Source organism: Ahaetulla prasina, chromosome 7 (genome assembly GCF_028640845.1).
Source record: "Ahaetulla prasina isolate Xishuangbanna chromosome 7, ASM2864084v1, whole genome shotgun sequence".
Taxonomy (NCBI): domain Eukaryota; kingdom Metazoa; phylum Chordata; class Lepidosauria; order Squamata; family Colubridae; genus Ahaetulla; species Ahaetulla prasina.
Window position 1 is genome coordinate 62,235,423 of NC_080545.1, and position 288,358 is coordinate 62,523,780.

Genomic DNA, 288,358 nt, shown 5'->3' on the forward strand with positions numbered 1-288,358 from the left:
GGTTCCAGGTATTATTGTGATATTATTATCATTCCCACTTCCAGGATTTATACTATCAGCTGCTAGTGATCTGAGCAAGCCAATTTGATCAGCTTTTAATTTTCTGTCCCATCCTTCCAGTGATATAATCTGTACTCCATAGATCAATGGTTCCTAATGTTTCATAGGTTCCCAAAATCAAAACCTCTTGGTCAAGGCATGTTTAACCTTTTTTTTAGATGTTCAATGTAAGGTATTTTGTGTTCCAAGTAACTGGCTTTATTAATTTTGTACTTGAAGAAGAACCTGAATTCAGTATAAAAGGAAATATATTATATTCCATCTTCATTTTTCCATGGATGTCAATATTCAAATACATAGCTGAAATCTGAAGATTGTCTAAAGTTATCTGAAGTTTGAATCATTGCAACTGGCTCATCAAACTCAGGGATTACCTCTCCAAAGTGCGTTGAAAAATTTCTTTACCTTTCCTTGGGGAAAGAAACTCCTGAGTTTGGTGTAACAGGAGTTAGTACGTTCCAACAACTCACTGCCCAACTACCTTGCTCTGACTGAGGAAACTGCCTGGATGGGCAGTGAAATGTCTCTTAAACTAACAACAAAAAATTAGTCCAGTTGCAATGATTCAACCTTCAGACAACTTTAGACAACCTTCAGACAACTCTACCTGGATGATTGAGAATCTTCATCGACACAGCTGAAATCTTTTCATTTCATTAAAGCAAATTGCTTTTTGATTTTGAAAAGACAGACTAGCTAAAATAGTGATAGTACCAAGGAAAGTTAAAACCATTAAAGTTTATTTAAATTAATGTGCAATATAAGTCACTTTTATATAAATACATATTCTAATTAATTTATAAGTTTTACATAGTAAAAATTATTACACCACCTAACATGTTGATTTTGGAATATATATTTGCTATACTATTATCTGAATACTTAGAGATTAGAAATGTTTTTTTTAAAATACATATACATATTTAGAAATATAAATTTGTAAAGTTTGTGCTATAATTTGTTTTGAAATGCCAAAGGAGAGAACATATAATTGTTTAATTTAACAAAACTTTTGTGTAAGTTTAATTAAAAATGCCTATAGTAAATAAACTATTTTTCTAACTGTATTAATGATCACTTTTCTATAATAGCAAGTTACACAAAGTTTATAAAAATATATTTCTTCAATCTTTCAACATGTGAACAAAAAGATTTGAACAGCTATCATTCTACTGTTATATTCAAGCAAATCATATGCAAATAATAATTGCGTAAAAATAGATGAGTTACTATGAAATGAAGAATCTCAATATAAAAATTGTAGATGTGTACATACAAACACAAATGCTACAAATAAATTCAAAATTTATTTAAATTGGTCACATTATATTACACTTTTTACTTAGGTTATATATATATTGTATTAAAGTTACTCTATAACATGCTACATGTATGCTAAGAAAAATTCTGCTATTGCCACTCTGAAAAATTGCACAGCTAACTAAACCACTGCTGCTTATAATTAAAAATGAAACAATTAAAAACCATTTTAAACATTGTATAGAGACAGGTTGAAAAAATGCAAAGAATCCTTGAAAACTAAATGCTCTTTTTACCTATTAATGAAACAATTTTCATTATTTCAAAATATTTTTATTTGTTGTGAGGATGCACCTGAAATATTAGTTAAAACTTTAGGTTAATATATGATGTTAGTGTAAGTCTAATTTTTTTTAAAAAGTGTGCTGAAATCTTTTAGCTAGTCTATGAAAAATGATTTACCAACAGTATATTTAACATTATATTATTAATGTGTGATATTAGCATAACTCTGCATAATTCACAAAGTGTTTCTGAATTAAAAGTTTGTTGCCTCCTTCTAAAAAATGCTAATTAATCCAGTTCTGCATAGCTCTAGAAACCTTGATCACCTGCTGCACACAATGTACACCATTTTTTAGAGACAGCCTCTCAGTTGGGAGTTCAAATGTTTTCACAATATGCCATATCATATGCCTGATTTATTCTGGAAATGCCATCCGCATAGAATTTGCTACAGGTATGAATCTACATATCAGGCCTGCAAAAATCTGGATGACCTCTAGATGGCAGAAAGGGGATACAGAAAACCTTTATGTCTTTTCTGATATCTAGAAGTCAACCAGAGTTTTGCAGCCCAGATCTGGCAATCCTACATGAATAGGGTGATTAATTTTTAGGAGGGGAGGAGGGATGATCATTAAAAAAATGAAAGGAATAATACCAATGTGTACATCAGAGTGCCCAATACATGCCAAAGTTCTGTACCAGTGAAAGAAACCCATCAAATCAAATACTTTCTGACGCATTGGCAGAAAGAAACCCAAAGACTCTTGCCTTAATGTCATCGTAGGTAATGACACAAACCTCTTTCCACACCTGAACATGCTCAGAAGACAGACAGGGGTTTTTTGGTTACTATGAATAAAAAAGAGACCAGAATGAAGAGGAAGGTGATGAAGATGATGGTGACAATGAGGTTACTATCCCAGTCCTGGTGGGAAAGGTATCCCTACCTCAGCAAGTTGGATAAAGGAATAGGTCCAGATCCACTGCCCAGGAGCCCTCCTTTTCTGCCAGCCAAGAGTTTCTCCACCAAAGCCACATTCCCAGTGCGAGCCGCTTCCAGCAGTTCCTGGTCCTTGCCCATGGTCGGGAATCATCAGCGAATCTTATTGCCCACCCCGCAACCCTTCCAGAAATGCTGCGCGGGTTATCCCCGTCTCCCCATTCAGCGACCCTCGCCAGAAAAACAATCTTCCCCGCTCTCCATTCAAGCGAACTGAGCAATGAGGGTATTTCCCACAGTCTTCACCGACTAGCGGAAAGCGGAGGGAGGGGAAAGAAAGGAAAGGTGGGGGGGGGAGAGAGAGAGAAGCACTCCTCGCTAGACAATTTCTGGGTGGAGCGTGGAAGAAGGAAAAAGAAGCTACGGGAGCCTTCCGCCGATACGTTAGCTCAGCGAAGCGGAATGGAGAGCTCAGCTCCTCCGCCAGGCTGAAGCAGGTTAAGAATGAAGAAGGTATGGAAGACCAGCAGGGCGTAATGTGGGAGGCGCAGCCTTGGCTATCTAGGCCGGTTGCTGAGGAGACAAGAGTTCTCCGCTTCTGAATGGCTGGGCGGCCTACTGCGCCCCCTCCTCTATTTCCCTCCCATTGGCGTGCCCTTGCCCTCGATCCTGACGCAATGGGGATTCTGCTGCCCTGCCTGAGGTAGCCAGCCCTCCCAAAGAGCGGCGGTGGCAGCGACGAGCGGCTCGCCTCGCGCTCTACTGCGGTGTCGCGCGCGCGCGCGCGCTCTTCTACGGGCCTTGCGGCGCGCGCTGAGGGAGAACAGCTGCCGAGTGGCGAGCTGCGCGCGCTCCCCTCTCCCTCCCCGCAAGACTTCACCTTAGGAAGCGGGGTGATGGAGAGGAAGGGAGAAGGCTGGAAGGAAGTGGCGCCGGCAGAGTCTCTTATGGGAGTCGGTAGCGTTTCTCTGACGGGACTCGGGAGGATTACTCCGGAAAGTAAACAAAAATGATTCAACGAAGAATCGATGTGCTATTGCGAAGACTTAACGTTGTGACGGGAGTGGGGAGGAAGGGCAGCATTGGCTGCGGTTCGAAAAAGGAAGTGAGGACCACTCCGATTTTTCAGAGTTATTATAAAATTAGTTGGGATTTTAAGGCACGTCTATACATTTGAACGAAGGTCCTTTGGCTGCAACCCTGCTTATTTTTTTTCTTTTAAAGAATTACATCTTAGAAACTATCTCAGTCTTCCAGATTTTTTCCCTCCTCTCCCCACCACCCGTCCACCCCCCCTTTTTTTTTTTGTAATTGGCCACCTCGAAGATGAGCCTTCTGAACCGTTTTAGGGGACAATTGTTTCTAAAAAGATTGTATTTGGGATGAAGAAGGCAAAGATTAGAGGGGGAAATTGGCCAGTTAAACACCATGGCATATAATATCCGTTCTATAAATATGAAAGCACATTGCAGGATTGTGTATTTTTCTTGGGTGAAGGGCCCAAATTGTCATATGGATGGTATTTTAGAGAGTGCACTCCAGAAAATAAGGCCAATCTAAAGAATTGAATGAGGCTGCTCTGAAAACTTATATTTCATTTAAATCAAATAAACCAGTTAATATAATTAATACACAAGAAGTATAGTAATCATAACCTACTCCTAGCAAATTAAAACTTAAAATTCATAAGTAGTTCTTGAAGGAGGGCTGTGCTCTAATCTAAATACATGTACTTTTGCAACCTTCCTGTTTATCATTAAAACCAGATTGCTTCCAATTATTTCTCCAAATTGCTTGTAATGCATGACATTTCAGAATTGCTTTATTGCTTAAAATATGCTAAGAATGGCTAAGAACATAAGACATTTGAGGAAAGAAAAATCATGATCCAATATATTTACCTTCAATTGTGATGTTATTTGTATACATTATTACAGAGGCAGGATTTAATACAGTAACACAAAGCACATTTAACAGAACAGGGGAACAGCCATAATTATCCCTAACTAGAAGAAGATAGTGAAAGATCATCCAGCCATTTGGTGCCCAGTGAGCATCTTTACCCTAATGAGTAAGATCTATGCCATCTTTATGAGAAACACTTGAGACTGACTAGAAGAGAACCGCCTAGCAGAATTACAGGTAAGGTTTCAGAGAGACTGCTTGGTGGTGGCTCAAGACTAGATATGCTCAAGAAAAATATACTCAACCACCTAAATCAGCTCTTTCCTCCTTGTATGTACATCTAAAGCACACCTTGGATTCCATCTCTAGAAACACTCAAAGCATTTACAATTGATAAACAGTTGCTTACCCTATTAAACGAACCTCATAAGAATACAAGCTTGAATGTAACATAAACCCTGTAGCTGAACTCCTCTAAAATTCAGTGCCAACTAGTAAAGAGGTTAAAATGAGTACATTGGTAGATGCCTTAAGTAAGGCATTCCCTAAACCAGGCTAAACAGAATTATGCCACTTTACGAAGACAATACTGTTGTACTATTGCAAACACTGGTAGGACTTAGAAGAGCCATGGGAGCAGTAGTCCATTTCTCTAAAAATACTCAGATTATGAGAAAACAAATACTATGCATTTTGTACAATTCTGATGGAATGTCAAAGATTATATTCAGTGGTGCGATCCTCCCTGTTTAACAACCGGTTCGGTGATCGTGCGATTTGCTGCACGTATGTGCACAGTTTGAAGAAATATTCACTTCCTGGTTTCTTCAGAGGAGTAACACAGCTGATACATGTGGCAATCTGCTCTACCTGTGAATCAGCTGAGAAGATAAAGGTCGGAAAATAGCACAGGCAGGCAAGTAGGGACACTGAACATTCGGACAAACCGGTTCGCTTCCAACTGATTCTCAGAGCTACCGGTTTTCCCAAACCAGTCCAAACTGGTAGAATCCCACCCCTGATTATATTATTGAACAAATCCTTCATTTAAAATACTTGGGTTTGTACTGCATTCCTCAGGGAAGCAACACACTCCTATTAACCAGATAGCTCTGAACACTCAAAGGAGTTTCCTAGCAATCCTCTCTTTTTCCCTAGAAAAGCCCAATATGTACTAGCTGCTGGGAAGCTTTTACATTGGCATAGGTTTTCTATGGAGTACAATTAAATCCAGGTGTCAACTATAAGAAATTGGAGACAGCTCAAATTAGTTTCCTAAGAATTTCAGATAGCAAAATATGTGCTTAACTCTGCTGTATGTTTGGAGGTAAGGTTTATAACAAATCAAAAGAAGGGCATGGTTCTATGTATTCAGATATTGCCTAAAAGTTATTTTTCATCCCAAAGTCTGTTATATCTCATTTTATCAGATAAATATTATTTCTCCTGGACATTCCAAATAAATGATAAATTACATAAATTGAGGTTCTTAAGATGCTGATAAAATTGGGCCAGGATCAGGCAATTGTACTTCTTAAACAAAACCCTTGGTATAAAATTAGACAAAAAATATATCAAAATGTCACTTGGAGGTCAAGTGAGGGACAGAAAATTTTGGTTTAAAACAGCATTATATCTGATTCAGCTTTCTGTTGTGGGAAAAATGTCCATTTTAAATCAGGAACCAAAGCATTTTGAGATAGATGCAACAAAGTATCCTTTATTGGCAGGCACAATTAAATAAATAGAATAATAAATAAAAATAATAAATTAGATATCCCTGGGCTTCAGGCCAAAAGAATGCCAAACAGCCCTGAACTACGCAAGGTTATGGATTATATACCCCAGAAATGTTACATAGGAGTGATAAATAAAGCAATATAAATCATAATATGACCTTTACAGCCACACTGTAAGGTCTGACCTTACTATGATTAGACCAGTGCATCTAAATTCCACACCCTTACAAAGGCTCAAAGCCCACCTCTTTTTACTGATAGTAGCACTCTGTAACATAAACAATGTGATCAGTGCATGACTAAAACTCATGGCCTTCAAGTTTCTATCCCACTGCCTTTAGTTACTGCATCAAATTTGCTCATATTATACCCATATGATATTTTCACACCAAGAAAAAAGTGACAATCTGGTTTCCACCCTCCACCCCCCCCCCAGTCATTTGGCAGAGTCATCTGCTATATCTAATGTACACTCCAAAACCATAAGGAAAAGGGACTATTTGCCCCCACATTACAATGTTAGAGTGTCTTTACATTGTTATGCCTTAATATTTTATCAACAGTGATGTTGGTACATAATTATACCAGGCTATGGAGTCTGGTATAACTAGTTTAAAAATAGATATTTACAATTACATACTTGACTGATATAGATAGATAGATAGATAGATAGATAGATAGATAGATAGATAGATAGATAGATAGATAGATAGATCTCAGATATATATATCTATAGTTTATTTTCTGGTAGAAAAATGATAAAAATATTTTATTCATATAATTCAGTTAATAAATCTCTCAATTTAAAAATTGGAAATTGTATCACAAGTAACCCTTCTACTAACTGAGAAGCTGGCTAAATTCAAGGATTCACATTCAGTTGAACACAACTATATTGTGTTCAGTTAAATTTCAGATAAATCATTCTTTCAACAGCAAAATGTCAGATTGACCACATACAAGATGCTAATTTTATACTTCTTAGGAGTTGTTAGGGTACTAACAAATAGAACTAGTCAGCTTCTCATTTTCTTCAATAGACCTCCATCATTTCTGAATTATTCTTCATACTTTGAACTTTACACAATAATCAACCACAATAACGTTATTTCAAAAATGTTCATTAAATTGTCTTTATGTTAAACACCAGGTTTCATCAAGATGTCTCTTTTTAATACATTAAAGAACTATTGCTTTGAGATGGGCTGCTTACTAGTCCTTAATGACATGTCCTCCAGCTGGACCCTCCATATCAAGGCCAGGCTGCCACTGAGGCAGGCTGAAGCCAAACCAAAGAGATGAAATAAGAAATTAATATTTTTCAGTAGAAAATGGATTAAGTCCTCCTCTATATAAATGGTCTTTGTTGAGGAAGAAAAACCTTTTTTTTATTGAAAAAGTTTTTACAAAATTTTTTACCCCCCCTTTTTTTCCCCCTCCCTCACCACTCCACCCCTCCCCCTCCCTCCAAAACCACCCTCCTCCCCCCCACCCGACTTCCCAGAACAAACACAAGGTATAGTTCAAAAAACAATCATTCACTAAATTTTCCCTTTCCCAAAACACCCATAAGGTATAGTTCAAAAACAAACATAAGCTAAATTATTCCAAAACAATTATACAAATTTTTCCTCTCTGGCTCTGACTTCCCCCTTACATAACCAAAATCCTTCAAGAAATTAACATTGATAAAATATATTCAATACAGCAGATTAATCCTAAAGTATTTAAAACCAGATAATGCTTAAAAATCCAATCCAATTCAGAGAATATCTCCCTTGTAACTTCTATAAACCATATAATCAACCCATTTTTCCCCCAAATCTTTCTTACATAAAGTCTTTCGAAAATATTCTATTTACAATTCAATAAAACACATTACATAATTTCGGTACAGCAAATTACAATCTCTATTCAACTTTAGTCCTTCCTCCTTTGACCATCGCGATTTTTCTTAGTACTCAAGCTTAAGAGAAAAAAAAAATCCAATATAATTCCAAATATCTAGTCTTTTGTGATATATATCAAACATATAATCAACCCATTTCTTCCAGATCTTTCTTGCATATAGTCTTTCAGGAACACTAATATTTTTATCTGTTAGTATTTCAAAAAAAACTTCTTTCAAGAATAGTACTTTTGTCTCTTGCCGGTTTTTTTGATGCATTTGTCTGTCCTTCATTACTCCTTTTAAAAAGTCAATCACAATATCTCCTAATGGTTCCTTTTCTCCAGCAATCCACAAATAACTACCATATATTCCATCAATCCGGAAGAAAAACTCTTGTAAAGCATTAACCCTGTGTATTTTGTCGGTTCGGGAAACAACCTCTTGTAACGCAAATTCAGGTGTTTCATCCAAATCTTTTAAAGAAAGCCTCTTTACATCATCTTGTTTATTCACGATCATATCTTCATTTTTATCCACTTTTGCTTGTATCTCCTTCACTCCATTTTCCAAGTACTGATTGGACTGATTAGTTTCCTCCAAACTCTCATCCAAAACATCCCAATTTTTTATCAATTAATATTTTTTGATAATTACATACATTTTCTCTCTATATTCCTGTATAAAGTCACGAATCCATTCTTCTGAAAGAACCTTCATGGCCAAATTCTTACTGAGAGTCCCCTTCTCAAATACCTAAGCAAACTGAAGTAATCCAGCAGTCCGCTTAAATCCAGATAAAAAAAGAAGAAATTAAAAATAAGCAAAAATCCAGTCTGCTCTGCTTACAATCCAGCACAATACGATAGGGTCTCCATTCACTTTCACTTTCTCAGCAACTAACAAGCGCCATTTTATTTCATTATGTTGATTGTAAGCGGAAAAAAGTTTAAAAAAAAATAGAAGTCAGATTTAATGCTTGCAGTTTAAATTACTGATCTCTTGTGTTTGTTCTGTCTGCCTATTAAAATCCATAGCAATCATTTGAAGCAGAGATGGTCACTTTCTTCTCTTTCTGCCGATGCAGAGACACGCTGGGTCTGGAGCTGCTGCAGTGGGATTTCCAGGGAACTTTCACCTTCGAGTTCCCTGCTTTCAAATCGAGAAAGCGGGGCCTCTAGGGAGTTCTTCCTATCCCTCCTCTGCTCTTTCCTTTCCCCTTTACCCGGGGAAAATACTTTCAGCCAGTGAACAGCTGATATTCGCTGTTTTCGCCGGCTTTTTACAGAATCCCAGTGCGGGCGCTTTTCAGGCATTGTTGTGTCTTGCCCGCCCTCAGAGCAGCCAGGGCCTTCTTACCTGCTCCCGCACACTGAGGAATGTATGCCTCCCGGTCCCAGTCCTGGCTCCATGCCCACACAAACTGCAGAAGGAGAATCTCCCTGCCCCAGCCCTGACTCCATGCCCAGGCAAACGGAGCAGCTAGACCCCTCCCCCTCCTCCACAGCAGGTGAGCCTGAGGAGGGTTTATTACCAACAGCTGATTGGTGTGACCCTCGCATCAGAAGATTGGAGAGGCGGAGGCTACAGAGGGAAGGGAGGGGCAGGCCTTAATGAGTGCTGAGTCATGGAGCCACACCCCATGGCCTATATAAAGGATCTACTTTCTGGCAGTCTCTGAGTCAGGCAAAAGTCAAACTTATCTTGCTGAAGTCACTTACTGGTCTCCTGCCTGCTCTGAGGACTTTGCTAGGACTTTGGGCAGAGCTGCAGAGGCACGCCTGATTCGGATTTCCCGGACCCAGCCGTCAGCGGAGGAGTGGGACACGACAGGCATCCGTCGAAGAGAGCGGAGCCATTGGAAGTCGAGGAAGAAAAACCTTAAGGAGGTCAGTCACCTGCAGGGTTCCAATTGACTCGCCGCAGGATCACCCTCTCTCTTTCAGCTGTGGGGCTTTTTGCCATTGTAGCCATTTTAGGATTTGATTACCAGAGTGAAAGCAGCCAATGCCTTTGCCTCCCTCCACACTTCCTGGAAAGCCCTGCTGCCACCATCATCACTAGGGTCACCATTACCAGCAGCACTCTGCGGCAAGCACAGAGATAAATAGCTTCTCATGATGAGATAGCAAAGGATCTGAGCCACAGGAGAAGGCAAGCAGATAGCAGGGAAGGGGAAGCTTCTGTCATCCTTCTTCCCTTGATATCAGGAGCAGAATCCCTGGGTGGAGAGAACAGAAGGACTACCATGTTTCTAAAGGATAGGAGCAAAGAATACCAATGAATGTGTTGGGAAGAGCCCTAAGTTTGTCATATTTATTTTTCCCCACACTGGATTTTATTGCACTGCAGAGCTTATAATTTGAATATTTTCTTTTAAAGCACACGATTCTGAGTCATTTTATGATTTTGTTTTTAAGACACATTATTTAAGACACATTAAGACACATATTCCAATATATCACACTCTTAGGAAAAAATATCCCTGATCCCATTTCATCCATTGATTATGGTCACTAGGCTGATGAGAAGTGGAATTCATTATCAAATAACTCTTAGTGTCCTGATTTTACTTTTCTGTAATACGGAAGAAAGGAAACTGATGGCATTAATTTTGGTGTAAAACTACCTCTATCAGGTTCCTCCAAGATCAAATTTTGAGTAAACAGACAGTGAAGCAAACAAATCTGGTAACAGAAGAGAGAATGACTAGAGAAACTGGATGTACCGAAGGACTGTGTGTTCAGCTATATGAATGAAAAGGTTATCCTTCTATAGCTGTGCATTACAAGCATCAAGCTCCTTAAAAGAAAAGCACAATCAAAGAAACAAGATTCACATGGATTTCCTTTAATGAGTTGTAATACCCAGAATTAGGAGTTAAGATGTACAAAAACTCGAGAACAGAGATAGGGACCCTACAGCCTCCTTTATTAGTGAGTTCATTAATCCTGGGTTTATTTGAAGCTTTTGATTTTTTTTTCTTTCAGTCTTTTTGCATGATGGGCTAAGAATCGGTTTCTTTATAAGTCTAAAATTACCTCTCCAATCTGTTGAATATCTGTATCTAGAGAGTCAAAAGAATGAAGATATATCAGATTAAACAAAGTATGCACTAAAGCAGAGCCTGTCAAAGGAATCAACTGTCCAGAGGTAAGACAAGGAGAGAAATAAACTCAGTTTTTAGAGTACCAGCTGGAAATAGGAGACATAAAATCTCTTCTGCACTCTTGAAATTAAGAAATTCCAGTCTTCATAAAAGAAACAGATTGTGAGTCAAGAAAGAAAAATAGATGATAGTAAAATAGTGAATGCAGAGCGGATACATCTCCAACCTACAGAAAACAAAGAGAAGGCTCATAATGGTTTGTAATTTGCTATTATAAGAAACTACAGTAAAAGATATGTGTGATTATTAGAACCAGTGCATTGTAAAGTATACTATGAGGAGCATGTATCAAATTTTGTAACAGAGTTGTTAAGGCTTGGAACACACTACCTGACTCTGTGGTCTCTTCTCAAAGTCCCCAAAGCTTCAATGAAAAACTGTCTACTATTGATCTCACCCCTTTCCTAAGAGGTCTATAAGGGGCGTGCATAAGAGCACAAACGTGCCTACCGTTCCTGTCCTACTGTTGCTTCATGCTTATACTTATGTATGGTGTTATGACAAATAAATAAATAAAATAAATAAATAAATAAATCCACTAGCAGTTCCTCATTCCAACTACTCAATAGATGGACAAATCTGATCTTGCAAGGAAAAGCTACAACTTATCAATACAGACTTTAAAAATCTAGGAAAGAAGCTCAGATAATGGGGATCTCAAGTAATCTTTACAGGTATCCATCTAACCCAAAGAGTTCAAAGAAAATAATATTAGAAATAAATGCCTGGCTGCATAAATAGATTCAAAGGGAGAAATTTGGTTTATGAGATCATAATTAGAGATAACTAAATGTGGACTGCTGGCACAAAATGGTTTGCTTTTCAGGAACAGGTAAAAATGTGTGGAATGTATAAGCACAATGATAGAAGAGAATATTTGTAGCTCAGAGTTGAACTGTGGAGTCCCTGATATTCTCTGAGTTTGGTGCTTTTCATGCATATATTTCCTTACCAGACTAGGTAACATCACCAGTGCTAGTAGGGAGCGGGGTCTGCTTTCATTTTATATACTATAGACTTGCCCTGTCAGTATGGTGGGATGGTTTTTGGTGGTTCCTTGATTGGGCTGTTGTTTAGTGTTAGCTTAGCTGGACCCATCTTGTGTCTTCACAAGTTTTCAGTTGAACTGAACCTAAGTCTAGTAAAACTGTATAGTGTTTGGGAATTACCACTAAATTCTTTTTTGTGAGCTTGACACCAATTTCACTAGAAACAATTTGATGGTCATTTCTGATGATAATTTTTATTTATTTTTTATTTATTTATTTATTTTTCGTATTTTTATACCGCCCTATCTCCCTAGGGACTCAGGGCGGTTAACAACCAGATAAAAATATACATATAAATACAAATAAAAACATCCATTAAAAAACTTATTATAATTGGCCGAATAATTAAAATGATGATAATAAAAATAATAAAATCCCCATTAAAACCAATTCGAATTTAAAATCTAGTCCAGTCCTAGATGTGTCTTAAGCTCGCGGCGAAAGGTTCGGAGGTCAGGAAGTTGGCGAAGTCCTGGGGGAAGCTCGTTCCAGAGGGTGGGAGCCCCCACAGAGAAGGCCCTTCCCCTGGGTGTCGCCAGCCGGCACTGTTTGGCCGACGGCACCCTGAGGAGTCCCTCTCTGTGAGAGCGCACGGGTCGGTGAGAGGTATCCGGTAGCAGCAGGCGGTCCCGTAAATATCCCGGCCCTATGCCATGGAGCGCTTTGAAGATAGTCACCAAAACCTTGAAGCGCACCCGGAAGACCACAGGTAGCCAGTGCAGTCTGCGCAGGAGAGGTGTCACATGGGAGCCACGAGGGGCTCCCTCTATCACCCGCGCAGCCGCATTCTGAACTAACTGGAGCCTCCGGGTGCTCCTCAAGGGGAGCCCCATGTAGAGAGCATTGCAGTAGTCCAGACGAGACGTCACGAGAGCGTGAGTGACTGTGCATAGGGCATCCCGGTCTAGAAAGGGGCGCAACTGGCGAACCAGGCGAACCTGGTAAAAAGCCCTCCTGGAGACGGCCGCCAAATGATCTTCCAAGGACAGCTGTTCATCCAGGAGGACGCCCAAGTTGCGCACCCTCTCCATCGGGGCCAATGACTTGCCCCCAACAGTCAGCCGCGGCTGCAGCTGACTGTACCGGGATGCCGGCATCCACAGCCACTCTGTCTTGGAGGGATTGAGCTTGAGCCTGTTTCTCCCCATCCAGACCCGTACGGCCTCCAGACACCGGGACAACACTTCGATAGCTTCGTTGGGGTAGTCTGGTGTAGAAAAGTACAGCTGGGTGTCATCAGCGTACAGCTGGTACCTCACACCGAAATCACTGATGATCTCACCCAGCGGCTTCATATAGATGTTGAACAGAAGGGGTGAGAGAATCGACCCCTGCGGCACCTCACAAGTGAGGCGCCTCGGGGTCGACCTCTGCCCCCCTGTCAACACCGTCTGCGACTGATCGGAGAGATAGGAGGAGAACCACCGAAAAACGGTGCCTCCCACCCCCAATTCCTCCAACCGGTGCAGCAGGATACCATGGTCGATGGTATCAAAAGCCGCTGAGAGGTCTAATAGGACCAAGGCAGAGGAATAACCCCTATCCCTGGCCCTCCAGAGATCATCCACCAACGCGACCAAAGCCGTCTCAGTGCTGTATCCGGGCCGGAAGCCGGACTGGAACGGGTCTAGATAGACAGTTTCATCCAGGTACTGGGGTAATTGACATGCCACCACACTCTCTACAACCTTCGCCGCGAAACGAAGGTTGGAGACTGGACGATAATTACCTAAAACAGCTGGGTCCAGGGAAGGCTTCTTGAGGAGGGGCCTCACCACCGCCTCTTTCAAGGCGGCCGGAAAGACTCCCTCCACCAAAGAAGCATTCGTAATCTCCTGGAGCCAGCCTCGTGTCACCTCCTGAGTGGCCAGTACCAACCAGGAGGGGCACGGGTCCAGTAAACACGTGGTGGCGTTCAACCTACCCAGCAACCTGTCCATGTCCTCAGGAGCCACAGGGTCAAACTCATCCCAAACAATCTCACCAAGACCGCTCTCCGACGTCTCACCTGAATCTACCCAATTTTGGTCCAGACCGTCCCGAAGCTGAACGATTTTATCGTATAGATAACCACTAAACTCCTCAGCTCGTCCCTGCAACGGGTCATCCCGCTCCCCCTGTTGAAGGAGGGAACGAGTCACCCGAAACAGGGCGGCCGGGCGGTTATCTGCCGACGCAATGAGGGAGGAGACGTAGCAATGTCTCGCTTCCCTCAGTGCCACTAGGTAGGTCCTACTATAGGACCTAACTAGTGTCCGATCAGCCTCCGAACGACTGGACCTCCAAGAACTCTCTAGGCGTCTTCTCCGGCGTTTCATCCCCCTCAGCTCCTCGGAAAACCAAGGAGCCGGTTGGGACCTGCGCCGGGTCAGAGGCCGCAAAGGCACGACACGGTCTAAAGCCCCCGCCGCGGCCCGTTCCCAGGCCGCGACTAGTTCCTCAGCCGTGCCGTGAGCCAGACCCTCAGGAAACGGCCCAAGCTCCGTCCGGAACCTCTCCGGGTCCATCAGGCGCCTGGGACGGAACCAACGTATTGGCTCCATCTCCCTGTGGTGTTGAGTGGCGGTCAGAAAGTCCAGGCGAAGGAGAGAGTGATCTGACCATGACAAAGGTTCAGTGACTATTTCCTTCAAGTCCAGATCCTTCAACCACTGACCAGAGATAAAAATCAAGTCCAGTGTGCCACCCCCAATGTGAGTAGGGCCATCCACTACTTGAGTCAGGTCCAAGGCCGTCATGGAAGCTGTGAACTCCCGAGCTGCTGTCGATGACATGCCGGATGATGGCAAGTTGAAATCCCCCATGACTATAAGTCTGGGGGTCTCCACCACCACTCCAGCAAGCACCTCCAGGAGCTCGGGCAGGGCAGCTGTCACGTAGCAAGGAGCCAGGTACGCGACAAACAAGCCCATCTGACACCTATGACCCCACCTCACAAAGAGGGATTCACACCCGGCAATCTGAGGTACAGTGGTCTCCCTCGGCTCTAGACCTTCTCTAATAACAACCGCCACCCCCCCACCCCTACCCTGAGCCCTCGGCTGATGAAATGCACGGAAACCCGGTGGGCACATTTCAACAAGGGGCACGCCCCCTTCAGTGCCCAACCAGGTTTCCGTAACGCCTACAAGATCCGCGGCGCCCCCCTGAATAAGATCGTGTATTAGGGGGGCCTTATTGACCATGGACCGTGTGTTGCATAGCATAAGCCGAAGGCCCAGGCTCTGAGGGTCTTGACCATCCGGGGAACGGGACAAGTCAGAGGGATCGGGGTGCGCAATTGCCTGTAAACATCGAGCGCGCGCCCCCACAAAATGATATGATCCCCCACTTCCGCCATATCTGCCCCTCCCACTTACCGTACAAATAGGACCACCCTCACTAGAAGGAACACACTCCCCCCCCATAACCTCCGAACCTATTAAATAACCGCCGCGAGCACACACAGTTTTAATATGGTAACAGCAACTGGCAGTACCTGATCAACTTTCTCTGAGCTCACACGCTAAGCAACATCAAGCCAGGATGCATACAGAATTCCAGGTCTGTAAACTTGTTAAAAAAACACCCTGGAAGAAGAGAATGACAAATTATTTCCTGTACTGGAGTCAAGAAACCATATGGTTGTATTCATCTAAATCTGAAGGAGATACAAAGCATGTTCCCAATTGTTTACAATTAAGTAAATCAATATACTATATGACTCATATGGAGTCATAATGTAGAATGCTGTATTTGCTTTGAAGAATTTTTATTTCTGCTGCTGGCTTCAACAAATACTACTTTTCTTTTAGTAATGGAAATGATGAAATGTGGAGAAAAACATTTTTAAAAAGGTAATGTGAGATACAAATATGTAATAATTGTATGTAACAGTGTGTGGCTTGACTCACTTGGTATGTGGCTTGAATCACTAAACTGGCTTTTGATAAACCTAAACCATTAATTATATAAGATGGACTGCGGGATCTTATTTTATGATATATAATTGAATTAATTTATTAAATCCACTGCCGTATTATCTTAACAGTTGATGATTAAATGAAATAAATGGCTTCAAACTTTGTAACTAAAATATAGCTTATCACTGAATATGCTACCCTCACATGTTTACTAGCATAGGAATGTATGCAGCAGCATGTCATTGGATTCAAAATCATACAATTGAAACTGGCCCACCTCCATTTTTATGTGCATGCAACATGTGTGATACATATTAAAAAGGACAAAGTTCCAGTGGCTTGTCTCAGAAACCCACTGTTATGTATTCTTGTATGTACCTTTAAATATTTGGGCGGGAAATCAGCACGTTGCTGATTGGACGAAGCCGCCAGTAGAACTGTATAAAAGGAGAGGTTTTTCCCCCAGCCTGTTGCTGGGTTCACCCTATATTAAAGAGCTGTTGTCACTACCCTGGTCTCCAGCCTCGTTACTTCCAGAACTTAACACTGGCGACGAGGGTGGGATCTCGAGGCTAAGGAGAACCAGAACCGAGCTGAAGCACGATAGACCCGAACCCAGCAAACACAGGGCAGAAAAGCGGAGATGGCCAGTTACACTCCGCCCGCACCGTTTGACCCGGCTAAAGAGAAATGGGGAACGTATATGACCCGTTTCGAAAGCTTTCTAGAAGCCAACGAACTGCAAGGAGTTCCAGATAACCGCAAAAGGGCTTATTTCTTAAGCCACTGTGGTCCGGAGGTCATTGATATCGCGGAAGCCCTGGCAGAGCCAACGCCGTTACAATCGGTGTCGTGGCCAACTCTACAGACTTTACTAAAAAACCATTTCGCACCAACGCCGTCCAAATACGTGCGGCGGTTTGAATTCGGAGAGCGAAGGCAGATGGAGGGCGAATCCATCGGTGACTACATGGCCGCCCTAAGGAAAGCGTCCAAGGACTGCGGATACCGCGACCTAGACGAGGTGCTCCTCGAGCAACTCATCCGAGGGGTCAGAGACATCCGTTTGCGGCGGCGGCTGCTAGCAAAGAGCAACCTATCGCTGGCCAACGCTCTGGACGAAGCCAGAGCACATGAAATGTCCACCCAAGCGGCGGAGACACTGCAAAAGCCTGTCCCACCAAAGGCGAGCGCGAAGCCAACCCCAGTGCACCAGGAGGAGGTTCAGACCGAATCCGACGGTGAAGATGAGGAAGGGGTCTGCCGAACCGAGAAACGCGACAAAGGGGACCGAGATGAATGCGGAAGCTGCGGTGGTCAACACCAGCGCCAACGCTGCAAGTTTAAGGACGCGACATGTCGGCGGTGCGGGAAGAAAGGGCACCTAGCTCAAGTTTGTCGAGCGGCCCAACCTTCCCGCCGAAAATTCAAATCGGCCAATCAGAGCGCGGAATCGGCAAGGCGACCCGCGATTGGCTCAAACAAAAAAGGTGCGGATTCAAACCAAACGACTGTGGTCATAGGCCGCGCCTCGACCCGAGTGGAGAAGAAGATCTTCACCAAACCAAAAATAGAGGGAGTACGGTGCCGGCTCGAAGTAGACACGGATCAGCGATCACCATCATGTCCTGGGACACTTTGGCGAAGTCACTGCCGTCAGTCGCGAAGCGCCACCTGCAAGCACAACGGCTACGAGTCCACGACTACCAAGGGAATCGCATCCCTGTTCGAGGGACCACCTCCGTCCGAGTCGAGTACGGACCACACAAGAAGACCCTGCCCATCACGATCGTCGAAGGGACCCTGCCCAGTCTGTTGGGACTAGACTGGTTTCGTGCCCTGGGCATGGGAGTGACTGGCATCTACAGAAGTGACTGTAACCTGAAAGACATTCTCTTTAACGAGTTCGAAGATGTCTTCAAGGACTGCCTGGGCAAGTACAAGGGGACCCCTATTTCCTTCAACTTAGACCCCCAGGTAGCTCCCATTAGGCTTAAGGCGAGGAGAGTCCCTTTTGCCCTAAAACCAAAAATTGATAAGGAGCTTGATAAGCTCATAAATCAGGGGATTTTGGTGCCAGTCGATCACGCAAGGTGGGAGACGCCAATCGTCACCCCAATAAAACCAGACGGGTCAATTAGAATTTGCGCTGACTACAAGGCGACGCTTAACAAAGCCTTACAGAAAAGCGCTTACCCGGTTCCCGTGGTGCAACACTTGCTGCACTCTTTGGGGCAAGGGCAAGTCTTTGCAAAGTTAGACTTGGCCCAAGCCTACCAACAACTGCCCGTAGACGCCCGCACAGCCGAAGCCCAAACGATTGTAACGCACAGGGGGGCCTTCAAGTGCACCCGATTGCAATTTGGGGTGAGTGTGGCACCAGGGCTGTTCCAAAACCTAATGGAACGACTTCTGCAAGGGCTCCCAGGGGTAGTTCCCTACTTCGATGATGTCCTGATTTCAGGGGAAAACATAGAGGAATTGGGGGAGCGTTTGAGAAAGGTTCTGGGCATTTTCCGGACAGCCGGATTAAAAGTCAAGGTAAACAAATGCCAGATAGGGGTCGAATCAGTTGAATTCTTGGGCTACCGGATAGACAAGAAAGGAATTCACCCCACTGAGAGCAAGGTCAAGGCAATTAGAAAGGCTCCAGCGCCCAAAAACAAAGCAGAGCTACAGGCATTCCTGGGGCTAGTGAATTTTTACGCGGTCTTTTTAAAAAACAAAGCGACCGTTGCTGAACCGCTGCATAGGCTCTTAGGAAAAAATACTGTTTGGTCTTGGGGAAAGTCGGAAAATAGGGCTTTCGAAGCAGTAAAAAACCTGCTCTCAAGTGACAGCCTGCTCATACAATATCATAACTCATTGCCCCTAGTGCTGGTTTGCGATGCCTCCCCTTATGGGGTGGGGGCTGTACTCAGCCATAGACTTCCAAACGGCACAGAAGCCCCTATAGCTTTTTACTCTAGAACGATGTCCTCCCCAGAGAGGAACTACAGCCAATTAGATAAAGAAGCACTAGCCATTGTGTCAGGGGTGAAAAAATTCCACGAGTATGTTTTTGGGCGGGATTTTGAAATCGTGACTGACCACAGACCGCTACTAGGGATACTGGCTGGCGATCACCAACGCCTGTGGCACTTTCGCCACGCTTGACCCGATGGACTATTTTCTTAGCCGCTTATTCGTACAAGCTGCAGCATCGACCAGGAAAAGAAGTGGGCATGCAGACGCGTTAAGCAGATGCCCACTACCAGGGGCCATCAAGACCCCACCCGGGACGCCCATCCTGCTTATTGACTCTTTGGACTCTGGCCCAGTCACATCTAAGGAAGTGGCTCGGCATCATACCGGACATTATGTTAAGGACTGTACTCGGTTGGGTACAAGAGGGTGGCCGCTGCGCCGGGCGAACGCTTTAAGGAATTTGTTAAAAACGGGGTGAGCTCTCGGCTCAAGGGGGGTGCCTGTTATGGGGTGATCGTGTGGTAATCCCCGATAAATTAAGGGGAAAGGTACTGGACCTCCTCCACGAGGGCCACCCAGGGATTGTCCGAATGAAGGGGCTAGCAAGAAGCTATGTGTGGTGGCCACTCATGGACTCAGAGATTGCTGAGAGGGTGGGAAATGCCAGGCTTGCCAAGAGTCCAGACCCCTACCCCAACAGCCCCAGTCAGGAATGGGAAAACCCCAAGGGCCCTGGTCAAGAATCCACATTGATTTTGCTGGCCCTTTCCATGGCCAAACTTTCTTAGTGGTTGTCGAGGCATTCTCTAAATGGTTGGAGATCATACTCATGAAATCCACTACGGCCGAGGCAGTAATTGCAGCCCTACGCCACTTATTCGCAACCCACGGGTTGCCTGACACTCTGGTGTCCGACAACGGGCCGCAATTCACGGCAGCCCAGTTCGAAGAATACTTGGCAGAGGAGGGCATCCGACATGCCCTCTCTGCGCCTTTCCACCCTGCGTCGAATGGCCTTGCAGAGCGTTCCGTCCGGAGCGCTAAGGAGGCATTGTCCAGGCTCAAGCCAGGTGACTGGCAAACAAAGATAGACTTTTTTCTGGCCGTTCAGCACAGAACCCCAAGCACTGCTACAGGCAGAAGCCCAGCCGAATTATTGATGGGACGGAAACTCCGGTGCCCACTTGACCGTTTGAGTCCCCATTACACACCAGAGGGTTACAAGGGGGAAATAGACAAAACAAGGGAATTGGGCATAGGCGACCGAGTGTGGGCCCGCAACTACGGGGACGGCCCGAGTTGGCTCGCAGGGCAAATAATAAAAGCAACCGGCCCAAAGTCATACTTGGTCGAATTACAAGACAACCGAGTATGGAGGCGCCACATAGATCAGATAAGGAGACGAATAACTGAACAAACTAAGCCACAGGAAACAATTTATGACCCCTCCTTATTTGAACCCACAGCTGACCATGACCCGGGGGAAGCGCAAGACTTAGCTGAGGTCCCGGAGGTCCAGCGACGCCATCAGGTTCCCGAGGGAAACGACAGGGAAAATTACAAAAGTAATCCAGGGCCGGATGGCCAAGAAAAAGAATCTGCCAATAATCCAGGGCCCGATGGCCTAGAGAAAGAGCTGGGAGGAGAAAACAGACCCTCCGAACAGCTCAAAACACCACCCAGGACTGAACCGCGCAGGTCTGAAAGAACTAGGAGACGCCCAGGTTATTTGCGTGACTACGTCGAAAAATAACATGTAAATAAAATGCAAATAGAGGCAAAGTGTTTTCTGGGAGGGGAGGAGTGTTATGTATTCTTGTATGTACCTTTAAATATTTGGGCGCGAAATCAGCACGTTGCTGATTGGACGAAGCCGCCAGTAGAACTGTATAAAAGGAGAGGTTTTTCCCCCAGCCTGTTGCTGGGTTCACCCTATATTAAAGAGCTGTTGTCACTACCCTGGTCTCCAGCCTCATTACTTCCAGAACTTAACACCCACCTTTTGCTTTTAGAGGAAAGTAGGATATAAATAACCAAATCCCAGGACCAATTTCACAGATTCCTCATTATAGGAGTAAACACCTCCTTCAATTGGCTATAACTGAAGTAAGAGTAAATAGTACCAATTCTAAAGGAGCTATTGGATATATTACCCTAACTGAAATATATTCAAATAATTCTGGAATAAACCATTTCAAATTTAGGAAACAATTGAATCAGCAGTTCTACTGTTTTTTATTTATTTATTTTGTTGCTCAGTGATGTATACTGATGATGTAGAGCTAACAAGTTATTTAACTATGGTAATGGAGAATATTTGAAATAATATGATCAAGTGAATTATGTCATAGGCTGAAGTTAGGATTAGCATTAATATATAATTGGGATTTTTGACATTTAAACATTAGAATGAAACTTTCTAATACTTGACTGATCTATTGGAAATGACCTGAAAAAGAGAGCTGAGGTTTATTTATTTTTACATTTATATATAGAGATGAAAGTGTGAAGCTGTGCATAGAATAAATGCAGTTCTAAAGTACATTAGATACGACATTTCTATAAGTAAAACCATGATCAATACTGGAAAGTTTATTTAAATAGCTTGTGCAAAACTTCATTACCAAAAATGGTCTTAGGAAAGAAGACTTGAGAGAAGGACCATTTTTTAAAAAATCCAGCATTAAGAATAATGAAGTCTTACAGTTTTCTACTTTCATTATTGTTGTTATATTCAGAGCAAACAAAGATACTATTATATGCTCTTTAGCTTGGGTGCCAGCCAGTGGATTAACACTATTATATTAAATATAGATAAGAAAAATATTCTTTGATTGATGAATTATTCTCAATAAACTTTAACAATGTCCACAAAGATGTTCTCAAAAACTCCAAATGTCCTCACCTGCTCCCCAAAGTTTGTTGATCTATTTGCTATGGTATCTTTTTTATTATAAAAGTATATAGAATATTTTGATGCAGAAACTGATTTACTTATATTACTGAAACAACTTTGGCACTTAAGAAGCAAAGACACTATTGTATAATTATTGTGGATCATCTAATCCTGTTTTAGGTGTGAAATCCAGCTGATGACCTTGGCAAGTCACTCTTAGCCCAACCTACCTCACAAGGTTATTGTTGTGGGGGAAAATAGAAGGAGGAAAGAATATGATATAGTTCGCCACCTTGAATTATTTATAAAAGTAATAATGTGGGGATAAATATAAATATATTTTAGAAATATTTTACAGGTACCAAGAAAGAAAACATTTAATGACCTTAAAATAATGTGATAGAAACATTCTAACTCAGGAGTGTCAAACTCACATTGTCATGGCGGCGACATGTGACATATCAGGACTTTCCCCCCCTTTACTAAACTGGCAGGGGCGAGGCCAGCATGTGACGCATCCGGCCCACGGGCAGCAAGTTTGATACCCCTGTTTTAACTAGTTATGTAGTAGGGTCTGCAAAATATTTGAAAAGGCTTCTTCACAAATTGAGTTCTGTAAGTGAAGCACTCTTTCTTGAAGCATTTAAACAGTCATATTCTTTAAAAGATATTTTCTAGGTGTTTTCACATGTGCAAGCATACAGACAGTATGTCCCATGAAATTACTAATGAAATAGCTACAAATATCCTTGAAGTGAGTAAGAAAATACTTTAAAGCATTAGAGCATTCTGAAAGATACACAGCTTTAAACTTTTCAATTACACAAAACAGCCCTTTTCAAATACTTTGCATAGCTATGTGTTGTGTGATAAATAGCCGTAGCTTTTCATTAATCCCTAAGGAAGTTAAAATTTCTGCGTCTCTGATACTTTGCAGTGAAACTACTTTTTATCATTGCTTTACAGATCACAGATTATCACAATAGAATGAACTGTAGAAATTGAGATATTGTTCCCTCATTTTTGGATACTGATAGTTCTGATGTCAAATATACTGTAAGTCCGTTGTATTACATAGAGATTAGAGCAGTATCTCTCTACTGCTGTGGGGAATTGCTAATAAAAGTGACATATTTTATAGGGAGGATAAGCAAGTATTCTGCAGGATGCAAGGTCCTATACTAATTTTTAAAGTGCAAATATGGACTTGATCAAGGTCAAAGTCAAGATCAGTTTCTCTAGAATAAGAGCGGAATGCAAATAAACAAACAAACAAATCTATTCATAATTTCAAGTTTTCATTTTAAATAAGCCATTTATCAAAGTTGAGATACAAAATAAAATCTGTGATCACTATTTTTTTAAAAGGAAAAGTCTGTTCCTCCTTTTCAGTGTTTTTAACTAATGAATCCACATTATTGGCCCTAATTGACATATATACAGAAATAGGATCACCCCAATGCGGAGAAAAATCTCATCATCTTAAGACTCGCAATGGCAGAGAGAAAATGTTAATCATTTCCCAAATAATGTAAGCACAATGTTGCAATTACAGTAGGTAATTTTAATCTTGACTTTATTACTTGAAATTGAAGCATGAATAATTGCCCAATACATGTTAAAAGATTGCTGTGGCATTTTTCTCACATGTAATATGGCTCTATGTATACAAGAAAACTTATGCAGATTACTGCAAACATAGCCTCCATTGTAATTTGGGCACTGAAGAACAATTAGCGCAGAACTGGCATCTTGATCCATTCAATCCATTGTGATCTGATGTGCTGCTGTTCCTGCTGCTTAACAGATGATTTAACTTGAATGACTATAAGCAACTGTACTTGACCACTAAACGATACCAACTTATAGATCATCATGCAAGTAAAGGCCTATGAAAGAAAATACTCTCCAGAATTGGCTTTTAATAAGTGGTATTCTATTTTATTATATTGTAAATTTGATGTGCTATAGAAGGCCTGTTGATCTATTTATTGGAAAATTTCCACAGATATTTGATACATGCTTGAGTTATATATCCGAAAGGTCTGAAAAGATGAACATTATTACTTGGATATAAATAATGAATTTCTGATGTATTCTGAATAGGAGCAGAAAAAAATGTGTGTGTATGTGTGTGTATGGTTTTGCTTAATGTGAAATAAGAATATCTACAATTCAAAATAATTTATGGAATGTGCTTCAGACCACTGGGCAATTTATTAAAACACACCTTTCTCTTTTTTAGGTTTTCACACAAGTTGAAAAAAGATGCAGCCACATTAAGAATCTCATTAAATACATACTGCTTTAATTATGTGATTCATTTCAGCAGCAACATTTCTTTTTCAGGCATGTACTAAAACCTGAAAAAAATGCATGTTGCAATAAATAACAAAAAGATGATATGATCATGCAAAGTCCAACTTCTTCCACACCAATTGGGAAGCATGAAGTAAGAGGCCTTAATTCATTCATAAGAATCTGTTAATACAATTTTTAATTTTAGTATTTGAAGGATTATTTTTCACAGCACCAATAATTGATTTTTTTAAAAAACTGAAATCAGAAAATGAAAATATTCTTTGCTTTAAAATGACAATTCTATGCTTTAAAAATTGTTAACTCAAAAATCTTTTTTTATAAAGAACAGCAAAGTGTATAAAACAGTAGCTTCTAATGTTCTGTGAAAAAGATCTCGGGAGACTGGGTGAAGAGATGCTGCCTAGGGAACTATTAGATAAGAGACAATATAGCCCACAGCTGCAAAGTGGGTGGAGCAAGAAGCTCAAAAGGGAATCTAAGTTCTTGGGCTATAAAGGTGACAGTGGGAGAATTGTACTTTCAGATTTACAAGTTTCTTTTCATGTAGCTTTACAGTAAAGTAGAATTAGTTGATCTGGTTGTATTTCCTGTCTGGTCTATTTAGGCCAGACTTACAGCACTGGATTTGTTCAGTGAATTCAAACAAGAGCAAAACCGCATTCTATTATTTTTTGACAAACTGTTGCTATGATATCATAGTATGACAAGCATGAAATAAGAGAACAACAGTATGAATTTCAAGCAATTTCCACCTTACAGTGCTTACACATCTTACAATGGTGCTGAACAAATGGTACTTACAACCAGTCCTCAAAGTTCCAGCCTCTGCAGTGTCCCCACAGTCGTGCCATTTGGTTGCTCAGCTTCTTTGCTGGCTTCTTACAAGCACAGTGAATGGGAAAGCCATCAAGTCACAAATAACAACTATATGGCATTGTGGAATTTGCTTAACATTGGGAACTAGAAGTACCAGAACTGCTATTTCTAAGTGGTACGGTCACAACATGCTTTATGACTGCATTGGTTAGCCTTAGAAATTCTAGTTCCAATTGTTATCATTGACCAAAGACTACCTGTATATAATTATTTTGTAATATAATTTTACATATGCCTACTTAGAAATAAAACTGCAGGAAGCTAAATGAATCTTAATACTAAGTTAAATGGTGGTTAGTTATGTGTAGTCTTTTAAAATGGACTATACATAAATAACCTGTACAAAAATAATCTTGAAAATAATTTACCATTTAAATCAGTTGGATTTAACAAGCATGTATTTAGTCAAGTATTTTGGAGATACATAACTTTTGTTTCTGATAAACTAATTAAAGTGGCAGAAGAAAGCATGGAGAACTAGTGAGATAATATTTAGGAAGAACTAAAGATAAATGATAATTTCAACTGAAAGGAATAGGAGATGAAAAATATGCTGATCTTCATAAAATTAAGACTATTATTTTTTAAAATAAAGGCATATATAATTGTTTTACATAACTTGGACATCTTGATTTGTTGTCTTTTTGCAAAAAAATTCAATTATTTTAATCCAATAAATATGAGTTACATCAGATAAACTTTGATTAAAATAATTTCAGTTCAAATTATTATTTTTTATTTCCAATTTGGTAATTCAGTCACCAGATTTTAATCGTTTGGTCTCTTATTTTTATTTTAAAAAAGAAATCAATCATTCCCTGAATTATTTTACAGTTCAAGTATAGCAAATACATACCCCTCATAATGTCTTGAAGTAATGATCGAGAAAGATCATTGAATAGCCTATATACTGTTATCATCCTGATATGTGTTAATGGGATTTAGTTGTTATTTTAAAAATTTAAGAATCTTTTGCACAGGTTGGTGTATTTTACTTATTTACAGCAATTTTTAAACTGAAAATTTAAACTTTAATTTTTACACATAATCTGTGATATAAAATGCAACTTTACATTTTGTTAAAGTGTTACAAATTCAAATAATTATATAACTGTTTTCAAGCATATTAATATACAGCGATGTTAATTTACAAAAGAACATTCAATTGTTAAAAATGTAAAAGTTTAAGAATGGCTGAGATTCATTTTCAAAGCAAAAAAATGACTAATGATCCTCAAAAAGAGCTCAGATCTAACAACCCTATTATTTTGTGAGCTAGTAAGAAATTGTTGTCCAACTGCTTGTGCAATTTCCAATTTTTCCCAACATACATCACCATATTATCCTTTCCCATGCTCTAGCTATACATTTTGACATTTGAAGGTGCCAATTTTTAAGCACATCCTGTTGGCGCCTGAACTATTTCTGCATGACTATTACAAATTTTCATAATGGATCATTTTATGTGTAGTGCAAATTTAATATCTCTTGAACAGTCCTTTTGTTGTAACAAAGATTTTTTATCTTCACAAATGAAGATGAAGTTATCCTATCAGTGACAAAGGAATATTTTATTCATTTACCAGTTATTTCACAAGTTAATGATGTATAATAGCAATTGTTCTTCTTCACATCACTGCAACTTAAAAGAATTTAAAAAGAAAAAAAAAATTCTTATCCCTTTTTACAAGTGCATTTTCTGCAGAAATGTTGCTCTGAGTTCAATTCCATAAACAAAAAATAATATAAAATGTGTCCTTTCCTCTTTCACATTGATGTATAGGGTCTGCTAACATTTTTCATTATTCATTTTTTTAATATGGTGAAGCAAGGTATCTTTTTCCAAATGAGCTTCAGCAAGGGCCATCTTGGCTTTGGCTAATTCCTGTTTTAGACATTCATTTTCTTCTATAAGCTGTAATAAATAAGTAAATAAATAATTTTAATCTTAAAATGCCAAATTAAGTTTGATAAGATTTTATAAACAGCTTTATAAACAAAGTATACTTTAAAAGAAAGAACTCTTTGCTTTTCATTTGTTGTTTTCTTTTTCAGTGCTTTGCAATACACTTACAGCATTTTTTAATGTCAATTTTTTTTAAAACCTCATTCTCTAGACAGATAAAATGAAGATTTATATGATAAGTTCAAGTTCAACAGCACTACAAATTCAAAATTACTACTCTGTAATACAATTGTGGCCTTTAGCATTACTTATAGCTGGATGTAAACTACTCATCTATCCTCACTAATTTAACAACAGAAGACTCCAAATTAACACACATTAAAAAACCATTTGTTAAGACATGTAAAAAAATCACATCAGCTTGGGTAGAATAAATTTGCCAGAAACCATTTAAGGTCCTGCTGCCTATTATGATTAAGCTTCAGCTCAACACTCCTTTTTACAGAATAGGTATACTGCATATGCATAAACCTGTTCAGCAGGAACTGTCAGCTGACCACTGTTTATGTTATGACTTTAGTTAACACAAAAACATATTGAACTAAGCTTAGTATTGGGGGGGGAAAGTATTCTACTGCAAGGCTTTAAAAATACCATGGCTGAGTTTATATATATCTATCGTTCTCTATGCTGGGGAAAATGGCCGTCAGAAGTGGGTTATCTCCTCGCTGCTGATTGGACGAGTCTGCTAAATCTCTTGTTTGTAGTCCCCGCCTTCCCTTGGCTCTCCAGCTTTTCAACTCAGTCCTGCTAGGGACCGGACGTGTCGTTCTGCAGTGGAGATTTTTTTCCTGCTTGTGGAGTTTAGCAAACTAATTTCCAGCATGAAGGGACTTGATCCTGAGCCCGCTGAAGGCAATTATTGGGCATAATCTGCCGGCTGGCAGACATCCCTGCGAGCGATCACGGGCTTGTCCCCGACGCACTCCCAGGCAGCCACTAAATTGACAGTTGGAGTGTGGTGTGAGGCGTTTCCTGGAATTTAAAATCGCCTCAGAGGGATTGCAAGGTTTTCTGCCAATCGCGCTTGGAGCCGTTCAGGCGAGCGATAGCTGAGCTCCCCGCCTGCCCTTTTCTGCATCAGAGGCTCAGCACAAAGCTTGGGAGCTGATTTAATGATCGCGTTTGAAGCCAGATAGGCTAGTGATCTAAGGGCTTGCCGCCATCTCCCGCTGAGCGCTCCAGGGCAGTTATCTGAATTGTTCGCGCTTGCAGCTGGTCGGAAGACCACTCCTTTGATCTTGCCGCGTTAGGATCTCACAGCGGCTGGAGGGGCGCGGCTGGCTATTCCGCCAGGCTATCCCAAGAGAATTCCTTTGTTTTGGGGATTGGTGGCAGAGACTTCAGCGGTTTTTTCCCTCAGAGACTATGAGTAAAATCAGCCCCTAAATTAAACAGGCCACAGGCAGCTTGAAATTGGCGGGAAGCCTCTAAGATGGCCAATAGCCCTGACGCAGCCGTTGTTGGAACGGTTATTCACAACCCTGCTGCAAGCCATGAGGCCGACCCTGGGGAGAGTCCCTCGATTCCACAGGCACCTTGTAAGGTGCGGGGCAGATCATCCACCCGCTCCAAGCCCAAGAAGGGCTCCCGAGCTGAGGAGCAACAACATAAGGCTTTGGAGAGGGTATTTCTCAAAGCATCAGAGAGGGACGATGAATCAGCCTCCCCAGTCAGACACGGCTCTAATCCAGCGAGCCTTCACAATAGGGCTGTGAGTCCTACCCGCGAACCGTGGAGGATACCGGACGAGCGAATAGCTCTTTGCCAGGGGCCTGTGAGGCATCCAAACCCACAATGGTTGAAGTTGACCGTGTGGAGACTGAGCGGCGCATCTTAGCAGCGGCCAGGATGCCTGACCAAGTCATCTCTACAATGTTGGCAGCTCACTGAGACTCTACCAAAAGAATCTATAACGCCACTTGGCAGTCCTTTGTGTCCTGGTGTTCTTTTATAGGTGTGGCAGCCACATCGGCAGATGTATTGGACGTATTGTCATTTCTGCAACAAGGGCTTGATTCGGGCCTAGCCTCTAATACATTAAGGAGACAGGTGGCAGCTCTCTCCTCAGTCATCAGGTGTGGATTGTCACTCTCCCTGGCCAGGGAATATGCTGTCCTTTACAATATAAAATCTTTAACTGCCATTATAAAACCAATTTGGAAGGAAGGAAGGAAGGAAGGAAGGAAGGAAGGAAGGAAGGAAGGAAGGAAGGAAGGAACAAAGAAAGAAAGGAAGGAACGAAGGAAGGAAGGAAAAAAATATAGATTTTTCATTACCTGTTCTTTGATTACTATGGGTAAAGTCATAAATTCTTGGGGAGTGTTAATTTCTGGAGATGTTTGTGTGGATCGGGACTGAAATTTTTTTTTCTTGTGCGTACCAGCTTCAGCATCCTGATTGCCTATTCTGCTTTGTGTCTTTGGTGAATCACTACTAACTGTTTGGTGATCTTTAAGACAAATCAGAGAATTAAGAGGATTATACAAAGATACTGATATCAATAACTCAATAAAATGCATCATATCAATATGACCTATATCAAGCAGAAATTGATAAAGATATGGCACAAATACTTTCAATGCTCTCTTACCAATATTGTTGTTAAATGCATATAACATTAACATAGTATCAATCCAAGTAGTAAGAGCAGGGATCAAACTTATTTTTCAAAACATATTATTCAAAGTATTTTAAAAGGAAAGAAATGTTCCACCAAAAATCTACACCTTTTTAAAATGTATTCTAACCCTCAATGCTTTTCTTAACAATATAGGTAATCTAAATGGACTTGTTACTTCTCATAGATTTAAACAGATGAATCACCTAGATATATTTACATTGAAATGATTTTAAATTTCTGAATGTTACTCGCAGTGCATTTTATTTGAATATATTTTCAAAAAAATACAAATGTGTATTAATGATGTACATTCATTTGACAAATTGATCAATTTGTCTGTTTCACCTGGATTTATTGGGTTTTCGGTTACGGGACCGTCTACTGCTACCGAATACCTCTCACCGGCCCGTGCGCTCTCACAGAGAGGGACTCCTCAGGGTGCCGTCAGCTAGGCAGTGTCGTCTGGCGACGCCCAGGGGAAGGGCCTTCTCTGTGGGGGCTCCCACCCTCTGGAACGAACTCCCCCCAGGACTCCGTCAACTTCCGGACCTCCGAACCTTCCGTCGCGAGCTTAAAACACACTTATTCATCTGCGCAGGACTGGACTAGTTTTTAAATTTATAGGGGTTTTAATTGGTTTTAATATTTATACTATTTTTAATAATTTGGCTTTTAGAATAAGTTTTTTAATGGTTTTCTTAATTTGTACATATATGTTTTTACTTGCCTGTGAACCGCCCTGAGTCCTTCGGGAGATAGGGCGGTATACAAATACCATCAAAAACATCTAAACTACAGCAAAGCTGGCTGAGGGACTCTGGGAGTTGAAGTCCACAATTCTTAAAGGGACCAAGTTTGGACACCCCTGTTCTAAACTCTTGAATCAGGCTCTGAATCTGATCTTGTGTACATCTAAAACTTTAACAGATTCAGTATATGCTCATAATAGAAGTTTAACCAAAGTTAAGCAAGAATGGTTCCAAAAGATACAATATATCAAACTGCTTGTAAAATATCATTGATTTCAATTTGGCTTCTAAAAGGGCTTAAAATAATACATTTGTTAAAATAGCAGGTATACAAAATAGGGGAAATTAGAAACACAACAGTTCTTTTTTTAAATGACTTATTTGCATTTTTCTTGTTAAATTGGTTTTTGCTTGTACTTTTTTCTTTTTATTAACATGATGTGTGTGTCTGTGTCCGCGTGCACGTTTGAATGAAACAATTTTACAATGGAGGTTTCCATACTAATTAGCAAACTCAAGATCAAAATCTTTATTACACAACGAATAATTTGATGTAATCCGCAGCCATTTTTTCTTGACATATTTAAATTTGTCTGAAAGTCAAAAAATTTATGTTTGCAAGACTAATATTCTAAATTGTAATTAATACGGACAGAATATTAGAAAGTAAATATAAAAAATATTCTAAGTTATCTAAATAATAAAATGTCAATTTTAATTAATACTGTACAAGTATTATGCCAAACAATATAATAATATACTAACATTTACAGTAATATAATAAAAACAGGAAAAAAACAGATTCAGTAATGCTGTTTGCCAAATGATGTTGACAAAAACATGGTAACTGGAACTGCATTTTTAAAAAATTATTGGTTAATGTAATGTAATCTTAATTTGATTTCTTAAAGTAAGTCCAGCTATGCAATGGGAATTATATCAAGGAAATGCATAACCATGAAACTTTAACATAGGTAGAAAATTATTTTGGACAAATAATCAGTAGCAACTACACTTATTTCTGCAACTAGCAGTTATTCATTAACTGTTATTGTTAATACATTTAACATGACAAATTTTATTATTAAATAGAGATAACTTAAAAAGTTCAGAAAAAACATGAAATATTTAGTAATGAGATTTTGTCCCACAAAACAACACAAAGTGTTGTTAGGAGAAAGTACAATAACAATGCTTTACCTCAGGAATGTGATTTGCCTTATTTCTAACCAGATTGAGATTCAAATTAACAAACAGTAAATAATGATTTTTAGCTATTTTGATTTGGGGTAAATCCTTTGGTGTTTACTTATTAATTTGTTCTTTATATTCATTATGACTCTCTGTACTTTTAGTCAATCTCCAATTCAATTGAATATCCTATTTGAAACCCAGTATGGATAAAACGAAAGCTAAGATTTATCAGTAATTCTTTTTCTTGACAACATTTACAGGTAATCCTTGCTTAACAACTACTTGTTTAGTGACCATTCAAAGTGCATGAATGGTAATTACTGATAGTTCCCAAAATTACAGCAGTTGCAGGGAATCGAAATTTGGCTGTTTGGCAACCGACCTACATTTATGACTGCAGCATGTACTGTACTTCTTCCCCATCAATCTCTTCCCCACTCTGCCCTTTGCGCTTCCCTGCACTCTGCCACAAGCTACTTGTGCCGCCCCTCATCTCCAGATGATCTCTGCTGTTTTCTTCCTCCCACTGTGGCCATAATCCAGGCACTGGATGAGGGCACAGTTCCAGGACATGCTCACCAAGTGCAGAAGGACAATGGAGCTTTGTCTGCCAAAGGGAGCTTGCCAGGTCTGACTGGGGAAGAGGCAGTGGGACAGAGCTGGCTGTTCATACTGGACTCAGGACTGGAGAAACGTGAAGTGCTCACCTAATGACTGCAACTGGACTACTGGAACTGCAGCATACCTGATACTTTGCCTAATAACTGCTTCACTTAGCAATGGAAATTCTGTTTCCAATTATGTAGATTTAAGTGAGTAGTATCTCTACAGATAGGGATGCTTAGCAACTGGTTCATGTTTATGACAGTTGCACTAACCTGGGTTCATGTGATTACCTTTTGCAATCTTCTGACAACCAAAGTTGAGCAGGGGGTTGAACTAGAAGACCCCCAAGGTCCCTTCCAGTTCTATTCTGATTGATTGATTAAAGTCAATGAAGAAGCCAGATTTACTTAACAATCATGTTACTAACTTAACAACTGTGGCAAGTAAGGTCATAAAAGGGGGCCAAACTGATTTTGCTGTCTCAGAAATTAGCAACAGAAATTTTGGGCTTGTGTTCATAAGTCGAGGACTTCCTGTATATTTTAATACTTTAAAATATTTAATGATTGACTCTCATTATACATCTTTAAAAAAATAATAGCCAAAAATATAAAATGAATCACAAATGCACAGAACTTATAGAACTTGGTTTGAAACTTTAAAAATGGCTCTGTTTGCTTCCCTCACCCCTTGCTATCTATTATTACTATAAAAATGTTAAGATTTTAGAAAAACCTTGCAGATTTTAATCAATTTTTCAGAACATTTACATTGAATGTTGCCATGCATTAAATATGGAGAAGGGAAGAAAAGTTCTACCTGTAATGTAAAATGAGCCATCATCTTTCCTCTCTATCATAAGCAGATCAATATACACAGTTACTGGGACTGATTCAGGAGCAGACAAACTATCACGAGGACTATCATCCTAGAAAATACAAAAGATATAAAAACTGTTAACGTGCTAAGGCTAAATTCTGCATGCAGAAGTATTTTCTGGCAATAAAGTAAATTTCAGGTAACAAGGTAAGTAAGAACTTGTAATCATGTAGGAACGTTAAAAGTGTGATTAGACATACAAGGAATTTGGTACAGAAGCACTCTGTACATGCAAAGCAGCAGAATAATAATTTTACCAAAAAAAGGAAGAGTAAAGAAGGTAAGAAAGATAAATAATACTAATACTACAGCCTATATCCGTGATGGCAAACCTATGACATGAGTGCCAGAGGTGGCACGCACCGCCCTCTGTGGGCACATGAGCCATCACCACAGCTTGGCTCAGCCACACGTGTGCACGCCTCCTGCCGGCCAGCTGGTCTTTGGGTCTCTGCAGCGCATGTGGGGGGGGCACATGTGGGGGGCCACGGGGATTGCATTTTGGGGGTTCAGGCATACTTTGGGCACTTAGTCCGGAAAATGTTAGCCATCACTGGCCTATACAGTAGATATATCTACTATAGATACATCTACATGTATCTGTCTAGCTAGCTACAGTAGCTATTATCTAGAACTAGAAAATGGACCTGTTTTTGGCCTGCTGTGGGAATTCACGCGCCGTTTTTCACCTCTCCCGCCTCCAGAACATCTCTGCAGGCCACAAACAGGCAAAAATGGGTGAAAACAGTCCGTTTTTTTGCTTTCTGGGGCATCTGTGCACCCCATTTTTCAGCGCTCCTGCCTCCAGAAGCATTCTGCAGGCCAAGAACAGGTGAAATTGGCCCATTTTTTGGCCAAAAATGGGCTGGTTTTATCCATTTTTTTGGCTTCTGGGGCATCTGTACGCCCTGTTTTTCACCTTCCCATCTCCAGAATGTCTTTGCAGGCCAAAATTGTTGGCCTTACCTTTCAGATCCAGCCTGCAGGGCTCGTGAAGGTAAATTCTGTACTTGGTTGAAGGGTGGGCGGGGTGATGTGGGCAGGGCAGCCTAGTGGTCCTGCATGGGCCAGATTAATGGCATTGGCAGGCCGCATGAGGCCCACGGGCCATAGTTTAAGGACCCTTGATCTAGCTATTGAGAGTGACTACAGAATTAGGTTAAATGGCTAAATTTAAAGAGTGATAAACCAGTCTAAATTAAATACATCAGAGATATGGATCACAATTAAACCACTGCTGTTTAATATTTTAAACATGGGATAAATTGTGATCCAATTTTGATTTATTGGATAATCTATTTATTGGTTTTCTTCATTGTCCATTCACATCTATAGAGAGCCACAAGGAATACAATTGTTTGCACATTCTGATCTTTCTAGGAATATAGGAATAGCCACTGTATATCATCTGTATATCTTTTTCAAGGCTTTCTTGGATGTTCTGCTCAAGTGTTACAGTATTCTATCACAAATTTCTTGACTTCTTGTTCCTTTACTGGTAATAGTTGATCCCTAAAGGAAGAAGCTGTCTATCACTTCAAAATCTTCACTATCATTTCTAATGCTGGTTGTTGTATCTTTTGTCATTAGTTTGGTCTTTATATTTTAGTTCCATTTTTTTCACTACGATCCTTTCTATTTCTACTATTAGAGCAGTGTCATCAGCATAGTGCTGGTTACCAGACTATGCTTTTACTAAAGCTATCTTGAGCAGCTAACATCTCTTTTTGTAATCTGCATTGGATTATAAATGGGTTTTAGTTTTAAATTTTCAAACACTGCTTGTAAGTTAAAAGCATCCTTTTTCAAAGGCGTCTAAAATACCTTAACATTAGCTTGATCTGGCATATGCCTTTCTTTTGTATCTCTTTTATAGGCATTGTAGAAAATGTATAATGTTCAAAATCCTTAATATAAGAGTCCAATGTAAATGTGGATCAAATTAGATCACTTTCATTACCAAGAAAAAGTCTTTGTGCCATTGACTTCCATGGAGAAAAAGTAAAAGTGTTTTGCAACTCAGAAATAAACAATAATAAATAAATAAATAAATAAATAAATAAATGCTATGCATTGTTTTGCTAGAATTCTGAGGATTATTAACAGGATAGTCAGATTACAGGATAACAGAAAACATTAAGGACATTGTATGATAGTTCACTCTCTCTATTAAGTCACGTTTGGAGTACTGGAATGTAGATTGATCTCTTACAATCTGTTGGCCACTGTGCAATTCTCCAGATTTGTTAACATCGCTTGGGTAAGATCTTTTCTGATTCTTCTGCTGCTGCTTGTCATATTTTTGTGGTATTCCATCAATTCCTATATCCTTTCTGGTAATGACCAGAGTGTTGATCTAACTTCTTCTATATCTAGAGGTTCTTGTAAGTAAAAAATGTCTTCTAAGGTATCTTGGATGTTTATTGTAAAGTATTTTAGTATACTCTTTCCATCTTCCTTTGATCTCCTTTGAATTGTTTACTTTCTGTCCAATGATGTCTTTAACATAATAATTCAAAATTGGCACTTCCTTCTGAGTTCAAAGATCTTTATTTCATCAAATTTTATTCTATTCAGAAGTTAAAATACAAACTAAAAACAAAAACTAAACTAAACAAAACAAAACAAACAAAAGAAATGTACAATAAGAAAGAAAAACACATATATTGCCTACCCTAGTTGAATACTGTTACTGATTCTGTTACCTGGATATCCTCCTTAGGTTGATTTATCTGTTATTACTTCATTGGATTTTTCATTTAAATTTTCAAACACTGCTTGTAAGTTAAAAAGCATCCTTTTTTCAAAGGCGTCTAAAAATACCTTAACATTAGCTTGATCTGGCATATGCCTTTCTTTTGTATCTCTTTTTATAGGCATTGTAGAAAAATGTATAATGTTCAAAATCCTTAATTTCTTATTGCTTTCATTTTTAACATATTGCAAACTTAACTGTAGCTGGACTTTCACAACAAAAACAGGTAAAAGAGAAATTGAGATAATTTTTCCCATCATAGAAAACCAAGAGAAAAGACAAGAGAAAAAATTCCAGTCTTTTTAAGAGGAGAAAAGACCAAGGATACAAGCAAAGGTTAAAAAAACCCAGCACAGTTCTTTTCAAAACTCTTAAAATTATCAAAATCCTTAATATAAGAGTCCAATGTAAATGTGGATCAAATTAGATCACTTTCATTACCAAGAAAAAAGTCTTTGTGCCATTGACTTCCATGGAGAAAAAGTAAAAGTGTTTTGCAACTCCAGAAATAAACAATAATAAATAATTATAATACAGTAAGGGAATTTAGGATAGTTCAGCATTCAAGGAGATAATTAACAATTGCAATGTAAATTTAAAAATAATTCAAAAAGTGATTTTAAAACGAAGGTACACTTTAAAAAATGAAAGTTGAGAAGAGAAGATAGACACCTGACTTTCTACCATTCTTACTGTGAATTGCAACCATCAGTATTCTTCTTCACAGGTAAGTATATAGTTGTCTGAGAGTCATCTTGGGTTATTCTTCATAGCTCCCGTTCGAATCAGGAGAGTTTGCCACCAGCTGGGTTTGGCAGTAAAACAGATGTTTGTTGGCAGACAAAAAAATTCCCTACCATTTTTCAGAGGACTCCTTGGTTCAGAGATCTTTTGAAATACTTTTTTTAAATTTTCCATCTATATTTTCAGTTTCAGTTTCTTTACAGATCTTGTAATACTCCTTCATGTCTCTTCTAACAGCTCTGCGAAACTGTTAAGTTCCTTCCTGAGATTTTCATCTTTCTTTGCTTTGGCTTCTCTTTTCTTTTCAACTATTTCCATGATTTGTTCTACAATCCAGTTTATTTTATATGTATGCTGTACATTTCTCGGTATACTTTATATCTCTCAATATTACCTTTGCTGCCCTTTAGAGTTTAAAAACAGAACAGGTGTACAAGAAAAATTCCATCTAAAAGAATTTTTTTTATTCATTTGTTCATCTAATCAGTCTTCAGCTAATACCCTGCTTTCTAATCTAATGAGTACTTAACTTTTTGAAAAACTAAACAATAAAAAATGTTAACAAAAATCATATTAAAATGAATAATCAGATTAATAAACAGTTGAAAGCATGGCAAGACAGATGTGTAATTACAGATTTTCTAAACTTAGAATGGGAGTAAACCTAACTATTAATGAAATGTCTTCCATAACCTTGGAGTAGTACAGGAGAAAGGACCTTTCCTACTTGCCAAAAAGATAGATCAAGATGGGTCATTTATAACGGATGCCTCTTCAACAAAGCTTCTCCTGCAGATATTAACAGCTGGATAGATTCATAATGGGGCAGACAATCCTTTACATTATTTTAATAAGTACTATGTAAACTCTTAAGCTACTTGCAGTTTTAAATACTGATATACCTTAAAATACACTTGGATAGCAACTAGTAACTGTGCAGATCTTTTAGTATGCACATATATCAGTCCTGACCTTGGATCATTTAATTGCCTACCTGTTTCATTTTACACAATTTCAAATATTCTACACTTTTCAAGACTATCCCTATATAGAGTGTGTTGGAGTTGTAAGCAGGATCTGGAAACTACTATATATGCTGACAACCTTTCAGTTTCAAGAACTAAGATTATTACCTCATGAACAACTGATTATTTCCTTTGGGTCTTTTTTTTAAAGTCCTTATAAATAAGTTCAAAATCAACAAATTTCAAGTTCTGATATTGTTCATTATTTGAAATATTCACTCAGATGAAAAACGCTCTTTATAACTGAATCAGTTACTTGTACTATATATCCGGAGAAGTGTACTCCATATACAATACAAATTCGAGAAAGCCTTATACAAAGCCCTATACAAAAGCCAGTTTATATCCAATAGCACTTTTAAAAAATATACACATATTGGCTTCAATTATGGGAACTATTAAGTAATTTTTTAAAGAAATAGTTTCTATAAAAGTTAGCCTATTCATATAGTGAATACAAACTCTGAACAAATACAGTATCAGGCTCACTAAAAATGACTTACTTTTATGTTGATTTTTGTATTAGAAATTTTTACATTCATAGGCATCACTTCTGCAAGCATTTCGTCTTCCAAGAAACGCTGAATGTTCATAAGTGAAGAAGTTAAGAAGTCAGCAGTAAAATCTTCTACATGACATTGTAGAAACCCAGTTTTTTCAGATTGCAATGAATGTATTAAAGCATTGGGTCCACTTTCCCATCTTAGTCTTACTTCAGGAGTTGGTTTAATTGGCCCAGGTGCACATTTAGGATCTGAACCTGTTACAAAATTAAATATGGAATTAGGTTATAGGTTGTTAAATGAATCTCTATAGAGCCTATTTTTAATATGATATAAAAGCAATCCAAATAAAGGGATCTATATTTTGATAAATGGTTGCCTCCATAATTTTACATTATTAGTAGAAATAGTTAACCCCTATAGAAATTCAAAAGATCAGTAAGGTACAGCATGTTCTTCCTCTCACACTTTCATGCATTCTTATTTGTCTAAAGTCATTTCTCCCAATGCTGATATTACAAACTCCACAGAATCTCTTCATGTTAAAATGTATTGAATAGTATTGACAATAGTACTGTCAAGCTTCCCTCTTTGCAATTTAGATTAAAGCAGTAAATCCCAACAAGAAGTTTAAGATTATAATACAAGAATTCCAGCAAGTACTGTATTTTCAAATGGTGGTGTGTATGTAAAGAAAGAGGGAGGGAGGGAAAGGTGGGGCAATCAATGCCTGCAAAAGTACTATTAATTTCCTTGCATTTTTTTCAGCATAGAGGAAACATTGTCTCTTTTGGGAAAGCAGGACATTCTGTATCTGTAACTGTTTTGGAATCTTCTCTTCCTTTTTCTAAGGCAGGGGTGTCAAACAGGCGGCCCGCAGCTGGATGCGTCATGCACAGGCCATGCCCACACCAGCTCTGCAAAAAAAGTCATATGACGGCAATGTGACACCACGTGTTTTGACACCCATGTTCTATGATGACAAATAACTTGCATTTTACAATATCAACTATATATAGCTGATGCAAGTGCTCAACAAGATAAATGGTAGTTTCAATTTCTGAAGTTTAAAAAAAAGCATTAGTCAGTTTTCAGATTTTTTTTAAAAAGTACATATACATATTTATAGACCTCTAAACTATATGTGTGCAACATGATAATGTATTTTTCATAATCCATTAACAAAAAGACCAGTTGTTCCAGATACTGTTATTAAAATGAAAATATTGTTAGTGCCCTTTTCTGTTATTTCTTACCTGCTGTTCGGTTGCAAAGATAATGTCGAGCACTGATATTGCCCAGCTGATTTGGTAAAACATGATTTATCTGAAGGCATACTTCTGTGTCTTCGCCTCTGATGTCGATTTCACCATTAATACCAAATATTTTAAAAACTACCACTGACATCTGTCAACAAAACAAAAAGTAGGTAATCTCTTAAAATCCAGACAGGTTTTCTTTTCTTTTCAAATACTTTGCATAATTTTGTAGTTTTAGGAAGTTTTGCTGCTCACTCTGTGAATCAGGGATGTACAAAAGTTTTACATTCAAAATGTTTCTAACTTGAAATACTTCATTTTGAGTTAAAAACAATTGTTTCAAGTTTAATGTGTTGTTCCCACCATTCCATAAATGTTTCAAGTTTGAAACAAAACACTTTACAGGATGGATGAAATAGCTTGAGACAATTTTTTGGGTTTTTAGGCAAAACGTTTTGATCTCAAAATGTTCTGTATATTCTAAATAAAGTTGTTTATATCTGAACTAAGTTAGAAGTATTATAGATGTTAACAGCAAATACTATAGTCTGTATTTCACATTTGTTTGGATTTTTAATATTTCTAGTTACAAGATACTGAAAACATGCTTTGCTAAATAAAAGCATTTGATTTAATATTTCTAGTTACAGATACTGAAAACATGCTTTGCTAAATCAAATATGCTAATTCTATATTCATCAAATTACAAATATGTATCTATGTATAGATGTCTAATGATCTCCTATATTGTCTTTGTTACAGGCAATATAATTCCTCAAACAGAATCAATGCAACTGGAAGTTTTCAGATGCAAAAAAAAAGGCTTACAGAGGCTAGGCAAGGCAACCATTTAGTATAGGTAGTCCTTGACTTACAACCTTTCGTTTTGTGACCATTCAAGTTACAACAGCGCTGAAAAAAGTGACTTAGGGCCATTTTTCTCACAACCGTTGCAGCAACACCATGGTCATATCAAATTCAGACCCTTGGTAACTGGCTCATATTTATGACAGTGACAGTGCCCTGGGTCATGTGATCACCTTTTGCAATCTGAAGTCAATGGGAAAGCCAGATTCACTTTACCACTGCAATACTAACTTAACAACTGCAGTCATTCACCTAACAACTGTGGCAAGAGAGATCATAAAATGGGGCAAAACCTGCTTAAAAACTGCCTTGCTTAGCAACAGAAATTTTGGATTCAATTGTGGTCATAAACCAATGATTATCTGTAATAGAAATCCAGAATTTAAATATGGCTCCTAGAAAGTTCTGCTGACTATCTTACAATAACCCAAAATATACAAATCTTACCACCAAAGATTATCGGTAGTTAAAATAGAAAAAAGTTAATGTTTTGAAACGATCAAGTCAGAGCCCTGACTGAATTTAATCCTATAGAAATGTTATTATGGAAGGACCTGAAGTAGGTAATCCACAAGAGGAAGCCCACCAACCTCCTTAAACTGAAGCTGTTCTATACATAGGAATCAACTAAAATTCCTCCAAGCCTATATGTAGTACTGATCAAAAGTTTAATTGCAATTATTGTTGCTCAAGCAGGGCACATCAGTTATTAAAAGCAAAGCCTTACATACTTGTGCCACACACAAATATGTAGCTTTGGATAATTTTGCTCAATAAGTAAATGAATAAATGTAATGTTTTTTATTCCTTTGTTTTAATTGGATTCTCTTTATCTAATTTTAGAACATGTGTAGACAACAGGTGATATTTTAGGCATATTTATGCAGGAACACTGAAAATCAAAAGACTTCACAAACTTTAAAGCACCAGTGTAACTCTTGAAGAATAGGACTGCCCTATATAAGCCAATTTTTCCAAATTGCCCTTATACCAATCAAAGATATCCATCTTGTCTGGAGAAAAGACGGGGGACTGTTTGTGAACTAATTAAATCTGCTATCCCCTACACCTCCTCTTCTCTAGGGATTTAGAGTTTCAGGTGAGATATCCTGAAAATTATAGCTGAATAAGGCAATGTTTTATTCTATTTTTTGTTACTGAAGCATTTTGAAACTCTAAGCATCTAATAGAGTCTGAGGTACAAATTAGAAGTTTATTTAACTTTTATGACAATAGTAAAGTAGCAAATTGTGTTGTATTTTTGTTTGGCAAGCACCATTTTTTTTACAAGGCTATGCATTAAATTCCCCCCCCACTTCTACAATTAAAAAAAATATTTTAGTTTTCCAAAGTGTTGTTTAGATATATAAAAGTGTTCTTTATTTTTGGAGCATTACCATTTCTTCACTAGCATCCTGAGTACACTCTGAATTGGCACTGAGGACATCTGGAGATGATTCACCATAATTCTCATTCTCTGTGCCTTCATCAGGCATATTTTCCACTGGTTTATTGGATAAGATAGCTAGCATATTCACATTATGAAAAAAGAGATGTTTTGTGAATAAAGATTGAATATTCACATGCAAACATTCAAGGTAGCTTAATCTAGTTGCACATCAAACTATATAAAATAAACTGATTTTAAATAATTGAATTTGATTAAATTTTGCCGTTTAAGATGGGATGGAGAGCTAAAAAGGATATCACATTCTCATCTAGTTAGTTGATAGGTAGAGAAACTGCAACTAGACAGGAAGATTCAGCACAATGTTTAACCAAAATAGGATGTAGATTCCTGCTATAAAGCTACAAAGAAACCTGATTGTTTGAATTCTTTCTTGCATTTTATCTAAAACGTCTCTAAAGTTTTTAAGTTTTGAAAATGTAATAGTAAATAAACAAGTACCCATAACTTTGCAAATTATAGGCTTGCAATATTGACAGTTATCTGAAGCTCAGACTCTCTGGTGATATATAAAACCAATCAAACAAATGAAAGAGCCATCAATATATCATATTATCATATATCTAATTATGGTAATTTGTTTATTGTACTGCAGGCCAAAACAATACATCTGAAATCTATAAAATATTTTTTAAAACATGAACTAAAGTTAGTTCTTGTACTTATGAAGAAAAGAGATAATATTGTTTATATTGAAAAGTGTCTCAGAAAGTTTGAACACCTTTTTCCAAAAAGCTTTGGCTGTCACTTCCATCGCTTTCCAAGTAGTGCTCCTCAAAGAAGGTACTGTCAGTAGAAATGGTATCCAAAGACGCTTGTGATGGACTTTTCTTCATGTTCTTATAAGAAACAGAGAATGCAGGGAGATTGGACTGGCACGATTCCTTAGGCTTTCCACTTTTTGATATAAAGATATTAGAAAATCATTACTTAAGATAGAAAAAATTACAAAATAAAATAAAATCCTTTAAAATATGTAATTAAAAGAAATGTTGATGAAAATATATTAATTATTAATAAGTAGTAATTATACCTAGTAATATGTTCACACTGGCATTCACTAATTATATTACAATCCTATAACTAGCTAGCACCAACAGCCTATGTACATATTAAGGGATGATAGATTTGTGATTTTGTTTTAAGCTGACAAGTGATCTCGGATAAAGAGAAAATCCTTTATCCAGCAGGCAACTGCATTTTTTATAAATTTCCTAAAGTAAATATTGTAGGAAATCCATCTAATATTCACAACCACCACCATTTTATAAATGAATTTGTAACATAAGAATATAATAGGTAGGAGTATGAAAAAATAATGATGCCTTCTGATTCATTTCAACCAAAAGGCACTTTTCTCCAGCTCCAACTGTATATTGACTATTATTCCAATATATTGTATTCAGAACTGCATAGAGCATTCCTATAGATATGCTAGCTGCTGCCAAAAGAAATGTATGGAAAACAGGATTTAAATGATTAATCTGGTAAATTATGACTACAGTACAGAACAGATGCAATGAAATATACTAAAAAAAAACATTTTTTGACAGCCAATTTCCAGCTTCGTAGTATCAACAAATAATCTAAAGACTCAGAACAGCTTTAATCCCTCTAATTTTACTCTATTGACCTTAAATCATGTTAATTTGTAGAATGTTTTCTGTACCTTAATGAAGACTGAAATGCAAGCATTTTTGCTGTGTCCAATTTTTCTTTGCCATTTTCAAACTTCTCAGACTGTCCCACAGAATCAGTTTCAGTTTCTATGACTCTAACAGTTGAGCATTCTGCTTTACTTTTGTTATTTGAGAAACCACTTTTCTCTTCTTCCTTGCCCATCAGAATTTTGATAGGATCTTCTCTGCAATTTGACGTATCAGCCAATTCTCTAGGAAAGGAATTGTCACTTAGTGACTCACAAATTTCTTCTGAATCACTACGACTGAAAAGCCCACTATTACTTTCATTCATTTTCCTCCAATGTTTTTCTGCTGCATCATTCAAAAATGAAGTTTCGCTTGGCAAATCCATGTCACTATTTGATTTTAAAACTGGATCTATCGGAAGATTAAGATTAGTATTCAGAGACTCACAATTGGTTACAACATTAATATCTATATTGTTTATCTGTGTAGTAGAAGTAGAAACTAGCTTGCTTTCTGATTCATAAGATTCTCTGTTTTCCATGGGTAAGGGATCTGATGTCACTGGACCTCCTTGTTCTAAAATAGGAGGGTTGCACATGCTTCCTTGCACTAGTGGATGAAGCAACAAAGCTATGTCAGCACTTTTCAATAAGATCCCAATACAGACATTTGCCTCTTTTGCTGGATTCCCTGTCACAGTCTCTACATCCTTCCTCAAGTTGTCCAGTAGTAACGCAAGGGATTCTTGTAGGTAAAGTAAGAAAAGATATTGATAATGATTTATCTGCATGCTTACGTGTTTTTGAATATGAAGTAAAACATGAATGTCTGCAACATATGTGGACTGAGATCCCGAAGTACTTTTAGTAGAGCACAAATTATCAGTACCACTGGGGAAGGCTTCCATCTCAGTACTATAATACTCTTTCAGACGTTTTTTATGCTGCAGGCGATTAGCAAGGTCACAAGACTCACTTCTCAGAATGTTGAGAGAGTCCTGACTGCAAAAAGGCTCTTTGTGTGACTGTTCACATCTCATAGGTTGACAAATCCAAAGTGTAAGTGGGAATGAATCCACAAAGCTTATTGGCCGTCCTTTCCCACTCTTCATTCCTTCATAGTCCATCCAAAATTGAGAAAAATGCACTGCCCAAACATCTGACGCAGCTGAAGTTTTAAGTGCACATTTATTCAGTTGAGGAGTAATAATGCCTTTATAGATATCATGCAGTTTTGTATCTTGTTCATGGGCATGTCTTTGAAAAATGGGATGCAAAAGATTAAAACAATCAGAAGATTTGGGAAACTCTGTGAAAGTTCTACTGAAGAATGTAGAGTCTTTGAAGTTTTGGAATGCTGCTTCCAAATCAGAGTGTCTACAGTTTGCTGAATGTCTAGCATTTGTAGCAATCATTTCAGAACTTTGAATGGAAACTGCATATGGATCATCTTTATGTTTTTGCTTCCTTTCAGAAGGAATGATGAGCTACAATGATAAAAAAGTAAACTTAGTTAGAAAACTGTATATGAGGATCAAACAAAATTCATTGAATAAATATTCTTCAAATGTTAGGAACAAAAAAAAAAAGTAAAACTGTCCAATGAGTATCTAATCAAAAATACACATAAAAGTATATATGTAGCTCCCCAAAAATGGCTGAACAAGAGAATGAGGAAAATAGCAGTCTGCAATGGCTGGTACTGAATTTAGTCTTAAGTCTAAAGTATAAGATAACTGAGTATCAAGTTGATGACACAAAGGAAAAGATGAATCTGCTAATTGAGTATTGTTGCACAACATTAAAGAATAATTTCCTGAGGAAGAATTAGGATATATGGCTAATAAAGGCAGAAATGCCTTGTGACTTAATAAAATAGGCAACCTAATTTATTATTTTTTTTAATTTATTCATTGAATTTCTATAGCTGCTTATGTCAATCAATGACTCTTTGAAGCTTGAAGTTCAAACATGTATTAAAATACTAAAAACATTTTAAAGCAATAAAACCAGTAGAAACATCCAAATTAAATAAACATAGCAGCTAAGATACTTGGCCACTTAAGAAGACCACCAGGAAATGGGGCCTTAACACATTCAGCATCCTAGGCACTGGAACACAGCCAGGTTTTTAGGTCCTAACAGGCCCAGCGCCATTCTAATCTGCAAAGGGAGAATGTTCCATAGAGCAGGGGCCACAGTGAGAAAAGCTTGCTATGGTAGTTTATACTCTAATAACTTTCTGACCAGATTAGTTTTAACAAGCAGTATAATAAAAAAGTCTTAATGATAATGTGTGAGTTACAGCTAGTTTAGACTAAAACAGCTAGTACTGTGAATAATGTAGTCAAATGGAATAACATATCCATTCTGAAGGAACTGTATTGGAAGGAACTCATTTCCTTTAGGAGCAATTCTACCTAGAAATCTATACTGCTTGTCTCCCATCTGTTCCTGAAAATAGGATTTAAAAATTCCAGTCTAAAGAGGAGAGGTATGGTGCTACCAAGTATCTGATTGATCATTCCACTATCCTGCTCTTTCCATCCAAGAAGGGAAAGCAATCCTTGTTGCTTGGCTATAAATAGGGAATGCAACCCTTACTACCTGGGTCCTGTATTGGTGGTGTTACAAGTTCCTGCCTTCTCCTTTTAAATATTGCCACTTTCTTACTAGTTCCCATTCATTTGTTTCTCAAATGTTACATACATGAATGGCTTCACACATTTTTCCCATGTTTCTCCTTTGAAGCTACTGTACCATAGCTTCAATTGTTAAAACAGAGGGAACAAATTGTTCTTTTGTTCCACTTTGGTGGGTAGAAATTTTGTGTCAATAAAGAACTGATAGCTGAAATGCAAGGAAGCAAGGAAGTACCATTCATTGATACTTTGTAACATTGTTCGAAAATTAAGGGAGGGTGGGAGGATCATTGCAGAACAGTGGGCACAATGTAAGAAAGAAAGAAGAGGATGGCTAGGAAATATAAGGTTGCCCACAGAATGGAATGGAATGAATATATTAAACTCCATGATGTTTATGAGCCATTGGATCAATTGGAAGGGGAAAAAAAGGGAAGCTGACTAGCTTAAGACCACAGCAACTCATTGTAAAAAAGTCATCAGCCACCAGAGAATATGGGCAAGTCAAGCACTACAGGCAATTGGAGTTGCAGATGTCAACTAAACAGGAATAAAGCACAGTTGATTAAATATTCAAAATGGCTTAACATGGCTTCAAATGTAAAAGAAATACTTCCGAAGTACTTTTCAAAAGGTAAGTTGGGAGTGTATTTGCAGTAGGCTTGGACTAGGTGGAGGATTGTTCTTGCACTCAGGATAAGATGAATGACAAACTGATTATGGGGCAAACAGAAACTGTGGTTCTGGCCTAAGTCTAAAGAAGTTGGATCTGCCTATCTTTAAAACCCCTAGCAGTCTCAAATAGTTGAAGGATCATCTCTGGCTATAATATCCAGTCCATGTTTAATATGGTCAGAAAGTATTTTTTTTAAAATAGCTTGGATACATTGCATAGCAGCGAGTCCTCTCTCTTGTAGTCTCCCATTATGGAACTTCTCATGTAAACATGAATGCTACTATCACTGCATTTTTTTAGTACTAGTTAAATACTTTTTGTTTGCACAAATATTTTGATTTATTTAAATGTTTTTTCTTTTTCACCTTACTGTTTTTATTATATTTTGACTACTAACCAGCCCTGTTTTATCATTTTTGGTCAAGTTTTAAATCAAAGCAATAATAAATCTCAGCTTGCTGTAATTCTGCAGAGGAATGTATTCCTTTTAAAGTTTTCTATGCCCAAGGAATCCATATGCCCTTAACTATCAAACAACTACTATCCCCAATATGCTATTTACATATAAATTGATCGTCACAGCTACAGGTACATCATTGAATCAGAATTTTTTTTCTGATGTGCCTTTTATACTGTCATTCCTTTTAGTTTCAAACAGTCCAGCTATTTGATTTGTTTGCCCCAGGCATTTATATTGTTGCTTTAAGACTTAGAAGCTGCCCGTTGTTGTGTATGAGTGAGGGAAGTTTAAAACTTCCAACCCTATAGCGTGGAGACTAATTTATAAATTACCATTAATTTATGAACATAGAATACATTTATTTAAATGTTGCGTATTCTCCCACAACTCTTAGAACCTTTTATAAAAAGCTAATAGTCAATGTTATTTATAATATTATAATCACAGGCACTGGAAATATGATATGGTATCAGTGTTATATTGAAAAATATATTCAAAAACATGCAGGTTCTTTCAGCTATGTTAGAAATTTGAAAATTTAAAAACATGGAAGGTCCAAATGTTCAATAAAAGTTAGAAACCAAGGCAATCACTGGCACATTGTCCATGATCTGTTATTTAAAAATGACTCCAGTTTCAAAGAGTTTCAAAACAAGGACTGTTGTCATGCTTCATTCTATATAGGAAAGAAACACTTAGCAATGTTGTGTTATGCTTTTGCAAACTGTACCTTTATCATTAATCCGTCAACTCGAACATCAACATGTTCTTCTGATTTTGAATTGTCATTTAACTTGTACATGGCCATAAACTGACTGAGACTCTGTTTCATATCCAATACAAATTGATTTAGCCAAAGAATACTTCTCTCATCCAAAGTGAACTGTAGTGCATTTAGTTGAATATACAAGTTTGCATTTGGAACTAAAGGAAATGAAAACAAAATTATTGTATTAAAATGTTTTAAAAGTAGAGTTACTATGACTATAATAAGCTAGGTGCTTGAAGAATATAGGAAAACAGTGCTGTTATTAGTTTGGCAGTGGTTTCCTTAGTGTGGCACTAGATCTTACCCTCCAATAATATTTTGATAACTGTCATAGTAGAAATGAGATTTGGAAAAAAAAAATCAAACATCAGTGAAATTTAGAACAAAAAATTTCAATACATAGCTTTTTATATAGCTATTATTCCTTTTAGGATATTCCATTCCAATTCTAGTTTCAAATCCTTTGTAATTATTCTACCATCCACTTTAACGACGTTAAAAATCTTGTGATGTTGAGTACATTCTAACTTTATTATATTCAGGAAGACAGTTCTTAAACCTTTTTTCTGCAAAGCTTGAGGCTCTCCTGAGCAGTCTAATCTTCCTTTACAACAATGAACTATCACCTAAATACTTACTGTTCTTTATAGTATGAATAATAAGCAAACACTAAGGCAGCAACCATGAAGGGGAAAAGTCTAGTAATTATCTAACCACCACCTAGATAATTTCTTCTGCTTTAAATGCCAGTTACTATGAGAGATCATTTATACAGATGTCCACTTGATAAGCATCTGTATATATATTCAAGATATGCAATCTGATATAATATTCTATAAAGGAGTTCCAAGAAAAAAATTCAACTTGTCATGACTATTACATAGTTACTACATAGTTACTTGCTATAATGTACCGAGAACATGGCAAAAGCAATAGTGTGGTCCATTAACAGCTGGACAGAGCATCTGCAACTATCTGAAAAATCAATGTAAATGTGCAATAGAAAAAATCAAGACTAAGCAGTTCAGTTTTCTGTGTCAGCATTTAAGTATTTGATTAGTGTGGTAAAGAGGGCTACATCTTTGGACAAATAATATTATAAAGGTAGGGTTATTTTCCCTTCACAATCTCATAACGATTTCTCTACAGTGAAAGCATCCTTCATATTACCATACATGGATAACTTTTCATTGGGCAATAATATAACAGTTTTAAAGAAGTGCCCTGACAATATTAAAGTGAGAAAATTAAGCATCATTTTTAGACTGAATTTTTAACTATATATCAAATATTTTAAACCAGTGGTCCCCAATCTTTCTGGCTCCGAGGACTCGCAGCAGTAGCAGCCAGCTACGATGGCAGAGGGGGATGATAACAAACACACAACCCAATCCCCCACATGCGCAAATGGAGCTTTGTGTGCTCACGCATGGCTTATGCAGCCCGGTTCCCAACATGCTGCAGAATGCTACCAACCCACGGACTGGGGGTTGGAGAATCTTGTTTTAAACAAGATAAATGTGTTATATGTGGGCTAAGTAAATAGTCTTAAGCTTTGCTTCTGAAATGTTTGCCAAACCTGCCCTATGATATAATCCTCCAACTTCTCTTCCCTTCTTAGGTTGCAATGGATAGAACATGTCTATTATAATTTCATTGAAAAAAATATTGGTACATTCCATATAAGTAGGAATTCTAATTCTGAAATGTTGGGATTAGGTATAGCAAAGCAGTAGAAAGTCAGTTTATCTAACACTAGATATTTTAATGGTTTTTTTATGTTTTGCAAAGCTAGAAAAAAACTACATCTGATTTATCAATATCTACCTAACCCTATTTTTTTTCTCAGATGTATCTGCCCTGAATATAGGAGAAGCTTCATTTTAATGGCTTGAGTGGAAGGTGGGAGTATCCATTATTCTCAAATGTCTGTTAATTTGAAAGTAATTAACAAATACATTTCAGTAATAACTGAATCTTTTATATACCAATTATATAATTTATATATAATTATTTAAAAAAACATAATCTGTGTTGTGTTATATTGCTTATTATCTTATTCAGACTACTGTGGATTCAAAGGGATTGCCATTATTTGAAGATTTCCAAATAAGAATATGGTTCACTGTATCTTCAAACTGCTAAATATGAATCCATTAAGGATCTACTCTACTTTCAAAACAGCTACAATATTTTAACAAAGGAGAAAAGATAAGAAAACATTTTACTAGGAAAGTCTTTGCCATCTGGATAGTAGTATTCAGTGAATTCAATATGAATGGCTGGCATTTCTTGTGGGAGATACAGAGATTTTTTATTGCAAGAAATAAGAGTTTTAGGAGAACGGCGACACTGGTCTGCTGTAGAGACCTGAAAATAAGAAATTCAGCATTTAGGTTTTGTGAGGTACAAGTATGAACAACTCCTCACCTATCACTTTTCACAGTTATTAGGAAAAATATTTCATTTTAATAACCCCCCCCAAAAAATACATCATTTTTGTGGCCATTTATGACACTTGATGCATGGAACTGGATATGTAGACAGCATACCAGGAAATGTCATTCTTAATATGCTGTAACATTTCAATAATTATTTCTTAATTTTAAACAGTTGTATAACTAAGCCCTTTGCCTAGTTTGGTTCCAATGATGTTAAAATCAGAGTTTAAAAAATTGTTATTATGATACAAAATATAATACCTTAAAATTAATGTTAATAATTTGTGTACATACCATATATACTATAAGTTAACATGTCTTTAGGCTTACTGTTTTGTCATACATTTTATATATTTAATCAAATAAAATAAGAAAAATAAATTAAATTCCCTGAAATAGATACAAAGGTTCTAGAAACCATTTTAAAGCATTAGCTAGAAAGATAGAAAATATTTATATTAACATCCAAATTTGTAATATTATAATTTGCAAACATTATATAATCATTGAGTCAGCTTAAGAAGAATTGACTAAGTGAAGTCCTGTTTATCCAGGACAACAATGTTTTTAAGATTCTTCTTACCTCTGAGATCAGACACAGAAATTTCATCTCAGAAAGTTAAATCCTATAGCAGATATATCCTCTGGAAGCAAGTAATTATATCCCAAGATGGGTGTTTTAATAAGCTTTATACAGAAAAATTAACCTGTTATCTCTTCAAACAATATAATCCAAAATATACTTCTTTTGTGCATAAATTGTGATAGTTTTCATCATACAAAAAAAAAACCTATGGTAAAGAACTGCTTGCTTATTATAATCAGATATGGAGTGGTATATACTATTCATAAAAGTTCTACAGATGGCTTAGAATATAAATAATTGTAACTTAAGCTCAAGAGGCAGTCAATCGTAGTAATATTTTTTTAAAAAAACCTCTCTTGACCTCAGAAATCTTCAAAGGGGCATGCTGAGCATTGTATGACGCCTAGAGCAGACTTCTGCTACGCTGCACATCAGGGAATAGATGCATCTGTCATTTGGAGATGGTTGCCTAGCTGTTGCATTTCCACTTAAACCCTCTATTTTGTTATTTGAGTGTGCCTTGCTTTCTGCCTGCCTCCCAACAGGATGTTGGATCAGCCAATCAGGATGCAGACATGCATCTCCATACAATATAAAGTTAAGATTTGGATGGTGTGTACATAGGTCTATCTGCAACCATCTGCAAACTATACTTATCCATCAACCCTCTCCAAGCATAGGTATGCATCAATGCAACCAGTGGGCAAGTCTAAATCAAACTTAAGAAATGAGCCAACTCTCCAATTAAATTGCAATGGGGAAAAAAACTAAAAAAAATTAATCAATAAAGTTCATGATTTTCATTCTGATAGATTATAAACTGGAAATGCAAAAGTGATGGCAGATGACAGAATGTCCACTTAATCTGATCAAATATTTTTCCTGCCAATTATAAGACAAAAAACTTACAGAAATAGTTTCACATAAGAAAATATCCATTTATGCCAACCATTAGTTTGGCAAAATTTGTGACACTTTGATTGAAAGTCAACACTTATATTAATAACCTCATAAAAGAAGATATTAATTTGTTGTAGCAGTCATTATTTAAATGTACCTGATAAAAATTGACATCAGCAAGTCTAACTACTACTGGGCTAGACATCAATTTCTCCTTTGGCTGCTGTGATGACACAAAAGTCTTAGAAATTCCTTTTGACATTTGATCCTTACCTACAAGAAACAAAAAGCATGAAAACACATACTGTGTAGGCTATCTTATAAAATCCCCTCTATTCATGTTGCCGGGTAATGTAAAAATAATTAAAATAAACTAAAATTTCAATAAGAAAAGGAAATGAAAGGAAAGGAAACAGTATAAAGTGACTCATTAATTGCACAATTCATGTAGGATTGGAAACCTAATACATTATTTATCTTCACTAATAAATATTATTTATATTAAAAGCATCAATCTCCCAAATTAATTTTATACTTACATGGGAGACTACAATACAGTATGAATAAAAATTACCAAAATATAAGGAAAGATAGCCAAATTTATTCAAAGCAAATGTACTGGTGTTTCTAATCAAATCAAATCAAATTAATAGGACCTGTGTCCACAAACAGACTGTAAAAGTAAATGAAAAATCCTAAATACCTATCTGTATATGCTGTGGAGACTCCTGGAATGGGGATTTAACTGGAGAATCTAATTTGTGATCCTTCACAGCCTGCTTAAGCAATTCAACATTTCCTTTGAACTCTTGCAGCAGTTCTTCTGCCCATTCACTTCTGGTTTTTGTAGCATCACTGTAATGCATCCAATGGCTGCAGCTCTCATCTACAATTGCATATATTTAATAAAAATGAAAAGGAATTTATAATATTTTAATATTTTATTCATAATTATTTGATGTATTTTAAAATATTTGAAGCTATTTAAATTATTTGTTTAGATTCCAGTTTGTAATTGCCTAACATCAGTATTACTGCTGTAAAGATATAATAAATTTAAGAAAAGCCTTACTGAATCATTTCAAAGATCCATCTAATCCAGCATTTGTCACCATTTCTCACTTACTACCACTACTTGGGAATGCTGGGATTGAGGCCGTTGAGTGAAGCAGTCATGTGACATCTCACTTAATGATTGCTTTGCTCAACGGCGACAAAGATTCTGGTCCCAGCAGTAGTCATAAGTCAAGTATTACCTGTGCATGTTGTTTAAAGAAATACTTTTTTAAATGACTCTCTTGCTGGATAACTTTATCCCTATCCTTATATTCCTAGTGGATAACTTCAAACTCTAGTATTTAGAGAGGAAAAATCCTCTATAGAATTTTCTCTGTTCTATATATAATTTTATACACCACTGTAATGACCACAATTACCACTACTCCATCATAATTACCCTTGTTTAACAAGAAAGGCCCAAACATCAAAGCCTTTCTTCATAGGAATTATTTTCAAACCTACTGATTTTTATTATTATTCTTAAATCCCCTCCAGCTTGGAGTTCCTGCTGGAGATGATGAGTGTATTGACTGAAGACATCTAGATGCCAACAGATTGGGAAAGACTATTAAGAGATGCTAAGAATAACTGAAATTCTCAGAACACTATAAATAACTATTTCCAAACATTTAAGTATCTTTTTGAATTGGGATAACATACAATATAACCTATTGTGCAAAGTTTCATATCTGCAGCATCCTCAATTCACTTTGGTCAATAACATATTATATGTAAGATTTACTGTGGAAAAATTAAATGCTGATCAAGCAGTTTTGCAACCAGAAAGCAGAGTTCAACTTTTACCTGCTTTGTGAAATGGATAGTAGTCTATAGTTAACTGACTAAAGGACAGCTGCATAGCACCTCCTGAAACACGCCTGTTTGCATCTGTAAAATAATACAATGCATAATATTACATGTCATCGTTCGTATTTATTTCATTTGGAAGGAAAGTATTATGGCTCATTTGAAGCAACATGCTTCTCTTCTTGGTGGCTCTCAAATCTGCTGCACTGTAATTTTGTTTAGGAAAACAATAGCAACTAAAGATTATGTAAATTTCTTTCGTGGCCTTTTCTTTTGTTTTCTTTTTCAGAATTGTGAAAATTCCTTACATTTAAAAACATTTGAGTACCACCACTCTCAGAGCAAATCTGAACCTGTGATACAAGGTATAACACATAGTCCATTAAGAACAGCCTGAGTATCACTAACAGGGAGATACCCAATTTCTACCGTACTAGCCTCGTTAGCTTATATCCCCAGATGAGCATTGTGGAGAAAAATGTATTCTTGTTGAAGTTGTCCTATTTTCTAAGAACTGTAATTCTTAGAACTATAATTATTAATTTATGAAAAATAGAAAAAACAGCATTTTCAGAATTGCCAGCCACAGGATCAATGGTTCCTCTTGAATATACATCTCTTCCTTTCAATTTTTGTAATAGTAAACTATTTAGGTAGAATTATTAACTGACACAACCTACTAAATCTGCATCTTTTCTTTTTCATCAATTTAAATTGAAACCTGCAGTTATTTGTACTATATAATGCTCTAAAAGTAAACTAGCTACAAATATAAATTTAGATATATATATGGTATATAAACATGTAATAGAAATAATGGCACATTATTTATCACTTTAGGCCCAGTACTCTTCAACATCTTCATCAATGACTTGGACGAGGGGTTAGATGCAGAACTCATCAAATTTGCAGATGACACCAAGCTGGCAGGAATAGCCAGCACTCCAGAAGATAGGCTCAAGATGCAGAAAGATCTTGACAGACTTGAACACTGGGCACTATCTAACAAAATGAAATTCAACAATGAAAAAAGTAAGGTTCTACATTTAGGCCAAAAAAACAAAATGCACAGGTACCGGATATGTGGTACCTTGCTCAATAGTAGTAACTGTGAGAGGGATCTTGGAGTCCTAGTGGACAACCATTTAGATATGAGCCAGCAGTGTGCAGCAGCTGCCAAAAAAGCCAACACAGTTCTGGGCTGCATAAACAGAGCGATAGAATCAAGGTCACGTGAAGTGTTAATACCACTTTATAATGCCTTGGTAAGGCCACACTTGGAATATTGCATTCAGTTTTGGTCGCCATGATGTAAAAAAGATGTTGAGACTCTAGAAAGAGTGCAGAGAAGAACAACGAAGATGATTAGGGGACTGGAGGCTAAAATATATGAAGAAAGGTTGCAGGAACTCGGTATGCCTAGTTTAATGAAAAGAAGGACTAGGGGAGACATGATAGCAGTGTTCCAATATCTCAGGGGTTGCCACAAAGAAGAGGGAGTCAAACTATTCTCCAAAGCACCTGAGGGTAGAACAAGACGCAATGGGTGGAAACTAAAGGAGAAGCAACTTGGAATTAAGGAGAAATTTCCTGACATTTAGAACAATTAATCAGTGGAACAACTTGCCTGCAGAAGTTGTAAATGCTCCAACACTGGAAATTTTAAGAAAATTTTGGATAACCATCTGACTGAGATGGTGTAGAGTTTCCTGCCTGGGCAGGGGGTTGGACTAGAAGACCTCCAAGGTCCCTTCCAACTCTGTTATTATTACTTAATTAGGCTAATGGTTTAAACTCCATAACTTGTTAACATTTTCAATCCTTTTTATATCTTATTACATACATTATTATAGAAAAAGAGCAGAGTAATTAGGTAAAGAGTATCCAGAAGTTTCAGCTGATAGAAAATGCAGCGATGCAAACAATTATGTGTGCTCCTAGAACAGTACGTTACGATTTCTATGGTGCGACCTGCACTGGTTGCCAGTTTGCTTCTGAGTCCAATTCCAGGTGCTGGTTTTGACTTTAAAGTTCTTTATGGCATGGGGTGGACTATCTGAGGAAATGCCTCTCACCAGTTACATCAGCCAACCCCATTAGATCTGCTACAAAAGATATGATGCAGGTATCAGACAGGAACCTACAAGCAATGAGCACAAGCACCCCTCAGGGCTGTGTGCTCTCTCCATTGCTCTTTTCCCTCTATACCAATGACTGAACCTCAAGAGAATCCTCTGTTAAAGTTCTGAAAGTTTGCAGATGATACAACGGTCATTGGTCTCATTTGAGATGGTGATGAAGCTGCATATAGATGGGAGGTTGAACAACTGGCCCTGTGATCCAGATGAATACGCTTATTCATCTGGAGCTTAATACACTTAAAACTGTAGAGATGAGAGTCAATTTTATGCTTTTCTTTTACCACCTCTTACCATATTTGATAACACATTATCAGCAGTAGAGTCCTTCAAATTTTGGGGTTCTATAATCTCCCAGAATTTGAACTATCATTAAAAACTTTTGAACTATCATTAAAAAGGCACAACAAAGAATGTTCTTCCTGCATCAACACAGGTAGTTCAGATTACCCCAGGAGCTGTTTTAGAGAGGAATTATTGAGTTTGTCATATGTACTATGTACAGGAACCAAACAGGACAGGTACAGACTCCAGTGGATAGCTAAGACTGCAGAAAGAATAATTGCAACCAGCCAGCCTTCCATAGAAGACTTGTACATTGTGCAGGTCAGAAGGATGGCTGAGGAGATATCTGCAGACTCCTCACATTTTGGACATAATGTTTCAATTCCTCTCTTCAGGACAGAGATACAGAGGACTGCAGGCCAAACAACTAGACACAAAGACAATTTTCCCCTTGGACATTACTCTGCTGATCAACTAATTCTCACAGTGATGTGTAATGTCTATGTATATTTACCCATGTAGTATGGTTGTAGTATTATTATCCTTCTTATCTTTACTATGGCCACTTGCTGGTGTTATAATTGTTGTTGTTTGTCACACAATCAATCAGATGTTCATACTGGATTTGGCGTTTTTGTCTATCTATTGAGTCCTTTTCAAGAATCTGAGATAGGCAGATGTGTATGTTTGATGGTGTTACAAATATAGTTGCAGGATCTAAGCTGTTCCAAATAAAGCTGCCTTTTGTGTGTGTAATCACACTTGGCCAAATAAAGTGTTTTGTTTGCCCTGCCCTGCCCTGCCCTACCCTATCCTATTCTATTCGTCCCAAGAGGCATGCCTTCTTAGCTACGCAACCCACCATATGAGATATTCTCTTATCCCCCCCCCCCGTTAGATTAGCATTCAATCCTTTTGATATACCAAAAGACCATCAGGATCTGGTTATATTATCAGGCCTGGGACTCTCAGGGAACAAAGACATGTTTAAATAGCTCCATGACTATTTTCATCTTCTCTTTGCCTAAGCTTGATTCTTTGTTTTTATAATATTTACTTTTAAAGTGATTTTTATATTTGTAGTTTCATATGTGGTTTCATCCATTGTTGTGGTCTGTTCAGGGTTGTCTTCAGGGAGATGGCAGAAATCTAAGTTGGATTAATAAATAAGATACCGCTATGCACCAATTGATATTTAAGAACTAGTAAATAGACCTAAAAATGTACAAGCAAAATAAACTGGATTTTTTTAATCCAGTAATTTAACATAGAGACATACAATTTTGGTCAATCATAAAAATAATAAATAAAACTCTTGCCCTTTTCCTTGGTGTAAATATCATCACAGATATGCAGATCCAAATGAGAAATTGCTAGATGATAAGATGTTTCCTTAACATCAAAATCATTGAATAGTCTTACAATTGCATCATTTTGATCAGAAGCTGCTGAAGACTGTTGAGTTTTCATCTCCTGAGAATTGTATGCTGACATGGAACTCTGAAACAATTTAAGCACAACATAAACTTCACTGAAACACCATAACATAAAAACATGCTTTTATATTAAATAATACATTCAAATGTAATATACATTATACTTTAATCTTCAAAGTTATTTGGCACAGTTATTGCTTCTAAATTGAATAACAACAAGAGTGACACTGCTGAAATACAGCAGTTTAAATTAAAAATCTTGTGAAACAGATTTTTTTTTCAAAGTAGTATTCAAAATGTTTCTAGAATTTATTTTATTTTATTTCATTAAATTTATTCAATTTGGGCAGCTGACTCCAGTCAACACTAGACAGCTCAAAATACAACTACAATAAAATATAATATGAATAATGAATACTAAATAAATTAAGAACAAGAAAATTAAGAATAACAACAAGATGGCAGTCTGGCCAGTAAGTCTTTGCCACCTAGTGCAATTAAGTTATGAAGATTCAAAGCAGAAAATAATACTAAAATATGCAAAACTAATTTAATTCTAACTTTGTCTACTATGATATACTAGTTATTACACTGTCTATTCTAATAATAAACATTCATAACAATTGGTTCTTCGGTCTTAGAGAAATAATATTACCCAGCAAACTTAAAAAAATATTTTAACCCTTGTTATGTTATTTCTTAAATAATTCAAATTGATGCTACCAATTTTGGGAAAAAAAACCTAATGTTTGAAATCCCATAGAAGCACATACTGTAGAGTTTTCTAAACAAATTTGTATCAATAATATTAAGGCATAAAGTACCTGATTGGCTTACCTGCATAGGTTCAGAAGCAAGGCTTTTTCTCTGTTCAGCTGATTTCTCTATTGCTTCACTAAGAGATTTAGCATATTGTACCATAGCTTTCAATTGGGAATCAGTCAAAACCCACAGCAAATCATCCAGTATTAAAATTAGTTTGGATGCCACTACATTGCAATCTTTTAACTGTCAAAGGAAAAAAGGTCAATTTTAAATATTGTTTTTAATATATTTTATTAAAAGTTTTCTTTCTTAATATAAACTACAAATGAAAACACATATTGTCCCCCCAGCTAATACTGATAAATATATTATATAGTTTTTCCCTGTTACAAAGCAGGCCCACAATTTATAAAATTCTGCAAATCTATTTGCTACCAATTGACCTGTTAGCTAGCTACTATAAAAAGGTGGTTAACAGCAAAGTTTGAAATGTGAATTTACAGGTGGCTGTTACATATAAGTTGGATTGACAAAATCAGAAATGAGGAGATGATTGGCAACCTGGGATAGCCAAGAGAAATCATCAAAACCATAAAAAAGCAAAAATTAGACTATTTTGGACATGTGACACCCAGAAAAATACAGCATACTTCACTTAATCCTCCAAGGAAAGATTGAAGGCAAATGAAGTCCAGGCAGAAGAACATCATGGATTCAAAATCTAAGGGACTGGTTTGGTCAAAACTCAACAGCACTTTTTCGTGTGGCTGCTGATAAAAATAAGATCGCCAACATGAGCGCCACCATCCGATGACGGATATGGCACAAGAAGAACAGCAAAGTTAAACTTCAAATCCCTCTATAAGCAAACTATTATTGTATTTAGAAAGTCTACAACATGTCACATGTCCACAGCATTTGATAAAAAGTACCCTCCTTACAGTTGCATTTCCAACAAATATTTGAAACATCCTTATACATCGTTGATAGTTTATCTGGCGTCAAATATAACCAGCACATCACTTTATAGAAGCTTTTGTTAAGATTATAATTCAAGGTAAATATCAGCCTCTTAGTCTACGTATTTTCCCACTGTGCTAACATTACAACCAAAATTTATTGCCCACTGAATCACACAGTGTTAAAATACTCAATTTATAGGTTTAATTATAACTGGATTTTATAAACCTTAGCTATGATACTTTGAATCTATGATGAACATTACAAATTCATTTTAGCAGCTTCAAAACCACATTTTTCTTTTAATTGCAAATAGTTAAAGCAATGACATGTACAATCTTCTAGCTCAAAGTCTTCTTTTGATATGCAAGAGGATTCACCTTGAATGAATTTTCATTATTTCACTCTAAATCCACCAATTAGAGCTCACTGTCATCTTCTTCCTTTAAATAAGGCTTCTTGGGGTTACAGCCAAAGACGTATTTTAAAGAAAAACTCTTTTTTTGCATTTATTCCTTACTCTATAAATGGCACATTTCACAAAGTGATTCTTAAAATCTGCATTCATTTTAAGTTTATTATACCATAGAGAGGCATGCCATCCAAACTTTAGTTTATTATCTTCCAAGTTCAATAATCCTTTATTTTTTAGATCACTCATTCCTTCATCCAGACCAAACATGCCTCAAAATACAATTTTAAATCTGAAAGACCCAGACCTCTTTCTTTGGCAACCCACAAGAATAAATATTCAATTCTTGTTTTTTTCTTTGCCAGTGAATTTTAAATACTATTAACCATATCAGTTCGGAAGTTATATTTTATATAAGGTAATGGGAGAAATTTTAAGCAAAGTGAAAAGACTTTAGTTTACAAACTAGAATTTTTGTCTATACTTCCATGTCCTACATGAAAAGTCCTTTAATAAACAGTGAATAAAAACCATAGGCACCCATTAATTTTAATTTTAATTAAATTTAATTTTAAGCTTTATTATTATTATTGATGGTGGTCATAGTCAGCTGATGTTTAGGGTAGATTTTGAATTTTTATTCATCTATAGCAGGGGTGTCAAACTCAAGGCCCACGGCCCGCATCCAGTGCACAATGTGGTCGGATCCGGCCCACAGGGCCATCCCGGTCTACCCAGTGTGAAGAGGAAAGATCAGGCCAGTGTAGTTTTGGCCCGGTCTACCTAGTGCGAATAGGAAAGAGCAGGCCAGCGTAGCTTCAGCCCAGTCTATCCAGTGTGAAGAGGAAAGATCAGGTCAGCGTAGCTTCGGCCCGGTCTACCCAATGTGAAAAGGAAACATGCCAGCAGTTTGGGGAGTGGCGTCAAGCTGGCATGCCCACCCACGCCCGGCCAACTCCCCGAGATCAACCACAAACCTGATGCGGCCCTCAATGAAATTGAGTTTGACACCCCTGATCTGTAGAGTCTTTCCCAAGGGACTTCGATAGGCAGATATTATTTGATGTGTTAAAGGCAGGGGTGAAATGCTCCCGGTTCGGACCGGATCACGCAATCCGGTAGCGATGGGGGTGGGTAGTTCGGAGAACCGGTAGCAAAATCCCTGCCCCCCCACCACCACCACCCACGCCTCGCTGTTCCTCTTCTCTGTCCCTGAAGCTCTCGGTGGTGATATAGCTGCAAACGGCCTTAAATGACTGTAGTGTGATGCTTCAAAGGACCGCACTACAGCTGATCAGCACTGTAGGCGGCTAATAGACCGGTGCCTCTATTTTTAGAGAAGGTAGACCGGTGTCTCCCAAAAAATGGCAATTGGTAGACCTGTGCCTCTATTTTTAAAGAAGGTAGACTGGTGCACTCCCAAGTTTTGTATACTTTATTATTTTTATTATTTATTATTATTGGCCATGCCCATTCAGTCACCTGACCACCAAGCCACGCCCACCAATTAAGCCATGCCCATAAAACCGGTAGGGAAAATTTTTAGATTTCACCCCGGTTAAAGGTATCATAGCAGGATGTAAGTTGTTCCAAGTAAAGCTGCTTTTGCAATTGACTGATGGTGATTTTGTCAATGTCGATGGTGTTTAAGTGTCTAAATTATTCTGGATTGCACCCAAGATACCTATTGTTATTGCACTATCTTTGCTTTCTTTTACCACAGTTGTTTCACTTCTATTTACAGGACTTGTATTTTTTTATCTTCTCCAGTTCTCTCGCTTCTGTTCTGCTGTCTCCAAGTGCTGCCACATCTACTATCCAGATTTGTTTTTATTATCAACAATTGTTAAATCTGTGGTGTTATGTGGCAGGTGCCTGTTTATTTGAATGCTAAAATCCCAAAGCAGTTTAGCGTCTTCATTTTCTATGACCTTCTTTATTTTATGGTCCTGCCAGTTCTTGCTTGCAGGCAAATTATATTTGCAGATCTTCCAATGCAGCATTGTTACTACTTTGTCATGCCATTGTAGTCAGTCTGTGTGATCTTCTTGCAATAGCTAACTAGGTAATCCACTGTTTCTTCAGTTTATTTGCAGAGGTGACATTTGGTATCTGCTGATGTCTTCTCAATTCTGGCATTTGCATGTATTTGTTCTTAAGGCTTGGTCTTGTACAGCCAGAATTAGTCTTCTCTCTCTTTCTTCAACTTTCCTGCTCTTAGCCATTGCCAGGTTATTATCTGCTTCCCATTATATTTTTAAAGTACTGGCAATGTAATGCTTTGTCTTCCCATACCTCCACTCTGTTCTTATTTATTTTATTTTATTTTTATTTTTTGTCACAACAGTATACACAAACAAATGTCATAGATAAAACAGCATATCTTGAAGAAAAAATATATATATATATAATTAAAATTATGCATCAACTATATTAATTGGATATAATGAAGGGAACAATAGGACAGGAACGGTAGGCACATTTGTGCTCTTATGCACGCCCCTTATAGTCCTCTCAGGAATGGGGTGAGGTCAATAGTAGACAGCTTTTGGTTGAAGATTTTGGGATTTTGAGTAGAGACTATGGAGTCAGGTAATGAGTTCCAAGCATTAACAACTCTGTTACAGAAGTCATATTTTCTGCAATCAAGTTTGAAGCGGTTGACATTTAGCTTGAATCTATTTTTTGCTCTTGTAATATTGCGATTGAAGCTGAAGTAGTCTTTTATAGGAAGGATATTGCAATAGATGATTTTGTGTGTTAAACACAGGTCATGTAGAAGTCGATGGAGTTGTAAGTTTTCTAATCCCAGGATCTCAAGTCTGTCGGTATAAAGTATTTTGTTGTTTTCGGAGGAGTGAAGAACTCTTCTAGTAAAATATTTCTGGACTCATTCTACTGTGTTTATGTCAGAGATGTGGTATGGGTTCCAGACGGATGAGCTGTATTCAAGAATAGGTTTGGCAAATGTTTTGTATGCTCTAGTTAGTAGTGTAGAATTTTTTGAAAAGAAGCTGCGTAAAATTAGGTTTATAACTCTTAGGGCCTTTTTTGCTATGTAGTTGCAGTGGGTTTTGGCATTAAGGTCATTTGATATGAGCATTCCAAGATCTTTGACAGGGTGAGGGTCGTCAGTAAGGTAATGACCATCAAGTTTGTACTTGTTGATAGGATTCTTTTTTCCAATATGTAAGACTGAGCATTTGCTGGTAGAGATTCGGAGTTGCCAAGTTTTAGACCAATCAGAAATTAAGTCGAGGTCTTCTTGAAGGGTAGAAGTATTATTAGTGGTATTAAATAGTTTGACATCGTCAGCAAAGAGAACACAATAATTTGAGATTAAGTCACAGAGATCATTTATGAATAGTATGAAGAGTGTTGGTCCAAGAACACTACCTTGGGGAACGCCACTTTTGACGGGAACAGGATTTGATATAGCGTTGCCAATTTTGACCACTTGTTGTCTGTTTGACAGAAAGGCATTTATCCAATTGTGAAAAAGTCCCGAAATGCCGTAGGATTTTAGTTTAAGGAGTAGCTTATCATGTACTACTGAATCAAAAGCTTTGCAGAAGTCTATGTAGATTGCATCTATTGCTTTTCCTTGATCAAGGTTGGTAGTCCATATATTTTTGCAGTGAAGTAGTTGTAGGTTACAAGACAATTTTTTCCTGAAACCAAATTGTTTATTAGATAGAAGGTTGTTTGTTTCAAGATGGAGTGTAATGGATTGGTTAATGATGGATTCCATTACTTTGCATGAGACACAACATAGAGAGATAGGTCTGTAATTTTCAACAAGGCTTGGATCTCTTTTTTTGAAGATGACTGTGGCTAGAGACCAGAGTTTTGGAAGGGAACAAGTTTTGAAGGCTTTATTAAAAATTATGCTTAAGGGGTTCAGCTATATTAATTGAAAATTTTTTTAAAAAGTATGCACATAGTCCATCTGGTCCGGTAGATAATGATGGTTTTAGGTTGCGAAGGGCTTTTTCAACATTATCTTCTGTGAAGTCTATATGTGTTAGGTCGTTTTTATCTTCTGTGGAATCTATATGTGTTAAGTTGTTGTTAACATTTTTGGTACGATTAAGGAATGTTGGATATGAGCCATCACTCTTTACAAAGACTGAGCCGAAGAATGTGTTCTTCTTCAACCATCTTATTTATTTTAATATTCCACACTCACCCATTTTCCTTGGTAAGTAGAGTCTTTCAACATCAATGCGTGGATGAAGGGCATGATTCATTGACACTATTTTTCTAGTTTTCCTATCCCGAGCCTTTAGGTCTGCTTCATTCCGCTCCACTATTTCAGGTGTGTACCTAATGACTGGAATTGCCCAGGTGTTGATTGCCTTGATGGTATTTCCTCTACTGAGTTTGGAGTATCATCTTCACTCTCTTGATGTACTCATTTCTAACCCTTCTAACCTTCTGATCTTCATCTGGTCTTTCTTGTAGGCTAATTTGGTCTCTCCAGTAATCAGTTAGCTTATTATTATTAATAGTGGTGGTGGTCACACAGTCAGCCAGATGTTCAGACTCGGTTTGGCATATTTATCCGCCTACTGAATCTTTCCCAAGGACCTGGGATAGGCAGATGTGGATGTCTGATGGTGTTAGAGGTATCATCGCAGGATGTAAACTGTTCTGAGTAAAGCTGCCTTCTGCTTTACTGATGGTAAATTTGACAAAGCTGATGGTGTTCAAGTGGTGCTCCAGTTGCCTGGGAATTGCACCCAAGACATGTATGATTATTGGTACTGCCTTTGCTTTTTTGCCACAGTTGTTTTATATCTATCTGCAGGTCTTTGTATTTTCTTGTCCATTTCTTACTCTTCTATCTGTATGCCAGGTACTGCCACATTCACAATCCAGACTTTTTTTTGCCTTTCTTTTGATAGTTGTTAAGTCTGGGATGTTATGTGGAAGATACCTGTTTGAAGTCTAAATTATTATTTATTCTATCCCAACAACTGGGAGATTCACAGGTATATTCTTTAAGAATTAGTTTGTCCATTTTGGTTAGAGTTTTTACAAAAAAAAATTCATTCAGAAATAAAATAGTATTCCTTACTTATCTCTCCTTTATAATCAATTAACAAAATGAAACATGCATACAGGAACGTACTGACAAAATACAAAATAGGTAAAATATAAAATTAAGGCTATGCCATAATCTGCTTTAAATGATATTAATAGCCTTGCCTAACCGATGTCAAATGGTCAAAGCAGGGATGATGATTGGTAAACTGGGTTTATCCCCAATTTTTTTATAGAAGGAACTAGCTTCTTGTACTGAAGACATTTTTAAAAAAAATAAGGCCAGCTTTTGAACAAGTCAATTGAGCAAGTTTCTTCCATTTTATCAAAAGGAAAAGTAAGGCAGCACCTGCTTTATGGGACTGCATCCCCTGAAGTCCGACTATATTCATTTTTTGTAAGGTTTTTTGTAAGGCTCTGAAGACATGGCTATTTCCCAAGGTGTTCAGGTCAGGTTCTGTCACTGTTATAACAGGATTTTAGAATCGGAACATATCATTTACCTTTTGGATCATGCCATTCTATGAGATGGGTGTCCATATAAATTAGCTAAGTAAATAAATATCAACGCTCAGACTTACATATTGGAAAAAAGAACCTAAACACTAAGTGCAAGCTTGATGGACATTACCTTACTGATGACCCTCACCCTGTTAAAGATCTTGGAATTTTCATATCAAATGATCTAAGTGCCAAAGCCCACTGTAACTACATTGCAAAAAAGGCCTTAAAAGTTGTAAACCTAACCTTGCGTAGCTTCTTCTCCAAAAACACTACACTACTAACCAGAGCATATAAAACATTTGCTAGACCAATTCTTGAATACAGCTCGATTGTTTGGAACTCATACCACATTTCTGACATCAATACAATTGAACGTGTCCAGAAATATTTTACAAGAAGAGTACTCCACTCCTCCGAATACAACAAAATATCTTATGCCACCAGACTTAAAATCCTAGGTTTAGAAAATTTAGAACTACACCGCCTTAGACATGACCTGAGTTTAACTCATAGAATCATCTATTACAATGTCCTTCCTGTCAAAGACTACTTCAGCTTCAATTGCAACAATACACGAGCACACAATAGATTTAAGCTTAATGTTAACCACTCCAATCTTGATTGCAGAAAACATGACTTCAGTAACAGAGTTGTTAATGCTTGGAATACACTACCTGACTCTGTGGTCTCTTCCCAAAATCTCAAAAGCTTCAACCAAAAACTATCTATCACTGACCTCACCCCATTCCTAAGAGGTCTGTAAGGTGCGTGCATAAGAGCACAAACGTGCCTACCGTTCCTGTCCTATTGTTTTCCTTTGTTATATCCAATTAATATAATTATTACAACTCATACTCATATATATGCTTATATATTGTATAATTATTTCATACTTATGCTTATATATACTGTGTGACAAAAATAAATAAAATAAAATAAATAAATAAATAAAGAGACTTGATTGAGAGCGGATCAGAGATCCAACATAGTATCTGAATAGAGGGATGGGGACTACCAAACAGAATCTTGGAAATGAAAAAAGAAGAAAGATTCTCACTGCTTTCTCCCCAATATTCATTATGAGAAAAGGAGATTTTTCAATCTACTTCTAGACTAAAATGAAAGTTAAAAATGTCCTTTACAGCAACAAGCAAAGGGTTTCACCAAGTTTTTTAAAATATTCTTGTGAACAAGGTACATAAATGTGGAGAAGAGGATCCAGATAATTTGCAGCTTTTTATATAACATATTTGAAAAGGGTCAAAGGGAATCACCAGTTAAGTCTGAGGAAGCAGTACAGTTAAGTAGTTATAAAGGCCAATATAACTGTGTGCCATATAAACAGAAGAATAGCATACAAATCCAGGAAGAAACATTTGCACTGTACTCTGGACTAGGCTGACTGTCATGGGAGTACTTTATTCAGTTTTATATATGTACCTTAAAAGAGAAAAACTGGTAAAGTTTTCAGAGAAGAGTTACTATAATAATATGAAACTGAAAATCTGCCACAGAATGTTCAGTGGATTTCTACATTGACCAGAAATATAACTTGTTAAGTCCCTTCTAACTAATATATTACTACATAACATTTTATCCACTGCTATTAAAATGCTCATAAATCAAGTTAACATTATTTATGTTAATTATTAACATTATTTTTATCTGAATAAAATAATCAAACTGACTTCAACTCAGTTTGAAAATTACCCTTCTTTTAAGTATGATTCTAATTTTGGACTGGTTGGTAATCAGACGAACTGGAGCACTCATGATTTCATGCTGAGAGCTTTGGATTGCATCTGCTTCTATTCTGATCATCTGCCAGTTGATTTCTTTAAATGTCAATACCTATAATAAAACATACATAAATTAATTAAACATTAAGTAGAGTCTAAGTGTATGTGTGTATATATATTTGTGTATGTATAAAGCAGGCATAGCTGCTTCTCTTTTTGATTCCAAAAGACTGGCAACTCAAATTCAGTTTAAATTTGTTAATTTTCATTCATTAAGATTAAAAACTCAAATTTGTTATTTATAATTAAAAAGAAAAAAAATCACGTCCTAAATCAAGTCAACAAAAAGCAAATTTAAGAATGTAATGTGTAGGTTTGTGTATTTTGACTTTTGGATTTATTTTGTAATAGTTTCATGGTTATTAATTTATTTATTTATGTTGTGGGTTGCCAAGAGTCTATGCATGATTGTGGCAGGGTACAATACACACATACTACAATAATTTATTTTTATTTGAAGCTGTGTGTGATAGATCTTTGAACATCAATTAATCATTCACATATACATATGAGAAAGCAAGAGAAAGTAATAATCTACACCATTTTTTTCTATTTAGATCACATCTAAGTGAACTATGTTTGTAATCTTTGAAATCAGTGAGCATGAGTGTTACTCTCTTATAATATTCTTGTAACTGGAAGCATTCTACCACTCAGCATCAAATTTTGTTCAACAAGGAGAAACTTGTCCAACCAGTTTTTAAAACCATCTTAACTATTATCACAAATTGTGGTAATGAATTTCACAGGTTAATTATATACCAAGTGAAGAAATATTTTCTTTAATCTTTATAAATCCCAAACAACTTCATTAACTAATCTTGATCTGTTGTGTAAAACTGTGCCTATTGGCAGTTTTACTTTCAGTCTTTTTCACAAAATTCCTATTACCTCTTTTGACTTTTTCATAGTTGCCAAGTCACCATTTTGTCTAAATTATCCATTATTCTTGGTTAATTTCAGACAATTCTGATCCCATCAATCTATATGTGAAATTTGCACCAAAATGTATTATTTTGTGCTTACTAAAGTTTAAAGAAATTGTTCCAAAGCTCTTCATAATCACTTTTAATTTCATTAAGATGAATAATATAATCTGCAAACATGCAAACTCACTGTTTATCCATATGTCAAAATACAGTAAATGACAACTTAACTAACTTAAAGGAATTCAGGTCTACTGTGTGAGGTAGATTACACTGTGTGGTGCTGAAGGGACTAGCTGACAGCCCTTCAAATAAATAAGATCATGAAACAATCACACCAGGAACAATCTTAGTATAGAATAATAAAATCGTTAAAGCCATTCACATTTGTCACTTCGCCATCTTTGCCAAATAAAATAAAAACAATTCCCATGAGTCACTGGTTGAGTTGGGTGAGCTATAGAAATTGGATGGATGGATAAATAAATTTTCAGTTTCTTTCTCAGCTTTCCTCTTTTTCTGGATTGTGTAATTTTTTTTGAAAGTCATCCCCCCCTTCCCCAACAGCTGGCTCATTTCTTCTCTATCCTCAAGGTCAGCTCTATATTCCTCCACACTAGCAGAAGATATCATAGAACTACTCTCATTAATCTTTGAAAATTCCTGTAGAACTGAAGGAAAAGGATGTAGGACATTTCTCAGTTTGATATCTATAGTAGGAGCCATCCTTGAATAACTTGTTGATCAGACTATTTGTAGGCAGGTAAGCGGCATTTAGGAGGAACCAGCATCTGTTTGCCACAAACAAATCATGCCAGATTAACCATATCTCCTTTGACAGAATTATTAGCTTAGTAGATCACAGAAATAACAGAGATTTAATATACCCAGACCTTAGCAAAGCCTTAAATGTAATCCTTCAACACTTTCTCCTTAATAAATTATAAAATATGGGCTAAAAGGTACCACTGATGCATGAACTCAGCATCAGCTGAAAAACTGCACCCAAAGAGTGTTCATTATTGGCTTCATTTGAGCTTGAAAGGATGCAAAACTATGCAAAACAAGAGTCTAGGTCATGGGAGAGCTCAGAGAACACCAATAACTCCACAGATCATGGGAAGTAATAATCCATTCTATTCTGTTCTAGTCAAAGGTTATTGGGAATACTGTGTCCAGTTCTGGGCACCAGAATTCAAAAAGTACAGTGCCATACTCAAGCACAGTCAGAAGAGGGATAGGAAGATGATAACCGAGCCCTGTGAGACTGATCTGGGTCTATTTAACCTGTAGAAAATAATTGAGGGAGATATAGTAGAACTGTACTCTGGAAGGTTGTTACAAAAAACAGGGAGCAGGCTTATTTGCTATTGCCCCAGAAAGCAGGACCAGAATCAGTTTGTAAATACTGCAAGAAAATAAGTTCAGACTAGACATTACCAATTTTTTTAAATCTATGATTATAACAGCATATATCTGAAAAATGCAATTCCAGATGCTTAAGCCTAATTTTTTTCAATAAAATAATTTATGTGAGGATTTAAATGTATAGTATGTTCCCACAGTGGCACCAAAAGTAATAATGTGCTGCTGACATAGCCTTTGGCCCCCTGACAAGAAAATTGGCCCATCCTTTTTAACATTGTTTTATCAAAAGCAGAAATCAAAGTTTCAAAGCAATCCAGTAATCTCCAGCATAACCTGGATTTCCAGCAATGCCTCTGGAACCCACATATATCCCAGAAAATCTTAGAAAATAAAATGGTGAATTCTGATAAATCATGATAACCAATGTTTGATGGTATAGGAGCTGCAACTCAGCGTCCTCACCTTCTGAAAACCTAGAATTTGTATGTTTATTTAACTGTCTTTGTAACTCATCCTAATCAAAAGACTGGGCATGCACCTGAACAAAAATGGCAACACAAAACTTTACACACCCAAATGGACACTACACATAATCAGAGCTGAAATGGCACGGCAATGTCCCTGGAAATGGAATGGCTCAATTATTTTCATCCCATTTTTTTAATGGAAATGTTAAGGATGAGGATAGGAAATAGATTTTGAAATGTTCCAGGAATAGGTTGTTCCCATTTTCTCCTTTAAAACTATTTAGAACTTGAATTTAGTTGTTTGTTTGTTTGTTTTTGGCATTTTGGCCTTGTGATCAAAGTTTCTTGTGGAGGACTGCATTTAGTTTCTTTGATGAATGGTTTTACCATCACAATGACCTTCTAGGAGTATCCTTAATCTGCTCCAAATCTAAATGAGCCCACTGACTCCAAAAATTGGGCTCCTGGATTTGCTGCAAAAGATTCATTCTTCATGTTTACTATTTTCTCCAGAATATCAACAAATTTCCCTAAATGTCACCCATGGAGGATATTATATGTAGACATTTAGATGCTCTATAGTCCTGATTTCTATGACACTGAGATTCCTGTTACAACTTATTTTGTTTCCTACATACTTGTTGACGCCCATTAAAGGCTTTCACAAGCAAAGTATTTCTTAAACCAAGAAATGATAGTCCTCTCTTGAATCAGGAATTTGAACAGCTTAATTATGTTGTAACCACATGAGAAGTTTTTTCACAAATTGCAAATGGCGTGAGATAATTGAATTAGTAGCAAGTGTATGATTCAAAGCTATGCTCATATATAAATGGAAGCAAGTGACTTAAAATGGTTAGCCACTACAAAATAATTTCAATATCAAAATAACCATATAAAATGCTGATCAATCTTGGTTAGGCTCACAAGCTAAGAAGGGCTGAAAGGGAGGTCACCAGGAATACCAGGGTTATAGGCTAACTGGCAAATCCTAAACAATCCCAGAAGTCAATTACGATAACGTACAGCTGCTAAACAAAACTAAAAAGACATTATTTAAATGCTAGTATTTATATAATACTAAATAAAGAAATTGGATTCTGCTACAATTATTTTTCTATGTGTGAAATAGATAGGTGAAAAATAAAGTCTTATTGTACATGAGGGGAAAGAAGAAAAATAAGATTTACCTCTCCACGCTGTGATTCTTGTAATCGAGTAAATCTTAGATCATCATGTTCCCACTTTGCATTTACACTATATATTCTCAACTGAGAAAGTTCAAATGAAGCATTAAAAGCTTTTGCTCCAATTCTGATTATAATGGAGTTTACAGAAACAGATATGCCTTCTACAACTTTCTCAGCAAAACCATATTCACTGCCAAAATAAAATGCAGGGATTTAAATTAGACTTTAGTGTATATGAATGAAACATTTAGCAATTGGTCAAAATGAAGACAATATATGTACTGATGTAGATAAGAGTTCAGATCCTCACAAAATTCAGCACAGATTCAAGATTGCTAAAAAAAAATCCAATTCAAAGGAGTCCAATAACTAAAACAGTGAATTGCATTTTCTTGTGTTTCATGGAAATATTATGCTAGAACAGTACAAGGATTTTTCATTGCCTGCTGTATAAAGGCAGTTTATATTTTTGATTTCCTGGATCAATAAGATTATATACTTTAGAGCAACGTAAGAAGTTCAAATAACAGAAGACATAACCACTGCCACAGTTGGTGACAGACATTTTATATTGATCAAAGTAATCAAGGATATAGAGAAGCCATGTATAAATTGGAAAGAACCTTAAAGGTTATCCAGTTTAACTCCTTGTTCAGTTTAGCAGTCCTACAGAACAGTGTTTCCCAATCTTCCCAAACTTTAGATGTGTGGGTTTCAAATACAGATAGTCCTCGACTTACCACCACATTGAGCCCAACATTTCTGTTGCTAAGTGAAACATTTGTGTAGTGAATTTTGCCCAATTTTATGATTTTTCTTGCCACAGCTGTTAAGTGAATCAATGCAGTTGCTAAGTTGGTAACACAGTTGTTAAGTGAATGTGGCTTCCCCATTGGCTTTGCTTGTCAGAAGGCCGCAAAAGATGATCACATGACCCCAGGAACTGCAACTGTTATAAATATAAGTCAGTTGCAAATTGTTAGAATTTTGATCATGTGACCATGGGGATGCTGCAATGGTTGTGTCACTTTCTTCAATGCTGTTGTAACTTTGAACAGTCACTAAATGAACTGTTGTAAATTGAATTACCTGTACCAGAATTTTAAATAAACTACAGCCATTGCTTAGAATGATCTAAATTATCTCTGATACGCTGCCATCAAGTTCCCATTTGAAAACTGCAACAATAAGACATATACTAAGATCAGGCTTCCATTTAGGTTAAAAAACAAAAGGATGCTTGGGAATTTATAGGCCTATTTACATACCATCTGTCTACCATCCTTAAAGCAACAGTGTTTTTTCCCCAATTACACATGGCTATATTTAATAGCTGCTGAGTGAACTAAGGACAATATATGCTTGGATCAAGGAATGCAGACAGGTGCTACATGCATACTGTTAAACTCTCTACAGCACTTTTCCCCCTTAGATCTGCAGAACACTACTACTCTACTTCTGCTTTGAGAAGATTATTCCACCCGTTAAGATCTTACTGTAAGGAAATTCCTCATAATATTCAGCCTGAATCTTTCAATTCCAGTCTTAGTTTGGTTTTATCCCTCTCTACAGTGGTACCTCAGTACTCATCATTAATTGGTTTCAGGAGGTGTGATAAGTACTAAAAACTATAAGTACCAAACAAACCACGAGTTAACATGCAACCCTTTTTTTCATCTGGAAAGAGTAGCAAGTAACAAGGCAGCAACAGCAACAAGTTCTAGCTTATGCATCAAGTACCAAATGAACGATAAGTACTGGGACAAAATATTTGCATCAAAATGAGTTGACTACCAAATTCTACGAGTTTTAAAATAGTCAAGTACCAAGGTATGACTCTATTTCAGAGAATAAATCTGTCTTCTCTTGCTATCATATCCCCCAGTCTTCTCTTTCACAAGCTAACCATACCCAGTCCTTTCAGTCATTCTATACAAATTGGTTTTCAAATACCTTATGGTTCTGATACCTAGTAAAAATATTTACTATTCTCAGAGGACAACAATATCTTCACCCTGGAGATTTCTTCATGTGTAAAAATCACATCAAGAACACTTACAATTGCATGTGTATCTGGCTTTTGATCTTTTCTTAGTTAATTTTGATGCAGCCTTTAATTTACCTTTGTCCTGATGCAGTTGCTATAGGTGATGGTCCATTAGGGGCACGGGGTTCGTCACATGTACTCATTTCCATTATTACTTTATCCAATGACTGAGAAATACAGGAAAAAAATAACAATTGAATTGTTTTGATTTTTTAATCAATTTACCTAATCTATTTATGTATAATGGCTGGGTAAATTTTATATCATAAAACTCTCTAAATAATGCAGGTTGTCAAGAAAAATGTAATACTGTACCTAATAGATTTTTAAGAAAGAAACCTAATTACAGCAATTGTTCAACTTGGTTATCATGAACATGCAATTTTTATACAATATTATGCCCATCTATAATAGTAATTTGCTAGGTTTTTAATAATTGTATGCAAACTAACCAGTTAAATTAAATTTGTTAAAGAAATGCTCAATAGCCACAGTTGAAATATGTTTCAAACTGCATTCCATGCATGTCATCTATGCAGCCAACGCCATACAGAATGGAAACACTAAAACACACAATGGTAATAATTTATTTCTGATAGTAATACCAGGTACAAAGTTGGGCTTCTAAAAATTCATAAAATGGTAATATCCATGAACAAAATAGTGTTATATTGTTCGTCTTAAATAAAGCCTAATTCAGCATATAGCCACTGAGAGTCTGTCATAACATACACTTTAAGTCTACTAAGTACAGTCAACCTCTTCATCAATCTGGCAGCTATACTGTGGTAAGACTACATTAAGCTAATTTTTAAGAAAGAATATTGCAATAGGCAATACCTAGCCATTTATCAGACTATAGTTTAAAAAGAAACCCTCCCCAAACACTTAGGCTCTCTTAAAATTGAAGAACTCAAATATTATCAAATACCACAGGTGAATGAGAAGCAAGCTAAAAGGAGAAATTTGCAAATGCAAAGATATACTTTTATAATTTCTGAGCAAATGATGGTTATAACCAGTCCTGGGAATTACAGCCATTCTAGTACCCCCATGATGATCTTGATAATTTATATATGTGTGTGTGTGTGTGTGTGTGTGTGTGTGTGCGCACACACACACATATATATAAACACTCTAACAATTTATAAGTTAACATGTAACATATATCAAACCAAAAGTAGTATTTAAAACAACCATTTATTAATGCCTTCAACCAATTATGTTTTACTTTCATCTCAGCAACAGAAAAATTAGTTACTGCATGCATTAATAAGTGATTTTAAATCCTAAAGGAGAAGCTTCATGTAAAATTTATCTGGCCTCCCACATGCAAAGTCAGTGGGAAAACCAGCAGGGAAGGTTACAAATTGCTGTGTAAGTCTCCTCAGCCTGCACACCCTCTCCAGACCTCTCTGCACTCATGCCAAACTAGGCACTCGCATATTCTTTATGCACTCTCCATTACCCTCCCTCACACCATCACACACACCTTTATATCCCTATGCGCCTTTCCTGAACTTTGCTGTGCCAGTCTTACACCCTCATGCAACCTGTTGCACTTTTCCCCACTCAGCAGCAGCCACTTAGCTGCTTGTCAGGCTGCTTGTAAAACACCTGGGATTTGCAATTTCTTGCCAGCTTCCCCACTGAATTGGTTGTGGAATTCCAGAAGGAAGTTGCTCCATCTAATACTGTGGGATTTAATTAATGGTGGCAACTGCAATTGCATTACCATCACTAAGCAATGTAGTTGCATTTTACAATCATATCCCTTCATGACAGAAATTCCAGTCCCAATCGTGGTTGTATGATAAAGACTATCTGTATTGCGATTATTCAGCTGTTTTGACCACAATTCCCTTCTTAGTGTAATTATATAGGCAGTCCTCAATTTACAACAATAATTGAGTAACTGTCCCTTGCTACAGGGACAATGTAACAAGGCTTGTGGTGGGTGTGCAAAAGTGTGAGGGAGATGAGGAAAGGCTTACGGAGGGTGCACAGGAATGTGCAAGCGTGCAAAGGATGTGAGGGAGATGCAAGGAGGGCTGGGGAGAGTGCATTCGGGTGCATGATGGTGAGTGAAGTTGCAAGAGAAGCAGGGTGAAGTTCCTTGTGTGTGTGTGTGTGTGTGTGTATGCAAGCAAGGTATAGCAAGGTCTGAGGAGATGCACATGGGTATGAAGGGGTGGAAAGGTACATAACTGTGCGCAAGTGGCCAGTGTAGCATGAAAGGAGAGACTGGATGAGGGTGCATGGGTGGGGGACACTAAGCTCATCGACTTACAACCTTCCCTATTGGCTTCCTCATTACCTTTCTGGGGAGGCTGGTCAGGAAGATCACAAATGGTGGGGGTGCTGAGACAGTCAGATTTGTGAGGACCAGTCATAACCACCATTTATTCAGCACCACTGTTAACTTTGAACAGTTGCTGAATGAATGGTCATGAATGCTATTGTAACACGAATTTTCTTTCAATTATTTTTGTGACTTCTAGAAAATGATAAGATATATATATATTACTTTAAAAATCACAAGGAAGTAGCTGTATTCAAAACTCACCAAACAGATTGGATGTGTTTTCAATTTTGTCCATGGTATCTGTAATGGAAAACAAATACAAGAGAAAGTATTTTAAGCAGTAATGAACTTTCCCTCCAGAAAAGAAAGAAAATGAGATAAAAGGAATATATAATTTTGTCTGCATCAATAAAAACAAAATCAAATTATCTCTATCATTTTTCAGGATAAAATCCAAAGGGAGGGAGGGAGGGAGGAAGGAATCTGATCTCTGGGAACAACATATTCTATACAGACAAAATAGGGAAAACTCCTCTTTAGCTAATTTCTGGGGTTTCATACCTGCTGATATTCATATTATTCATGGATCTGTGAGGGGAAATGGATTCAAAAATCTATCAGGAGAGATAGCTCTTTCTTCAAATAAACTGTAACACCAGTTCTGAATGGGCTGTGGTCCAGCAGTGGGCCGCAACCGGGAGGTTGGGGAACCCTGTACTAGACCAAAATGGATTTCATTTTATTCTATGCAATAGTATCTCTATTATTACATAGTTCATTTTCCAGTCCCTAAATGCCCTCCTTCTATAAATGTTTGGTGTCTATGGTGGATCTATTGAGTGACAGAGAAAGGAAATGGCAGATAAAAAGCTACCAGAGAAAGAAAGAAGAAGAAAAATGTAATAAAAGTAGAAAGAATGTAGTTTGATTCTTTTGAAAGAATCCTGGACTTTACCTCAAAATTGAAAGCTTCAAAAATAGTTTCATTTATTTATTTTAAGCTACTGAGCTTAAAATAGATTTAAAATCATTTCAAATACAGGATTCAAAGTATTTTAAGAGCAACATGAATAAAAATTGTCCAAATTCCTTAACTGGAACAGTAATTTACTCACCCTAATAGAAGCTTTATTACAAAATACTTTGTTGATGGCAAGCCAAGTGGGAAGGTCTAGCATATTCTGAAGTACTTCTTCATCAAGCTCTATATTGGTTACCTGACCTTCACCTTTCAATGTGCTCAAGTTGATTTTATCAGGTGATAGATTTTTGGTGAATCTAAAAATAGACATAGACACCAAATTTACTTCCCTAAATAATTTACAGAACTGAAAATTCATGTAAACAAACAAACAAGCAAATACTATAAATAAGTGTTCTGAAAAAGTATTGAAAATATGATTATTAAACATTTACTTTAGCATTTTAAATAGATATACATTTCAAAACCCATTTCAATTAATTCATTATTTTTTGTTGCACATGAAAAATCCTTTAATTATTTTATTACAAACAATGAATGAATATCAAATAATAAAACAAATATCTGAAAAAGAATAGACAGAAATCTGAAGTCAGAGATAGCAATAGCAATAGCACTTAAACTTATATACCACTTCACAGTGCTTTACAACCCTCTTTAAGCAGTTTACTGAGCCATGGTGGTGCAGAGGTTAGAATGCAGTACTGCAAGCTACTTCTGCTGACTTCCAGTTTCCAGCAGTTTGGCAGTTTAAGTCTCACTGGCTCAAGGTTGACTCAGCCTTCCATCCTTCTGAGGTCAGTAAAATGAGGACTCAGATTGTTGGGGGCAATATGCTGACTCTGTAAAACCGCTTAGAGAGGGCTGTAAAGCATTGTGAAACGGTATATAAAACTAAGTGCTAACTGCTATTGGTACAGAGTCAGTATATTGCCCCCAACAATCTGGGTCCTGATTTTACCGACCTTGAAAGTATGGAAGGCTGAGTCAACCTTAAGCCAGTGAGAAATGAACTGCCGAACTGCTGGAAGACATCAGTCAGCAGCATTAGCCTGCAATATTGAATTCTAACCATTGTGCCACCATGGCTCATGTTTGAATGGAACTGATGTGATTTTTTCGATGAGCAAATTAAGAAGTTTAATGAACGAAAAAAATGCATGAATGAGTGAAGGAATGGTGAAAACTAGTGTTGCAAGGATAGAAAGTATTAACAGATATGGTGAACAGTGTTGCATGAAACTATATTGAGTTAAATTTCCTTTTCTTTTAATTCCCATCTTTAATTTCTTCTGCTCACTACTTATCACTCATTGTCTACATTTTGCATAATGCTGCTTACTCAGAAATAGCATGTGGTTGTATGCTATATTGGCCAAAAGAAAATAAACTACAGTAATTCAAGTGGGCTATTTGAACAAAAAGCACTTTCTGAATTAAACGTTATCAGATCTTCTGTCAACATCTAAATAGATAAAAATAATAAAAATTCTTAATCACTGAATGACAAATGCTTCCAAAGTGTTAAAACATTCATTTTACATTATCAAACATAAACATCTTCCATAGATCTTTATATAGATAAACATCTTTCCATAGATCTTCATTTTTCTGTTTTGAACAGTTGCAGAACAGTAATTTGGGAAATTCAATAATAGTTTAGTTATATTCAGTCACTTAAGAGCATGCTTGTCTTTTCTTTTAACTGGGGCCATCACTGCAAATCTTCATGTCAAATGTGATTCTAAATAGATGACAATGGATTAAAATAATTTACCATAGAATGTCTTTGTTATAGTTGAGCAGATAAGTATTTGTAATGTTATACTTTTAAGTAGAGCATGTTGATGGAAAAGATTAAAATAATTCCATTTTAAAATTAAATGCCACATAAACTACAGAATTCTGCACAAGAGAATCAGTGTGAAAATGGGAGAAATAAGGCGTGCTTGAGAATTTAACTCAAAAAATGCCAAGTTAGATATCATTCTTGAATATTAAGAGATTTTGAAGCTGGGAATAGTTAGGCTAACTCTAAGTGAAAGAGTACTGAGTGTGTTGTGTGGGGAGCTGACATTTTGACCTTATTATGAGTCAAGTAAATTTATGACAATTCCCATAACTGCCTTGAAACCTAAAAGTCAGTAGTCATGCCATTTTTGGGACTGCCTGATTTCACTATGGAAATCATGACGTAAGAGTATCTGCATAACCCTTAGCATAAGAACAGAGATTACTTTTTATTAAGAGTCATCATTTAACCTGCATGCCAGTAAAGCAACATAAAACATTACAATAGTGTACACTTTATTATTTAAATAATTGTTCATAGGAAAAAAAACAGAATGAACAAAAATAATCACATCCAGTTCCTTGGATCATGCAGAATTCTCCACTAAATTCATATGATCTAGTCTAAGATAGTCAGAATGACAAAGACAATGAAGTATACGACATAAAGAAATATTTGAAACAAACACAGAAGCCAAATATTTTAAACAGTTTTGTCTTAAACACAGTAAAAAAAATAGCTTCTTCATAATTATATATAATTATTTCAAATTTTCAGTGTTTTCTTTTTATTAAAAATGCTTCTTAAAATACTGTTGTTTTGGATTAGTTTTAAAAGAACTTCATTTTAAAATTAAATGCCACATAAACTACAGAATTCTGCACAAGAGAATCAGTGTGAAAATGGGAGAAATAAGGCGTGCTTGAGAATTTAACTCAAAAAATGCCAAGTTAGATATCATTCTTGAATATTAAGAGATTTTGAAGCTGGGAATAGTTAGGCTAACTCTAAGTGAAAGAGTACTGAGTGTGTTGTGTGGGGAGCTGACATTTTGACCTTATTATGAGTCAAGTAAATTTATGACAATTCCCATAACTGCCTTGAAACCTAAAAGTCAGTAGTCATGCCATTTTTGGGACTGCCTGATTTCACTATGGAAATCATGACGTAAGAGTATCTGCATAACCCTTAGCATAAGAACAGAGATTACTTTTTATTAAGAGTCATCATTTAACCTGCATGCCAGTAAAGCAACATAAAACATTACAATAGTGTACACTTTATTATTTAAATAATTGTTCATAGGAAAAAAAACAGAATGAACAAAAATAATCACATCCAGTTCCTTGGATCATGCAGAATTCTCCACTAAATTCATATGATCTAGTCTAAGATAGTCAGAATGACAAAGACAATGAAGTATACGACATAAAGAAATATTTGAAACAAACACAGAAGCCAAATATTTTAAACAGTTTTGTCTTAAACACAGTAAAAAAAATAGCTTCTTCATAATTATATATAATTATTTCAAATTTTCAGTGTTTTCTTTTTATTAAAAATGCTTCTTAAAATACTGTTGTTTTGGATTAGTTTTAAAAGAACTTCATTTTAAAAGGAAATGGCAGATAAAAAGCTACCAGAGAAAGACAGAAGAAGAAAAATGTAATAAAAGTAGAAAGAATGTAGTTTGATTCTTTTGAAAGAATCCTGGACTTTACCTCAAAATTGAAAGCTTCAAAAATAGTTTCATTTATTACAGCCTACTGAGCTTAAAATAGATTTAAAATCATTTCAAATACAGGATTCAAAGTATTTTAAGAGCAACATGAATAAAAATTGTCCAAATTCCTTAACTGGAACAATAATTTACTCACCCTAATAGAAGCTTTATTACAAAATACTTTGTTGATGGCAAGCCAAGTGGGAAGGTCTAGCATATTCTGAAGTACTTCTTCATCAAGCTCTATATTGGTTACCTGACCTTCACCTTTCAATGTGCTCAAGTTGATTTTATCAGGTGATAGATTTTTGGTGAATCTAAAAATAAACATAGACACCAAATTTACTTCCCTAAATAATTTACAGAACTGAAAATTCATGTAAACAAACAAACAAGCAAATACTATAAATAAGTGTTCTGAAAAAGTATTGAAAATATGATTATTAAACATTTACTTTAGCATTTTAAATAGATATACATTTCAAAACCCATTTCAACTAATTCATTATTTTTTGTTGCACATGAAAAATCCTTTAATTATTTTATTACAAACAATGAATGAATATCAAATAATAAAACAAATATCTGAAAAAGAATAGACAGAAATCTGAAGTCAGAGATAGCAATAGCAATAGCACTTAAACTTATATACCACTTCACAGTGCTTTACAACCCTCTTTAAGCAGTTTACTGAGCCATGGTGGTGCAGAGGTTAGAATGCAGTACTGCAAGCTACTTCTGATGACTTCCAGTTTCCAGCAGTTTAAGTCTCACTGGCTCAAGGTTGACTCAGCCTTCCATCCTTCTGAGGTCAGTAAAATGAGGACTCAGATTGTTGGGGGCAATATGCTGACTCTGTAAAACCGCTTAGAGAGGGCTGTAAAGCATTGTGAAACAGTATATAAAACTAAGTGCTAACTGCTATTGGTACAGAGTCAGTATATTGCCCCCAACAATCTGGGTCCTGATTTTACCGACCTTGAAAGTATGGAAGGCTGAGTCAACCTTAAGCCAGTGAGAAATGAACTGCCGAACTGCTGGAAGACATCAGTCAGCAGCATTAGCCTGCAATATTGAATTCTAACCATTGTGCCACCATGGCTCATGTTTGAATGGAACTGATGTGATTTTTTCGATGAGCAAATTAAGAAGTTTAATGAACGAAAAAATTGCATGAATGAGTGAAGGAATGGTGAAAACTAGTGTTGCAAGGATAGAAAGTATTAACAGATATGGTGAACAGTGTTGCATGAAACTATATTGAGTTAAATTTCCTTTTCTTTTAATTCCCATCTTTAATTTCTTCTGCTCACTACTTATCACTCATTGTCTACATTTTGCATAATGCTGCTTACTCAGAAATAGCATGTGGTTGTATGCTATATTGGTCAAAATAAAATAAGCTACAGTAATTCAAGTGGGCTATTTGAACAAAAAGCACTTTCTGAATTAAACGTTATCAGATCTTCTGTCAACATCTAAGTAGATAAAAATAATAAAAATTCTTAATCACGGAATAACAAATGCTTCCAAAGTGTTAAAACATTCATTTTACATTATCAAACATAAACATCTTCCATAGATCTTTATATGAGTCCTCTCAGTTCTTCATTTTTCTGTTTTGAACAGTTGCAGAACAGTAATTTGGGAAATTCAATAATAGTTTAATTATATTCAGTCACTTAAGAGCATGCTTGTCTTTTCTTTTAACTGGGGCCATCACTGCAAATCTTCATGTCAAATGTGATTCTAAGTAGATGACAATGGATTAAAATAATTTACCATAGAATGTCTTTGTTATAGTTGAGCAGATAAGTATTTGTACTGTTACACTTTTAAGTAGAGCATGTTGATGGAAAAGATTAAAATAATTCCATTTTAAAATTAAATGCCACATAAACTACAGAATTCTGCACAAGAGAATCAGTGTGAAAATGGGAGAAATAAGGCGTGCTTGAGAATTTAACTCAAAAAATGCCAAGTTAGATATCATTCTTGAATATTAAGAGATTTTGAAGCTGGGAATAGTTAGGCTAACTCTAAGTGAAAGAGTACTGAGTGTGTTGTGTGGGGAGCTGACATTTTGACCTTATTATGAGTCAAGTAAATTTATGACAATTCCCATAACTGCCTTGAAACCTAAAAGTCAGTAGTCATGCCATTTTTGGGACTGCCTGATTTCACTATGGAAATCATGACGTAAGAGTATCTGCATAACCCTTAGCATAAGAACAGAGATTACTTTTTATTAAGAGTCATCATTTAACCTGCATGCCAGTAAAGCAACATAAAACATTACAATAGTGTACACTTTATTATTTAAATAATTGTTCATAGGAAAAAAAACAGAATGAACAAAAATAATCACATCCAGTTCCTTGGATCATGCAGAATTCTCCACTAAATTCATATGATCTAGTCTAAGATAGTCAGAATGACAAAGACAATGAAGTATACGACATAAAGAAATATTTGAAACAAACACAGAAGCCAAATATTTTAAACAGTTTTGTCTTAAACACAGTAAAAAAAATAGCTTCTTCATAATTATATATAATTATTTCAAATTTTCAGTATTTTCTTTTTATTAAAAATGCTTCTTAAAATACTGTTGTTTTGGATTAGTTTTAAAAGAACTTCATTTTAAAAGTTTAAGTTGAAAATAATTTAATAGGGACAATGCATTTATTTTTTCTACGTGTCTTTGGGTGTACAATACACCAAGAGAAAACCCATAATTCATAATCATCTTGGAATTGCTTCAGTCTAACAAAGGCATGTATGCTTAGGAAATAATCATGACTATTATTGTTTATATAATTTTTATTGATATTTCACTTTGCTTTATCAAAAAGCTGATGCATTCAGGAAAAACTGTCAATCAAATAACTACTTATTTTCTTGGGATGTTCAGTTTATATGAACCAATTAAAATATTGACTGGCTATCAATATATAATTTCACTATTGTCAGTAAAATAGACTATTGTTCCCGTGTTATGCCACACACTCATTCCTCAGTTTTCTCTAATTTTACCAGCTATTCTTTCTATTAATGAAGAGTCCCCCTGAATTCCATGAGGTTTATTTTTAAGCAGATATACAGGATTCTATTCTAAACCAACAGCATATTCCAAACTTGTACCTTTAGTTTTTAAGTCACGAAATTGTTGTAAAAACCAAACCAAGACACGAGTACAAACCACTTGACCAAATGTAAAAATACTTAGTTCTTATTAATAAATTTATTTAGTTTGGCAGAAATAGATATATAATTGTACATCCCTCTCCCACTATTCCTAGCATTTCGAAAAGCACCATCAAATTACCTCACTCACTATCATGCCCACCTCTGTACCGCGTTATACTACCGTAAAGAAGCATTGTTCAGTTAACCGCTACACTGAGATGGACGGCACATAAATCTAATAAACAAACATCACTGCTTCAAACGCCTAGCCAGCTTTAAAGATTTATAAAAACTGCTCAGCAATTCTCCTCCTTTCAGCTACAACTAAGGGAGCAGGGAGGGAGCGCAGTGCTGAATCACAACCCTTAGCAGGCAACGCGTTTTCCAGCAGGGTAGCTAGCGGTCATCTCAACATAATCTGGCATTAAAAGACAATATTCACGGTGACATCAGCTAAGCCGCCGCTCGCTCCTCCTACGGACAACGTGTCAAGTATAATTAACGATCCACCCACTCTCCCCCGTGCACTTTCCTGGATCCACACTGTTCTAGGGACAAGCTGTTCAACTGCGGCGCCCCGTCGCACTGGCAGGTTACGGAGACATAACTCGGGCAACCAAGCTTTACCTCGACCTCCTCTCTGCACCGGCAAAACGAGCCTCGAAGGCCTTCTAGAGTGCGGCAAGAAAAGCCCCGGGTGGGTACTTTTATGGAAAGGCATGTTCCCCGCCCCCAGGATTACTCCCCTCAGCTGTCTGGTACCTAGCGCCATTGCTCTCGCCCCCGCGAATTCAAAACCAGCGTTGTATTTTCTAGCACTCCCAAAGCCACCAAGAAAAGAGCGAAGAACGACCCCACCCCCCGCAGGGCCCCTTCAGACGTTTCCCAGGACTTTGAACCTCGCGACTGAAGAAAATGGATGCTCCCCTTCCGCTTCTTCCGTTGCCGAGTCGTCCTGCCAAGCACTGGGGAAGAACACCGAAAACCGTCCCTTCTGAGGAAAAGCGCCCACGGTACAGACCTGGAAAGGTGCTTGAGGATCTGTTTTTTGATAATGCCCGCCATGGTTCTCGGCTTGTCGCCCGGTTCTTCAGGGAAGGCAAAGAGAGGTGATTGCTTGGCCCATCCCCGCGCGGGACTCCTCCATCCCCGAGAGAAGCAGCGCAGCCGCTTTCGCTCACGCTCTTCCCGGCCCCGCCGCCACCTTGGTTGCAGTAGAGCCAGCTGACAGGCTGAGCTTAATGGGGCGGGGACAAGGGAGACGCGAGACTGTGGGTGCGCCGCCCATTTCTCGGCTGCCGCTGCTGGCTTCTAACAAGGGCGCGAGGAGTTGTGTCTCGCGCGCCTTTCTTGCAACACCTTGAATGAATTCACAAGCGTTGCGGCGCGAACAATGCAATCCCGATTCACCCTGTTGACAATTGCATACGCATAGGCACCGCTAAGTTAAAACCGGAGTTGCTTTTCTACACGAGCACTCTTATTGTTAGTTGCGAAGTCGTGTACGACCCATCACAACCCTATGGACAACGTTCCTCCAGACCTTCCTATCCTCTACCTTCCTATCCTATACCATCCTCTGGAGTCTATTTAAGCTCACGCCTACTGCTTCAGTGACTGCATCCAGCGACTTCATTCTCTGTCGTCGTCTTTTGCCCTCAATCTTTCCCAGCATGAGTACTCTGTCAGCAAAAGTACTGAAAATATCCGAAAGGATTCTTAGACAATGTACAGCTATCATCACTATGTGAATCGTTCAATACAGATAGTTTTCGACTTAGAACACTTTGTGTAGTGACCGTTCAAAGAACGATGGCACTGAAAAATGTGAAATGACCAGTTTTCACAGTTACAAGCTTTGTAGCATTCCCCGTGATCAGGTGTTCAAAATTCAGATACTTGGCAACTGGTTCATACTTATGACCATTGCTATGTCCCAAGGTCATGTGATTACCTTTTGCACCCTTTTGGCATGCAAAGTCAATCGGCAACCAGATTCACTTAACAACCGAGTTACTAACTTATCAAGTGCTGTGATTCACTTTACAATTGTGGCAAGAAGTTGTAAAATGGGGCAAAAGTCACTTAACAGAAATTTTGGCCTCAATTGCCGTAAGTCAAGGACTATATAAATTTTATAGTTAAACTTAGCTACCTTTTCAACAATGGTCAAAAATACAAAGATGTTCTTTATGGCATCCTAAGCCTGGAAGATATTTTTTTTTTAAACTAATCTTATTTCAAACACAGAACACTTCTATTACAGAAATACAAATAATTTGCATTCTAATAAGAGATTTAAAGGGAGATTTGGCAAATATATTTCTGATGCCTTCATTGACCTTTAAGAACATATTCAGTTTATGAAATGATTACTGATTCTGCCATGAAGCTGAAATTGATAAATAAAATTTGTACTGAAAATATTCAAACTGGAATTTAAATCCATATTTAACGAATTCAGGACTATACTATATATAAAATAAACACAAATTAGTAGAATTGAATGAAGTTAGCCCTGTTAAACTAAAAAGTACATACACTTGTTACAAAGGTGTTGCTATAATTTCAGGAAAGAGTTTTTATTTATTTTTTATTTTTTATTTTACAAATACAAGTTTATAAGATAGTAGAGTATAGTTAGGAAGGGTGGAAAGGATAAGCAATAGTATATTGTGAGCCATCCAGAGTCACTTACAAAAGTAACATCTTGCCCAAAGTCATCTAGCTAGTTACCTAAGATGGAACTAGAATACATGGTGTCCTAGTTTCATCAAAATGACTCTCTTATCATCCACTTAAGGTAATATAAGACATTTCATACCCAATGTTTGGCTCAGAGATATTTCATTTGAACTGTAAAAATATCTGCTTAACAAAACTGAAATTAGTAAGAGGGGGAAAAAGTTGTATATTGTATACAGTATATTAAAAAGATACCGTAAATAATGTGTAGGATGTATATCTCATTGAAATTTAAAACTCTAGACTCCAAATTCAGAATGTAGCACAATTTCATTCTACATAAGATTTAAAGATATGAAGCCATTTTAGTTTGAAGCATATTCCTACAGTTTAACCATTTTTCTTTAGAGGGGATTAGAAATTTTTTTCAATAAAAGTATATCAAATCCTTGCACCTATAATATTAAATGCCAATTCAATGTACTTTAAGTAAAGTTTTGTCTTAGTGAAGAAAAAATCTCAGGTTAAAATGGAATTGCAACAAATTTCAAAATTTGTTCCATTTTACAAATGAAAAATGATGAATTAATTTCCAGTTGAATTCTGCAACATTGCTGTCACATACAAAAGAAAATCAATCATTTTACCAATCTTAATCAGAGTACTGTACTAGCTATAAAACATACCACTTCACTCTAACTATAAGATTCAAAGTGATCTTAATGTTTGTTTTCCGTTGAAAATCAGAAAGAAGATGCATACAATTGCACTCAACTCTTATGCTTGAACATTAGACTTCCTACCTTCCATTTTAATAAATGTTTAATTCTATTCTAAGGCACAGTACTTAACAGTTACAATTAAAATAGATTAGAGACAAAAATAGAAATATAAATCTCACTTTTAAACAAATGTAGGATAGATAATTGTTACCTTTTTAATAAAATGTAATATCATTTAAATTGGAACTCTTAAGCTGCAGTTCTCAAATCACAAATTCCATTGTTTAGGCATTATAGAATCCTCTTTTATAACTATGATGCCTAAACACTCTGGAAAGAATTTGTGATTTGAGAACTGCAGCTTAAGATTTCCAATTTAAGTGATATTAAGTTTTTATTCTATTCAGATATTCTATGACCAACCATTTGTGAACATAGCCATAAACATGTAAGAGATTAAAAAAACACAATATGCTTCACTTTTCTTAAACAAATACTATTACTCCTTAATTTTATTATATTACTATTGTATTTATTGCAGAACTATTATTCTGTTTGTTTTCTGATTGCTTATTTGTAGCCTATGACTATAATTAAGTGTTGTACCTTATGATTCTTGATGAACGTATCTTTTCTTTTATGTACGCTGAGAGCATATGCACCAAGACAAATTCCTTGTGTGTCCAATCACACTTGGTCAATAAAAAATTCTATTCTATTCTATTATTGCTCTTTGTCTCAAAACCAGAAAGGAAATAAGAAACATGGTGTTCTACTCCTTTTAAATAGTTTATTATTAATTATTAATTATTAAATAGAAATCGCCAGATCTCATTTTTGCCTTCTCATATAGCAATCAAAACTGAGCATTTCAACGGAGGTTAAAACTTACTTTTATGAATTGAGAGGTGACTTTATATCGATTCAGATATAATGATAATGATTTTTATTGATTTTGTAGAAAGTCAGCACCCACCCTCCTAGAAGAATGAAATATTTTGGGAAAATTAAAAAGGCAGAATATTATATTTCCCTAAAGGAGAAATGGAGAAATATGCTCTTGAAGACAGAAAGCAGTCATCCCCAGCAGATATTTTGTGCCCATCAAGAAAGACTGGGCCAGCCTATTCGGAAACCAGTCCCAGTTTCCCTGCCCCAAGCAGAAACTGAGGCTAGCTTTTAGAAATGCAGATTTGGTAATCTGTTCAGAAAGACTAGGTCTTTCTCACTCAGATAAGCAGCAAACAAACGGTTGACAAAATTAGCTCAAACACCTAGGATTTGCATTTTTTCTTTTGCCTATAGAGCCAGCTATGACCCCTCCATAACCCCTATATGACCCCATATGAATCTGACAACAGCCAATAGAATATTCTTACACAGGAACAGGAAGCTCAAGTGCAAAGCCCAAAGAAGGTATAACCCTTCCTCAACCTCAACTCCATTTTGTCAGCTGCCCAGAACCATAAACCTATGTGGTTCTGCTTCATCAATAAACCATTTCTCCAATCAGCCTCCATGTTTCCAGTGTCGTTCTCCCAAACTGGAACTGAACCAGATGGATATTTCTTCCCACAATTTTAATGTTTTAAATGTGTTCAGTGTTTTGTAAGCTGCTGAGACTGAGAACTGAACAATTTGCTTTGTTCATTATAGTGTTTTTTCTGGAAGAGAACTTTAGGAGTTATAGCAGAATACAAAAGACAGTTTGTATATTTCTTTGCTGCCCTCTAGTTGTCATTCAGGTTTTTAAAAAGCCTATTCATAGCTTCTTCCTTCTGTTCTTTTCAGAATTTTCCTACCCATTTTGAATAAAAGACTAACCCTTTTTTTCTTTGGTGAGGAGGAACTGGGTCAAATCTGCATATGACAAGGATTGCATCGCTCCCATGTAAAGATGCTGCATCTGACAAGGGAGTTGTAAAATCCTAGTCCTGCAAGTAGGCTTCCATTCTTGGAACAGTCTGCCAAATAGTTATTCTTGTGAATGCATGCTATCATTCCCAGGAAAGATGGATAATGGAGAAAAAGCAATAATATTTAACAAATAGGTTTTCCTTTGCTTTATTGATTCAATAAATTAGTTCGACTTGAAGTAGCAATGAACCAAATTTTATTCAGGCCCTACTCATCTCACAATTAGACTTCTTGTAATGCGCTCTACCGTTGAAGAGCATTCAGAAGCTGAGGCAGAGTGCAGCAGCGTGGACAGTTCTTGAGGCCCAAATAATGGCCCATGTAACACCACTGCTCTATGAGCTGCGTTGGCTGCCAATTCGCTTCTGGATGCATTTCTAGGTGTTGGTAACGACCTTTAAAGCCCTTCATGGCACTGGTCCTGGCCACTTGAAGGACTGTCTTATCCTGCTGGGATTGACCAGCCTCACCTGTGCTGGCAGGGAAGGCATGTTACCAAATATTCTGGCTAGTGGAGCTCAGGAAGAAAGGCCTTCTGTCACTGCACCTGCCCTCTGGGACATCTTGCCACCACAGAGTAAGGGCTTTAATGGGGGAGCATAAACAACAGATCCCACCCACCCCCATCCTGCTCCTGCCTTCCCCATCTTTAATTGGGCTGCAGTGTTTGCTTTTGTATTATTTATGTTTTAGTTTATGCAATTTTTATCTTTTATAATTTCAAGTCACCCAGAGTTACCTTGAGGTAAGATAGATGGCCAATAAATTTTATAAAGGAAGGAAGGAAGGAAGGAAGGAAGGAAGGAAGGAAGGAAGGAAGGAAGGAAAGAAAGAATAAAAAATGAATCAATAAAATAATCAAATATTTTTAAGAAGTTTGGAATGTTTTGTTTCTCTCAGATGAAACTTCCTTTAGTCTAGAAAACACCATTCTGAGGGATGATTCAGGATATAGCAATAAATATTCTTCAAACCAAAAACGTCTTGAGATATGGACAAAAAAGACTTAGGTTTTTTGAGGCCAGATCAATTCTAGCAATTCACTAGAACTGCTTCTAGTTCTGTAATGTTTTGGGAGACTTGAAAATATCTAGGAGTTTCTTAAAATTGCTGAATGAAATGAATGTTTAAAATATACTTTCCACAATAAATTAGCATTAAAAAGAGAATAACATTCCCCTAAAAGATGCAATAAGTCTATAATTCTGTAGACAGTTACTGTTTTGCATGTTATTCTCGTTTGTTTATAATTCATTCTACCTTTCCCTAGAATCAGTTTTATTTTCCAAGTTATAATCAACCTCTGCTGCATCTACCTCTACTGTATTCCTGTTTTTATAGTTTGATCTTCATTATAGAGATTTATAAGTAGAGTCACCTTCTGAAATTCAGCCAGTTTAGTCAATAATATTCTTTTACATGTTGTTAGCTTACAAACATGAAGCTACAGAACATTAGTCTCCCTGTATTGAAGATAATCAAGGAAAGGGATTGTTGTTTATTACAAGGCTCTAAGAAAAATCCAGTGGGACTTTCCATTAAACTATTTAAAATTATAAATGTATTTTTAAAATCTGCAAACGTGCATTACATGGTGATTCACAGGTGTGATCCAGTTGAATAGCTTAATCTCATTGCAGCTAGTTCTTCTTACCTGAGAAGAAATACTTCTTACAGAAATATAAGATATAGTGAAACACTTCATTGTATAGGTTATTTGTAGCTCTTTATAAATACAAACATCCGGTGGCAAACTGAGTTACTTATACTAAGAGTAATGGAGAAATATATTTTAACTATTAGGAAAAACAAACCTGCCAAAATCGGGCCCCAAGTAATTGACTACTCCAGCCTTCCTGTGTAATAAAATATATATTTACTCGGAATTGGGGAGCTGGGGGGAAAAATCAAACTCCGCCGATCTACAAAGCATTGATGTTACTGTAAAGATAGGATTGATTCCGGTTTAAACTTGGTTAGAAATCGCTCGCAGAAATCCCTTTTATATTCTCCCGTTCTCATGCCAGGGTAATGGCAATGACCTGGAGTTTTTGAATGTGCGAACGTTTTTTAAAAAGAAAATCATCACTCCTAGAAAGTCAGACATTATAAAGAATGAAGAACCGCTTTATATATTACCGCGTCTTGTTTAAATTGACTAGTTTCACCTCCACCCCGGAACTAAAACAACGAACCGGAAGAGCTATAAATTAGAATAATAATTTTTATATGCATGTATCTCCGCTGTTTGGCGATTTTCGTATCTGTATGGGTCTTTTCCCATTCGTGGGAACATTGCAATAGTAGCCTACAACCAGGGAAATTTCCTCGCCTGATGCGGAGGTTTTAGGTGTTTTTTTTTCCTAGGCAATGGGGCGGAGTCGAGGGACCTAGACATGAAAGAAAAATGGCGACGCTCGTGTTGGATAACGGCGCTTATAATGCCAAGATCGGGTACAGTCATGCTCATGTCAGGTGAGCTTGGTTTTGGAAACAGTTATGGACAAGATGGAACCCTGTGTTCAGAAACATCGTTTTAGGACAATTTACGATTAATATATGGAGTTTCTTACATATTTCATATAGGGATGCATCAGGATGTATTGTTACCGTGAATGGAGAGAAACATTCCCAAACTGTACGTTCCTTAACAAACGCCCAGATTTTTTTAAATATGAAAACGTCGTTTATTGAACTGTGTTGTTCATTATAAAATGTTTTCCACCAAGGGGAATTTGGAAGAATCTCTTTTCTATTTACAGATGGATCAACGATTTTCGCAAATACACCTCATAGCAAACTTAGTTTATTTGGAGCCTTCTGATGCACAGGAACTAATCCTCCAACTAGATTCTGGATAATTGTCTATGTGTGGTGCTCAAAATAAGAGTTAATAATATTTTAAATCCTGAGTCTCCTTTAAGTTTCATTTGTGTTTTTAAGGCTTTTCTGCGAGTAAAATCATGAGGCTTTTTGCAGAAAATATGCATAAATGATTTGAGAAATATTGAACTGAGAATTCAATTTAACTATATGAAACTTTATTTTAGAGTTTTAGGCCCCTTGGCATTGGTTTGCTGCTTCCAACTCTAATAAAATATATAACTTAATAGAGCTTTTCCTTTGAAAAACGTTTTGATATTGACAGTATTTTATTTGCTTTGTTCACTTACAGATGATAGCTTGTTTAAATACGTATTTAGGAATCCATTGATTTTTTTTCTCCTTTCCACAGTGTCATTCCCAATTGTCAGTTCAGATCAAAGACTGCTCGTTTGAAAACATTTACAGCTAATCAATTGGATGAAATTAAAGATCCATCTGGACTTTTTTATATTCTCCCTTTTCAGAAGGTAACTAGAAATATGTCTCAATATACATAATTTTTCCACACTTAATTTTTTAAATAATTATAACTTCATCCTACATGGATGTTCATTCAGCTGAACAGAGGAAAAGCAGTTACATTTTCATCAAAATTTAATGAATTTTCATTTTGATTTCTTTTAGCAATACAGTATTTCCAACAAATATTAGTTGAAAAATTGGAATTATGCAAGTGTCATATTTGTTTCTTTTTTAAAAATAGGGATACTTGGTTAATTGGGATGTTCAGAGGCAAGTATGGGATTACCTTTTTGGAAAAGAAATGTATCAGGTAACTTGCATTTTTCTTTACCTTGAATATAGAAGTAAGACAGCTGTAAAAGGCATTTAATCATGGTATTTAAAACAGTTGCTACAATAATGATTGAAAATAAGTTTTGCTTTGGATTATCTGCGGATACCATTCAGTTTTAAATGTGCTGTGTCCAAACATGCAACTGATCATTGTGGGTATTCTTGAACATTGAAAATGGACTGCCAGTTGATATATTAATTTATTGTGGAAAATATATTTAAAATGGGTTGTTCATTCATTTTATCCAGCAATTTTGTAAGAATCCTAGATACAATCTGAAACTTGCTCAGAACAGTAACTTAGTGGGACTGTGTGGGTCAATTTAATAATAAAATATAGCTTTAATATGGATTTTGAATTAACATTGGAAAGTTGTTATGTCTGAAGTTTTATTTTAAAACTACTTCGAGTTCTGGAAATGTTTTCCTTTACAGGTAGATTTTGTTGATACTAACATAATCATCACAGAACCTTATTTCAACTTTAGCTCAATTCAAGAGTCTATGAATGAAATATTATTTGAAGAATACCAATTCCAAGCAGTTCTCAGAGTAAATGGTGAGTGATATTGTCCACTGTCCAGATAAGGTGCTCTTCATCCTGACATTGATTCAACACATTTAAAAATTATTATGTCAGTCTGCTAATAAAAATAGCTATAATATGACATATTGTGTTTTAGCTGGAGCTCTTAGTGCCCATAGATACTTCCGAGATAACCCATCAGAATTGTGTTGTATTATTGTGGACAGTGGATATTCTTTTACACACATCGTGCCTTACTGTAGAAGTAAAAAGAAGAAAGAAGCAATAATAAGGTAAAATATTTAATTATTCATAAAAAAATTTTTTTGCTTTAAAACTATATGAAAATTTCAAGCTTTGTTTTTAATTTCCAGAATTAATGTTGGAGGAAAACTCTTAACCAATCATTTAAAAGAAATAATCTCTTACAGGTAAAGCATTTATTTTGATTGTACAAAAGTACCTTATTGAACCCCATCATCAAACAAATCATGCTAGATTAAGTTTATCATCTTTGGGAGAATTGCTACTTAAATTAACCAGAGGGATACAGTAGTCATACTGTATGTATCTGGACCTCAACAAAACTGTCAAAATGTTTCAAGATATTCTCTTTAATGAAATGGTAAAATATAGGCTAGGTGATTCTGGTGTTAGATGGATAATTGACTGAATGACAATATCCAAAGATCTAGAAAATCTTGAGAAGTGGACTAAAATTAATAAGATTGATATTAACAGGGAGAAGTATAAAGTTCTGCATCTTGGTAGGAAAAAATGTATAGAACAAATATAGGTTGGAGGAGACTTGTCTTTGTCATAATACATGTGACAAAGATTGTCTTCTGTTGTTATTAACTACTAGTTCAACATAAACCAGGAATGCAGTGCAGTTATTAAAAAGCCAAATGCTATCTTATAGATAGTCCTCATTTAGTAACTGCCTCATGTAACAACCATTCTGGTTACAAGGGTGATAAAAAATAACTTTATGACCAATCTCACACTATGACCTTCACAGGTCTATAAAGCTAAGGAAAGCTGAAGTAAGATCATTAGCGCAGTAATGGTTTCACTTAGTGATCACTTAACAACCAAGTTGCCAGTCTCAATTGTGTTTGCTAACACGGATGGCATGTACATTAAACGGGAGAAAAGTCCAGATCATGGGAGTAATTGTTCTATTCTGCACAAATCAAGTCCCATTTACAAAACTCTATTCAAATGTTGTCACTACAGATAAAAAATGGACAGTGGCAAAGTAAATCCAGGGGGAAGTATGCAAAGGAAGCCTGAGGAGTTAAATTATCTGGTTAGGGTTAGTCCTCCAAAAAGATAGCAGTCTTCAAATATATGAAGATCTTACATAGAAGCAGTGGTGGGATTCAGCCAGTTCGCACCACTTCGGGAGAACCGGTTGTTAACTTTCTGAGCAGTTTGGTGAACTGGTTGTTGGAAGAAATCATTAAGGCAGAGAACCGGTTGTTAAATTATTTGAATTCCACCACTGCATAGAAGGAAATGTGGGACTTATTTTCTCTTGTTCTTAAGAGCAAAACCAAAACCAACAGTTAAAATTATAAGAAAGGAGATACAGCGCTGAGCAGGAAATTGGAATAGATGACGTCTAAAACTGTTTCAAGCTCTCTGATTATCTACCTATGAATTCATTGGAGCAATCTTGGAAAGGAAATGCCATATCCTTCAGATTCAAGGATCTATGAAGTTTAGCAGTGTTTCCCAACAAATTCTTAACTAGAACTTACTGATATGATTCTGATTTTAATTCCTCAATTTACCATTAAAGTTAGTAGCATACCTAAATCTGTAGAACATTAAATGTTCTACAGATTTAATAATCTTGCAGTGGACTACAAAATACAAAGTTAAGTAAATTTCCTTCAACACTTATAATAAACTGGCAAAGCAAACAGAATAACTTTTTAAAAATTTATTGTAATTTTTCTAGGCAGCTCCATGTTATGGATGAAACTCATGTGATTAATCAAGTGAAAGAAGATGTATGTTATGTTTCACAAGACTTTTTCAAGGATATGGAGATTGCCAAGTATGGTCTTTTAAAATATATTGGTTAAGTGTTGCTTATTTTATTAAAGTTTAGAAATTTATAGGGCTTGATCCTAAAAAAGCATGCCACCGAGTTAGGCTAACATTTTTGTAATTAAGATATTCTTTTGAGCATGTATGAAATGTTTTATCTTCTGGGCCCCATCATACAAATCTGGAAGGAGAGACAAAGATCTTTGAGAAGACCTTTGATTAGGATTTCAGTTTGTGATCTGATCCACGGAAGAAGTAGTGTGTCATTTTCTAGTCCACTTTAAATAGACATTTTTGCCCATAAAGGTGACCTAAAATATTTTAAATAGAAGAAATAATGATATTCAAGATCAAGGATGTGACACATTTTTTCTACCTCCAGCATTTATCTAATAATCATTTTAAAAGCCCATTTCATTCTTCAAGAGTATTCAAGTTACTATACATTATATTAAAATATAAAAATTGCTGTGGAATAAATTGTTTTGAGAAACTTTAAGAAATTACTTAATACATTCTCAATGAATTCTGTTCCAGGTTGAAAGAAGAAAATACAGTGATGTTGGATTATGTTTTACCAGACTTCAGCACAATAAAAAAAGGATTTTGTAAGGTAATAAAATCACTGTAACAGTGTTTAAAGTTTTCAATGTGTGTAAGTAAATGACAAACATTTGTCAATTTGTTGTATGTTGTGTTTGCATATTAAATATAGTCGTTGACTAACACTTAATGAAAAATATAGACTTTACCACTATGTGTTTTATAATTGTTTGATGTAGCCAAGAGAAGAAATGGTGTTAAGTGGAAAGTACAAAACTGGTGAACAAATACTTCGTCTTACAAATGAGCGATTTGCAGTTCCAGAAATACTCTTCCATCCTTCGGATATTGGCATTCAAGAAATGGGAATTCCTGAAGCCATTGTTTATTCAATTCAGAATTTGCCAGAAGGTACATTTATTAAAATGGTGTCGCACAGATGCAAGGATCCATCTGTGAAGTATATTGCAAAACAAAACATTTTATTTTGCTCAAGTAGCTTACAGTTTTAAAGGCAATGGCTTAATTGTCTACAACTATTTTAATATTGATATTTGCAATAACTACATGTAGTTCTCAATCAATTATCACTCATTCAGTGATCATTTGAAGTTACAATGGCACCAAAAAGTAATACTTTGAACTGGTCCTCAAGATTCTTACTGTCCCAGGAACCCTATGATCATGCAATCAGGAACTGGATGCTTGGTAACCAGCTCACACTTCAACAGTTGCAGCATCCTACAACATGTGATTGCCATTTGTGACCTTCCCTATCGGGTTCCCACACACAAATCAATGGGGAAGCTTGCAGGGAAAATCGCAAGACATTCACATTCCAGTGGCTTTTTTTTCGTAGGAGCCTTACTGTGGTACCTAAACACACTCCTCCCAACCACCACCAACACACCCTCATACACACTTTCCCACCTGCAGCACCACACTCAAAAATGGTTGCCGATTCATCCAACAGCAGCCAACCATGGCCTTGCCATATTTGTGCTAAGCCTTGACAGTCACGCATCCTCACACACTTGGCCACAGCCACACCCATCCCCCACTATATTCATGCCATCTTCAACAGCCATTTGTGCACATTCTTCCACTAGGCAGCAGCCATCCCTCAGACTGCATGACAGCCACCCATTTATTTTTCCTGAATCCCGCTGTAACCACTGTCAGCCTACTTGTGATCCACCTGGGACTTGCAACTTTCTGCTAACTTCCCTATTGACTTTGCTTATTGGAAACTGGCAGGAAGTTGCAAGGAGGCTCTCACTTAATGATCTGCAGTCCTCACTTAACAACGTCAATGGTCTAAGCTATGTGGTTATGTGACATCACACTTTTCAACTGCATCGCTTAGTGACAGAAATTCCAGTCACAATTGTCATGGTAACCCTAAGACTACTTGCATTTATATTAAGGATGCTACATCTATAAAATTTGCAATAGATAAATTTAGAATCCAATATATTTTATTCTGTAAACATAGCTTCTGGTGTACAAGAATTCCTGTTCTGATTTCTCTGGTATCAAATTCAATAAAAACATTAAAAATGATTAAATATCTAGTTAAAATATAATGACACATTACATAGGAAACCAATGTTAGTATTGTGCTATTGTAAAACTGCTGTAATTATCTTTGCACTATCAAGAACGCTGAACAAAACTAAATTAAATATAACAAGTATTGTGAAATATAAGCTGTAATTTAGCTGTAATACATAAATATTAAGATGATGGTAGGAGTGCCTTCATGTGTTTATTCCAGGTTAACAACACAGTCTTAAGCCTATCAGGTGGCTGCAATTAAGGGAATGACAGGGGTATGCATTAGTTATGCTCAGGTGAAGACCTTTTAGCAGGAAGACCATATTTGTTCCTGTTACACTTACAGAACTCCATAATATCAGCAATAATTCCAGTTATTACTATTTTTTAATTCTCAGGCAAATGTAAACTGGCAATTGCTTTTTCTTTTACCATAAACCAAACAAATTAATTCAGAATATTAAATTATCTTAATCTGATTTGTCCACAGAAATGCAGCCTCATTTCTTCAAGAATATTGTTTTAACAGGTGGGAATTCACTGTTCCCTGGCTTTAGAGATCGTGTTTATTCTGAGGTTCGATGCCTTACTCCAACAGATTATGAAGTTTCAGTTGTTCTACCAGAGAAGTAAGTAGTCTTCAATTTACAAATAGGGTTTCTTAATTTTAAAATGTAATTTTTCAATTTTTATATTAAATTTTCTAATATTAATTTAGGAATGAATGTATTCTGGTTCTTTCTGGCATTGTTGGCTATACACACACACACACACACACACATATACACACACATATATATATACACACATATATACATATATATATAAATATATAAATGTAGGTCTTTGGTTATATATATATATAAATGTAGGTCTTTGGTTGTGGTGCAGCATCCCAGGCTGTAATGCAGCATCCTTCTCTGATGCAGAGCCAGGCCAGGGCCCGGGATTCTGTACCACAGCCATCTGCTCAAGACATCACATCACAGAACTCCAGAGGCCACAACACCAGAGCTCAGGAACAAAGGACTAGGACCACACCCACACAGGATGCTGCGAGGCAGCCGACCAATCTGCAAACACCCACTCCATCTACCAATCAAGATGCAACCACACAGCCAACCAACCCACTCACAGCAACATTCCCCACCTCCCCACAGTATTTATAGAGAGACAGCAGCTCCGACCACGCTTTGCCCACAGAAGCTCGAAGCCGAAAGCACCAGCCTGAAGATGATGAGTGAGACCTCATCAAAATGTCGCCAAGATACTCTCAACCTTACACGGGAAAAGACCTGAATATACCAAGACCTACATATCTATACCTGTGAAAACCTATGAATATATATATATATATATATATGTATGTATGTATGTATGTATGTATGTATGTATGTATGTATGTATGTATGTATATGTATATATATATATATATATGTATGTATGTATGTATGTATGTATGTATGTACTCACCATATTATTCCTTTAGGTGTAAGCGGTGTTATGCTACCTATAAACAAGAAGTAGAAGTAGTGGACAAAATATTAAAGTAGAATATAATAGAAAGAAAGACTAAAATTATTCCTTACATTTCTATATGCCTTCCTGTCCTTACAAATCTTTCTTGCTTCCACAATATTCATATAGTATTTTATATATTGCCTTTTCTTCCTAAAATTTCTCACCTCTTTTTTCGGCTTTCATCTGTTTTGTCTATGCATGGTTTTCCCAGTTTTTTCCTTTTGCTCTACCTATCTATCTATCTTATCTATCTATCAATCAATCAATCAATCAAATTTATTTGCCCTCTATCTCACAGTTAAAGGCAACTCTGAGAGTTGACAACATAAAACACATAAATATCTGAGAATTATAAATAAAAGAATAACATTACAAAAACTAAAACAAGCTAAAAAAACCGAAGGCTTTGGAGGGAAGAGGTGGAGGTAATTCTCTATTAATGCACCAACCACCTCCACCAACAGCTTCTCCTTCAGGACGCCATGTCAGCTGGCATGGCCAGGTTTTAAGGCTTTTACTGAAAACTAAGAGAAAGTGGTTCTTACATCCTGTGGCAAGAGGTTCCTATTTTTGTATTGTGAGTACGCCTTCATTGATGTTGCATATATAAACCAACCTACTTCTTTCATATTGATGACTCACTTTGTATTTGTAGTCAAGATGTACTTGACACTTTGTCTTTGAAGGCAAAGGTATTAAACTGTAGTGTCAAACATTTTAATACAGAAATAGTCCAAGAATCAAAATTGGAAGAGACCATTCAAGTTAATGAGTTTAGACCATACTTAATGTAGCAATCCGGTTTCAGCCTGTCTAGCCTTCATGTTAACAAAAGGTAAAGTTTGGATAGCCATTTGTCCAAGATGATAAAAGGATTTGTGTCTTTGGCAAAGGTTAAATTAGAAAATATCTGAGGTGTCTCTCACCTTTCCAATGAAGAGAAGCCGACAAATACTTTTAAAATAAACCACTCCCACGCCAGTGAAAATTTATGATTTTCCTGGTATACCCAGCTCTCACTTCTATAGATATAGGAAGTTGGAAAAAGCACACATACATCCATTTTTGTTTCTTCCAACAAAGATTCATCCCTTACTACAAACCTTGTCTTGTTCATGAGATTTCTAAGCAAATACATAAGTTAAAACTTCTCCATCCATTTAATAAATATTCCATCAAGGTACACCATTTCATATGCTTGCTCTGATTTTCTGGTTTTATCTGCTCACATGGGGCAGGCATAACTTGTAATCATTCCGTTCATTTCCCCTATAGAAATGAATCATAACCGACTTTGTCTTCAGTACAGTCATTGTACATGCATAATACAAGAAATGTTTCTTAGTATGGTTAATGTAAACTAATATTAATTCATAATTTTATATATCTTGCTTTTTAAAAGGGTGTATTATTTATTTTCAGTTCTATTACTTATTCCTGGGAAGGTGGAAAGTTGATTTCTGAAAATGATGATTTTGAAGATATGGTAGTAACAAGAGAAGACTATGAAGAAAACGGGCATAGCATATGTGAAGAAAAATTTGATATTTAAATAGATTACTTCCATGACTGTTGGATAGTTTGTCCATTGTAGTGGCAATATGTTGTAAACTGGTGCTGTGTCCTAGAATAACCAATATTGATGAACTGATTATATATATATGTGTGTGTGTACTTATTTGTGTGCATTAGTATATAAATGTATATGTGTATATATTGTTATTACTCATCACTGAATTCATGGTAAATATATGAATTCTAATGAAAATAACTAGAAATAACTCCTTAAAGGAAGTGTTAATATATCAGAATATTTTGTGGCAGACAAATTTTTAAATGTACAGTACATGTGAAACTTTAATGTATATATGAAACCTTAATTTTGAATTCTAGAAAGATAATGATGAATAATCAAATGTAAGAAAGTTAGTTCATTTTTTAAAAAATATTTAATCTTGATCAATTTATTAAATGGGTAATTTTATCCAGAAGTCCTTTTTATTAGATCTGGTGGAAGAAAAGGGCAGCAACTACTAAACTGAAGACAAAGGAAACAAACTGCAGTGTCAAATCTCTTAATAGAGAAATATTCCAAGGAATTAAAATTGGAAGGGGCCATTCTAGTTACTGAGTTTAGACCCACACTTAATGTAGGGATTAATTCAATTGAAACTTAATTCAGTTTCAATTCTCTCAGACTGTCTAGCCTTCATGTTAACAAAAAACAAAGATTGGACAGGTTGGGTAAGGTTGGATTAGAAAACATCCCAGGGTAACTCAACATTCCAGCCCCCACCATGATTTTACTTGTGAGGAAGGTTTTCCTAACATTCAATTGAAATATGTCTTTTTGTAACTTAAATTCATATCGTCTTCTATGGAGTTTAATAGAAAAGTGCTATAACATACAGTAGTGCTTCAGCTTTCTCGAGGTTATAAGTATCTAGCTCCATTAATATCTCTTCATAGAATTTAATTTGTACTCTTCATTATAGTTCTAACCCTCATTGCTGTTCTATAAATTTGTGGTAATTTCTCCAAATCCTTTGCAAAGTTAGTTTAAATCTGAATACAGAAAAGTAGTGATGGGGATTAACAAAATTTTCAATGCCTAATGTTGGGACATTTGTTCCAACAATATTCTATGATATACTCTACCAAGTATTCTGTCTTTCACACATAAGTTTTACTTATAATAGGAATAAATATGTATAACCTGGCTCCTTGGGGAGGTTGTGGATGCATGTAGCTGGGAGTCAGGAGATAATTTTTTCTCTTAGGGAGGGTGAAATGCCAACCTCGAAAGAAATGGTAATGTGCTGTCTTTTGAAGAGGCTGTTTCTATCCAGCTGTATTTGATGACTTCTTGTCTTCCAAGTTATCTTTTGGAGCAAGATTCTACAGATCAGCGGTTACCAACCAGTGGTCCAAGGACCACTGGTGGTCTGCGAGAAAATTTTGGTGGTCTGTGGAGAAATCTTCATATTTTTGCCGGTGTACTCTGGTGGAGGAGCTGCTCCGGGATGACCAATGGGCCAGTCCTGTGAGTGTAATTACTACAGCTCTGGAATATGGGACCGGCCATGGCAGGGCTGGAAATCTCTGCCCTGGGGTGGCACGCAAAAAGGAGCACAACCCTCTCCCATCAGGAATGAAATAATGGTGCTGTTGCTGCGGGGGAGGGGCGGCACAAGCAGGCCAAAGCAGCGATTGCGATGGCTGGAAGCTGTGGGAGCAAAGCACTACATGCACGTGTGCAGCGTCAGCATTCCACCTCAGTATATTTGTGCCAGCCGGTGCCACAAAGCAGCCCTCGTCTCCTGCCATTTGGGACTCGAAGTGGTAAACGGCGACTAGTCCGGGGAGCAACTAGATTTTCTCCATTGTGGATGCCAGATTGGCCCCCTGCAAGCTCTCATCTCTCGAGGAGAGAAACTTCGGCCAAGCTCCTTGAGAGATGAGAGCTTGCAGGGGCCGATCTGGCATCCACAATGGAGAGCAAAATCTGGCTGCTTCCTGGACCTGACACCTTTTACTGCTCCGAGTCCCAGGAGTCCGAGCAGGAGACGAGGGCTGCTTTGTGCCACCGGCTGGGCAAATATACCGAGGCAGAATGCTGATGCCGCACAAAATAAAATAGAGAAAAGAGACAAAATGAAAGAGAATGAGGGGAGAAAAGAGAGACAGAGTGGGGAGAGAGAGAGAAAAGAGATGAGAGAGTGAGTGGGAGAGACAGAATGAGAAAGAGTGGGAGAGGGAGGAGAGAGAGATGAGAGAGCAAATGAGGGGGAGAGGGGGAGAGAAAGAATGAGAAAGAGGAAAAGGGGGGAGAGAGAGAAGGAGATGAGAGAGAATGAGTGGGAGAAAGATGAGAGAGAAAGAAAGGAGTGGGAGAGGGAGAATGCCTGAAGAACTCCATCCAGTCACTGGGAGTCCAGGTGCTTCAGCAAGCGGCGCTCTGGATTCATATTAGTGGTCTGCTGGATTTAAAATTATGAACTTGGTGGTCCCTGAAGTCCAAAAGGTTGGGGACCCTTGCTACAGACGATAGGGAATTAATTAGATCTAAAATGAAATGGATCATGTGATCCCTTCCAGGATTCACGCATGTACATGAGAAACAGGAATAATTTACCTGGAGCATTACTTTCTTCAGAACTTGCTTGCAGATTAGAGCACTTGACAGCATTCAGTAATTCAGCTACGGTTGAAACAGCATCTTTGAGTCTATGGTATCCTTGTTTGTTGTCAATGTTACCACTAGGATGAAGCAGAATACATGCTGAAATAAGCAGTCTCCTCAGAAATACTAAGACAAAAGATTATATTAAGAAGCAACCATCAAGTCTTTTAAATGCCAGGATGCCAAGATGTTTATGCATCTTATACATCCATGATCCACAAAACCTGAATCTTCTCATAACTCTATTATAGTACCTCAGTTCTTATGCTGATGTTCAAAATCTGATAATATATAAATCAGTTTTGTATCAGCAATTTCTACAAGTGGCAGCGGCCGATACAAGTAATGATAACTGTATAAAGTATGCATTTATGTAACTTCATCATGATGGTGTTTATGTAATTTCATCATGGTGTATACCAGGGGTAGTCAACCTTTTTATACCTACTGCCCACTTTTGCATCTCTGTTAGTAGTAAAATTTTCTAACTGCCCACCGGTTCCACAGTAATGCGCCATGTATTGTCATCTGCACATGCCTCTCGCACGCGCGATGGATTGGGTTTGGGGTGGGGGGGGCACCGGCTATCAGCTCTGCTTGTCTGTTACAGCTGGGTGGTGTGGGGAGAGATGCGCAAGCTATTCTGGGATGAGGCTCTTTTGTTTGCGGTTGCACCAGGGGTGAAATGCTCCCGGTTCGGACCGGATCGTGCAATCTGGTAGCAATGGGAGCAGGTAGTTCAGAGAACCGGTAGCAAAAAACTCTGCCCCCCCACTGCCCACGCCTCGCTGTTCCTCTTCTCTGTCCCTGAAGTGCTTGGTGGTGATATATCTGCAAACGGCTGTGGCACTTCAAAGGGCCGCACTACAGCTGATCAGCGCTGTAGGCAGCTAGTAGACCAGTGCCTCTATTTTTAAAGAAGGCAGACTGGTGCCTGCCAAAAAAAGGCACTTGGTAGACTGATGCCTCTCTGTAAAACACAATTGGTAGACCGGGGCCTCTATTTTTAAAGAAGATAGACCGGGGCCTCTCAGTAAAACGCAATTGGTAGACCAGAGCCTCTATTTTTAAAGAAGGTAGACCGGTGCCTCCCACGTTTTGTATACTTTATTATTTTTATTATTTATTATTATTGACCATGCCCATTCAGTCACTTGACCACACCCACCAATTAAGCCACAGAACCGATAGGGAAAATTTTTAGATTTCACCCCTAGGTCGCACTATAGCGCCATTTAGTTTCACTTACATAACTTGAACTAAACTTATGCGCGGGTGATACAAATAGTATATTTTCAGAAATTTAAATTGTCACAGGGCCTTTTATGAAAACTTAATGAAAATAGTTAAGTGAATCACTGCAGTTGTTAAGTTAGTAATCTGGTTGTTAAATGAATCTGGTTTCCCCATTGCTTGTCACAAGGTTGCAAAAGGTGATCACATAACTCCCGGGACACTGCAAGGGTCATAAATAAATAAATAAAGTCTACTGTGGAACTTTCATGTTTCTTAAAAGGTTCCTAAGGGGGCGTGCATAAGCGCACCAGCATGCCTACCATCCCTGTCCTACTGTCCCCAATTATATGTAATCATTCTATGTGTTTATGGCTATGTTTTGCCTATTTATATCCCTTTTTTTTGTGCCAATTTTTTCATGTGTCCATGTCTATGTCTATATTGTTACTTGTTTCCTTGTACTTGTTGACAAATATGAACCAGTAGCCAAGCGGCTGAATTCTGATTACATGACCATGAGGATGCTGCAGTAGTCATAAGTGTGAAAATGATCATAACTCACTTTTTTGTAACTTTTTGAGCGGTCACAAAACGAACTGTTCTAAATCGAGGATTACTTGTACCACCGGCAGAGCTCATGCAATATACTAAGCAACCACCCAGTAAGCTAAAACTATGCCCTATCGTTGCAACGGGTGAAGTCAGCCTTCGCGATGAGAGGAGAGGAGAGGCGAAAACCGAAAGGGAAGTTGCAGCGTCTTCGGTCTGAAAGCTTCAGCTGAAGCACTCCTGAGGAACGCTCGCCTGGGGGAATGGAACGCGTCCATAACAGCCGCTAGCAGCTCCCCGACCCCCTCACTCCACAGCCGACCACTGGAACAGACAATCAGCTCCCTTGACACCGAAACTACCGTTGGCGGCTCAAGCGGTGGGCGGAGCTTCCTCCGGCACAACTTCCGGCCCTGAGCCCATCTCCTGTTTCTCTCGCAGTGACAACAAGAGGGGCAGGCGGCGGAAGCTGAGGGGAAGGAGTAGCCGGGTCAGGTTTGGGCGGCTGAGGTGGTCGCCATGGCGTAGCCGAGCCTGGTCTGCACTTGGTCAACCACGCCCCACAGTGGGGCTGGATCGTTTCTTCAAGGAGAGGTGAGCCGGATTGAGGGCGGCGAGTGGCCTTAAAATCTTGGAGCGGGGAAGGGCCCCGTTTTTCTCCCTCCGAATCGCAAGGAGGGCCTGAATGGTGTAATCTGGGCAGGCAGGGACAGGGAGAGTTGGGTGACGTTATTCCTCGCCACCGTGTTTTCTGCTAAGGTGTTTTTCTCGATCTGTCCGGAGCGACGTGGCGGAAAAAAAAGCGTAACAAAAGCAAGCTAACAGGCTCTTCCGGTTAAGAGGAAGGGCTGCTTCAACCTTCCGCTTACACGGTGAAAATCTCGTATGTGTTTTAGGCGTTTACTTACCCGAAAGAATTGGGCTGCTATTCCTCCTACATCTAGTCTGACATCTCAAAAAATGCTGCGTTTTAAAAAAAAAGAATAAATGCTCTTAAGTGATTCCTTCGTTAATTACTCTGTTTTTAAACTGGACAATGTAAATGATATTACAGCATATTTTAAAAGTCTGTATGTATATTGAAATACCAAACGGAGCATATAAGTAATATGGGCTGAATATATTTCATGTTTTAATCTGAGAAAACTTGCTTGGGAAGTCTAAGCCAAAACACTTAATGGGCTTGCCCTGTTTTGAAGAGTACTGCTTCACAGAAAATTAAATTCTTTACTTTTTTATGTGTTGGGTCTTATGAACCTTTTTCTGACAACTCACTAAAAATAATTTCTTGTGAGATGTGGAAACAGTTAAATCAAAACTACTGCCTTTAACACATATCTGAAATGCTACTGATGTTACAGTCAAACTATATTTAGTTAACTTCACATTGAAAATAATGGAGTTGAAATACTTATTTCCAGGCTTAAAAAGAGCAGTTATTCCCAAATTTGCTTTTGTTGTTATGATGAGCTGAAGTCATATGCATTTATGTGTGATTAAGGATAATTAAACACCTTACTACATATTTATATTTGGTTTGTTCTATTCTCAGTTAAAAAGGCCCTACAAAAATAAACTCTTTTTCACTCTTTCCTAAGTGTCAAGAGGGGAAAGTGGAATTCTGATCTCAAGGGGCAGATTACTGTATTCTAGAATGAGGATAGTGCTACTGGGAAAGCCATTTTATGGGCACCTGTCCCCTTAATCTCTCAGGAGAGGGATACTCATAGTGCCCCACCCATTGAGTAGGCATATTTCACCCAAACACATCATTTACAAGAGATTAAATCATATAGCATTTCATAGTTAATAGATTTTGAATCCAAAGCCTGCTAGTAATCAGCACTTCCAGGATGAGCCCCCCCCATTAAATCAGTAAATGCTGTTTAATAGGGAAGCAGCTGCATTTTGTATCAGCTGCAGATTATAGATCACTTTCAAAAGTAGTTTCACGTAGACCAAATTACCATTGTCTAGCTTTGGGACAACAAGAGCTAAAATCATTAACCTCACTGTCTTTTCATCTGGAAAAGTCGCAGCTGGTAAGTCCATCCAGAACTGTCCAAAGGCTCTAGAAAAAAAAAGCACACATAGATAGTAAAATAACAAAAAGATACAGCACAAACATTAAAAAAGCAAAGATGGGGGAAAGAGTGGTTATGCTGTAAAGAAGGAAAATCTTTAAAAGGGACAAAACATAGGTAATAATGCAAAATTAATTTTGTCAAACTAATAATTAACCTAGACCACATAGAAATATATTGTTTCATCTTCTCATTTTTAGAACATAGGCTTTTCAAAATAGATAACAGTCTTGTAGATGTATTCCTTAAAATCCTTATTTACAGTTTCTTTTCGATGTCCCATGTTCAATATAGCCACAGTTCTGTCTAAAATGACAAAATCCATGTTTTAGAAATACAGTTCCATTTCTCATTAAGATTCTTAATGTTTCTTCCCAAAAATTTTGCTGTCATATGTTGAAATCAATAAAACTGCAATTTTCTCCATTTTGAACATTCTTCTAAAGGGCCTAGTTATTTCATCTAATGAAATAATTTCATTTTAAATCATATTTTTTTTGTTTCTTAACAACTGGAATCATTGATTCTCTAGAAGTGGATATAGTATTCCAGTTTTTCATTCCACAGTTCAAATATACATCTAACTAACTTTAATTCAACATTTTATGACTTATTTTAAAAACTATATAAATTCAAGTGTTTGATAGTATCTGCACAAATTGTAAACCCAAGTCTATAAATATATCTTGGAAGCAGCAAATTAGGCTTGTTCAGCATAAACTGTATTGCCATGTGATTTGAATAAACTTTAATAATCTTAAAGATGCTGAGGTTGGGAAATACATATAATTTGATAGGTTAAGAGACAAATCAATTCAAAATAACTAACTGCTTGATGAAGATATAAAATTGTAAGATAGTGAAAAAATATGGTGGAAACCCATAACCTTTTAGGCCATTCTTCATAAAAGTAATATGAAAAATACCAAAGATTTTTTCAAAACTAATATAGCTGATTCCAATTTCTGTTATATCAAAATATCAATCATCAGGTGAACATTGTCAGATAATCAGGCTTTCTGACCAGAGCCTCCACCTGCTCTTCTGTCAGGAATCATATGTCAAGGGGAACCCCCAGATTGCATGTCTGCTCTTTAGCAGCACTACCGTATCTTTGAGAGCAGTAAATGGAACAATCATGAATATAGAAAATATGGTAGGAAAATATTGTTTCTTGAAAGCAAATTTCACAATTGATATAATGTATATATTTTTATTCTGGAATTAAAATAGCTGAGATTTGATGATGAAATTACAGTAAAAGCTTGTTTACATTGAAGGAAATAGATTATACAGAACATAGAATAATAGTCCAACCACCTGCTCAAGCAGGAGACCCCGTACCATTTCAGACAAATGGTTGTCCAGTTTTAAAAGCCTCCAGTGATGAAGCACCCACAACATTTGAAGGGAAGCCATTCCACTAGTTAATTGTTCTTAGTTTTAGGTTACTTCTCTCCTTGATTAGTTTCCATCCATTGTTTCTTGTCTTGCCTTCTGATGGTTTCGGAAATAGATTTGACACCCCTCTTCTTTGTGGCAGCCCCTCAAATATCGGAACACTCCTATTATGTCATCCATAGTCTATTATCAAATATATAAATACAATCTCAACCATCCAAAATATGATGCTCTATAAATAATCTAATCCATATCTGTTTATAATTAAACTGTCTGTTCAAATGTTGCTGGATTGCCAGAAGCATAATTTCTTGCACTGATGTAAGGAGAATATTATAGTTAAAATTAAGTAATTTATAATCTCAGAATCATTGACTAATTTCTGAGTATTCCTAAAGTGCACTGATAACAGAAGACTAGAGAAAGGCTATTATTCCATATTTTTAAAAAAGGAAAATAGAAATGACAGATCTGCTGGCTTAGCATCAATCTTACTTTTTTTTTTTTTTACAAAGTGATTAGTATACCAAGGGAATGCTGCAGATTACTGTACCTAAACTTAGTAAGATACTTGATACAGTTGACTGTAGCCTCTTTCTTGATGCAATGAAATGTTGTAAGATGGATTGTCCCTCTACCAAATGGATTTGTAGTTGGTGGAACAATTGTACCCAATATGTAGACTTCTGGCTGTACTTCCGGTGGCGTCAGAGGCAAGAACCGCGAGCTCTGTGGCCCCGCTCCATGCTCTCCCTGTTGGAGGGCTCCGAATGGAGTCATAGCCACCCTATAGGGTTGGTGAAGTAAAAGAAGCTTTGCAGGTTGAGGAGAGCAGCATCTCTCCTCCCTGACTTGATAAATCCCCCTCATCAGAAGATGAGGAGCAGCGGCAGTCAACATGCCTACCATGAAGCTGGGGACAGCCAGAACATCTAAGAAAGTGCAGGAGCGAAGAGAACAGTGAACAGAGATTGTTTCTGGGTGAGATGATTTTTGTTTGTTTAAAAATTACCCCAAGGAAAACAAAAAAAAAATCCTAGAGAAGAGGTTCTAAAAATATAACTGTTTAAGCAGCAAAAGAAAAGAGATTTGATAAAGATATGTATGCTGAAAAGTTAGCTGAGAGTGCCATCTACTGACAAGGGAAAAGCAACTCCTAGACTTCTGGAAATTTACAGAGGAGGGAAGGAATATTTGATATTTGGTGGCTGTGACTTTTAACTGTTTATTGCCTTATGCGTACCAGAGATGGAAATAAGAAAGACATTTTATAAAAAAGACTCTGGGAAGCTAGAATAAAAGACTAAAACCACAGAGCAGACTTAAAGAACTTGAAAAATACCTTGGACTATCAGAATATTGAGTAAATGCTGGAACTCGCTCATTTAAATAATTGACTTTGTTTTGAAAGAAATGAATTTTGAGTGAAATAAATACCTGCTGGAAAAAGGCAGCATGGGAATTTGAGAGGAGAGCCCCATTTACTATTGATTGGAAATTTGGACTCTTTCTGAACTAGATTGTGACATTATTGTTTATTTCACTTTTATTGCTGTTATGACTGGAGTTGACACTGTGGAAATGAGAGGACTTTTTAATGAGATTACTTCATTGCTCCAAAATATTATGGATTCAATTGATGGTATAGATGGGAAAATGGAAAACATTTTGCAAAGAACAATGAACAAAAATCAAACTGCCCATGAACTAGTGGAAGCAACAAAAAGTCTAGATCAGGGGTGTCCAAACTACGGCCCGCGGGCAATGTTCCCTCTAATTTTTCACGAGTCTGAGCAAGCACACTAACTCCCTGAGCGGTCCCTTGGACCACTGTGAGCAACATCAGACGTGCGGGTCATGCCAGCATCGCATCCATTCAAGTCACATGATTTATTAAATCCATTCATTTATTTTATTTATTTATTATTATTATTATTATTATTTTATTTTATTTATTAATTATTATTATTATTATTTATTATTATTCATTTATTAAATCCATCCATTCAAGTCACATGATTTATTAAAAGAATCAAACAGATTCGGCTAGCTAAAAGTTTTAGCTAGCCGAATCTGTGCTGGGCAGCTAATCAACGCCTGTCAAATTACGTTGATTAGCTGCCCAGACAGATTCGCCAGCTAAAAGTTTTAGCTAGCCGATTCTAGCTAAAACTTTTAGTTAGTCGAATCTGTGCTGGGCAGCTAATCAACGTAATTTGACAGGCGTTGATTAGCTGTGCAGCACAGATTCGGCTAGCTAAAACTTTTAGCTAGAATTGGCTAGCTAAAAGTTTTGACAGGCGTTGATTAGCTGCGCAGCACAGATTTTCTGTGCGCGGAGACCGTGTCAGCAGTGCGCATTTGCGCACGCGCGCAGCTTAGAGGGAAAAGTGCTGTAGTTGTTAAGTGAAGCACATGTTTGCCAAGCAAATCCAGCCTTTCCCATTGACTGTGCCTGTCAGAAGCTGGCTGGAAAGATTGCAAAATGTGATCACATGATCTCAAGATGCAACAACTGTTATGAATACATGCTGCCTTCCAAGCACCCAAATTTTGATCAGGTGATCGTGGGGAATGCTGAAACGGTTGTAATGTGAGGACCAGTCATATAAGTCAGGGCTCTCCAACCTTGACAACCAATGTTCCCTCTAATTTTTCACGAGTCTGAGCAAGCACACTAACTCCCTGAGCGGTCCCTTGGACCACTGTGAGCAACATCAGACGTGCGGGTCATGCCAGCATCGCATCCATTCAAGTCACATGATTTATTAAATCCATTCATTTATTTTATTTATTTATTATTATTATTATTATTATTATTTTATTTTATTTATTAATTATTATTATTATTATTTATTATTATTCATTTATTAAATCCATCCATTCAAGTCACATGATTTATTAAAAGACTCAAACAGATTCGGCTAGCTAAAACTTTTAGCTAGCCGAATCTGTGCTGCGCAGCTAATCAACGTAATTTGACAGGCGTTGATTAGCTGCGCAGCACAGATTCGGCTAGCTAAAAGTTTTAGCTAGCCGAAGCTGTGCTGCGCAGCTAATCAACGTAATTTGACAGGCATTGATTAGCTGCGCAGCACAGATTTTCTGTGCACGGAGACCGTGTCAGCAGTGCGCATTTGCGCACGCGCGCAGCTTAGAGGGAACAGTGCCCGCGGGCCAACTGCGGCCCGCGGGTCAGTTTTTATTGGCCCGCAGCAAATTCTAAAAGTATAATGAATATGGCCCTTTTCGGCCACCTCCCGGTGCTTGCCCGGTGGTTCGCTGCGAGGGTCGCGGCTCCTCCCCATGGGCGGGGAATAATAAAGGGAGGGGGCGGAGGAGGCGGCGAGCGGGAAAGAGGCTGCTGGCCGTGCCCGACCCCAGGAGTTGTACCCTCGCCTTCCCCGGGCCACCTGGTGAGGCTCCTCGTGCCTCCACCCCTTGGGCAGGGAATAACGAAGGGAGGGGGCGGAGGAGGCGGCGGCAAGCAGGAAAGAGGCTGCTGGCCGTGCCCGACCCCAGGAGTTGTACCCTCGCCTTCCCCGGGCCGCCTGGTGAGGCTCCTTGCGCCTCCACCCCTTGGGCAGGGAATAACGAAGGGAGGGGCGGAGGAGGAGGCGGCAGCGGGAAAGAGGCTGCTGGCCGTGCCCGACCCCAGGAGTTGTACCTCGCCTTCCTGGGCCGCCTGGTGAGGCTCCTCGCGCCTCCACCCCTTGGGCAGGGAATAATGAAGGAGGGCGGAGGAGGCGGCGGCAAGCGGAAAGTGGCTGCTGGCCGTGCCCGACCCCAGCAGTTCTAGCCTCGCCTTCCTCGGGCCGCCTGGTGAGGCTCCTCGCCTCCACCCCTTGGGCAGGAATAACGAAGGAGGGGCGGAGGCAGCGGCAAGCGGGAAAGTGGCTGCTGGCCGTGCCCGACCCCAGCAGTTCTAGCCTCGCCTTCCTCGGGCCGCCTGGTGAGGCTCCTCGCGCCTCCACCCCTTGGGCAGGGAATAACAAAGGGAGTTTCAAGTTCATACCAAATACAAAACAAAGTTAAGATTGGTGTCCAAACTTGGTCTCTTTAAGACTTGTGGATTTCAATTCCCAGAGTTCCTCAGCCAGCTTTGCTGGCTGAGGGACTCTGGGAGTTGAAGTCCACAAGTCTTAAGGGACCAAGTTTGACACCCTGGCCAAGATGAATGAATATGAAACATTTTCCCCCCTTAAATGAAGATGATATCCACATATTGTTGCTTTTTAGTAGACTGACTGTATCCATCTGTATTGTAATGTCCCAGGTTTTCAGGCCTCTGATATAGTCCTAAATATTTACCACGAGTCACCAGAAATGGCAGCAATCAAGAAACGCAAGATAGCAAGTGAGTGTAGAAGATTTCAAACACGGTGGGAAAATGAATATTTCTTTAAAGAAATCAACGGAAAGTGTGTCTGTTTGATTTGCAATGAAGATGTTGCCGTGATGAAAGAGTATAATGTCCGTCGGCACTATGAGACCAAGCATCAGAGCTACGCATCGTACACAGGTGCCAAACGAGCACAGAAATTCAAGCAAATGGCAGCTAGCCTGCAAGCTCAACAACAGTTTTTATTTCGTGCTAACAAAATACAGGAAAACGCCACAGCAGCAAGCTATGAAGTCGCAAAACTTATTGCCCAGCATGGCAAACCGTTCTCAGACGGTGATTTCATAAAGCAGCGCCTCATCAAAGTCACAGAAGTAATGTGCCCGGAAAAAGTGCAGGATTTCAACAACGTGACCTTATCCAGAAATACAGTGGTGCGGAGAATCGAGGACTTGTCAGCTAACCTGAAACTTCAGCTGAGAGAGAAAGCTTGTGCTTTTGATTTTTACTCGATAGCATGCGATGAGAGCACAGACGCCACAGACACCGCACAGCTTTTAATTTTTATGGGAGTCGATGATAATTTTGCTGTAATGGAGGAGCTGCTTGATATGATGAGCCTAAAAGGCACAACGATGGGTGGAAATATTTTTGACGCTGTGTCAGAGGCAGTTGAAAAGATGGGGCTTAAATGGGACAAGCTCTGTGGAGTAACAACGGATGGAGCTCCGCCATGACGGGTGAGCAAAGGAATGGCATCCATGGTGTGCGTCAAGGTAAAAGAGAGCGGAGGTGAGGCTGTTAGGATGCACTGTATAATCCACCAAGAAGCACTGTGTGCCAAGACTGTGCAGCTGGGCGATGTGATGAACACTGTTGTAAAAACTGTCAACATAATTCGAGCTAGAGGACTGTACCACAGGGAATTTCAAGCTTTCTTATCTGACGTGGATGCTGAATACGGGGATGTACTCTACCACTCTGATGTGCGCTGGCTCAGCCGCGGCTCTGTGCTGCAGCGGTTTTATTCGCTGAGATCAGAAATCGACAATTTTTTGAAAGAGAAGGACCGACCTCTTCATGAACTGAGTGACCCTCTGTGGCTGGCAGACCTGGCATTTTAGTTGATCTTACTCATCATCTGAATACACTGAACAAGAACCTACAAGGCAAAGAACAGCTGGTGTCACACCTGTATGCGCACATGAAAGCCTTCTGTGTAAAGCTCCGCCTGTTTGAGACACAACTACGAAGCTTTAATGCTGCACACTTCCCGCGCTGTCTGAAATCAAGTCTGCTTTTCCAAAGGCAGACCTTTCTGCTAAAAAGGAGAAATATGTTTCTGTAATTACATCTCTCGTGACAGAATTCAACCAGCGTTTTCAAGATTTTTCTGTCATTGAAAAACAAATCAAGCTGTTCTCGACCCCCTTCCTGGTGGATGCAGAAGAAGTGGAGGAGAGTCTGCAGTTAGAACTGATTGAAATGCAATGTGATGATTCTCTGAAGAGTCAACATCAGCTTCTCTCCTCCTGACTTCTATCAGAGTTTGGATCATGCCAAGTTTCCTCTGATGAGACGCCACGCAAAGAATGATGAGCCTGTTCGGCCCAACATACATATGTGAACAAACATTTTCTCTGTTAAATCAGAACAAAAGCAGACTGAGATCCAGAATGACTGATAGCCATCTCTGTGAAGTCCTTCGTGTCTCAACCACCAAACTTTCTCCTGACATCCCAGCCATCCTTCAATCCAAAGGACAGCATCACTGCTCCCACTGAGAGCAATGTTCTTCACATTATAGGCGAGTTAGGAATACACACAGTAGTCATGTGTCAATATGTCACCTCTTGTGTGGCCCGGCCACACATGAATTTACTAGGCTTATATACTGTTTGTTGTCCAGCCGCATGCCTTTCTGAATAATTATATTTAAAAATATTACATTAAAAATCAACATAACACAAACACACACGTACACAAACATAGAGATACACATGCACATATATATAACTCACACACATATAGTATACTTAAGCCTAAACTGCCCAGATGGCTGAAAAAAGTGATTTCTGACAGGTTCTCACACTTTTGACTGGTCCTCACACCTACAACTATCTTTACATTTTGCACCCTATCTTGTAACCGTGGTGAAGAGAAGCAGTTGTGAAATGAGTGATGTGGTTGTTAAAAATGCTGCAATGGGCATAAATGTGAGGATGGTCATAAGTGTGAGGACTGGTCAAAAATTACTTTTTTTAGCCCTCTGAGTAGTTTCTATGCCCATAGCCACATCCACTCAGTCACATGAGCAGTTAGCCACGCCCACCAGTCACATGACCACCAAGCCACACCCCAAAATAAGCCACGCCCAAAGAACTGGTACAAAAAAATTTCAGCCCCCCCCCCCCTTTGCTTATTTTTCTGTATTTGGCCCTCACTCAAAAAACTTTGGACACCCCTGGTCTAGATGAAATGGATTATTCAAGCCAGCAAATTGAATATGAACAGGGGAAAAATATGGATCAGAAAAACCAGCAAAAGAAGCAACAGTTCGACGAAAAGGAAGACCAGCAGAAGGAGCGGAGAGAACAGATTGGCCGCATCAACATGTAAGTCAAGGACTGGAGCAAAAAATAGGACTGACAAACAGCTGATAAAGGGAGAAAGACCGAAGAAAATAAAACAGACAAATCTACAACTGGAGAGACAGGAAGATACCTTTGATAAGGAGATTGGGATGTGGGCAGACATCTGGGAGAAGCAGCAATATAAGATTGTTCTGGGAGAAAGGTTTAGATTGAACAAGGAAGATAGAGATAAAGATAAGGAGTTAGGCATTTTTTGTTTATGTATGTTTAAACAATATAATGAGGATTACTTCAATTTGATAAATGTGATAGAGATTATTAATATTGTTACTGTGAATTGGATTAATATGAATGATACCCAAAACCAACTCTACACACAATATGGATGTATATTTAATAATAATAATAATAATAATAATAATAATAATAATAATAATAATAATAATAATAATAATAGTATCAAGTTGCTAAATTAGTCCACTGTTCATTATGTAAAAAATACAACATACCTGTATCTGAAAAATCATGGGAGCACAAAGTGGAAAAAATTATCGAAAATGAGACAATGAAGATCTTGTGGGACTTTCGAATGCAGATGGATTGTCATTTGGAACATAACACACCAGATATTATGATATTTGTCTAGGGCCGAAGCCAGTGGTAAAATATAAATTTCTACATGAAGAGTAGTATGCAATGAGACATCTCAGAATTCTATTCTAGACCCAGTGCTCTTCAATATTTTTAAATGTTTTTTTAGACAACTGGTATTTTAGCAAATTTGAAGTCAATATATCAACACTACAAGGTAGAATGGGGAGTACTTCTTCAGTGTGAGACAGTTGTGAAAAGATCCAATGTGATGGTTGGCTGCATCACAGGGATATTATGTTGAGATTACAGGAAGTGATCATTCTCTTCTATGCTGCACTGGTCAGACTACATCTAGAATACTGTGTCCAGTTTTGGTTATTACAATACAAGAAGGATGCTGAGAAATTGGAAAATGTGTAGAGAAGAGCAACAAAGATGATGAAGAGATTGAAGGTTAAATCCTATGAATAATGGTAAAAAGAACTATATGTGTTTACCCGAACAAGAGAAGTCTAAGATTAGACGTGATAGTAATCTATATATATAAAAGCAAAAACCCACTCATGCGGTAATCATGAAATCGCCAGAACTGTAAAGCCTTCAAACTTGAAATTTGCCACATATGTTCCTCTTGGTTTCTAGGTGCTCACTAAGAAAGGATTTTTCGAAATGACCATCTGAGCATTAGTATTTCCTATGTTATTATTAACACGCTCTGATGCTAAGGAGTTCTACTCCCCCTCCCCACCTGAAAAGAAATTTGTTCCAAATGCAAAACACAAGCAGAGGAGAGGAGTTCCACTTTCAGTTTTACTTTCATAGCAGCAACCAGGGGATAGGATAGAGGAGGCTTCTTTGCGGCAAGCCTGAGGGAGAGAAGGATAGGGGAGACTTCTGTGGGGCAAGCCTGAGGGAGAGAAGGGGAGAGGAGAGGCCGATCATCACTACTCATTAATTGTCAAGCTGTAAGTGTTGATTTATCAAGCCACATCACATAGTTTCGTAGCGAAGCACGGGTATCCAGCTAGTATTTCAATGTTTGAAGAATTGTGACAGAGAGAATATAAATTCATTCCCTACAGTGCCAAGAAAACAATGGCTCAAAGCTTTCCAAAGAGAGATCCAACTTGACATATCCAATTGACTATGAGAGTTAGGGAAACAGTCTGCCTTCTGGAATCATGAGTCATCAATGGAAGTTTTCAAACAAATATTGGACATTTTTAACATTTTAAATGGTATTAACTATTAGAATAAAAAAGTCATTGTTCAAATTCAAAAAGGGATACAAAAATGTTAAAATTCTTTATTATTGTGGCATCAAGCTTTCATTTAAATAATGAAAGTGAGTAACATATTTAGTGAGTATTGTATATTTTGTATATTTTACTATTTGTATTAATGTATATTTTACTATTTGTATTAATAAAATTTCCAAAACATTCATTTATAGGTAAACGTACTGCAGAATTGCCATAACAATGGAGTTGATGCTAAATAAATTGAAGAATACTGTTACAAAAGTGACTGCAGATGTCACAAGTGCAGTCATGGGAAATCCTGTAACCAGGGAATTTGATGTTGGTCGGCACATTGCCAGTGGTGGCAACAAACTTGCTTGGAAAATTTTTAATGGCTTTAAAAAATCAACAAAACAGGTAAGCTTTTTGAGAAATAAATCTATATAATCACAGTGGTATTTCAAAAGAGAGTATGTAGTTTTCAGTGGCAGAATAAAAGTTGTTGACTGTGCTCAACATTATAATATTGGTGGAAAGGACGTTCATATATGTTCCTGTTAGGTTTCTAAAATGTCTCAATATTTAAAAGTTACGACAAACTAAAGAGAATACTATACTATAACTTCTTAGATTTCAATCTAAGGAGGCTGTCTATCTTCAAGTAGATATATGAAATCTATCCTAACCTATCTTAGATGTGCGTGCTTACATTGCTATCAAGTATTCAGATGTCACTAAGACAAACGGAATATATCTTTAGTGTGGTGGGATTATTGCATTAATCCTGCGATAATGCAGTTGTTGCAGTACATTAGGTGATCATTTTGATCACATTATCAAAATGATCACCTAATGACTGCTACGCTTGGTGATAGAAATTCCAGTCCAAATTAGGGTTGTTGTCATAAATACTGGTAAATTATAGTGATTATGTATAAGTTTGATAGATTTATAAATAAGATACTTGATGTCATATGTAATTTTTAGTAATTATTTTGTTGTTCTAGCTCTACCCTTTTAAAAAAAATATTCACAGCCATGTCTCCTTTTTCTTTGAGAGTAAGGTTTCTTAAATACCAAATCATCTGTTCTTTAGATCAATATTTTTAAAATGTGCAGGATAGAGCAAAACTATTACCAAGAGTAAAAATTATATCCTAAAAATATTTAGCAGCATCTTCTGGATACACATTTTTATTATTTATTTTCTTATTTGCTGACTTTTAAAAGTGAAAAAATTGTTAATTCTTAAGCATGCTAATCTTTGGGACAATTTTTTACACTATTCATGTTATCCCATATTTTCTAATCTATCTCCCACTTATTTCTTATGAATGGAATTAGAGCCATTCCTAAATTCCTGCTTGTTCAACAGAGGGTTTTTAGTTATATTTATGTAGTTGATATGTGTTGCCCCATTGAAGTACTATTTGTTATTGCTACTGGAAGACAGGAATTAGGTTGGATATATTGGTTGGAATTTCAGACATTGTTTGGGAGAAATGGCATTCAGTAACTATGACAAAGAACCAGCAATATGTAATTCCACAGCCAAGCTAAAAATTCACTAATTCATATTTTGGCTCTGACGTGATTAAGAGTTTTTATAGAAACTACTGTGATTTTATTGTGTATCTCATGACCTAATGAGCGTTAGGTATTTATCCAAAGAGATCTAAAGTGAAGAATCTAGACTCAGTAAATATTTCTGGGATAAAAGTATATTAAATATTACCAGGAAAAGTATATCCCTTTTTATGTGTATTTATTTATGTACTGAACTCTTTTGTTTATTGAAAAGCTATTGTACGTACTTTCTGTCCCCCTCCCTCCTATCCACTGTCTGTTAATACTGGACCACCTCCATGAAATTCCTGAGCATTGTATTTGATGTGCTAAGTAGAGTATTGTTTTGTTGTGGCCATTGATATTGATGCCATTGTTTGCTTCTGTGGCCAAATGATTTTGTGATGCAAGAGTGGAAGAAGTTTATCTCTTGGCCTTTGTATATTATGCATCAAAATATTGGTTGCTGTCAGGTATTTCAAAACATGAGTTTTGCTTTATTCAAATGCCATTTCTTTCTCTCCTTGATTGTCAGACTGTATTTCTCCACTTTGGTTTTGCTGCAAGTAGTCCTCAAGTTACAATAGTTTGTTTAACAACAGTTCACATGATTGAATTGCAATCGGACACATGACAGTTCACATGATTGCAATTCAGGCACTTGACAACTAAATATTTAATATTGGTTGCACATCTTGCAATCATGTGATCATGGTTTTAACAGGTTTTTTGCTAATTTCCAGCAAAAAATGGCCATGAGGATGTTGGATTCGGTTAACAATTGTGAGATTCCCTAAACTGTAGTGATTAGCTTAATGACCAAATAGTCATAAAATCATAAAAGTTTTATCCAACTCAACTTACAACTTACAATAGGAATTGTGGTCATAAGTAAAGGACTACCTCCTCAGTGAACTATAGCAGTACTTGCTCCTTGTTAATATCAAAATATACTTTTATCTAGGATATAATGTAATTGCAGAGTTGTGGAATTACAGGTAGTTCTCAATTTCAACCACAATTGAGCCCAAAATTTCCATTGCTAAACAATATAGTTGTTAAGTTTTAAATTTTACAACCTTTCTGGCCATTTCTGTTAAATGAATCAGCTTCCTCATAGACTTTCCTTGATAGAAGGTTGCAAAAAGTGACCCCATGACCCTGGGACACTGCAACCATCATAAATACATGCCAGTTGCCAAACGCCCAAATTCTGATCACATGACCACACGGATGCTGCAATGGTTGTGTGAAAAACAGTCATAAGCCACTTTTTTTCAGTATCATTGTAACTTTGAATGGTTACTGAACAAATGGTTGTAAGTCATGGCTATCTGTATAAACTGCCCTTATTATTAAAGTACACAATCTTACATAAATGTTACAGGGCACCAGTTCTAATGTAGTCTATTCTATATAATCTGCTTTGAGGAGCTTTCTGAACTTTCAAAAGCCTCATGCTGTTTATTTACAAAATACAAATGGCACCTTTTTTGCCAAAAAAAGTCATATGCTAGCAATTATAAAAATTAAAGTTGCATGCTTTCTTTTAACTGAGATAGAAGGAACTTAAATTGGGGTCTTCTATTTGCAAAGCATATAGTATATCACTGAACAATTGTATTTACTTTACTTTTCTCTACATCTTACTCTCTCTCCCACAGACAACTAGTTGTATGGTTTGCAGCCTTCTCTTATATATATAGCTGTACACCTCATGACTGATTATCTGAAGAAGTTTTAATATTCTTGAACTGTTTTCGTTGAGTATATAGGATTGATGTGTTTATATTAGTGCAGACTAAAACATTATTTAGCCATGCTTTAGTGTTCTCTGTGTGGGACTGCTGTTGAAGAATGGGAAAAAGACTTAATTTAATTTAACAGGGACAGTTTTGGGCCAACTGTTTTAAGAATGGATTATTAAGTATAAATTGCAATGTGACTTTTATATCTAAAGAGCATCTCTTGCATAAATCTGTCCATCAGTTGTTGTTCTTATTAGGTTTCTTGTACATTGTATTACCAAAAAAAGATGAACTATAATTATATAATACAATCTTCCACCAGTTGCTCTGTTACTGCTGAGATATAATGAAGGCCTTTTTCATTTAATTTATCAAGCTTTTGGTAAATTTAATTGTGTTAATTTTGATTAATGTCTTTTAAATAGTTGTGACTATGGTTTCTTTTTCACCTCAATTATTTTTAAACCATATAATATGATCTGCCTATGGATGCCTGAGAAACAAATATAAAATGTTATATTGATTTTATTATTTCTGCAATTTGTTACTTGGATTATACTTACATTGGCTCTGGTGTAGTTGCTACCACAGGTTGCCCAAAGGTGCTTTTCAAAAGGCAGCTGGACTTGTGTTTTTTTTCCCCTTGAAAACATTTAGCTTCTCATCTAAGAAGCTTCTTCAGATCATAGTTTGGTCATCCAGACTTGGACGATAGAAAATCTCCATAGACATGCTAGCACAGATTCCTTGATTTATGACCACCACAATTGGGACAGGAATTTCCAGCACTAAGCAATATGGTTGTAAAGCGAGACATCATGTGACCACATTACTTAGCAAAGGCAATCCTGACAATCCCAGTTGCCCTCATTAAGCAAATTCTACCAGTCATCAGCCAAAGACCTACCCCAATTCCAGCCATTCCAGGCTAGGTCCTTCCCAGCCCTGAGTCTCAGTTAGGTAAGGGACTGCCTCCAACTCCCCGCACCCATCAATCTCCCCCCCACCCACCTCTGCCCTTTTTGGCTGTTACACTCTTGTGTATAGCAAGTAGTAGCAGAATAGCATGGCTCTGGGGCTACTTGCCATGCCCAGGAAGTCACAGCCACTACATTACCCAACCCTACAGAGCCAGTAGCATGGCACAAGGCAGTTTCACACTGTGACTCTGGGCTGTAAAAAGCAGCCTTTGAGCTACAGCACAAAGCCTAGTTGCAGCACAAAGCCACAGTGCACTCCAGCCACAGTTGCTCTCACCACCATGCTCTCCATCTCCAGTGATGTAGCACCACAATTTCTGAAGGTAAGCCATTCCACTGATTAATTTTCACTGTCAGGAAATTTTTCCTTAGTTCTAGGTTGGATCTCTTTCTGTTACTTCTTGTCCTGCCTTCAGGTACTTTGGACAATAGGTTGACTGTCTTTTCTTTGTAACAGTCAATAGGTGTTTTTTTTTTATTATTTGCATTTATATCCCGCCCTTCTCCAAAGACTCAGGGCGGCTTACACTATGTTAAGCAATAGTCTTCATCCATTTGTATATTATATACAAAGTCAACTTAGGTCTTCTTTATAATATTGGACAACTGATATTGTTATCACTACTCCTTCTTTCATTCTCTCTCTAGATAATCTCTCTAGGTATTCTGAGCCTTACTAAAGCTTTGAAAATGCTTTTATCTATCAATCATTCATACATGTGTATTTTCTGATTTTTTTCCTCACATTTTAGTGCTGTGTAATTGGATCAGAAGAAAAGGTGTTTCAAAGCATGTATAAGTACACATGTCAATAGTCAGTGACACTTTAAAATAAATGTGCCTTTTCCAAGATGTATAATGAGTGTGATCCCAGGAACAGACTCAAATACTTCAAGGACTTTTAAGAAGAGATTGGATAGCCATTTGTCTGAAATGGTATAGGGTCTTCTGCTTGAGCAGGGGGTTGAATCAGACAACCTCCAAGGACCTAACTATTATTTTGATATTTTGCTAGATTTGGCTGAATGCCACTTATCAGGAAAATTGTTCTGTATTGTACTTGCTGTGTTAATATTCCAGTGAATTTTTCAGCACCATTATGTAATAGAGTTAAAAAACTGTACTTTTAATGGAATCTTTCTGTCCATATAAACAGAATATGACAGCATCAGGTGCCTGAACATAAAGCTTATTTTTTTTCTTAAGACATAGCTTGAAAATTCTTAATAGATATAGTAGTTTAAGTATGGTTTGTATATAGGCTGTCCTCAACTTAGAGCCATTCATTTAATGACCATTCAAAGTTACAACGGTGCTGAAAAGGGTGACTTCTGACTGGTCCTTGTACTTATGACTGTCACAAAATTCCTATGGTCACATAATCAGAATTTGGGCAGTTGACTATCAACATGTGTTTACTGGTTGCAGCATCCTAGGATCACATCATTACCATTTATGACCTTCCTAATCAACTTCTAGCAAGCAAAGTCAATGGCAAATGCTTAACAACTATGTGATTCACCTAACAACTGCATGATTCACTTAAAAACCTGCATTGTTTTGTTTAACTGTGGCAAAAGAAATTATAAAATTGAGCACGACTCATAATAACTGTCTTGCTTAGCAACAGATGTTCCAGTCCCAATTGTTGTAAGTCGAAGACCTCCTGTACAAGATGGCAATTCTCTTACAGTGGTGAAATGACTTGTTTTCAATTAAAAGGCATCAAGAAGAATTATTTTAAAGTAAAATATTAAATGTAGTTTTCTTTAATAAGATACACATAAAATATAAATGGTTCATTAATTACATTTGTATACCTTATGTTTAGGAAGTGGCAGTCTTTGTATTTGATAAAAAACTTATGGATAAATATCAGAAATTTGAGAAAGATCAAATTATTGATTGCTTAAAACGCGGAGTTCAGCAACTGACAAGACTTCGACATCCTCGGCTGCTAACTGTGCAGCATCCACTAGAAGAATCCCGGTAAAAATTTCTAATGCTAAAGTAATAATAGATTCAAAGTCAAAACAGTCTAATAATTGGATTCTGATGAATTTTTAAAATTGACGACCAAAGAGCAGCATAGCATACAGAATTTTTAAAAACTGAATTCTTTTTCAAATACTTACATAGATTTCTAAATAAAGCAAGGGTTTACAACTTAAACCCATATTTTAAATACTTTTCAAATATTTTATACTCTGGGTATAATGGGTGATGAAATACATGCATTTAATTCAAGTTGCATTCTATGAATGCAAGAGAGTCTTATAAGGAAAAATCAAAGGGATCTATTTAAAATATTCATAAATTTCATTTTCTTCTTTTTCCAGTAATTCTGAAAAGCTTTAAATGATTTTAACTGGTGTTGATTCTTGCAAAATAATGTTGATTTATGTAGTTGGGATTTTGGTAATTGCTGTTAAGATTAGAAATTGAAATATATTCACTTATCATAATGGCCTGTGAATTTTCCAGATGCCAGTGTGCTATACAACCTATAAACTACCTGCATTAGTATACCTATCTCTTTTTTTAAATTGAACGTTTGAAGTGTTTAGTAAAACTATCCTTGTTTTCTTTTAGAGATTGTCTAGCATTTTGTACAGAACCAGTTAGTGCAAGTTTGGCTAATATACTGGGTAACTGGGAGAATCTTCCTTCACCCTTACCATCTGACATCAAAGAATATAACTTGTATGATGTGGAAACAAAATATGGCTTACTTCAGGTATACATTGACTTATAACTTACATCAATTATGATGCATCATAATTGTAATCCATTCAAAATTGTTTGTGTGTGTCTGTAAATGAGTACATGTATTCTAATTTTACCAGAGTAGGAGGACCATTACATGACTAAAGATATGAAAATAAACATATTTGAAGAAGTGGATCTTGCAACATTTTGCATGCTATGCTCTATTTTTGAACACCTTAATGTATTCCACATATAGTAGAGACACTTAGTCCACAATAAAAATTATAATAAATTTGTACATCAATTCCTTGCATGTTGTAAAATAATCTGCAAGTGAATTCACACATTTTAGGTAATTAAAACTTCAGTCCTCAGCTGCTTTCAGTTTTTAAAAGACTTTTGGGAACGCCTCAAGAGATTATCTTATTCAGATATCTTGGTCGTTTGCATGCTAGTCTCTGTGTTCTAGAATAGTTGTTCTTGTGTAAATTGTGCAAAAATTTCTCACGAACAGGAATAAAGACCTAATTACAATTGATTGGAGCAGCAAGTATGTCTTGGTTACATTGTGTGGAGTATTGAGATAATGGTTGCAAGCAAAAATATAATCCATCATAATAAGTAAGTTTCAGAAAATTGGGGAAAAAACATTATCACAAGAAAATAACTTGTCCTTCCCAACAGGTTTCAGAAGGCTTGTCATTTCTACACAGCAGCGTGAAAATGGTCCATGGCAACCTTACTCCTGAAAACATAATTTTGAATAAAAGTGGTGCATGGAAAATTATGGGATTTGACTTCTGCATTCAATCAATAAATCCATCTGAACAAGAGGTAATAAATTGTTTAATGTTATTTTTCTTAAATGAAGCCAGCTGAAAAAAACTAAGAGTCTAATACTTAGCTGATTTTAAAGTTTTAAAAGTTTACAATGAGTTAATACATGATAATTCCTTTATTTTACCAGATAGACAAACACATGATATTATCATAGATGACAATTTTGTATAAGATTTGTGGTTTGTATTTTTTAGTACAAATTAAGATTTTATGGATTTTTGAGGAGGCTATGGAGGACAGGCTAGTGAATTATTTATTTATTTATTTTATATTATTTATATAGTCACCAACTCACAAAAATAATTTTGATAGTTTATAAAATGAAAAACACAAAATCCTACTACACGCAATTGCCTAGTGCCCAAGGATAAACAATAGCCTCAGTCACAATCAGTAGTAACAACTCATCCCCCCCAAAATGCCTGGGGAAACAGCCAGGTTTTCATTGGTTGGTGAAAGGCTAAGGGGGTTGGGATCCAACAAGATCACAGATATTCACCAGTATTGCAAGATGGCATTGTTTGATAGGACATGGAACATCTCTGCCTATCTGTCTACTAGATCTGGTGAGTCGTCCCCCCACCCAAAAAATAGAAGACAGTCCTACAGATTGCCTGTCATGTGTCATGGAGGTTTTATAGATAATGGCAGTCTTTTGCCAGGGCAGCTCATAGAACACTGGTATTATAGTCATAACAGGAAATACCAAACACTACCCGCACCACGACATCCTGGACTAGTTGCAGCTTCTATGTATTTTTCAACGGTATATAGAATACATTCAATAATCCAGTTGGGAAGTGAGTAAGGCATGAGTCATTATAAGCAGGGTCTTCCAATCCAGAAATGGCGACAATTGATGTACAAGGCAAACCTGTGTAAAAGCCCCACTGGCCATGGCTGCACTTGTTCTTCAAGCAGGATCTGAGAGCCCAAGAGGATTCCCAAATACACCCCCATACAGAGTTAAGGATGGAAAATCCCCAGAGTAAGGGGGCCTTAAAATCCCCAGCAACTTGATTTTGCCATGGTTGAAGCTTATTCTTCCTCATCCATTAAGTATCTAGCAACCCTAAAATTAAATAGAATGGCATATTTATTATATATATTATATGTTCTTATAGACAAGGTTTGCTTTTTTCACATAATATTAAAAATGTGTGTCAAAAAATTAAATGAACTTCAATTAAAATCGGAATATATCTATTGAAAATATAGATAAGTAGTTAAAGTAATACTTGTGAATATTAATATTACTTGGCTCGAGTAAATTTGATTTAAATTTGATTTTTTCAAAATATATGACTTTATTTACACTTCTTATTGCAGCCCAAATTCTCTTCTAAAGAATGGGATCCAAATTTACCATCTTTGTGTCTTCCAAATCCTCAGTATTTGGCACCAGAATACATCCTTTCAGTAAACTGTGAAACAGCTAGTGACATGTATTCTCTAGGGGCAATTATATATGCTATATTTAATAATGGGAAGCCAATTTTTGAGGTCAACAAACAAGATATATATAAAAGCTTCAGCAGACAGCTGGATCAGGTACATTTAAATCTATTAATATGTATTTTCAAATACAGGTAGTCCTCAACTTATGACTGGTTGCTTAGAAACCTTTTGAAGTTACAACAGACTCCCCAAAAGTTACTTACAACCTGATTTCAAAGTTACGATGGCTGCAGCACCCTTGCAGTCATTTGCCCTTATGGCTGAATGCAGGGATGGTGCAGCATTCATCCACCCTATTGGATCCCTGCAGCCACTCATTCACCCAAGGGAAATCAGGCTGGCTGTAAGTGGATGCAAGTCATTTGGAGCTTGCAAGCTATCACTAGCAGTTTTCTCACTCTGCAAGAAAAGAGGAGATCTGCTGTCTGGTGCTTGATAGCTTCCTTCCCAGTCAAGAACTTTCAGGACTCAGGCTTCACAGCCCAGCAATACTCACCTTTCTGTTTTTTGCAGCTTCTGAGACAGGCACCCAGGCCAATATAGGATCAGCTTTCTTACAGACTTAGCCTCTTGGCAAAGCAAGTGTTATTCTTGCAAATCTGTAGGGAATTTCCTTTTTAAGGAGACTCCATAAATTCCACAAACAAATGGAGCCTCCTTAAAAAGTGGGAGCCTCCTTAAAACAAAACTCTACAGTATTGTGAGAATAGAACTTGTTGCAAAATAGCAGGAATTTGCCACAAGTCTGGGGTTGTAAGAAACTGATGCTATATTGGGCCAGGTGTCTTTTATGAAGATGCAAAAAACAAAAAGGTAAGTTGGGCACTTCTGAGCAAGCAAGAGTCCTGCACATCCTTGGGTGGGATCTCCCATTGTTCAATTGAGGTTTGCAAGCTCTGGATGGATTGATCTCCCCTTGCATATTGGAGATTGCAAACCCTGTTCAGCCTGATCTCCACGTCTTTGCTGGGTGGGAAGGCCGCTGGAGGCTTGCAAGTTCCAGCTAGCTTGATTTCCCTTGCTTGCTTTGTGGGAAGAACGCTGAAGGACTGTGGGAACCCCATGGGATGAGAAACCGAACATGGATTGCTTCAGGGGGTTTGGGTAGCCATGGGAGGTATGGAGCAGATGATCCTGGGCCTGCATCGTCCTCTCAGAACCTCCTCCACCAGAGGCACCATGTGCTCCATTTAACAACCGTCAGCTTTGTTTAATAGCTGCATCACGGAGACGAGGGAGTGGGATGGTTAAGTGAGGCTATTTCGCTTAAAGGTCACTGACATGCAACCGTAATGGGCAGGCTCCATTATGGTTGTATCTCAACGACTACCTTTATTGATTTATAATGGCTGGTTTCAGATATTATGTGATTTATGACCATGAAAATGTATATTGTATATGGTGAAATTCTAAACCGAAAGATTTTTATATAATACACATATTACAGGCAGGAATTTTTTGTTGTTAATAATGGATGGCATGTGTTCTGTACAGCTTAGTCGGTTGAATTCCAGTAATCTTCAAAACATCCCAGACGATGTCCGTGAACATGTAAAACTGTTGTTAAATGTCACTCCTGCAGTCAGACCAGATGCAGACCAAATGACTAAAGTGAGTAAATAGAAATAACTGCAGAACATAAGTCTTCAATTGTCATTACAAACAATAAATATAAAGTTTTAAAATGTTTTCTTAAAATACCCTGGTTTATGGGAGATTGGAATATAAGTGATTACATTTCTCTTATTAGCAGAGCCAGTGCTCAGTAATTCCCTGGAATTTTTTTTTGGCAATATCTTTTTAGAGACTGTCTGTAGTTGTTAGAAATAAGTGATACTTACGAAATACATCAAGAAAAATGTCTATTTGATGTTAGATTTTTATCTTTATTTTTAATTTTTTTTAATTTCATTTATTTATTAAATTGTATATTGTCTTACTCCCAGACACTCAAGTCTATTCATAAAATAACCTGTTATTCTTAATTAAAATGAAATGCTATTAATATATAAGCTATTTATCATCTAAATAATCTTTTCTTATCTTTTTAGATACCATTCTTCGATGATGTTGGGGCCATGACATTACAGTACTTTGATTCTTTATTCCAAAGGGATAATCTTCAAAAATCACAGTTTTTCAAAGGGCTGCCAAAAGTTTTACCAAAACTACCTAAGGTTAGCATATTCCAAATTATATTAATAAATGCCTACACAATGCTGTATATTGTAAATGAAATATGCATTCTAATGACTTCCTTTTGAGATTGATAAATGTTGCTGATTTCACATGTTTTAAAAAAGAGAGTTATAGGATGCACCAGTTATAAAATTATTTTTGAAAATGCTGCATTTTTATTTGTAATATTTAAGGTTAATTATAAAAATCTTCTTATATCTTTGAAAAGTAAGGTATCTATTTTCTTTCAGCGTGTTATAGTGCAAAGAATTTTGCCTTGCTTAACATCTGAATTTGTAAATCCAGACATGGTACCTTTTGTTCTGCCTAATGTTCTGCTCATTGCGGAGGAATGTACCAAAGAAGAATACATTAAACTAATTCTACCTGACCTCAGCCCTGTCTTTAGACAACAGGAACCAATCCAGGTACATTTGAATCTTAAACATTAGTCTTGTTTCCTATTATTGAACATTTTGTATTTCCCATTAAATATTGACAAAAAATGTGTGCCTTAAAGTCAGATTACACTGACATGCTGAAAAGAAAAGATAGAACTGTTGTATCTTTATAAAATATATTCAGTCTGTAAAGTTCCAGCCATAGTTTATTTCAGAATCCTAGATGGAATTCCCTGGAATAGATTTCTGCCAGGTGAGCAGATTTAGTTTCTAAGTCTAGTATATTGCATTTTGTGGATTTACTCCATTCTGCTACACATTCCAATAAGTACATACTGGTAATTTCTATTTTAAAATTGGTGTTCTTGTTTTCCATGCTTCCAGGCTAGCAACATGGTAAGTGAATATATTTGCTATATATACTGACATTTGAATACAGATTGGTACCAAATGTTACACTGAAAGTTATTCTGAAATATTAGTCTGATTAACAAAATAAGCAAAAGTAATTTTTTAAAATTTACATTTCATAAACAGATTCTCTTGATATTTCTTCAAAAAATGGATCTATTGCTAACCAAAACACCTCCAGATGAAATAAAGAACAGTGTTCTGCCAATGGTTTATAGAGCCTTAGAAGCACCGTCAATTCAAATACAGGTCTGGCGACTATATTTTTTTTTCAACTTTTGTTATAATTGAAATGTATTTGGGATCTTTGAAAGATGCTGTTATCCTATCTTTATTTCTTGTATTTGTTTCTATCAGTCTTTAGAACAAAGTCTTACAAAGCAGTAAAAATATTTAAAAAGCAGTATGTTAAATTTTTAATCTTTGCATTTCTTTAATTTTGGAATATCACTTTTTCTTACAACATTGACTCTATGAACTGATTGTTTTTCGGTTCAAAAGGAAGGATGAACAAATAAATATTATTTTCTTTAGAAGTGTGTAAAGCGTTTCAAGGTTAAAAAGTTCTGATCCTAAATGTATCTTCTGACTTTCAAATACTCTCTGTTCTAGTTTCGCAAAAGCATTCCAAAGTCAGGGCATACCATTACAACTTTACTGGAAGTGTTTGGCTTAAAAGCAGGTCATTCTGAACATTCACAATTGGAATGGTCCATTTCAGAATCAGCTTATTTTGTGAATGAATAGAACTTCTTGTTCTAAACTAAGTTTGTGATTCGGGTAAGGTGAGAGGGATCCAACCTCAAAATGTTTTACACACCTGTGCTTCCCACACTTCATCCTTCATCCTACCTTTGACCTGGGTATAAATTTTGTCTTAAAATATTTATCAGTTAGTGTGAACAGAAATTAAAAACAATGGCTTGAAAATTACTTTTTAAAAAAGTTAAAACCTTATTCAATTTTTATATGACAATTTTGTTCTTTTTATTTGCAGGAACTCTGTTTAAATATAATTCCCACATTTGCCAACCTTATAGACTATCCATCAATGAAAAATTCATTGATACCAAGAATTAAAAATGCATGTTTACAAACTTCATCTCTTGCTGTAAGTTTTAATAGACTTCTTTATAATTGTTTGTATTTTGCTTTTTTTTAGTTTGAACAATACTACTTGATTTCTAGTGGGGTTTTTTTTAGTTTTAGCAAAAATTATTTTGATTTTATATAGCTAATATTTGAAGAGGGAAATGGGAGCTTACTACTTCATTATGCCCCCATTTCCAAAATCTGTGCTCCTAAAAAAGAGCTACATGTTTTAGATTCTCCATACAAAACAGTCTCAATTGTATAGAATTTCTAATAGCATATGGACCCTTCACATAACCATATTATTGTATTCCTGAACTTTTCAATTTCCACTGAATGTTCACATATTGGAATTGGTTCAAACTATATACACAGATATGTATTAAACAAACATGTTGAGATTTTCTCAAATTGCATTAGATATCTATATATGAGGAAATTCTATGTAAAATGTTTAGAAGAATTTAGCAATTTAAGGATTGCTGGAATTATCAATGTAACAATTTCAGTGACTAAATTAAAATTTCTTTTTGACACAAACATTGATAAATTGATATCAGAACATGGTTACTTCCTACAAAATTTGAACCGTAGAGTCCTATCCTTTCTAAGAAAAGATTAAGGTTTGATCATAAATTAAATTTTCCCATTTATCTTTAATCTTATCCTTTACTTGATTATTATATTATTAAATTTACATCAGTTTCTCTCATTTTTTCATTTCATTCATCAGCTGCTCTACTGATTTAAAATACTTACAATTAAAAGCTTTAAGTAGCTGATACCTAGATTGTATTTTACTTCCTGATTATTAGTAATTCTAATTCAGTGGATAGGTAAGATATATTAATGGACTACGACAACACATTTCTTCCTCTTGGTGTTGGAATCAAATTAGATTAATCCATCCCAGAGGTTGATGGATATCATTGTACTAGTTGGACATATTTTAGTGGACTGATTGAAAGTTGAACATTTCCCAAGTGCTTAGTGCACTGGCTTTTTAGTATCTGCTACCTCATTTATATACTAATAACAAAATATACAAGTGATGAAATAACAAGAGCAGACCTCTAGGACACTGGCCTCCAACTTCCATGGAGAGAGATATTTGGCGGACCAGAGGGAGTCTGGTTTCATGTGCTGCCTGCATCCCGTGGATGGGGCGTAGTTTCTGGCATGCCACAGCCCAGTGCCAGTCCATGGACTGGAAGTTGGGGACCCCTGCTCTAAGATGATTGTAGTTATAGTAGGGTGACAGTTCCATCACTGGAGGTTTTTAAGAAGAGATTGGACAACCATTTGTCTAAAATGATATAGGTCTCCTGCTTGAGCAGGGAGTTGGACTAGAAGATTTCCCAGATCCCTTCCAACTCTGTTATTCTGAAGACAATGTAGCATCCATATAAGCTTTATTTTGTAGCACTGAGGGAGCAGAGGCATTGGTCTTATCTCAAACTGAATCTGCAGGAAATCATCCAAGGGAATTATTTAAAATAAGTGACTTGATCTTTAGTGCTTTTGGCTGCATGAGGATTTGTCTAAGCTTTATTATGATAGTTCTTAAAGAACAAAATTACTTAAATTCATGTTTCTTCAGATGTCACTTGAAGCTGTACCTTAATGTGTCTGCTGTACCATTTAATAAGTTAGTTTCATAATTAGTTTCTTTAGGAAAGTGGTTATTGTTTTTATATTTGTTCACACCATTACCTGCATATTGAATCTCTTCCTGACTTGGCTTCTAAAAATTTCCAAAGATCTATCCTATCAATGATCATCCAAACTATTAATATTTTGCCCATTAGGCAGAATTTCCAAAACTTTAAAAAAGGCAAAGATGATCCCTGCTTAATAAACTATATTTGGACTAATTTTAACAACTATCAGCTGATATCAAATAGTATATTTAGGCAAGCTGATTAACAAAACAGCAGCTTTACAGCTACGACAGTTGTTAAATGAAATTGATTGTTATGATCCATTTCACTTTCGATTTAAATCTAATTTAGCGCAGATTTGTATTTTTGTAAGTCATCTTGAACCATTAAAGGTCTGTATAGTATATGAATTTTATAAATAAGCATTATTATTGTTGTTGTTGAAATGGTTGCTGGTTTGATGGCAGACTCTACTTCTCTCCCTTGCTCTCTGCTCTCCACCCATCCATTTTTTTTGTTACATTGATATATTCTTATTTTTTCATTATTTATTTATTATGTTATTTTACTTCTGGTTTGTTTACAGTCTTTTCATTTCTTCCTTTTTATTTTTGTAACCTCCTAGAATAGCCCCACAATAAGATAATTTAATTAACAAATGAATGTACCTACTTCATATTAGGTAATAGGTAGACTGTCTGATTTTTTAAAAAACTGCAGAATTTTAACTATTTTTTGCATGCAATAAATTGTTAAAATTATATTGCTTTTGAAGCTTCCCATGTAAGAATAAGTTTTCTCTGCTTCTCTGTACATAAACCCACACCGTTTAAATCTGGAAAGGAAATATAGGAATTGCATTTCATGTACACACAGGTTTTAAGTGATTAAATAGCTTGTTTATGAAATTCCATTCTAAATCACCTTTATTCATAAAAGTTCAGAGGATTTGTTTATATTTTCATTAGGTACGTGTAAATTCCTTAGTCTGCTTGGGAAAAATTTTGGAATACTTGGATAAGTGGTTTGTTCTTGATGATATTCTGCCTTTTTTGCAACAAATTCCTTCCAAAGAACCTGCAGTCCTTATGGGAATCTTAGGTAATACATTTTTTATTTTTTGTGTTGTCTACCATAATTCCTCTACAGTACTTTTGGTGTACTGATTCAAAAACAATATGTTTATAGTATGGCTCAGAGGTGTATAACTTGTTTAGTTTTCCAATATTTTCTTTTAAGTTCAAACTCTGTATCAACATATATTAACTACCCAGGAACATATTATTATATCTAGTTGAAAAAATAATTAACTTCAATATCTTGTTTTCCTATCCCCTCAAATTAAAATAAATATAAAACATGTTTATACATTTATAATTGCATGCAACAATTATGCAACAGTTTTGACAGCCCTGCTCAAATTTAAGTTTCAATAAACCCCTAAATGAACAGAAGCTAACACCAATCTCTGTGTTATACAAAGTTAAGCATGAAATGTTGCTGCAAATGTGAGCGCAATTATATTTATATGCAGTTGTTTACAGATTCAAAATTATCTGGGTATCTATCTCACTTTTAACCTGCATAAGCATAACCAGTTTATCCCCCCCCCCCCAACTTTCTGTTTCACCACAATTTAAATCCTACATCAATCAGTGCACAAAATCATTTGATGTCTTTTAATAAAAAAGATCCTTCTGTTTTTTACCACCATTTTTTGCTCTTTCAGTCAGTATTTTGTAATATCTCATTTGGCAGGCAGAAAAACTTTCAAAATTCCCTGTAGCCAACTTTCTATTTCTTCTTTTTGGAAGATTTTCTACTCTTTCTTGAAGACGTCTACTGGTTCAGGAAGGTCTTGTTATATACAATGGATTATTTCCTTACACATTTTCAGTAACATTCCCATCTGGGAACTGCAAAGTACATGTCAAAGTCTTTGTCTTACTTTTCTGTAAGTTCTTTATGATTGATTGTTACCAGTTTCGTTTTCTTCACTGATTATAAAACCCCATAGGATTCTAGTACTTTGTAGTCTTCGCTATTCCAAAGGACACTTCTCTATATTCAGACTCAGAGATATGGCCAAATACTTCGGAATTCAGTTTAGTGATAGTTTAAGAGACCAGTCTCTGGCCCAGAAGAATTAGCAAACTGGGCTTCAGTGTCATTTCTGACATTGGCAATTTTACAATGCACTGAAACAATTCAAAGCCCCTGGAATAATCTAAATCTACTAAATTACTCAATGCCAAGCACTAAATAGGAAGTCCCAATTTTAGCAAATCTGTTTGAACACATAGATCTTTGTTATGTAAGCAAAAGCTCTGGTCAGCTACTCTAGAATTAGCCAAACTTTTCAGTTGTTTCTTTATAGTGATCTGTGAGTTCCATTTTTCTAGATCTTACCAGCTTGAGAACAGCTCAAGCAGAGATTTTTCTTGGTCTTCCTTGCCTTGCTTTCAATAACTGCATGTAGCTTCTGTTTCTTAATAACACTTCTTGCAACTGAATGGCTAGCAGAAAGTGTTTAGAGATTTCTTTTTTAATAGATTTCCCCTGCTTCATAAACATAAATTATCTTCATTCTCAAATAGGCAGACAGATGTCTAGAGGAGATCATGGTGGCTGAAAGTAAATAGGACACCCACAACTTGAGAAGTTATAAGTGTCAGAGTTTTCATCTTTATCTAGGTAATTGTAGCAAGTGAGTCACCATCTTTTGGGGCCTTATTAACAACTTAAAAATAATGTGATTAATTTGGAAGTGTGCCAAATTTCTGTTCTTGTCATATACACTACAGTATTATTTGATTTTGTAAGCAACTGCAGATAAATAATAGGAATTCAATCATTCTTTACTATTTTAAATAGTTCTTTATGTTATGTATCAGTTTCTATTCTTTTATATCATGTAGACTGACTGGGGTTTATCAGTATGTTTGTATGCAACTATATATAGAGAGTGCAATGAAAGTTTGTTATTTACTGTAATTGAAACTAGTCTTGTGCTAGGAATAAAATATAATGATTGTGATTCATTAAAACAAGATAAATAGCTAAACCATTAATCTTTCATAACAGGTATTTACAAATGTACATTTAGTCACAAAAAGCTGGGAATTACAAAAGAACAACTTGCAGGAAAGGTGCTCCCACATCTGATTCCTCTTAGCATTGAGAACAATCTTAATCTAAATCAGGTAAGATGATTAATTATATATTTTCAATATAAAAATGTAATATTGGAGTTATTCATAAAGAATCCAAACTTGGGTCACAGATGAGATGCTCATTTTATATTTCACTATGTTGCATTAAAGCTATTTTGAATGCAGTTCTGCAAAAGTAAGGGGACTGAATTGCTTTTGATTTCATTCCATGATTTCTTTTGGTGAAGGAGCAAACTTTCCAATTTGGAGCCTTAGCTTGCACTGGTTGAGTTGTTTTGGTTTTTTGAGATGGTGGTGATGATGGTTATAAAAATAACTTTCAGCATAGGTAATATGTATAGTCTCTACAATGAAGTACAATTATGCCAAAGAGACAATATACAGTGACATCAGTGTTACCCTTATATACTTGCAAGCTGATGTCTGATCCAAGTCTTAAGTCAGGGCTGTCAAACTCACGGCTGTGGGCCGGATGCGTCACACGCTGGCCACACCTGGTTTAGCAGAGTGGGGGGAGTCCCAATACGTCACATAATACCGCTGTGATGATGCGGGTTTGACACCCGTATCTTAAGCTATAGTGGCTCCAGCATGGGATGGCATTCATTTGTTCCCTCCCCTGCAAAAGCCCATGGATATATTTTGACCTCACTAAGGAAATATAAATACAATGGTGTTTATAGAAAAGAAGCTGCAAACTGAAAGGGGATTGGTGATTTGAATGAAAAGTATATTGCTAGCAAATAAAACTGGACAACTTCAGAAATACAATGTGAGGATTCAGGCATTTTAATTAATAAAACATTCATTTATTTTATTTCTTTATTTCGCTTTTGCTCAGTTGGCAACAATATTGCAGAAATTACATTGACCTGATTAGATTTCCAACATTTTCCAAACATGTGAAAGAAAGCTTATAAAAAGCACTAAGCATAGGAATAAGGCTGTGAAATATTGCTTTTTATCCTCCAAAGTTGTGATCACTGACAAAAATCCTCTCTTGTAATCAAGAGACTAGAACTGTTAATCACAAAACAACAAACCCTTGCCTCCATTCCTGTCCTTACGTAAATCCTCTTTTTATGGAAAACTTGAAGACAAATATATCAGTTTCTGCAAACTTCATTTCCATCTCCTAATATTTAAATCAATAAGTTTCAGGGTCCAAGTCTACTGAACAGTTTTTATTCCATTATTGAGTAATAGCGTTAACTTTATTTGACTGAAGACTTTTGGAAGGGGTCACTGTCTAGGCAAATATTAAAAGAGCTGCTTGAGACCCACGCATACACATAGATTGAGAGAAAAAAACATTGGGTACAAATGTGTTTAAATTATTTGGGAAACAAATGTAAAACATTTACATGCATATATCATGTAAAGTACAGAAAATAATTTAAGTGTACTTTGGGGACAGTTTCACAAGGCAGTTTGTTAATTTGTATTATTTCAAGATGGTTCTATTTTAGACCTTAATACTGCAGTGTTGTGTACATCACCCTATTCCCTTTCAGGATAAGCAGTGTTTTGCAAAGTGCAGGGGGAAAAAGAAATAGTAAAAAAAAAAAGAAATTGGAGGGAGATGATAGCAGAAAAAAAGAAGGAAGTCGAACAGTAGTTTGTACCAACATTTGTAATGACTCTATACAGTTCTGTCCTTGCAAACCGTTCTTGTTTTTATGACATCCATACCTCAATTAGTATGTTACATTTTTCTTGAATTTTTTCAGTTCTTTTTGAGATTCTTATCAATTCCATCCAACCATTACTTTCTTGTTTCCTTCCTCTTTTGTTTTGCAATTTGATCCTCATTCTTTCTTCCAGCTTCAGTTCCATATAACAAAGTGGACAGAAGTACAGGCTTATATGCAGAAATGGTAACTTCTTTTATAAACATTCATTCCTTGCAGTTTTTTTTCTACCAGCATTTGCATATCCTAATTTTCCTCTTTTATCCATTTCCCCATCTTTAAGAAGCATTCTGTGGTACATTAATTTTCATTCCCATACTTCTTTTTTCACCATATTCAGGTTCTCAACCAACAACATAGCAGCATCTATCTATAAAAATACAGATTCATTTATTTCACTAGTCAACACACCTTTAACATCACTACAATTCCTTATAAATTTAATGAAAAATATAAAAAAGGCCACAAGGCATATGTTCTTATATTACATATACTTTGCAGTAAGTATATAAATAAAGTCATTGAATTCAGCATGGCATTTAATTAAGTGTGCATAGGATTGCTGAATGTCACACTGTGCTCCTCACATAATGGTTTTGTGGTGCCCATTTTAATTTGTTAGATTTCTCTTGGTGCATATTCTATATTAGAAGACTGGTGTTTTTCATATTTCTTCATGTTAAATATATTTCTCTTCTAGTTTAATTCCTTTATTTCAGTCATAAAAGAGATGTTAAATAAATTGGAAGCTGAACACAAGACCAAACTTGAACAAATCCATGTTATGCAGGAACAACAAAAGTAAGTATGTGAAACATCATGCTGTCATAATGAATTCATATTATCTCTTTGCTTTGTTAGATAATTTTCTGGTTCTCTTGAGTTTTTCTATTAAAAAACTAGATAAACTTCATGAATAGTATATACTAATAGGTTAGCTGGCTATTAATATTCTACTGCAAGGAATTTTATGATACTTTTCTTAACTCCTTCACAGTCTGATAGAGCTAGCTAACTGCCATTCATCTTCACAGTTGAACAGTTTGGAATAAATATAAGCAGACTATGAATTTTATCTTCAATCATCTTGGATAGGATTTTAGTATTCTACATGAAACCACACTCAATAATGGCTGGACTAGTACATGTTAAACCACAATATTCATTTGATTTGAGTTCATGAGCTGGTGTGTGAACCTAGCCACACAAATATATGGATTTGTATTACCGTGTTTCCCCGAAAATAAGACGCTGTCTTATATTTTTTTGAACCCTGAAATAAGCGCTTGGCCTTATTGCCATGCGCTCAGAAGCCCAACTGGGCTTATTATCAGGGGATGTCTTATTTTGGGGGAAACAGGGTATGTATGAGTTATGATTTCAGCATTGCTAAACCATGGGTTAGTATAATATGTGAATTGAACCAATGATGTGTTTACATTAAAACTGAGATACCTTGGGCATGATGTCTGTCATAGAATTTGAATACACTATAGGTATGTGTTTTCAATTTATATTCAATACTGTTATATAGTTTAATGAGATAAACAGGAGAAATTGGAAGAATCTATGCTCTGTTATATGCATTTCATATAATTTAAATGGGCTAACATTTTATAGTTTATTAATGCAAGTAACTTAATAACAATAGTGAAAATATTATTTTTATTATCTGTAAGAGATTGTTTTGAGGATAGACATGTGGTATTGGGAGCAAAGGAGGCATTCCGGAGTGCCCCCAAAATTATTCTGCATGCAGAAGAAAGATAAAAATAATACACATGCATAATTATCTTACTGATGGTAGTGAGAGATGGAGGAGAAATTTTAATTGGTTCAGCATGCATGCAAAATAGAAAAGAAAAACTATATCAACTTTGATGAATTTTTAAATTGCTGTGGCAGACAAGAACTGAGGAGGGTTGAATATTGATTTTTTTTCCAGCCATCATCTGTGTGTGGTCTATTGTACAGTAACCCTGTGTTGTCTGTATGTTAATTGTATTTTATTATTTTGATTTAACCTGTGAATTTATGCTGCTTTGATTTAACCTGTGAACCTGTGATGTAGAGTCTGATGTGACCTATATATAATAATATAATTACTAATGTTGTTATGTTGAAAAAGAAACTCAAAGCAAATTATTTTTAATTTGTAATTATAACATTTGGAATGTATTTCTGTTGCATTCTATTGGAATGTATTTCTGGGTTGTTTTTGAGATTGAATCTATAAGTTATAATTACCTTTTTACAGATCTTTGGATATAACTAATCAAATGAAACCGCTTGAAGAATCAAAAGTCAGCAGTACAGGCAATCAAGTAAGGTGTATGTATGTGTGTGTGTGTGTGTGTGTGTGTGTGTGTGTGTGTGTGTGTAAAGGTGGGAAACATACATATTATTCCTTCTTCCTCCTGTTTTCACTACAATAACAACCCTGTGAGATCACTTGGGCTGAGTTAGTGATTGAAACATAGGCATACTAGTTTCAAGTAACTTTTTTAAAAAAATCTTGTTTTAATTCAAACAGGTGGACAAAACGTTTAGCAATCTAGGAATGTTAACTAGTGGACCTGATTGCAAAGAGAATGGATTGATGACAAATCAAAGAAAGGTAAGCTTTAATAATGAGGTGTGTGCGTGCGTGCATATTGAGTCTGTAATCCATGGTAGATTCCAATTTGATGGATTGGTCAGATAGAGTTCTTCATTTTTGGTGGTATCTTCATAGTTTTAATGCAAACTAAGGAGATATAAGATATAATGAGATAAATTATATATATTTAATGAGATACAAGATAAGGCCCGGAAGATCAAGCAGTCCAATGTTGTAAAGAATATGCATAGAAGAGATATATACGATGCTCATTTTTTAAAATTTACTGAAAACAATTGCAATGAAACCTTCACTTAATGTGCCTCCATTTAAATGATTTCAGATATAACTGACAAAACTGTCTGGTGATTTCCCTAAAATTATAGACAAATCCATTGCATCTGAAGCAATATGGACAGGGCAGTTAAATTTATTCTAATATTTAAACAAGTGTATGAATCATTACACAAATGACATAGATTACTGTGAATAATATAATTTTCAATTTAACACATATTTGGAAGCAATGGACTTGCCTTATCCCCGCCTCCCCTTTTTTAAGCATGGTAACTAAATGGCAGGCTCTTGGTTTTTAAAAAAGATCTGTCATCAACCATGAATGATCACTTCATAGGAAACAGCAATTGTCAACCTATCTGAATTATGAAACTCTGGCAACAGAAAATAAAGTCTTTATTAATCTGCTGTTAGGCTACTGAAAAATGTCCTACATGGGTCCTCCTTTGAAAACAACCTGGAAACTGGTACAGGTTAAAAACTGCAACTATGTCAGTTAGGATATTAGCAAATGAGAATGCTATTGTAATAGACTACCAGTTCCCCAATTATTGCAGTTACCAGTAGGTTTTCAAATATGGTTCACAGTGCTGGTTTTTATCTGTAACGCAATAGGAATAACACTTAGAGTTATATACCTCTCTATAGTGCTTTACAGCACTCTATGAGCAGTTTACAATGTCAGTATATTACCCCCACTCATCTGGATCCTTATTTTAACAACCTCAGACTGATGGAAGGCTGAGTCAGCCTTGACCCATCAGGATCGAATTCCAGATTGTGAGCAAAGTTAGTCTGCAATACTGCATTCTAACTACTGAGCCACCAGGACTCTGTACTTGTCTTAGCTCCAGGGTACTTTAGGAAGGACCAATCTGTGTGCAGCCAGGGAGAGAAAACTTAGGGGTTGGTGTATAAGGGGATTCCAGAGGATCTGGTCCTGCACACACTTCTTCCCTGTTGTGGCTCCCATTTTTTTGGAATACCTTGTCTTGTGAGGTGTGGTTGCCACTTTGTTTTTAGAATTATGCAAAGCTTTTAGGACAGTGCTGTTTTATTAAATGTTTGGAGTTTTAATTTAAATTATGTGGCCTGCTTTATTTATTTATTTTTTATTTGATTGGTGTTTTAACTTAATGCAAAACAACCTTGAGTTTTTAGAAAGACAGGAATAATAATAATAATAATAATAATAATAATAATAATAATAATAATAATAATAATAATAATAATAATAATAATAATAATAATAATAATAATAATAATAATTTAATTTGTATACTGCCCTTCTCCCGAAGGACTCAGGGCGGTGAACAGGCAAATAAAATAATACAATATATTACAATAAAACACATTTTAAAAAACTTATTCAAAATAGCCTAAATTTAAAATACCATACAAAATATAAAAAATAAACCCCAATAAAATCCATATTTAAAAACCCTATTTAAGCCAGTCCTGCTCGAAAGAATAGATATGTCTTCAGCTCGCGGCGAAAGGTCCAGAGGTCAGGAAGTTGTCGAAGTCCTGGGGGAAGCTCGTTCCAGAGGGTAGGTGCGCCCACAGAGAAGGCTCTCCCCCTGAGGGTCGCCAGCCTACACTGTTTGGCTGACGGCACCCTGAGAAGACCCTCTCTATGGGAGCGTACCAGCCGGTGGGAGGCATGTGGTAACAGAAGGCGGTCCCGAAGATATCCCGGTCCTATGCCATGGAGCGCTTTAAAGGTGGTAACCAACACCTTGAAGTGCACTCAGAAAACCACAGGTAGCCAGTGCAGCCTGCGCAGGATCGGTGTTATATGGGAGCCACGAGTGGCTCCCTCTATCACCCGCGCAGCCGCATTCTGAACCAACTGTAGTCTCCGGGTGCACCTCAAGGGGAGCCCCATGTAGAGAGCATTGCAGTAGTCCAGGCGCGAAGTGACGAGGGCGTGAGTGACCGTGCATAAGGCATCCCGGTCTAGAAAGGGGCGCAACTGGCGGACCAGGCGAACCTGTAAAAAGCTACAGAATTGATCTGTCAAATAAAGATTTTGTTGTATATGGCAACTGTAGTCTATTGAGTATAAATCAATTTAAAAAACAAAATGGTTTCTGGTTATTGGGTCAATGTAATGGACAGAGCAGTAGGACTACCAAGACAAATCAGATAAAAGCAATTTGGTTTGGGGCAGGATTTGATCCAAGCAAGTGTCTTAGACAAGGCTCTCCCTAGTTCTAGCAAAGATAAAGGGAAGAGGGAAGGGGGTAAATTCAGATTTCCAAGATTTTGTTACTGTAACCTTCTAATAAAAGTATTAGTATACATGACTTTGGTTTCCAGCCTGATCTAGGGCTGATAGTTAAAGTAGTAAAAGACATGACCGAAAACAAAGAGAGGGGAAAGAATCCATATTTTATGAATTCTAGTCTTTGCAAGTTAGGAAGAATAATCTTGTGTCATGTCATCAATTAACTATTTATTACACATTTTTGGTGCTCTACAATGTGTCACTTATCTTAAGGCAAATAGTATGATAGATATGTAGGCTGGCGTCCAGATGGGAGGTTATTATTCAAGACAGTCAGAATCTTTTTATATTACAAGGTATTGTTCACAATTCTGATAAATTACAATGATATCTGTTGGCCAGATCCGTAACCAGGGATTGTAATATTTATCATGTTCACTTGTATCCATATTTTCATAGACTTTTATATAAAATGGAAATTACTCCCAATAATCTCTTATAATAATTCAGGCAACAAAAGAAAACTTTGCTATTTTGTTTTTAAAAAAGACAGACGAGGAAAAAAGGCTGAGTATATTTTCTGTATATAGAAAAATTGAGGTTTGGCCAAGATGCAGACATCAAGTAGATCAGATGGGTGTCTGAAAATGAGCAGGTATTTGCATTTGGACAAACGTTTCTAAGTCTGCTTTGCTAGTCTTGCTGATTTTGTAAAACTAGATAGCTGCAGTTGGTTCAGGCTATCCATTAACAAATGTGTTCTTTTGAAGGGATCACTTACACTTGAAGAAAAGCAGAAGTTAGCAAAGGAACAGGAGCAAGCACAAAAACTGAAAAATCAACAGCCACTTAAACCCCAGCCTCATGCAATTATTGCACCAGTGAAACAGGTATGGGTGCATTAATATGATTGATTTCATAAATATATTGGACTGCAAATAAGTGAAAATGAAGAAGTAAAGCCTTAGTAGCAATTTAAAAAAGCCAATTCAGCAGCATCTCAGAAAGTGATTTTACCTGATACTGAGATACCAGCAAACTCCCCTAAAAGTAAAGATAGATTGTAAAGTCTTTCTTGGTTGTCCGCCTAATCTTAATGTAAACATTTGGTAAAGTGATCCTTTCTCAACAGAAGTAATAAATACTAGCCTTCTTTACAGACAGTGGATGAGGAGCCCATAGTTTCCCAACAATAATTCATGAGTTCTAGCTACCAATAGCAGCCACATTACAACATACAAAGTTATTTAGACTGTGTTCAAGAGGCACATAGTAAAAGCAAAATATTGTGTAAGTATAGCACATTTAAAACATTAGACCAAGAAATATGCTACAGCAGAGGAGGGGGTGTTTGATTCAGTTGGAACATCTACTTAAACAATTATACATGCTAATGTTGTAAATCTGCCTTTGTGTTACACAATATAATATGCAGGTAGAACTACCACAAACCCTGAAAAAGCTACCTATAACTGGGTTCATAGTTCTGATGATCGCCCCTTTCCCCATGATCACGTGACCACATTTTGGATGCTTGGTAACCAGCCAGCATTTACCTTCATTTGCCGCTTCCAAGAATTATTTGACTGCAATGTTTTTGACAGAAACCAGTCTTAACTTCCTGGTTTTAGCACAAAATGCTCCATAACAAATATTATGTTTGCTTTGTTACCGCCATATTCTCCTAAACACAACTGCAATTGTAAAGTTGGGTGAGGATATGCAATGACCTGCTTTATGACCATCACAACTTGCCATGGAAATTGCAGGCTCAATCATAGTCATAAGTCAAGAACTATGTCTATAATTTTTAAAATAAAATCATTTCACTGATGTTTATTATTTAACTGATAACAATTGATGCTGCTGTAAAATAATTTTGTCTTGTGTTTATTTTTAGACAAAGGACTTGACTGATACTCTGAGAGATAACATAGCTTCATTGACCAGTCAACCCATCAGCAAACCTAAAGTTCCTTCTTCAAGTAGCTTTTCTTCAGTGGGTATTGGAATGGGATTTTCATCATCGGTGGAAAACACTAAGAGAAATGGACTAAATGCTAATATGGGGTTTCAGCCCTCTGGATTCGGCATGGGGATTGGTACCACAAGCCAGAATTTCTTTGGCAATACTGGTGTCACTGGAGTGGCTAACATGAATATGTTGCCAACAGCAAACATGCCATCTTATAACCCTTTGAACACTACATCGCCAGCTGTGCAGCAAAGCAGGCCACCTGATATGTCTGCTTTAGATAGCTTATTTGGGCCTCAAAAACCCAAAGTTAGTATGAATCAGTTGTCACAACAGAAAACAAACCAATGGCTTAATCAATTTGCACCTCCTCAGGGTACCAACAGTTGTCCTTTGGGAACACAGATGAATGTAATGGGACAAACTGGCTTTGGCTTACAGGGAAATCCTTTCTTTAATCCTCAGAACTTTACACAACCAACGAACAGCATAGTAAACAGCAGCTCAGCTAGCAAGGACTTAAATGACCTCTTTGGATAATAGTTGTAATTGTGAGCAAGATGATTAACATTGTTTTATGCCTGTTAAAAAGCTAATTTGAGTAAATTTGATATAATGAAATGAACATGAGAAAAATATTTCCACAGTGACTAATATATTTCATTTGTCTATCTGTTTTACTTTTCTTAAGTATTTACAAGCCTCTGCCCCTAATTTCATTGTTTTTAAATCAGGTTGTATCAATCTGAGCACCCAGAGTTATGATTAATAAATAAAGACTGCATATCTACCAATTTTAGGCATTTATGTGCTGGTTGTTCTTACTATCTTCTACTGATAAATATGGTCAAATAATTTACTCCCAGTTGCAAACTGGGTTGTTCCAAATGCACAAAACCTGAAAATGGATGCTCTAAGTGAGATAGACTAGGTAATAATGCAGGATTTCAGCTTTCTGGAGTTGACATAGAAATTGTTACATAAGCCAGAATTTCTTCAATACTGCTAGTTTCACTGGAATTGCCAACACGTGTAGCCAACAACGAATATGTCATCCAATAACCCTATAAATACTACATCACCTGTTGTACAGCAGAGCAGGCCAATTGTTACATTTCTTTTGATATTCTAATTACTGTATATTTGTACAAATAAAAGCAAATGATTTATCAGCAATCCAGGGTCTAGCATATGCATCTGAAGTATGTGCTACAACTTGGCTTTTGAATTTTGCTCTCTCTGAATTTGATATGATATCTAATTAGAAATAAAGATGACTTGTGGTTGAATGTATTAATATGGCATTTCTGGGGAAATATGAGAGCCAAGATTGGTGTATAAAACCACAGTTATTTATCCTACAGCATTCTTCCCCAATAGAGACCATTTTGAAAATATTTGTAGAATAGCGGTCTTTTACATTGAAAAATACTGCAAACTATGAATGTTCTGATTTACCTTTTAATACCTAATGTCTGCCCAACCAGAACACTTATATTTTTGGCATAAATTTAAAAATGTTATCTAAAAACCTTAGTTAATTTTATCATGCTCATTATACTTAACCATTAAAATAATAAGTTGCATATTGATGAATAAGTCAATTGAGCAGGAAAGCTGGTAATTTTTCTTGACTTAAAATGCAAGCAGTAAATCTTCAGATAAATATTTGTTATGAAATCAGATTTGATTGCCATTGGCAGAAGCCTTTATGTTTCTTCAGATTTAAGTAGATGAGCTTAAAATAAGACAATGTTATTTACTGAAATGTGTTTTTTTCTCATTGAGGCCCTGTCTTAATATTTAGAAGAATAAACTTAACATCAACTTGGAGAAAACAATCAACTTTCATCTGAATATAGTGTAAAAGCTTTCTTTCAGTAAAAACCAATAGTAAATTCTGCTTTAGAGGGAGAAGGGAAGTCCCCCCCCCCATTATTTCTTTCCCAGAACATTGGTGAACTATCATACACAATTCTTTGGAATGTAGCAAATTATATTGAGAAGATGTGTAATCTTTTTGTTAGAAAGAAAGCTAATACTTTATTTTCAGCATCTTTCATTGATTAAACTGTTTCCATTTGCTGCTTAAGAAACCAAAGGTGCTTATGCTGTGAATGTGAATTGTATTTTCTTAAATTATATTTTCAATTATAAACAGTAATGGTGTTAAATATATCTTGAGGACTGGCTTTATTTTTCTGTCTTAGTACTTTTATTTTGTATCTTTGGACCAGTGATAATATTATTTATCACAAAAAATCACTTGTGCTATTTATGTACAGTCAATATTTTGTTGAAGTATGTTTAATTAGTCACATGTGTAAAAATTATGAATGCTGTATATGCAGTTCTTTGTATAGTTCCAGGTTTCTTTAAATTTCTTATTTATGGCCTAGAAGGATTTCCCAAATATTAAAACAATTTTTTAAAAAGATAAAGTAAATATATTGAAGATACAAGTTTCCTATAATATATGAAAAACAAAGTTTTACAAAAAATGTAAAATACCAGTATATCTTTACAATGCTGTTGTTTGTTAAAAAATTTAGCTTTTATAATGTAATCTGAATTTCTTAAGATAGCTATAGAAAAGGTGAAATTTGCTTTAACTTCACCTCACTAATAAAAACTTGCATTCCAATGTTATATCACTGGAACTTGCAAAGCTTTGATAGTAACTAATGATACAAGTGTTTTACTGTTCTTTTGTACAGTGGAAATTTCATTTGATGTAAGACTGTACATGGAAGATAACCTATAATGGGGAGGGAGCCTCCATGCCTCAATTGTATAAAAATTCTTGAAACATTTTTATACATGGCCAATATCATAGTAACTGTGTAACCAAATACTATATCTAATTTTCATAAGACAAAAAAAGAAATATGGCATATGAATAGTTCGCTAACTACTATAACTCTTTCATAAAGTTTACTTGTTTCCCAAATAGTAAACAACCTTAGTTTCAAAGAGAACACTTCACTGATTTGTTGAAAAAATATTTATTCAGTCTCTTCTATGAGTGTACATCTAAAATTAATTTAGATACAATGACCCTTGATTTATTATGGGGCTTTTTAAAAGATATTTTGGCCTGTGAATAGATGCAGCTGCCTTTATAGCAGATTACTTCTTTTTTTTTACAGTGAGTCAAACAAATGAACTTCTACCATCTTAAGAGGATGCTTGGATTGTATCAGTGATATTATGTTGTCAACCTTTAATGAATATTAACACAAGCATGGAATTTAAAAAGCCATTTAAAGTCAAGAAACATTTTTCTTCAGTAAATACTTCATGAATTCTCCTTTTAATTAATGATTTCATTAATCAGAGTAAAATAAAGTGTTTCATTTCATCTCAATTTTTTTAGAATGCAAAAAACGTGTTTTTAAAAATGGTTCCAAAAGTTTGGAAGTAAAACATCTTTAGATAAGACCAACTTTAACTCTGCTCTCATTAAGTAGAATCAAGTTCTATCTATGAATAAAATAGGCCACTGAACCACAGCGATAAGAAAAAGCTTGAGGACAAAGGTCTGCCTAGTTAATAATCCAGGTGAAATGTGTATGAAAGGAAAGAAATTATCTTTTCTCTGCAAAAAAAGAGGACCAGTCTAGTGGATGCCGACCTTGCTCAGAAAAGTTAAGAGAGTAACAAAATTCAAGAAAGTAACAGATAAAATATTTAAGTAAACATTTCCATTCTCACGTTTTTCTGAACTTAAAATTATAAAATTCAATTTTTTCTTCCTTCTGTAGCAATTCTGTGTTTAAAATAAAACACAGAAGGTTTATCTGGATTTGAGTCTGATAAACAAGCTTCTTTTAAAGTACATCCAATATTTTGAAATAAATATAGTGAAATAAATCTACTAAATAACATATATACTTTAACGAAGGCTTCTGATATTTGATTTCTGTACAGTGATGTGTGACAACAGGCTTATAGTTATCCATAGGGATGATCCATATAAAAAATTATTGCTTGTACCTGTTCATGTTATAGCTACATCAGTCTAATGTAACCAACAAAAGGCAGATACAATATTTAAAATAAAATAATACTCCAATGGCATATTTCCAATTTGACTTTGTGGATATTTTCTAAATATTGATGAGCTTGTGCAGCACAAGATTTTAAAAAATAATTTTCAAAACACATTTAGCAATCCTAAAAAGATTAAGCTTTTTTTTGTGTAATATATAAGGATTCTTTCATTGTGTGATTCATTATCCTGAACTCAAAACCATTGTATATAATAGATAGGAATTATTAGTCTAGGATTACTCCTAAACTTTCTTGGATTTCAATCAATTTCTTTAAAATATACAAGTTCCTTATATGTGTTTTATAGAGAGAGAGAAAGAGACTCAGGCCTGATTGAAATTATTTGATGGTTAATTGTTCAGTCTATTTAAACATTCATTTCTATGTTTTAAATTATACAGCACTCAAATTCTTATGTGTAAAGTGATATTACTCTAGTGTCATTGTGGTTTGTATGAGATAAATATTTGGAACATGAAATTCTATTTTGATTTATTGAACCTTTGCTGTTCTTTGAAACAAATATATTGATATCAAATTTTAAAACTGTTAACACTTAAAATATGTAAAATGTACAGTGATGGTTATAAGAAATTCCTACCATTTTGTACTGTGAATGAATAACTGTAGTTTTCGAATAGTCAATGATACTGCTTTATTGGAATAAAGGTTTTGTGTTTTTTCCATATATTCGGTTTTTCAAATGAGAATGGATTGTGTTTAGATGGAAAATAAAGGTTTTACACAATTGGCTATGAAGAAGTTCTAATTGAAAAGAACATTTGAACTTTATTAGTAAATTAAATTAGTAAATAGAAAATAAATCTTATTTAGTAGCCAGCTGTTTGTGATGCCAGTTAATTTTAAAACCATGCCTCCATAAAGCAAAGAAAATAAAAAATTATCAGAATGAGTACGTTACAATGTTTCTCAGCCTTAGCAATTTGAAGATGAAGATGATATGACTTCATATATTTTCAAGCTACCAAGGTTGAGAAATACTGATCTAAAAAAATATTTTTTAAAAATAATGAATGTATTGGAAAATGAACTTTTGCCCAACTCCACTTACAGGAATGTTGGAGAAAAACAGGAAAAGGAAGCATTAGTATGCCACCTTGAATTATGCAAAATAAGGGCAGGATATACCTTATAAATCAAATAACTAATTCCCAAGGATTTCATTGTATCAGGCCAGTGATCCTTTCATGATTTCTACAGTTTACGGTAACTCTTGTGGGGAAATAGGAGGAAGGCAGTGGTGGGATTCAGCCAGTTCGCACCACTTCGGGAGAACCGGTTGTTAACTTTCTGAGCAGTTTGGTAAACTGGTTGTTGGAAGAAATCATTAGGGCAGAGAACCGGTTGTTAAATTACTTGAATCCCACCACTGGAGGAAGGATATATGTTTGCTGCATTGGGTTACTTATAAAGTAATAAAGTTGGGATAAAATGTAATAAATTATAGCAATTTGGCTAAATGTATTGGTATCCCTCTTTCCCCTACGGAATCCCAATTTGCCAAGAAATAAATATAAACTGACATATTCTTTATTCCATATTTCATACAGCAAATGCTTCCCATTTTCATTTTATTGATACATGACTCCAAGTCATACATCAAAAGTAAAGTGCCTGCTGTATGGTCTATGGATCAAAGAATGGTGGGTGCCATTTACTTGTGTTAGTTTCAGCTTATTTCATGGTAAACTGGAATTCTTAGGGAGGAAAAATTAAGAGGTATCAATACAGGTAGTCCTTGACATATCACCAGAATTGAGCCCAAAATTCCTGTTGCTAAGCAAAACAGCTGTTAAGTGAGTTTCACCCCATTTTATAGCTACAGTTATTAAGTGACTGCACAATTGCACTTATTAAGTGTAAACACAATTGTTAAGTGACTGGCTTCCCCATTGACTTTACTTGTCAGAAGTCGCAAAAGGTGATCACATGATCCCAGGACACTGCAATTGTCATAAATAAGAGTCAGTTGCCAACTGTCCAAATTTTGATCATGTGGCCATAGGGATGCTGCAACAGTCGTAAGCCTGAAAAAATGGTCATAAGTCACTTCTTTAAGTACCATTATAACTTTAAATAATCATTAAACCAAGAGTTGTAAATCGAGGACTACCTGTAATTTTGGTTGCATCTGTATATAACTAATAATATTCAATGATCTTCACTGTATATAACTAATGAGATTTACTGTACTTTTTTCAGGATCATCCAAGATTCATTCTTCATGCAGAGTTTTATGATTGTTACCCCACTTTTAAAAATCTGGCAGAAAACTAATTCTATTATGTTGTCAGTGTCAGTTTATAGAAAAACTTAATTCAATATTCTAAATTGAGAATAAGTGTTCATTTTAAATTAACTTTCAAACTACCTAAATATATGCCTAATCAAGTTATTTAAACATTACAAAAAGATGATGCCACAGCTAAATAACAATTGCACATTTAAAGCAGATGTGAACAATATCAGCCCAACCAGTTGGATTTATCAGAGTGAAACTGCTGCAAATCCTGCCCTTGGGCGAACTGAAAGTCTGAGGCAAGATGCAATCATCCTGTTTTTCTGTAGCAAGGCCAACACTATGGCAGGAATCTCCAACCTTGGCAACTTTATGACTTGTGGACTTCATAATGGCTGAGGTATTCTGGGAGCTGAAATCCACAAGTCATAAAGTTGCCAAGGTTGAAGACCCCTGCTCTACGGAACAGACTCCACATGTAGATCAGATTGGTTCCCTCCTTGTTGCTCTTTGGAAGCTCTTGATGACTTTGTGAATGTTGCCACCTCTACTTTTATTTCTTCCTTGTATGCTTTTTATTTTTCTACTCTTTTTATAGTTGCTTTATTCTTACCTTGGGTATTTTAACGTGTATTTGTATGTGTAAACCGCCTGCAATCTCTTTTATTGTCGTGGCATATTCTTAATAATGAATTTTGCCCTTCCTACCCCCATTTATTACAAACTGGGCAGTTAAGATAAAAATAGAAACACAACCAATGTGTGGCCTAGACTGGCATACATTATGCCTCTGCTCTGCAAGCTGCATTGGCTGCCAATTGCTTTCAGATCCGATTCACAATGCTGGTTTTGAACTTTAAAGTGCTTTATGACATGGGGCTAACTTTGATAATTGCCTCTTCCTGATTATTTCCACCCATCTCAAAAGAGGCATACTCTGGGTCCCATCTGCTAAGGAACTATGCTTGGCAGGAGACAGGCATTTTCTGCTAGGGCCCTCCCCCGTGGAGCATCATTTGCCCCCAAGACAGTTCCCCTTCCTTGATGTCCTTCTAGAAGTCCCTTAAAACTTGGTTATATCACCAAGCTTAAGACGTTCGACAGAAAAGGGAATTTAATGAGCTGGCTACATTGTGTGTAATATCTATGCCCTCCCTATCTTTTGTTTGTATTTTAATAATTAAAATAGTATTTATGTTTTCATTTTACAGTATTTTTTGTAATTATTGTTCATATGATTTGATTGTATACTGCTCAGAGTCACCTTTTTATGTGTTGGATGGTGCATAAATATGATAAATAAATCAATTCAACTCAACTCAACTAAATTCTGCATAACCCATCTCAGCAACTAGTGAAATTCACTTAGTAAACAGTAACCTGCTAAAAATGTATTTATTCTTCTGCCAGCAAGCAAAAGAGGAGTAATTACCCCGATCTATGTTTTCTCTATAGAGAATATATTCATATATAACCTATATATTAATATGTATAATAATGTATAATATAATATTATAACATATATGCAACATAATAATGTAATATACTCAGACAGGCACAGAATCAGTGGTGCAGTTAAATTAATGGACTAGGAGTAGTGAGATACATATTCTACTTCACCCTCTGCCAGAGAAGACTACTGCATGATTTTGAAATAGAGATAGAGATAGATCAGAGTGCAAGCGAGAGGGAAAGGGGGAGAGAAATGGATGGATAGATGGATGGACAGGTGGATCCCTTTAAGCTTCTGTATATAAAATAGAATAGAATAGAATAGAATTTTTATTGGCCAAGTGTGATTGGACACACAAGGAATTTGTCTTGATGCATATGCTCTCAGTGTACATAAAAGAAAAGATACCTTCATCAAGGTACAACATTTACAACACAAATGATGGTCATAGGGTACAATTTAACACTTAATGATACAACACTTAATGATAAGCATAGGGTACAAATAAGCAATCAGGAACAATCAATAGCAATATAAATCATAAGGATTACCAGCAACAAAGTTACAGTCAGACAGTCATAAGTGGAAAGAGATTGGTGATGGGAACGATGAGAAGATTAATAGTAGTGCAGATTTAGTAAATAGTTTGACAGTGTAGAGGGAATTATTTGTTTAGCAAAGTGATGGCCTTCAGGAAAAAAACTGTTCTTATGTCTAGTTGTTCTGGTGTGCAGTGCTCTATAGCATCGTTTTGAGGGTAGGAGTTGAAACCGTTTATGTCCAGGATGTGAGGGATCTGTAAATATTTTCACGGCCCTCTTCTTGATTCGTGCAGGTCCTCAATGGAAGGCAGGTTTGTAGCATTGAATAAACATATGCTGTATATATTCCACAAATTGTATTACAGGTCTACATTTGTTAAATATATACTGCAGCCCATCTCACTACTGTAATTTTAGGTGACATATAAAATTAAAAACCAAGACAACCACACACACACAAACCAACACATAAAAAGCTTTTACCCATAAACCCACCTTCAAAGAGAATTTTTTTAACTATTAAACCATTAAAAATTATAACCTATATATTTTTCTTGACAGATGCAATGAACTAATTATCTTTATTATGGAATAATAATTGCTTATGCAAGGCAAACAAATATCAGAATATACCTTGCATTTGGGTAGCCAGAGTGTAGCAGCCTCCAGAGACTGCAAATTTTAAAAAATCCAGAAGGTGGTATTATTGATCCAAGGGCTGAGTGACACTAATGCAAAATGATGCAGGTTTTAGAAACTATTGGAATAATTGTCTACGACACCACTGATGCTGCATAGGTTCTCTCTGAAATCTGCAGTGTCAAAAAAAGTTAGTAAATTTAGCAGCAGTATTTATATTGAGGACAATGGTTGAAATTTGAAAATGTTTTTTGTTGTCATGTGATGCATCAAACTTCTACCACAAGAAAGCAGACCTTACTAGGTTAATATTGCTTTTTTCCAAAATATAAAATAACATTAGCTGAGTTTTGGCTTTTTAAAGATTCTAAATTCATTTCAAAATATGTTGGTAGTTTCCTAAATAACTTTTAATTAAGACTTAAGCTTAAGACTTTCTTGTTCCATCGTGCAGGGTTGGCCTAATCGCAATTTTAACCTGGGTGGTTTTATTAGAGTTTATTTTATATTTTATTAGTTTTTAAAATTATTGGGCCAATTTTGAATTAGATTTTTAATAGTATTCTTAACGTTTGTTTCTGTGCGATTTTATCTTGGCTGTAAACCGCCCTGAGTCTTCGGAGAAGGGCAGTATAGAAATGTGATAAATAAATAAATAAATAAATAAATAAATAAAATAAAATAAAATAAAATAAAATAAAATAAAATAAAATAAAATAAAATAAAATAAAATAAAATAAAATAAAATAATAAAATAAAATAAAATAAAATAAAATAATAAAATAAAATAAAATAAAATAAAATAAAATAAAATAATAAAATAAAATAATAAAATAAAATAAAATAAAATAAAATAATAAAATAAAATAAAATAAAATAAAATAATAAAATAAAATAAAATAAAATAAAATAAAATAAAATAATAAAATAAAATAAAATAAAATAAAATAAAATAAAATAAGGAATGTAACAGAATCCACAGAAACACTGCTTTTAAAAGGAGAATTTACTTATGGCGTTTGAATTTGTGTTGAAGAACTAAAATAAGAGCTGTATACGTATATAGAAAGAAACTGATAGAACTGATAAGAAATTAGCCATCCTCAAAACAAAAATTTTCATTATTTTTATTATGGTTGATCACACAACTGGTCAGATGTTTAGACTGAATCTGGCACTTTTATCCACCTATTGAGTCCTTCCCATGGAACTATGATAGGCCAATGTTGTTTAACAGTATTGTGGCATATGTAAGCAATTCCAAGAAGTGGTGGGTTTCAAAAACTTTTACTACTGGTTCTGTGGGCGTAACTTGCTTGGTGGGTGTGGCTTGGTGGTCATGTGACTGAGTGGGCATGACCAACTTGACATCACTCACAGCCACGGCCACTCAGTCACATGACCACCCCACCTAGCCACACCCACAGAAAAAGGTAGGAAAATGTTTTGCATTTCTACCTATCTACTTATTTTCTGCCCAAGCCTGGCCTAATCTACCAAAGGCTGCCTTCTGCATGCTGCCCTGCCCTCCCATCACCATTGCACACATCACCCAGTTTTTTCCTCCTTTAGTGGCCCTGGTCCTAGCCCCATTTCCTCCCCCACCACTGCCTCTTTCTTTGGGCTGCTTACCTTCCTCTTGCGGTGGCTGGTCCGGAGGCCAGAAGGCAAGCTGACCTCCGGTAGTTTTTTGTGGCCTCCAGCCAGCTGTCACTGCCAGGAAGCGGCTGGCAAAGAGGTGGTGTTGTGCCTTGCCCGCCCTCCTCTTCTCAGCTGGGCCCCTCCCATCTCCTGCTATCTGAGCCAGAGACTGATAGTGAAGAAGAATGGCCTGGCATGCCTCCAGCCCCCAGCCCTGGCACCATGCCCGGACAGACTGAGCAAACAAACCTCCCTACAGCGTGTGAGCACGAAGCCAGCCATGAGCTAGAATTGCCGGCAGCTGAGCAGGAGGACGAAAAGACACAGTGGACAGATCCCCGTTTCCGGAGAATGGAGAGGCGACATCAGCAAAAGGAAGGGAGGGGCAGGCCTGGATAAGTGCTCAGTCATGGAGCCACACCCCATGGCCTATATAAAGGATCTGCTTTTTGGCATTCCTTGAGTCAGGCAAAGTCTCATCTGGTTGCTGAAGTCACACCTTGGATTCCTGTCTGCCCTGAGAACTCTGACAGGAATTTGGCAAAACTGCAGAGGCTTCGTGGCCACACTTGATACAGACTTCCCAGACCTGGCCATCAGAAGAGGAGTGGGACATGACAGGTGGCTGGAAGGCTTCTCGCAGTCGCATTGAAAAAGAAAAGGCCTCCCAGCCGCAGGCCACTGAAAACTACCAAAGATTGGGGGGAAAGCTGCTGCCGTCACTGCCCTGTTCTTCGCGCTGGCTGCGCACGTCCACACCATTGCCTGCAGTGTTGTGCTTGGATTGACGCAACAGCCAATGGAATGTGTCAGTCCGAGCATGATGCAGCAGGCAATGGGATGTGATGGCAGTGGCTTTTTTAGCGATCTCCAGTAGTTTTTGGCAGCCTATGGCTGAGAGGCTTTTTCTTTTTCAATGCTACTGTGAGAAGCCTCCCAGCCACCGCCTCTTTACCAGCCGCTTCCCCGCAGTCGTGCAGGTGGGGTAAGCAAGTGGTGACTGGACTACCAGTTTGGGGGTATGGCCAGCCAGCGGTCACTACTGGTTTGGCGATCCAGGCCAAATTACCGCTACTGGTTCGCCCGAACCAGTACAAACTGGTAGAAACCCACCACTGATTCCAAGTAAAGCTACCTTTTGCAATTGACTGATGGTGATTTTCTCAATGCCAATAGCGTTCACATGTTTTGGAATTGCAACCAAGGCAACTATTAGCATTGGTACTATCTTTTTTAATGCCTTAGTCGTTCTACTTCTTTTTGCAGGTCTTCATGTTTTGTGATTTTCTCCAGTTCTTTCTCTTCTGCATTTCTATCACCAGGTACTGCAATGCCCACTATCCACAATTTTTGTCTTTCTTAATGACAATTGTTAAGTCTGGGGTGTTATGTCACAGGTACTTGTTTGTTTAAATATTGTTCTTATTCTCATAGTTTTATCCAGTTAGAGGGTGGGGGGAATATATTGGTCAGCTCAAGGCAGCAAATATACCTAATATTCCTGCCTCCTATTTTCCCCATACTGATAACTCCATAACACCCATAAAATGGTCCAGACTGTGAAAAGGTACTCCTCACTTAGCAATTCAACTGGGACAGATGACTAGATCATTAAGTGAGTAGTGAACTAAGTGAAAAATCACAATTACAATTTTATGCAGGACAATGCATGCTGTAATGACAAACATATAACTGAGAGAAAGAGAGAAGCTGCCAAAGATGTTGGTCACAAAGTTACCTTTTCATCATTGTCGAAATTGCAAACAGTCGCTGTCCAAGGCAGTAGCTAATTGAGGGCTACCTCTATAAGTGCCAAATATTCCTTTTTCAGATGCTGAATTAATTTTAATTTTTCTCCTCTGCGTACATTTTGGAGAAAGTTCTAGTGTGCATTTTAGTAAAAGTCTGATCTAGTACATAAACCATTTTTAATGGATAGGGTTAGGTAAGGATATGGTAATGGTAAGGATAAATACTACTGGCATTTTGGAAATCACTCAAAACATGGTTTTTCACACAGGTTTGGGGATCTCAAGAAAATAGGAGCCTATGAGATGGTTACACTGTCTGTAAGATACTAATTCATTCTCCTATAGTTTTATTTTTATATTTGTATACTGATTATATATATATATATATATATATATATATATATATATATATATATATATATATATATATATATATATATATATATATATATATATATATATATATATATATATATATATATATATATATATATATATACCCCATCCAATCCGGTAGCGACGGGTGGTTCAGAGAAGCAAAAATCCCTGGGAGCCCCCCACCCATGCCCAGCTGAGCCACGTGATCGTCAGAACCTTTTTTTTTTTTTACTTTTAAAAGAATTTTTTACAACCTATTCAGCTGAAAAGTTCGAATCCGAGTAAGGGTATGGCTAGCTGATGAGAGCTAAAAGGCTTGAAATAGATCTATACTAGTCTCCCTTTATTTCTTTATCAGCAAACACAAATTTGGTACAATCAATATATGTATTGTATGTGTGTGTGTGTGTGTGTGTGTGTGTGTGCGCGCGCGCGCGCACGCGTGCATATTAGTGATATCAATGTCAACATTTATATAACTGCAGAACAATAGGACAAAAGGCAACTAATAATATAAATTTAATATAAATTGTCTATACTATCCAAATGTTTAAGTAGTTCACCAAATAGTTTCCTCTTGATTTTTAGAGATTGGACATTTCAATTCCTTATTCCATACTTCTTGTACTCTTGAGTAGCTAATCTAGTATATTCCAGCAATAGTTTTATAATTGGCTCTTATAATTTGTTATATTTGTTAAATCCTTCAGTGTGGAACAACAAAATATGTGCCATGATGTCACAATATAAAACTGCATGTTAATTGCATCAGATATCAGGACAAAACTACATAGTGGTAGATTAAATAATTGTTTACTGCATTTGTGTTCTTTTGGTGCAATGTTGCGTTGACCCAGATGGATGGATGGACGGACGGATGGATGGACAGATTGATTTGTGTGAGGGCTTCTTCTTTGCTTAGATTTGCAGCCTGGACTTCTATGGTGATCTCCCATTCAAATACTAACCAGGTCCACTATAGAGGTTACCTAACTGTTCAGAAGCTTCTAATGTAGTTTGGGAGAAGAAAACAAGAGATTGCAATGGTGTTACTGGATTATACTCTTTCTTTAAAGTTTCTAATTATCTATTAAATGGCGTCCTAGGTTTCAGTTTATTAACCATGTTAGTGCTTATCCTGACATATCTTCATTTTCTGCTTTCAGTTTCTCCATGTGTAATACATTTCAAATTGCTGCATTCACAATAGTAATAAATATAAATTCTAACTATAGGCTATAATTACTCCTGCAGAGAGAACACTTGGCCTCTGGTACAATATTACTGTAATATCTGAATCACTGTATTTTCTACGCATTTACAAAAGTCACATTTCATTAAGATTACGTTAACTGGTATAATTGGATCCCCACACTTATTTAAACAAAATGAGAAGGTCTGACATCAGTGTGTGTGTGTGTGTTGTTTTACAAAGACAACAGAATTGAGCAGTCTGTTTATGCCAACTTTTTTGGAAGCACTTACATTTCGATGTAACTCAATATCAGCTTCTTCCTTTCTTCTCCACTAACTTTCAGTGTGACCTAATTTGTATCCAATACAATTTGTAGAGTATATAGTGATTCTGTGTTAGAGAGATATTAATGAGATCAGTCACAAGTGGAATATCATGTGTGTGTGTATGTGTGTGTATGTGTGTATCCATCTCTCTGTCTCTCTGTGAGTCAGGCAATATTGTTATTTGGGGTTCAGCAGGAAAATGGAGAGCAAAATAGGAGCAAAAGCCATGGTTTGAAATTGGGAGAGAGAATGCATAAATGTTTAATAAAGTTTGCTAGGGAGAAGCTCAAATGGCCAGAGAGACAGTATTGTGCTCGTTACTATAGCATCACTGAGCACATGTGTGAAGAAAGCCTAGAAAGAGGATGAGCAGCATGTTATAATGTGCTTTAGTCAGATGCATAAGCTTAACATCAGGTCCAGTATTACTTTCAGGTCTATTCCTTTGTATGTAAAGCAGATAAAAAGCTTGTAATTGTTTCCGATGACATTTATTATTTTAAGAATTACTGCTGGGGATGATATTGTATTTTATTTTACTTTAAACTTAAGTAACATGAGTAAAAAAAGATATAATGATTAATATATTTTACTCTCCTGGAATAAATAGAAAACAGCATACAAATACACATGTTATGAGAGGTTTTTGTCCATTAGTAATAAAAAACTTTAAAGGAATACACTCTTCCTTTCCCTAAAATGGAATATCTCTGTATGAAACATGCACCACAATCTGTTCTTGAAAATCTACACAAGTTTCTGGAACAAACTGAAATGATGAAAAAAACTAACAAACGTGCATTGCGATATCACAGTGCAAACACCAGTTGTACTTGTGTCCTTACTTGTGTCCTTACTTGTGTCCTTAGTCATGGGCTTTGCATAATGATAACACAACTCACATTTCATTATTTGCCCTTCTTACTCTCCCCTGGCTTTGGCTCTGAAACTTCTTATGGCTTTCCATTCCTTATTTATTTATTTAGAAAATTTATTTGGCCACCCATATTAAATACATAACTCTAAGCACCTAGGAAACCAGCTCACAAGAAAAACAATATGAGAACTTTTATAAACAGAGCAGAAAATATAGTTAAACATAATCCAATACAAAAACCAAGATACCGCATAAGATGCTCAGAATACAAATACACGTTTATAGTATTATTTTACTGAAGCATATCTTCTAATTTGAGCTATTGTTACTAGTGTAATTCTTAATGGTGTGTAGGAAATACAGTTCTTTCTACCAATTTCGTTGTATACATGATGTACAATGACAATAAAGACTATTATTATTATCATCATCATCATCATCATCTTTTAATTGTTTAAGAACTGTCAGGTTTTCTGACAATATAGCATATTTTCAGGTAAAAAAAAATAGCCAAATCTGACTAGCTTAATGAGAGTTACAGAAAATACAAACCTTATCAAAGTTATATGTGAGTTCCTAAAACAGCTGAAGATCAAACATACTTCTGAATAACAGACTTGCTAAAGAGATCTATATTGCTTTTTATTCTACAAGTTCCTCAAGGCAGCTCTACATAAAGTTCTGCAAAGGTATGGCAAGCAATGGATTCTGTTCTGGAATCTTATTCTCCATGCTCTGTTATACAAGCCTTCGATTTAAAACGGAGGTGGAAAGCTTCAAGCTATTAATGAACAACAAAGCTTAGAAGAGTATGATTTTTGTAGTTCAGCAACAGTTGGGGGGGAGACAACAGATTCCCAATCCATGTTTTCAGTAATATCACATTAAAACACCTTTTTAAATAAAATAAATGGTACTCTTAGGACTCACTTGCTAACACTGCAGGTTTTATTCTGTGACTGTCTGCCTGACGGTTTGATAAACTAGATTTGCGGTTGTGTCATCAGAAATGCTACTGTCACTATATTAGCTTTCCAGAATATTCTATGGGCCATCCAGAGATAATGACTTACAGTTTCGGTAATTTTGGGCATCAGATTGCAATGAGTACTCTATAAACCCCCTGGGTCCTTCTTTTTTCCATGCTATTTAAATAGAATAGAATAGAATAGAATAGAATAGAATAGAATAGAATAGAATAGAATTTATTGGCCAAGTGTGATTGGACACACAAAGAATTTGTTTTGGTGCATATGCTCTCAGTGTACATAAAAGAAAAAGAAAAAAATACCTTCATCAAAAGTACAACATTTACAACACAAATGATGGTCATAGATTGCAATTTAACCCTTAATGATAGCAACAAAACATTACAGTCATACAGTCATAAGTGGAAAGAGATTGGTGATGAAAACGTTGAGAAGATTAATAGTAGTGTAGATTTAGTAAATAGTTTGACAGTGTTGAGGGAATTATTCGTTTAGCAGAGTGATGGCCTTCGGGAAAAAACTGTTCTTGTGTCTAGTTGTTCTGGTGTGCAATGCTCTATAGTATCGTTTTGAGGGTAGGAGTTGAAACCATTTATGTCCAGGATGTGAGGGATCTGTAAATATGTAAAAATGTAATTTATTAGGAACAGTTAATATGGGAATGTAACAAAAGCACTTTAGTGTTTAGTTATTTTAAATCTGTATCAGTAACTTCTCAGACTATATTTTTGTCTGAACACACCTTGCCTCTATTTTACATGGCTTTAGAAAAATTGATGGAACCAACTGTGAAAGAGATGCCATTGAGCTGAATGAAGAAGGAAGACCTGTGCAAGCAACAACCAAACCGCCTTTATTTGATTGCTATTGCTGTGGATTACCTAAACGCTATATTATTGCTATGATGAGTGGTCTGGGATTTTGCATTTCTTTTGGAATTAGATGCAATCTTGGTGTTGCTATTGTGGAAATGGTTAATAACAACACAGTCTACATCAATGGAAAACCAGAGACTGAGGTAGGTAGAATGATATATTATTTTAACACAGAAAATTATATCATAATACTCTAGAAGAGATCAGATTAAACAGTTTAATTTCTTCATTTTCTTTTCTAATGCCAATATACACTGGCATTAGCAGCTGTTCAGATAGTATAAGCTTATTAGGGTTTTTGTAATTGATATAGAACATAATGTTCTACTCAGATAGATCAATTCTCCAAAGTCTCAGACAGAAATTTTGCCTCACGAGATATTGTACTAAGTTTATTTCTCTTACTAGAAAGTGTGCTATAGAGAGATGCAGTGATACTAAAGCTTGTCTGTGTGGATCTGTGTGAGCATGTGAGCCTCCTAGTCAGTATTGACTCCTGACAACTGCCTGGAAAATCCCTGAAGTGTTTTTTTGGCAAAGTTTTTCAGAAGTGGCTTGCTATTGCCTTCTTCCTAGGGCTGAAAGAGGGTGTGGCTGCCCCAATAGGTATTGTACCTAAAATGGGACTAGATGGGATTAGTTTCTAACCTAATTCTTTCACCACTATACCAAACTGGCTTTCTATTAAAAGTTTAGTTGCATTTATGAAATATTACGATTTAACTCCCATAGTGATTCTTCATTAGATGTACAGCCTGTTTTTCCTCCAAGGAACTCAAGGTGGCATATGCATTTCTCCTCAATTGCCAATACTCAGGTTTTATAATAACCCTGTGAAGTAGATCAGGCGGACAGATAGTAAATAGTCCTAGATGGGATAAAAAGCATCGTAAAGCACTTACTGCACTGTAAAATTGGAAATTTAAGCAATCAAAAGCAATATCATTGAATTGAAGAATTCTTGGAGCCAAATTAAAAGCTCCTAATCCTATTATGTCTTCTCTGGAAACTAAAACTGTTAGTTCAGCCACAAAACATTTAGAAGGCCAAGAGGTCTTGATTCTCTGGGAAAAGATACTGGGAGACAAGGAGAATGAAAGAAAGTCACACCCTGGAAAGAAATTATATTCATGGAATAACAGCGTTCTTGTTCTTTCAAAGCCCCATTGTATTGACATATCACCTTACAGGTTTCACTGTCTTCACTAGGTGCATGACGTGTTATATCCAGTAAAATACCTGGATATATTCCAATGTACATAAATCTATAAAGAGGGACTGTAACCCCACCTTCTTTTTAGGCTTGTTTTGCCAAAGCAAGTTCTGTCAATAAACCAATATGTGCTTCATTGTAACATGTCCTGGTCTCCAGTTGAAAGGTGCCCTTAAAATATTCTAGAGATTACAATCTGAATGAAAATACATTAACAAAAAATGCACTAAATCAAGGACAACTGCAGCATAACTGGGGAAGATACCTGTATTTAGAGCAAAGGCATTATTCAGCTAGGTAAATAGCTGCAATAACAGTGCCTCAGATATTTTTCTTTCTTGTTTTTGAAATATGATTGTGGACAGTAAATATATCAGCAAAGGCTTTCAAACACTCAGATGTAAAATAACATTTGTGTAGTCCGTCAATTTTGGGAACATACTAGATGATTAATTAACTGATTAATTAAACAAATTTATTTAGTACTTTAAACATATTATGCATAATTTAAGTACAGTTTAATTAATAAAAAAGAACGGACAAAATTTTCCCCTTCCATCAAATAAGTTTGTTTTTACAGCTCTTAGAGGATTAAAAACATGAATATTGATTAATGATAACTGCAACATCTGGATTTTGCAGTAAAACATATTTTACAAACATCAAGATGCTAGCTATGTGTTACTATTTAATATTGTTTTATCTGTAGAAAGCGCAATTCAGCTGGGATCCAGAAATAGTAGGACTCATTCATGGGTCGTTTTTTTGGGGCTATATTGTTACACAAATTCCAGGAGGCTTCATTGCAAATAAACTAGCAGCTAACAGGTAATATATTCACATAATAAAATGCAATACAGAATTTAGAAAAAGACATGATGTAATAAATATGTATAAAAATAGTGTTACTTTTCTAGAATGCAACATTTTTAACTATTTATAATCATTTCAGAGGTGGGTTTCAGCAGGTTCTGACCAATTCTGGAGAACCGGTAGCGGAAATTTTGAGTAGTTTAGAGAACCAGTAATAAAAATTCTGACTCCCCCCCCCCGCCATCTATTCTCTGCCTCCCAATTCCCAGCTGATTGGGAGGAAATGGGTATTTTTGCAGTAATCTTCTCCTGAATGGGGTGGGAATGGAAATTTTACAGTATCCTTCCCCTGCCACGCCCACCAAGCCATGCCACACCTACCAAGCCAGACCCAAAGAACCAGTAGTAAAAAATTTTGAAACCCATCACTGAATCGTTTGTGTATTTAAATGATATGTGTATTTAAATGACATGTAGTATTATACATGTAATATGGCTGTATTACTATTATCATTCTCATCTTTTCTACTACCTTCTATCAATGGTATCTTATGATTATATTACTTTGTTGTCTGCATCAGAGGCAAATTCCTTGTGTGTCCAATCACACTTGGCCAATAAAAAATATTCTATTCTATTCTATTCTATTCTATTGTTAATATTAATCTTTATTTAATATAAGGAGGCACAAAAATAGTTCATTATGTGAAACTACAACTACTAGTAGTTTTTCTGATAGCTAATGTTAATTAAAACTTGTCAAATTATCTTGGTGTTCTTAAATAAAAATAATGATGCTAATTTTAGAAGAACTTAGTAAAGAAAGGTATGAACTAAAAGTTTTTAATATTGGACATTTTGAGAGTAACATTTATAAAAATGTTCACAATACAAAGAACTATAAATATTATGTATTTTAGTCTGTGTTCAACTAAATCGCTCAGCTGATATCAGCTGGCTATGTGCAATTCTAGAATATAAAGTCTTCAATGAAAGTTTAGTTTGTCCTTTTTAATAAAATTGATCTCTGGATAATTTTGAACTTTTATTTAGAGCAGCTTTTCTCAGTTCAATATATAGTATCATGGAATTATGGCAATATGAAATTATAGGGGGAAATTATATTTCTCCTTTTTTTAGGGTATTTGGAGCAGCAATTTTCCTAACTTCAACTCTAAACATGTTCATTCCTGCAGCTGCCAGAGTACATTATGGGTGTGTTATGTTTGTAAGAATTTTGCAAGGCCTTGTGGAGGTAAGTACCAATGTGGATGTTTATTTGCACCAGTTATTAAGTTTTCATTACTGCATGTAAGCAATACAAAAATTAAAATAATGTTTGCATCATTCCAGGGCAAGTATTTTTTTGGAACTGTGTTAAAATTGAATCTCTTGTTTACCTCAAATTTGAAACTGTCTACTGTTAATGAAGTCAATTGGGGTAAGAGGGGGAGATGTTAGTTAATTTACATTGGTCAGCTTGATGGTCCTTGAAATAGAATTATTCCCATATTGCTAACTTTTAAAGTAAATACCACTAATCTTACTAAATATATACTTAGTTTTGTAAGAGTATTAAGGGTTGGATTCTGTTTTCCTTCCACCAAAAGGCTATCTGGTGCAATGATTAAAGTATTAGACTAAGACTAGGAAGACTCAAATTCAAGCTTATTGTCAGTTATGGAAACTTCTTGGGTGATTTTGAACCAATAAATTTCTCTCAGTCCAAACAGGGGAAAGGGTTAGAAAGGGAAGAAAAATAGCTATGTACTCCACATGACTTCATGTGAGAAAAGAAAGATATATACCCAACAAATAAGTATTAAAAGAATATCACTTCAAGCTATAAAAAAACCTTGAAGTGATATCCTTTTAATAACTTATTTGTTGATATTTGAAATCTTAGTGACAAAGAACAGGAGGGGAACTTGCAGATCCATCTATGGTGGGTATCAAGATGGGAGAGAAACAAGTGATGAAAGCAGCCTCATACCATAGCATTAGCAGTGCCATCTCCTGAACGCAACCTTGTAGGGGAAGCTCATTCACAACAATACAATAATGGTTTCATCATTTTGACTAAAGCTTCTGAGCTGGCAGAAGCCTCTGGAAATATTTTATTATTATAAAATTGCAAAAAACAAATTGAACTGAAGTTTAATTTTCAGCCATGTGAATGCCAAAAGGTGAGAAGTGCAATTTCAATTAATAGTTTCAGCTTCAACTAATAACAAGTAGGTTCCCATTAAAGAAAATCAGTATTTGAGGAAACTGGATCCTTCAAATCCTTTCCATTCTTAAATCTATTAAAACTATTTAAATCTATTAAAACAAAGCTTCACGCCTAGGGTAGGATCTATTTGGTCTATTTAGGACTTTAATAAAATATCTTGACAGATATTGGTCTGTGATGTTAACGTCTCCGGAAATACAGATAGAAAAGCTTGTGCAAAGAAAGGAATCAAAATTCAAACAGAATTCTACCCTGAGAATCATGATTTCCTTTCTGTACTGTATTATATACATATTATAATACGTGTATGTACAAACGCACATATATACACAAACTCACATTTGAAGTCAATCCCTTAGTGTTAAGTGAGATGACTTCCTTTTGCAGATGATTCCTGTCTAAAACAATAAGACCAATTACTTGCATGTAATAAAAATGTGAGCACAAATGAAATTTTAAATGCAAAAATTTAATGCTGTGCAAAATTTGCTAGGGGGTGACTTATCCAGCATGCCATGGGATGTGGAGTAAATGGGCTCCTCCAATGGAAAGAAGCAGGCTGGCAACTATTTCATTCTGTGGTATGTTGATTTTTCTTCTTTTGTTTTAAGAAAGTGCCTGCCCGATGGGTTTAATGAAAAATACTATACTGATTATAAAACAATAGCTATTCACTTATTTTTCTTTTTTTTAATTTTTTTATTAATATAGATAAAAAGGGCTAATTTTTCAAAATCCATATAAACAGTGTGTTGTCTGGTTACAATTCTTTTGAGTAACATTCATCATAGTAACAATAATAGCATTGTCCAATAGTAATCTCATAATAACAGTGCTTTTCCCTCACAATATTAATACCTATTAATTATTAATACTAATCAAAATTAATAAGTTACAGTAACATAATAAAATGAATCTTTCTCTTGTAGTTTTTGAAGTTCTAACTCCTCTTTCTCTCATCCAACCGTCGATAGAACAGATGCCATACCTCAAAATATTCAGTGTCTTCTTTTTCTTTAATTTCAAATGTTAGTTTATTCATTTCTGCACATTCTAAAATTTTTGTTATTATCTTTTCTTCTGTGGGGATCTCCTCACCCTTCCAATGTTGTGCGAACATGATTCTGACTGCTGCTAACACATGTATTATTAAGTATACATTTCTTTTATTGTATTTATCTTGCATGCTGCCCAACAGAAATGTTTCCTGTTTTAGATCTTTATCTTCGTTTATCATCTTTTCTAGTCAGGTCTGTATTCTAATCCAATATGTTTTTTGCTTTCGGACATATCCACCACATGTGATAATACGAGCCCCGGATTTGGTTGCCTTTCTAACATTTGGCAGACATATTCTTAAACATTCTAGCTAATCTTGCTGAAGGGAAGTGCCATCTATAAAACATTTTGCAATAAGTTTTCTTTATATGCAGTGGACGTTGTCAAATTATAGTTTCTGTCCCACAACTTTTGTCATTTGTCCAATTCTATGGAATATCCAAAATTTTTAGCCCATGCTATAATAGTTTCTTTTACTTGCTCCTCTTCCATTCTAATAGTCAATAAATAATTATATAATTTTTTAATCAGTTTCTCCTCTGGTCCTTTTAAAATTTGATCCAATTCTGTTGGTTCTTCATAAAAACCATATGTTTTAACATCTTTATAGTATTTAGTTTGCATCTGTATATATGGCCACCATGCTAAATTTATCCCTTGGCTATTCAATTCCTGTTTGTTTTTCAATTCCCCCTTCTCATTTAAAATATCTTTGTATCTTACAATTTTTCCCATATCCATTACATTTGGTTATGTTAGTGCCTCCATTGTGGAGAGCCAAAGTGGTATTTTCAAATAGTGTTTTTCCTTGATTTTTACCCATATTGAGGTATTCACTTATTTTTCATTTGAGGATTTAATTGCCCAAAAAAATTTCTTAATATGTGAAGGACAAATATTTTGCTATTTGTGTCTGGTGTAAAATTGTTTTTTATCTTATGATACATTTCTGCACATATGGATGGTTTCTACTTTCTCTATGGCAATTTCAATTAGAATTTTTTTTTCTTTTAATGCTTAGATTTTTGTTTCTTTAACATAAATCCAATTACTCATATCAACCAGATAGTGACTTTGCTGATACCATTTATTTACTTGTTGTACTGCATATTCAATTAAATTTTTGAGGTTTAGAAACATGAATAGAATAGAATAGAATAGAATAGAATAGAATAGAATAGAATAGAATAGAATAGAATAGAATAGAATAGAATAGAATAGAACACTTTATTTGGATTAGATTTACAAGGAATTTGTCTTCTGTGCAGAAGCTCTTAGTGTAGATTCAAAGCAACAGAGTAATAATAATCATAATCATAATACAAATAAGAGTGGGTAGTAAAGAAAATAAGAAGAATATTTATAATTCCAGAGCCATACAACAACAGAGCCATACAACAACAACTATCTATTAGATATAGATAGATAGATGATAGATAGATAGATAGATGATAGATAGATAGATAGATAGATAGATAGATAGATAGATAGATAGATAGATAGATAATTAGGCACTACTGTGAGACGTAGGTGTTCAGTAGAGTGATGGCACAAGGGAAAAAACTCTCCCTGTGTCTAGTTGTTTTAGCATGCAATGCCCTATAGTGGCATCTTAAGGAGATGAGTTGAAACAGTTTATGTCCAGAATGTGAGGGGTCTGTAGATATTTTCTCAGCCCTTCTTCTGTCCCGCATAATATACATATTTTCTATGGAAGGCAATCTAATTGCAAGTGTTTTTTCTGCAGTCCTAACTATCTGTTGGAGTCTGTAATGTCACCTGTTTAGTTGGTGTACCAGATCAGAGAGTTAAAGAAGTACAAATGACAGACTCAATAATTCCTCTGTAAAATTGAATCAACAGCCCCTGGGCAGTCTGAACTTCCTGAGTTGATGCAGGAAGAATATTCTTTGTTGTGCTTTTTTAATGATGGTTCTAGTGTTGGATATCCATTTCAAATCCTGGGAGATTATGGAACCCAAAGCTTGAAGACTCTATTGTTGATACTATAGTAAGAGGTAATAGAAAAGGAAGGCTCCTCCTAAAATCCACTCTCACCTCACTCTCACCTCTATAGTTTAAAGCAGGGGTGTCCAAACTTGGTCCCTTTAAGACTTGTGGACTTCAACTCCCAGAGTTCCTCAGCCAGCTTTGCTGGCTGAGAGACTCTGGGAGTTGAAGTCCACAAGTCTTAAAGGGACCAAGTTTGGACACCCCTGGTTTAAAGCATGTTCAGCTCCAAGTTGTTACGGTTGCATCACAGGGCCAGTTATAACTGCAAGGCTCAATTCACACTGCCAAATGCTAAGCTAATGTAGCTGGCTAGTTCATGTTCCATGTGTTGTGAGAATATACTAATCAATAATCAAACTTAATTCTGACTTCTATAGCCATCCTATAACTTATTGATATCATTAATTCATTCCTCTTCTGAGTTTAAACTGCCTTTCCTAAACAAATACCATATTTTTTGGAGTATAAAATGCACCAGAGTATAAGACACCTTAGTTTTTGGGGAAGAAAATAAGAAAAAAGCTAATTGGCAGGTGGATTGGCCTTCCAGAATACTCCCAATCAGCTGTTCCGAGAGGTGAATTTTAGCAACAGGTTCCTTGATTGTGAGCTGTGTGCCTTGCTTTTTTTGGCTTTTTTTCCCTGCCTCTGAAACTCCATTTCAGAAAAAACTTCTTTCTGCCTCTAAAAGCCTCCAAAACAGAACTTCAGAAAAAAAGCCTCTGAAGCTCCATTTGGGGCTTTTTTTCTGAAGCTCCATTTCTGATGCTTTTTTCGGCCTCTGAAACCTACGTTTGAGAAGCTGGGCAGGGCTAAATTCGGAGTATAAGACGCACCCAGATTTTCACCCTCTTTTTTTTGGGAAAAAGATATACTCTGAAAGGTATACTCTGAAAAATACGGCATGTATTATTCTTTAAAAGTTTTGATTTATTTCCAGACAAACTGAATGTTGATCAAAGTCAGCACAATTACCTAAAAACCATTAAGCAATTTATTATATTTGATTCAAATAGTGTTTTAAAAGAATTTTTGGAAAATTTCTTTTAAGGTACAATTTGGATAAACATTTTGAACTAGTTTGCTAATGAATTATTCCAAGAAGAGTTCCAGTGTTCTCAAGATGCCCAATAGTCCATACATAAGTTAACCATCTATTAAATAATATAAACTAATTTCAAATGAGGAAAAAAGAACACCTGAGTCTAACATCTTCCAGAATAATTAATTAGCAACACTGGTAAATGCCAAAATAGAATTTCATGGCTTGTCTTTATGAGCTCTCAATAGGATCCAAATGGCTTTTTTTTTTAACCATTAACTAGTAGCATATTTTCCTATAAATCATCACATCATACTATTTACAGCAGTAATGTCCTGAATTTTTTCATGTTATAATATTGTAGAAAAGGCATTCTCAGTTTTCAGGACCAAAAGGCACAGTGAAAATTTTGGGAGTAATATATAAACACTTCTCATAGCGGAAAACATAATGGGCATAGTCATTATGTATTTTTGTATGTATGTGTGTCTATGTGCATATATGAGTACACATACAAATTTACCAGAAAACAAACTATTGAGATCCCTCCACTGAACCCCTTCTAGCATTTCAGGATGGGTTTTACCACATCCACACCATTTTGTCCTTTTTCTGGGCAGATGTGTATATTTCCAAATAAAGCATTCACCCAATAAAGTCTTCTTTGAGCAATGATGACTAGGAACATGACTATGAAGTTTTGTTTTATTAATAAGACTTATAAATGATCTCACTCCAGAGGCTCTACGCATGTACAGTATCAAAGCACATAATAGGATGGAAACCAATAAAACCAGAATGAGAAACAATATTGGCACAGATCTTCCTCTGACTGCTTAATCACCAAAGAGCTCTTGGAAAAGCCAAGTCTTAATTATTCTCTGGCACAGGGGTCTCCAACCTTGGTCCCTTTAAGACTTGTGGATTTCAGCTCCCAGAGTCCCTCAGCCAGCAAAGCTGGCTGAAGGACTCTGGGAGTTGAAATCCACAAGTCTTAAAGGGACCAAGGTTGGAGACCCCTGCTCTAAGATTCCCTGGTCCTATACTGTGCACAACAATATGGAATTAGGTTCCTGTGGCTTTCTTCTCAGGCTTTTATTATTATTATTAATATTAATAATAATAATAATATTACTTCCCAGACTAACAACAATCCTGAGAATTTTAGGGCTGGTCAATGCAAATTGTATGTGTTTTTTGTATACGGACAGATTCCATTTGTCTATTTTGTATTGTGTGTTTTTATCTTGTTTTGCTATACCGTGAGTTGCCCAAGGCTGGTTCAGTACCTAAATTGAATGAAGTCAAGAAACAAACAATGAGGATAGATTTTCTAAAAATCTGAGGTCATTTTAGATTAATGTTGGGAGACGAGGGTTGTAGTATTTCAAAGTGCATTCTCAGTTATCTATATTTCAGCAACACTAATAACTGGTGTCTTGTCTAACAGGAACAAGTTCTGTTCCATAATATAAGAATCCATGAATCCATGAATCCAACAGTTTTGTACAAATTTTTCAACTCTCTTACTGCAAAATGGGGTGTATTCATTTATTTATTAAATTTATGAGCAGCCCATCTCACTATTGAAGCAACTCTGGGCTTATAAAACTTTAGTTAGCAATGTAGTGTTCTTCCAAACAGAACATTTATTTTTAGTGATATAATCGGTTAGGTATATTGGAATACAACTGTTGACCCATGCATATGTGATTTTTGTTGCAGGTTCTTATGCTGGGGCAGTAGTTGCCATGCCACTTGCAGGTGTATTGGTACAATATATAGGATGGTCATCTGTCTTCTATACTTATGGTAAGTTGCCCAGTGAAAACAAAATATCCTAGATAAAGTAATATATGTTGAAATAATGCTGACAAATATTTTTTTCAATATTTTAACTATTTGTCAAAATCCTGTTTCATTCTACATTTGAAGGAATGTTTGGGATAACCTGGTATATGTTCTGGCTGCTGCAAGCATATGAGAGCCCAGCTGTTCATCCAACAATAAGCACTGAGGAAAGAATTTACATAGAAACTAGTATAGGCGGAGCCAACTTAATCAATACCAGTGTAAGTTACTTGTAGCTTCACTTCATAGTTTTTCCCTTTCTTGGAAATGATTTATTGTCCAAAATTACTGTAGAAACCATCAATTAACAAATGTCTATGGAAATTCTCAGTCATCCAGGTCATGGTTGTCCCTTTTTTCAAGAGGCAAATGGACTTTCTTGTTATTCTTTGAAGATGTTTCACTCTGAAGTGAAGAAGTTTCTTGGATAAGAAGTGAAACATCTTCAAAGAATAACAAGAAAGTCCAGTTGCCTCTTGTTCTGTGCTTGTTGATTTAATACCATATTTTATGCTTTGACCCTGAAGCCTTTGACCCTGAAGTTAGACATTTCAGAATTTGCATGATGTGATTTATATCTCATCTCAGGCTTTTGAAATCATAATATGGTATAAATCAGGGGTGTTTTGGCTGCCAGAGTCCAGCAGGAGACCGTACAGGCAGAAAATGGGTTGCAGGGAGGGGGCGTATGCAGCCTCCCCACCATGCCCTGTTTTGGCTGCCAGAGGCACCACGGGCCAGTCCTTTGCTATTTCCGGGCTGGCCCCACGGGCCAGATTTAAGCACCCCATGGGGCAGATTCAGCCCACAGGCCTTGAGTTTGACACCCTTGGTATAAATCAAACAGGTTGGGAAATAACGCTTCTTTTCTTGTTTCTAATCTTGTAATATTAAGACTTTTTAAATTTTTCTCTGGTTCCTTGTATAAAAAGATAGTTTGGATCAGGTTTGCATTTTAGCGTTAAATTCAGATTATTTTTAAGAAGGATTAAATCTGAATTCTGAAATCTGAAATATGCATAGGGCTGTACTATAAAGCAGGCCTTAAAGGGGATACTTCTATCAGAATGCCTTTTCTTCTCCACCAGTTGTGATTTCAGGGACTATTGATGTTTCAGGTGCCCTTCAGCTAGTAGTGAAATTAGAGTTGCATCTGTGAGCCAAAATCTAAGGCCATCCAGCCTGCCGGTTTCAAATGTCTGCTTGAGGGTAACAACAAAGGGGGCGAGCATGGATTCCCAGGCTGGTAATAACATTCTGAACACAGTGGGGTTGATGCTGCTTGCTGCAGAATCTTGTCCTTTTCATTATGTAGATAACAAAAGGAGAGCTGGCTTATTCATGTTTGTTTTTCAAATATCGTTTTCGACAATGAAAATGCTTTCACCCAATACGTATTAATGACAAATTGATGCCTAATATTATCAAGGTGAACCACAGCCTCCCATCATTCTAAAGCTTTGGCATTCTCTCTTCTAGAGGTTTAGCACCCCTTGGAAGCAGTTTTTCACTTCGATGCCGGTTTATGCAATTGTTGTGGCAAACTTTTGCAGAAGCTGGACTTTCTACTTGCTGCTCATAAGTCAGCCTGCTTATTTTGAAGAAGTCTTTGGATTTGCAATAAGTAAGGTAAAAATATAAACCCAAGGAATTTCTCTAATGGCCTGATGGTAAATTGCTGATTGTTCTCAATGATTTTCATTTGATTATACCTAATAAATTGGCATGTTTGAATCTTCTCTTAATATAGCTCACTGTTAGTCAGTGCCAGCTGCTTAACATACAAATGACATAATAAAAATCAAGGACTGTTTGACGGGAGAGAAAAGAGCTAACCTGTATATCAATAGCGCTATAATACAAATCAGGGGCTGGCTTCAAAACCCGTTGCTACAGGTTCGCTTGTGGGCACGTGATGCTTCTGCACATGCGCAGAAGCGTCTGGGCGGGTGAGTGGGAGGAGTCTCCCCACCACCACCACTACCAGTTCACCTGATCCGGGGCAAACTGGTAGTAACTTGCCACTGATACAAATGATGTTTTGTTATACAATGACTTGTACAATCCATAACAGTATTATAAGCCGTCTTTGGAGGCAGTCTTTAAATTCTTTGGATGTTTGTTACCAACATATTGTATATGTATACAAACATTGTGTATTTTTAATTGAACTGTTGGTGTTTGAGTACTGAGGCTTAAACTGGAGGCCTGTACAATATTTGACATTAATTATTATCTATAGCAAATATTCAGATAAACCTGTTAATTGTGTTGGAAAATTAAGATGTACTTTGTTGGTGAAAAACCATATCTGAGACATAGGAGGGCATGGTAGCTAGTTAGGATTTCTTAGCTACACCGCTTTGTCTGCTGTTTCCAATGAGTAACCTTTATTTTTTAAACAATCACTTTGACAATTCCTTTTATGGTAGATATCACCATAACTTGTAGTGGCTGATGACAAATGGAAATTTATCAGCTCAATTCTCTAGTGCAAAATATACTAAATTCACCTAGGCTAAGGAATGATGTGCTCCTCAAATATTCATTTAATTAACTTCATACATTGAGAGAAAAAACATTTCTTTTGGTCTCATGATTTCCATTGTATGTATTTACTTCCAGGTTGGCCTTTTGTCTGCAGTTCCGCACATGGTAATGACTGTTATTGTACCCATTGGAGGCCAACTAGCTGACTTCTTGCGCAGCAGCAGAATTTTAACAACTACTGCTGTCAGAAAAATCATGAATTGTGGAGGTTTGCAGAGATCTTATATGTGATTTATATATTGCTACCTAATTATCAGACTGATTTGCTGATTTTAAAAATCAATGCAAAATCTCAAGCATTTTGTATGTTATACATTGAAAGGGAAGATTGAATTATCAAAATATATGAGGACAGGGGGACAGGGTTTTTTTGCTAAAAGTTTCATTTCTTCTGAGATAATCTGTTGGGGTTGCAGGAAGGGAGGGAGGGAGGGAGGGAGGAAGGTATTGTGACTTTTATGTCAGTTTCATCTTACAAAATCTAAGCAGTTTATAAATACCAAACAATGTGTGCAAGAATGACAATGCCCATGAACACCTACATGTGCACACATGGGGGGGGGGGGAGAGAGAGAGAGACAGACAGACAGACAGAGGGACTGAGAGGCATGATGTTTTTATAAAAAGCAGAGAAAACTAGAAACCAATCTGTATGTGGTTAGGGTCTGGAACTAATTTTTAAAAAAGCATCTAAAATAAATAAATTGTTTTAATACTCCTTGAAGCGGTGTATTTTGAAGAATTAATAACCTTCTCCATACATTTCCTTTGCAGGTTTTGGGATGGAAGCTACTTTACTTTTGGTGGTTGGATATTCTCACACGAGAGGTGTGGCTATTTCATTCTTGGTTTTAGCAGTAGGCTTTAGTGGATTTGCTATTTCAGGTAAAACATAAACTCTTAAACACATTGTAGAAGTATTTTAGTATCAGCAGGATTATTATTACAATTTGTTGTTTCTATATTCTCATCCCTAGGCTGCCCATCATCTTGGCTCTTGAATTTTAATTTTAAAGGCTATTCTGACATTCTTAAATGGCTTTTTAAACTGATTATAGTATTTTGCAGACTATAAATTGTACTGGAATATAAGATGCACCTTAGTTTTGGGGGAGGAAAATAAGAAAAAAGCTGATTGGCGGGTGGATGGCCTCCCAGAATACCCCCAATCAGCTGTTCTCAGAGGTGAACTTTAGCAACAGGTTTGTTGGTTGTGAGCTCTGCGCCTTGCTTTTTTCCCAGCCTCTAAAACCTCCCTTTAAGACAGGGGTCACCAAACTTTCAGACCTCAGGGACCACTAAATTCATAACTTTAAATCCCGCAGACCACTAGTATGAATTAGTGATGGGATGGGGTCTTTCAGGCACTTAGCGTGGCTGCCTGTTAGCAAAGAGAAGCGCCTGGGGTCAACCCTAGCTTTGCTGTCCGTTGCAGCTAGAAATCTAACGCGACCAAGAATGAATGTTTTTCTTGTAGCCAGTCCAGGCGCTAGATCGCCCCCCCCACTGCAAACTCTGTCTCTCGAGGAGCCCAGCTGAAGTTTCGTCCGCTGACTGAATCACCTGGACTCCCAAGGAGGGAGGGAGAAGCTGGAGCTACTAAACAGGCAGCCAAGCTAAATGCCTGAAGGACCCCATCCCATCAGCGAGTGGGATTAATTGCTTTGGCAAGCCGTATCTGGCCCAGAGGCCATAGTTTGAGGATCCCTGACTTAGTGCAATATAAAAAATGAAAAAATGCAAAGCTTTTTCTGCGGACCACCAAAATTTTCTCATGGACCACCAGTGGTCCACGGACCACCAGTTGATGACTGCTGCTTTAAGAGGCTTTTTTCAGCTTCTGAAACCTCCGTTTCAGAGGCTGGGCGGGGCTACATTTGGTGTATAAGACGCACCCAAATTTTCACTGTCTTTTTTTGGGGGGGAAGGTGCATCTTATACTCTGAAAAATATGGTAATTTGTAATGAAACTTACTTCATAAAAATTAAAGAGAAGCCCAGTTATGCTGTAATAAGTGATTCACTACTTAAATATGTTTGTTTTATTATTTGTGTATTTAAAATATTCAAAATCAGTAATATAATTTCATCTTAGCAGTTAAAACCTTTGAATTGTCTATGAAATATGAGAGGTTATGATATTTTCAGTGGCTTATTTTCAAAACAATGTTTTTTTTTCCTATGCTTTATTTATTATTTTCCTTCTTTGAGAAACCAGAGCTATGCACAGAGTCCACACTTTAAAAAATAAGCTGAGGCTTGGACCCAAACTAAAATATCTTTAATTAATTTTACATTGATATTAAATTAAATCTAACTAACACAATTAGCCGTAATGTATTTAATCCCTTTTTTCTAATGCCTTATTTGGTAACCATGTTTGAAATTCTCAGGGACTAAATCAAATTCCAGAGGAAAGTGAAGTCTTGAAGACTTAGTTTGTACATTCATGATCAAGAATGATCAGCCTAAAAGAAGCAGTTGCGTTTTCAGCTGCTTGAATCATTCTCATGCTGACAGAATACTTCCTGGTGATGTAATATTTTGTGTTACAGGATTTAACGTCAACCATTTGGATATTGCACCTCGGTATGCCAGCATTCTTATGGGCATCTCTAACGGAGTTGGGACATTGTCAGGAATGGTCTGCCCTCTCATTGTTGGTGCAATGACAAAACATAAGGTAATGATGTTCAGATGTGGTTTTTCCCTAAATGACTTCCAGATGCATGGCAGTTATTGTTTTTAAACCATCATTAGCAGTTATTGTTTTTAAACCATCATTAGTTTCGCCAATTTCAATTCCTGGTCATTTTGAAAAACATGGTGGGGATATAAAATTTTATTTCAGCAAGTAGAATTTTTACACTTGGCTCTCTTTGAAAAGTTTTCAGAATTTCCAGATGATTCAAAATGTGGCTACATTATTAACTAGCCACAGAAAGTGACTCTTATGTTACAATAGCTTCACTAGTTACTTGTTTGTCTCCAGTATAGTGATAGCAATAGCACTTAGATTTATATACCTCCTTCATAGTGCTTTACAGCCCTCTCTAAGTGGTTTACAGAGTTAGCATATTGCTCCAACAATCTGGCTCCACATTTTACCAACCTCGAAAGGATGGAAGGATCAGTCAACTTTGAGCCATTCAGAATTGAATTTCTGGAGTGAGCAATGAGTTAGCCTGTAGTACTGCATTCTAATCACTGCACCACCACAGGTCTCTCTCGAATTCAGAGTGCTGGTTATTAGTCCAAGATTTCTGTGGTTTGAAATATAACATTTTCCTGCCATCAAGACTGTTGGCTCCTCCACTATCACAGCCATAGATGAAAAGGGCCTTTTACGCAGATGCTCCTAGTTTCTGTCTGCTAAAGTAGCCCAGGCTGTCTTTTGGCATAAAAATAGTTTTATTTGGCTCCAAAGAGATCTTGCTAATAAAATCAATTTATTTTAAGGTGATGTTATTTATTATATTATTTGATAGGTTTTTAGTTCCTGAGTTTTAATATTTTAACTACAGCTTTGTTGTTTTCTTTATATATTTTAAATTTTTAAATGTTATTTTTGGTGGGAAAATGGAATATAATTTTAATCTACATGAAATATGTCCCATATCATTTCTTTAGACTCGTGAAGAATGGCAAAATGTCTTTCTAATAGCTGCGTTAGTCCACTACAGTGGAGTGGTATTTTATGCGATCTTTGCTTCTGGTGAGAAGCAGGAATGGGCTGACCCAGAAAGTCTGAATGAAGAGGAATGTGGAATACTTGAACACGATGAACTGGCTGAAGAGACTGAACTGAACAATGATACTTTTGTTAACACAAAGAAAACATATGGCGCTACTGTTCAGCATGATGCAGCACCAAGGAAAGAATTGCAGAAGGAAAAGGGAGTGAGGCACAATGTCGAAGAACAGACTGTTTATCAGTATGAAAATGGAAACTTTCAAGATTCATTGTAAATGTGTTCATGGTTTGTGTGACCATTACCATCAGTGTATAAAAGCAAGCTCTAACTGAATTTATTATATTATTGTGGCTAATCCTGCCAAATGATTGGTTGTAAGACATAATCATTTTCAGCTTGTGTTACAGGAAATGAATTAATAAAAATACATCTGGTGTGTATAGTGTCTGTGATCAGCCCTTGGGTTGGCAAAGCCACAGTCCTTTAACACGGCGAGCTTCGCTACTAATGACATTTTTAATACACCACTCTTCAGCAATGCAATCATAGTCACGACTCAAACATTATGACCATGTAAAAATCCCATAAGCAGAATTTTCTACTCAGTTCATTTCCATAGTAATATACAATGGAGGATGCACTGTGTTTAAGTTGAAATTATACATTATATACTGTACAGATAGTGATCCTCCTTTAACAATGCAGTGTTAATGGGACTGGAAACTGTTGTTAGGTGACATATAATTAAAAAATCATGTGACCACACTGCTGCTGCAATTCCAGCAGTCCCAGTTGCTGTTGTTAAATGAAGACCACGCGGGTCATTAAGTGAGAACCTCACCTGATTACCACTTTCCAAGTTCCTGCCAGCTTCCCATTGACTTTGCTCGTGTGATGCCAGCAGGGAAGGTTGAAAATTGCAATTAAGTGACCATAGAGATGCAGTGACCATAGGGATATAAGCACAAGATCCAGTCATAACAATAACTCTTTCAGTGCTGTCATACACTTGCTGAACGAGTAGTCATTAAATGAGGAATACCTGCAGTGGTTGTTTAGATGCAGCTTTTAAAAACCTGCTGTATGGGTTTTTTGCCATTTAGTAACTCTTGATGTTATCAGTTCCAATGAGATACATATTTTTAGACCATCTCCAAAAATATATGCCTGTTATACTATAAATATATATTTGCCATTGGTCCACAATTTTAGATCTATAAGTTTATTATTAAAACATTTATCCATTATCCTACCTGACCATCACATTACAACCTCAAACTCAAATTATACACAAAAATAAATGAGGCACAACTATAAATGAAGACCAACTCTTTAGCATAATTAATAATTCAATTATATTGAAGTCATTGAGGCAAACCTAAAACCATGGGCTTATTCAAGATCTTGAATGCAGCCCATTGAGCTACCCAAAAATTGTCACTAAATTATAATAGAAGGAGATCATGATTAAAACATATTAAATTAATTTAAGATAAATTAAATCATTTACTTTTTGCCCTGATTACATCCATGGTTTGCATGTATCCTCCAGATCTCCTTTCAAAGGTCAAATGGGCCAAAGTTTCATACTCTCCACCCAAATAAAATTGTGTTCCTGCACTATTCCATATCTTTACCATACCAAATCCACCTGAAATATATCAGTTATTTGCCAGGCATTGAAAATAGGAGCAACTGAGTCCATTCTTCCAAGAACAGTCCTTACATGCCCTGATTGGAAAGACTTTTGTCAAATGAGGTTTAAAGTATGCTATTTTATGCTGTACTTCATGAACTGGGAAGCCAAAATGAACAAAAATAACCGCTTAGATAAATGATATTTAAATAGATACCAAATCAGGACAGATACAGAGAGGTTGCAATTTCTGCAAGTTTGAATAATGCAATATTCAATTTAGCATATACTGTAAATTGATACCAGGCTGTATTTAATGCAACCCAAAATTCAATTAATGTGAGTCTAATGCATGTGCAATTGAAGCAAGTGCATCCACAGGTGGTTCAAATTTTAGATGTTGCTAATCTTTGTGAATGGAAAATGGAGAAAAGGAAGAGCCCATCAGAGGAAAAAAAACACAAGTTTAAGAAAGAAGAGACTTGCATTGGAACAAAAAAATGCTTCTCTTGTCATGTTGCCTTCCCAGTTTAAATAACATGAGGGTAGTAAAATAGGAAAAGATGTTGGAATACTTTGAATTTGCATTAGAATTTGTTTTTGTTTTGCTTTTGATAACCACCCTGTGACTTTTGTTAACCCTAAATTTAAATTATAAGTATATTCTTTTTATCCATTACTATACTGTTTTAGCAACATACATATGAAACATTATGTTAAACATTTTTCATTGCCTATTTCCATTGAGCTGGAACCAGTTATTATATTTTCCATAAAATTATTACTTTATTATTATTATATTATCAAATAATACAGTATTATTTGAATTCAAATAATGCAATCATTTAACAGCACTAATCAAGAACTACCTGTAATAACTGACAATTCAGTCATGGAAGAGAAACAAGCAGTCTGGGAATTTATAGTGTTCTTTGTTTCTGAATTACATTTTTATACATTTCTTATATGCTTTCTTGCAAACTAAAGACCTGAATATCAGGGACCCCAAGGAACAGTTGCTTTAAATTATCCCTTCATACAGTATAAACAACAAATGTGTTCTTGTGCCCTTTGCTTTTCTCTCAAAGGATATATACATATTATTTTCTCAATCACTTGACATTATGTAAGCAGTCAATGTATTTGCAGGAGTTTATTGTTTAAAAAATAATGTGCTGATTGTTATAGTTCATATAACGGATTTACATGCAATACACCCAAAACACTTGGTATTTTAGAATTTTCCTCATAATCTGTGAGAGATATTCAGGAAGCATGTTGCATGACTTCTAACCTGATTATTTTGTTTTCCTGCTATCACTATCAGTAAAATTGCAAGTGAAGATATTCTGCTACATTGTGTATTTTATTGAGAGCCCTGTTGTTTAATTGTTCTGTTTTAACAATATTTAAGGTATAGGAAAACATGACAACAGAGATATAACATCCTAATTATATGTTCTTCCATACTTTGGGGATACCACTAATTTTTGGAGGGGTCTTTGATACTGAAGGCATTAGAGTTCACTTTCCTCAGAAAGGAATTAAATGCCCTTCAGATGATAACGAACCTTGTCTGGAACTACTTTTATTATATTAAAAGTGTTTTTACTGAGAGATATTTTCCACCGAATACTTAAATTAAATATATCAGATAGTGGATTCTGAGGTTAATGTTTGAAAATAAATGGTAACTAAGTGCATTCTCTTAAAAAAAAATCCTGGATAGGTAGTGAAAAAGTAGAGTTATATGTTTTCAATCATAATTAGAAAATAAAAGTGTTAAATACCATGTACTGAGTCATTTAAACCCTCAAAAATGTTCTAATAAAAACTAGAGCATATTTCCTTATAATAAGTAAGCCTTATTATCAGGTGCAGCAGGAAAAAACATAATTAGCTTTGTGATATTATTTTAAACTTTTTGAGAACTTATTAAAGTAGCATTGCATCAGTATGTAATATAATAGTGAGTACTACTGTGTGAAGAAGTCATTTTATTTATCTGAAATCTTCCATCTTTCAGTTTCATAGAAAAATCACAGGTTCTAGTATTTTCAGTGAGGGAGAAAACTTTCCTTTATTCTCTTTCCTACATAAGTTTATAAATTTATAAATTGTATAATAAGTTTATAAATTGTCTGTACTTTTCATCTGTTACCTTTTTGCTAAACTCAAATTTTCCAAGTAATTTTTTCATCCTTAGGAATGTACTTCTTTTCTAATACAATATTGTTTTAAAATGAAGCCTCATTTAAATTGCCATTTCCTATTTATTTTCATCAGACTGAACATCTGTCTTATAAAATAGCATATCTTAATTTAAAACTGCCTCATTATAAATATTGGGAATAGGATTGCTGTTTCCCAAACGCACAGTCACCATTGCCATGAGAAATTAGAGAGAAAATAGAAGAGACGTGGATTATGCCAACATAAAAGTAGCAATCAATAAGAGAGAATAAAGAGCTATCTTCCAGGATGAAAGATTAAAACCAAGATGAGACTGAAGTGTGTATTTGGAGGAGAAGAAATGTTGTCAAGTTTGTGAGTTCAATTAAATTAATTTGAAAGACTTAAAAGTAGTAGGTTGGGGATAAGGACTAAAGCAGGGGTGAAATCTATTTTTTTTTTTTGCTACCAGTTCTGTGGGCATGGCTTGGTGGGGGGGGTCATGTGACTGGGTGGGCGTGGCTGTGTAATCATGTGACTGGGGGATCAAAAGACAGAAACTCACTAACAATGCTGGAGCAGGGTTGGACTAGATGACCTCCAGGTCCCAGCCCTGGATTATCCTCTGAAGCTGCATCTAGTGCCAGGTTTGTACTCTTTCCTTCCTCTCCTCCTTCCTTCCTTCCTTCCCTGCCTCTCTCCCTCCTTTCTTTCTTTCTCTCTCTCTCTCTTTCTCTCTCTCTCTCTCAAAAACGAGCCCCCCACACATACCCTGTTTTCCTCCCAGCCTTCCTGAAGCCTGCTAGCCAAACCAAAAAATGGGGGGTGGAGTCTATTTTTCCTCCCAGCAGTTTTTCCTTCCCCGAAGCCTGCTGGGAGGAAAAATGGACTCCCCCCCATTTTTTGGTTTGGCTAGCAGGGTTCCCTGAAGTCTGCTGGGAAGAAAAACAGATTCCCCCTCTCCCCCCCTGACATTTTATGGCTAGCACCCAGCTGAGGGTTGCTGTTTTTTTTTACTTTTAAAAGCATTTTTTTGGCCGAAGAAAAAATGCTTTTAAAAGTAAAAAAAAAAAAACACCCTCTGATGCTCACGCAGCTCAGCTGGCCATTGTGGGGGGCGGGTAGGGATTTTTGCTACCGGTTCTCCAAACCACCCACCGCCATCACTACCAGATCAGGTGATCCGGTCCGAACTGGGAGCATTTCACCCCTGGGCTAAAGCATTATGAATTTGGAAACAAATAGGTCAGTATTGTACAATTCAAGATTCAGTTATAGTTGGTAGTTGACTGGATTGAGAGAAGAAAATACCATGCAATATGAATGTTTATTGTCTCAAGTGAAGAACAAGAAAAAAGCAACAATGGAAATACAGAAGTCACAACTGGATATAAAATTGAAACCGAGAGACCAGGTGTCTAAATACAAACCAAACTCTGAAACATGTTTGATATCATTTCTGGAATGTATCAGAATTTGTTTCTTGAGAAATGTGAAGATTAAGGTTATTTGTTAGTTTCAGATACTGCTATAGGTTTCAGACTTATAATCCATTCCCTGTGGCAGAATCCTAGGCTTGCATAGTCTTTAGAAATATGCTGATTTTGTGCCCCATTCCTAAGATCCAGATCTCTTTCTCTCCCTCCCTCCCTGCTGTCTGCAAATGTGGTAAGAGTCTAACGAAACTATTTAACACCACCAACAATACAGCTACCCTTCAAAAAGATCTTGACTTTGTATCTGAATGGTCTAAAACTTGGCAACTCCAAATCTCCACCAGCAAATGTTCAGTCTTACATATTGGAAAAAAGAACCTAAACACTACGTACAAGCTTGATGGACATTACCTTACAGATGACCCCCACCCTGTTAAAGACCTTGGAGTTTTCATATCAAACGATCTAAGTGCCAAAGCCCACTGCAGCTACATCGCAAAAAAAGCTTTAAGAGTTGTAAACCTAATCTTGCGTAGCTTCTTCTGCAAAAACAGAAGCATATAAAACATTTGCTAGACCAATTCTTGAATACTGCTCGACTGTCTAGAATCCATACCACATTTCTGACATCAATACAATTGAACGTGTCCAGAAATATTTTACAAGAAGAGTTCTCCACTCCTCTGAATACAACAAAATACCTTATGCCACCAGACTTGAAATCCTAGGTATAGAAAATTTAGAACTACGCCGTCTTCAGCATGACCTGAGTTTAACTCCTAGTGTTAAGTCCAGGCAATGATGAGGCAGGAGACCACGTGAATGACAACAGCTCTTTGGTTTATTGTGAGAACCCAGCGAAAACAATAGGCAAACTTCTCTCTTTATATAGTGTTTTGGCTGAGGCACCAGCCAATCAGGAATGTGTATTTTCCCGCCCAAATTTCCCTCCAAAAATTCAAATACATTACACCTAGAATCATCTATTACAATGTCCTTCCTGTCAAAGACTACTTCAGCTTCAATTGCAACAATATACGAGCACACAATAGATTTAAGCTTAATGTTAACCACTCCAATCTTGATTGCAGAAAATATGACTTCAGTAACAGAGTTGTTAATGCTTGGAATACACTACCTGACTCTGTGGTCTCTTCCCAAAATCCCCAAAGCTTCAACCAAAAACTGTCTACTATTGACCTCACCCCATTTCTAAGAAGTCTGTAAGGGGCGTGCATAAGAGCATAAGAGCACAAGCGTGCCTACCATTCCTGTCCTATTGTTTTCTTTTGTTATATCCAATTATAACATATATCCAATTAATATAGTTATTACATACTCATACTTATATATATGCTTATATATTGTATAGTTATTTCATGCTTACGCTTATATATACTATGTGACAAAATAAATAAATAAAGAAAAGAAAAGAAAAGAAAAAAGAAAAAGAAAAAAAGACACAGGTAAACTGAGATACCCACTTTCTTCTCTTTATGAATAATTGACTTCTCAAACTGGCACTGGAGTATCTCCAACAGCAGAGATAGTATATAAGAATTAAGCTTTAAAAGGATCAGAATTACTGATATGAATAATAGGAAATTAACTACAATATCCTTTTTATGACCAATCCTACCATTAAAAAAATACAAAGCCGTAATTTATAATGGTAAATGTGAAGGACTGACATCTGTAACAGACGACTCTATGATATATAGCTGAACATTGCATCTCCAAAATAGCTTGCTGCCCTCAGTTGAAGTGGAAAGTACTATCCCTTCCCCACTGTTCAGATTAAACTGGTTTTGAACATGGAATAATAGGACAAAGCTGACACAATTGTTTGGAACAAACACAAAATAACAACAAATCCCTGTGATCAAACGTTGTTCCTGAGCTCAAAATACTCCCATACTATTGCCCAACCCCAATAAATTTCCTCTCCACTTTATGTTCCACTAAAGAATATATTGTGTTCTCATTCTACTTTTTCAAATATAATCATGTCTATATTTTTTTTCAACCTGATCTTCAAAATAACCTAGGCTCACCTTGACTTCAATCTTTGTAAAGCTGAGAAGTAATTGATAATAGGAATAGATTCCAAGTGTCCATAGGATTGAATGAGAAGTAGAAATAAAATCCAGTAGGGACACTCAGTCACATATCATTCTAAATCCTGCATCTCCTATCTGGAGCTAGAGAACATATTAGTAATTTTTGGCTAGGTACCTGCAAGGATTCAAATGCTTTTGTGTTGTTGTTTTTTTAAAAGAAATGATTATTATATTTTTTAAAAATAAACAGTGCTACAAAGTGCTAATGTCAAGATTGCTTTTATTCAGGGGTGGGCTTCAAAAAGTTTGGCTAAAGGTTCTCTGCCTGGATGCTGGGTGGGCATGGCCTAGTTGGCCTCCTGCACCATAGCAGGAGGGGCGTTTTTGCCCTCCCCAGGCTCTGGAGGTCTTCTGGAGGCCGGAAGCGGGCCCATTTCCAGACTTCCCGAACTTCCAGTAGGCCTGTTTTTCACCCTCCCCAAGCCTCCACACGTGCCCTGCACTTGCCTGCATCCAAAATGGGCCACGTGGGGACACCTGGAAGGGGTGGGGCAAGATGGGCACAGCCAGCCAGGAGTGGGATTTGGGGGTTTTCCGAAATGCACAGAATCTTAGCTAGAGGTTCTCCTGAACCCCTGCGAACCCCCAGCAGCCCAACCCTGCTTTTATTTCCAAGAAAAGCTAGATTCTACGTAAATCTCATGATTATCTTTATGAAATAAAAGTGATAGTCAAAGCTTGGTTTTGAATATTATGGTTCATCACACAATCAACTTGATTTGGCATTTTTATCCACCTACTGAATCCTTCCCAAGGATTTGGATAGGGAGATGTGGAAATCAGATGGTAAAGGTATCATCACAGGATGTAAGATGCCTTTTGCGATTGACTGATGAGCTTGTCAATATCAGTGGTGTTCAAATGGTGCTTAAGTTGTTTTGGGATTACAAACAAAGTTCCAATTATTATTGGTATTACTTTTGCTTTCTTTTGCCAGAGTTGTTCTATTTCTATTTATAGATCTTTGTGTCTTCTCCAGTTCTTTCTCTTCTATTCTGTTGTCTCCAAGTACTGCCACGTCCACTATCCAGACTTTTTTTGTCTTTTTTATTGACAATTGTTAAGTCTGGGGTGTTATGTGACAGGTGCTTGTATTTTTTAATTTAAAATCTCAAATTACTTTAGCTTTTTTCATTTTCTATGACTTTCTCTATTTTAATGTCCAACCAGTTCTTGCTTGCAGGCATGTAGTACTTTCAATGCACGATTGTTGCTATTTTGTCATGCTATTGCTTGTAATCAGTCTGTGCGATCTTCTTACAGCAGCTAACTAGGTAATCCACTCTTTCTACAGCTTCTTTGTGGGGGGGGGCATTAGATAGCAAATACCTTCCCTACAAAGAAGCTGAAGAAACAGTGGATTACCTAGTTAGCTGCTGTAAGAAGATCGCACAGACTGATTACAACAATAGCATGACTAAGTAGCAATAATGGTGCATTGGAAAATCTGAAAGAAATAGCTATCTAGCTATCTTCTCAATTTTGGCTTTGTATGTCCATAGCTGTTATTTGCTCTTTTATTATTTCCAGTGCTTCCTTAATCTTTATTGTTTCCAGATATTATTTCTCTTCAAGGCAGGGATAAAATCCAGCAGGTTCTGACAGGTTCTGGAGAACTGGTAGCGGAAATTTTGAGCAGTTTGGAGAACCGGTAGTGGAAATTTTGAGTAGTTCAGAGAACTAGCAAATACCACCTCTGGCTGCCTCCAGAGTGGGGAGGGAATGGGGATTTTCCAGTATCCTTCCCCTGGAGTGGGGTGGGAATGGAGATTTTGCATTATCCTTCCCCTGCCATGCCCACCAGGCCACGCCCACAGAATCGATAGTAAAAAAATGTAGATTTCACCACTGCCTCATGGTATTCTTAGGTTTTCTTCTCTTCCAGCTGCTTTTCTTTAATCTGTTATAATTTTCTGGCATCTGATTTTAGCTTGCTGATCTTATTCTCATCTTCCTCAGAAGACACAAACCCACAACCGTGTTAAGGCCGTGCCTCAAGTTTTTCAGTAATCTCTTGGACTGCAAATTACTTTATGACAGTCTCTTAATAAATGCCAGAATGGATCCACTGTATAGCCAAATATTTTAAAGTACTCACACTTCTTATCACTGCACAATAAATGATGGCAATCTTAGTTTTATTGTTATATAACCTTCAATAAAGTTTCATTGTGAGTGATACAGCTTGCTCATTTTTTGAATTGCTCATACACTGATCATACAGTAAAACTGCCATCCTATATTCCCTCATGTAGAAATGTTATTGAATGTAATAGCAATAATTTCTGAGTACAGATGTACAGCTTTACATTATGTAGCAATGTTTCATCAGTCAGGTCTATCTGTTTTTTAGGACTGGTTGGTGAAGGGGGTCTCGTGGTGAAATAGAGAAAAGTACCATTAATGAACATCCTCTACAGTGTGAAAATCAGAAGGTGCTTCTTTATGTCCTTTTTTTTAAATCAATTGAAGCAAACCATGCATAATGAAAATGTGCTAAGTCCTAACTATAATAGATTCACAGCATTTGGCAGAACCGAGGTGATCTTGACTCTGCTTTGGAGCAGACTTAAGTCTTTTGGAAGACTGAATAGGGTTGGACTTGGATGGAAAATTATCAGGAAAGATCAGTGCTATACATTAAATTGGAAAGCCAAAAAACATTCCAGAACTACTGCCAGAATTCTGCCAAGAAAACTATGTGGCTATAGGCACCTGAGTCAATCAGAAGTTCTTTTCAGGCAACATCCTCAATTTTCCTTATGTTTTCTGGGTTATTTATAATGTTCCCATGATAGGATTGAGCCTCTTATTTTTTTCAAAAGTAATGTATAATAATGGCCTTCTAAAATCAACCTCATTCAAGAGTTTGTGAACCAGATGATAGCCCTACAAATAACAGAAATTGAAAACTTTGGAAAAATCAGAAATGGTCGATAACCATTTTTTTGCATTCAGATTATATATGTGATATAATTGCAATAATAATAATAATAATAAAGTCCAGTTTTAGACTGCATCAACATAAAGATAATTTCCAAATGGTAAGAAATAATAATTCCACTTTAAAAGTTTCATTGCAAGTATTCTGGACTGATCAGACCCCCAAGGAATCAGGGCAGGAGTGGTATTCACTTACCTTCACTACCGGTTTACAAATGTGAGCGCACGACACCTCTGTGCATGCACAGAGCCTCCATGATGACATCTGGGGTGGGGGTGGGCGGAGCCTCCCACCACCACGGCTACCAGTTCGTATGAACCAGGTAGAACCGGTAGAATCCAACTACTGGTTCAGGAAAAGGCAGGGCAATGAAAATGATCAGGGGACTAGAAGCAGACCTATGAAAAATGAAGGGAAAGTGAAAGTGATTGTTATATAAATAAGTGATCACGATAACACTCTTGTCAAATATAAGAGAATCAAAGCTTGTTCTTTCTTATTCCAGACTTCTGGAAAGGAAATAATGGAGATAAGCCAAAGCAATAATCAGTTGAGTTGCAATGTGAGCATACAGGTCATTTACTGTAGAAAAATTATTCAAGAATTAATACTGTTACAAAGATATAAATATGTATTGAAATATAGGGTCTATAGTGAGAGTTAAATTATCTGTAACAATCCATGAATGAAATATTATTTGGTAAAATTTCTGATCTCTGAGGGGGTATTAAGGAATGTATGTGAAGAAAATGAAATTAGGTTTTAAAATGCTGAAGGAAACATGGCCAGATATATTTTGAATATCCCCTCAATAGCCTCCACTCTTAATTGCCCACTAACACAGTTAATATGACTGAAATCTCAATTTAATTGACTTTTAAATATGTAACAAATAATTCCAGCACTCACTTTATTCCAGGTAAAACACCCAGTACTCTCGCAAACGAAGGTAAATATATGTCTTCCCTGATCCTGCAACCCAATACTGTCAATAATAAAAATACTAAATAATATACCAATCATTAAAAAAATCAATATAAAGGAGACTACAATCACCTGAGTTAAATTCACAGTTTAAAAACCACTACAAGTACTTACAGCACACTATGGTTTAAGGTGCATAAGGATACAACCCCCCCCCCCAAATTTATTAATCTGAGATTAAATTATATGAGACAAATACCAGTCAAGTCAAATACCTTCATTCAGACCAAATGAGACCAAATATTGTTCTGTGTGTCCAAAACAATTTCCTCTGAAGCAAAGATTCATATATTTCCTGTTCTATCACTCACCTTCTCTATGCATCAGAATGTTCTTTTCTTCATAAGGGCCTTCCTCCAGATAAACCTTGACTAAAGGTTCTTGTGTCCTGTCCTTCATAATGCAGTGTTCCAGGGAGGTATGGCCCTAGAAGCTCTGCTAATGTACAACAGACCCAATCACTTGATCTCCCTGACAGGGAGAGTTAAGATGCTTAAAACATCCATGTCTTCTTAATATTTCTCCTCTCCATAAAACAGAAATATTAACTTCTGTTCCAAAAGGAAGTGGACAATGCTGGGGACTATATGCCATATGGTTTTTCTGTTTTTGGCATATAGTTGGTTTTATGATTGTATATATTGTTTTATGGGTTGTAAGCCATCAAGAGTTCGTTTTAAAACGAACAGCTACAGCATATAAATACTTTTAAATAAATAAATATGCAGCACTGGAAATTCCATTCTAATCCCAATCACTAAAACCACTCTTCAGTTTTGTTTCATTATAAATTAAATACAGTGACGGTAGGATCATTCCGCCTTCATACTTCAGGTTTGAAGTTCTTTGTTTCTAGGTGACTTTCTAGGTGACTTTCATAACATGCCTTGAGTCTCCTTATAGACTGGTGTAAAAAAGTTTTTAAAAACTAATTGTTAGTAATTGTAATTGTTAGTGTAACAACATCAAGCCATGAAACTAGCAAACACCATTAATCTTTGGGTGGATTTGCCTGGTGAAATACTTGAAGAAATGACTTTGAAGAAACGGGTGGAGAAAATGAATAAATAATAAAATAAATATTCTTTGGACTAGAATATTCCAGAGAAAATATTAGAATACAGCAGGTCAATAAACAATTTGAATAGTATTGAAATTAATTAAGCAGCACAGAAAGAAACAAAGATAAAATCACACAACTATTAAAAGTGGAAATAAACAGTAGACAAATGTGTGATAGACAACAATAATAAACACAGACTTAAAGAACTCCCTTCATAAGAGGCTTGAATAGCTAGCCAATTTCTGTAAACAGCATGGTTTTTCCAAATCAAATTTGATTACCTGTTTTGTGATACAATGTATATTACTGACAGGCTGTACAAAGGTTTCTTATTTTTAGGGGATTACGTAAAATCGTATGTAGCAGTGGGTGACAAAGGTTTTATTTATTTCACATTATTATCTGTTGACTTTGAAGGCCTAAGTACTGAAGAGATGGAGCAATAGTTAGGTCAATGATTAAATGAATAAAATAAGCATATACAGTAAATGTTTAAAAGAGATTTTATGTTACACTTATTTTTGAAAGTCATAAACGGTTTTATCCTTGAAAACAAGCCAACATTCTGCACAATATTTCCTTTCAGTTTTTAACACATATGACATACTACCATTATCATATTTAATTCTTAATAATAATTCATAAATTATAGATTAGATTGCAAACAAAATGTCTTGCAAATATACATTTTGATTATGTGTACAGATGAGAAACTCATAGAAACTCTGAGAAGCAGCTGATATCAGATGTCATGATTAAGGAATGAAAAAGAGTAATGGGATCAGTAATTTATAGTAGGTACCATCTGAAATAAAACAGCAATTTATTTTAAAAGATAATACTGTTATGATTCAGAATTCATCTGATACTTAACAGATTAACTGCATTCATATGAAAAAAGAATAGAATAGAGTATAAAAGCAGACAGCATTTAAAATTATAGAGGGATGTTTCAAAATGGTAGGAATGATAGATGCCAAAATATATTTTAAAATGTTATTTTAGATATATAATTTTGATTTGTTTGAGTTCTATTCCAATGTATTCCATCTTATCAGTTTACATATCAGAAAGAAACAGGCATTACTGTTATCAAGCTAAATTTCCCCGTTCCTATAATTCTTGTCTCCTCATATGCTAACAGGTGTGTGAGGGGGTGTTTGTAGATTTCATTCATAAAATTATGAATTGTATAGATTTCTGAGGAAGTAGCTCTATCTATTAAGATCTGTTCTCAATTACAGTTGTTTGGGTTTTTTTGAGATCTGAAGTAAAAGGGTACTATTTTGTTCATGTCCTGTTGACCTGGCATCTAATTGGCAATTATGTTTTGGTTTGGTTTGATTCAGCCAAATGAATCAAACCAACATTTGGTCCATGTTTGGTTTGATTCAGCCAAATGATGTTTTGATAATACATTTCATACAGAAATAGTTTAAAGAATAAATAAATTCTGCAAGAATAAATAAATGTACATAAACATTTACCTAACACTTGTTAGGCTAAATCTTTCTTAATCTCAGTGAAAGATGAATGTGTACGTTTTTTAGCTGTGGCTATATGGGTGGGAATTATAGAAATTTTAATTGGCATTTCTGGTGATCAGATCAGATTATCACTGTGATGATAATTAACTTGTTTTCAGAATATTTAGGTTACAATTAAATAGTTTTTAAATAGGCATAAACATAGCTGCTTTATTTCTGGCATTTTTCTGCCTTTTTCAATACCTGGAATTCCACTTGGCCTTGACCTTTACACCTTTTGGTTGTCTTATTCAAAGAAGAATAAGCTGGCATTTGTCAACATACTTTTTAGTTACTGCCCAATAAGAATCTTCAACCAATCACGATAAGCAACGTATCCTGCCCAGGAACTGTGCTGTATCCAGTTTTATAAAGTTCCTGTATTTCAAGCCTGTTTAGATAGAAAGAACGTACTGTTAATGAGTAAACTTTGGCTACTGCAGAATTGAGTCAATGAAGAAGGGAGAAGTCAGCTAAAGCGGTCATGTTTTCACTGAACAATCCTGCAAAAGTGAAAATCAAAACAAAAATGTTGCTGCTGAAAAATCATTAGGAGTTTCAATTCAAAGCAAAATTGTCAATTCTATGAACACAGCAAGATATCAGGTATAAATTGCTATTTACTAATGCTTGTAGTTTGGATAACTCATAATTTTGAGTGTGATGTTTTCTGCAATTTCATTCATTTTGTCTTATTGGAAGTTTTGACTAACACATGAATTAGTACAAGAAGTGAAGAACAGGACATTTTTATTTATTTAGTGTGTGATAAAAGACTCCTTTTTAAAAAAATATATAATTTGCATTAATCTGTGGGGATTAGCTGCCAAAGCACTGTTTTTCCCATTGTCAAAATATAATGATGATTGATTAAATCTAAAATAATAACGACATAAACTTTTGAATTGAATTCATTTTTTCATTAAGTTTAGCAAATATCCTGGTGAAATTTGATATTTGTTTTATATTTCTGATGCAGATCCAAAAATGTGAAGTTTCACCATGGTGTGCAATATGAAGGGGGAAAAACCAGAAAAAAATAATTATTATTGTGGATTCACAAGCATAGGATCTTGTGCAATGCAAAATCACCTTTCCATATTCTTTTTAGCATTAATTTTATTGACAAAGGTGAAATTAATTTTCTTTATTATAATAGCCACTTCCAATTCAGTGGTTCTGAGAATCCTTTTTCTTTCCTCTAATATTTAAAAAAAATACTTGTGAGAATTTGACATTAAGTACCTCATCATTACTGTTCATTATATGCTTTTATTTCTCTTTTAAGAGGAAATATAAAACTTGTCTTTACATTACTTTCTTAGTATAAGCTTTTTTTCATTGAATCTGTGGGCCGGCATTGATCTGATAATGATCCCATAGCCCTGACACCTGGCAGTGCTATTATTTTGGTTGATAAAGGGACACATTTAATTGGATGTAGAAATACTCTAAAGAATGTCATTCTTTATTCACTAGTTTCTCAACAGTACAACACCATATAGAGGCTGCAATAAAATATCAGAACACAAATGAAGCCAATGATTGTGATGCTCAGTACATATAAGACAGTGGGTCACCTTAAGTACAATAGCCATTTTTTTTACCTTTTCTAATATATGTTTTAATACAAATGCTTAATTGATGAATATTTCTATCCAAAGATAAAAATATGAATTTGATTGCATATTCTAACAATATTGACTGACATTTCAATAAATTTCAGCGAACAAAACTGAAATATATGGATTCAATTCACACATTACATTAAGCCATAATGTAGCTTATCTGGCTTTGGTTTGGCATAATTTATGGACCCAGCCAAGTGAGATTAATTTGATTAATAGTGATGAAACAAACCAGGATGCAAACTGAACTAATAAGAATTTGGCCTTACTTCCTACACAAAAGCCATAAAGATTCACACAAGGAAAGTAATAGAAAGCCTGCATAGAGATAAATAATTGTGGAAAGAAATTAGATTCTTTAATGTAAACAGTATTTACAGACAATTGTGTAATAATACAGGTGCAAATTTTAATTTGATAATTTTAATATAAAACAGCTGTACATGGCCAAAGTGGTATGTTGTACATGTGTTTTCAGATTTGTGAGGTTTACATCTCCCAGATTTTTTTCCAAGATTGCAAAAGCTTTGGAATTGTAGTTCATATACAGTTAGATATGCAAAATTGAAAAAGGCTTGACTATGGCAGCACTAATGTCTAGTGAAATGTTATGCTTATGTAGAAATGTCTAGTTGATTTTACAGTTTACTTGATCATCAATAAATATATATATTGGAAATAATGAATACTTGGAATTATTTTCAGAATATTTGATAATTTATTGTTTACCCTGCCTTTACAATGAGATAAAGGTAGTTGACATGATCAAAATGCATAAATATGACTGAATTGCTCTCTATAATACATAGAATTTAATAATACAATATTAATATAATATTAGTATATACATGATGCTGAAAATGTCAGATAAATATTATCAGAACAGAGCCTGTGAACAATATGTTAGATCAGTGGTCACCAACCAGTGGTCCGTAGACTACTAGTAGTCTGCGAGAAAATTTTGGTGGTCCATAGAAAAATTATTTGCATATTTATATTGCACTAAATACTATTTATCTTTTTAAAAAATTTATATTACTGGTCTGCAGGATTTAAAATTATGAATTTAGTGGTCCCTGAGGTCTGAAAGGTTGGTGACCCCTCTATTAGATTATATCTTAGTTCAGACATTTTAATGTCCACTAAAACAATTCCAGTAACTTTGTATTTTCCAATACTTTGATGTTTGACTGTGACACACCTTAAATACAGTAGCCCATGGATGAAGGCTAATAAATAATAAATGAATAGATGAGTTTGTTCAAACGGTGGAATATTCCCACCAAAATATGAATCTATTTGAAGCATGTTATACCAATATGGATTAATCTTCTGATGAAGTAAACAACAGCTCCTGAAAGGTTATTATTTTTAAATAAAATGTGTCAGAAAAGTGCTACTAAACTCCTAAATTTGGGGCTATCATAATCTAAAACAGCTGTCTTTCGACACTGCCCACAATAGCAGTAACTGAGAATGCCTTCATGGATAATGGCTTATGGATTGTGGCTGGAGAAAGACTTAATGAATATAGCAATAGCACTTAGACTTATATGACGCTTTCAGGGGAAGGTTTCAAAACCCATCGCTACTGATTCGCTTGTGGGCGCTCACTTACACATGCATGAGCTTCTGCACGTGCGCAGAAGCATCCGGGCAGGTGGGTGGAGCCTCCTGCCGTCACTACTGGTTCGCCTGGTCCAGGGCGAACTGGTAGCAAACTGCCACTGGACACTTTACAGTGCTTTACAGCCCTCTCTAAGCAGTTTAATGAAAGTCAGCATATTGCCCCCAACAATTTGAGTCCTGACAGTAATGCTTTCCATTATAAGTTTAGATAAGTGTATCCATTTTAAAGGGAAGTCTCTTAGCCTGAAAACAATCACATTGTAGTACATGAGATGATCCACATGGAAGACTATAAGGCTTGTTTTTATTTGCTGTCAAGTCCTAACCAAGGTTCTAAGAATTATTAAAACAGACTCAAAGAATATAGACGGTTCCAAACAGGGTGGTGGGTTTCTTTATTATTATTTTTTGTAAAATTATCATCTGATAAATTTAATACTTCTAGATATGCTTTAAGTATTGCTCCAGTCACAATTGCTATAACAATAAATTTATTTTTCTATAAGCAGTCAATTTTGATCTGCAAGTCCTAGTATTTTGTATTTTTTAACTAATAATATTTTTTTTATTAGGTTTCATCGCTGTTTGCAAATCTTACATTCTATGGCATCAGAGATGAACTTGATCAACCATCCCCAGCTATCTTCAGCAGATGGATTTTTTCTTTCTGAAGGTCCTAATTTATTTGGTAAATCAGAACTTACATTAATAGAAATACAATATTTATAATGAAAGAAAGCTAACAGAGAGTCAGTTTGGTCTAGTGATTAAGGAACCAGACTAGAAAGCAAGAGACAGTCAATCTAGTCCTACCTTATGCATGAAAGCTGACTGGGTGACCTTAGGCCAGTCACTCTCTCTCAGCCTAATCTACCTCCTAGGGTTGTTGTTGTGAGGAAAATAGGAGGAGGAAGGTATGCTGGATATATTTACCAGCTTCAGTTATCTGTAAAAAAATAATAAAGGCAGGAAATAAATAAATAAAATAAATACAGTTCTCTATCATTTTAACCAATTGACTATTTTTAGAAATGCCCCAGTTAGTTTTTATTGATGCTATAAAATGAATGAATAATACCCTGTTTTCCCCAAAATAAGACATCCCCTGATAATAAGCCCAATCGGGCTTTTGAGAGTATGGCAATAAGGTCAAGCACTTATTTCAGGTTCAAAAAAATATAAGACGGTCTTATTTTCGGGGAAACATGGTAACACAGTAAATAACTAAACAAAATTAAAGAAAAAAGGCAATTCAGTGGTAAAGTGCACTATTAATGCAATAGGAGAACACCAGTGGTGGGATTCAAGTCATTTAACAACCGGTTCTCTGCCCTCATGATTTCTTTCAACAACCAGTTCACCAAACTGCTCAGAAAGTTAACAACCGGTTCTCCCGAAGTGGTGCGAACTGGCTGAATCCTACCACTGGAGAACACGTATACCAGTGGTAGTCCACCTGGTCCCTATAGCCCACTAGTGGGTGTTCCAGCTTCCATGGTGGGCGGTAGGGGTTTTGTCAGATACTGAAGCATTCTCCTTTTTTTTAATTTAATTGACTTTTTAAAAAAAATTCATAGCATTATTTAAAAACATTTTCATTAGGTTTTCATAAAATTCCCCTTGACAATTTAAATTTCTGAAAATATACTATTTGTATTGTCTGCACATAAGTTTAGTTCACATTACCTAAGTGAAACTAAATGGCGCTATAGTGCGACCGCAAACAAAAGAGCTTCGTCCCAGAATAGCTCGCGTATCTCCCCCCACACCACCCAGCTGTAACAGACAAGCAGAGCTGGTAGCCGGTGCCCCCTCAAACCCAATTCACGATGCGCGAGATGCATGCACAGATGACGATACACTTTATAAATCATCATTATTGTGGAACCGGTGGGCAGTTAGAAAATTTTACTACTAACAGAGATACAAAAGTGGGCAGTAGGTATAAAAAGGTTGACTACCCCTGACATATACTGTATAGCAGGGGTGTCAAATTTGTGGCCAGTGGGCCAGATGCATCATGCGCTAGCTACGCCCACCTCTGATTAGCGAAGGGGGAAAAGTTGTGACACATCACGTAACGACAATATAATGTCGCAAATTTTACACCCCTGCTGTATAGAAAAAGATCCGAGCTTGTGTCCTTTACTAAAAAGTTCCTGTCTGAAATCCTGGATAGCAAATATCAGTCAGTGCTTTGCTCAGTATAAAAAAGATTATGGTCTAATTACTGAACATTCAAGAATTCAGACTCTTCAGCTGTTTAACCATTCTATGGTTCTTGGTGCTCTCTGAGCTTGGTGGTTTTCTTGCAAATATTTTGTTAATGTTACCTAGTTTGGCAATGAAACTTCTGAAGGAAAACCACCAAGCTCAGAGAGTACCAAGTAACCCTCAGTTTAATCTTGAGCCACAAGTATTTTCTTCAATCAATTCTGTGGTTCAACCAATTCTATTTCTTGGCCCTGTCCAAATGTCTTTCCCTATCATATATTTCCCCATCATTCAGCAACATTTACATTTAGTCAAAATATGTATCATGTGAGAAATTCATAAACTCTTGTGTAGGTTTATTTTGTTTTGTTTTGTTTGAAAACATACTTATAGATGAAAGAATGTGGTGATCTGGAGTGAAGACTTGACGATGGAGAAGATGGGAGGGGGTGTTAACTGTTTTTCCTTTGCGACTCTTCTGCATTCTTTGAATGTCTGTATTATTTCTGCTCTCTGCCTCTTTCCCTCAGCTGTTTATCTTTCCATCTTCCTCATAATACTTCCTTTAGTCTGTCTGTCACAGCTTCTCTGTTTTCAGCTGTCAGCATATAAGGGCAGCCCATCAACTCAACCAAAAGATAAGAATAGATGGGTTTTGCAAGCAATAAGCAGGTGACATCAGGTATTAGAATAGAAAAGATTTTCTGAGAGTGTATAAAATACAATCTGCATACAATATATTCATATTCATATATATATACATATATATATGGCTTTAAGTATACAACTGGTTTTTAATGAACTGTGAAATAGTTTGCGTAAATAGTGATTTTTTTCATATATTACATTGTTAGCATTATTTGGACATAAATGTAATAATTTTATCTGGATATTTTTGCCATGGTAATCAGAACTCCTCAGTATTCCTCACCATGTTTTTTTGAACACTGATTCTTTTTGGTAGGAGTTAATTTCTCCCTCACCTTTTGTCAGTGGCAGGCAGCTAACATGGTATATTCCCACGTGGCAACAGATCACTCAACTTGGATTCAGAACCATTGGCCAGTGAAATGAGAGAAGCCCAGCTGGTAGCAGGACTGCATTGCACAAAAAGCTGATTGGAACATACTGATGGCCAGCAACAGCATAAAGCATTTGGCCAACTTGAGACATAATGAAAAGCCCCCAACCCACTCCAGAATTCCCTTGCTTATAAACATGCTTGAATCAAGTCATTTATATTTTTAACACGGAGGTGATTTTCCCAATAGATCTCTTAACATGGGGGGGGAGGGGGAAGAATAACATGTGTTTCCCCATGAGGCAAAGAGCAGTCCTCCTCTAGAAACAACTCTGGCAAATACAAGAAGAAAATATAATTTGGTATCAAGCAGTCGACCTATTTACAACACTGTAATATTGACTTGCTGACTGTTACAATGAGATATCTTGATGAAGCGGTTCGTTTCCCACAGCAGTTTCAATAATGGTTTCAGTTATCCTTGTCTTAGGGATAGAATAAGTTTTTATATAATTTTTTCCATTTTGAATTATAGTATATTGGTTGATTGGCTTATTTTATCAAGCACTATTTTTATAATTCATTAAAAAAAACAAGAGATAATACAGCAGGCAAGCCTATAGTTATGAATGCTTCTTCGGAGAACAATTATTCTAAATTTCACCAAATTGGGCTGGACAGTTGTCATAGCTATTTCCTCAACTTATTTCTCATGATAAAGTTAATCAGTAAACTATGTCACCTCTGCCCTACTGTTTCCTTGGCTGTTCTCAGAGGAAGTTTTACTTATCATTTATGATTAGAGGTTTGGAAGTTAAGAAAGCAGAAGAAAAACCATATTACAAAATTTTCAGAAACGCTACTTACATTGTCAAACTGGTGTGCTCTTAAAAGGTAAGATATCAGGCCAACTTTCTCATTTGCTATTCTTAATACTAGATAAGATCATTTTATAGCAGTTATAATGAAACCATGCCTAGACACTGCTGTTTACAGCCTAAGACATCCAAATATTATTATTTCTTTTTGTATGTATAACTAATTCAGCTTGGAACTACCTAGTGAGCATTTTCTTACTCTATACAATAATTTGTAATATGGCGATTTTGATTCTTCTTGTATTTGATTTGTGGCAGACCAATGTTCTCCTTCCTGGTGTCCTCCAGATGTATTAGACTACAGCTGTCATCTTGCCCCAATCAGCATAGGTAGGTTGAAAATACTCTAAAACATGTAGACTATTTGGTTTGAAAAATTGAAATATAATATTAAGACTCAAGTATATTAACTTCTGATAATTTGATAATACATTTCAGTGGTCAATAATATTGTGATTAATAAGGAAAAGGTTTCCCATCTCCAGTCATGTCTGACTCTAGGGGGCGGTCCTCATCTCCTTTTCTTAGCCAAGGGAGTCAGCACTGTCTGAAGACACTGAAGATATTGTGGTCATATGGCCAGCATGACTATATGCTGAAGTGCACAGAATGCTGTTACCTTCCCACCTACGTGGTACCTATTTATCTACTTGCATTTGTATGCTTGAACTGCTAGGTGGGTAGGAGCTGGGGCAAATAATGGGAGCTCACCCTATTGCACAGCACTTGGATCTTTTACCCAGGCTGTCAGCTTTCCAGCTGACAAATTCAGCATCCTTAACCACTAAGCCATTGCATCCCCATATTGTGATTAATACTATTATCATTATTACAATGTTTATTTGATTTAAAAAGGAGAACCAAGATCACTTACTAACTAGATAAAAAACTAGTGTTTGTTACATAATTAATGAATTAATAAGCTAGTAGCATTTAATGGTTCTTTAGAAACCAGTCAATCTTTTTTTTGTAGTCCATAGCTTATAAAAACTTAAAGTTTTAAATATGTTGTTTTTGTCTCCCAAACTAAAAAATAATATAATATACATCTATCCTGACAAACACCAACTTCATATTCCTTCAGTTCTACTCCTCTGAAAACTCCTCCCACCTGTATAGGAGAAAAAGAAAAAATATTTAAGATAATTGTAAAAAAACAATATTGTATTTTTTATTTTTTTTATTTGTCAAACACAACAGTATATATAAGTATAAGCATGAAATAACCATACGAATTGGATACAGTCAAAGGGAACATTAGGACAGGAACGGTAGGCACACTGGTGCTCTTATGCATGCCCCTTACAGACCTCTTAGGAATGGGGTGAGGTCAATAGTAGATAGTCTTTGGTTAAAGCTTTGGGGATTTTGGGAAGAGACCACAGAGTCAGGTAGTGCATTCCAGGCATTAACAACTCTGTTACTGAAGTCATATTTTCTACAATCAAGATTGGAGCGGTTCACATTAAGTTTAAATCTATTGTGTGCTTGTATATTGTTGCGATTGAAGTTGAAGTAGTCTTCGACAGGAAGGACATTGTAGCAGATGATTTTATGAGTTATACCCAGGTCATGCCGAAGGCGACGGAGTTCTAAATTTTCTAAACGCAGGATTTCAAGTCTGGTGGCATAAGGTATTTTGTTGTGATCAAAGGAGTGAAGAACTCTTCTTGTGAAATATTTCTGGACATTCTCAATTGTATTAATGTCTGAAATGAGGTGTGGGTTCCAGACAGGCGAGCTGTATTCGAGAATTGGTCTAGCAAATGTTTTGTATGCTCTGGTTAGTAGTGTAGTGTTACTGGAGAAGAAGCTACGCAAGATTAAGTTTACAACTCTTAAAGCCTTTTTTGCGATGTAGTTGCAGTGGGCTTTGGCACTTAGATTGTTTGATATGAAAACTCCAAGGTCTTTGATGGGGTGAGGGTCATCTACAAGGTAATGTCCATCAAGCTTGTATTTAGTGTTCTGATTCTTTTTTCCAATGTGTAAAACAGAGCATTTGCTGGTTGAGATTTGGAGTTGCCAAATTTTTGACCATTCCGACACAAAGTCAAGGTCTTTTTGAAGGGTAACGGCATTGTTGGTAGTGTTAAATAGTTTAACATCATCGGCAAAGAGAACACAATTACTTATAATATGGTCACAGAGGTCATTAATGTAAAATATGAAGAGTGTTGGTCCTAGAACGCTGCCTTGGGGGACACCGCTATTGACAGGAGCGGGATTTGATAGGGCATTGCCTATTTTGACCACTTATTGTCTGTTTGACAGGAACGCTGTTATCCAATTATGGAGGGGTCCAGAGATGCCGTAGGATTTTAGTTTTAGAAGAAGTTTGTCATGTACCACTGAGTCAAAAGCTTTACAGAAGTCTGTGTAAATTGCATCTATTGCTTTGCCCTGATCAAGATTTGTAGTCCATATGTTTTTGCAGTGAAGAAGTTGTAAGTTACAGGATAATTTTTTTCTGAAACCAAATTGTTTATTAGAGAGTAGGTTGTTTGTTTCAAGGTGGAGGGTGATGAATTGGTTGATGATTGATTTGCAGGTGACGCAGCATAAAGAAATTGGTCTGTAATTTTCAACTAGGCTGGGGTCTCCTTTTTTGAAGACAGTGGGATGACAGTGGCTAGTGATGACAGTGGCTAGTGACCATAGTTTGGGAAGGGAGCTGGTCCTGAACGATTTTTCAAAGATTATGCTTAGGGGTTTTGCTATAAGAGTGGAAAGCTTTTTTAAGAAGTATGCACATAGACCATCAGAGATGGTTTCAGTCTGCGAAGGACCTTTTCAACATTTTCTTCAGCGAAATCTATATGTGTTAGATCGTCGTAGTCATTGTTGGTACAACTGGGGAATTTTGGGTATGAGCCATTACTGTTAACAAAGACTGAGCCGAAGAATTTATCATTTATTTATTCTGTTTTCAGAATAAATTTTCTCATTCATTTGACCATAATTTGCTTAAATAACCCAATGTTTGTATGATATACTGATTATATTCTAAATACAGGTTTGGTTTTCATTATAGTCTAAAATATGGCTGAGTTAGTTTGTGAAGATATCTGGGAAAGGAAAAACAGAGGAAAAGGCTACCAAGATCAGAAATAATCTGATTTGATATTGCTTGAAGGAATTTCTATCTCTTAATCCTTGTAATGCCACTATGTAAGATTTATAATTGACTATTGAAATGTTTTATTTAACAAAGCTACTAGTTTCAATGGCTTTTTAAAGTGTCAGATAAATTTAAGGAAGACAAAGATAGAATGTTGATTATTTAGTAAAAACAGAATGTTTTATTAGTTGAATCAAATTGCAGCCTTCATTGAAAAGAAAAATAACAACTGTAAGAAAGTAGTAATTTCAGATTTTCAGCACTGTACTTTTAAAATGGTTCCTATAAATATTTATACTGAAAAATGAATAGAGCAACTGTTTTGGCACTGAGTCCACTTAGAAATATTTAATCATAATTTCAAACTCATTGATTCTGTTCACACAATATAAACCACCCATACTAGAGTCCAGCAATATTTATACGTGATTTTGTCACCAAATGTACTCATGCAGTTTTAGCAATTGGCAGTTCAATATTTAGAATCAAGAGTTAGATGGACACACAACAATTTTTATTCTACTATGTAAATATCTTTGGATAGAGGTGGTGAGGGACTGGGAAAGAGAGAGGCTTTCTTTTTTTAGAATAGAATAGAATTTTTATTGGCCAAGTGTGATTGGACACACAAGGAATTCGTCTTGGTGCATATGCTCTCCTTTGGAAAGCTGAGTAGTGTCTCACCTAGGGAGGGGAGGAGACAAGACAGCAATCTGCATTGCATCTTTCCCTTCTACTTTTAAAGAGTGTCTTCTATATGGCCTCTGAATCCTGGGGAAAAGTTTCATCTGCAGTATAGGAGTTGTTCTATACTACCATACCCTACCATACCTTACAATCCACCACTAATTGCCATATGTGTTGTATATGTGTATAGTCCCCTCATCTGGCATACACATCTCCTTCCTTCATAAAGTTTATATATACACCCACAGACACCCAATCAAATCTAAAAAGAATGAGCATGTCAAGAGGATCCAGCAAAGTTAATGAGAAAAAACACATCTATTTTAAAAAAAAACTATGTTGTAGATCCATCAAAGTGGAACAGAAGCTCCCAACCTTTTTGGCATCAGGGACTGGTTCTGTGGTGAGAGGTTTTCCATGGACCAGAGGGGGCGTGGTTTCATGTGCTGCCTGCATCCAGTGGATGGGGCTTTGCTTGTTTGCACAGTCACGTTCCTGGCATGCTGCAGCCCAGTGGACCAGGAGTTGAGATTGGGGACCCCTGCTGTAGAATCTTGGTTTAAGAGACCACTCAGGGGAGACGGTATCCTCTAATGTGAAATGTCTATTAAATTCATATCTGTCATTTTCATCAATATGCATAATTTGTATAATCATGTAATTGACAAAACTCCTGCCATATCCAGTAAAAACTCAGTATAAAGGGCAACACCCTTATTTTATCTATAAAATCAGGGGACTGTCTAAATGAAGTATGCATCCACTTCATATCACAATCCAAGGTCGCACTATAATGAGACCCATCCAAGCACACTGAACAATCTCAGCTCAGGATGATTGAACCCTTGAAGTATGTACAAGAGTAAAAAAAAATCACAATGATTATTTTTAGTGAAAATAACTGTTCCTAGAAGATTGACTTAGAAATATATCTTGTGTTCTTATTGAGGTATACATCCGGATCCAATGATTTCTACAGCGAAAGAGACAGATGTGTCATCCTACTCACAGTACAACTCTATGCATTTTTGCCCAATGCAGCCTCCAATCACTTTACCACCTTATTATTCAGGTTTTAGTCTTTATCCTCAACAATCTGAAGAATGGCATTCTCCTGCAATGTATGAACTTGGAAAAATGCCCTCTAATAATTTACAAACCAAGGAGACAGATCTGGTAGACATTCCTGTAGCCAAGAAATCGCGGTTGGGTCTACTCTCTGGAAGAACAAAAGATAAAGAGCTGTGTGTTGTCTGTGGTGACAAGGCCTCTGGGTACCATTATAATGCCCTGACTTGTGAAGGCTGCAAAGGTAGGACAAATTTTTAAAAATAGGGCAAACTATTTATATAGAATTCATCTACTTAATCAAAGGTAGAGCCATTGTTCAGCTCTTCTCAACCTCGGCACCTTTAAGAGATAGATAGATAGATAGATAGATAGATAGATAGATAGATAGATAGATAGATAGATAGATTAGATATATCGATATCAATATCGATATCAATATCGATATATAGATAGATATATTTCAAATTCCAGAATTCTCTGGTTACTAATTCACTCAGGATTTTGGGAACTGATGTCTACATACCAGTGGTGAAATCCAATTTTTTTTACTACTGGTTCTGTGGGTGTGGCTTGGTGAGCGTGGCTTGGTGGGCATGGCAGCAGAAGGATACTGCAAAAACTCCATTCCCTCCCCACTCCTGGAGGAAGGACATTGCAAAATCTCCATTCCCACCCCATTCTGGGGCCAGCCAGAGGTGGTATTTGCCGGTTCTCCAAACCATTCAAAATTTCCGCTAACAGTTCTCCAGAACCTGTCAGAGCCTGCTGGATTTCACCCATTTCATACCTTAAAGTTGCCAAGGTTGAATTTATGAAACAGATTTATGAATCTGTTTAGATTCATAAATGTCTGTCAGTAGTATTACTATAAGAAGTTTGTGTGATTACAGATAGGTCAACAGATGGAACTATGTGACAAGTTCATTCACTGTTTAACAAAAGCTTAAGAAGTAGGTTTGCTTCACTATCAAATCAGGAGGGCAAATGCTGCAAAAATTAAAAAAAATGAGGGCTTTGGGTTGCTGGATTGGGAGCTTTATTACCAGGCTTCTGCATTAACCTGGGTGAAATAATGGATAAATCTCAGAAATAGAAGACTGATATTGTTGGAGGGACGTGATCTTCAGTTGGGATGGCATGCCTTTTTGTGGTACAAAAAGAATAAAATACATAGATATTTTCAAAGACACCAATGTATGTAAGGAATGCTCTACTCTTAGTATGGAAAAAAGCTAAAACAAAAAGTTACATGAAAATACCAGTCAGGCTTTCCACAATGGAAGCACTGATCCATCCAAATATTGTAAACTTGGGGAAAAACGTAACATATAAAGATATTTTGAATGAGAAAGAGGAGCTGAAAACTAAACAGGAATTACAAAACCAAGGGGTGGAACTAGCATGGTGTCCACATTTGCAAATACAATCAAGATATGAGAAAGATGCAAAGACATGTGGTTTCTATAAAGAGCCAATAACATTTGATAGGATACTATTAGCAACGAATGAAAAATTAATAAAAAAAAATATATAGCTATTTATTAAGTCTTAAAATGGAAGATGAACAAGTGAAAGAAACAACGATAGCTTGGGCAAAAAAACTTTGGATATACTATAGAATTAGATAAATGGCAAAAACTTTGGGATAGGAATTATAAATTGACAATAGCAACTACCTACAAGGAAAACCTGTATAAAATGTTTTACAGGTGGCATTTACCACCAGCAAGGCTAGCAAAGATGTTTAAAGACATGTCTGCCAAATGTTGGAAATGCAATCAAATACCAGGGCAGGTGTATTGATTTTATAATTCCTTTCTAGTGCATTTATCTTGAGAGGATTAGAAAATTTCCTCACTTGGAATAGCTTTTGTATTTACTATCATGCAATAATCTAGTACAGCTGTCTATTCCATTGGTCACACAAGTGAAAGACTGAGAGATGCAGATACCGTATATACTCGAATATAAGCCGATCCGAGTATAAGCCGAGGTCCCCAATTTTACCCCAAAAAACTGGGGTAAACTGGGGACTCGAGTATAAGCCGAGGGAGGGAAATGAGGCAGCTACCGGTCAGGGAAAGCCTCCCTCCCTCAGCCGAGAAGGCTGGCGGCTCCCCCGCCCCGCCCTCTCACTGCACCGGCAGGGCTTCCCCGCGCTAATGCAAAAGCCCGCCAAGTTTGCGCCATCCGGTATAATGTGAAAAAAAGAAGGAGAAAAAAAAACTCGAGTATAAGTTTAGGACGTTTTCAGCACAAAAACGTGCTGAAAAACTCGGCTTATACTCGAGTATAAGCCGAGGGGACGTTTTTCAGCACAAAAAACGTGCTGAAAAACTCGGCTTATACTCGAGTATATACGGTATATAGGGACATTGTTAGAAATAACACTCTTTAACAAATCAGAGAAGAGTAGCAAGCATTCTACTCTAAATTGGGTGGAAATATATTTCTCCAGAACATATCTTTGTAGATTTAGAAGCCTATATAAGGTATAGGATAATGTACTTAAGGAAATCTAGTTTTCAAAAACCTGCTCAAACTAAAAAGGGTGCCTTTGCAATCAACCAATCATTTAATCAATTTTTATTCAGTCACAAGCAAATAAAAAAAGGAAGTCCCAATTAATTAGGGTAAAAGGGGGGTGGGTTTCTAAAATATTTAAAAAGGATTAGAAAAGAAACTATGGTGTACTGTACAAACTGTAGAATAATAGTTATAGTCAAAGAAGTAACAGCAGAATGATCTGATAATAACCAATTTGTTAAGATAAATAAATCTAAACTACCAGAATGTTAAGTAATGAATAGAGATAATTCTTGGCTGCCTTTGCATGATAGACTCAACTATAAACCTTATTTAGTAAACATGCATGCACATTAATCTACTGTTTAGCTGGGGTTTATCTATGGAGTCTCTCAATCATCCAGGTCATGGTTGTTCAAAGGTGGTTTTTTTTTCCAAAAGGCAACTAGATTTATTTAGTTTTTAGCCACAATCGGACAGGACCCCATACAGTATTTGAAACTATATACCAAAGAATGACAAGTTATTGTGGCTGGACTGACAGAACACCCTAAGCCAAGGCCAACAAATTTACATTGCAATGTAGTACAACATGTAAAGGGACACAGTGGCTCAGTGGCCAAGACACTGAGCTTGTTGATCAAATGGTCAGCAGTTCAGTGGTTCGAATCCCTAGTGCCGCGTAATGGGGTGAGCTCCCATTACTTCTCCCAGCTTCTGCCAACATAGCAGTTTGAAAGCATGTAAAAATGCAAATAGAAAAATAGGGACCACCTTTGGTGGGAAGGTAACAGCGTTCCGTGCGCCTTTGGCGTTTAGTCATACTGGCCACATGACCACGGAGACGTCTTTGGACAGTGCTGGCTCTTTGGCTTTGAAATAGAGATGAGCATCGCCCCCTAGAGTCGGGAACGACTAGCACATATGTGCGAGGGGAACCTTTACCTTTACAACATGTAGGCCAAGTTGGTTCAAATAGCATGATAAACTACCATGACTTAGATGAAGTCTACTATATGTACTTCTGCCTATGTGGTTGGTAAATGATGGCTTATGAGTTAACAGAATATGTAAAGTTGACTATATCTTAGCATGACATATGAATCCAGTTACAGGATAACGGAATATGCAATATTTTAGAACTAAGCAATTATACTCAAATTAGAAATTCAGCCTAGATAAAACTTTTACTGTGATCTATAAAACACATTTGTGTAACTAAAAGCATCTTAAGTTAGTGGTATTCATATAATAATCATTTTAGTATTGGTTTTAAATCTGAAATATTATTCTGCATATATCATCAGGTTTCTTCAGAAGGAGTATCACTAAAAATGCTGAATATAAGTGTAAAAATGGAGGAAACTGTGAGATGGACATGTATATGAGGAGAAAGTGTCAGAAGTGCCGTCTACAAAAGTGCAAAGCAGTAGGGATGCTGGCAGAATGTATGTATACAGCTATTTTCAATTTTTTATATATAATAGAGGGGCTATACGGTCTTTGAATTCACCCATTTAGAAAAAAAGTGAAGATCAGATTCACTGTTGGTATTGTACTTAACGAACATTAGACTTATAATTGCATTTTATTAAAATTTACTTTCTTGGCATGTGTTGTGTTTTGTAAATATGAAGGATAGGATTCAAGCTGTTGGGTGTTTCCTATTGATAGCTTCAGTTATTTTAGCATAATTGCAGTATCAAACCAGTTTAAGCTCATACCGGAAATTAATCTACTCTGAATTTTTAATATGCCTCTCCAATCTGATCACTAGATGCTATATCAACTCTTATGCTTTGTAAAAAACAATAGACTCTATTAGCATTTCAGAATTAATGAAAAAATTAATTGACCTCCTCATGCTGTCAATTTAAAAGCAAAAATCTTGCTATATGCCCTCTCTGTCCTTAGTGCACAAGCAGGCAAACAAATGAAGCTGCCACAGTGATCAGACCCCCCCCCACAATGAATCTGTAAGCTTGCCATAAAAATAAGCTTTCTTAAAAATAAAGTCAAGTTGTTCCCAGAGAAAGAGGGAATGTGTGCATCTTCAGTACTATCAGTAATTTAGTATCTGATAATAAAATAAACAGGAAAAAAATAGGGCGATGTAACTAATGCTGCCCAAGGAAATGGAAACTTTTCAAACCAGCTGGCCATTTTCTCAGATAGTCTTGAGTGAAGCAAAGGCCAGCAATAAGGCACTGTGACTAAAATCTCCCTCTGAAATGGAAACTTGTACTTTGTTACTATGAGAGTCATATAACTCATAATTTAAACATAAGCAGATTCTTGTAAAGTACAGGAATGAGGACATCATGCGAGTTGTAACTACCTTCGAATAAGGAGTGGTGCTGTTCATTTTTAATTTAAAAACAACCTTCAAGGTTTGCTGGATAGTTAAACTTGTAACTTTTTTGTAAATTGACTTTAAGCAAAGTGATCTCTTTGAAATTAACATTGCCTTGGACTTTGAGCCTTTACTCATAAGACACTACCGCAATTATTCCTGTGAAATGTTGCTATGCTGCAAAAAAGGGGGCAATTTTATGGTTTTTATTACTTTATTTGTGCATTCCTGAATCATCATGATCTAGTAATTACACATCAAGTTTTTGTGCGGTTAGAGATATGTTTCTAAGCTCAGGAAGTAGAAAGTGATCCTCGCTCAAATCGGGTTCATGCTTTGTTGGAAAGACAAGCTTGTCATTGGAAATAATTCTGAGATTTTATTAAATAGCTTAGAAGGATATATGGCTGTTCTTGTAATACAATAAAATAAATAAAAGAATATAGTAAAAAACGGAGGGGAATCTAATACAATAAAACCATTTGTCAGATATTTGCTGTTCTGTTCAGTACCTTTCAGTACTGTTATTTAGAACAAGAGGCATCCATCTGAATGCATGAAATAAGCTATTTGGCCCTGGTTTATGTATACCATGTGTTTTCTGATTCATGAATATATGGAAATGTCTTTTTCCTCTAGCATATGAAGCAACTGTGCCCTTTTGGTAGTATACATAATGTGATTTACATTAAACACATCTGGAAAATGCCAGTTTGCTCAGTGCTGAAACAATCAAGTCAGCACTAAGTCTAGTGCCTATGTTGTGATTCTAAATACCATTTTAATCTTTGGAGATATTATGTGGAATTGTTATTTTAATCCCTTAAATTTCCTCTTCTTTCAGTAATAGAGGAAGTTTGATTTCTGTGGTGCATGATTTTATAATATACAGGATATTAAAACTATTCATTGCTGAATTAAGCATTTTCATAGATATCTTCCTCAACAATATTTAGTCTCTTTTATTCATTCTCCCAGGTGAAAAAAATGTATATGTATACACACACACAAAAGTATTCCATTTGTTATGGTTGCTATAGCCCTGCATCATCATTTCTGTATTCTTGGACAACAATATTTTATCTTCTTAAACTGATATAGTAAGATTGAATTTTTAATATTCTGAGTAGAGAAATATGTTGATCAAAGTTGGCTATATTCCTTTGAACAATTGTTATAGGTGGGAGGAATGACATAAATCCAGCTTTGGCAATAACTTTACAAATTTATTTCCACCACCACGTTTCAAGTATTAATAGAACAGACAATTTGCTGAAATAATGTCAGAAAGTGAACAGCTCCTTAATTTTTCTGAGAATCTATTTTTGGAATTGATTAAGTTTTAATATAATATGTCGAATGAGCTCTTGATTTCCACCCAGCTATTTCAAACTGGGTCTATGTGTCATGAAAAATACTTCTGGGGACATAGATTTGCCTTTCTCTTTATAGCCTCACATAGCTGGTCCATCCAGGGAGAAGAGACTCTCATAGGACAAGAAGATGATTAAATTAGCAAAAGCTTCCTTCTCCTGTTTTCTCTCAGAGTGATAGGAAGAATCATCCAGCAGCATTTGGGGACATATGATCCTAGTTGCGAAACTAACTTTGTCTAGGAAAGGATGTAGTTGCATCCACCCCCGGACAAGTTTACCTGAACATGTGATTAATTTAAAAAAGATGCTATAGGAGATTGTAATTGCACATGAGTCTTTGTTACTTTTGGGATTACCAGCATGAATAAGTGTCAGTTGTACAAATTATAAGTATTCATTTTTCTCATATTCAGGTTTGTTAACTGAAATCCAATGCAAGTCAAAACGACTAAGAAAAAACACGTCACAGCCTCCAGAGGAGACTATTAGTGAAGATCCTGAGAGATCTGATCTGAAGCAAGTGTCATCTACAACTAAATTGTATAAGGTAATAAAATTACTGTAGTTCTATAGTATGATACATTTAGTATGTATGGAAGACTGAATAAGAATTCTGACAAGGAAGTTTCTACTACCTTATAGAAAGGTGAGCTTTTAATAACAAATAAGTTATTTGCAAATAGCTGCAACATTTTGAAGTCACTGATCACCATTTTCAACCTTCCCTGCTGGCTTCCCACAAGCAAAGTCAATGGAGAAGGTATCAGGGAAGGTTGCAAGTTGCACCCATCCGTCGCTTTTGCCACTTTTTCTCCCCAAATACCGTTATGGATCTCATACTCAGTAGTACCACTCCACCAGGTCCACCCTCCAAAGCACTTTCCCATAGCTCCTAGCAGTCCATCTATATTTTGTAGGGTCTACCTGCAGCCTCAGCCAACCCATCAACCACCTGCGGCCCCTGCCTACTTCCCTGTACTTGTAGTACTGTCCAGAGGTGGGTTTCAGCAGGTTCTGACCGGTTCTGGAGAACCGGTAGTGGAAATGTTGGGTAGTTCGGAGAACCAGTAGTAAAAGTTCTGACTGGCCCTGCCCCCATCTATTCTCTGCTTCCCAAGTCCCAGCTGATCAGGAGGAAATGGGGATTTTTACAGTAACTTTCCCCTGGAGTGGGGTGGGAATGGAGATTTTACAGTATCCTTCCCCTGCCCGCCCACCAAGCCATGCCACACCCACAGAACCAGTAGTAAAAAATTTTGAAACCCACCACTGGTACTGTCCCCACAGACACCCCAGAGCACCAACACACCCTCCTCCCCATACTGTTTGTCTGGGATTCCAACCTCTTCTCATTTAGCAACTTGCATGGTCCTGGGGCTGCAATAACAACAGGACTGCTGGGATTGTGATTGCTAAGTAATGTAGTCATGTGCTGTTGCATTTTCTGACTGTATCATTTAGTGCTGGGAATTCTAGTTCCAATTGGTGGCTTGAGGACCACCTATAATGCAAAGGTAAATGATTCCATTATATTATTGAAATCAGGAAAGATGCTCAAATGTGTGTAGTTAAATCTATGTATGAAGTAGAAAATCATGCTCAGTTACGGTTTAATTTTTTTGCCAGTATAGGAGAAAGTAAAATTAAGTCTGGAACAACAGAATCTTCTTCGTTATATAATGGATTCCTATAATAAACAGCGGATTCCTCCTGAAGTTACCAAAAAGCTTGTAAGTATACATGCCTTATCTCTCATAGAATGATTTAGTGAACAATATTTTTGGCTTAAAGTAGTGTGTAAATGATGCCAATAAACAGTAGTGGTTTTAGTGGTTATTTTGACACCACTGTACCATATTGGCTACAAAATTCAGTGGGCCATTAGGTGGCAACAAAGTTTAAAAAGAAAAAAAAAAGGTTTAACTTGTCATTATTTGGGCATATTCTGAATTTTTGCAGTCTAGCTGAAGTACTGCTATTTATATTTGGTCTGGTCAAGCATCAAGTGAAACCACAGAATTTGGATTCAGATCTCCTAACAAGCAGAACAGAAAGTTTTTATTTGTTATACAAAAAGTTGAATGTGGAACATCCTCTATTTTCCATCTGCAGTGTATATGATTATGAGACTTTTAAACTGCTATATTGTATCCATCTATTTTCTCTTATTGTGGTCTAAAATAATCATTTTTCTGTTATGTTCATACTTTAATAATTGTTCAACTATTTGATATTTAATCCTATATATTTCAGATAGTTGTTAAAGAAAAATTAATAACTAGTTTCTAGGATTCCTATTTTTTTATCACTAGTTATAATTAATGATTATTTTGTTTTGATTATCAGTTACAAGAGGACTTCAGTGCAGAAGAAAATTTTCTTGTTTTAACAGAAATGGCTACTAGCCATGTTAAAATGCTTGTGGAGTTCACTAAAAGATTACCAGGTAATGATGTTGACTAAGTTTGGTCAAATTCAATTTTTAGTCAGAGATATTTTTTTATTTAATATTCCTTTATATCCTCCTAATCTAATTAATACTCAAGGCACCTAATAAAATATTTAAAAATTAAAAAAGAATAGAAAATAAAACAATAATATTAATAACATTTAAAAATTAAATAACCGATGAAAGTTGTTTTATAGGTTTTATAAATACCGAGGAGGAATATAAACTTCAGGATGACAACCACCTTAAATTCAGTGCTTCTGCTTAATAGATTGGGGATATCGTATAGCATATAATTGATTGTACTAGCATCTCTTTCACTCCAGAACATTGATTCCCTCTTAGAATCACCTTTGGCCAACCTCTTTAGAAAAGAGAAATCAATTATGTCAGCCTACACCCTCCATAATTCATGCCCTTACCCTTTGACCTACAAGATCTGTTGCATAGCAAATTGTTCAGCAGGTAATATAAGTTATTATAGCAATTAGAGTAAAGAGTTTCATTTTAGGCCCCAATCTATTAAAATAATCTAATAAATTTCAGCATCTTCATTCCAGGTTTTTCATTGATAGAAAAAAATCTGTTATTCTCTTTACTTGTATATAATTACAGTGATCTTTTATTAACTCATAAGTTCTTAAGTGAACCCTAACAGATCTATTGTTAATTTGACAGCATATTATCAAGCACTGGGAAATTTATTTATTTATTTATTTATTTTGTCACAACAATATATGTAGGTATCATACAAAAAAGATTATATAGTATATAAACACATATATGAGTAAATATAAGGAGGTATAGGCATATATATAGATAGGAAGAAGAAAAGAAAAACAATAGGACAGGAACGGTAGGCACGTTTGTGCGCTTATGCACGCTCCTTATGATCCTCTTAGGAATGGGGTGAGGTCAATAGTAGAAAGTTTTTGGTTAAAGCTTTTAGGATAATGAGAAGAGACCACAGAGTCAGGTAAAGTATTCCAAGCACTGATGATTCTGTTACAGAAGTCATATTTTCTGCAATCTAGATTAAAGCGGTTGACATTAAGTTTAAATCTATTAGTTGCTCTAGTATTATTGCAATTAAAGCTGAAGTAGTCTTTAACAGGAAGGACATTACAATAGATGATTCTGTGAGTTAAACTTAGGTCAGTTCAAATGAGTATAAAGACTTATTGCAAGCTTAAGCCCTCCTACAAGAATCTGGGCTACTAATGGTCAAGGAAAGTTAAGAATAGAAAGGAATTCAAGGTGGGCTGCACTAGATCTTTTGTGGGCACAAAGGAACTCATGAATGATGATGCATTTGATACCTCCCTGGGGCCCAGCCTGGTCATCTCCTACACATATAAAGATCTTTATACAGCCCTCTCATTAGAAAGAGTCTATGGGTACTAATTTTGCAGCTGAGAAAATGGTTGCACAGTTTCTCCTTCCAATCATATAAAACCATGCATTTTCTTCTTATGATGTCTTAAGCTTAAGCCCTTAAAAATTGGAGGGAAAGGATAAACAGCAAAAGAGTGATTAAATCTTTGCTTTTAGAGAATTACAAATTGTCCTGATAAATTTGAAATAAATTTTTGGAATTAATTATAAGAATTCTTCCCATTGGAAAGTGCCTTTGTTTTGAATTCGTCTTTAAAAAAAGACTTTAAAAATTGGATACTAGAAGCAATTAGAAGAAACTACATAATCAGATTGCCTTTAAAAAGAATCAATTTTATTTGGCAATAGTGAGACTGACTTGAAAGTGGATTTAAATATGACAGGCTACAAGAATGACACGGAAGAAGATATTGCACTGGACATACAAAAGGCTGATGGCCTAATAATTAAAAGGGATATGCAAATAACGAACCAAGAGAATGACTTGGATAATTTTCCTTATTGGATTTATAAAGGGTTCTTGGTGTAAGAATTTTATGAAAAAGGACAAAGAAAAAAATGGAAAGAAATCAGGTTCTAGGAATTATTTGAAGGGATTAAAGATCAAGTTTGTTAAAAGTAAAAAGAAAGAATATAAAGATAGCTTATTTGATCAAGGTTAAAATAAATACGTTGTTATTTCTGGTAACCCTTAATGAACTTTTAATGACATCTGAATTGAAATGACATAGCTTTAAGGATTTATTTATAGATACGAGATGAGATATGAAAAAAAGATAGGATTTGTTGTATCTTAAGAGAAGGTGATAAGTTATTAAAATTGTGTATACTTTTGATGAAGGGGGAAGTCATATATTTCTTTTTTTATTATATTTTTATTCTTTCATTTTTCAGAAAGTGTCTATAGTTTTTCTTTTTCTTTTTTACTTCGTTAGTTTTTATTGTTGCAATGGTAATTTTTAATAAAATTACTATTTAAAAAAGAAAATAAGCAAAATTACCTATGGAAGCAATTAGCAGTAGGTTTTATAAAAAGTGGTCAGTAAATGTAGTGCTATACTGTTCTAAATTATTAATAAGTGAGACAGTATCAGGTTACAGGTATTTATCTTAAATATAAAATTTAAGTCTAGTTAGACCAAGCCTCAGTAGGGCAGATATTATAAATTAAATGTTTGTTTGATTTCATAATATCTTCGTAATTTTTTCAGGGCACTGAAAACGAACATGGCTCTAAGGATGCTTACTTGGGGATTGGTGGAGACATATTCTATTCACCTTGATAGACCAAGCCTTGACCACAGCTAACCCAGCTCTCTTCTATATCAGTTTATGACTAGTTGGTCTGGGGCTAGAAAAATAAATGCATATAAGCTAGAACACTTTTACCCAGTTATCTCTGTGCTTTTGTAAAGAGAACACAGATCGTAGTTGTTCTAATTAGAAAGCAGACCTGATTAAAATATTGCCAATGTTAATAATTCACCTTTAAAATGATATGTTTGGAGATCTTTATTTGAAAACTTAGTCTGAATGAGTGGTGCCTAAATTTGATAAATAAAAATCCTTCCTACTACATGGTACCTTATTTTTTTATGTAATATTATATATAAAGTTTTTTTACATAGTCTCTTTTCATTAAGCTAATTAGAACAAAGGAAAAGCAAGAACAAAAAATGAATGAAAGAGTTGGAAAGTATCCAGTTAAATACTGAAAGTTGATAACACATCAGCTCTCTTCTAACCCACAAACAGGAAGCTAATTTGTAATATGCTAATTAGGCTGAGAGTAATCACTTTGTGATCTTAAATTAGATTAAGAAAATGTGTACATATGGAAAAAAACTAGATGAATTCTTGTTTAGTGGCTTGGGAACTGAAACAAATACACCCTTCAAATAGGTCTTTATAATTAAATACAGTAACTTCTTTTTTGTGCTAAAAAAAGTAATTTATCTATGTATTTTAGTTATCCTACAGTGAATCTTTGTCACCCGTACAACCATTTTTCTGACTGCTAGTTTAATGCTCTCACGTTTTATTTCAGGTTTTCAAATCCTGGATCATGAAGATCAAATTGCTTTGTTGAAAGGTTCAGCAGTAGAAGCTATGTTCCTTAGATCAGCTGAAATCTTTAACAGAAAACTTCCTAGAGGACATGCTGATCTCTTAGAAGAAAGAATTCGCAACAGTGGTAGGTGTCCTTAATTAACAGCAAAAGGAGACTCACTGTTCTTTGAAAAATTTAGCAAAAAATCAGTCATTTTGTGAATGTCAAACTTCTCAAGCATTCAGTAGGAATCAGCCTGGAGTTCAAGACTATCAAGGAATTATAATTGTATTATAAAAATACGAATACTGAAAATAAATTTGTTTTATTATAATAAGCCATATTTGGAGATGTGGAAAAGATCAGATAATGATATGTCATTTCTCATTATGTTCAGTAAAATAATCTCACCCATCCAAATGAATGGCAATGACAAAAAAAGCTCTATAATTGCTAAGTATAGATTGAGTGGAAAAACTGATATTAGTTCATCTAAAATATATTCGGTCATGACTGATGTGTACAATACTCACTATATGGTTGGTTTCACAAGATATGGTAGGTTATCATTACTACTACTTTTACAGCACCTTTCTGTGTACAAAATATGCTATCATTTAAATACAGTTTTAGTATACATAAGTATGTCAGTCATTATAAGTTATTATCATTTGAACCACTGTCTATGCTCTGGATTTCATATTTGGAAGGTGCAGGTTTGAGAAACAAAATAAATAATTGCAGAGGGAGATAAGAAGGGAAAATTCTTGCTGCTTTTTTCAAAGATGATCTAAGCATGAATGGGGGTATAAGATAAACATCTAGGAGTTAGGTTGCAATTTTATACCCATTTATATGGGAACAAGTTCTATTACTGCTTAGTATTTTTGACTCTAAGATATAAATCTGTGCTATTCTGTTAGCAACTACACTATTAGATATATGTTCAAGAATTAATAGAACATAGGGCATTTTACTATCAGATGATTTTAGTAGTATTTATTTTCTGTGTTAATGTGTTATATATCTCGTTCTTGTTTTGCTCGTTGGGTTGTTGAAATTCTCTTAAGAATTATAGCTAAGGGTTGAGGGGTTTTAATATATAGTTGCACATTCTAATGAATGCATACTTCACATCTTAAATAAATGTATTTAAAATGTGAAACGAACTTCTGTTGACAGAAAAACAAAATCTTGAGGATTATTTCTGTGGTTTGTGTTGAGATGACTTTTATGCGAAAGTGAGCGTCAAGTTGTCAGATAGCTCCTATTGTCCACATCTGTGAAATGCAGCAACAAAAGCTGAAAATATAAATATGCCAATAGATGTTCAAATTTTGGTCACCTGCCACAAGATTGAATCCCAGGCTTCTGAATTCCCTTAACAGTTATCAGCTTTCCTTTTCATAGACAATCGGGCATTTTGAATTTCTATGTGACATAGAAGCTTAGTGACTTAGCATCCTTCTGTTAAGGCAGTTCTCTATGGACGAAGGTGGTGACAGTGGCGGCAGTAAGACTAACAGACAAATAACTTGTGAGATGGAACACTATCTTACAAATAGCCCAAACTTCTTCTACATAAATATTAGATTATAAAATGTTTCTATCTAGTAGCAACACTGTCACCTGCTTTTGTTCCGTACCGATAGTTCCTCCTTATTTCATGGACTTATTATTTCAATAGCCTATACTTATTGATCAGTTTTCATTAATGTTCACAAAACTTAAGCTAACTCATGGGGATGAGCAAAAAAAGATGTAACATTAGTAAATGCATTTTAAATGACTTCTTTGGTAACTGAATACTCATTTATAGTCATATATTTTAGTTGCAAAGAATGTCCAACACAGTTTTGTGCATTTAGTTTTAAAATCAACGCATTTCCAAATATCATATTTGAAAAACCATAATTTGGCAGTGAAATTGTATTTATTGGATTTTGTCCTGGTTTACACTTACAAACTCTTTCAAGGCAGTTTGCAAGATTTCAATACACAAACAGCAATATTAAAATCTATTCCATAAAATTCCAAAAGCCCATACAGGTCATAAAAAACATTTTAAAAAAGGATTAATTATTTAGAGTTGAAAAAATCTGGACAGCTACAACTAATGCAAATAGAAGCCAGGTGGAAAACCCCAAGGAGGGAATTAACAAGATTTTTAAAAAAAACATAAATGAAAAACAATCAGTTCAGAAAATACTGTGAGCTACTCATTGTTTTTTAATTTTTGCAACAGAATCACATATTTTCTTGAATCACATACTAGACAAGCATATATTGGTAACAATGGACAGTTTCTTGATGCAATAAGTGAAAGCTTTCTGAAAAACTGAAATAAGCCTCTAATGAAAGATTTGGAATTAAGAAAATACTTTGAATAGATAAGATACTGTGAATGAGGTAAAACAGTATGAGTAATTAATACTTCTGTTTACTTCTCAGTAACACAAGAACTAATTTACATTTTGATTTAATATCTACTGGCAGCTTCAAGCCTATCCAGATGAAAGATCTCTTCATCCATATTAACAGCTGTCGTAGTTATAATTAATTAGCTCCAAACCACCTTCCTCAGAGCTGTTTTTCTTCTTTTAATTTAAACATCTAACTATAATAAATACATAAACTGAATGCTTATTGCTGAACAATGGAAATTAAAATAGGATGTATAATAAAGAACACAAGTCTGAAAACAGACATAAATTTTGAATTATACCAGTAACCAAATAGAAATTGAATCTACCGTTCAGCTAAACAATGAAGCTGCTAAAATAATATCAGAATAGTTTCAGAAATTGTGTTTTACTTGGTTCATAGTAAAAAAATTCCCATATGGAAAACACAAGTCACTTCCAGAATGGAAACTCCCTCTTGATGGAAGTTTTACCTGCAAAAGAAAATCAAAATCATTAATAATAATAATAAACACAGAAAGAATATTAAATCCTCAACTTATGACTATTTCTTCAGCAATTATTCAAAGTTATGATGCTCTGAATGGACTTATAGCCTGTGCCTGAAGTTACTGCTGTTACTGCACCCCTATAATCATTTTCTCAAAATTCAGGTGCTTCACAACTCCTGCTCAGAGTATGTTCCAGATGTCACCAAAAGGCCTTCCTTTTGTGGGGTAGCTGTGTCCTTTCTTTGATCGGAAGGCCCTTTAGACCTGATGTCCTACCCAGCTGCTCTACAGGGGGCCTTTAAAAATATCTCAGAAACTTCAATTGATGTTGAGCATGCTTTGATATGTTCATGTGATGTCTCTACACATGAGCTACACTGGTTTGTAATATGCTCTAGGTATAAGTTACGAATAAAGTCCTATCTAGCATAGGTCTAGATTATTTGTGGGACTGCTTATCTCCCTTGTTTTCTACCCAGCCAGTATAAGCCAGCAGAGCTGGTGACTCTGAATTCATTTGATTAAACAGCACCATCTATTGTGATTTTTCTCTGTCATCATGCCTGTTTTCTGGAACAACATTCCTCCTTGAAATATTTATGGCACTTATTATGTTCCATAAGTCCTTGACGGTCTGGCTGTTCTCCTAGGCCTTGGGATAAGGTGGATGGAGTCACTTGCTGAATGTATTTTTTTCTACCTTTTTCTACTGAGTAACTGATCCCAAGTTACTTACTTGGTTTGCATTTTGTTTTTATTGTTGACTATATTGTGAACCAATCAGTATCAGTTAGGAATCAGTTAGAATGCCTAAATTGAATAATAAAATATTACAGAGGAGATATTCCTATCTGCAATAATGGCTGTGTTCACATTTCACACTTCTGTAAGGTAGAATGATTTGTTTGGTTTTAGCGTAGCCTCTCTAAATCTAACTGCCATATTTTTAAACCATATTTTTATGATTTTAATATTTACCACATTATGTAAGCCCAGCCAATTATAGTTTATTAATAAACTATGCTTAGCCAAATTGGCTTCGTGTAATATGAATCCAGTCACCATTAATAATGTAGAAACTAATCTACTTGGAATACAATTATCACTTGATTCACATATATTTTGTGCAGTATTGCAAACTAATTCTGTTGACTGCCGACTTCTAGCAGTTCTGCAGTACGATTCTCACTGGCTCAAGGTTGACTCAGCCTTCCAACCTTCTGAGGTCGGTAAAATGAGGACCCAGATTATTGGGGGCAATATGCTGACTCTGTAAACTGCTTAGAGAGAGCTGTAAAGCACTGTGAAGTGGTATATAACTCTAAGTGCTATTGCTATCATTATACATTTACTTAAGAAGTGGAAACTCCTTCATCTTGAAGTTAGCTATTGCTATTGCTCAAACGAAGTTCCTTGAGATCTTTCACATCTGTCTTGTCTAATTGCTGCTGCATGAAACGTTTCCAGTCTATTTAGTATTTTGTTATTTATTATTTTCATAAACACCCTTTTTTAGTGGGAAAGCAGCTATTCCACATAATAAAATAGTGAAATATACCTACAGTGTAATGTATCTTTAAATGGTTTTGGCGGGAAACAAGCACGTTGCTGATTGGTTAAAGCCGCCGGTTGAACTGTATATAAGGAGAGGTTTTTCCCCAGCCTGGTTGCTGGGTTCACCATATATTAAAGAGCTGTTGTCACTACCCTGGTCTCCAGCCTCGTTACTTCCCGAACTTAACACTGGCGACGAAGGTGGGATCTCGAGGCTAAAGAGCACCAGGAACGAGCTGAACGCACGGAAGAACCGAACCCAGCAAACTCAGGGCAGAAACGCGGAGATGGCCAGCTACACTCCGCCCGCGCCGTTTGACCCAGCCAGGGAGAAATGGGGAACGTACATGACCCGTTTCGAAAGCTTCCTAGAGGCAAACGAACTGCAAGGAGTTCCAGACAACCGCAAAAGGGCATATTTCCTGAGCCACTGCGGTCCCGAGGTCATCGACATCGCGGAAGCCCTGGCAGAGCCAACGCCGGTACAATCGGTATCGTGGCAAACTCTGCAAAATCTATTGAAGAACCATTTCGCGCCAACACCGTCCAAATACGTACGGCGTTTTGAATTTGGAGAGCGCAGACAGCAAGAGGGCGAATCCATCAGCGATTACATGGCCGCCCTGCGAAAAGCCTCCAAGGACTGTGGGTACCGAGACTTGGATGAGGAGCTGTTAGAGCAACTCATCCGTGGGGTCAGAGACATTCGCTTGCGGAGGCGGCTGCTATCAAAAAGCAATCTAACGCTGGCAAACGCTCTGGACGAAGCCAGAGCTCATGAGATGTCCACCCAAGCGGCGGAAACCCTACAAAAGCCACTCACGCCAACGGCGAGCGCGAGCGCGAAATCAACCCCGGTCCACCATGAAGAAATCCAGACCGAATCAGACGGCGAGGATGAGGAAGGAGTTTGCCTCACCGAGAGAAGGGGCAAAGAAGACCGGGATGAATGCGGAAGTTGCGGAGGGCAACACCAGCGTCAACGATGCAAGTTCAAGGACGCTACATGTCGGCGGTGCGAGAAGAAGGGGCACCTGGCTCAAGTCTGTCGAGCACCCCAACCTTCCCGCCGAAAATTCAAACCAACCAATCAGAGCGCAGGATCGGCAAGGCGACCCGCGATTGGTCAAAACAAAAAGGGCGCGAACTCAAATCGAACGACCGTGATCATAGGCCGCAGCAACCCGCCGAGAAGAAAATCTTCACTAAACCGAAAATCGAAGGAGTGCCGTGCCGACTAGAAGTGGACACCGGGTCAGCGATCACAATCATGTCCTGGGACACTTTTGCGAAAGCTTTGCCGAGAATCGCCAAACGCAAACTGCAAACACAGCGGCTACGAGTTCACGACTACCAAGGGAATCGCATCCCTGTTCGAGGGACCACCTCCGTCCGCGTCGAGTACGGACCACACAAGAAGACCCTGCCCATCACGATAGTCGAGGGGACCCTGCCAAGTTTGTTGGGACTAGACTGGTTCCGTGCATTGGGCATGGGAGTGACTGGCATCTACAGAAGTGACTTTAACCTAAAAGACACACTCATGAACGAGTTCGAAGATGTCTTCAAGGACTGCCTGGGCAAGTACAAGGGGACCCCTATTTCCTTCAATTTAGACCCCCAGGTAGCCCCCATTCGGTTAAAGGCAAGGAGAGTCCCTTTTGCCCTTAAACCCAAGATTGACAAGGAGATAGACAAGCTCATCAGTCAGGGGATTCTGGTGCCAGTCGATCACGCAAAGTGGGAGACGCCAATCGTCACCCCAGTGAAACCAGATGGGTCAGTTAGAATCTGCGCTGACTACAAGGCGACGTTAAACAAAGCCTTGCAAAAAAGCGCTTACCCGGTCCCCGTGGTGCAACACTTGCTGCACTCGCTGGGGCAAGGGCACGTTTTTGCCAAGTTAGATTTGGCCCAAGCCTATCAACAACTGCCCGTAGACGCCAACACAGCCGAAGCCCAGACAATTGTGACTCACAGAGGTGCTTTCAAGTGTACCCGGTTACAGTTTGGGGTGAGTGTGGCTCCTGGTCTATTTCAAAATTTAATGGAGCGACTTCTGCAAGGGCTCCCGGGGGTAGTCCCCTATTTCGATGATGTATTGGTATCAGCCGAAAATTTAGAAGAATTGGGGGAACGTTTGAGAAAAGTTCTGGGCATTTTCCGGTCAGCCGGTCTAAAGGTTAAAGTGAACAAATGCCAAATAGGGGTAGAATCTGTAGAGTTCTTAGGCTACAGAATAGACAAGGAAGGAATCCACCTCACTGAAAGCAAGGTCAAGGCAATAAGAAAGGCTCCAGCGCCAAAAACAAAACAGAGCTACAGGCATTCCTGGGTCTAGTGAACTTTACGCGGTCTTTTGAAAAATAAGGCAACCGTTGCCGAGCCGCTACATAAGTTACTGGGAAAGAATACTGCTTGGTCTTGGGGAAAGACGGAAGCTAGGGCTTTCAAGCAGTAAAACATCTACTATCAGCGATAGTTTACTCATACAGTATCATAGCACAATGCCATTGGTATTAGTTTGCGATGCTTCCCTTACGGGTGGGGCTGTGCTCAGCCACAGGCTTCCAAATGGCACAGAAGCCCCAATAGCCTTCTACTCCAGAACGATGTCCTCGACAGAGAGGAACTATAGTCAGTTGGATAAGGAAGCTCTAGCTATAGTGTCAGGGGTAAAAAGTTTCACGAATACGTTTTGGTAGAGACTTTGAAATTGTTACAGACCATAGACCACTGTTAGGGTTACTGGCTGGCGATCGCCCAACGCCTGTGGCACTTTCGCCCGATTGACCCGATGGACTATCTTTTAGCCGCCTACTCCTACAAACTGCAGCATCGGCCGGAAAAGAGTTGGGGCATGCGGACGCATTAAGCAGATGCCCACTACCAGGGGCGATCGAGACCCCACTCCGGGACGCCCATACTGTTAATTGACTCTCTGGACTCTGGCCCAGTCACATCTAAGGAGGTGGCTCGGGCGTCATACCGAGACATTATTTTGAGAACTGTACTTGGTTGGGTACAAGAGGGTGGCCGCTGCGCGGGCGGCGTTTTAAAGAGTTTGTAAAGAAACGTGGGAACTGTCGGCTCAAGGGGGGTGCCTGCTATGGGGGGATCGAGTGGTGATCCCAGAGAAATTGAGGAAAAGGGTGTTGGATCTCCTCCACGAGGGGCACCCAGGGATCGTAAGGATGAAGGGCTTAGCGAGAAGCTATGTGTGGTGGCCCTTAATGGACTCAGAAATTGCTGAAAGGGTAGGGAAATGTCAGGCCTGCCAGGAGTCCAGACCGCTACCCCCAACGGCCCCGGTTCGGGAATGGGAGAAACCCCAGGGGCCCTGGTCTAGAATACACATTGATTTTGCCGGCCCCTTCCACGGCCAAACCTTCCTGGTAGTAGTAGATGCCTACTCCAAATGGCTGGAAATCATTCTCATGAGATCCATGACAGCCGAGGCCGTGATCTCAGTCCTACGGCACCTATTTGTAACCCATGGGTTGCCCGACACGCTAGTTTCCGATAACGGCCCGCAATTCACGGCAACCCAATTTGAGGAGTACTTGGCAGAAGAGGGCATCCGACATGCCCTCTCGGCGCCTTTCCACCCTGCGACGAATGGCCTTGCAGAGCGTTCCGTCCGGAGCGCAAAAGAGGCATTGTCCAGACTTAAGCCAGGCGACTGGCAAACAAAAATCGATGTTTTCCTGGCCGTCCAACACAGAACCCCCTGTGTCACAACCGGCAGAAGCCCAGCCGAATTATTAATGGGCCGAAAGCTCAGGTGCCCCCTAGACCGTCTAAATCCAAACTATACGCCGGAGGGTTACAAGGGGGAAATAGGAAAAACAAGAGAAATGGACATAGGCGACCGAGTGTGGGCACACAACTATGGTGAAGGCCCAACCTGGATAGCAGGACAAATCCTAAACAGAACAGGTCCAAAATCATACTTGGTGGAGTTAAAGGACGGCCGAGTATGGAGGCGCCACATAGACCAAATACGAAAACGCATAGCCGAACAATCTGAATTGATCGAAACGGGCCCTGACTATACAATGTTTGATTCCACAGCTGACTCAAACCCGGAAAATTCGCAAGACTTATCTGAAATTCCGGAGGTCCAGCGACGCCCACAGGTCCCAGTAGAAAACAGCAGGGACGACTCTGCTAATAATCCAGGGCCGGATGGCCTAGAGAAGGAGCTGAGAGGAGCAAACAGCCCCTCCGGTCAGCTCGACCCACTCCCAGGGAATGTACTGCGCAGGTCCGAAAGAGTCAGGAGACGCCCAGTCTATTTGCGTGATTACGTTGAAAAATAATATGTAAATATCATGTAAATATGGGTAAAGTGTTTTCTGGGGGGAAGGAGTGTAATGTATCTTTAAATGGTTTTGGCGGGAAACAAGCACGTTGCTGATTGGTTAAAGCCGCCGGTTGAACTGTATATAAGGAGAGGTTTTTCCCCAGCCTGGTTGCTGGGTTCACCATATATTAAAGAGCTGTTGTCACTACCCTGGTCTCCAGCCTCGTTACTTCCCGAACTTAACATACAGTATTATGAGTATTATGAGCTGATTTCTATGACCATAGAATGGTTATTTAAAGTATCATCAAAAAGTACCTCTCAAATAGGAAACTACATTTGATCTTGGTCAAAAGTTCAAGAAATTTTCATAGACTATTGCTGATTTTTTTAACCAATGAGAAAAATATTCCAGGCTTTGTTTTGTTATACTATTTCAATTTATTATTGTATGGGTGAAGATATAATAGATATAGATAAAGCTCCCTATAATTTCACATATTGAAATGAATTTAAGATACTTATGTAGCAGGGAAATATTATGCAATCCATAGTTCTCAAGAGTGATTCAATATCCAGTTAAACCTGTACATCTAGATTTGAGCCCAATTTCCCATACTGTTTCCTGGGAATTTCATATGAAACATTTCTCTACTACCTGTACGGTTCTTGGAAATTAAGGAGTGCAATAGTAGGATGCTTATGTATGCACTACAAAACAAGATTCAGTCGCCCAAAATATATTTAAGATATTGCAACAGCAAAAAACTTACTTATTTTTTATTTATTTATTTATTTATTTAGTCACAACAGTATATATAAGCATAAGCATGAAATAATTATACAATGTATAAGCATATATATAAGTATGAGTATATAATAACTATATTAATTGGATATAACAAAAGGAAACAATAGGACAGGAACGGTAGGCACGTTTGTGCTCTTACGCACGCCCCTTACAGACCTCTTAAAAATGGGGTGAGGTCAATGGTAGATAGTTTTTGGTTAAAGCTTTGGGGATTTTGGGAAGAGACCACAGTCAGGTAGTGTACCCCAAGCATTAACAACTCTGTTACTGAAGTCATATATTCTGCAATCAAGATTGGAGCAGTTAACATTAAGCTTACATTTATTATGTGCTCGTGTATTGTTGCAATTGAAGCTGAAGTAGTCTTCGACAGGAAGGACATTGTAATAGATGATTCTATGAGTTAAACTCAGGTCATGCCGAAGGTGGCGTAGTTCTAAATTTTCTAAACCCAGGATTTCAAGTCCGGTGGCATAAGGTATTTTGTTGTATTCGGAGGACTGGAGAACTCTTCTTGTAGAATATTGTGCTCTTGTGCTACTGAGGTCCTATTGAATAGGTCACTATAGATAAGCCATTTCAACTGTATTCAAATTAGAATAGAATAGAATAGAATAGAATAGAATAGAATAGAATAGAATAGAATAGAATAGAATAGAATAGTTTATTGGCCAAGTGTGATTGGACACACAAGGAATTTGTCTTGGTGCATATGCTCTCAGTGTACATAAAAGAAAAGATACATTCATCAAGGTACAACATTTACAACACAATTGATGGTCAATATATCAATATAAATCATAAGGATTGCCAGCAACAAAGTTACAGTCATACAGTCATAAGTGGAAAGAGATTGGTGATGGGAACTATGAGAAGATTAATAGTAGTGCAGATTCAGTAAGTAGTTTGACAGTGTTGATGGAACTATTTGTTTAGCAGAGTGATGGCCTTCGGGAAAAAACTGTTCTTGTGTCTAGTTGTTCTGGTGTGCAGTGCTCTATAGTGTCATTTTGAGGGTAGGAGTTGAAACAGTTTATGTCCTGGATGTGAGGGATCTGTAAATATTTTCACGGCCCTCTTCTTGATTCGTGCAGTATACAGGTCCTCAATGGAAGGCAGGTTGGTAGCAATTATTTTTTTTGCAGTTCTAATTATCCTTTGAAGTCTGTGTCTTTCTTGTTGGGTTGCAGAACCGAACCAGACAGTTATAGAGGTGCAAATGACAGACTCAATAATTCCTCTGTAGAACTGAATCAGCAGCTCCTTGGGCAGTTTGAGCTTACTGAGTTGGCGCAGAAAGAACATTCTTTGTTGTCCTTTTTTGATGATGTTTTTTATGTTAGCTGTCCATTTTAGATCTTGCGATATGATAGAACCTAGAAATTTAAAGGTTTCTACTATTGATACTGTGTTGTCTAGTATAGTGAGAGGTGGAAGTATGGAAGAGTTTCTCCTAAAGTCTACCACCATTTCTACGGTTTTGAGTGTGTTCAGTTCCAGATTGTTTTGGTTGCACCACAAGGCTAGTCGTTTGACCTCTCGTCTATATGCGGATTCGTCATTGTCTCGAATGAGACCAATCACTGTTGTGTCATCTGCAAACTTCAGTAGCTTAACAGATGGATCGTTAAACATGTACTTATCAACTCTTCAAACAGATCAACAGTAGGGAGTTTCCATATGTGGTTGACCTAAAACTCCCAATAACCCTTATCAACATGGTCTGCTTTACAGCAAAGGATATTGGGAGCTAACATTCTGCAACAGGACTGTAGTTTCCCCATTTCTGATTAATATAAGAATCTTGATAATATAATGATATTGTGACAGCAAATAATATTAATAATGTGCTGCATTTATCTATTTTGCAGTTTGAGTTCCGTTAAAGGCATATAGAATTTTTAAACTGATATTTATTTATGAGATTTGCAGAACTGGTGCTAGAGTTTGTGTTATTACAGGAAAATAGCGCCCTCTTGTGAATAAAATAGCATATTTCATATAATGAAACCATAAAAATAAAAAATAAAAAAAAAGGGAAATAACCCTGATATGGAATTAGAGAGGAAGGGGTGGTTTTTTTAATAAAAGGATTTTCATACAGTACTTTCTATCTTTGTTGATTTCCAGCCTCTTGCATAATTTGGGTATTGAATTGTCTGAATTTTAATTACCAGGGATTGCATCATAATTCTATTATAAGTCTATTTTCCCCCATTGCCTTATAGGTATCTCAGATGAATACATAACGCCTATGTTCCATTTCTATAAAAGTATTGGGGAACTCAAGATGACACAAGAAGAATATGCCCTGCTTACAGCAATTGTTATTTTATCACCAGGTAATTAATTTTCTCAGTTGTTTCAGAACAGTGTCTTTTAAACTTGTTCAGATCACAGAACCCTAGGGTGCATCGGTTTGAAAAACCGTATTCCAGACAATCAATTCTGAATTATGTTATCAAATTTTATGAAAAAAAGGAAAGGCATGAAAAAGAGATTGCTAATTTCTTATACAAAAACAGTAACTGTTATTAAAGTATTTTGGGCAAATATTTTTAGAGTGAGTGCATATATGTTGCCTATGTGTGCGCCTTGCCACATTCCACATTTGCATGTATGGGCATGGAAAATAGAGTCCAAATCAGTGATGGGTTACCCATGGTTTGGACCGGTTCTATAGAACCGATAGTAAAAGCGGTGGGAGGCTCCGCCCACTGACCCGAATGTCATCAAAAGTGATCTGCACATGCACAAAAGAGCACGCAGGCGAGCAGGGCGAGCACGCGCGCGGCCACGATGCGAACCGGTAGTAAAGGTAAGTAGCACCCACCTCTGGTCCAAATGTTCTCTCCTCTTTTGTTCATGCAATGAAGACGTCTTAGAATGGAGCACTCAGCAGTATTCCTAGTTGCTGCTCAAGACCTCTCTCAGGCCCTTTTTGAAGCCCTCTCCCGATCCGCCCCTGCCCAGATCTGACCCATTTTTAAATTCAATCTTTCACCAGCTTCTCTCCTCATACCAAATGTGATCTAAATGTATACTTTTGTGTGATTTCCTTCTAGCATTTTACTAGAACAGGGGTGTCAAACTCAATTTCACTGAGGGCCGCATCAGGGTTGTATTTGACCTCGCGGGGAGGAGGCATGGCCAGGGGGCATGCGCATCTTGACATCACTCATATCAGAGGTCACTTGTGATGGCCAGGTAGCTCTGCCAGCAAAAATGGACTCCCAATCTCCATTTTCACTGGTAGAGGGTTGCAGGAGGCCGTCCCAGCCAAAAATGGAGATTAGGAGCCTGTTTTTACTGGCAGAGGCACCACAGGCCGGTCCTTCACTATCTCCAGGCCGGCCCCACGGGCCAGATCTAAGCACCTCACAGGCTGGATCTGATCTGTGGTCCTTGAATTTGACACCCCTGTAATAGAAGGAATGCATTGGAAAGAAACCTGTAAAATTCTACCCTTTGTAATATTACAAATGCTCACATACAATTGTTTAATCATAGACATTTCTACATTAAATGTTTCAAGTAACTTGTTTTACATTCAGAAGACAAGACAAACTACATGTTACATTAGACTGCATCCTCCAGGGTTGGTATTTGGAGTTCTAGTGCAGGTAGAAGATTCAACCCTTTGCCTCCATACTAAGGAGGTATCTAAGCATTTATTTTCCCCTGGAATGGACAGTTATAGCCAAATACTTCAAACATGTAGATATATTTGTAAAAGCGAGTACAGATTTAATATCATAGCTGTTAAGATGCAATAGTTCTGATCACTAGCAGCATAAAATGGTAGGGGCCTAGCTAGAAGAAATCTATGAGTTTAATGGGATTTGTGTTACAGGTAGTCTTCGACTTAGAACCATTCCTTTAATGACCATTCAAAACCGGCACTGAAAAAAGACCTGTGAGAATAAAAGTTTTGAGTGCCTTTCTAAGGGGAGAGAAGCCAGCTCTACTGCAGGCAAAGTATACCAGAGCTGTTATGCTGTCTTTGCATAACAGAGATAAGTATTTCAGCAATAATAGGATTTTGAATTATTTCTATTATCTCAGGATCAGGGCATGCAACCTTCTCTATAACAATCTGTAGTATCAAAAAGCTAATGAGTAAAACTAATCCCATCAACATTGCAAGTTTTTACAGACACGCAATTCTGCATACAATAAGTATATGGGAACAAAATAGCCTATGAACAGAAATGTTGTATTTCACTTGCAACTGGACTTTGGTTTTGATAATTTCATATATGAAATAATACTATTTTTCCCCATCTTCTTTGAAAATTAAAACCAGATCGGCAATACATAAAGGATAGAGACTCTGTTGAACGGCTTCAAGAACCTTTGCTTGAAGTTCTGCAAACATTCTGCAAACTTCATCACATGGATAGTCCTCAACATTTTGCTTGTCTCCTTGGTCGCCTTACAGAATTACGGACTTTTAATCACCATCATGCAGATATGTTGATGTCATGGAGAGTTAACAATCACAAATTCACACCTCTTCTTTGCGAAATATGGGATGTACAGTGATAAGCTTGGTTTTTACTGGATCGTAAACTAAGTTAGCTGGGACAACAAACTTGAATCCATAATATCAGTGTATTCATTCAGTGTTTTTGAATTGTAAATATTTTCTTAAAGCACTTAAAATAATTGATAGTAAATCATTTTCATTGAAGTTTACATTTTTGTGTCTGTTTACATAGAATATCTGCCATGGTTCTTAAGTACCTTGAAACAAAAGTGAATTTCTATTTGCCTGAAGCAAGTTCCTGTTATTTCTTTTGAAATTAAAGTGGTTAAAGTGGTATATTACAATTTCTTTTTATTTTCGTCTTTGTTCTTTATAAACCACTACTTATCAGTTGATAAATTGATAAATCCTAAACTATTGGAAACTATACCTGCATAAAACATACTATCCTGCTGTAGATACAATGTTGGCAAATGCTGCTGTCCTTATTTACAAGACATATTAAAGACAAACTTGTGGGTTCCCTCCTTTCTTACCCAATATCACAATCTCATGGGAAAACTATGCACCAATCATTCTCCTTAATGTGGATCAAGGCTGGGAAGGATGACTAGACAGCTGAGGTCAGCCATCTTTCAAACCTTTGTCCCAGTTTTGCACAAATGCATTCAGAAGTCTGACTATTGGCTGGTAGGGTAATTTTGAACAGTGATTGAGAACTGTTCTGAATATCTTTATTCTGCTTACATTATCTGTTATATAGGAGTTCAGCATTAACTTACTATCTTACTGGAGAAAACTAAAGGAGCAAGTGCTCCATATTTGTGTTTGTGATTTTTATATGTGGGATAAAAATCAAAAGATTAAATAAGGACCATCTCTCTTAAGAAGAGGCTCAGACCTATCCACCATTCCATAAAAAATATAGAATCCATTTATCTATTTCATTTACTGTGCTAACCTGTGCTATACTGTGCCAATTATGGTTATTAAACATGGCTTTAAAACCAAATTCCTAAATAAGCATCTGGGCTATGCAAATCTAGACAAAAACCAGCAAAGAGATGCAGAAAGCTCCAAGGTCCAGTTTTGCAGCCACCTTCTTGTATGTCCAATTAAACCAAACTAATAACACTATTTACTAAATGGAAGACAGCACCAAATTTAACCTAATCCCAAAATGAATAGGTGGAAAAAAATAGACAACTCAAATGGTGTCCAACTTCCCGACCTTGTTAATTTAGGCCTACCAACCCTAAGTGAAGCCAGTCTCCCACGCATAAATATTATGCTTTGTGTAATGTATTTAAACTTTAGGAGGGAAGTTTGGGCGGGAACTTTGCTGATTGGTTGAAGCCTCAGCCAAAATAGTATTTAAAGAGGGGTTTTTGCCTGTTGTCTTTCACTGGGATCACTATAAACTAAAGAGCTGTTGTCACTCACTGGTCTCCTGCCTCTTTATTGCCCAAACTTAACATTGGCGACGAGGATGGGATATTGAGGCAGTGAGATTGGGAAAAAGAGCTGAAGGAGCAAAGAAATTCGCAAACCCAGCCAGTTTCAAAGGGCGGATATTAGCGATGTCCAGCTACACGCCGCCAGCGCCATTTGACCCAGCCAAGGAGAAATGGGGGTCGTACATGGCTCGTTTCGAGTGTTTCCTCGAAGCAAACGAACTACAAGGAGTCTCGGATAATCGGAAGCGAGCGTACTTCCTGAGCCACTGCGGTCCAGAGGTTTTCGATACCGCGGAGTCACTTTCAGAGCCAACGCCGGTACAATCGGTACCGTGGCAAACACTACAAACAACACTTCGAGCGCACTACGCACCAGTACCCTCAACGTTCGTCCAACGGTTCGAATTGAGGCAACGGGTACAGCGAGAGGGCGAATCGATAAGCGTGTACATGGCCGCGTTGAGGAAAGCCGCGAACCACTGTGAGTACAGAGATTTGGAGGACTCCTTACTCGAACAACTCATTTGTGGGGTCAGGGACATCCGACTACAAAGGCGGCTGATGTCTAAGAGCAACCTGACTTTGGCAATAGCTTTGGACGAGGCCAGGGCTCACGAGATGTCCACCAAAGCAGCGGAGACCTTGCAAAAGCCGAACGCGCAGGGTGCCGGAGCGAAAACAACACTGGTCCACAGCGAGGAAGTCCAGGCCGAATCGGAAGGTGAGGAAGAGGAAGAAGTTTTCCACACCGGGAGGCCGGAGAGAGGTGACCGGGATGAATGCGTGAGTTGCGGGCGCCAACACCAATGACAAAACTGCAGGTTCAAGGACGCGATTTGTCGGCAGTGCGAAAAGAAAGGACACATAGCTCAGGCCTGTCAAGCCCCCCAACCTTCCTGCCAAAAATTCAAATCAACCAATCAGAGCGCGGGAGCAGGTCCATTCAAAAAGGGCGCGAAGTTAAATCAGACCACTGTGAGAGTGGGCCACGCATCGACACGACTAGAAAAGAAGATTTTTACCAAAACATACATTGAAGGGGTGCCGTGCCAAATGGAGGTGGACACCGGCTCATCAATCACAATTATGTCCTGGGACACCCTCGTGAGGGACTTGCCAGCCATTGCAAAGCGCCAGCTACAAACCCAGAAGCTGAGAGTGCAAGACTACCAGGGAAATCGGATCCCTGTTCGAGGGGTCACGTCCGTCAAAGTCAAGTATGGACAATTCAAGAAAACCCTGCCAATCACCGTAGTAGATGGAACTTTACCAAGTTTGCTAGGACTGGACTGGTTCCGAGCTTTGGGCATGGGAGTGACCGGGGTCTACAGAAACGAAGTCAACCTCAAGGATGAACTGCTGAAGGAGTTCGAGGACGTTTTCAAGGACTGCCTGGGCAAGTACGTGGGGACCCCTATTTCTTTCAATCTAGACCCACAAGTTGCCCCCATCAGGTTAAAGGCTAGGAGGGTCCCATTCGCCCTAAAGCCCAAGATTGACAGGGAATTAGACAAGCTAGTAAACCAGGGAATACTAGTCCCCGTCGACCATGCAAAATGGGAGACACCTATAGTGACCCCAGTCAAACCGGATGGATCGGTCCGGATTTGTGCTGACTACAAGGCAACGCTTAACAAAGCATTGCAGAAGAGCGCATACCCCGTCCCTGTAGTGCAACACTTGCTGCACTCGTTAGGACAAGGGCAGGTTTTCGCCAAACTCGATTTGGCTCAAGCCTACCAGCAGCTACCCATAGATAGCAGCACAGCCGAGGCGCAGACAATTGTCACGCACCGCGGCGCTTTCAAATGCACTCGACTCCAGTTTGGAGTTAGTGTGGCTCCAGGGCTATTCCAAAACCTAATGGAACGACTGTTACAGGGTCTACCAGGGGTGGTACCATATTTCGACGATGTATTGGTATCAGCAGAAAACTTAGATGAACTTGGGGTAAAACTAAGGAAGGTTTTGGGCATTTTCAGGTCTGCTGGGCTTAAAGTTAAGCTTAACAAATGCCAAATTGGGGTGGAATCCGTAGAGTTCCTGGGATACCGAATAGACAGGGAAGGGATTCACCCTACTGAGAGCAAGGTACGGGCCATTAGGAAGGCCCCAGCTCCCAAAAATAAAACAGAATTACAAGCATTCTTAGGGCTTGTCAACTTCTATGCGGTATTCTTAAAGAATAAGGCAACAATAGCCGAACCATTACATAAATTACTAGCAAAGAAAGCTGTTTGGTCCTGGGGCAGGGTGGAGGCTAGGGCATTTGAGGGGGTAAAAAACCTTTTGTCCAGCGATAGCCTCCTCATTCAGTACAATGGCACGTTGCCACTAGTACTAGTTTGCGATGCATCTCCCTACGGGGTGGGGGCTGTGCTCAGCCATAGGTTACTGAATGGAACAGAAGCCCCTATAGCGTATTATTCCCGAACAATGTCTTCAGCCGAAAGGAACTACGGCCAGCTAGATAGGGAGGCATTGGCTATAGTCTCCGGGGTTAAGAAATTCCACGAATACTTATTCGGACGAGATTTCGAGATAGTCACGGACCATAGACCCCTACTGGGACTCCTAGCGGGCGACCGCCCAACACCCGTTGCACTTTCACCCAGGCTGACCCGATGGACTATCTTCCTAGCAGCATACTCTTACAAATTGCTCCACCGCCCGGGAAAAGACTTAGGGCATGCGGATGCTCTTAGTAGATGCCCTTTACCAGAGACTATCGAAGACCCGACCCCGGGGACACCTGTCTTGCTAATTGACTCTTTGAACTCTGGCCCAGTCACATCCAAGGAAGTGGCTAGGGCATCTTACAAGGATATTACCATAAGGACTGTAATCGGTTGGGTGCAAAGTGGATGGCCCGCTGCGCCAGGTGAGCGTTTCAAAGACTTTGCAAAAAAACAATCGGAACTGTCAGTTCAAGGGGGGTGTCTGTTATGGGGGGATAGGGTGGTTATCCCGGAGAAATTACGCAGAAATGTGTTGGAACTGTTGCATGTGGGCCACCCGGGGATTGTGAGGATGAAGAGTTTAGCAAGGAGTTATGTATGGTGGCCCCTAATGGATAAGGACATTAGCGACAGGGTAGGGAAATGCTAATCCTGCCAAGAGTCAAGGCCACTACCTCCTACAGCCCCAATTAGAGAGTGGGAGAAACCCCAGGGGCCATGGTCCAGGATTCACATAGATTTTGCCGGGCCATTCCATGGGCAGACCTTTTTAATTGTAGTAGATGCCTACTCAAAATGGTTAGAAATCATCATCATGAAAACCACGATGGCCGAAGCAGTTATCACAGTCCTGAGGCATCTATTCGTAACACACGGCCTGCCCGACACCCTAGTTTCCGACAACGGCCCGCAACTCACGGCAAACCAGTTTGAGGGGTACTTAACGGAAGAGGGCATCAGACATGTCCTCTCGGCGCCTTTCCACCCGGCGACGAACGGACTTGCAGAACGTTTCGTTCGGAGCGCCAAGGAAGCGCTATCTAGGATAAGTCCAGGCGATTGGCAAACCAAAATCGATACCTTCTTGGCAGTCCAACATAGAACCCCCTGTGTGACAACTGGCCGCAGCCCAGCGGAACTATTGATGGGCAGGAAACTCAGGTGCCCATTAGACCGACTAAACCCAACCTACACCCCAGATGGGTACAAGGGTATACAAGAAAAAACTAGGGAGATGACAGCGGGTGACCCAGTGTGGGCACACAACTATAGCGAGGGCCCAACATGGTTAAAAGGGACAATTCTTGGCATAACCGGGCCGAAATCATATGTAGTAGACATGGAGGATGGCCGGGTTTGGAGACGCCACATAGACCAATTAAGAAAATGAATACCAAGTAATACAGAAACCAAACAGCCAGGCCCTGACTACCAAATGTTCGAATCTACAGCTGACTCAAACCCGAGGCGAGCGGGGGACTTATCTGAATCCGATGAAGTCCAGCGACACCAACCGGTTTGTCGTGTCCCACTCCTCCGCTGACGGCCGGGTCAGGGAAATCCGAATCAGGCTTGCCTCTGCAGCTCTGCCCAAAGTCCTAGCAAAGTCCTCAGAGCAGGCAGGAGACCAGTAAGTGACTTCAGCAAGATAAGTTCGACTTTTGCCTGACTCAGAGACTGCCAGAAAGCAGATCCTTTATATAGGCCATGGGGTGTGGCTCCATGACTCAGCACTCATTAAGGCCTGCCCCTCCCTTCCTTCTGTTGCCTCCGCCTATCCAATCTTCTGATGCGAGGATCACTCCAATCAGCTGTTGGTAATAAACCCTCCTCAGGCTCACATGCTGTGGAGGAGGGGGAGGGGTCTAGCTGCTCTGTTTGCCTGGGCATGGAGTCAGGGCTGGGGCAGGGAGGTGCTCCTTCTTCTGCAGTTTGTCTGGGCATGGAGCTAGGACTGGGGCCGGGAGGCATACATTCCTTCGTGTTCGGGAGCAGATAAGAAGGCCCCGGCTGCTCTGAGGGCGGGCAAGACACAACACGGTTCCTCCTGAAGACAGCAGGGACAACTCTGCCAATAATCCAGGGCTGGACGGCCCAGAGGAGGAGCTGGGAGGAACAAACAGTCCCTCCGACCAGCTCGACTCACTCCCAGAGAATGAATTGCACAGGTCAGAAAGAGTTAGGAGACGCCCTGTCTACCTGCGTGACTACGTGGAAAAATAACATGCAAATTTTATGTAAATATGGGTACAATGCATTCTGGGAGGGAAGGAGTGTAATGTATTTAAACTTTAGGAGGGAAGTTTGGGCGGGAACTAGCACATTGCTGATTGGTTGAAGCCTCAGCCAAAATAGTATTTAAAGAGGGGTTTTTGCCTGTTGTCTTTCGCTGGGATCACTATAAACTAAAGAGCTGTTGTCACTCACTGGTCTCCTGCCTCTTTATTGCCCAAACTTAACACTTTGTGACTCACTTATGTATTCAAATGTGTATTCATACATACATGTGTACATCTTTCACAAACCAAACTCCAAAGCAGGGAAAGGTCTGGACAAATAACTACTTTTATTTTAACTGAATTAATGCTAATTGACCCAAATAAATTCCTTAAGAGGAATCTTATTTCTAAACTTAATGGACCTTCCCTCTCCATCTATAGAAACTAATCATTTCCTATACAGAACCACACATTACCTTCCCTGGTTTCAAAGGAGCAAAGAAATAGAATGGATATGAATTAAGGGGAAGAAATAGCTGCATGGAGAATGACAGAAAAGGGGAAAATGACATAAAGATAAGGGGAGGAAAGGAAGTAATTTGGCAGGGCAATAGAAGTAAAACACTATGGAAATATTAGAAAAATGGTTAAATCTTTCCTAAGTACTGGCAAATTTCAAAGGCATCCATGCTGTTCACCAGTAAGGCGTGTATCTGCAGGAAATTATATTTCCTGATTATTTTAAATGTTTCTCTTTATCACTAATCTTTTCCTCCCCTATTCGCCTGGGTCAAAATAAACTTGTTTTTCTCCTGCTAGCTAAAATAGTTCAATATCTACATAACACAATGTGTGTACTAAGGATGGTTAGCATCAGTGTTGAAAAATATTTTTTTGTGGTTCATAACAATGGCCAAGCTGGTCCACATGCCATGTTACTTGCTTAACCGTGCTTTTCAACCAACTCACAACAGGACAGATTTACAGAACCTGCAGACTAGGGCTGAGACACTACAATGACTTTTCCCAACTATATTAAATCCTGCTGTGGGTTAGCTTTACCAGAGCAGAGGGCAAGGAATTGTTTGGTTTCAGCACCAAAGTTTTTTTTTTTTAAAGCAACTTTATTAAGTTTTTTAAAAAAGACAAAATTCAAATTAAGAAAAAAAAAGATTAAAAGAAATGTGGAGGGGATCAAGGGAGGAGTTAAAAAGTCACAAGAGAAAAGAAAAAAAATACAAAAGCAAGTTTTGACTTTTTTCAGTACAAATTTATAATAAAATAACCCCTTACTCTAAATTAAAACAAAAATAACATACAGATAATATAAAAATTAAGTGAAAAATTAAACCTATATAAAATAACCACTTATTTTCTCTTTCTAAAGAAAGAAGTCCAAAAATGGTCTCCATATAGAATAGGATAGTGAGTTCTAGGTAGGCTGCGCCTGTCTATATACAACTAAACTAAACATTAAACTATGGTATGAACCATAGATAACAAATCACAACAGTTGAGTCCACAACCAAACTAACCCAAAAAGATAACACCATGTAATAATTTAACACAATGATCTAGGCCAAGGGTGTCAAACTCAATTTCATTGAAGGCCACATCAGGTTGTGTTTGATCTCGGGGGAGGGAAGGAGGGGGGTGTGGCCAGCCTGACATCACTCGTATCAGGGCACCTGTGGCAGCCCGAGCACTTTGCCAGAGAAAACAGGCTCTTGACTCTGTTTTCAGCTGCCATGGCCTCCTGCAACCCTCTGCCAGTGAAAATGGAGCTCAGGAGGGCCGCAGGAGGCCATCACAGCCGAAAACGGAGCTCGGGAGCCCGTTTTCGCTGCCAGAAGCACCACAGGCCAGTCCTTTGCTGTTTCCAAGGTGGCCCTGCTGGCCAGATTTAAGTACCCTGTGGGCCGGATTCGGCCCCTGGACCTTGAGTTTGACACCCCTGATCTAGGCAATGATACAGCACACAATACAGGTAGTCCTCAACTAACAACAGTTCATTTAGTGACTGTTAAAAGTTACAATAGCACTGAAAAATTGCCCATTATGATCATTTTTCACAGTTATGACCTCTGAAGCATCCCCATGATCATGTGATCAAAATTTAGATGCTTGGCAACTGAATCATACTTATGACTATTATCCCAAAGGTGCTTTTTAAAGAGGTAACTGGATTTTCTTGTTTTTCTTTGAAGACATTTTGCTTGTCATCCAAGAAGCTTCTTCCGCTCTTCTTGGATGAGAAGCAAAATGTCTTCAGAGAAAAACAAGAAAGTCCAGTTGCCTCTTGAAAAAGCACCTTTGGGACAATCATGACCTGGATGACGAGAATCTCCATTGACACTTATGGCCATTGCTGTGTCTCCCAGGGTCATGCGACCCCCTTTTGCAACCTTCTGACAAGCAACTTCGATGGTTTCTCTTAACAACCAGGTTAGTAACTTATCAACTGCAGTGATTCATTTAACAACTGTGGTAAGGAAGGTCGTAAAATGGAGGAAAATCACTTAACAAACATCTCACTTAACAATTTTGGGCTCAATTGGGATCGTAAGTCGAGGACTACCTGTACTGATGCTGATCCACACTGACATATCAGTGCATTTGTTAACCAAGACTTACAGTTTATTCTGTGGCAAACACAGCCATAAATGTGTGTAGGGTTGTGTTGCCACATGTTTTATACCGAGAGATAAGGAATCTCTGGTTGTTCTTCTGATGCATTTCTCTGCCTCCACACTGACTTTTCTAGTTAGGGGTTCTGGGTGTTGCAACCTCTAATCCACCACCACCCAAAAAAAAAAAAAAAAAAGCATAGAGGAGGGTTAAATCCTAACAACCGCGGCCTGAGTCCAAAGCAGGCTGTAATAGAGAGAGGCAGAAGCGCTGCCCCTATTCCCGCACGTCCCCTGCCTCCTCTCTCAGCTGAGGAGATACCAACACTCGGTCCAGACTGTAATCCGCGGCGACTGTCACCTGACACACACGGCAGCCGGATTTCTTCACCACCACCACCGCACATACACACACGACCGCTGCATCCCTTCCGTTTGAAACCCCCCGCCAGCACCAGCATCGCCACCCAGCCTATCGCTACGGACGCCGCAAAGCCCCCACCCATCCCGAAAACTCCCATCTCCCTCCCCTTTCGCCCCAGCCCCCGCCTCGCCGGCCTGGGCCCCGCCTCGCGTCACCTGATTGGGCCTTTCGAACAGTTGCGGGCGGAGACGGCCGAATGAATCAGGGATCGCTGGAGCGCGAGAGGATTCCCTGCCGCTGCTGTAATCTCACGTGTGCCCCCCCCTCCCGGCAGCGGATGCGTGGGGGCTTCTGACTCTGGGGTTTCCCGTCGTAAGTATCTCCAAGTTTCCCCGGTAGATAGAAGACTGAGTGAGTGAGATTTCTCTTGGCTGAAACGCGGTAGGTCCCCGAAGCAGATTTGGGGGACTGATCACAACCTGCTAGGATGAAGCGTGGTTGCTTGTTGATGGTTCAGTAGAGCCTCTAAGTTCGCTGTGCCATACAAGGGGATGGATTGCCTTAAACCCCAAGGCGCTAATGCTGTTTCCTTGCTTCCTTGGGATAGGGCAATGGAAAAGTGCTGGCCATTTACCCAGAAAAGGGGAAGAAAATCAGTTCAGCTTTTGCTGTCTGTTGCAGTGACGCACGTTCAGTCTTGACCAGCAGTTTTCTCGCCCGGACGAAACGGCTTTCTGCAACCTCAGCCCTCATTCCGGCAGGTATTTTTGGAAAATGGGAGCTGTAGTCCAACAGGGAAACAAGTTGGGGAAAACTTGAAATAGAAGCTGTGCTGACTTTTTACTGCATTTTTCCCAGGGCATAAATACTCAAAATACTGAAACTCAAAAACATCGAAAGGATGTGACATAGTATAACAGCCTGTGGCAAGTTGTTCCTTACCCTGGCTGATTTTGGAGTTTGCAAGTTCTGAATTCAACGTTATATGGTCTTCTAGAAATTTTCAAACGATGTAAGACAGTGTTTTTCAAAATTGGCAAGTTTAAGATGTGTGAACTTCAATTTCCAGAATTCCCCAGCCAGCATGGATGAAGTTTGAAACATACTGGTGTAACGTAATCCTAAACTGCTGAGATTATAACATAAACTGCAGTAGGGTATGGTTAAATAAACTATTTTTTAATTCTGGATATTAGCCTTAAAATGGGATGCAATTATAAGGCGTGTTACTAACATCACATACATAATTGTATATGGTTATGCATATGATTTCTGTAATAATTCACCTGAGGGTGAAACACTCATCCCTCACTACAGCTGCAGCATCCCCAGCAAATGAGTGAAGTTGTTTTGTTTGGTTGTAAAACTGTACATTCAGTCCTACAGGTTCGGAGATGTGTACCCCAAATAATTTAAAATATCCTTGCAGTTTACAATTTGAAGGCTAAACTGTAAAGTGTGAAATTAGTAGGAAGGGTCTCACAAGAACAATCAAAATATTGAAACCCATGTATTCCTAAAAAATTGATTTTCCAGAAGATGTAAGACATGCTTCCTTTGGAAAAATAATTTTGTTGGGTTAACTGCCCAAATGTCTTCTCCCTTTTTCTAACTATTGTTGAAAAATTGTTAAGACAAGGGCTCCTATGAAGAAAGTATTTTTTTCCTGGTTCTGAAAGATCATTGCTAGTATTTTAATTGTACCAGAAATTAATATACATCTCTTGTAATATTCAAATAGCATTCAAAAGGTTTAGTTGAATACTACAAGATAGTATATTATCTGAAATTATCACATGCAGCTCGCTCATGTTCCTGCTTGCTTTGTAGTTGGCCCATTGAATTCAGTAGCATTGCCACACAAGTATATGAACGCGGTTATATTATGACTAGGTTTATGTATTTTAACCCATGGTTTATTTTAATTAGAATTTGTTAAACAAGCCATATACCCTTCTTCTCATGTAATATCATAAGCCATGATTTATAAATCACAATGGCTATGATGTGTGAATTGAGATGTATTTTGTATTCAGACATCACATTCCTAATTCAATCATTTTATGAAAGAGAGAGAAAAAGGAACAAACTTAATACTTGTATATCTTTTTTCTTCTTATTTTTTCCCATAGAAGACTTCCTGGTTTTCTTAAACCACATTTCCTGTGATTATTGAACTATAAATCTGTGATTTGCAAGCCTTTAAAGGCCAAGGGGAAAAAGAAGAAAAACGGGGTGAAATGGCACATACAACTTCTTATTTGTTCCCAATCCTCCAAATCTTGATTTGAAAAACAAAGAATATGATAACTGAAACAAGATGTGTATAAAAGACTAATGTTAAACTATGACTTTTTGAATAAACCACAATTTGATAGATTCAAACAAGTTAAGCCCTGAAACATAGTTTAGAAAAGGTCCCATTCAGCCAGAAAATGTACAGATGTCCTCGATTTACAACTTTTTGTTTAATGACCATTCAAAGTTACAATAGCACTGAAAAAAGTGACTTCTGACCATTTTTCACATTTGTGAGCATTGCAACATTAAACACTTGGCAACTGACTCATATTTATGATGGTTTATTATTTATTATTTATTTATTTATTTATTTTATTATTTAGATTTTTATACCGCCCTTCTCCCGAAGGACTCAGGGCGGTGTACAGCCAGATTAAAAAACAGTACAATATACAAATTAAAACAAAAATTAAAATAACATATTCTATAAATGGCCGAAAATTTTAAACCGTCAAATTTGACCCATAAAATTCATAAAATACCCCAATTAAAATTATTAAAATTCAAAAGTTTAAAAAAATTAAGCCAGTCCCGCTTGGATAAACAAGTGCGTTTTCAATTCACGGCGAAAGGTCCGAAGGTCAGGTAATTGACACAAACCAGGGGGAAGTTCGTTCCAGAGGGTAGGTGCTCCAAGAGAGAAGGCCCTTCCCCTGGGGGCCGCCAGCCGACATTGCTTGGCGGACGGCACCCTGAGAAGACCCTCTGTGTGAGCGTATGGGTCAAATTGGGAGGCATAAGGTAACAGCAGGCAGTCCCGTAAGTACCCGGGCCCTAAGCCATGGAGCGCTTTAAAGGTGGTAACCAACACCTTGAAGCGCACCCGAAAGACCACAGGTAGCCAGTGCAGACTGCACAGGAGCAGTGTTACACGGGAGCAACGTGTGGCTCCTCAATCACCCGCGCAGCTGCATTCTGAACTAACTGAAGCCTCCGAGTGCACTTCAGGGGTAGCCCCATGTAGAGAGCATTGAAATAATCCAGACGAGAAGTGACAAGAGCATGAGTGACCGTGCATAAGGCATCCCGGTCAAGGAAGGGGCGCAACTGGCGAACCAGGCGGACCTGGTAAAAAGCTCTCCTGGAGACGGCCGCCAAATGGTCTTCAAACGACAGCCGTCCATCCAGGAGAACGCCCAAGTTGCGCACCCTTTCTGTTGGGGCCAATGACTCGCCCCCAACAGTCAGCTGCGGTTACAGCTGACTGTACCGGGGTGCCGGCATCCACAGCCGCTCCATCTTGGAGGGATTGAGCTTGAGTCTGTTTCTTCCCATCCAGACCCGTACGGCTTCCAGGCACCAGGATAGCACTTCGACAGCTTCGTTGGGGTGGCCCGGGGTGGAAAAGTACAGCTGCGTATCGTCAGCGTACAGCTGGTAACTCACCCCAAAGCCACTGATGACCTCGCCCAACGGCTTCATATAGATGTTGAACAGGAGAGGCGAGAGAATCGACCCCTGAGGCACCCCACAAGTAAGGCACCTCGCGGTCGATCTCTGCCCTCCTGTCAACACCGTCTGCGACCGGTCAGAGAGATAGGAGGAGAACCACCGATAAACGGTGCCTCCCACTCCCAAACTCTCCAACCGGTGCAGCAGGATACCATGGTCGATGGTATCAAAAGCCGCTGAGAGATCTAACAGGACCAGGGCAGAGGAACAACCCCTATCCCTGGCCCTCCAGAGGTCATCCACCAACGCGACCAAAGCTGTCTCCGTACTATATCCGGACCGGTTGCAGTGTCCCCAAGGTTATGTGATCACCTTTTGCAACCTTTTGACAAGCAAAGTCAATGGGTAAGCCAAATTCAGTTAACCATGGTACTAACTTAACAACTGCAGTGATTCACTTAACAACTGTGGCAAAAAAAAGGTTGTAAAATGGACAAAACTCACTTAACAATGGCCTCTCTTAGCAACAGAAATTTTGGCTCAATTAAGTTCATAAGTTGAGGACTACCTATAATGAGCTGTAGTGAGAATTCTGTTTTGGCCTATTGAATTTTTATCTGAAACACTGTAGTTTATTCCATAAAAAATCAGGCAGTCCACAGCTTAACTTGGTATGTAAATTCAGTTACTAAATCTGTATTGTGAGAAGCAAAATTCTAGCCATCACTTTGTGAGCTTCATACTTGTATTTTAATTGATTGCAAAGACAGATGTAATATTATGAAGTGAGCGGATATAAAAATCTTTTGACATTTTCTTTCAAGTGCAATTTTTCCCCAAAATAGGCAGGCTTTGTGTGATATTCTTGAAAAATGAAGATGCTGAACATTCTTCTAATAGTTCTTTTTTTGAATATTTTCCTTTGTTCAAGCTGACAGTCTGCCTTGCATATTGGGCAGTCTTTTTGTTACTGTGGCAGTTGGTTTGTTAAGGGCCTTGTTCAAATGTGTAAGTGTTCCATCATTTAATGAGAGCAGTATTTTTGGTAGCTGTTGCCACCATATTTTTTTTCCTTCTAAAATGTCAATGAAGCCCCTTACTTTGGCCTATTAAGACAAAGGGCTATTTATGTAAATGAACTTTATTCCCTGGTACTCACTGTGGGAAGCTGAATACATTAGTTAGTAAAGACTTGTTCTACTTTCTGCCTTTTTTGTGTAGTATAAAGGAGAGAAATATCAGGAGGACGTGAGTTTCTTATGTTCAAGTAATAAATGGTGGCATTTGTTTAGGATCTGTGTTCCCAGCTGGCTAGAAACTGACATTTTTGATGTAGCTTTAAATTTACCTCTTTAGCAATATTGGTAGGCAAGTAAATTCTTTTCTATATGTGATCTGAAGATTAGTTTAAAATGAAATCTACATGGAGGTTTTTGTTCTAAATACTGTCATACACTAGGATTTGCATTCCAATACAAGTGTTCACAGTGTAGATATTTTTTCCAATAGAGTTTTAATTATTCAATTAATTGAAATCTCATATGCTTTAAAAGTTTCAATGGAAATTTGTAACAATTCAGATTTCAATTGTAGTTTGAATTCTTTCTATTCTTTGGCAATAGCCGAGGAAATATTTTTCATTTGAGGCAACTATATATAATTTTTTTTAAAAACTGAGATAAATGTAAAAATATAAACAATATTTAAAATGTATGGGAAACTAAAGTGCAAGCACTGGGTGTTATTTCATATTGATAGAATTATTCCTATGCTAACATTTTAATTAACTTTAACTAGATTGTTAGAATTGATAATTTTCGATGGAAAGCACAGACTCTTAGATTTTCCGTATCTAAATTTCAAATTTACAGTAGAGCATGTAATTTGACATTTTATTTATAGAACTCAAGCAACTGAATAGGAATAAATATGAGAATGATCTTTCTGTGACATCTGTCATACCACTGATTGCCAGAGTTGATTTAGCTGGCTGGGTGGCCTCTTTTCCTCCTACTGCATCCCTCTGGAAGTTGTGTGCCTAGTGAAAGAGGGCAGCCATTCCAGATAAGAAAACCTGGAAACTGTTTTATGACTCTTGAATTTCAATTCTTATTCATATGCCATTTTTACACTTCCCAGTTTCAAAACTGTAGATCAATTATTTTGGGAGAAAGTTATGGGCAAGTATTGGTAGTAATCAATTGATTACCAATCAAGTTTTTAAACTACGTGAAAGTTATTGCTAATATGGATGTTAGGTATTTGCAAGAACTATAAAGAAAAGAGCTAAAATATCTCATATTGGACTAGAATTTTAAATTTTGAATTTGGTTTTAATGGGGTTTTATTATTTGTATTGCTATTTTTAAATATTCGGCCTTATGTAATAAGTTTTTTAATTGATGTTTATTTTGTATTTATATGTATGTTTTATCTGGCTGTAAACCGCCCTGAGTCCCTAGGGAGATAGGGCGGTATAAAAATGCGAAAAATAAATAAATAAAATAAAATAAATAAATAAATATTAATAAAATAATGGCTAAATATCTTTAAAATGTTTTTTTACTGGAGGATGTTTTCATGCTCATTGAACATTCTAGAGACGGTTTTAAGAAGTCTAATCAATGTCATTTTGCTAGAAATACAAAATAGAAGGGAATATTTACATATATGAATTAGGCTTGTCTACTGTAATGCACCATTTTATTTTTTCTACTCATAATTGCCAATATGGTTTAAAGACGTTAATCTACTTTTGATATATAAAAACATGGAATGTTGTTATAAGGATTATGGAGATACTGAGCATGAAAGTTGAAAAAATTATATTCAATATTGGAAATAAAGTGAAGTCCCAATTTTGGATAATTAATATTGGTTTACTTTTTGTTGATCTGTTGGCTGTCTTTTCAATGTTACAGATAAATGAAGAAAAATAAAATACAATTTGACACTTTTAGCTGAAAGTCTCTTTTTTTCCTCCTATTCCTGGGAACATCCAGTTACCATGCAAAATACAGTTCAGGTAGGCAAACTGAAATATTACAGCTACAGTATATCTATTAAATATTTTCCTACTTTCTGATATGTATCTAAAGAACATAACTGACTATAGATTTAATGTTCAACTCTAATGGAACTTTATGCTTGTTTTGTCAAAACATTTGGTTTTTTAAAATACTGGCATTTTGCGGAGTAATCTAGATGGATTGTACAAGCCAAATTCAGCTTTTAATAGAGCTACAATACCCCAAAATAATAGTGAATCGTTTGGGGAACATATTATGAACTTTCCATTTTTAAAAGACATTTGATAATGGATTGCGAATATGATAAGTTGTTCCATAGTGCTGAAATTGTAATCAGTCTTGTTGATATGTACTTTAGGTGTGGTTTGGAGATGATTTACCTATCAGTCCACGCAGTCCACTGATTCCAAGGCATGGCCCTGGCCTGGCTGATGTTTTACTATATGACCAATGGATATCTGTCCGACATGAGGCAACTTTGATTCCTATGCAAGAAGATCTGGCTATCTGGCTATCTGGCTTATTGGGTTTGTTTCAAGAACCATGTTATTACTATAGAAAAAGATATAGGGGTAGAGCTAGATTTAGTTTTCATGTTGTTAGAAGTTAAAACCACTAATTTTAACATTTCTCCTTTTATAAAAGTCTAGCCATTTGTCAAGAGTACATAATACCTCTTTACCCTAAACAGTTTTAAAAGGCCTTGTGTTTTTTGAAACATTGAATAGTATAAGGTTCAATATTTTTCCTATTTAGTATAGTTAAAACTACAGGCCAATGTACAGCTTGAAATATAAATAATTACTTTAAAATACAATAGGATCATATGCTCTAAATATGAGTGACATCTGTGTCATTCAGTATCGGTTTGAACATTGCCACTGCAGATAAACCATAATAAAAGGGAATGTTGAATAGTGAGATGGGCAGCATGTACATTTAATAATAAACAAACAAACAAACAGTATTTTCCAGTTGATTTAGGCTGAAGCTATGCTTAAGTATATCTGAGTTATCAGATTGAGTTTTATGTGTTCTCTACTAATGAAAATCACGACTCTTCTATAGGTATTGAACTAAAAGCAGAGAATTTATTGGAAGACCTTGATAACGGGGTACTGCTGTGCATTTTGATTGGAGTCATTCAAAGCATAGTTAAAAGTAACTCAAATGATTTAAAAGTAAGTTCATTTTTTAAAAAAATAGCAATTAACTTTTCTTTAAATTAATGAAAAGTCATGTGAACAAGATTCTCTTGCTTTTTGTTAAACATAAAAATCCTATCACTAGACAGTTCATTATTATTTTTTCAAATGTGCAGAGGTAGCCATAATGTTCTTGCATTTAAAAAAAGATACGGTGCTGAATTTTTCACCCTAATACCAAAGTTACTTTAATTCTAATGTTATCCTATGTTCAAGTAATGCATTCAGATAGCAATTCTTGGAATTCATCCTCTGCTTTATGCTACTGTATTCACTCCCTATTACAATAATATGTGTATCTCAACTTCTCATGTGAACTAACGGAAATAAAGCAAGACTATTAGAACTCCTGCACCTATGTTTTTAGAATTCTGGGAATACTGATCTGGTTCAGTGCTCATAAAACAGTGAGTGGTTAGTTTGCTTTGGATTAATATGTTGTGTAAATGGACATATTCACACCTTAATGAACCACATACATTTTGCCCAGGGATAGCTTAATGTTACTTAATACATTTTGTGTTCTTCAGGGCATGAGAAATCTACATTTAACAGTCAGATGGTTTAGATGATATTTATTGAAAAAGATTTCTGGTAAGCATGAAGTGCAATGCAGGAGCTCTGAAAATAGGAAGAGTTACAGCTGGTACAGATGTTAGCACTTAGGACTTTTGAAGTTGGGGCGGCAGGTGAGCTGTTATAAAAGGATGCTGAAAGAATGGTTGAATATATACCATGGCTATAGTGAAAAGTTGGAGGAAATGTTACACAAATTAGATGCACTTAGAATTATAAACAGACATAAAATATTATTTGGATAATACATACAGTGGCTTGAGATGGTACAGAATACCAGTACATGAAATTTGTACCTCGGATTAGGTTCTGTGAAAGAGGAAAAGTAATTTGGAAGATGAAAGTCTGCTGATTAAAATTGTACATGACTTTGAAATTCATTAGAAAAATGTGAATCATATGTTCAAGCTGCTGACAGATTTGTTCTAATTTTAAAATACTGAAGTAGTATTTTGGATATAAATACCCTGGAGGGTTTGTTCTGGATATTCATGTGATACATATTATTGCCCTTCTTGTATCTTTTGCCAGTAATATATATTTGAAGTATCTTTCAAGCCATGTTTTCAGCTAAGTAAATGGGTCATCTACTTTTTTCTGACAACTAAAGGTGACTGCCACAAAGTTTGGTGTGTGGCCTTTTTTGCCTTTTAGCTGAGTCCTTAGCAATCCTGTTTTAAACAAATTTCCCCATTGCTTATTTATATACAACTGAGATGAATTTATTTTGAAATGTAATCTTTTTTTGGAGGGAAAAGAAGGAACCCACTCCTCACTTTCCTTACTGGTTCTACTCTAGAAAAAGCTTTTGTGAATGTTTTGGAATATTTCCTGTTAAAATTTCTACATTACTTTCCAGAATTTCCCTTTGAGAAAAGTCCCCTGTAAAAAAGATGCTCCTTCAGGATCTTTCTTTGCCAGAGATAACACAGCAAACTTTCTGAATTGGTGTAGGTGCATTGGCGTGGATGAGACTTATCTTTTTGAATCCGAAGGCTTAGGTAACTTTTGTTGCTTTTTTGCATTGTTTATTGAATTATATTAAACTAATGTCTTATATAGGCTATTACTCACTTCTAAATTTAAAAGATGAGGAATTTGTATAAATGACATCCTTCTGTATTGGAAAAATACCTTTGTATGTTTAATAAACTCTGTTAAAAACATGTAATGCAAACACTAAACAGGGCAAAATATTTCATGGTCTGAAATATTAAAACAACTTTTTTTGGGGGGGGGGACTTTCTGATAATAGAAGTTACTATAAGAGTTTTAAATTTTAGTTTGACAAGTTTAATAATTGCATTACCTTTCCAATAGAATTGAGAGGTTTTTTTAAAAAAATGTTGGTATTGTCTGATTTTTGTAACATGAATTTGTATCAGGTTATTCTGATATCTTTGGAAGATACTGATGTGATAATGTCTTTATTAATGTCATTGAATGAAGAATTTAATGTTAATAATTAATAATCTGTTGACAATCTTTTGCTTCAAGTCTTGGATTCTACCTTTATTACTTCTTTCTAACTTGGCAGAAGTTAACAGTTTGTAGAAAAATACAAACTGTTAACTATGCCTAATGCTGCTACCCTCCATTTATTACTCATCCTAACAAAATCTGTTGTTGGGTTTGCACGTCAAGGATTGAACTGCCTACCTCTTGTTTCAAGTTGGATCTTGTAACCAGCAGCTGCCAGACCAAATTTTTCCAGATGGACTAAAATCTTGTAGTGCTCATTAAGAAAAATAGCTTGGAGATGTATTGCTAATTAGGTTTTTAGCATTGTCCCTTTTAAAAATCAGATAGACATAACTGTAAGTCCTAGGCCTATATAAAATCACTGCTTAAATTGTTTGGTATTGTATATCATTGTTGAAGAGTATTCTTTGTGTATGCTTTGCATGATATGGGCGTGTTTAAATTTAAAAAATATTATTCAGTATTGTTAAAGGTATGGCAATGTTCAGTTTATAATCAGTTCTTCAATGTAATTAATGGGACAGAGTTTATAAAATGCAATGTCATCCAAGAATGATAGGATTCCTATATCTCCTACACAGCATATTTTAATCTACAGTCAGTTCATTTTTTTCTATAAAGGAGCAGGCTGTAGGTTCACCAAGCCTGTATTATATTGCAGTTTTAAGGACATAATTCAGAATACTCTGAAAGTGGTTACTGATTACAGTAGCTGGTTTTGTGGCATGAATATATGCTTTGTATGTTCTTGGCAAAGATCTGCAAGGACCCTTTTGTAAGCTTGTGGGGGTGAAATAAAGAGTGGGTTTGTGCCTAGACAATATTCATGTAGGGGGCATATGAGTCTCAGAAGAGTTTCACTGTATTCATCGTTACAAGTGCCATTGAATCTTTATACTTTTGGAAAGAGGCTAAGCTCACTCTGCAGTTGTAAACCTGTCATAAGCAACTTGTACGAAACATTGAGCTGGGTGACATGTGCCTCATCAATTCTCTCACAGTAATCAAGAGCGGAACATTCAAGGAGCAAGTCTGTTTAAGTTCTGATTAATCAGATTTATTTTAAATAAATACAAGTATTGATTGTTCTGCTTTCAAAAGTGAACTGTCCAAATTTACTTCATTGCTCCTGCCCTTTTGGTGAAAGTAAAAGAAAGCTTGACTCTTCTGAAAAAAGAACCCTCACACCTGATTCTCAGTGTGACCATCCATGTCCATAGTTTATTTCTTAGAAAAATGATCCAGCCATTGATCTTAGATAATTGATCCAGCCATTATAATGCCATATATATAATGCCAAATTTATAACTCAAGCTGAAAGTCACAAGCATTCCTCTGCTTGTATCGCCCAGATTATGCTGCCTTCTGTTTTACATGTTTAGAATTCTATACTGTGTACACTAAATATCTATGAAAATTATGAATAATATGCATACATTCTATTATACATCCTGAACGCATTTTTCCTTGTAGCTGAGAATTTTTGAAAGAAGAGATCACATAGGATAAAGCAGGATTTCTCAAAGTGAGGGTTGGGAATTCCTAGAGGGTTTCAGATGAATGGAAAAGGCAGAACATATTTGGGACTCGCTTTTCTGTTTTGCCTCAGAAGGTGACAGTTTCGGAAAGGACTTATTTTATTGAAGAACATACTAAGAATTTATGTTCCCCACCCGCCTTTCCAAAAGTCCAGTCAAGGAGGGAGATTGGAGAGCCTATCTCTTCCTTCATGGAAAACTTCAATCAGCCAGGCTACTTACAGTAAGTTGGTGGCCTTGGCAATTACACTGGTTCCACTATGCCAATACCCATGGTTTCTGCTTTAAGCATTCCTCTCAACCCCAGTAGGAAATTGTAAATGTAAACAATGGCCCTTATCATTGGATGTCTCCTTTGACCGACGTTTGTTACCAAGGCCTTTAACTAACCCTGCTGGCTTATATTTCAGAATGTGGTGGGAAGTTTTTTTCAGAAGATGTCTAAGATTCTGTTCCTTCTCATTGCTGGGAGATTCTGCTACAGACATATGAAAAGGACACAGATCACTTTGGCCTGATTAAGAGAGGCATACTTAATGAAACTTTGTGGACAGTTTGCCCGGGGACAGAGGGAAAAAAAGCCCTTAGAGTATAGTCTTATGGTTTGCCCAAGCAAATCCCAAAGGGAGTGCTAATAGAGCTCCAGCACAAACTTCATGCCATGCATACTCAAAATTAGGTCACTGGTAGTATTGGGAGCTAGGAAACATACAAATTCAAATTCAAATCTTTATTGTCAGTGCATAGCATATGTACAATGAGATTGGTTGAGCTCCCTCAGGGCACCCCCCCAACACAATACAACTCACAGTGAAGACAGGAAATCCTTAACCCAATAAATTATATTAACAAAACACCCAGTCCTATTGCACCAGTGTGAACATTTTACACATTGTGCTAGGCCTGCAGTCCATCATACTGCATAGTTATGATGTTATTTCCCATTTAGGAGTCTGGCAGCCACAGATAAAAACTGTTCTTCAGCCTGTTTGTGCAACTGGCTATACTTCTATATCTCCTTCCCGATGGTAGGAGATATACTGACCCAGTATAGTGATGCTTTTTCCATGGCAGCCCTTACCTATAGAATATTTTGCCCCCTGAGGTTTGGCAGGCCTCTAGCCTTCTGTAAAGCTTTGAATGTCTGGCCCTTTTCCCCCAAGCACTGGAATAAGATTGGATGATTGCACATTAGAAGTTTTATTTGGCATTAGGGTTTTTTTTGTTTTTAATGTGTTTGCTTTTATAGTTTTATAGTCTTTTATATGTTGTTTCAATCTTTGATTGGGAGTCTCCCACAGTTGTTTAGAAGATGGAGTTATATAAATGCTTTAAATAAATAAATAAATAAATGCACTGGTAGATTTTCAAATCAATGATAGCTAAAGAAAGATCTGGATGCCATGCAAGAGTACACCAGGGAGTAGATTAGAAAAGAACTTGCTGGTACAGATTTACACATTTACATCTGAGTTACATGTGTTGCAAATTTTGATCAATGCCATTGAATGTAGGCAAGTTATCTAGGTTTCATTGAATTAATTTTTTTTCCTTACTTGTACTTATTTTTTTACAGTGCTGCATAAAGACCCAAGACAAGTGTATCTTTGCTTACTGGAAATTGGTCGCATTGTATCAAGGTGTGTATTCATTGCTTTCTCCAAATAGATGCTTTGAATGCATGGTGAGTGGTGAGTTTTCGCAGCAGAGATTGGCTGTTTTCATAAGACACATGGTACTACAAACTAACCTAGTGCATTTTAACTGGTGCTTGATTAGTTTACAGTTTTGTATTCATGTTCTGAAAATTGGGTTCATTGATAAACCTCATTTAAGTGTTATGAAAACACAGCCATTCAGGTATAAGCTTTTATATTCTCTAGCAATGTAGTCCAGGTGTCATAGGATATTTTGCATTTTCCACCTACAGGTGGAAAAGGAAGTCTTCCTTTGCCATTGGGTGAGATAATGAAAGAACCTCTACTATCACAGTTCCATAGCAGGACACCAGGTTTTACCGAAGAAGCCAGTAAACCATAGGACAATAGGATGTTTTATTCCTGTGTTCTACCCTTATTCCCAAAAAATACTCAGTGAAATAGCCACTCTCACCCTATGCTTATTGTCTTAGAATTCTGCTAAAATTCTAAAAGTAGTATTTTATACATTTTTCTTTTTATAGACATGGAGTTGAACCACCAGTATTAGTAAAGTTAGAGAAGGAAATTGAATTGGAAGAAACTTTGTTGATGTCCTCTGATAGTGTAGCCCCTATAGTTTCCTACAAATCGTGCTGTCAGCATGGAGAATTACATGAAGCAGTAAGTAGCATGCATATTTCTGTCTATGAAGCTATAATCTAAATCTTTCTGAAATCTGTAACCCGAAGAACTATAGTGGTGAACTATGTAAACTTTCTAGATATTTTGAATGATTAGATCATGCTATGGTCCAAGATTGCTCGGTTTGGAATAACATTATGCAAGCCAGGTCACTGTGGTTTATTAACTGTAATAAAGTTGGACAAAAACAGCAAATTTTGATTTATCTTATAAATCATAGTCAGGCAAACCATGTTCAGTATAAAATGTGAACCTAGCCCAAGTGTCTACAGATCTCATTCCAATCAAAAATCTATCTATTAGTGAGTCATGGTGGCTAAGTAGTTAGAATGCAGTACTGCAGGCTAACTCACTGCTCACTCCAGGAGTTCGATTCTGACCAATTCAAGGTTGACTCAGCTTCCATCCTTCTGAGATTGGTAAAATGAGGACACAAATTATTAGGGGCAATATCTTGATTCAATAAACTGCTTAGAAAGCACTATGAACTGGTATATAAGTCTAAGTGCTATTGCTATAATGTTAGTCAAGATTACAGTAAAGCAAATTAGTTGATTATTTTTGATACTACATCTGATCCACCAATTACTAGTTTATGGCTTTATAAACTGTGAAGTAGCATGAAAGGTGAAACCATTTTGTTATCAGATCATTACTTATCTCAGGAGAGAGCCATGCGGAAGAGACAGAATTTGATAGCAGCTAATAAAATAATGAAAAGAACATTAAAAAGCCACTTTAAGATCTAGGGAGTTAAACTGAATCAGCATTCAACAATAGATTAACATTTAAAAGTAGATATAAAAAAATCAAAATGTACAGTTAAAATCCAGCCGTTTTTAAAAAGCAGACAGTGGACAGAGATACGATGGAGACTCAGCTCTCTGATCACTCCCACATAGAATTGTTGCCTTCTAGGTCCATGGTCATCAAAGAGTCATCTTGAGTCATTCCTAGTAGCTCCCGTTCATAACTGGGGAGCATGCTGCCAAAGAGCCAGCTTTGATGGTGAAACCAGCTGTCTCATTAGAAGACAAAAAATTCTGCTGGCTCAGAACTTCATTTTGGGGGCAGGCCCAAAAACTATAATTTATATTTATATTGTTTTTAATATATATTATATGAAGATAACAAAATCCTTGTACAATATAGGTTAAGCACATTGCTGAAGATCCTCCTTGTAGCTGCTCTCATAGATTTTCAATTGAGTATTTGTCTGAAGGGCGCTATAGATTGGGAGACAAAATACTGTTCATTCGAGTAAGTACAAGTTTTCAGTGATTTTGCTCAGTCACTTAAGTATCAATCTTAATTGGGTGGGAAATTATTCCTTTGCAAGATATGACAATATAATTTAATTGCCACTACCTTACCTTAATAATATCATCTGCTTAGTTTCATTGCCTATCTGAAAATGTCCCACTGTTACTGATGCTTGGGAATACTTCAGCAATCATTCTGTCTCTTTGCTGCCATAATTCTGGGCAGCTTGTACTCCTCTGCATCTCCTGGTCTGCACTTGTTTTTTAGGGTGTATGTGTGTACGATACTTCTATTGCTTTTTAGGGATTGGTGGCAAATGGGAAAACTGAATGTTAAAGCCATTTTAATATTTCATACAATGCCTATGTTGCTTAAGTGCAATCAGTTATAATCAAACTATTTTTTTAATCTCCTCTTTTATTAGATGTTACATGGCAAACATGTAATGGTACGTGTTGGTGGAGGCTGGGATACTCTTCAAGGTTTTCTTCTCAAATATGATCCTTGCCGAATGCTTCAGTTTGCAACGTTGGAACAAAAGATTTCATCATTTCAGAAAGGTGCATCTGGTGATACAGTTTCTGATTCATCTGCTAAACCTCCACAGCCTCCACCCATGAATCCCATATGTGCCATTGATACATACCATAAACAGAATTCAAAGCACTCTGCTATGGTTTCTGTTTCCAAAAATCCTCGTGTAGGTAATAGGAAACAGGCAGGATGTAAGCCATCTCAACCAACAGTTCATTCTTCTTCAGAAGCAGCAAAGCATTCCTTACCTACAGACCAGTTGACACGAAACCCAACCAGATTAAAAGATTCATCAGTAAATAATGTTCAGCCATTTTCCAAAGCATCAAAACCAGTTTCAAAAAAGCCAGCACCATCTTCTCATAATCCTACATCTGTTTCAAAATATAGACAAACTGTAAATAAGTGCTCATCATCAGCTCAGGGAAGAACTGCTTTAACACCATCAGCCTCTCTTCAGAGATGTACTGCTTCATCTACCAAGCCTGCATGTTCCCGAAACTCTCCAACTGTACAACATTCTGCTCTAGGTTGTTCAAACAATAAACTTTCCAGGTTGCCTGAAACGGCTACAAGGGTAGGCTGTCTAGAAGAACATCATTCTCCTGACAGTGCAGCCGGGCTCAGAAATGTAGCCAAATGTAAACCTCTTTCAAAAACCTCAGCAAAATCGGCAAAGACAATTAACAGAAATTTACATGTGTCTAAGCCATCTTGCCCTCAAACATCTACAATGACTACAAAAATAATTTCCCAAAATAGTAGCCAAACATTACCCACACAGTTTTACTCACACAGAGGGAAATTGGAAACTAAGCAAACCAAACACAAAACTGCTCTTAGCCCCAAACACTTGAGTTCTAATTCATCTCTTACAAATGATAAAACAACTGAGCAGACATCCACACTAGATGTAAAGAGTAAAAATTCATTTTCATCTGTTAATAATAATTCTGCCAAGAAAAGACCAGTTCAAAATAGTAGGATGAAAATACAGGGAACAGCTGATGCAAAATCACATTCTGATCGTATGCCATTATCTATTGTGCGTCTTCCTCAAACATCGACCATAAACGGGACAAGGAAAAAGACAGTAGAGGCTAACGTCAAAAGTCAGGCACAGGTCAAAGTCTCCCAGAAGAATGATAAAGACCTGGATTCAACCACTAAGGATCCTGTTTTAAAAGGAAAAGCTACAGCTGTTCTAACTAAAGGGACACAGATTAGGTTAAAGGATTCCATGGTAAAGTCAAAACAGGATGATAATTACTTTGTTGTGACTGGGAATAAGAAACTCAGAAAGTAAAGTACCCAGAATTTTAATTGATCATTGCAACATGGTTTTCTAATAGCCACCTTATACTTGGGACCTTAATTTTAAATAACAACAAAATAATTTGAATGCTAACTGCCTTGGAACAAGAAAGTTTAAAAGGTTTCCTAGTCCCCACAAGTGCAATAGTTGACTCATTACAAATAGGCACTTTATCAAAATCTGAATTATAAATATTTTGGGATCTATTTCTCACATTGATGTTAAGATGATAAGGATGCTCCCAATAGGCCATTTATTGCTCAGTTTCATGTGGCAAATACTTCTTAATGAATTGTAAGGTGGTATTTACCATCTCTAAGGAAAAATACAGCATAGGAAATTGCCTATATTATTAGTTACATCTGCCAGGAAAAAAAAGATATCTTCTGATAATATAGTCTTTTGTTGACTCTATGATGAATATTTGTTTTTGGTAAGGGCTTTGGGTCAAACATGAGCATGAGAATTGGTATTTACTACTGTTGTGTGTGCATACTACTAAGTAGAAAAGCAATTGTCAAATAGCCTTGAGTTAAGAATAACTCCAAATAAATATCTATAATGCTAAATTTTATTTAACCTTTCAGTGCACAGAGAACACTAAGAACATTTTACAAGAATTCTTGGTTTTACAGACAATAATTTTAGTGCCTTCACAGATTATGTGCTTTGTTAGCTGTATTACAGGAAGGACTGAAAAATGGCTCAAATGTGTATTCTAATTATTATGGGTTGTGTTCAGGGCTACTGTTACCAGCTGGACTTACATGAACATGTACTTACCAGCTGGACTTACATTATGCATTCAATTATAATTTAATGATGATACTGGCTCTGTGTAACCTTTTTATGTTTGCTTTTCTGAAATGACTAAAATTTATGCCAGCACAGTGCTTCACTCTTAAAATGTGACAATCTTTCTATAGAAGAAGAGCACCCAATTTATTTCTAGGAAATTACTTGTGTTTAGAAAGTGAGAGAATAGCTTCAAAAATGGATTCTATTCATAAGCACAACTGAAACCTTTCAAATAATCTGCCTTTGGAATTTTTATATTTATGTTTCACACTTTCATTTTTAGCTGTAGAATATATTCCTTATTGTATTAATCATTAATCATTACAACATATATAACTAACATTGAAGGAAAAGTACTTTTTTAGTATTTAGTATTTGCATTCAGTATTGTGTATTCTCTGACAGGTATACACTATGTATGTGTGTATACTGCTATTAAGCCCAATTGCACTTGTCATAGAGTTTTGAAGCAAGTTTTAACACAAATTTGTGTTCCCCTCCCCAGGAAGTAAGAAAAATTTAATTTCACTGTTGGTTAAAATGCTACTCAGTGCCAACAGTTGAAATTAAAATTAATCATTATTGTATGAAAATGTTTTCCTCCCTATGCCTCCACAAAAAATTGTGAATTGGTTGTGGCCACAGTTGAAAAGATTAGTTAAGCAAACACCCTGGCTCTACTCTGGTTGCATTTTCAAAACAGATTGTGTCTGGTTCCTTGAGGTTCATCTGGACAAGAGTTACATTTTTTAGTATTTGAACAATGACTTCTTTATTCTAACAGTTAACACCATTTAAAATGTTAAAAATGTCCAATATTTGATTGAGAACTTTCATTGATGAAACCACGATTCCAGAAGGCAGACTGTTTCACTAACTCTCACAGTCATTTGGATATTTCAGGTTGGATCTCTCTTTGGAAAGTTTCCATCCATTGTTTTCTTGGCACTATTGGGAATGAATTTATATTCTCCTCCCTGTCACAACTCTTCAAATATTGAAATACTAGCTGGATACTTGTGCTTCGCTACAAAACTATGTGATGGGGCTTGATAAATCGACACAGCTTGACAGTTAATGAGTAGTTATGATCGGCCTCTCCTCTCCCCTTCTCTCCCTCAGCCTTGCCCCACAGAACTTTATCTGATCCTATCCCCCTTCTCTCCCTCAGGCTTGCCCCACAGAAGCCTGCCCTATCCTATCCCCTGGTTGCTGCTGTGAAAGTAAAACTGAAAGTGAAACAACTCCTCTGCTTGTGTTTTGCATTTGGAACAGATTTCTTTTCAAGTGGGGAGGAGGAGTAGAACTCCTTAGCATCAGAGTGTGTTAATAATAATATAGAAAATACTAATGCTCCGATGGTCATTTTGAAAAATCCTTTCTTAGTGAGCACTTACAAGCTAAAAGGAACATACATGGTAAATTTCACGTTTGTAGGCTTTACAGTTCTGGAGATTTTGTGATGATGCTTGAGTGGTATTTCACTTTTATATATATAGATTACCCCAGCAACCCAGTGGTAAAATCCAAATTTTTTTACTACCGGTTCTGTGGGCATGGCTTGGTGGGCATGATGTGGCTTGGTAGGCATTCCAGGGGAAGGATACTGCAAAATCTCCATTCTCTCCCCATTCCTGGGGGAAGGCTATTGCAAAATCTCCATTCCCATCCCACTCTGGAGCCAGCCAGAGGTGGCATTTGCCAGTTCTCTGAACCACTCAAAATTTCCACTACCAGTTCTTCAAACTGCTCAAAATTTTGTTACCAGTTCTCCAGAATCTGCTGGATTTCAGCCCTGCAGCAATCACCTCCTTGCCCCACATACATAATCAATGGATTGCTACAAAGAACAGTAGTACCTAGACTTATATACCATATCATAGTGCTTTACAGCCCTCTCTAAATGGTTTACAATGTCAGCGTATTGCCCTCAACTATTTGGGTCTTCATTTTCCAACCTTGGAAAGAAGGAAGGCTGAGCCAACCTTGAGCCAGTGAGAATTGAACTGCCAGCAGTTAGCAGAATTAGCCTGCAATACTGCATTCTAACCACTGTGCCAACGAAGGCTCAAATGGTTAGCAAGTTATCCTTCCTTTGTTGTGTTACAGCTAAACAAGTTGAAACTTCTCTGCTACAAATGAGTTCTGCGTCCAAAGCCTCTGAAGGGAAATAAGAGTTCCAAATGATTACATAAGGTTTATACACATGCACGTAGACACAGCCAGTCAGTCTGGTGTAGTAATTAAGGAGTTGAACAGGAAAATCCAAGTCCTAGTCTACTTTCAAGTATGGAAGAGAGTTTCTGGTCAAAAGCTATCTTGCCAACTCTCATGCCCAAGGCGGGGACTAGAATTCATATTTATGTGATTTCTAGCCTAGCATGTTACCCATTACATCAAAGTCCACTGTGATTGCCTTAATATTTTTAGAATTTCTGATTATGCAACCAAGTTATTCTAAAGGCAAAGTAGAAAAAAAGAACAGGGCATCTTGGGGCATAACTCTTTATAAATTTAACAAAGAAGAGAGCATATGGTTAATATTCACTCTTAGAGATTGCATGTGTTTTATCAGTCCTAAATATAAAACTGAAGCAATTTATAATATGTTAACATAGACTTCATACATTTCTAAGAAAACGTTATCAAATTATTATAGCTCTGGATCTTGCCTATTTTGTGCTGTTGTCTGATATTGTTAGAAATTTGACAGCCTTGTATAAATCTATTGCAGGTTGAAGTCACTCTCATTAGAACATTGTGCTATATTTAGAATATCTGTGATAGTTCATTAAAATTTGAAAGTCAGGGACTCATTGAAAAAGATTTCCCATGCAATTCTAGGAAGGTATGACACAAAAGTCCAATATACTTTTTAACACATCCAATGGAAACTATTCACCAGTTTTATAGGTTTATTTTTAATAACAGATTTTTAAAAGTGAATTAAAAACTAAGTCTTGATATCAATAGGGTAAAACTATTTAGTGCAAAAGAAAATCTTAACTAATTGTTTGTTTAATGACGCATTCCACTGTGTACCCTAAATAGATGGCACAATATTATTTTACTAATTTGTTTTAAACCTGGAACCTAATAATAGATTTTACTCCCTTTCCACAATATTGTTGCTTTGTGTAAAGTATGAAAATATATGTTGGTACTTGTTGAGTTCATTTTTTGCAAATCCCAAACATTTATATCAATTCGGCAATGGATCTGAACAGTACTAATTATTTTACTTTCTTTTTGCATTGTGGTAATTCAATCGCGTATCAATGTTCTGGTAGAGTAGATGTACTCCAGGTAATAATGCTGTCTAGTTGGTCCCCCAAAACATGTCTTCTCTTTATGATACCTGCCATGTGAATTAGCCTTCACCCTGAAATATGAGTGGCTGCTACTCTATTGGCCTTTTGCAAGGCCATGAAAATCTGGCTTTTCCACCAGACATTGATGGTGGGATGTTAGTTGTGTTAGGGGAGTTTCTAACAGTTTGTGTTAGAAATTCCCCAAACACAACTAACATCCCACCATCAATGTGGGATTGCTCTCTGCTTTATAAAATTTGTATCATTCAACAAAGACACGTTAAAGAGTCATTTAAAAATGTGTTTGTGTTTTCACTGAGCCTTCTTGATGTGGTTTTAGTTTTATTTGCTTTAATGTACCGTGTTTCCCCGAAAATAAGACCCTATCTTATACTTTTTTGAATTCTGAAATAAGTGCTTGGCCTTATTGCCATGCGCGCAAAAGCCCGATTGGGCTTATTATCGGGGGAGGTCTTATTTTGTGGGAAATACAGTAATTCTTTGTTTTTATTTGTTTGCCTCTCAGAGTTTAACCCTAAGAGGGTTAAAATAAAAATGGATAAATAAATAAAATTTTTAGCAGTAATCATACCAAGGCATTGCTCTCCACTATATAAAATTTGTATCATTCAACAAAGACACATTAAAGAGTCATTTAAAAAGCTGCTTGTTTCAAAGAAGCATGGTCTGAAATTGTAATAACATCTACATTAAAGCGTTAACTTCAGATATCAAAGAATGAATTAACAGAGGGCGAAAAAGCTAGCCTAGAACAATTCTTACGTGGAATTGTGGAATTAACTGTGGAAAAAGCAAACTATATTCTCATTGGCAGTAGACTGCCAAATATCCACTAAGTTAGGTTTGGACAAGTATTCTACCAAAATACTATGAATCCAGGAATATCATTTGGATGGTAAAATGTTTCCATTAAAAAAACCTTTAATATGTAGAATTGCTACTTTATACAAATCAATAAAAAATTTACCTTTAAGAAGACCAAGTCTCTTCTGAAACAGCATTTTCAATTCCTATTAGGCTTGTTTTCATCCCTATCCTATCTTCTAAATGAATGTCCATTGTGTTGAGAAATAAACTTTATGAAGTTGTGAAATAATTTGTGTGACATTTTTATCTAAATCTCTATTTCATTCCTCTGAAGCTTTTCTTTTTCTCTGTGGTTTGATGGTTCAAAATCTTTGCTCATGGGAAATTTCTTGTCTCATGAATAAGAGTTAGCCAAATAAATTTGACCAATGTAACACACATAATTGTTATGCACAAAATTAATATAGGGAGGGCTTGCTCACTGTCACTCATACCCTGGTCATTCGCGGTTGTATTACTGCAATGTGCTCTACAAGAGTCTTCCTTTGAAGATCATCCAGCAACTACATCTACAGCTTGTCCAGATTGTGGCAATGCACAGCTTTATGCGCACCCCACATTTTGTCCATGTTATGCTGGTGGTGGCAAATTGCAGTCTTCCAGTTTCTTAATAGATCAATTCATAGAGGTGGTTATGATCTTTAAATCCCTAAATAGCATGGGATCAGGCTACTTGCAGGACTGCCTCTCCCTGAGGATGCCTGCCCATCCGACCAGGTCAGATAAGATGGCATGTTTCAGGTCTCTTCCCTTAAATTAGATTACCTAGCAGGACCTAGGAAGTGCGCCTTTCCTGTAGCTGCCCCTGCTTTCCCCAAGAACTTTGGCAAGCCCCTACCCTCATCTCTTCTGGAATGCCACGAAGAACAGTTTTTTCCACACAAAGGCTGAAGTAGGATTTGGTTGGAGCCCAATAAGATGGTGTGTGGATGTATGGGAGAGTGCTGCCCCAGGTGCCATGGTTTTTTGTTGAGTTTTATATTGATGGTTTGTACTTGTAGTGTTTGATATGCCACAAAGCGTTGTTACTATATAGGTGTCTATACATGTCAAATAAATAAGACACAATTCTACTTAAGAGAATTATCTACCAGCCTACACAGGCTAGAATATAAGTCTTGCACTGCACAATTACAAAAGCAGGCTACTGAATAATTCAAGCGTCAGACCAATCGCAAAATTTAGAAAATCTAAAGTTATTAAAGATACGATTTATAGCAATGTTCTCTTAAACCTCACACACAATTATATAACACAGGGGTGTCAAACTCATGTCGTCATGGCGGCATCATATGACATTTCAAGACTTTTCCCCTTCGCTAAACCGGGTGTGGGCGTGGCCAGCACATGATGACCCAGCCCATGGGCTGCGAGTTTGACAGCCCTGATATAGCAGAATAATTCTTCCCTCAGATTATCGAATATTTTCCCCATGGTTAGAGTATACATGACCTCAAGTGCTTCAGCTGTAGATACGTACAGACCTTCAATGGTTGTCTGTACCTGTATTCTCAAAAGCTTTTCTTGGTGTGACTCACCTTAGCTCACCCTGGGATTCATCCAGCTCTTCTTTATTTCACAAGCCTTTTGTGACCTTTTGCAAATTCTTTAACTCACAAGCCACATGTCATTTTCTTAGAGGCTTCAGTATTCAGTTATGTGTTATCACCTTTTGGCCAGCTTGAACTTATCCTATTTTCGGTCTTCAACTGACCCCATTTTTCCATACAGTTCAGTACAATTCAGTTTTCTTGCAGCTTTGACTTTGCTTATCACTGTTTCCCCACATGCAAAATTTTCCTATTCATTCCCCATTCATGCTCTAAAATGTTTATATTTTAAGCTATCAGTGAATATAGAAGTTACAGTAATAATATAAATGAATAATTGTGATTACAAAAATTAGGGAAAAAAAGTAGAAATGTAGAGCTAGAGAACAAGTCCCATCTAGTGGTGAGGATGCATTAATGTACCATTATTTACATTTTCTAATTATAAGAAACCCTCTGTGAAGAAACAAGGCTGTGCTTTGCGTTAAGAGACATTTATTTAACTATGGTTTTACTGAAGAAGCCTAATTGATCCAGTTGCCCCAGAATACACATTATGACACTGATGGAACAGGACATCAGAAAGCAGTTTTACCCTCTGTTCAGTACAAGTTTTCTTTAGAGCAGTTGTATCTCCTGAGCTGCATCTACAGCCAAGAAAAAAATGAATCAGAGCTATAAAGATCCCAAGTCACAGATTGCTGTATTCCTATTGCAACACATCCCAAATTCTGGTACCTGATCTTTACTGTCTTATTGGATATAGATTGAAAGTTCTCCAAAATTTGATATCATACCCTATTTGAGGACATAGACTTCAAATTTAACAGGGAGCTATATGAAAGGTAAGACTTTTGAATGAAGTACTATTTGTTGGCCTCAGTTGCTTCTCTTATTGTTCCATTCTCTCATTGTTTTTAAATTCTGAGGATTATTTTGTTATGTTAGTCTATATTGTGGTTTGATTCCTTATTTCCAGTTATCTTCAAATTATAGATGATCCAGTGTCACTCTTACTAATTGGGGAACCATAGTAATCTGCTGGTTCTAATATTAAAAGGAAGAGCCGCCAAGCCATGATATGACACGGTGGTTAGAAACCACAGTGTGATGATTTTCTTGGTCATTGTTGTCCATAGCTTGCCTATGTCAAGCTATACTGTAGTTCCAATAAAGGAGAATATTTGTAAATCAGGGTTGAAATGATGGCTCCTTGGTGCTTTCTGAGCTTGCTTGTTTTCTTGGAGAACTATAGTATAGTTCTTGCAAAAGAACTATAGTTACTGTAGTTACTGTAGTTCTTGCAAAACATGGAAGGAAGCAGATTCTGTATATGAAAAGGAGGGGACTATTGGATTATCTGTGGGATGCTACAATATATAGAATAGAAATCAGGATTTGGGTTCCAATATATGGAATAGAAATCAGGTTTGGGGTTCAATGGTTTTTTCAAAGAAATTGCCTGCTCAACTCAACAAGTTATTTTAAAATATACCAAGTGCTTTATAAAGCCACAATAGGCACTAATTAGTTAATAACTTCATAAACTGCACTACTTAGTAGTGAGTTTACAGGCAAAAGGTATATTATGTACCGGTATATATGTCTGGGTATGAAAATATACTGTAGATATAGATACCGATAGATGTGTGTGTGTGTGTGTCTGTCTGTCTATGTCTGTGTTTCTGTCTGTGTGTGCGTGTACATGAAAACCTCCATTGCCTAGGGCCAGGATATTTGTCTCCACTTATCGTAGCTCATCTAACAAAAACAGGCAGGGATTGGCACATTCTGAATTCTTATCAATTATTTTTTTCACATCTATGGTTTTGCTCTTCTGAAGTTGTACAAAATCTCTAATATACGTCTATGATTGCTAAGTTAGGTGTTATTTCCAGAATAGCCATTGCCATCTAGCATCTGATAAGGTGGATCATCAACAACTCTTATCTCAAATCTCAAGATTTAATTTCAGTATCGCTTTTTATCTAATGCTCTTTTGAGTTGCAGCAATTAAACTTTCTGAATATTTGTATGAGAAAATATTAGTAACGATGTAACAAAAGCTTGTGCTTCCTTTTTGAGACTTGGAATATAATCAGCAAAATGGGCCCTTTGCCATTTGGGTACATTTGTTTCCTAATTATCAACTTATCCTGACCCCAGTTTAAATATTTAATATGAATATTTAATTGAAATTCATTCTCTCTCTCTTTTTTTCCAGATTTGACAACCATTATTATTAGTAGTAGTGACCACTATTTAAAATGTTGGCAGTCTTGGATTTTTAATAGTTTTACCTGGGCTATTAATAATAGTTGGTGATATAGTTTTCTGCACCTTGCTTCTTTGCCTTTTTGGTCTACCCTGTTATTAGTTACCACTAAATTTACTACTACAGTTAAGATTAAAAAAACCTCTAAGCCCTTTTTCAGACTACCATCTTGACTGAAAATGAATTCCTAGGGATGCAAAAGTATGCATTAAAAAAATCCTTTAGTTGGCTTAATACAGATATTGCCCATAGAAAGGCCCTTGTACCCTTCACTTATCCCTACTCTGTGGTGCTCGCTTCAGGTTCACTGAGTGGCTCTAAAGGTTGTATACTTCCATGTGCTCAGTGCACTAAATTTTAATTTAGCATGTGAATATAACTATGTTCTGATCTTGCAATTTGAAAGCTTTTTCTTGAAGTTACAGAAATATTTTCATACCTTCTTCATTCCTAGACAGCCCATGACATATTGCTTAAACATTCAGATACTACCTAAATAATAACAGTAACATTGCAAAACTAGTAATGAACTCTGCTGTCAACTGTTTCACTTTCTTGCTCACTAAATATCTAATTTGTTTACTTTATGTGCTTGAAAAGTTGTTATTTTTTAAAGTAAAATGACAACTTTTTGATAGTCTGGGGACCTCTAGTGGAGAACACTAGAGTGATGAAACAATTAGAATTCTAGAAATCATATTTTGCATGCTTTCCTTATTTTTTTTAACAGAAGTTGCGAATTGTTGGCCAGGTGAAGCCTAGTAGAGCAAAGTATTTTACTAAAAAGTCTATCTTCATCTTCAACTCTTACTTCTACTGTTACAATTATTATTCATAATAATAGAAAGAATGTATAAAGAAAAGACATTGCTTAGTAAGCACAAGTAGTAGTTCATGAGCCATTCTTTATGCTGTTTTCTCTTATCCCTATTTAAAAGTAGGTGTAGGAAAAGTTACATTTTCTAACATCTGCATAGTACAGGTGATACTAATTATTAGTGATACTAATAATTCCCTCAACTCTGTCAAACTATTACTAAATCTGCACTACTATTAATCTTCTCATCATTCCCATCACCCATCCCTTCCACTTATAGAATTTTTTTTTTTTTATTGGCCAAGTGTGATTGGACACACAAGGAATTTGTCTTGGTGCATATGCTCTCAGTGTACATAAAAGAAAAGATACGTTCATCAAGGTACAACATTTACAACACAATTGATGATCAATATATCAATATAAATCATATTTATATTGACTATATAATAATTATGACTATATGACTGTAACTTTGTTGCTTGTATCCTTACGATTTATATTGATATTGATTGTTTCCTGATTGGTTATTTGTACCCTATGACTATCATTAAGTGTTGTACCTTAGAATTCTTGATGAACGTATCTTTTCTTTTATGTACACCGAGAGCATATGCACCAAGACAAATTCCTTGTGTGTCCAATCACACTTGGCCAATAAAGAATTCTATTCTGTTCTATTCTATACCTGACTTACGACCACAAACGAGCCCCAAATTTCTGTTGTTAAGCAAGATAGCTGTTAAGTAAGTTTTCCCCATTTTACAACCTTTCTTGCCACAGTTGTTAAATGAATCGTTGCATTTGTTAAATCAGTACCACAGTTGTTATATGAATATGGTTTATCCATTGATTTTGCTTCTCAGAAGGTCACAAAAGGTGATCGCATGATCTCAGTCATAAATATATGCCAGTTGCCAAGCTTCTGAATTTTGATCACGTGTCCATGGAAATGCTGCTCAGTGTAATGAAATGATGTTAAGTGTAAAAAATGGTCATAAGCCACTTTTTTCAGTGCTAACTTTGAATGGTCACTAAATGAACTGTTGTAAGTCAACCTATGGTTACACGCTATGCTAACATTGGACAACCAATAGACTTTGAATTGTTGCATTTCTTGCAGTTCGAGTATAGCCACTGACGAGAAATGCTTGGAGCTTTAATTTAGCAACACTTTGAGGCCAGCAATTATCTAATCCCATCTTGAAGAATGCAGTTATCTAAGAAAATAAAATGAAAAACAGTAAAAACAACTCTAAACAATTTAAACCTGATTTAGTTGAATGAAGAGAAACTGGAACCCTTTTCTGCCCAAAGCACCTACTTTGTAAACAGAATAATCTGTTGAGAGGCATCATCCGAACAAAGCAACATGTCGGACCATGTGGCCAGAGTCATCAACATTCTCTTTAAGAGATCTACACTGCAGTTATCTTGAGTAAATTCCACCCTATATCTTTGATGGTGAACCTATGGCACACGTGCCAGTGGTGGCACGCAGAGCCCTCTCTGATGGCACACGAGCCGTCTCCCCAGTTCAGTTCTGCCACACATGTGCGCATGGCTCCCGCTGGCCAGCTGGTTTTTGGGTCTCTGTCATGCATGTGCGGGGGGCGGGGAGCATGAGGGGGCCTTGGGCGCAAGCGGTGGGTGGGGCACATGCGAGGGACCACACATGCATGCAGGCAGCATGCCTGTATGCATGGGGGCAGGGCGCGTGCACAGGGCCCCCACAAGCATTGCATTTTGGGGTTTGGGAGGCATGTGCTTTGGGCACTCGGTCCGAAAAAGGTTAGCCATCACTGCCCTAGATGATGAATCCTTTTTATATTATTTGTACATTTTCTAGGTGCTTTGCAAACTATCTTGGAGATTTTAAAAAATAGGTACTAAATATTTTAATATTGTAATAATTTAATAAAGAAAGATCAGTTTCTTTTTATCTGCCCATATAATGTTTTATTACAAATCGGTCTACTTGATAGGGTTCAAGTTGTTCCTACCAATTTAGCCAGAATGATGCAATAATCTTTCTGTACAAAAAACACTATGAGTCATTCCGTATTGGTCCCTGTGATGGCCGCTGGAAAAATATAATTATTACCAAGCGTTATTCTGATGAATAGCATGTTTAATGGAGCTCTGTTCTGCTGAGTCTAGCACTGAAATGAGGGCGTCATAAATTATGTGTACACTTTACAGAACTAAAACCTTTGTAATACCTGAAAAGTACTTATTACTGGTGTCAAAACAGCATTGCACCCACAGCATTTTTAAAAAAAATAAATTATCAGCATTTTTGCTACTTCAAAGACTCCTTGTATTAACTTAGAGAGTGCCATGTTAAAACTATGAATGTTACATTTATTTTGCTGGGATGCAGACTAGAATTTCCATGAATAAAATATCTGATAATATTCATGGCTGATATCAGGAATGTAAAGTTAACTTTTTGATTCATTAAATTTTACCAACAATGGCAATTTAGTAACTGAACTCGAAATATGAGAGAGACTGAAAAGTCTTTAGTGATACTGATCTGTCTGCTCAGATAAGAATGATGATGTAGCATGGGTAAGCATGCAGCTTGTCAGGAAAAGGTGAGCCAAGAATATCTTAAGAACAAGTGTTCAGCTTAGGTGTCAGTATAGGTGACTACTTTTTATTACAGATTGTTTTGCCTTAGCAAGGTAGTAGGTTAAATTCAGCTTCAAAGGAGAAACTGAGGAAAAAATTCAGGGATTTTATTAAATGAAACAGAATACTTAACAGTTGCTTTACATCCCTTTATGCCTATCAGAAGGATAATAAGGAATGTAGTACTACAAATTATACAACTTAAACATGTATATCTTAAACCTAAGCAAAGTTTTACCAAATAGCAAGAAGACATATTTACTATAAATCATGCATCTACCTTAAGCTAAGCTTCATATGCTTTGTTGAAAAATAATAATTTAACTATTTCACTAATATAAGCAGGATGGGAAAGAAATGGATTTAACTAATATAATCTATAAGATAAAGGTAGAAGTTCCTCTTGCACATATTTGTTAGTTGTTCCCGACTCTAGGGGGCGGTGCTCATCTCCGTTTCAAAGCCAGCGCTGTCCGAAGACATCTCCATGGTCATGTGGCTTGCATGACTAAATGCCAAAGGCGCATGCAACTCTGTTACCTTCCCATGAATGGTGGTCCCTATTTTTCTACTTGCCTTTTTTACGTGCTTTTGAACTGCACAATATAACTGTAATATAATCTAATAATTTAATCGAACTGTAATATAATCTACAAGCATGAGCAAAAGAGGTGCTTGCCACTAAACTTCTGTGCCGTATCTTCCACACTGTTGTTTATGTGGAAGAACTGTTTTTATCTTCTGTGCTGCATGATTTCTCTAATTCCATTCTGTTCCTTATCACTAGTGTTACTTTTTCACTAGTGTTGCATGAAGCCACTAATGTCTTGCACTTAGAAAATTTGGCTATTGTACCCAATAAGTACTTCTTTTCCCCAAAAAATTGGTAAAAAGTAAGTATGAATATTTAGGACTAAGATCCCTCCCTGGTACTGAAGGTGTTCTACATAGAATAAAAATACCTAAAAATTTAAACTATCTCCTCTAAGTTTTAACAAAACTGTCCACACTTCGATCATCATAAAACTATTCAGTGCAATCAGTGCACATTAAAAAGATGGTGCTCTAAGTGCACTGTTGTGGTCGCCATCTTCAACTTGGAATCACAGTCCCCTGTTCATGCTCAGGCTGGAGTCAGTCAGATCTCCTCTGGAGCAGATATTCAGGGGCAAAGGGACAAAATGCAAGATTTTCTTCCCTCCAATATATGTGTATGCTCCATGTGTGGATTTCTGCTTGTGGAAGTCTCATATCCAGATCATTTTTTATTTTATTTTTATTTTATCTTTCCTTTTGGAAATTACCTTTTAGAGCTACTTGGACAAGGAGGGAACACTGCTTCTCTAAGCCAAGAATAAAGGTTAATTTTCTTATTTATTTATTTATTTTATTTGCCACAACAGTATATATAAGCATAAGCATGAAAATAACTATATAATATATAAGCATATATATGAGCATAAGTATGTGATAACTATATTAATTGGATATAATGAAAGGAAACAATAGGACAGGAACGGTAGGCACGTTTGTGCTCTTATGCACGCCCCTTATGCATTTTCCTTGGTTCCCCTCTTAGGCTGGCTTTCCAGGCCTCTAATTCAAGACTAGCCATTGTCAGGTGGTTTGTTCTGATCGCAACAGGCTGCTCCTTGAGGCAAGAGGAATCATATCAATGAATGTATTGTGTAGAGAACCAAGGAGGAATTATGGAAAAAATATTTTTTCATTTAGAAAACTAGACTACTGGATAATCGCTATAAAAAATGAACTAATGAAGTATCCTCCTTGAATGTCCATTGTAGAGGTGTACAGCCACACTGTACCTGAGAAAGGTCTGGTCAAAAAGAGCTTTGGTATTTTTAAATTATATTAAGTGAAATATTTTTCATCCTTTTTCTATTTCAGAGCAGAATGCACATCTATGTGGAATGTTGAAACATCTGTGACCTATTTATTTACCCAAAATGAAGAGGATGTATTGGGGGGGGGGAGAAAATTAATTTTGTTGACTTGCTTCCAAAATCTTCTGGGATTATACTTTTTCTGTTCAGTTCATGGGATACACTTCTTCATGCCCCAGTTTCTTTTAAAGCTTTCCAGAGGTTTTTTTTTTTAATTAAAGCAAACTACACCAAACAAACATGTACTATGTTTTGCTATGTCCTAGTTTGGGACTGAAATATTCATAGTTACCTTTTCCCAATTCTTGGGGAAAAGGAGTAGTCACTGGCTACAGCTGCCCAAACAGTTGAGATAGTTTCAGAACAGACAACAGCACTTAGCCAGCTTTAGTTGAATTTAGCTGATCCAAGTGAGATAAAAACTAGTTGCTGTTTCTATATTGTTGCAAGAGAACTGTGATGACCTGGGGCGTGGCATGAAAGCAACACAACCAGAGAACATGTCCAAGTCCAAATAGTGGGAGTCAGATTTGAGTTGCGGAAGACTATACCTTTATTCAGGGACATGCATAAGTTGGTAAGAATGTCAAACCGGCAAGCATAACCAGAAGATCAAAGGTCTGCCCACTTTTAAAATTCATCACACACAAGCAAAAGGGAATTGGCTTTTGATCATTTGGTTATGCCCACAGTTGTCATGCACTGTTTACCCCATACCCCACATGGATGTTTCAACCTTTATGTTAACATAATAGAAGTGAAGCATTTCTTTTATGCTCATGGCAATGTCAGTTTTGATGTATAATAAAACAGAAGTTTAAAAGAAACTTAGGTAAGATTGAGGTCAGTATGTCTAATGTTTGGCCAATGAAAAATCTCCTTTACTAAAAAATTCACAAATAAGCATTTATGATTAGAAATTTTATTATTTAGTTAAGAACCACTGTAGGAAAATATTTTTACTGTATTTGAAAGTAAGCATGTATGGTTGCATCAGATGTGATTGGAATGGTTGACTGAAATGAATAACCATATTTCAGAGTATATTAACCTTGGCCAAGGTATAATTTAGAGTTTCAGGGATCGGTGGAATCTCCCATCGCAAAATTGCTTAGAATAGTAGCCATCTAAGGATGAGTACTTTTTTCCGAGTACATTATGCAAACAATATTGAAATATTGCAGTTTATACATAGCAGCAAATAATCCATTTGCTATTGCTTGTCTGATTCAGCATTCTACTTAGGACAGTATCATTATTCATATCATTATATTGTAGGTGGCTATGACTATTACTAGGACTCTGAAAAGCAGCCTTCTATAAATAATTTATCAGAGCTGTTAATAGTAGTCATATAAGTTGCCATTTTTATTTTTCATTTTTCAGGGGGATTTTTTTTCTTATTTGCTTACATTTGTACTTTGATTTTTTCTTTTGAAGCTGTAAATGGGAACTCTGAATGCTGAAGATTAGCATATAAATGGTTAAAGTAAACTTTTCAAAAATAAGGACTCTCCTTAAGCCAGCCTTTGAATACCTTAAAAATAAATGAACACACAAATATCTTATTCCTTTAGTTAGCGTAGACCTTTTTCCTTGATTAACCTTTGTTCTGCCACTTCTAATCTTTGTGAAAACCTATGTTCACAATAGAGAGCTCTACATGGAAACTCCGCAGTGATCATCTTGCAAACAAATCTTGTTTCTAATCCACTGCGTCGTTTTCTTTTTGCATAAGAAAAAGATTGCACCCAGTAATACCATGGCTGAATTCACACTTTATGCTAAACCACAGTATACTGAAGCTTGTTAGGTTTTGGCTTAGTGTGTTATGTGACCTTACCAATTGTGATTTATAAGCCATGGTTTATAGATTAGCATGTTGGGTAAACCTAGGCATTTATTCCGTGATCCACATTTAAACAAACCATGATTTAATACAACATGCCCTTACCTAGACAAGAAACCACCTTATTTGGCTCGCTGATTCCCAATTTTACATTGGGAATGTTGCTTAAGGATTACCTTTCTTTCCTAAATTGTCCTTCATATATCTATGCAGCTGAAACAGCTAAAAGCCTGCTATTTCTGAGCATTCTGAAGAAATTTGCAAAAATGAATCCACCCTAGTGTCGGTTTCGGAATAGCAGCAGAAGCAGAGTGTGGAAGAAAACCAGCCCATGTGTTAGCTAGCATGCTGGAGGAAGAACAACTTCCACTTGTTTCAACAGAGGGGGCAATACCATTGAGTTTGGCTTAGAATGGCCCTCTGCACGTTGCCACTTTCAGAAGCAGAGGGGAATTTGCAGAGAAGACTTCAACCAAGCCGATGCACAAGGAATCAGATCTGCTGCAAAATGGGGACTATTCAGAAAGCAGAACTGCAAACATCACTGAAAGATGTGACTATATTTTGTACTCCTGTCAATAACAGCATCGAGAAAGGCAGCAGAATGGCCTCCCTGACTGAATACGGTAAAACATCTCTTACTATTACACACACACACACACACACACATATCATTAGCAGGGAGGATCTTATATTTGTATAAAAATATGGGATCATTATGGTATCTTAGTCTGTGTGCAGTATTAGATGAAGTATTAGGTTTCCAGGTTCCTTGCTTCAGTAGGAAGAAGCAGCATTATGGAAAATCACCTTGCTGTCTTTTTATTTACTCACCCTCAAAAACTGTATGACTATGTTCATATGAAACATGGCACATTGCTATCTAGCCAATCACATTTTAGCCTAGCATGTTCATGTGCCCAGTTTACTGTGAGTTCTCTGTGTAGAGCTACCACAGAAAATTAGGTTAAAATAGGAAATTAAACGATTTGCTAACTAGGAGGTAAGCATGTTGTGTGAACGTAGCCATTGGATGTCTAAGGTAGACTCACTTTTGTTGGCTGAAGAAAAAAATGCTTCACTGTACTTTTAAGACAATTTTTACATTTTTGGTTTCAGATGCAGTGAAATGCTAGAACTGAGTTTGAGAATTCCAGAAAGAATAATGTAGCCTGAACTTTTATACATATTAAGACAGAAGTAGTTTTGGATGGAACTGAATTTATTTCTGAGTAAATACAAGTAGAAACACTTTGCAAATATGCATTTGGGGCTCATGCTGCTATTTTGGTCTCTCTATTATTACTGTTAAAAGTTAATCTTAAAATTTACAGCAAACATGTATCACATTTTACCTGCTGCCATTTAAAACTTTGGGGTATCACTTGATCTGTCAAAAATAATAAGTTATAAACATTAGTGCCATTAATGCCAGACTAAAAATACCACCAGTGATCATTTGGAAGAATTGGAAAATATATGTATCTATTGCATGGTAAAGGAAGAGCAGCATCTCCACAAATCAAAGTTTTATTAATTGCTATTTTTCTTTCTGGCATATAAATGTTGGTATACTATTTATGAGTGCTAGATCCATGAGATGCTATTTAAGATGAGATTCTCACCAGTAGAAAAACAAATAGCTAATAATCAATAAAAACAAATAGAGACTAATTATAGCAAAAATTGAGTTTAATCCCTACATTTTAAAGTATTTCCCTTTCACAAAAGGATTTCTGAACAAATTATTCAGCAGTATAATTAATTACAGAAATGATTGAAATGCATTAGTCCAAACCAGAAGCTTCATAGTAAAGCAGATAGCAGGTATCCACACATATCCAAACACATACCATACAAGTTGGATTGTTATCATCATAATTCCAGGAAGTACTTCTGTTTAAAGACTAGAGTAGCCTACCATTCTGAGCTAACTATATTAAGTACAGAAAAAAATATATATATTTGTGTATATATATATATATTTGTGTATATATTTCCTCTTTATTGTAGTGTCTAAATGTGCAGCCCAAAGAGGATTTGTAGGAATGCTTAAGATTCTAATACTCACGAAGTTTTAGTTGCAACCATTGTGTTGTATATATATATTCTCCTGCATTTTTTTTTTAGATAATATTTCTCATGGCAGCAGTAGGCTTTCTGTTAGAACCAGCTACCATAGTTGCATCAGCCAAATTACAGTAGGTAAGAAATTGGATACCCTTTGTTTTCCTTTTAGTTTATAGAAAAATTAATGTTGACACTTGTGATTCCACTAATTTAAAGTAGATATTGTGACAACGTTACGCACAAGCTTTGCGACAAAAAATATGTGCTTAATATTGTACAAAAATTGTATAAAGGAGATAAATAGATGAATTTGGAGAGCTGCTACACTGTAACTTTTCTTCCGAAGCTTGGATTTGATTTCCCCTATTAAGCCTAAAACAGTTGCAATTTTTATAGTCAACAATTGCTATGAAAAGGTGACTGTAGCTCAAGAAAAGTCATTAAGCAACTGAATAAGGTATTTTGGATTTAGATAGGGACCACCAGACACATAATATATTACAATTTGTGTTGTTGTGAGATTGTGACTGGTGATGTGGTTCATGTAGATAAGCAATAGATATCCTTGGCTCAAACAGCCCATGTTGCCCCTTGCAGAATTCAGAAATCCTTTGTTTTAATACTGTGGAGATTTAGTGATTTAATATCAAGTTTAAGATCTTTGGCATCACTGGTCAAATGTCTTATATGACCAATACCTGTAAATAGGAATTAGCCCAAAACTGAGGCATGCCTCTCTGTCTAGAAAACCAGCACAAAACTGTCAATTGATAAAGGTTCCATACAAATTTCAAGAAGGTGTAAACATTCCAGTGTGATATTAAAGGACCCTTAAGAAATAAAACATGGGTGGTTTAGGTGATTGGGAGAACAGTAGAGCCAGAAAACATTTCCTGCAATCAACCACTTTGAAGAAAGTGCTTCTAGAGAACCTGAGGCAGAAGGTTGTTTTATATTTGCTACAATAAAATTTGAGGAAGTATCTAATCAAAACTCTAAAAATAAATATATTTGATCTCAAGTCTTTAAGAACTGGAGGCTTAAATCATCTTATTGAATTTTCTCTTTTATAAAAAGTTTTATTCTGTTCATTTTACAACTTTAATCATAACTACTCCTGCCTGTGTTTGCACTATAGGTAGTCTTCAGCTTATGACCATAGCTTTGCCTGAAATTGTGGATTTAAACTGTGCTGGTTATTAAGTGGGCCACCGTATGATTGTGCCCAGTTTTATTATCTTTTTTTTGGTGTTCATTAAGCAAATGTGGCGGTTGCAGAGTGAACACAGTGGTTATTAAACAAAACCACCTTCAGCAATGGGTTTTTTTGGCTGGAAATTGGAAGTAAATGCCAGTTTCTGGCAAAAAAAATCTTAAATTACAGTCATATGACCCCGGCATGCTACAAACAGCCATAAATGTAATCACATGACTGTGCGTGGGACCCAGCTGTCAGAACTTCAAATCTGGGTTGTGAGTAGCTCTGTGGAGGTATGTTGGAACACTGAATGGTCACTAGGCAGCCAGTCATAAATTGAGGGCCATTTATATAGAAGCCAAATAGCAAGGTTTCTATATATACTACTAAAGATTTATTTTGGTGACAACATCACAATTAGAATTATAACTATTTTTATAATCAGCTTGTTAGAACTGTTGAAAAAATTATTTACACATTTGAAAGGGAATTCCAAAACCTAATCTTCAGGTCTGTAGGAAACAAGATTCTATTGTTTTTTTAGACTCTGTACATATATTTGCATAATCAATCATGAGTTGATTGATTCTGAAATTCTGAAATTGCTTTGCATAACTGGTTTCAAACTGAATTATTGTAAATGTGATTGGTTTAAAAAAAATTCAGTTCCTAGGCACACATATTGATGCTCCAGGCTGTATTTAATGTCATGTGCAGATTTCTATTCACTCAGCAAAATTTTCTCTTATTTTCTTTTACTCTGGAGCAAATCTAGAAGTGAACATAGAAAAGGGACATATCCACTATGCATTTCTAAGGATAAATAAATAATTTTAAATAAGACCAAATAGTTAGTTAGTTAGCTAGCTAGCTAGCTGGTTTATTAGAACCAGTTTGGTCTTGTGTTTAAATGAGTTCTGGTGTTGCTTTATCCATGAAAGCCAGCTGAAACCTTGGGCCACTCTTTCTCTCAGCCCAACTCACTTCACAGGGCTGTTATTGTGGGGAAAATAGAAGAAGGAAGGAATATTAAATATGTTTGCCACCTTGATTTATTTGTAAAACTAATAACAAATAATAATAAAACTATTATTATTATTTGTATTGTGTACTAATGATACTAATACACAATACAAATAATACACAGATAAATACATCTCTAAATGAATGTCTCTCTAAACAGTAGAGAGTGATGAATTCTTCCCAATCCCCAAATCTATTAGTATTTCAAAGATAATATTCTGTCAAATATGGCTGTTTATCCAGTAAGGCTTTTCCTATATTAATGCATACTTTGCTTATTTTCAGGTTTTGATCCTTCTGGTCAGTTCTCAATTGGACTTTCTCATTGGAAAAATCCCTGGTCTCAAAGTTTCCATCCTCTCCCTTTCCCTGTCTATGAAGACGCTGGCACATGTCAATATTATGTCCCACAGGCGAATTTATCTGCTCCTTTCTCCTGTCCAGCTTCACTTTCGGTCACTCCAGTGCCTTCTTACAGTGACAGCAGCAGTGAGGATTCGCTTAATGAAGACCTCACAGGTAAAAGGATTTGGGGAAAGGGATCCTAGCTTTTATGTTGGCATTGGGGTTCTTGGCTTAGAATAAGTACATAATCTGATGCCTCATTTATGAACTTTAAAATTTTGTGCATAGTCTCCTAAGTCTCTCCAAGAAAAATCTAAAATTGTTATTTGTATTACAGAAGGAGAAAATTATTAAATAACCAGAAATAATTAGTGATACTTAATTGCACTCAATAACATGCCGCTAAAGGACAAGCATGGTTCTTGATCCACAAAAGATTGCACATCATTGATCAGAGCCACTTCCTAAATTGTATCCTACAGATAAATTGTAGGGTGATCGTTATTGGAAAGTGAGAGTTTTACAAGGAATGGACAATAGTTGGTTAAGATAATTTTGAGGTATTGTCAATATCAAACAGAAAGTAAAAACAAGCAGAATAATGGAGAATGAAAGTTATCAAGCAGGAAGAGCTTCATGATTCGGATAGAAAAGCAAACAAAGCCAGATTTGACTTCATGATCAAGGCAATGCATAATGGAGAAAAAAAGATAAAAATACTTTTCTAGAAGCCTTGAAATTCTGCTATTAGTATTTAGTTGTCAGGTTTTGCAAAACCCTTTTAAAAGATATTGAAATGAAATTTGTATGCATTAGTAGACTGCTCTGTCAGGTCCTGTATCTTATTCTTGTATGTTTCTAAAGAATAAGTATATTATAAAATGTGAAAATATAGCCCACTGCAGTAGAAGAATAATTGATTCAAACTAAGCTTCTTTTATTCATGAATTTTCATTTAAAAAAACAATTATCCTAAACCAAAAGGAACCAGATGTTGGGAAACTCCCAGCCATACAAAGAGGCAGCATTAAGTGAGGAACTAGCCTTGAGACTTTGTGCAACCACAAAAGAAATAAGCCTGACCCCCTAGTATTTTCTGTCTTTAGAGGGAAAAAAGGTTACAAATCTATGGGCAGATTTCATCTTACCAGATAAGTTTTGTGAAGGTGCTAAGATTTGTTGAGACAAGTTCTGAGTTTGATGATTATAGCTTATTAGCAACTTGTTAGCTTATTAGAACAACTAATGAAAACATGAAATAACTATGGTAACTGCAAAAATTCCAAAATAAATGATTTAATTATGAATAAATGACTAAACTTTAGATTATCAAGTCCGTTTTCTTGTTCAATCCAGGAATCCAAATTAAAACTTCTAAGCTAGATGACTGTTCACCAACACTTGAATATAAACTGGAAATGGGAGGCCATCACTTCTATGGATAATTGATTCCATTATCAAACTCCTCTTACTATTAGGTATTCTTTCTAAAATTAAATTAGAATCTACCTTCCTGTAATATTAATCCATTACTACATAAACTCCACTTTGCAATGACAGAAAATCAGTCTTGACCTTCTTCTGGGTAACATTCTTTCAGTTGAACAGCATTGTTGCCAGAGTTATAAGAACGCTAAGGTCAATATTCTTTCTTTTCATATCTCATAGGTTAGGAATGAGTACATCTTGTCTCTTTCATTTAGTTGGTACCTTTACAATACTTATCTCCAGTATTTAGTACAGCTTATTGTTCTGAGTTGTAAAGGAGAAAAATTAACAGGCTTTCTCCTATTAACTTTATTACAGGAGAGAAAAACAATATTGGAAGGAAGCCTATAAATCAAGGCTTTTTGCAATCTTTTCTCCCTGTTTGCCCAGTCCTAATGAGAAGCTTAACTGCAAAAAGTTTCTGGAATGTACCATCTTTGTTCTTACCAGCCAGACCTCTTGTAAATCCCCTAGGCAGAAAAATCAATTGCTAGCACCAGTTTCCTTCATTTTCAATTTCTTTCTTCCTCTTCTCCCAAACTCCCATTGTTTCTTTTCCTCCCTTTCTCTCCTTTTGCTCTTGCTTCCTCCTGTTCATATCCAGCTGCTAAATCATCAAGGTAATGCTGTAAAAAAAATCACAGATTGACATTACTGCATTTTCCTTCCGGTAGTTATCATATTTCCCCCTTCTCTTCAAGACTAAATATTTTTTTCAAGCACTATACCTAGGAAATAACTCATAGACAACTGATCATTGCCCTTCCCTGACATTCATAGGTAATTAATTTTTCATGCCGTTTATAATAAACGAAAAGAATCCATTTATTTAAAAAGTAATGGAAATGCTAATTATCTGGCTCAGTCAGGACTTTTTCTATTTGTATTAGTTGCTGCACTGTACTAAAATAGTTTTCAAATGCAATTCACCCAGCCAATATTTGGGCTCATTTTCTATATGTACTTATGGAACAAGGAGCTTTCAATTGATTTCAATAATATGAATATTAAGGAGAAAAAACATTAATGGATTCATTGATTTTCCTATTTTAATCTTTTTTTCATAGCTTTTATATTGGTTTAGATCCTAAGATGCTTGTAGAATCATTCTGTACCTGATTTGACCCCAGTAGTTCCGTCCAGTTCCTTATCCTCTAATGAAGCTGAGGCAAATCTAGAAAAGTTTCATGGATTAGAAGGGATGCCTGTCCTGTTTACAAGCCTTTTGTAGGTTCTGTATAATAAATAAAACTGAGCTATATTTGTTTCTTTTCTAATTTACTTCATATACTAATTAATTGATGCAATTTATTGCTAAAACAGCATGAAATGCTGATGTAGTTTCTGACAGAACTATCTGGCCATTACAATTTTAATGCAAGAGAACTTCTAGAAGTCTGGTCTTCTGATAGGTCAACCATCAACAGATATATAGAAATAAACTTGATTATAAATTATTTTTTAAAAAAGCAAGCAAAGGCCAAGACTGAAGAAAACATTCTGGGACACATCTTCCATTATCATATACCCAGAAAACAATAAATAGATAAGTAAAACCCAACACAACAGTTAGAAACAATCTTAGATTAACTAATACAATTAATTGATTCAGGTAGGTGAATCATAAACAAGTACCATAAACTACAATCCCTACCAAGATGGGTAGAAAAATCTGTCATACATAAAAGGCAGGAAACCCCATTCTTGCCTATCAGTGCACTGACGATCTTAACTAGTATAAATAAATGCTTTCAAGAAAAAAAATCAAGTTTAGTGAATACCAAGATCTCAATGTTTCAACCCTGAGCTACTCTTTTCTATTTTGAACATTTACATATGAGCTACTACCCTTAGCTCAACCCTACTCCTAAAATGTTTTTCCCAGTGCTCAGAAGCTGTTGAATCTGAATGGGGAAGAACACGCTTTAGTTCAGCTTAAGCAAGGCTGAATGGCTATGAGTTTTAGTTCTAGGACTAGGAGGGCCTGCCCATCACCTCTCATTGTTGTGCACCTCCCAATTAAACTATTACAACATATTCTATATGATGTTGCCTTTGAAGGTGTTGGCAGGAGGGCAGGGATCGGCCGCGAAGCGCCTCATATGTGGGGTGCCATAGGGGTTGGTTCTCTCGCCTCTTCTGTTCAACATCTATGTGAAGCCGCTAGGTGAGATCATCCGTGGTTTTGGGGTACTATGTCATCTGTACGCTGACGATACTCAGCTATACATTTCCACCCCAAACCATCCCAACGATGCCGTTGAAGTGATGTCCCGGTGTCTTGAGGCCGTGCGGGTCTGGATGGGGAGAAACAGGCTTCGACTCAACCCTTCCAAGACTGAGTGGCTATGGATGCCGGCGTCCCGGTATAGCCAGCTGACGCCATCGCTGGCTGTTGGGGGCGAATCATTGGCACCCACGGAGAGGGCTTGCAATCTAGGCGTCCTCCTGGATGCACGGCTGTCTTTAGAAGAGCATATGATGGCCGTTTCCAGGGGGGCTTTTTATCAGGTTCGCCTGATAAGCCAGTTGCGTCCCTTTCTGGACCGGGATTCCCTATGCATGGTCACTCATGCTCTTGTCACTTCCCGCCTGGACTACTGTAACGCTCTCTACATGGGGCTCCCCTTGAAGAGCACCCGGAGGCTCCAACTGGTTCAGAATGCGGCTGCGTGGGTAATAGTGGGAGCAACTCGAGGCTCCCATGTAACACCTATCCTGCGTGAGCTGCACTGGTTTCCGGAGGTCTTCCGGGTGCAATTCAATGTGTTGGTTATCACCTTTAAAGCGCTCCATAGCATAGGACCGGGTTATCTACGAGACCGCCTGCTGCTACCAATAGCCTCCCATCGACCCGTGCGCTCCCATAGAGGGGGTCTCCTTAGGGTGCCGTCAGTCAAACAATGTAGACTGGTGACCCCCAGGGGGAGAGCCTTCTTTGTGGGGGCTCCTGCCCTCTGGAATGAACTGCCTCCGAGGATACATCAACTTCCTGATCTCCGGACCTTTCGCCATGAGCTAGAGAGCTTTCTGTTCCATCGTGCAGGGCTGGCTTAATGAAGTTTTTTATTGGGGTTTTAATATAGTTTTATTATAATTCTTTCAGCTTTTAATTTAATTAGTTTTTAAATGCTTTTTTAACTTTTTGATTTGTACTTTTTACCATGGCTGTAAACCGCCCTGAGTCCTTTGGGAGAAGGGCGGTATATAAATTAAATAAATAAAATAAATAAAAATAAATATAAAATAAATAAAGACCATGTGGAACTAGAATTGGTCTAGAATGCAGTTGTACAAATAGCTCCTCTGAGTTGTTTTAACATATTTTTGGGAACTATCACTCTTACAGGTCTTTTCAGATGTGATGAATCCCTTAGTGATTAACTTCAGGCACACCAACATTTCTGTGCTTATGCATTGAACAAAATAATTTTCTTTAATTTCTTAATTTCCAAATTATCACAAGTCTGAAAAAAAATCTGCCTCTTGCTTTAAAATGCATTTATGTAGTTAAGACTGATAAGGCAGCATATTTAAAGTAAGCATTGCATTCAATTTTGAAGCCATGATGTTCTTCTTCTGCCTGAACCTCATTTGCCTTCAATCTTTTCTTGGAGGATTAAGTGAAGTATGCCGTATTTTTCTGGGTGTTGCATCACATGTCCAAAATATTCTAACTTTTGCTTTTTTATGGTTTTGATTATTTCCCTTGGCTTTCCTAGTCATTTTAAAATAATAAAGTAATATCACAGTGATTTAACTACCCAGGACATTTAAAACAGATCTCAAAGTGACTTTTTAGGAAAGTGGGACTTTAACATTATCATTAAATGAGAAATTGTTGAACTCTTGTACATTAAAAGGTTTCTGGAAATCTCAGAAAGTTTCAACAGACAGAATGGATCGGAAAAGGCGCAGTAATTAGGCTTCATTAGAGATTATGATGTTTGCATTCAGCACTTTTTTAGGAATGCTAATATGAAAACAAACACAAAACAAGCAAATATTGATTATAAATCTGGTTTAGAAAGGATTTATCATAGCCACGGTGTCTATGCTCCCCATCCTACTCTGCAACTTTTTATTTTTCAATCTACTACTAATCAGGAGTAAAAACACTATTCTGGTAGATTCATATTTATGAAAGTTTTTGTAAGTGTTCAACAGTGGAGTAGGACCTTCTATCTTAACATCTACATTATGGCCATCTAAGAGAGCTAGCATACTATTAATCTAAATCAATATATTCCAAATTGTTACCCTGAAATCTTGCAGTTATACATTAAATGATTTTTAAAAATAGGATTATTATTTAAAGGCAACCAAGCAAGTAATTTGATTCTAGCAAAAGTCAAGAATATGCGTATTTCCAGAATACAGAATGTGCATCCACATGCATATCTGTATTATTTATTTATTTATTTATTATTTACATTTCTATACCGCCCTTCTCCGAAGACTCAGGGCGGTTTACAGCCAAGTTAAAAAGACATATACAAAAATTAAAACACAATATTTGAAATTTAAAAATCTGAAACCATAAGGCCGAATATTAAAATAACAAGAAATAAAACCACTCAATTAAAAATTACTCTTAGGCCAACCCTGCTCGTTGAAACAAAAAAGTCTTGAGCTCGCGCTTAAAGGCCCGGAGGTCGGGAAGAAGGCATAGCCCCAGAGGCAGTTCGTTCCATAGGGTAGGTGCCCCAACAGAGAAGACTCTTCCCCTGGGGGCCGCCAGCCGACATTGTTTAGCTGACGGCACCCCGAGGAGACGCTCCCTGTGGGAGCGCACAGGTCGATAGGAGGCTATTGGTGGCAGCAGGCGGTCCCGTAAGTAACCTCGTCCTATGCCATGGAGCGCTTTAAAGGTGATCACCAACACCTTGAATCGCACGCGGAAGACCACCGGCAACCAGTGCAGCTTGCGTAGGAGAGGTGTTATATGGAAGCTCCGAGACGCTCCCTCTATCCCCCGCACAGCCGCATTCTGTACCAGTTGAAGTCTCCCGGTGCTCTTCAAGGGGAGCCCCATGTAGAGAGCATTGCAGTAATCCAGGCGGGAGGTAACGAGGGCATGAGTGACCGTGCATAATGAATCCCAGTCCAGGAAGGGACGCAGTTGGCGGATCAGGCGAACCTGATAAAAAGCTCCCCTGGCAACGGCCGTCAAGTGTTCTTCCAACGACAGCTGTGCATCCAGGAGAACGCCTAAGCTGCGAACCAACTCCCTGGGGGCCAGTGACTCGCCCCCCACAGTCAGCGATGGAACTAGCTGACTGTACCGGGACGCCAGCATCCACAGCCACTCCGTCTTGGATGGGTTGAGTCGAAGTCTGTTCGTCCCCATCCAGACCCGAACGGCTTCAAGGCACCGGGACATCACATTGATGGCTTCTTTGGGGTGATCCGGGGTGGAAATGTACAGTTGAGTGTCATCAGCGTACAGCTGGCAACTCACCCCAAAACCACGGATGATCTCCCCCAACGGTTTCATATAGATGTTGAACAGGAGGGGCGAGAGAACTGACCCCTGCGGCACCCCACATGTGAGGTGCCTCACGGTCGATCTCTGCTCCCCCGCCAACACTGTCTGCAAGCAGTCAGAGAGATAAGAGGAGAACCACCGAAAAACGGTGCCCCCCACTCCCAGGGGAATATTATGAATATTGATCTATCAATATTATGAATATTGATCTATCTTAGCTTTTCCTACATGCACTTATTTATAAATTAAGTATTTTAATTACTTTTGTATGTGAATATGATGGAATATGCAGCTACAAGAGTTGAGGAGGAGACTGCTGGAGTTGATAGCCGGGATGGCAGTTGATACCCCTAGGCTTATGGTCATGGGGGATTTCAACTTGCCATCAGCCGGTGTGTCATCAACGGCGGCTCGGGAGTTCATGGCCTCCATGACGGCCATGGACCTGACCCAATTAATTGACGGCCCCACCCACGTCGGGGGAAGCACACTGGATCTGACTTTTGTCTCTGGACAGTGGTTGAGTGATCTGGAAGTACGAGAATTAGTCATTGAACCTTTGTCATGGTCAGACCACTCTCTCCTTCGTCTGGACTTTCGGACCGCCGCTCAACACCGCAGGGAGGCGGGACCAATACGTTGGTTCCGTCCCAGGCGACTGATGGACCCGGAGCTCCTGATGGAGCTTGGGCCGCTCCCTGGCGATCTGGCCCACGGCTCGGCCGAGGAGCTTGTTGCGGCCTGAGAACAGGCCGCGGTGGGTGCTTTGGACCATGTCATGCCTTTGCAGCTTCTGACCCGGCGTAGGTCTCAACCAGCTCCTTGGTTTTCCGAGGAGCTGAGGGAGATGAAGCGCCGGAGAAGACGCCTAGAGAGCGCATTCTGACGCCTAGAGAGCCGTTCTGAAGCTGACCGAACACTAGTTAGGTCTTTTACTCAGACCTATCTAGTGGCATTGAGGGGAGGCCAAGCGGGCCTATGTCTCTACCCTCATTGCGTCAGCAGAGAACCGCCCAGCCTCCCTGTTTAGGGTGACTCGCTCCCTCCTTCATCAGGAGGGTTGCGATGATCCCTTACAGGGTTGTGCTGAGGATTTCAGCAGGTATCTGTTTGACAAAATCGCTCAGCCTCGGGACGGTTTGGACCAAAATTGGGTAGTTTCGGGCGAGGTGACGGAGGCTAGTCTTGTTGAGACCATCTGGGAGGAGTTTGATCCTGTGGCTCCCGAGGACATGGACAGGTTGCTGGGGCGACTGAATGCCACCACATGTTTATTGGACCCGTGTCCCTCCTGGTTGGTGCTGGCCACCCGAGTGGTTACACGAGGCTGGCTCCAGGGGATTGTCAACGCTTCTTTGAGGGAGGGTGTTGTTCCCACCGCCTTGAAAGAGGCGGTGGTGAGGCCCCTCCTCAAGAAGCCCTCCCTGGACCCAGCTGTTTTGGGCAACTACCGTCCAGTCTCCAACCTTCGTTTTGTGGCGAAGGTTGTTGAGAGTGTGGTGGCACACCAGTTACCCCGGTACCTGGATGAATCTGTCTATCTAGACCTGTTCCAGTCCTGCTTCCGACCCGGGTACAGCACGGAGACAGCTTTGGTCACATTGGTGGATGACCTCTGGAGGGCCCAGGACAGGGGTTATTCCTTTGCCCTGGTTCTCCTAGATCTCTCAGCGGCTTTTGATACCCTCGACCATGGTATCTTGCTGCGGCGGTTGGGGGGATTGGGAATGGGAGGCACCGTGTTTCGGTGGTTCTCATCCTATCTCTCCGACCGATCACAGACGGTGTTGGCAGGGGGGCAGAGATCGACCTCGAGGCGCCTCTTCTGTTCAACATCTACATGAAACCGCTGGGTGAGGTCATCAGTGGTTTTGGGGTGAGTTATCAACTGTACGCAGATGACACCCAGCTATACATTTCCACCCCTGACCACCCCAATGAAGCTGTCAAAGTGTTGTCTCGGTGTTTGGAGGCCGTACGGGTCTGGATGGGGAGAAACAGGCTCAAGCTCAACCCCTCCAAGACTGAGTGGCTGTGGATGCATCCCAGTACAGTCAGCTGCAACCACGGCTGACTGTTGGGGGCGAATCATTGGCCCCAATGGAGAGGGTGCGCAATCTGGGTGTTCTCCTGGATGGACAGTTGTCCTTTGAAGATCACTTGGCGACCGTGTGGAGTCAGTGTGCATTGCGAGGTACAAAATCTGAACAGTAATTCGGCCCTGTAAAATCCTTGGTCAGACAACTGAGTCAACTGTCAACAGTTATAACCTAATCAAGAGGAAAGCAAGAGGAAGACTTAACCTAATTAAGAGGAAGACTTAACCTAATTAAGAGGAAGACTTAACCTAATCAAGAGAAAGACATAACCTAATTTGGCAGTTGGGGAAACAGATACTTAGGATAACAATTCATGCTACGTGACAATTGTATAGTCATGCTTTACCTGTTTGCTACTCAATAAAAGGTGTGAGCTCAGAGCAATCTGGGCTCACCCCATCCCGAGAGAACAATGGTGTCTGAGTCCTTATTGGGAAGGTAGCCCGTGTTCCTAACACGCACCCTTGCGAGGGCCTCATCCATCTGCAAACAGCATCCTCATGGGACCCTACGAGTCAGCGAAGAAGACCCACCCTAGATGACAACGACGCAACAACTGGGAGCTCGTCCGTGGATTCTTCTTGACTCCAAGGTGTGATCTCTGTCTAGAGATACACTTCCTTCACTCCTATTACTTCGCACCTGGAATAGGCTACGTACACGTAAGTAATGGGCTCCTCACCTTTCAAAGTTTCGTCAGTTCATAGGGACGAACTTTATTCTTTAGTGAAGAAGACTAACTGTTTGCAAAAAATTAATGGCACCACTGTATATCCTCTTTCTAAAAAATCTCTTAATCAATTTCTTCTCTATATTACTCTTCATTGTCCTGCCTATCCCCAGGAGGGTACCTTGCGTCTTTGGGAGCGATTAGGCAAATATCTTTATGAACACCCCAGGGCACCAACTGAAATCTTAACCACATGGAGGGTGGTCATGGCTGCTCTTACTATCCTTTATCCTTCCACTTCTACATTACCTGAGTCCAATACAAAAGTATTGGCACCTCTCGAACCTCTGTCTGATCCCCCTCCTTACGATTCTGTTTCTCCTTCCGCTCCTAATTCTTCTGAAATTTCCTCTTTACAAACTGTTTGTGCCCCTCCAACTCCTTCCTTTCCCTCATCCTCCCTTTCCCCCCTCTCTGAACCTTCAAAGCATATTGAGCTAGAAATTAAATCTGTGCTTGCTGTCCCTTCAGCTCCTTGCTTTCAACCCTCAAAGCATATTGAACCAGAAGTTAAACCTATACCTGCTTCTTCCATCCCTGCTTTGAAAACTGCCTCCTTTCCCCTGCCTGCCTCCCTTCCCCCAGAGCACCCCTCCCTTTCCCCCATGGGTGCTCAGCAACTAATTTGGTTCAATTACTTCTCTATATTTGAAAACAATCTGGAAAAGAATTTGCTCAGTGACTATATGGAAAAATTGGGAACTTATTTCCATGAAAGTCCAAGAGCCCCTGTAAAAATTTTGTCCAAGTGGCTCATGATCCTTGAATGCCTTATTTTACACGAAGTCACTTAAACAGTTTGTCAAGACCTCTGCCTTATCAAAAATGACTTAAAAGGATCCACAATCACAGTCATGATTTAAACTGCTGAGTTTTCTCAGACAATGTTCCCCAGGTCTGTAAATGTTGTTTGATGATGTGTGTGCTTGTGTGTGTATGTATGTGATCATTTTCAGACCTGCATAAGAATTGTAGAGATAATTGTGATGCTTGATTTGCATGGAATGTGTGTATGTGCAAAACTCATTGAGAAGGTGTGAGATTTCTGTGTTGTCTTTTGGATTTGCAAGAAATGTGTGCATGTGTGAGAAATTGTCTCTGCATGTGTGTATGTGTGTGTCTGTGTGTGTATCTGTCTGCATAAATTCTGTATGCAAGCAGCCAGGTACTTTTGGAAAAAATAATATTTTTTTTCCTTTTGCAAGCAAGTGAGTTACTTTTGGAAATTTTTTTTCTCTTCATATGCATGAGAGTGTCTTTCCAGTAAGTTACTTTTAAATTTTTTTTCTCTGCCCTCACTGGCTTATCTTAACTACCCCCCCACCTTCATTCCTTCCCTAGTGCCAGGGAAGAGGGTGGGCGAAGGGGGAGAACCATTCACCCCCCCTCCATTTTTTTTTCTCTGCTGAGCCTGTCTGAGAAGGGAGGGACAAATAGGCTCTTTGGAGCTTTGCTTTTCACTGATTTGGAATTTCTTCATCTGCATAAAAGCCCTGCAGATATATTTTCCTTTCAACCCTGAAAACAATTTTGATTTTAAATTTCAATCCTGAAAACACTTTTGATTTTAATTTTTAACCCTGCATACAATTTTGATTTTGATTTTAATTTTTAATTTTTCTTTTTTCTGGAACTTTTTGAGGTTTAAACTACCTGATTAAACCTATACCTTTATAAATGTTTTCAAAGCACTGAGCTGACTCAAAATGTTTCATTTAGTTTTGTATTTTTGAAGCTGTTAACATACATAATAAGAGTTGGAAGGGACCCTTGGAGGTCTTCTAGTCCAACCCCCTGCCCAGGCAGGAAACCCTACAGCATTTCAGACAAATGGCTATCTTCTTATGTATGGATGCAATTTTTTTTTAAGCAGAAATCTTTTTTTGGGAAATGCACTCAGGTTTTCCACATAAACAGACTCACCCTAAAGCTTCCGCCATGTTTTTCTTTTTTTGAATCAGACTCAAGGTGCCTCTTATTTGCTGTTTGTATTGTGTATCTTTATTTTTTAGCAGCACAGTTTTAGGAAGCAGTTCCTTAGCAGCAGTTCCTGTTTTAGGAACTATTTCAGAGATAAATTAGAAAGTTACAGGATGTGAAGAGAGATTTAGAAGGATGAGCAGATACTAGTGCTGTGAAAGATTTAATTTGTTAATGAAGCTGAAATAAAGGTTTAATGTTAGGAATTAGGAGTTAGAAAAACATGAGCAAATAAGACAAATGGTGATTTTGCTAAGATATAATGTGATTTGTTTTTGGAAGTTTTGATAGTATGGATTTGTTAGTGAACAACTTCCACACATGAATAAAAAGGGTG

General features: G+C 37.0%; 6 protein-coding genes and 1 long non-coding RNA gene across 16 annotated transcripts; 6 read left to right on the top strand and 1 right to left on the bottom strand.

The window, feature by feature from the left end:
* Window positions 1–24,508: 24,508 nt before the first annotated feature.
* Window positions 24,509–84,376, bottom strand: BLTP3B (bridge-like lipid transfer protein family member 3B). 4 transcript variants are annotated; one of them, XM_058190587.1, is made up of 21 exons: window positions 84,243–84,376; window positions 80,187–80,349; window positions 75,797–75,835; window positions 73,306–73,397; window positions 71,184–71,373; window positions 67,144–67,284; window positions 58,584–58,754; window positions 57,630–57,810; window positions 53,885–53,968; window positions 52,725–52,907; window positions 52,179–52,294; window positions 50,323–50,464; window positions 48,056–48,249; window positions 43,569–45,034; window positions 42,621–42,796; window positions 41,829–41,956; window positions 39,562–39,712; window positions 38,306–38,562; window positions 33,219–33,327; window positions 29,507–29,679; window positions 24,509–27,176 (listed from the first exon to the last, which is right to left on the bottom strand). In XM_058190587.1, exons 1-21 carry the CDS (start codon window positions 84,284–84,286, stop codon window positions 27,051–27,053), a joined length of 4,326 nt encoding a protein of 1,441 aa, XP_058046570.1. In that variant the 5' UTR covers window positions 84,287–84,376; the 3' UTR covers window positions 24,509–27,050. The 4 variants fall into 4 exon arrangements, with proteins under 4 accessions (XP_058046570.1, XP_058046567.1, XP_058046568.1 ...); XM_058190584.1 differs by lacking the exons at window positions 80,187–80,349; window positions 84,243–84,376 and adding an exon at window positions 76,651–76,814; XM_058190585.1 differs by lacking the exons at window positions 53,885–53,968; window positions 80,187–80,349; window positions 84,243–84,376 and adding an exon at window positions 76,651–76,814.
* Window positions 83,727–85,443, top strand: LOC131202066 (uncharacterized). The gene is made up of 2 exons (XR_009156052.1): window positions 83,727–83,918; window positions 84,038–85,443. It is a non-coding gene; the product is annotated as an uncharacterized LOC131202066 (long non-coding RNA).
* Window positions 85,444–90,730: 5,287 nt separating this feature from the next.
* On the top strand, window positions 90,731–100,434 carry ACTR6 (actin related protein 6). 2 transcript variants are annotated; one of them, XM_058189874.1, is made up of 11 exons: window positions 90,731–91,020; window positions 91,781–91,898; window positions 92,135–92,203; window positions 92,715–92,785; window positions 92,910–93,045; window positions 93,127–93,183; window positions 94,722–94,820; window positions 95,351–95,426; window positions 95,596–95,767; window positions 97,404–97,542; window positions 99,857–100,434. In XM_058189874.1, exons 2-11 carry the CDS (start codon window positions 91,849–91,851, stop codon window positions 99,984–99,986), a joined length of 999 nt encoding a protein of 332 aa, XP_058045857.1. In that variant the 5' UTR covers window positions 90,731–91,020; window positions 91,781–91,848; the 3' UTR covers window positions 99,987–100,434. The 2 variants fall into 2 exon arrangements, with proteins under 2 accessions (XP_058045857.1, XP_058045856.1); XM_058189873.1 differs by having other exon boundaries at window positions 92,662–92,785; window positions 99,857–100,432.
* Window positions 100,435–104,842: 4,408 nt separating this feature from the next.
* Window positions 104,843–144,461, top strand: SCYL2 (SCY1 like pseudokinase 2). The gene is made up of 18 exons (XM_058189872.1): window positions 104,843–104,996; window positions 116,871–117,075; window positions 122,784–122,941; window positions 123,545–123,689; window positions 124,346–124,495; window positions 125,831–126,052; window positions 127,454–127,570; window positions 128,011–128,136; window positions 128,389–128,565; window positions 129,076–129,198; window positions 129,947–130,060; window positions 132,671–132,803; window positions 134,787–134,905; window positions 137,267–137,367; window positions 138,824–138,890; window positions 139,100–139,183; window positions 142,463–142,582; window positions 143,593–144,461. Exons 2-18 carry the CDS (start codon window positions 116,899–116,901, stop codon window positions 144,205–144,207), a joined length of 2,748 nt encoding a protein of 915 aa, XP_058045855.1. The 5' UTR covers window positions 104,843–104,996; window positions 116,871–116,898; the 3' UTR covers window positions 144,208–144,461.
* Window positions 144,462–160,657: 16,196 nt separating this feature from the next.
* Window positions 160,658–177,389, top strand: SLC17A8 (solute carrier family 17 member 8). Its single transcript, XM_058191659.1, has 11 exons — window positions 160,658–160,789; window positions 162,569–162,687; window positions 163,813–163,927; window positions 165,399–165,486; window positions 170,745–170,831; window positions 170,955–171,091; window positions 172,350–172,499; window positions 173,496–173,628; window positions 174,195–174,305; window positions 175,976–176,103; window positions 177,051–177,389. The coding sequence occupies exons 1-11, from the start codon at window positions 160,673–160,675 to the stop codon at window positions 177,387–177,389; spliced, it is 1,524 nt and encodes a 507-aa protein (XP_058047642.1). The 5' UTR covers window positions 160,658–160,672.
* Window positions 177,390–191,443: 14,054 nt separating this feature from the next.
* Window positions 191,444–229,753, top strand: NR1H4 (nuclear receptor subfamily 1 group H member 4). Its single transcript, XM_058190510.1, has 10 exons — window positions 191,444–191,602; window positions 194,826–194,941; window positions 203,124–203,486; window positions 207,079–207,219; window positions 209,914–210,047; window positions 211,132–211,230; window positions 211,847–211,946; window positions 215,392–215,538; window positions 227,208–227,321; window positions 229,286–229,753. Exons 2-10 carry the CDS (start codon window positions 194,857–194,859, stop codon window positions 229,522–229,524), a joined length of 1,422 nt encoding a protein of 473 aa, XP_058046493.1. The 5' UTR covers window positions 191,444–191,602; window positions 194,826–194,856; the 3' UTR covers window positions 229,525–229,753.
* A 9,076-nt stretch (window positions 229,754–238,829) lies between these two features.
* Window positions 238,830–260,679, top strand: GAS2L3 (growth arrest specific 2 like 3). 6 transcript variants are annotated; one of them, XM_058191270.1, is made up of 11 exons: window positions 238,830–238,966; window positions 239,202–239,355; window positions 239,664–239,751; window positions 245,290–245,312; window positions 245,675–245,843; window positions 246,385–246,497; window positions 247,957–248,098; window positions 251,694–251,757; window positions 252,300–252,438; window positions 253,612–253,719; window positions 254,147–260,679. In XM_058191270.1, the coding sequence occupies exons 4-11, from the start codon at window positions 245,295–245,297 to the stop codon at window positions 255,560–255,562; spliced, it is 2,169 nt and encodes a 722-aa protein (XP_058047253.1). In that variant the 5' UTR covers window positions 238,830–238,966; window positions 239,202–239,355; window positions 239,664–239,751; window positions 245,290–245,294; the 3' UTR covers window positions 255,563–260,679. The 6 variants fall into 6 exon arrangements, with proteins under 6 accessions (XP_058047253.1, XP_058047250.1, XP_058047248.1 ...); XM_058191267.1 differs by lacking the exon at window positions 239,664–239,751 and having other exon boundaries at window positions 245,209–245,312; XM_058191265.1 differs by lacking the exon at window positions 239,664–239,751.
* Window positions 260,680–288,358: the final 27,679 nt, after the last annotated feature.

Coding starts and splice junctions, on each gene's coding strand:
- SLC17A8 (XM_058191659.1), top strand. CDS start 160,673: ATGATGAGTGGTCTGGGATTTTGCATTTCTTTTGGAATTAGATGCAAT. Junction 162,688..163,812: donor AATAAACTAGCAGCTAACAG/GTAATATATTCA, acceptor TCCTTTTTTTAG/GGTATTTGGAGCAGCAATTT. Junction 173,629..174,194: donor AAAAATCATGAATTGTGGAG/GTTTGCAGAGAT, acceptor TTTCCTTTGCAG/GTTTTGGGATGGAAGCTACT.
- NR1H4 (XM_058190510.1), top strand. CDS start 194,857: ATGGCATCAGAGATGAACTTGATCAACCATCCCCAGCTATCTTCAGCA. Junction 194,942..203,123: donor TGAAGGTCCTAATTTATTTG/GTAAATCAGAAC, acceptor GTTCTTATTGAG/GTATACATCCGGATCCAATG. Junction 203,487..207,078: donor GACTTGTGAAGGCTGCAAAG/GTAGGACAAATT, acceptor ATATATCATCAG/GTTTCTTCAGAAGGAGTATC.
- SCYL2 (XM_058189872.1), top strand. CDS start 116,899: ATGGAGTTGATGCTAAATAAATTGAAGAATACTGTTACAAAAGTGACT. Junction 117,076..122,783: donor TTAAAAAATCAACAAAACAG/GTAAGCTTTTTG, acceptor CCTTATGTTTAG/GAAGTGGCAGTCTTTGTATT. Junction 139,184..142,462: donor TGATGACAAATCAAAGAAAG/GTAAGCTTTAAT, acceptor GTTCTTTTGAAG/GGATCACTTACACTTGAAGA.
- GAS2L3 (XM_058191270.1), top strand. Junction 248,099..251,693: donor TTTTGAATCCGAAGGCTTAG/GTAACTTTTGTT, acceptor ATTTTTTTACAG/TGCTGCATAAAGACCCAAGA. Junction 252,439..253,611: donor ATGGAGAATTACATGAAGCA/GTAAGTAGCATG, acceptor TGTACAATATAG/GTTAAGCACATTGCTGAAGA.
- ACTR6 (XM_058189873.1), top strand. CDS start 90,953: ATGGCGACGCTCGTGTTGGATAACGGCGCTTATAATGCCAAGATCGGG. Junction 92,786..92,909: donor AGCAGTTCTCAGAGTAAATG/GTGAGTGATATT, acceptor ATTGTGTTTTAG/CTGGAGCTCTTAGTGCCCAT. Junction 95,427..95,595: donor TAAAAAAAGGATTTTGTAAG/GTAATAAAATCA, acceptor TGTTTGATGTAG/CCAAGAGAAGAAATGGTGTT.
- BLTP3B (XM_058190587.1), bottom strand. CDS start 84,286: ATGGCGGGCATTATCAAAAAACAGATCCTCAAGCACCTTTCCAG. Junction 52,295..52,724: donor TCCACAGCATATACAGATAG/GTATTTAGGATT, acceptor TGTTTCTTGTAG/GTAAGGATCAAATGTCAAAA. Junction 33,328..38,305: donor ATACAAAAATCAACATAAAA/GTAAGTCATTTT, acceptor TGTATTTTCTAG/GATGATAGTCCTCGTGATAG.